General features: G+C 37.9%; 3 protein-coding genes and 1 long non-coding RNA gene across 6 annotated transcripts; 1 reads left to right on the top strand and 3 right to left on the bottom strand.

Annotated features, from left to right (window-relative positions):
• Positions 1–11410: 11410 nt before the first annotated feature.
• On the bottom strand, positions 11411–28743 carry LOC148651230 (uncharacterized). Its single transcript, XR_015925695.1, has 3 exons — positions 28331–28743; positions 26774–26806; positions 11411–11727 (listed from the first exon to the last, which is right to left on the bottom strand). It is a non-coding gene; the product is annotated as an uncharacterized LOC148651230 (long non-coding RNA).
• An 11544-nt stretch (positions 28744–40287) lies between these two features.
• Positions 40288–136760, top strand: znf236 (zinc finger protein 236). Of its 2 annotated transcripts, none has more exons than XM_088601280.1 (32): positions 40288–41328; positions 46289–46428; positions 50459–50623; positions 52593–52771; positions 54678–54808; positions 57506–57678; positions 61593–61715; positions 63997–64176; positions 71712–71928; positions 73511–73783; positions 79594–79797; positions 81680–81818; positions 83040–83300; positions 85062–85312; positions 89903–90004; positions 93781–93923; positions 94437–94540; positions 97238–97389; positions 98602–98784; positions 99832–100111; positions 106938–107041; positions 109188–109559; positions 110918–111066; positions 111492–111735; positions 113924–114103; positions 120295–120453; positions 121408–121580; positions 122532–122660; positions 124189–124386; positions 126887–127016; positions 131877–132053; positions 135015–136760. In XM_088601280.1, exons 1-32 carry the CDS (start codon positions 41277–41279, stop codon positions 135146–135148), a joined length of 5601 nt encoding a protein of 1866 aa, XP_088457406.1. In that variant the 5' UTR covers positions 40288–41276; the 3' UTR covers positions 135149–136760. The 2 variants fall into 2 exon arrangements, with proteins under 2 accessions (XP_088457406.1, XP_088457404.1); XM_088601278.1 differs by having other exon boundaries at positions 40289–41328; positions 63994–64176.
• Positions 136761–139946: 3186 nt separating this feature from the next.
• Positions 139947–173354, bottom strand: mbpa (myelin basic protein a). Of its 2 annotated transcripts, XM_088601275.1 has the most exons (6): positions 173221–173354; positions 156189–156302; positions 155320–155352; positions 154532–154564; positions 150619–150741; positions 139947–141474 (listed from the first exon to the last, which is right to left on the bottom strand). In XM_088601275.1, exons 1-6 carry the CDS (start codon positions 173341–173343, stop codon positions 141433–141435), a joined length of 468 nt encoding a protein of 155 aa, XP_088457401.1. In that variant the 5' UTR covers positions 173344–173354; the 3' UTR covers positions 139947–141432. The 2 variants fall into 2 exon arrangements, with proteins under 2 accessions (XP_088457401.1, XP_088457402.1); XM_088601276.1 differs by lacking the exon at positions 154532–154564.
• LOC148651227 (myelin basic protein-like) lies at positions 173222–242586 on the bottom strand. The gene is made up of 4 exons (XM_088601277.1): positions 242296–242586; positions 221725–221788; positions 204598–204667; positions 173222–173663 (listed from the first exon to the last, which is right to left on the bottom strand). Exons 2-4 carry the CDS (start codon positions 221773–221775, stop codon positions 173374–173376), a joined length of 411 nt encoding a protein of 136 aa, XP_088457403.1. The 5' UTR covers positions 221776–221788; positions 242296–242586; the 3' UTR covers positions 173222–173373.
• Positions 242587–251924: the final 9338 nt, after the last annotated feature.

Genomic DNA, 251924 nt, shown 5'->3' with positions numbered 1-251924 from the left:
CTGGGGACAAAAGTAGAAACTATGTGTAAGTGGATTTAAAACCAAGAACAGGATATAATTCCTTACCCAAAGGTGTGTGGGGGTGTGGGAGTATGGAACAAGTTATCTTGCCATTTTTTTGAAGCTAATAACCTGACTTATTTCAAAAACCAGCTTGATGAGATCTTAGGATGAATTCCTTGGATGAGGTTGTCAAAGTAATGTAGTGCAAGTTAACAGAGACAAGCAGTCAGTATCATCTGATTTCATTTTTATTATTCAAATATATCTAATCTTCTATGAGATCTTTGATTAAATGCTCTTCCAAACCAAGTTAGTTCATCTAACAGATTCTCTGTCATGTCTTTTTTATAACCTGGTGAATAACTGCACTGCCTTGATCAACGACTCCTATCATGCTCCTTCACGTCGAATACAACAGGCAGAATTCTAACTGGGTCTAACACTGACTCTGATGCTTAGGAGTACATCCTTCCACTATTGGTTTTTGAATGACACCTCAGATTCTTCCCTTGCCTTTCAAAAGCCTCCACAGCAGGAGCCCTTATTGGCATTACATCCAGCTGAACACGTCCTATTCCTTTGAAGTAGCAAGAACCACTGAATTGTGGCCTCTGGCAGAGAGAGTTACTTACATGGGGCAACACTTCTTCATTGGTATTGCCTGTTATTATATAAATTGAGCCTTCTCTCTTACTTCCTCTTTCCTGTCACTTTGATTGCTTCCACTGTGACTCTGATCTCTGTTTGCCTTTGACCAGTATGGCTTTCATTCTTATGAGTCATCTCGAGTTCTTAAAAGAAACAGAAATGTTTCTGCAAGACAATCATTTCTTCCACATTGACCATCTGGAATCAGGCAATGACCATCAGCATTCATAATTCATTCAAAACTGAGCTTGAGATGACCAAAACCACACACCGACGCATAATATTTTCAACTGTACTGGGTAGTGGGCATATTAGTGAAGACGGGTCCGCCATTTCTTTGGAGAAGTTGACTTAAGCCCTTTAACTTCATTGTACTGCTGGAAGTTTTACTTCAATGAGTATTTGAGAAACTGCAGGCTGGTCCCTTCAATTTTAAAATTCACAATACTTTCAATCACAACAACCATAACAATAGTTCATTCTTTTTAACTATTGTTTTTATCTGAAATACAATTAATAGCATTTAGTCATTTTACTTTTTCTTAAAAACATGATTATTTGTGGTACTTTGCTCATTTTCTAGACTCATACTGATATTGATAGCTCTTATTAAATTGTAGATGCATCTGCCAATGCAAACAATTCATATCTAGATCAAAGACAGATCTGTTCTCCCTGTGGTTTTCCCAAATCCTTTCATGTCACACTTGTGATGTTTGTTCTCACATAACTGCTTCTCCTCTTTACCAGTGATTTCTCTGCTTAACCATCTTCTTTTCTATGAGTTCGTAACTGGGTCTTCTACAGGATTGTTAAGCTTCTGGTAAATAAGCTTCCTGTAAGTGCTTTGAAATGCATGGCTCGTGAACATCAGGTTTATCTCTCCACTTAGTCTACAAGTGCTTTGTAACATGCTATTCTACTAGTGTAGGTTGACAAGATCCTAGACTAATGCCACTAGCTCTCTGTAATGGGTTTTGAAACGGTGGATGCAGTGCACTCTGCAAAATAAAAAAAAAATAGCAATTGCAAACTCACAGCTTCCAATTTTGAAAGACAAATTCCACCCCTTGTCTTGTTTGAAGCAGTATTTGGCACAGCAACAGCAGGGTTTGTGAATTTCAAACGTTGGAGTGCAAATAACAGTACAGTGTGAAGATCTCGACAAAGCAGATTCTTTCTGGCTTGTTTGTGTGCCACACTTCCTTGCTACCCCTTCAGTGATACTGCTGTACAGAACTCTGTAACACAACATAAGAACTATAAAGAGGAATTGGGTGGGTCAGATCAATTTAGCACCATGCTTCTCCATGTGTAAGTCGTTAAATAAGTTTACTGTAATCTCTCTGAACTCCACTGAAATTTTGTATTGCCCATAGCTGCATTTTAAGACCATTTTTCAAGATGTCTTCCTTTGTGCACAGTATTTTCACTACAAAGGGTGTGGTGTATCCCTCGGGTGCAGAAATGAGACTTAATATATATATATACATCTTTGATGCATTATTAAAGTCTACATCCCTACACAGCATTCAAGGTCCAAGAAAGATAAAAATGTACTTCAGTCATGTACTGTAATAAAAAAAAATGACGAACTCAGGATATTAACCATGGAAAGAAACACAACAGGAATATAATCTGCAAAGGAACAAGTAATATGTTTACTCCATGCTGAAAAGAGAAGAAAGAAAACACAACGTTTCGGCTGTGGAGCCTTTTTTGGGTGTGAGGAATATTATCCTATATTTTTCATACAGCAGCTACTTTCTTAGTTGGGATGGGACACTTATCATAATGCCTTCATGGAAAAGGAGCATAAACAATTATTTTGAGAGTTAGGAAAAGTAGGAAAATGAAATATCTGTTAAAGCTCTTCATACATGTGCAAACTATCACAGTACGGTTTACAATTGTGGCAATAATATTATCTCTCTGCATATCTCTGTAAGCTAAAAACGTTTGTATTTAAGTGACAATACGCTAAACCTTCCCCTTTATCGGGCTTTGTCCCTAGTTAAGCAAAATGGGATGTTGGAGTTTTGAGGCTAATGCATTAATGAAATACTGTGACCCTGGGCAAATTCAGACCATGGACTGAATTTAGAAAAGAAAAATTGCTTAAAAATTGTAGAGGCTTTTAGATTGATTTGCTCACACTGATCAGCTCTTCCTTCACCTTGTCTTACTTTGCTACACCTACACCAAAGTAACACCTTTGTAAAATTGAAAGTAACCAGCATAAATCTCATATTATTAGAGATTATCTAAGCAAATAAGTAATATTCATCATCGCCATCATCATACACCCACTGGTGACCTTGTTTTATTTTTCAATTACTGTACATCACTGAACCCTAGTTGACCTATTAATAGGATGAATTTGAACTCTTTAATGAAATGTTTCAATTGTTTTAATTGTTCTAATCGTCCCGAAATGTTTTAACTTCTGTGTTTCAAAAGGTAAGATCTTCAGCTTTTGAGTAGGAAATATTTTACTGAAAGGTTTCAACTGAGCCTCTAATCCATTCAGTTTTCAATTAAGGAAAGAGCAGGGCAGGAATGAAGGTCAGCATGTGTGAGGACCCCCCCCAGAACCAGGTTCACAACACGTGAACATGTCATGTACAGCTTTTGTTTTATGTGAGACAAAGCATACAGCCATGCTCTTACCTGTACCCTAACTGCTATGCTGCTGTAATGCCTGTACCACACAGAGTCACCGAAATAGCCTGCACATACCATAGAGCAATTAAGAAATTAATTCTTGGGCAGCATACTGTATATCAGGGGAAATTCACTGAATGTTCACTTTCTGATTGCCTTATAATGTATTCATTCTACTTCAGTTTTAAATCACTATGAACCATTTAAAGTGTGTCACTGCTTTCACATTACAAACTGGAATGCAGACAAAAGCTGAAAAATGCATGCAGTCATTCTATACCTTTTGGCTTTTTCAAAACAAATATCCTGTTTTTAAGCACCGATGCAGGAAGTGAGCACTGAGAACCCTGTAATGTCGGGTTTATTTTATCGGTGCATGGCTTTGTGTTACCTAGTTAATTACGGTTTACCATTCTATGTGAGGAGATGTTTTTCACCACTTGCTTGGTTACCATTATAAGTCCATGTTTTTTTTTCTCAACAAGCCAGATAGGAAAAACAAAACCCCGCAAAACTGTGCAGTCAGTTCTTTCTGCTAAATGATGATAATGTGATAGGAGGCAGAGCTCCAACCAGCGAAAATTCTCAGCAAAGCCTTTTCAAGTGCACTGTTCTTTTTTTGGAAAATATGTATAGTTTAACCTTATTACAACACTTTTGTGCAGCATCTTCCAGTTGACTTACAAAAAGGGAAACAAAGTCAAACATTTCAGTAGGAGGATATAATTGTGTTAGATTCCGAAGGATTCCCATCTCTGGTCCTCAGGGTCTGTGGCGCAGTAGGTTTTCTAGGTCCTTTTAAGCTGGGAGAAATAAATCAGTCCAAATAAGGTTTAATTGAATCAACTTAATCCTTCTCTGTAGGTTTTAAACTATTTATGACTAAAAAGACCAATAACACTGCTGAACACTGCAAAAGACCTGCTGAACACTGGACTTAAGCTGTACCCTTGGAATATACAGTATGCAAAAATTTTACAGGCAAATCAGGTCATTCAGTCTGATATCATTATCATTCCAAAATTATTTTTATCACTTGATCCTTCATGTTTCAGCTGAAAAAGGACTTACTATCTTCCTCCTCTTACGATCGTCCTTTATCCATTCCCAATTAAGCCACTTTGACACTGTAGTGGTAACGTTAATTGATTGAATTTTGGATTTTTGCCATTTATTGATATTCTCCTGTTGTATTATTGCATTTGATTTGTATTTCGATTTGTAATGTTAAATAATTGCCCTTATTGTAATTTAATTTTACAAGCCTCATAAATCTCCCTGGATTAAGGATTCAGAGAATCAAATAAATAATTATAATATTAGTGTTGAATGAAGGAAGTGAGATTAATCTTAAAATAACATTTGAATCCAATGTCTGATTATGAAGTAACATAGAAAACATATTATTACAAGAAACAGGGTAAATAAACGCCTTAATTTACAGTCTTATTATATTTTTCATAAAGTGTCTTGCCATTTCTGCTTACTGAAATGAATATATAAACAAATGTAAGCCCCTATACAGAATATTTTGTTTTCCAAATATTGTTTTTAGTCTACTTCATAATTAAAAACGTATAATTTCACATAATGGTTTGAATGTATCTGGAAATTGAAGGTGTTGAGATGTACTGTATACTGTACACAATCTATCATTTCTACAGTTAGATAATCTTTTGCACTTAAAGTATATTGATATATGTGAGTATGCTTTAGCCCAAAGCTCTATGCTTTTTTCCACTCTAAATACAGTAAAATCCAATTTTAAAATAGGTCAGATTCTAGAGCCACAAACACAACATTAAAACACTTGTCATCGGTTGAGATATTTCTTGGCCCTCTAATCTGTAAATTTTCTTTAATGCTCTGAATTTCAGTGCACCTTGTACACAAATCCTTTTTTGTCTGTATTTTCTGAGTCAAAATCATAAGCAAGGTAACTATTTGGTAATGAAATCCTATTAAGGCTTGGAAATCAAAATCCATCAATCACACATTCCTGACTCAGAAGCAGAAGTCACTGCCTTTCTGTTTGTAGTTCTATTTCTATCTTAGTAAATTAGGTAAGTTTGCAGATGATACCAAGCTGGGAGCAAAGATTGTAGAAGCTGCAAATGAAATTCAAAAATATTTAAACACAATTCAAGACTGGACAAACACCTGGCAGGTGACATTTACTTTTGACAAGTGCATACAGGTAGCAGAAACATAAACAAAAGTATAAATAAAAGATGGGAAACACTGAACTTGAAGAAACTTGACAATGAAAAAGACTGAGGTGTCATTTTTGTCTTCTAGACAATGTGTGGAAGCAATGAAAAATGCAAACAGGGAGGTAGGATGTATAGTTAAAATTGTAGAAATTAAATTAAGGGAAGTTCTATTAAAATTGGACAATGCACTAATAAGGCCTCGATTAGAATATTGTGTACACTTTTTATCACTTTTTACTGCATTGCTGCCCTGGAATCAGCCCAGACTGGACTGAACATAAAAGAGTTAATAAACAAGGGGGTGCTAGTATTCAGAATCCTTTCGAATACTTGGAACAAATAATGCTTTTGCAAAGTCAATCCAGTGGATTTCTTTAGAATCATGATTGAAACATGAACCAAGGCATACAAATGGAAACTGGGCAGGACCGGACTTAAAACTAAGTACAGGAGGCACTTCCTCGTACAAAAGGTTGGGAAAGTTTGGGACAAGATACCTAATCATCATGTTCTTAAAACAGATCCAATGGTTACCTTCAGAAAAAGGAGGGATGATATCTTGACATTCTAGAAGATCCTGGAATTAGCCAGCAGATAGCAACTAACAAGCTAGCCTTTTCTCACCTGTTTCCTTCAAGGATAAATATAAAAAGCAGATATATTTTGGGGGGTCATTACTGAGGTTCTACCAGAAAACTATCACATGCCATGCTACAGATGAATATTTTCACCTCAGTCAGAGACTGAAGACAGCTTTTGGAGGTTTATGTAAAATAGCAAGAGAAGGAAAAAAAGTTGTTGCATTATTTACAGTATCTATAAATATAAAAAAGCACAGATATATCTGCAGCTTTGAAGAGAGAAAATAGACTGTTTTCTGACCAATTATTTTCACCAGTCTAGGCAAATTTACATCAAAGTAAATCAGCACATTAGACAGGAACAGAAATTTAAACAACTCATATAGTAACTGATATAGAATAACAACATGGCTGAAAAAATGAACCATACTAAGAAATAACGATAATTGACATCCCATAGAAAAAAGACAAAAGCAATTTTAAAATTATTATTACTATTGTATTGACAATTCAATTAATAAAGTAAACACATTCATTCAAATTCAAACAAATCTCTTCATTAATGACTAAAACACTAAGAATATTTTGTTAAGTAAATGAATAAATGAATGATGAAATGATCATTCTAGTTTGCCATTTGACAGCTTTAAAAAGGTACTGAGAGCCGTAAACATGTTTTTAAATACAGAAAATACAGAACAATATTAAAGATTACTTTTGTAAGTTTAGAATTACACAATTTCCCCCCAGATAAATGAAAGTAAGATTATTTTTTTTTCAGTGAGCCGTACAGCAAGAAGGCAATAAAGATTGCGTCTTACAGTGTTGGGGTTTCAGAGCTAATTTAAGAACATGATTGCCTATTCTCAATGGAGGTTTCATTTAACCAAGCCATTCTTATTCATTTGACTCATATCCTGAGCAATATATTATGATATACATAGACATCATATGCTGTATGTCAAAGCATAAGGCCAAGTAACAGATTTGCAATAAACTACTTAATTTCATAATAACAATACTTTATCTCATTAATATGCCATTGAATGCAGATTAAAACAGTTGCAGACCAGCGTTTGTTTTTGTCAGGTTTCTTTTTAGTATTTGTTTTTCAAAATTCTCATCTTTTTTCTCCCTTTGTGTTGAATTAGTCTTTTTTTACATTCCAATTTTTTAAAATATACTTGAGTTTAAGTAGAATCCTTAACAAACACACATCCCGTGAAATGATCTGCTGTTAAACCTCAGAGAATTATAGGGATTAGAATGGATGTATTTGCAATAGGACTGCCAGCAAACGCTGATGAAATGTAGAGCATTGAGGACAAAACTTGTTAGAAGACTTCAGAACTGGTCAGAACTCTGCAGCTCGAAGCGGGCTCTATTAACAGACTCTGGTGCCTCCTTTGTTGTTTTTTTTCTGCCAATGAATGGGTTTCCCTTCAGGGCTTAATAACATTTATGATGTACTTACAGCTCAGCATAACATTTAAGGACTAAATCCAATATATGTAACAGTAAAGCAACCCTTTACAATATGATCATTTTTGGAAAACTGCAGAACGCTGTCCAAGCCACAGATTTTACTGACAACGTGTGACATACTACCTGTCACTGTACGTGTGGAAAAGCAAAATCTTTTGAGACGTTTGTGTTGCAGGCTTTATCGGCATTAAGAATAATAGGCACGTAAAGATAGCTGCTATGGCTCTGTCTGTACATCCAGCTATGTTTGAAAGTTTACAAAAACAAAGTAAAAAGTATTCAAAAAGGAAACTTAAATTATCTTGGCTATAATTAATTTCTTAAACTAAAGCACAGTGTATTATTAGAATTTCAGGTTTGGAACGACTAGGTAGCATGGCAATAACTCATATCAGGAGGCCTAAAAAGGGCTCTTTGTCAGCCAGAGATACTGTTTTTAGGCTGCTTAACTGCTGGGTTGTTCTTGTATTTGTGCACAGCATTAGAGAAACAGCATCATCGTGCAAATCCCTCTCCTTTGTGCCTTTCAGAATAAAGTATCTGTGTGTGCTTGAAATAAAGCTTCAGAGGTGAGTAAAGAAGTTTAAGTTAGGCACCGAAATTAAAGATCAACTGCAACATCTAGGCAGAAAAAAGGGGCCGATGTTCATGCACAGCTACAAAATAGCAAGGTTTATTTATTTAGCGTGTGAGTGGTGCACTCTGAGTGGTTTATAGACAGTGTGAACTGTACTGTATATATATACCCACTCAAGTATTTCAGCAATGAGTTGTAAGAGTGATGACATCAATTCTAACAATAAATACCAATATTGGTGTTCATAGTAGAGGTACTATAATTACTACTTAACAGCTGCTGCTTCTAATGTTAATAATAATTAGAAATGTAAATGCTTATTTACTGGAAATTTGAACTTTATATATTATTACATTACCAGAATTAATACATTATACAGTTGATCACTCCTTAGTGACTTTATATTATTTCGCATGTTATTTAGAATATGTTATTTTTATAATTGCTCTGTCAATAATAAATGATTTGAATAGTTCTATTTTCTTGCAGTGCCATTTATTCTAGCGCTGAAACTAAAATATTGTTTGTCTTAAGCTAGAATACTTCTTTGTCATACAAAGAGGAGAGGAGCATTACAAAAATCATATATCAGAAACCTTTTGTAACTTTCAGTACCTTTAATCCATTTTTATGTGAGATGTAAGCTGGTTGATAATCGACTATATACTGAATATGATTAAATATTTATTTTCTACCCATCTGATATCCAGACTCTTGCTTACATCTACACCAGATGAAGGCAGAGAAAGAGCTTGATTTGGAATTTGTTCATGATTTGAAAGTTAAACATCTTTATAATCTACACCAGTCGAACGTCTGTCTTGTTTTAAAATGAGACTTACTTACATTGTGACAAAGTACAACATACACAACTTGTCTGGACGTAACATAACTGGAGTCATTGATTATCAATTTTTAAAGATTTTCATAATCCCCTCTGCCTCATGGGGCTCCTGACAGGATTAATCAGTAATATTGTCCACCCACTCACCCCCCTATCAAGTTACATAACAAAATTATAAAAAAAAAACATCTAGGTCTAGGATCCCTGAGGAACCCTGCTTTTTATTCTACATCATTTTAGGAATGCCCGACTTACACCTGGGAAAATGAAAAAGAAACAAGTGAGAAAATAGAAATAGGAACTGTATGTAGCAACACTTCAACATCACACCATGTCAGTGGCAGATTTATTTGGCTTTTCACTAGCCTTTCCTATCTGTCCCCCTGGTGAGTCCCTCCTCATCAGTTAGACTGCTGTCCAAACCCACAGCCAGGGCCGTTGTGTCTCTGTGCCTTTGCCTAACCCTGCTCCATGTGTGTCACAAGCACATGCTGCTCTCTCGTTTCCTTGGAATAACAGAACTGCTAACTATTTGCTCTTGAGTTCCCAAAGAAAAGAGGGGAAAGCTAGGGAACTAGAAGACTGTGGCTTTGCACAATTAGACATTTCTTGCTAAAGAAACAAGTAATAGGTTTCTCCTCTTTTCAGTATGGAATAAACCTATTACTTGTTCCTTTGCAGCCTACGCATGCTGACGCAGCTACCCACCTGAACTAATTCTTGCCAAATTCTATTTGCTAAATTGTATTTTCCCATTGAAACATAAAAAATATTAAGTTAAAATGAAAATCCCAGTCACAACCCTCATGGTTTTCTGTGCCTTTCATCCCTCAATACAGAGACTCTGTTGCAGGTGACACTTACAGCTCAATGTACTGTATGTAAACCCCAGCACAGTGCTTTCATGGACTGACTTAATGTTTGAAACTTACAACAGCTGTTGAGCCAGGGTTTATCTGAGTTCCACGTCTGGTTATTAAACAAATGGTCCAGTCTGCAAATGTGACTGAAAGATCTGCAGCTCCATTCCCTAATCTCCAGTCCCTGCCTAGAAACATAATCCCCCCAATTACTGGTAGACTAAAAGCATTGTTTGCTATGTGCTTGCTTACACAACAAAAGCATAAGCTCAATCTTTATCTGATAGATTCTCAAATAAGGACGGAAAAGAAAACATTCAGTTGATATAGCAGATGACAAACCACAAATATGATCAATAAAATCATCCTATATCATGGTTAGTCCAAACATAACGGTAATTATATTTTGGTGTAACTGAGACTCAACAGAAAATGAAACATATACTGTATATAAAGATGTTGCTTTGTGGGGGTGGGGAACTTGGCTCTCTACCTCCCAAACATTGTGAACTGCACACCAGTGTCATCACTGAAAGATTTTAAATATGCAGTGAAGCTGCAGTTTTTCCACTTGAAAAAATCATTTTATTTCTTTATTGGTTCCCTCTGTCACTTTCTAATCACATAAATTACCATTAAACTAAAGCTCAGGTGTGCAGACAAATTGTGTTTTGATTTGGGTTTGTTATACACTAGTTGTATAACTATATCACATCACTGTTTGTAAACACTTCAAATTTGCTCTAATTTTGAATTGATGATAATGTTCTTAGGGGAAAATGCCCTATATCATATCACATATTACAAAGGCATGTGCATTATAATAGTAAATATATGCAGAAAGAACAATAAATGGTTTGTTCTTCTGTATGTGTCATTTCAGCTGTATTTTTTGTTAAATGGGAGAAAACATTTGTTTTCTTAACAGCTATTTTTAAACCTTATTCTTTTGGGATATATTAATTAAGCCAGATATGTTATTTTTCTTTTTATAGCTTGACTTTAAGCAACATTCATCATTTTGAACAGCCACGTTCAAAGAAGAAGAAGAGGTACTGGAACAAAACCTGTGGTAATCCACATATTAAACCAGCTCCACGTGATTGACAGGGGTTTCCCTTAGAGAAACACTCAGGCTGCTACCATCTGGTTTGTCCCTTGGTTTGTCGCTGCTGAAACAGCGAAGCAAGCCTAGAAGGATTTGAGTGTTCAAATCTAATTTGAAAGAAGGTACTTGTTAAGTAAAAACAAAAATAATATCTGTGAGTAATTGACTTGCACGGCAGACAAAGTTCAAAGACCATTTTCCACTTCTAGACTCTTTTCCTGACAGTGTCTCTGAACTCTCTGTTGTAAGTACACCTGTTTTTGAAGCTGTGCTTGCACAAGGCGACTGGTTCAGGGAACTGCAATTAGAGCTCTCCTGTTTGGAAGACTGGGGGGAGGGAGATACAATGACCTAGCCATTATAATAATGAGTTTAAGAAGGGCAACATTTTAAAAGTCTAATATGTAAAAATTCAGATAGCCACGGCCATTTTTTGAAGCTGTTTATTTGATAGCATGTTACAATTAAACAAATAGTTCATGACTATGTAAAGAGCTGCTAATTTAAAATACTGCTGTGGTGTTAAAACTGCACTTTGCACTTTTCCCCTTGAAAGGTTGTGATGACCTTATAGAAATAATGATGTGTTTTTATTTCACAGAGTAGTATTACATACTGAACGGGATCCCCTTAGAGTGTTGTGCTGTTTCTGTTTTTCATCTTCAAAGCTGGTGAGGTGAGAGCTGTCTTATAGGGTACTGAGTTCTGTGACCCCAGCCCATCTTCAACTTCATAACCACGCTTCTAAGGAACAAGTACAAGTTAACTTCATGTTGAACAGTAAGAAGAAACACAAAATTTCAGCTATTGAGTCTTCTTCAGGTGTCACTGTTTCTCTGTCACATAATTTACAAATGACATTTTTATATGCATATCCAATTAGAGATATAAAGACAGTAATGTATTATAAACAATACTGCCTTTACAGTTCCATCTGTGTGACATAGAGAGCAATCAAGCAGCTGTTGAGTGAAGATGCATACAATATGTAATGGTAACCAAGAAATGCATGCATGACACCAAGTTAAGAAAATTGAAACTGCAATGTGTTTTTCTCATTGATTCTCTATAATTCTTAATGCTTTGAAAAGGCTTGGCTTCTTTCAAAAGGAATTAGCATGTCCCAGCTTCTAAACCCCTTAATAAAGAGGGATAAAGCTCAGCAGGGAGTCCTGTTGTAAACTACAGTCCTACAGTCCTAGGCTGGTGCTTGGCTTTATTTATTAAATCTGGAGTTGTGGCCACAGATATTCCACCATGACAGGAGTTGGGCTCTCAAAAGCAGTGAAGAAAACTAATACTGAGATTTGAGCATTTTTATAGCAATATTTCCCCCAGCTTTGTTTAAATAGTCACTCTTACATTATTAAAAGTAAATGAAATGAGTTTTTACGAGCCGTGCATAATGAGGAATGCTGCCACAAAAGGTGTGCATTGCATGATGGGTAGATTTCCCTACTCTTGCTTCTTAACCTTTTACATTCTCTATCTCACTCAGAAATTGGTAAGATGGTTTCTTACTGCCCAATATTATTAGGAGTGAAGCAAATTGCCCAGCCGCTTAAATCTATACAGTTACTAAATACATGTCTCTACTGTAAAATCCTGCTGGTTTAAAATGAGTACTTAAGACCTGTAACAAACATAAGAATTCAGCCCTTATAACTTATTTGGTTGTTAGTAGCTAATAAGTCAAAGGATCTAAAGCCCCATTTTTCTTAAAAGAAGCCTGGTTATTTGCTTTAATGATGTGGCCGGGCCATTTTTTCTAGACTCCCACACCCTTTTGTGTAAAAATGTGTTCCCTGTTCTTGGTTTTAACTGCACAATCAGTTAGACTCCACAAATATTTTCAGATCTTCAGATGGGTTAAACTGACTGCCTATAAAAAATTACTTTTGACTAAGCTTATTTGATCTTTTCACAGCAACACCAATTGCTGAGACTGTATCCTCAAATAGTTTTAAACTGTGGTTTCATGTATAATATCATGATTAAAAATACAGATACAAAGCACAGTCCCATCACAAAATCAAATATAACACAATCACCTTTGAAATGCTAAATCTAATAGTTTATTTTTATTTATTACGACACTGCATCTGTGAAAAATTACATTGCATGGTTTACTGTATCTCACAAACTGAATACTGTACATGTCAGGACCTGGAGAACAGCATATTGTATAACTGAGGCATTCTGTAACTTGTTTCAGACAGTTTTTGCTTTTCTTTGTCTATCTTTCTTCAAACCCCGCTTCCTAAATAACTCATATGTCCATTCTAGGGCTGAAACTCCTGCTGTTGCTGCAGCTGCTGCTGCTTAGAAGAAAACAAGAGAATTTGCTTTTGTTTTAAACAATGCCATTTTTAAACAAAATGTTCCATGCTCTTTATAAACAATGGCCTATATTTGTCTATTGCATTTATCTTATCCTTGGAAGGAAGTTTTGCTACTGTTGAGTCAGTCTGTCTGAACTGTTAAGGTTGAGTGTATTAAATAGTTCCCTGTTGTTTGAATAATGCTTTTTTGTGCTCAGCTGTATCCCATTTCAAAAACGTCTGCAGTAGCAAAATAAAAAAATGAATTCCTTTACTTCATCTTTCAACTGTTGCTAATAGCTTAATCACAGGATTGTAAAATCTGTATTTGTGTAAAGAATGGGCTTGGGATGAGCATAAATGAAGCAAATATATGGGTTAATGGCACAAACCTTAGCTGTGTGGCAAAATGAGTTTGTTTCCAGTAGGCTGGATTGACATTAGCTCACCAAACAAAGATAAGCGAGGCGATGTGGTGTATGAGGAGAGGACTTCCTTATAGGGGAAATAGAAGAAGCAATCTAAGAAAAAAAATATCGCCATTCCAGTTATCATAATTTGGGCAGCATAGTGGTACGCATTGCTGCTTTACAGTGCTGGGGGCCTGTGTTACAGTGTGTGTGTTCTCCCTGTATTGGGTGGGTTGTGAGGGTTTCTTCACACAGTCCAAAAGCATACTGGTAGTTAGTTAACTGGATTCTGGGAAAACTGACCCTGGTGTGAGTGTGTGCGTGTTCGTGTCTGAGTGTGTCCTGCGATGGACAGGATCCGACTCCCCCGTGACCCTGTATTTAATAAAGCAGTTAGAAGACGAATAGATGGATACCAGTTTTGGGAATAAATCTTCTAGTGAATTCCTGAAGAGGTTTAATTAGCTGTTCATCACACATTCATTTAATACTAATAATCCATTGAATTTCGATTTGTGATTTTCGTCTCAAAAGATCTCAACCCATTGCACATCCTTTGTTACATCCTTTTTACTCTTTGCTACATTCTTTGATTACTTTTTACTCTAGCGTAGAGAAGACGAAGAGGGAACTTGATACAATTATTCAAAATCCTCAAGGGTGCTGACAAAGTCAACCCAGAGGAATTCCTCAGAATGAACAGTGAAACATGAACCAGAGGGCACAAGTGGAAACTATGTGGAAGTGCATTTAAAACTGAGAACAGCCGGCGCTGCTTTACACAAAGGGTTTTAGAGGTATGCAGCAAACTACTGAGCCTTGTCTTTGAAGCAGATCCCTCGGTTTCTTTCAAGAAACGGCTGGATGAGATCCTTGGATCAATTATCTAGGATCTACAGTTATCTACTATTAAAAGGGGTAGATGGGTTGAAGGACCTCCTCTCATTTGTAACTTCTCTTATGTTCCTCTGTTCTCAATAGTGCTGTACATGCTGCCTTTTGGGTACTTACGTTTAATTGGCTAAATTTCTTGATATCCCAGCATGCTATTCTTTTTTGCTGGCACAAGATTAGAACTCAGCTATACCAGTGGTGAATGTGGTATCTAATAGCATTGCACTGATAAAAACCGTGGGCAATCTTTTATTTATCTATCTTTTTTCTCCTTTTAGTTGTATAACCAGTTAGAGAGCTGTCTAGGCAATTCTCTCTTAGCCCTCTATTTTAGTACTCTCAGTTTGCTTTTTGTTATGTCAATAGTGTGTATGCTCAATAGGGAATCTCTGTTACGATCCAGAGACCCCCTTGAGGATCCATTGTGCAGATTTTATCAAAGAAATTGTAGCCAAAAACAATATATTGAGCTTTCACTATATATACATACACACACATAAATATACATATATATATGAATATTTTACATTAAAAGCCAAGTGTTTACCACTCTAACTGTGATGAAGTGCAGTAGTTTATGTTTGTAACCCCACTGAGTTGAGATCTAAATCCCTCTGTGCATTTATACCTTAGCACACACAACCAAACCCAGCCTTTCTGGTCTCTACGGTTTAGAAGTGTAAATTATTAGAAGTTCATATGAACGTCAAGCTGTTGTTTTGTGAATTTAGCCTATTTATTACATGCCTGAGTATTTTTAGACCAAAAAATGAAAACTGCTGTGGTTTATTTCTCCTACTTCTGACAACAAAACCTAAAAAGAACATAGTTTCTCATGCTTCTATAGCACGTGTTCAAAAGAAATAAAGACCCTGCTGCGCACTGTGAAATGATTTAATGCTTCTTAGATCTATAAACACTATACAGTATGTGGCTCAGATGGATGATGTCTGAAGTGATGGTGTGGTTTACAGCAGTGTTTGTGACAATTGTCTTTTATGTGGTGTTCACAAGTACTTGAACACTAATTACTAAAAAAAAAAACAAGCTCTGAGTGATTTAATATATAAGACCCTGTTTTGGGCCAGTATGCAGACAAGTAAAATTATTTTGTCAAATGATGCAATTTCAAATTGCTGCAGGTTCTCACAGCTACTCTCCAAGATGAATTAACTGGATTATGATCAAGCTTATAATAATAATAATTGCTTACACTTATTTACTGCTTTTCTGGACACTCCACTCAAACTTTACAGGTAATGGGGACTCCCCTCCACCAACACCGATGTGCAGCATCCACCTGGATGATGTGACGGCAGCCATAGTGCGCCAGAACGCTCACCACACATCAGTTATTAGTGGGGAGGAGAGCAGAGTAATGAAGCCAATTCATAGATGGGGATTATTAGGATGCCATGATTGTTAAGAACCAATGGGAAATTTGGCCAGGACACCGGGGTTACACCCCTACTCTTTTCGAGAAACGCCGTGGGATTTTTAATGACCACAGAGAGTCAGGACCTCGGTTTTACGTCTCATCCGAAGGACGGCGCCTGTTTTTACAGTATAGTTTCCCCGTCACTATACTGGGGCATTAAGACCCACATGGACCGCAGGGTGAGCACCCCCTGATGGCCCCACTAACACCTCTTCCATCAGTAACCTTAGTTTTTCCCAGGAGGTCTTTATAGGATGCAGTATACCAATGTATGGGTTACCAAATAATGTATTTGAAAATAAATATCTAAGTATGAAATTAGTTTTTACATATTCTCACTTTCTGTAGAACCCACTTTGAGTTTTGTAGTTTTTATAGTTTCTCAGTTTTTTTGAAGTATTCAAATACTTTGTTTCTGAAATAACCTACTGTACATATGCTGTTTATTTGCTTCCCTAAGGAAAGAATCAACGATAAATACAGAGGTACTGTAAAAAACTGGAAAATGGGGGTAAATGCACATGTGTAAAATGCAAAAGAGTGTCACAACTACCCATGATGCACAGTTACAAATTTAACCACTATGATGCAATTCAGCTGAGGCACAGGCAATTAGTGCTCTCCGGGGTGGCTCTGTGATCTTGCATCTCATGATAAATCTGATCCACAGTGAGGTCGGCAGCCATCAGTGCCACCAGCACCATGTGACCGGCAGAGTGAGTCTTGAGCTCCTCCTGGTTTTCAGTCCAATGCCCCTTGAGACATTATCAATGCACTTGTGTGACTGCAAAAGCACAAACAAAATAGTGCACAGACCACCCAGTGAAGCAGAAAGCACATCTGAAAGCAGAATGATAGTACAATTGCATCACTTTAAGTAACCAGCATTCCACTTTGCTATTAAAGAGAGGAGCAACAGCTCTAAGTGGCTGAGGGATCAAGTCAAAGTTCCTTGGCTAATTTGTAAACCCTCCAATGGGAATAGTCACTGTTTCCTGTACATGCACATGCGCACATTAAACCAATGATTGTGCTTCCTTTTCAGCTTTAAGGCTTTCTACCAGAATATGTGTTTGAAAGACTGAGACACACCTACACTTGGATGCAGTTGATCTAGTTCATGAAGAGAAGGTGGAAGTAAGGTCATTAGGCTCATCAACACAGGGTTGAAGGTTCAAAACTCCCTTGATGACATTACTTTTGTGCTCCTTAATGAGGTGCTTTTCCCTGATGGGTTTATTCAGCCCAGCTGTGTAACCAGGCACCAGCACCCTTGGGAGTTTAACATGCTATGGTCTAGAACCCACACAGTGACTGTGTTGTACTGTGTTCAGTTAACTGAAATCTGTGTAAAGCAGGATAAACTCTAGCCTTCCTACCTACTGAGGTTTGCAAAGAGATTTACCCAAACATTTCTTAACATCACTGCGGGGAAACATCTTACAGATACAGTATAAGTCTGGTTGCCATTTATAGTGCAGTGATTTAGACTTTTATTTGATCATTTTCAAAGCAATTACCTGACTGTTTAGTTTATCATCAAAGCAGTCCAGAGACATGAATGTGTTTTGTATGAGTGGATTGAAATCAAAGCTAGTCAGGTTTCTGCTGTGGTGATGTCTAAAAACAGCCTGGTGACACCATTATACCAGGGGAAAGAATGTGCTTTTATGATATGGGAAACGTGAACACAGCCATCCAGCCAAATTAGTGAATATACTTTATTTTTTCTAATTTCTAATTTTCTTTTTTACTTTGGGTAAAATGTCAAGACAAGTCAATTAGAAATGCTATTAGTAACAATATTATCCAGTGAAGATTAAAATGGACTGAAGCAAAAATATGTACAGTATCTAAACAGTGTTATAGATGTTTATGAACATATTCAACAGATTTACAAAATTAGTAGGTGTAAACTCTTAACTCTCATGCTTCAGACTTAAAAACAATCTCATATATTTAAATAATTGTGATTTATTTGCTTGGTGCATGCCTTTATCCATGTTACAAACTTACCATGTTACAAACGTTTACTTTTAAATTATTAATTTAAGTTTGAAAGAAGAAACCTGACTAGTTTCATTTAAGAGATTTCTCTGCCTTCCCCACCTCCAGATCTAATTTTAATGTTTATCATAATTGATGTTACAGTAGAACTATTTGTTACAATTACACACATCCATTCAGTTGTATTTAAAATGGGGGGGTCCTTATACTATAATATACTATTATATTATATTGTAGAAAGAATACAACTTATAGGTTTGTGTATTACTGAATACAACTACTTTTGCTGTTAATATAAGTAAGCATATTGTTGATACTCATTTCTAAAGATGGAGTAAAATTAGTGACACTGAGAAATAAGACAAAAAAGTTTCAAAAGGAACTCACAAAAAATGGCATAGACATAATTGTTGATATGATTCTGTTTCTGAAGCAAATCAGGGAATCAGAAATCATGGAAACACACAGTAACACGGTAGACTTCAAACACCCGGATTTTTATAAGAAAAAATAATTGATTAATTGATTTGCTTTATAGAAACGATTTATTCCTTTAAATTATGTTAGGCCTCATCATCTCTCAGCGTGTTTTTTAGATGTATTGAATATTTTTAATTGGAACAAAAAATTAATTGATGAAGCCTTCCATTACATGGGGATGAAATGACAAAAAGGGTTACCACAGTGTGCTGATGTTTAAGTGCCTCGTGTTTTCAATTTAATCCACATCACATGAAAGCCTAAAAACACGCATGTTCACAAGGGATGCATTACAATAGTTATAGGCTATCCTCTTTCTCCTTTTCTGACACAAAAATAAATTCTGCCACCCCCACAGGAAAGCAGGTCACAGGGGTTTTAGTGATTTACTCCTCAATGTCTCTTTTCATGCATACGAAGATTTGAAATAAAGAAGTACAGTTACTTCTCTGTTCTTTGGACAGTCACAATGAAGATAACAGCACTGTGTGTTGGGTTAACTCGCCTTGTTTGAGGTTTAAATTCACCTCGAAGAGGTTTGGCTTCTTTCCTTTACGTTTTTTTTTATTAAATAAAAGAAAAGACACATTTCCCATCTCTCTATCAGTTCTTCATTATCATGCAAATTAGATGTTTGTTTTGTACCACATCATCTATCAAAGGGTATCTGCTCTCATTTGTGTACCTGTAATCAGATTGGAAACAGGAAAAAGCTTTCATCAAGAAACCACAAGACAAGAAAAGCCATAATTCTTCATTTTGGTTGTTGAGAAAAAGCCTGCATTAGTGTGTAATTGATACAACTTGTCAGTTGTAACAGATTCACCCTGCTGAATGATATTAGCTGCTTTGTACTGTTAAAATAAACACAGAAGGCCTACTTCTGCATAATTTCTCTCCTTAAACACAACAGTCATTTTATCATTGTTAAGGGATCTTGTTCCCTTCCAGATGTGCAGAGGAAGATTTAAAGAATTATACGTTGCCTTCGCAAACTCATGTAAAGCAGAGTCATTAGTCTAGACTACCCGGCTTTTCAAAAGCTTTGGTACATTATCTGTGATATCTATTTGAGGAATCAAGATTTCACAGTTATTTTACTGTACATGGTTCTCTTATTGGACAAGTGATCTATATAGCTTCTACAGAAAGCTTTTCTCTACATGATAAGACCCCCCGAAACGTCCCAGAACGGAAACTGACAAGAAGTGTATTATTTCATTTACTGTACTTAATACATGTAGCCAACTATAAATGACTCACAGTCTAAAAGGAGTTCTGACAATAACTGATTAAAAAAATTACCTTGACTTTTCTCTTTAACACGATGACCTGTTTCTGACTTTCAAACAATAATGTATAACAGAAACAATGCTTTGTTGTACTGTCTTTGAAAATTATTTTCCAGGAAAAAGGGAAGTCAAAGATTGTTTTCTTCAAATGGCGGATCAAAAGATACATGCAAAATACAAAGAATAATACTCCTGACGTAGAACAGATTGAGAATTTCAGATGTCAGTGCTATTTGAATGTTCAGTAATGCATGATAAACTTCATATGTTAAGTCTAATTCAGACAGTATACTATATGCAAATTACTTTGAATGCACATCTGTATCTTTTAGGCCAATCCAGAACAGGCATGGTATAATTTCAACAAATTGTTAAGCAAGGTAGCAGTGCAGAGCAATGGCTGGGGCAAAGGTCCTAGGTGGGGGATTGCAGATTACAGATTGCATAATTCCCAGCTCTATAAATGGGCACAAATGTACATTGCTTTGGATAAAAGAGCAAAATAAAGAAATGAATAAAATATAACACATTGAAGCTATTTGTTTTCCAATACAGCATTTTCAGAAAAATAACTTGCTCCTTCTAAAGTTTGTTTTAAATAAGTATGTGATTTTTGTTGGAATGACCGAGGCTGGTCACAGCTGTCCTGTCTCCACTGTGGGCTTTTCCCTGCTGGATGACAGACTGGATCAGATCATCAGAGCTCTGGGACTACAGAATTTGCTTGTTCAGCACCATCATGAGATGAGTTCATACTCAACACCAGTGCTGGTATTTGTGTGACCACTGTTGATGTGTGTGGAAACTGATGAAAACTGAAGGAGTCATATTTATAAAAGCAGAAATTCACCAGCTACTGCAAATTAGCTTTTTAGGATGACTTTCAAGGCCACTCTTAAATGGGTAATATAATATAATATAATATAATATAATATAATATAATATAATATAATATAATATAATATAATATAATATAATATAATATAATATAATATAATATAATATAATATAGGTGGTGCAGTGGTTAGCATTTCTGATTCGCATTGCTGGGTTCAATTCCAGACCTGGGGTGAATGGAGTTTGTATGTCTTTCCTGTGTTTGGAAGGATTTCCTCCTAGAACTCTAGTTCTCTCCAACAATTCAAAGACATATTTGTATGTTAATTGGCTTCTGGGAACAATTGGCCCTTCTGTGAGTGTGTGTGTCTATGTGTGCCCTGCGCTGGACAGGCATCCCATCCAGGGTGTATCCTGCCTCACCCCTGTTGATAGCTGGGACTGGCTCAGGCTCACCCATGGCCTTGTATTGGATAAAGTGGTTAGAATACGGATGGATGGACAGATAATATAATCTGCAGTTGTGTAGTTGTGAACACCTTTGACAGGAATCAATCCAAATGCGCTAGGGATATACTTTTGAAAACATAATTTAACAAATTAGTATTTTGTCAGGCTCCTGTTTTGGTGTATTACTGCCAAGACTCGGGGCACACATTTGCTTAGTAGTGGTGATCCTAGTTGTGTTCCATCCTGTAATCAATTATTTTTGTATCTCAACCTTCAGCATTTTTTATTTAACTTAGTCCAGACTCTGGATTTTTAACCAGGCAGAAGGAGATAGTTGAAAAGACTACTGTAGCTTCTTGAAAATCATCTCATCCTATCATGCGCTAAATGTAGAGTGCTTCAGGAGTCAAAGAACAGAAAACAGTCTATCTGGTGGGTTTCACCACTTTCTTAGAATTCATTCAACTCCTCCCTCCTCCAACATGGCTAAATGTTCTCTAGCCCCTGCTGATAACATGGACCCACATCCATGAGACCTTGGACAATGCAGTGGGGAATTAAATGCATCATCAGCTCCCCCTTTACAACTGCAGGCTTCAATACCCATAAAAAACCCACAACACTTGAATAAGGAATTTGGTTGGGATAGAGTTCTAAAAGACTTATATGATGACTATACCACTATTCCTCATTTTCTGCCTGAATGTAATGTCTTTATAATTGCCTTAGTCTGAGCAATACAACTCTATCCAGTACTCTCATTGTGGGTCTTTTTTCTCACTTATGACTTCTATTTTATTGATGTACAAACCCCCAAGATAACTACTTAATTTACGACCTTAAAAGAGACATTTTCTGGTCTCTGAAAAGAAGTATAGTATTATACTTTCCCATAAGTTGCTGCTGCTGTTTAAGCAACAAACCTGTATTTTTTCCACCAAAGCAAACGTCTTAAAATGTTCTATGCAGTAAAATGTTTAGATCAATTATGTGTTCTCAGAAAAAGAGGGCATTGCACATCCTTTTGGTGTTATATAAATGGTTAATAAGAGACAACATAGTGTGGTTCTTCTGCTCCCTCTATTAACAAGGATCAGTAAGAAAATCTCTTTAACTCATCTTTTAGTGTTCTATTAACTGCATCTATTATTCTTTATTGTAGAAGACAATTTACTTTATTTTAGAAAACGTGTTTCTACTTTATTGTAGAAACTTAAATAGAATTTAAGTTTTGAAAATGATTTCTGTAAATTGTATCCCCCCACACCTCTCAGTGACAATTCATATCAAACTGTTCTTAATATGAGGGGAAGCACTATTACACTTTGTGAATATTTTCATGGTCAACAGTGACAAAAATAAGAAGTGAAAGTCAAGAGCTGATAAATTTGTGGAAATCAGGGATAGGATGCTGTGACTTCCACAGTGAGGATCCAGGGATGGTCAGGCAATAGCTCTGACCCTGCAGAGAGTTTGCGCCCATCACCTCATGCTGAAGAACCCCTGTGTTTGTCCCAGACACTAAGATAGCGGTGGCTCGGGATCGTACTTGTTCTTAAATCTGTTATTGTGCTCCAGTTATTGGAAAGAGAGCTAAATTGTTTTCCCCTGATAGTGTTGTTCATTATGTAAAATGACTCAGCAGTTAATCAATTTCGTTATAACCTGCCTCTTCTTTGCAAATGCCATCTTAAATCCCACTGTACATGTATAGATAGTGTCATAGATGGAACAAGAAAAACCAGCAGATGTGTAGCCAATCCTCCCTTTGTAAGCTTCCATAAAATGCAGATGTTCTTGTGGGCTCTGAAAAAAAATATTTTTATGAAGAAAAATCCTCAGAGGGATAAAAAATGCTTTTGCAAAGAGTGCTGAAAATGTACCATCATGCACCTCACTTAGTATTGCCTTATTTCCACATATATTTTGCAAAAATCATCTAAATAAAGTCACATTGAGTTGCTCTAAAACCACTCACAACAGAGATACTTTAAAAGCTACTATAAATGTATACTTTTATAATTGTAGTGATGACACAAAATTCACTTTTTCAAAGTTAGCAACATTTTACCCCAGTTTTTCTCAATGCAAACGAGAAGATGATGTTGAAGAAACTGTCATTACACTGTCCTTATTAAAAATGACTATTTTAAAAAATGCTTGCTCATAAACAGCCAAACAAATAGATCAAATATCTATATAAATACCAACACACCTCTTTGGAATCAACACTGAATAATGAAAACACATGTGGAAACTATGGGGAAGCATTTAAAAATGAGAAAAGAAGGCAATTGTTTACAGCAAGGGGTGTAGGAGTGTGGAACAGTCTAGTCAGCCATATTGTTAAATATGATATACAGGCTTATTCATAAAATGTCTGGATTAGATATTCTGATCAATTAACTGCTAGCTTTAAAATTAAATTAGATTGGCTTCCTTTTGTTGTAACCTTTCCTTTTTCTTAAATACATATGGAAACTTATGGATAGGCAGATGAACATTCATTCTTGAACATATTTACTGTACAATCCTGCATACCTGAAGGAATTCAAATTACCAAGAAGATCCAAATTACTATTCTGCACTATAATGAAAGAAAAGAGCATAATATATTTAACGTTTTACTTAAAAGAATATTTTAAATTAAAAGGTTTTTAATCTACACATGCACATTATAAGCACTATGAGTTATACACACTAAATAGAGTTCTAGCAAGCTCTTGAAAAAATATATTTAAAATAAGTATCCAACTTTTAACAAAGTGTTTTTCTGAAACGGCAAATTACTGGAAACACCCACAGGACTGATATGAATCAACATAAAAACCAATTCCTCTGCGATATCAAAGGTCTTGTTGCTTTTTTACTTTCACAACACTCTGTTGTACTGTGCAGTTGCAGGCAAGACCAAAGATTTTAGAGACACCAATTTTAAACCACTATATTTGGTAAGGAAAGAGTGTGACCTTTTTGCTAAAACTGCAATACAAAAGACAGAGCTGTTCACATTGTTTTTAATTTTATTGTGATTAAGGCAGTGTTTCAGCGACAAAAAATAAATCCCATTGGTCTTCGCAATAGCAAGTAGTAAAGCACTTATGGAAAACATAAAATTAAGGAGAAAAAAATAATTAATTCATACATTTCCTTTCATTACTAAGAATCTGCAAGACAAAAAAGCTTCAGGTCTCCTCACTTTGCAAATGTTCTTTAGTTGAAAATTTAAAGTCTTTGAATGCTGTGATTTGCTTGAAAGGTATTGGAGATTAAAAAACCTGAGTGCTAATTAAAACATCCACTGGGCCTTTTGTGTCTTAAGACAATGAATTATACCATGACAATTTACAGAAAAAAACAAACAAAATTTTAGACTCATATGTATTCCATTAAAGTTAAAGCCATCACATGTGAATCTACTGTTTTTTATTACTTCATCTTTAATGGAATGCTGGTACCCATCTACTGCATTTATCTTAGTGAACCTGATAATTCCAAATAAATCTATAAAATAATTATAAAGGTTCAGGTGGGTAGCTGTGTCAGCATGCGTAGGCTGCAAAGGAACAAGTAATAGGTTTATTCCATGCTGAAAAGAGAAGAAAGAAAACACAACGTTTCGGCACACGAAGAAGGCTCCACAGCCGAAACATTGTGTTTCTTTTCTTCTCTTTTCAGCATGGAATAAACCTATTACTTGTTCCAATGATAAAAGATGTTTGTTAATATGTACCTAGTAAATTACCTTACATTCTCATGAAGTACATTTAAGGTACTGGGTGTTAATACGTCTATCTGCAATACCATAGGTTGTGCAAACAAGAGACAACTGACAATACATACAGTATATAATTAGTTGCAAATTACTTATGAAACTGAAACGAATATAGTTTTCATCACACTTCAATTCTCTAATAATCTTTAAAGATCCAAAGATCTGCTGGCTGGACTAATGGCTACATTAATGTATTGCAATGGACTAGCACCCTGAGGTATAGTCCTGCTACTGTATGTGGCCTGTGCGTCTGGAAAAGGCTTAGTTCCTCCCATCTTGGCTCAAACTTTGGCCTAGGTGTGGTCTTGAGCCAAGATGGCTGATGAGTACTTGGAAACAGGAGACACTAGAGACACTAGGGCTAAATGATGGTTGGCCAATCACTGTGAGTGGAATTCCATGTGAGGGGAAAGAAGGTTCCTGTTGAATTAATCATGCCTCTGATGACTATCAGCAGGAGTGTAAAAGAGCAGCCTAAGGACTCAAGTGCAGAAGGAAGAACAAGCTGGCTGGCTGTTATGTCAGGGGTGGAAATGTTTAACATGGAGAAATGGGGAGAAAGAATTTAGGCTCCGTAGATAGGGTTTTTTTTTCCACAATTGGACTGGGCTGGGTAACATGACTGTGGACCCAATGAAATGTGTGGAAGATGCAATGAAAGATGCTGTACTGAGGGCCACCATACTGGGCAGGCTTGTTGCATGGTAGTCTGTTTGTTAGGCTCAATGCTGGAGCAAGCACTTGGTGGAGTGTGGCACTGCCTGGAGGTGTAGTGTCATACCTGATCATACTTCTAAAAGAGCTAGAATTCAGGCATCGAGGAAGAGAAACCCTGTGCCATAACAAATACAATAATACAAACTGGTCTTGGAAAAATAGCTGGGCTCTACAGAACAAGGATTGTGTACCATTTTGTAATGTACTGCCTACATTGAGTGGTGTTGTGTGTCGTATTGTATCATCTGTTGTACTGTGTTTGTCCTGAGAGATCGGCGCGAAAATGAATTCCAGTGTACATGTGCATATGGCAATGAACTCTTCTACTCTACGCTACAGTACCTTTCCCTAACTCCAAAGGTAGTCCTGAACTGTAAAAGATCAAGAGAGTGCAATGAGCTAAGAGGGTAGAAGGTCCTGTTGGCCAGGGAGAGAATGCCCTGAGGAAAAGGGGCTGGGAGAGAGAAGTAATAAAGGAAGATCAAGAGACCGATCTCCTCTTCTTTCCTGGAAAGGGACTAACGTGATCAGTAGGGAATGAGAGAATCTGAGTGGAAATAGTAGTAGCATCAGTCTAGTATCAGGCTGAAAAAGTCACGTGACTTGGTTAACATGAGTCATGTAATGTCATAATAGGCTGAGGGGTAGTGTTGTTACATGCCAGGAACCTTTTTTAATAAACACAGTCTATGTTTTCATAGACGGCACTGTATCATCAGGTTTGATACACTGTTATGTTATGTACCTGTGTATACTATGTTATTTTATGTTGATACACTATTATGTACCTTGTAATGTTAAGCACATTTTCCTTTCATACTGCATTTGTATGTACGCATATTTTGTGTCATGTATATAAAAATGTGTGGCCTTAGGGATTTAATAACACAGTATTTACTTTGGCTCTTCCTTGTATCCGTGTGTCTTTTGATCACTACAAACTGGTGCCTACATACAGTATCTGAAGTCACCTTCTGGGAACTGCAAAGGTGTTGCCCGTGGCAACTCACCCTGTCAGATGATATTTCTCCAGCTTGTAAGGATAATTCAGTCAGCAGGCACGGTGAGCAAAAATGACAGTGGGGCAATAGATTTATCATGCTAGAGAAAGCAGGACATAGCTGAATAGGAATATTTGGAGGAGTAAGTCACAGAGAAGGCTAACTCACCAGTTAAAGGCCTTCTCCCCTCCACAGCAACTTCTGAAACCAGAACATAAGACAATATGAAACATACTGAAAATGTAGACCAGAGTTTGGAAAAGGTTTTTTTTTCTAGTCTTACTACTAATTATGACTGCTTTGAGCATTGACAGCGCTCATGTTAAATCAATCCTCCAAAAGCAGGACTCATTAAATCCAATGTTTCAAGGCTGCAACGATAACTGGTCTGTGTTCCTCAGTTCAGGAAACATTAGACATTTGTTTTCAGGTGTAAAAGATATGCTGGTAGGTTAATTGGCTTCTGGAAAAATTGGCCCTGGTGTGAATGTGTGCATGTTTGTGTATGTGTGTGTCCTGCGATAGAAGAATAACCAATAACAAAACATTAAACACTTGATTCCATGCCCTTTATTGCATTGGGAAACTTTTGCTATCCTGGAACAAAATGTTAAATGATTCACACATGTGCAAAAGGTGTCTGACACAAGAACCATATCAATGGGCAGCAGCCGGTTGTCAGACATCGGTCTCATCCCATGATGAAAAACGATGCCTGCTGGAAAACTGGGGCGTTTCAGGACCAATGCTGCAGAAAATGTGGCTCTCAAGACAGATGTATTTGCATATTTATAAATCATTCAAACAGGAATGCAAAATTATGCAAATGTAACAAAAGGATTAAGGTAAAAAGCAGACTCAGGGGTCAATCAAAGTTTACAATATCTAGAGATGATTTCCAATCCTTAACCCAGTGGTATTATTTTTTTTATCACCACAATAAAACAAATCATTTCAGTGAGAATGTATATTAGTCTTCAAGCACAACTGCAATTGTTTTCAACTTATTTCAACTACAGTTCTCATGATGTGTGCAATGGGTTCCTTTAGTGTAAAGTCTTCCATAAACTACTGTTCTTGTCTAAAAATGATTTTGTAAAGAACAAAGATTTACATTAATTAACATCCACTGAAGGAGCTTTTCTCCACTATTTTGTTTTTTTATTATTTCAAACTAAACAGTAATTAGAGTCCCCTAAGTGCAAGGAAAACAAACACTAATAGGTATGAAAATACCATGCATCAGTAACAATAATGTTTAATTAGAATGTATGTAATATTAGAGCATTGATTTAATTTCTTAATTTATATTTTGTCCCTTATTTATCTTTAATCAGGCATAATTCCTTTGAACCCCAAACATCTATTGCTAAGATACCTATGGAAGTGAAAATATATTTTCCAGTCTTCCCTAAAGTCATTTGATGCATAAGCAACCTCCTACCTAGAATGAAAAGCGTTTTGAATTTCAGTGTGTTCAATAATCATTGAAATAAGATCAGTGATAAAGAACAGTTAAATACAAAAACTATTTAGCTAAACAAATGGATGAACAGATGAAGGGTGCCGATGCTATTGTTGGCAAAAGTATCTGTTTGTGATCGCATCCACAAATGCAGTTACAAAATATACAAACATTTAATTACAAATAAAATAAATAAACATATTATTTACAATTATACGACAGCTGACAATCAGATAGAAAGAAATACACAGCACACAAACCTGTCCCCTTTTTAAAAATTGCAGTTTGTTGAAATGACCTCAGATTGGGCTGCACAGTTCTCAAAAGGTGTAAAAGTCTTCCAGCAGGACCTCTTCGATTGTCTTTACCCTTTCTGACAAATGGCAAACCCATCTTTTCACAGCCTTCAACGAGATTTCTACTAATTCTCATCTCCGCAGTTGCTTCCTGAGTTTCTCGCTAGAGAAAAAAGCACCACGTCAACTTCTACTCCAAACTCGTTTTTGTCTGCTGATGCCACTGCCAGAATAAGGTCATTTTCAGGATGTGTGCTTGCAGGACATAAAGGGAAAGCCTCATTTTCAGCTCATATGGGGCTTGCTTGTATAGGATTTCCTGTTGCCTTTAGGGCTGGTGGCAGAAGAATAGCCTTTTGTAGGCTTTTTAAAATATATCGTCTGGCCAGTTCTGTTTTTGTTTTCTTTAAAAAAAGGCAGAGAAGATATTATATAGGATTTCCTTTTGCCCTTTTGGATTCGTAAATGGGGGAGCTGCCTCTTCATTTCCTGTATTAGTTTCTGTGTTAACCCTGTGTTAACTTATTTTCATCTAATGTGCAATTCCATTCCTGTATGCTGCCTTCTTTATGTTTATACATACTGTGTTTATACTGTTTATACTTGTATACTTCTAGAAATTAATAGGCACTTCAATAAAGATGATTTATGTGTCACCCTCCTAAATGACAAAATCTGTCATTTTAAAGAAAGCTAGTGCTTGATCTCATCAGATTTCAGAAGCTTAACAAGGCAGGGCCTAGTCAGTATTGTGAGGGCAGACCTCTTAGGAATACCAGGCTGTTGCTGCTAATGTAAGTGTTACTGGTGGACCAGTAACTGGTTCTCTTCCCTCTGGGTTGGAATATACTTGGACTGTTTCTCAGCATAGTGAACAGGCACACTGACCTGCAGATGAGATGTTAAGCTGAGGATCTGACTAACTGGCCTTTAAAGACACTTTTCAAAAGTGTTGGTGTATTAACCTCATTGTAATTCCTCACTGGGCTTGCACAGTTTTACTCCACTTTCTAAAGATTCTCCTAAATTCACTTTGTAAAGTCATTTCTCACTTCTGCACCTGACCCGATGTGTAGTCTTCTGATGATCTCCACCTTACAAAATTGTAGTTGTAAGAATGAGGTATTCTACAGGGTATTGGGGAACAATAATGTATAAAACTCAGAATTAAGTAAGCTGGAGAAAAATGCATAATAACACATACCAACCACTTTCTAATGCAACAGTTTAAGCAAATGTATAGTTCATACTGGAAAGTTATTCTAGTTCACAAACTTTCAAGGCTGACAGCTTGCATTTATGCTGCAGGAGAGGATGCTGTCTGATGTCACTTGCAGTTTTTTGCTAGCAGCTGCCTGAGATGTTAGACCAACAGTGACCTCAAGGGCACAAAACCTACTGCACTGAAGAGAAGACGATAATCCAAAAGTGACAAGACGTGTCATCACTCTAAAGTGTGAAAAAAAGTATTGTATTAAGCTATAGGTGTAGAAGTAATGCATCATACTTTTGAAAGTTTTACACCAGACATACAGTTTACAAAATGATGGACAGGAATATTAGTACGAAGACAATACTGCTCAAATAGCCACACTTATGAGAACAGAATACCATAATGTTAATTATAATATATTAGAAATAACTGAAGTTCCTGACTATAATAGTACCTTTTTTTAGTTACATACGTCAATAGTGTAATACTTCTCATGATATTACAGAAGATACTTCAAATTATTAGTAATAATACTAAGGTAACAAATAAGACCATTTGTAGGGGAATTATTAGAACTTCCTGAAGGATCTCTGTACAAGGGGGTTACTCCTACAAATATCCTACAAGAGTGATTCAGAAATCCCACATATAAGGTCCTTCAGGATTCCATTCACAGGATGAAAAAAAGGATTGCTGAAGCATACTGGCAGGATTGTTTTCAGGGCTAATGTGGGAATTCTTTGAAGAAGGAGGCACATGTGGAATGAACAGTATTTTATAAGAACCCAAGAGACAGGAGGCAAACTGTTACCCACCCACAGAAACAACAAGGACCAATCCCTCCGTCTCTCACCATTGTTTCAATAGCTGCCAAATTGTATGGGTTTTTTTTGTATGTGCACTGCAGTGGGAACCAAATTAGTTAGCTACTAATTATCCCTTTCCATGACCCAGACTCCAGCGTACACTCTCTCTGCACGCCGTTGCAAATTTCTGACATTCTTTACTTTTTAAAGAACAATACCGATATTCTCATCTACTACTCATCTATTATTCTCATCTATTCTCATCTACTACTTTAAGGTTGTGCTAATGCCAGAAGAGCTTCAGTCGAGGTCTCTGCTTGTGGCTGTTAATGACACTCAGCTGTACTTGTCACTTGTCAGGCTAGTTTTCTAGGATGCTGTGGGTATGAGGGTTTATACAGTCAAGCCTCACGTTTTGATAAAGCTTTAAACATTTGATTGAACGTGAACACATGGGAGTACAAGACACAGTTCCCATCCTTGAAATTTCACAGAATAGCAGAGGGTGTGACACTTAGTCTCGTTGCCAGCGTCTTAACCGTGTGCTGCTTTTTGTTGAGCAGGACTATCCCCCCATGTGCAATCATACTTTAACTCCATTCAATAAACACAGACTCCTCTTTTCTTGAAAACATAGATCTCTGCCAACGATGGAGGTGGATTTTTCACTCAGAAATATGTACAAGAAAGCAACTAGTCTTATTTTTCAAGCTGTCAAATAGAATCCAGGGCTCTTCTGCAGAGGAAGTTTGAAGACCACTCCCTGCTCACTGTCACAGGCATCAGGAAGTGAGCAGTGCCAGTGAACAGGCTGAACTGTCCTTTATTTAACGGTTGAGACGGTGTTGATCTTATCTGTGGAAGGCCGTTGACAGAACCCCACTCCAGTTCTCACTTCCTCACAAATCTTTCCACGGCTTGCTCGACTTAGCAGTGACCTCTGCTGGAGGGTCTCCATCTTTTCTCGGTCTTCTGAGGGGAAGAGAATTGCAGCTTGAATACCGCTTAGAGATGCAAATGCAGACAGACTCCTGTAATATCAACAACAGCAATAAAGCAAATGTGCTTTACAGAAAACCTCTGCCTACAAAACTGAAAGTCGTCTTCTGCTAAAAGTACTTGAAATGTTTCACAAGCAGTGAAGCTAATGATCTCCAAGTAAAAAGGAAATTGGGCAGGGCCAAGTAACCTACTTTTTTGCTGATACAAAAGAAGGAATCAGTATATAAATATGCATTATATATAAATAAAAAATATAAAGAAATGTGTCTTTCTTTAGGCATGAAATTGCTTTTTTTCTACCAATAATTAACCTTCAAAGCAGTACCACTTTCAATTCAACACAACAACATTGTATCACAATTCACCAGGAAACCATTACATTTATGCTGCAGGCTCATTTTATCATTGGTGCTTCAAGTAATGCCAGCTCTTCATATGAAGATGTCTTTATTCCTATGTCTAGGACAATGCAAGGCAGCCTGCTGTGAAAGGGAGCATGTGCATGCATTTATACAGTAGGCTGAGCGAGGTTGCTGAGCTTTGGCAGTCTGAAGTAAGAATACCAGCTTGACTGGACCCTTTGCATTCAGATTTCCCATGCTACTATATTGTTTAGTGAACTCTGGCAATAGATAATTATACATATGCTTTTTTAATTTTTGAAAAGCCATAGTGGGGTTGTAATTCTTGTCTTTCCTCTTCTAGTGGAAGTGTAGTCAAAGAGCAACACTGTGGAAACCTGATATAAAAGGACCAGTTATGCTGTTTCGTAGAACAACTAAATTTAAGGCTGGAAAGTTAGCTTGGCAATTTGATTAAGTGGTCATTACAAACTACTGTAATTGATTTTGAAAATTGTACTTCAAGGGACCTTTCGTCTCAGGTGTAGCTGGTGTTCTGAGGAGGTCAAATGAACTGAAGCACATCAACATTAATAGACTCATATTGTAAGGTGCTGCATTGCATTTTCTTAAGTTCTTGCTATGGATTTTTAGAAGTAGTTGCCATTCAGATCACAGTTTTTGATGCAGACGTTGGTCTGACAGAAGCAATCTAGTAGTTTGTTTGCCTGGGAAGATCACAATGCCTGGGAAGTTAATCTTCCCCTCTTTACAAGAATTTTCACTAGATGTCCATTACATTTAGCACTGCAAAGTGCTCTGGCAGGTGATCAGTTTGATTTCCTGATCATAAACTTCCAATGTTAAGTGTTGCTTTTCCCTGCCTTCTGTAGATATTTGCATTACAATTTACAGTAGTAATCCCTTGATTAAGATCAAGGTAGCATCTCCTTTACTTGGTAAAATTGATCTCTTACTTAATTTCATACATTATAAATTACATACATTCAACAAAATGACAAGATACATCCCCAGTCAGATGGTAAGAGTACAGAATAAATTCACTTTAAACTTAAGAGTGAGAAACTGTTTTATTCATAGCAAATTCTCTACCTTAGGTGACGCTCACATGTAGATTATCATAACCATTGAGTTAATTTGACATTTTGTAAAAAGTAAATTGATTTGTTTTCCCCAAACCTTTCTGTGCCACAGGCAAACCTTTCTGTCCCATTGTTTCTGTTGACTTACTATATAGTATCTTACTCTTATGCCCTGAAGTGTGCCTATGTTTAGGCTCTCTCTCTCTGTCTACTGACAACTGCCATTCGTTTGCTACATTTAGGCTCACAAAACAGCTTTGCATCACTATGCTGCTAAGCTTTATGAACATCTATACCTCATTACATGTGAAAAAGAAACATCTGGAATGTTCACTAAATCTACTAAAGACCAGAATAGATTTTGTTTTCTTGTGAATCTGCCCTAGGTATGTCAAGAAGATTTATAGATTGATCAATCAAAAAGGAACCAGGTTATTGAAATTCTCAGATTGTGCTTTCAATTCAGCACTTACCCAATAGAGCCTCATGTTTCCATAACACCTTCTCTGACATTATAGCAACACTGGGAAAAGAAATATATATTGAAGTATGTATTCAGTATATGTTCTATAGAAAACGACTCAGAATCGACAGCGAGACACTTAAATCACACTTTGTTTGACTAAACCAATGTAGTACAACAATCCAATTGTAGCTCATGTAGTCTGACACTGGATTTTAACCCCTGTTTGAGGAGTATAGTATCTCTGATCCTATTTTGTAGCACACATATGTAATATTTTAAAAAGCAGCAGCAAGTCAGATTCACATGTTATAAGCAGCAGTTAGGTAATCAACTGACACTGGTATTGATCAAGATCTTTTGATAGTAAAGTGCATGATGGAGTGCATTGCCCTGAAAATTACTCAATGTACGCAATACCAGTGTCTGCTCTAAGAAAAATAAGACAGAAAGGGTGTAGATGATTTGTAACTCCAGTCAGACAAGTTATCATACTAAGAGTTGTTTAAGTGAATCCTGCCCTACAGTAATCTGTATAGGTTACTTTGTTTTAGATAATCGATAATCTGTTTCTCTTTTTCCATTTTCCTCCATCCTAAATATAAGATAAGATCTATCTACTACAAAACTCGGAAAAAAAAGAACAGACCCAAACCCCAAGGAACAGTCATCTGTTTCCTAAAATTCCATTTTTCCAGACATGAAAAAAATCTTACTAATTCCATCTTTTACTAGCCAATTAAACATCACCCCAGGATATTAAACCACAGAAAATAACAGAAATCAATTCTAATGTCACAAACACGAATAAACATAGTGCAGAATTTACAGTAAGCGTGCTAACAGATAATTACCGTATGTGAAAACGTGGACTGGAAAGGGTTTTTCCTCCATCAATATCATAATTATTTTAGTTTCAAAGAGATACGAAAGCAGGAAGTCTAACCTTTCAAGCACCTGCTGCTCTAACATGCATTTTTAATTGCAGTGTTCTAGCTGTGCAATGCATGGGCTCATTTTTGGAGTCCTGTTGAGCAGACCCTTCAGTAGCGATATTTAGCAATGGCACTGTGAGCAGCATTTAATGACTGGTGTATTAAAGATATATATTCCATATAGTGAAAGGATTATTGTAATTCTTTTCATTGCATAACAACATCATATAGTGGTACATAATTAATAATTTCCTTTTTGTTTTTAATTACCATTAAATGTTTTGCAACATTAAAATGTTCTTCTCCCCTCCTTTTCACTCAAACAAATGTTACCCCAGCACACAAAAGAAAACTGTATTTTCTTTCTAAGCTCCTGCTGCACTGGGTTCTTTTCAGCACTTAATGCCGTCCTTTAAAAAGAAGGCTCAGACGGTACAGCATCAGAGGAGAATCATTTTGTCCTCCGGGGCTTCACTGCAATGCTGAACATGTGGTTTGAAAGCTGACTCCTATACAAATCCAGCTGGAGGTTTTGTGTTGCATTCAGACAGATTTCAGACCCTGTGAGGTGCTTTGTTGGGATGCACTCTATCCCAGCATGCATACACTGGGCCCAAAATGACTAGTAAAGCTGAGGTCATGTCATTCCTGTGATGTAACAACCACACTACTGCTCCCACAATGCTGATAACCATTTAGTTGGGCTTGGGCTGAACTGTAGATCCAAGAATCTGGAACTAACACACAACAAAACAGTAGTCATTCCACAGTATTAATTTTCATCACACACCTCTGCTGTGTCAAAGCACACTATGGCTCAGGGATAAATTAAGCAGTGCAGGGACCAATGAGACATGGAGCACTGAACATGTTCCAGTCAGTGTCTAATTCAGTTTTCTAATTTAGTTTTTTGTCATCTGTAATCAACTCACCCAGTGCTTTCAGATACTCTTTCAATCTGTCCATCATCACAGAGCTGTTTGTGCTGATGAGGGTCATGAAAATACAGAACCTATGCTGGAAGCAAGGTGAGAGCTTCCTGAGAACACCCCTGTGCTATCCCATATCACTATGGGATGAAAGAGTGAAGGGATGAAACTCACGCCAACAAAGAGCACTCTTAGACTCTTCACGGAACATGTCTCAGTCTGGATTCAAACCCAAGGCCCAAGATCTGTGAGGCAGAAACACTATCCATGCCAGTGCGAGTCTTTTTCTCCGTTTTCTAATGGTGATTATTTTTTTAAACTGAAATGACCAACATACTGTACGTCTAGACCCTACAGTTTAGGAATCACTAATTCTTTATCAGCTCACTCTCCAACCTCTTTACAAGCATATACAGTAGCTATTAGGAATTGATTGCTTTCTAACCTAATCACTAACAATAAACTAATAACACCTTTCCCCCTCTACATTCTCCTATATCTGATCTCCATACTGAAACATGTATATAACTTGTTGGTTGCTTTGGCTTGGCTAACTTGGTGAGCATATGTTTCCAGGGGTTAAGCTAAAATAATCACTTTTACTGTGATTAATGGTCTTCTGATTTCCCTCCTTAAAACTTCAATTGCAGTCAACTATGTACACCGAAGGGCACATAGTTTAAGTTAATTCCTTTAACTAGTGTTTGAATGTGTTAAACTTCAACCATGTATGATCCTACATGGCTGTCTAGTGGCAAGACATTTAATAGTTTACAGAAACATAGAGCTAATGAAAACAGGCACAAAATATTGTTATTTTCAAATCAATATACTGTAGTTAAATGCATTATTATACTGATATGAGTTTTGTTGAAATTAAACATAATGGGGTTTTGTCCATAATGAACTGTAAACTGCATTATTAGTTCTGAAAACTTTAAACGGGGCACCAGGTTGATGTTTTATCTTAACTCCATTTTAGCGATTCTCTGCAGGGTATTCTTGCAGCACTTCAGGGTACAGTTTCATGGTTTGCCTTCATTCTATGGAAAAATGAGACATATTTTGAACAGTTATAATTTGTCATCAGGATTCAGATTTGCTGCAGGGAGTGTCTAGGATGCTGATAAGATCAGGTATTGATTTGCTTTTCTACGTTGTGTGGGATAATGTTTTTAGCAAGCAATGTCACTACATAATTTAGGTAAGAAGAAATAAAATATATAACAGCTCAAATAATATCTGTGTACTCATTATATTTCTTAACATTACACTCTGAGTACTACACATTTTATCGGTGCTTTGTTCACCAACTTTATAATTGCCAGAGGAGTCTACTCCTACTGCATCCTGGAATGAGTTCAGTATATTTTACTTTGACAGATGTGTGGGTGTAAGTTTGCTATGTGCCACCATTACATTTTCACTTAGTACTAAAAAGCCTTTTCCAAAAGACCTGGGTATAGGAGAGTAAAATAGGCTATGTAATACACAGTGTAGTGCCCTGATAAACAATCAAGTGTTGTGAAAGGTCATCCATCATATTTACCAATCAAACCTAACAGTCATTGTCAGGTGTTCATCATCACTAACTTCAAATTAATTCCACAAAATGTTCATTTGAATACACTGGTTGAGACAGAAATCCGGATGACACTAAACCTCTATGAATTGAGATCCCTTTAGCAAAACATATAATTGTGAAAAAGATGAAGATCTACAGTATTTGTTTCTATAAAGTCACAACTTATTGTAACCAGATGCTAGCCAGGATTGACACCTGTCAAATGGAATGCTTCTCAAATAAGCTGTAAAAGATTACATCCAATTGCCATTTTAAATGTTTTTATTGTAATCATTTTGTGAGTTATATATTTTGACCATTTTGTATGGTAATTTTTTGTATTCTTTTCATAGATATTTTAAGATCTGTTTGGTTTATTTGTATTGTTGTCTTTGATACAGTAGCTTGCATTATTGTAGGTTACTACGAATAATGTAACCTATTTATCCAATAATTATCCATTTATAATGATAATATGCCTAATGTAATAATAGATAGGTTTAAAAATATTCAATTCATTAAAAGAGCCTTGTATAGTAGCATAATGAAATGATTATTTTCTTGCACTTTCCTTTTCTTCTCTACGTTAGAAAATGATAAACATTATAATAGGGGGTTTCTGTAAACTATGCGAAACCATGACGACCTCATCTTAGTACAACAGTAAGAGTCATAATTCTACCTATCAGAGTCAGGCGGAAATTCCTCATGCTTTCCCTGACAAAAACAAAATTACTGCTAGTGCATTTGTTATGCTAGTTATTAAAGTGTAGAAAAAAATGTGATTAGAGTTTTCCAATATACAACAGTAAAATGGGGCTTTGCTTTCAACAGGTTTGGTTTAGTTGAAAGAAATGAAAGCATAAGTTTGTTTTTTAAAATCCAGGTGGATGCTGCACATTGGTGGTGGTGTAGGGTAGTCCCCATTACCTGTAAAGCGCTTTGAGTGGATTGTCCAGAAAAGGGCTATATAAGTGTAAGTAATTATTATTATTATTATTATTATTATTATTATTATTATTATTATTATTAAAATCCCACACAAACATTTTTTTGAGTTATCATTAAAACAATTAATCAAGACAGGCAAAAAAACAAGGACACTAACTCACATAAAACTTTAAAAAGCACAAGGAAATGTACCATAATCTGCCTTTGGAAATTTCATTCACCACATGTCTATATTTGTATTAGCCTTCTTAAATATTGTGTGTTCAGGAGCAAATGAAATACACTGCCAACTGTGTCAATGCATAGACATGGCCTAATTTGTTTCTAGTTGGGCATTACATTCACAAATGTTTTAGATGAAATATTTGCTATATTTTGTTCACCACTCAGGCAAGTGACTTAACAAGTAACATATAAGTCCATTATTTAAATAACTGGTACTGCATCATAATAAATAACACATAATGTACTGAGCTATGTGAAATGTGTCTGACAGTGGCTTTACCGTACTAACTAGGTCAAATAGGAGGGAAATTCAATACAAGAATCAAAGAGTGGTTACAAAAGAAAGGAGGCTATTCAGCCCCTTTTACTTGTTTGGTAGTTACCTGTAGAAGTTAATTGACTCAAGGATCTCATCAAGTCATTTCTTGAAAGAAGCCAGCATACCTTGTTGTATACTCTCACAACACATTGGTCAAAGAAGTGCCTCCTCTTCCATTGTAATTCTCTGTTGCTCTTGTATGCTCAAATAAATTAATAACCTGCAATCAGCCTTTTCTAAACTCATTTTCAATGCACCTTTAGAATACTTTAAATTTGTAGATAATTTTGTACTAAAGGTCTTACTGATTTTTCTGTACCTTTGTTTTTAATGGATATGAAACTGATTGTTTTACGTTTACCTGGTTCATATTAATAATAATTGCTTACACTTATATAGTACTTTTCTGGGTACTCCCCTCCACCAATGTGCAGCATCCACCTGGATGATGCTACGGCAGCCATAGTGCGCCAGAACTATCAGTGGGGAGGAGAGCAGAGTAATGAAGCCAATTCATAGATGGGGATTATTAGGAGGCCATGATTGATAAGGGCCAATGGGAAATTTGGGGTTACACCCCTACACTTTTCGAGAAATTAATCAAGGATTTTAACCTGGGATTTTTAATGACCACAGAGAGTCAGGACCTCGGTTTTACGTCTCATCCGAAGGACGGCACCTGTTTTACAGTATAGTGTCCCCGTCATTATACTGGGGCATTAGGACCCTCATGGACTGCAGGGTGAGCGCCCCCTGCTGGCCCCACTAACACCTCTTCCAGCAGCGACCTTAGTTTTTCCCAGGAGGTCTCCCATCCAGGTACTCACCAGGCTCACACCTGCTTAGCTTCAGTGGGTTGCCAGTGGTGAGTTGCAGAGTGATATGGCTGCTGGCCATTATTGTCATAACCTATTTGGATAAGTATTGACACTTGATTTTTCCACTGTATTGCAGCCTCTGTCTTCAGTAGCAATTTAATCATAGTCTACATTTTTTTAATACAACACGAGATGTAGCTTAAGTCCTGATGATCTATTTGATTGACTGTTGTCTCTGTGGCATAGTTGCCACGGTGATGTTGAGACCAGACAACATGTCTTGACAAGGATTACTGTAAGAGATCTATTGCTTTGCCTTTTGGATTATCTGAAGTTTTACCAGCTATCAACATGCATATAAAAACCATCAAAAGCTGCAGGCCATGTCTGCATGTTATGCTATTTAAAGTAAATCTGTTTGAACAGACATGGAAACATAAATTAATCATGAAATATTTACAGTACATACATTCTGTCAGCTTCAAAACTAGACTTTATACTAAAATCTCACATCATGTAAAACCTGATCAAACTTGCATAGCAGGAGTTGTTTTTTATGTATCCTAGAGGAGCAGTGTCCTTTTTCAACTTGAAGCATGAGATTGATGTACCATATTCCTGAACATACACTTGTATAAAATATTTATCTGGTAGTTTCTGCATTTAACACATTATTATGTATTCGACAAATACATTGTCCTTTGCAGTCTTGTAATACAAGGGCAAAATATTTGTCTTAATACTAGTCTCTGTGGCAATATTGTTTCACAGTTCCTTCAGTTTCGCAATCTTTCTTTTTTCACTAGTGTTTAAAGCACAGTCTAACTTCTTGTTTAGTTTTCTCTGAATAAGATTTTATTGTCCCCTGAGGGAATTTTTTTATGGACACACAGCACTCCTGTACATTTAAAAAGAATGCAAACAAAACAAAAAAAGAAGACAAAGAAAAGAAAAACATTGTACATTATTCTATTACAATAAATAAGACATCTGCATGTATTATAAGATGCTTTCTTTCTTTTTTTATATAAATTCACACGTCATAACACCTAGGCCATTATTTTTATGACTTTGATGGAACTTTGTGGTAGACAATTTACTTTGTGCCTCTAGTACTGTGTATTAGAATCCACCACCTAATTCTCCACCAATTTCTTTTTATATAAGAAAACAGAAACTTACAGTGAGACTAAGAAAGCCAACGTAAGGCACTTGTCTTAGATGCTAGTGCATTTGTTATGCTAAAAACTGTTGGACTTACTATTTTTGTCACCTGAAAAAGACTCAAAGCAATTTCATTTGATATATTTACATTTCCAAAGGAAAACACAAATATTATGCAAAGGATAATGAAAACACACATTTCAGCACTTTCAGAAAGAAACATTTAACAGATGAAAGCTTACAAACAATCCACTTATCAGCAGCATTCCAGAGCATCACAAAAATAGAGAAGCTTCATGCCAATATTTTGGATCACACTGCATCTGCTTCAGCAGAATTCATAGTGAATCTACCGGTTTGCAGTTCAGCTTTGTTTTAAATACAGTACATATAGGGTTGAAAATGTGCATCTTTGTGGCGAGAGAGTTCTTGAAAACGAGTTAACCAACTAAACTTTCCAACCAAGTTGGAAACGCCCTGAATCAGCTCCATAAGAATTGGGACAATAAAGTAAAAAATGCTATTTTCCTATATATCCAATTCAGATTTCAGATGAATGAGGCAGCTCTACTGTACGTCTGTATATACTGGAAGTTAAAATTCCGAATTCCAGAAAGCCAAACCCTTTTCTCTCAATAACAGATTCTAGCTGTTTTATCGGGGACTAATAAAATACGTTATTTTCCACAACGATATAACTTTTAATACAGAGCAATTGGAATACTTAGTGACAGGCAGTTTCCACTCGTAACTTACAAAGAAAAAACGGAAAAATCGGGAAGATATTAAAATTACAAGGATGGAAACTCTAAACACGAAAACGTTACAAAACACGTGTAAGAACAGAAGAAAACACCCAAAATAACTAGTGTTCATAGCTGTTTCACACAACTACAATCTTAAATCCTTGTCTTCACATTTTTACACACTAGATGTCGCCCTCTCCCCTCGGCTGCTCAGTGCTGAAGTTCACGGCCTCGTCTCTCAGCCCAGTGTGTCTCCGCGGAGAGAGCTTGGGGACGCCGCCATTTTGAAATCCAAATCGCTCACAGTACACCCGCCCTGAAACCTGGAACTATGCCGCGGGGCCGACCTCGCAAACCGAGGGACAAAACCATCGCCGATGCAGGTAACCGGGGCCAAAACACCACGAATAAATAAAGCACCGTGTGAGCTTTCGAACCGTGCCGGCATAGCTCCGGCAAGTGGCCGGGTATCTGAGATAAAAGCACTTGAAGGTTGTGTATATAGTCCCCGGATATAGTACTGTGGGGTGTCCATATCTTTTGTGCCGTGAAGGAGTGATTGAGGCGGAATGATATTAATAACATTTCTCTGGCTCTACTTATTCCTTCTGAGCTAACACTCCTCTGAGAAAGCTGCTGTGTTTCGGGGTTAGCAGATAGTACCTGTTTAAAATGGGCTGTGTAGGCTAGATCATTTGCTGGAAATATAAATGTTTTATGGTTGTTGGCATGTAAGGGGGGAGGGGATCTGTCTTTGTTGTCTTTTTTTGCTTCTTTGTGTGCGAGCAGTAGTAGAAGCTGTTTTCTGCGGACACTGTGCTGAAGCTGAACCAGCCAGGGAGTCTTAACTTAAGACTTAAGTTGACTTAACGCTTAGCTTGGGGAATGAAGAGCCCGGAGGAGTCACTTAGCATGATAACAATGCCGATTTGTGTGCACGTAGGATGAAAACCTTCTGCTAGTTCAACTTCGCTTTAGCAAAATGTAATACATGGCACCTCGTGACGCTCAGCCCTCTTAATTTATAATAAACTCCCGAGTCCAGTGAAATTTCAGCTAGGAGCTCAAGACTGTACAACTTAAAAATATATATATACAAATGCAGAACCGTTACAGTTAGTGGCTTCCACTGTTGCGACGCTTTCATTTTTTATATAAACATTTGTGTACTCATTTTAAAAAATGAGTGCAAAACAACCTTTGCAAAGGTATGCGTTTGTTTTAACCGGGAAAATAAAATATTTAAACGGTGTGTGTCTAGGGTGGTATTTTTATTTAAAATTCTAAAGTTCACGAGACTTGTGTAGTGAAATGAAAGTGAAGATTCAGTTTTTGTGTTGGGAAAACACCAGGCGAAGTTGCAGCATTAGTGAATCAATGGTCAGTACATGAATTTAAACAACAGGCGAACATCCTTACCTCTCTTTAAAGAAGACCTGAAAGGTTTTGAGGATAAAACCTTAAATTCGAATGAACTGAAATAGTGCTGTGTTGTACTGTGTACAGCATTGCAAAGATCATCGCTGTCGCAATAATGTAGTGATATTTACGTGAAATATTAAGTATACGACAGTATGCACGGTAACATGTTACCTACTCTTTTCTGAAATAAGCTCGCACCGTTGTTGATGCTTTTCTGAAAGTAGCTTAGGCTAAAGCAAAACACATAAATCTCGATGCATAGACATGTTCAATGTAAGGTTGGTGTGTATTAGAAGTTGGAGACATGACTGGGCAAGTTGGCCATCCTGTATCAATGTAATAGGGTTTTCCCATCTCCAGGTATTGAGTTTCCTGATCATCTGTGTTTGGCAGTATTCATTTCCTCATGAAACATAGACATTGGTTTTGGAGATAAAAGTTTTTCTTCTTGAAGGTGTTTACAGAATTATGAGAGGTCAGCAGTACTTACACTATGCATCCCTGTGATAAGTCCCTTTCATTTTCACAAATTCTGTGGCTTACAATGTACAATATTAAACAAAACATAAATGCTTGTTGTTCATGTTTGCACTTTTTTGATTGACTTTTCTGCATTTGGCTCAGAGCTTCTTAAACAATCTTTGTATGTGGTTGCACATGTAACACCTCAGTCTCTGGCAGTTAGTTTCCCTCATGTCGTAGTCTTAATAAAGTGAAATCGTCCTAATGTGGTAATGCTGTCTCTAGTTCAGGTGGGTAGCTGCGTCAGCATGCGTAGGCTGCAAAGGAACAAGTAATAGGTTTATTCCATGCTGAAAAAAAGAAGAAAGAAAACAACGTTTCGGCCGTGGAGCCTTCTTCAGGTGCTGTCTCTTTCAGCTTTAGACTTTTTTTTCAAATTTCCAGCCAGTTTCCTGATGGGATAACTAATTTCTTCAAATGTTTAGTATATGTGCCAGTTTGTAGTGTAGTTGAGGTTTCCCAGTTCCCAGTCCTGTTGCTGTTGTATAGTACCCATGTCTGTACACTATATATAGGCTACATAAGAACAGTAACAAGTGGAATTACATTTGGCCCATTTAGCATGTTTAGAAGTGAAACGGATCTGATCTAGTCCTTTCTTAAAGACAAGGGTATCGTTTCAACAACATGGCTTAGAGTCACACTTCCACAACTCTTAACGTACAAAGGTGTCTCCTCTTTGTTTTAAATGCACTTCCATACAGTCTCCACCCATGTCCTCTGCATTTCGCTTTTGATGCTGAAGAAGTCCTTTAGAATCAACAGCGATACCCTGCAGGTATCTGAAACAGTGTCTATTGATGTTATTTTATGAAAGCAGGTCTCTTGTTTTCACCATTGTCACTTTATACTTTTTAACCTGCATTATCTGTCAAAGATTACGTGCTCATTTATGTGTACTGTATGTTTTAGGTAAAAGTCTAATTGAATGTAGAGTTATAACATTGTTTCAAGCCTGTATATAAACACTGTTTTGGCTTCACATACACTTATCTGTAGTTCCACACAGTTCATGTGGGAAGGAGATCACTCTTGCTTATGACAGTGTGCTTTTTTCCTTATCTTTGGCGAATGTTGTGTTGGGAGCTTCTTTTAAAAGACATGCAGGCTCTGCCTTTCAAAGTATTCTTGAATTCACACATTTCATTAGCCTTCAGGTCTTTTGCTAAGACATAACTTGTTTGAGACAAAAGCCACAGTTCCGATTTTAGCCATGTGAAATTGCCAATATTATTTGTCATTTTTAGCTTGTGTTTTAGTTCTTTCACGGCTTTCTGCCCTTCTGTGCAGTGCATGAACATGACTTTGTGGAAGGGGCTCTTGATGAAAATGGAAAATCGGAACAGAAAATCCTGATTGAACTGAGAGATCAGTGTTCAGATGACTCCTCTGCCACTACTAAATCGACGTGTCACACACGGCACGAGCAAGATTCAGTCTGCAGTAACAGGCTAGCACAGTTTCCTAGGTAGTGAAGGGGTGTGATATTCCATTGCAGTACATCTCAGATAGTACTGTCAGGGATTGCAACAAACCTCATGTCCTGTGGGTGTTTGATGTTTTATAATTGGTAGTGGACCTTCTGGAAACGCCAAAACAAATTTCAAAACTCAAAATGTTTGCCAGCCTGTGTCTCAGGATCCATTCAGTCTAATTGTGCAGGTTAAGTGTCGTTTTATAAAGCTGCTTGCTGAATGAAGATATTAATTTTCCATGATGATGGCATTACTCTAGGGTGACCTTTCTATTTGAGCTTTGTATCCAAGGAAAAGAAGTTCTTACATAAATATCAGAACAAATTCAATATTAACTAAACCATAATGCAATGTAATTTAATATTGTATGAGAAAATGTTTTTTTCAGTGCCTGTTTTGATGAAATTGTATTTCCCGCTAGAGAAATAGGTAGTTTTTTAACCCAAATATTGCAGAGAAAAGTGTCAGTATGCATCATTTCCTTCCAAGTGATGCTTAAAGTGTTGAACAGCATGTTAGACAAAAATCATGGAACATAAGAAGAATGAAAAATTATCAAACTTTTTTGGAAGTAGATGGTGTTCACATGTAAAATGGTAAAATACTCCCCTTCAATTATTATCTCACATGGAAAAACAATAGTCTAATGAATTTGTAATTTTTGGAACCACAAAAATAAGCAAAATATGTTTAAATTAAATACAGAACATATTTAAATAGAACATGAATTTAAATTCAGAATTCAGAAGGCGACTGACCCTCTTTCCGCCAGTGCAGGCTAGAAAAGACACTTCAAGGTGAATGTTCCTCTTTTGCTGACACTGGGAAAACATAAAATATTGATATTACACTATACATGTCATTCTCACCCTAACAAAAATGTTTTAAAAACTTTTTAGTTTTTGAACAATTTATAAAGTTGGAAACATGTTTCTTCCAAACTGATAGTCCTTGATGTTACTAGTAAGAGATGTCAGACAAATGCACAGGTAAAGGTTTAATCCATGCTGAAAAGAAAAGAGACAACATTTCAGCCGTGGAGCCCTGTTCTGGTGTGAATAATGCGGTTCCACACCTGAAGAAGGCTCCAAAGCCGAATAATTGTCTGTTTTCTTTTCCGTATGGATTGTCTCAGTGAACTGTGATTCATACTAGGCACCTTTCACTGACATTGCAGGCCAAAGCAGAGGTTTCATGGAGAATGGCCCTCTCACAAACAGTGCAGGCCAGAACAGATGTTTCACAGTGAATGGCCCTATCTCATCGGCAGTGCAGGCCACAGCAGACGTTTCATGGCGACTGGCTCTCTCTCACTGAGATTGCAAGTCAGAGCAGATGTTTCATGGTGAATGGCCCTCTCTTATGGACAGTGCAGGCCAGAGCAGATGTTTCACAGTGAATGGCCTTCTCTCACTGACAGGGCAATAGTGCAGGGCTGACACTAAGCATTGCACTGAATCTGAATTGCTTGGTTAAGGTGACATTGCTTTACAGGATATATGTTATCATGTGTCTATCGAGTCTTTAAAGAAAAGATGCAAAAGGATATTACTAGAACCTATTTTTATTTGTTTTCATTTGTTACTTTGACAGTATTATTGCATTACAACTAAATACATTGTCCCATTTAATTGCTCAGATACTATAACCGTATCTTCCCTGTGACAAAAATGACAGATGTTATTCTTTATGGTTGTATGGTTTCTATTTCAGGCTATAAATAATTAAAAGCAATTGGCATGTAAGCTTATTCATCTTACATGCATTATCTTGGCTACTCAAGGGTGTTCACCCATTTCCTGTTAGCAATGAATCAAGTGAAATTAAATCAGAAAAGGCTAAGCAGAGAGACCATTAGTGTTGCAAAGAAAAAAGCAAAGGTACCACATAAAGGATGCTTTAAATAAAGTTGTCTTTTTTGCAGATGGATCGCAGGAGAACTCGGAGAACCCTGGCTACAGCAATTCAGAGCCCAGAGATTTCAAATGCTCTGTGTGCTCACAGTCCTTCCCCAAGGAGAGTCAGCTGCAGCGCCACCTGCGGGACCATGAAGTTAATGACAAGGCAAGTAGGGAAGTCTTGAATGGAGCAGCCAGACTGCGCGTCTCTCATTTGCATTCTAGGGAATGAAATATTGACTCTCTCTTCCTGGCAACAACTGGCTGATAAAAATGGAAAAATAAACTACCATGCGTTTTTGTTATGTGTCCAGGTGCTTCATCTGCAGGTCTGATTATATAAGAAAGTTAAGAATCAAGAGGAAACCCAGCTTGGTCATTTGGTTTCTGCTCTCTTAATGAATGAAGAAAATTGTCAAGTCGTTTCTTGAACAATCTTAGCAAATTGATTTTAACATTGTAGCTTCGTCCTTATAACCATGTGTCTTTGTGTAAAGTAATGTTTACCTAATTTTTCTACTTTTCCTATATGTGCTTTCATTTTATTTTTCTCTACTGTTTTCTTTATATGGGGTATAAAAAAAAACTAAAATAAAAATAATGTAAAAGTATATGGCTGATATTGTGGTGGGACTGTAACCTGTTAATAATACAATTAATCAATCCATTAAAATGATATTAGAGGAGAATAAAATAAATGGTTGTATCTCAGAAATAAATTGATAGATCGATCTGGATGGACACCACTTAGGGTTTTTCTCTCCTAAACTGCTGTGTGGTAAATCCGCAGAACTACTGTATCAATTAGGATGGGCCTGACTTTGTTGTATTTTGCTAAGCAGAGCTAAACTCCCAGATTGATGTGGGGCAGGAAACTCATGATCCAATAATTGTGTCAACAGCACAAATATTCTGTAGCTTTTTGGTTTGTATTTCATAGCTTTTTCTAAGATGGTATTGAAACATTATCTTCTGTAGAAAAGTAAATAAAATAAATGGTTACAAAAAACAAACACAAGCTGTTTCCTGAAAGAGACCAGTTACAGTGGCAACAACTTTGCTAAGCAAATTGTTCCATACTGCTACAACTCTTTGGGCAAAGAAATGAAGTACCCCCTGTTCTCCGTTCTCCATTTTTTTTCATGTAGAGTCCTCCCGGTCGTGTTTCATTGTTCATTCTCTATTCTCCTCCTCCTCCTCTCCCCTCTCTATTCTCTTCTCTTAACCAAACCGCCAAAATATGCATTCAACATTTTTGTAATAATACACGCTATGAATTATGAAGTGCATTAAGAGGGAATAAATCAATGTTTAAATCAAATTCATGTAATAATTTTAAGATAAAATGAAAATAATCAAGTGTTAGAAATCAATTTTGCCATTATTTTTACAGCAGGCTGGAGGAAATGAATGAGATATTTGTATGCCTTTCATATCTCTTTTTGTAGACGCGGAGGTTGCTTTAGACAGGGTTTGGGGTATTTTCACAAGAAAAGTTGAAAGTGAGATGAAAGCATAACACGTCCTCCTGCAGGTTCTCAGAAAAAGGTCATTCATTTTTTATGCAAGTCAATAATTTATGCTGATTTTTCCATTCTTAGTTGTATTTCAAGAATATTGTCTAGGTGAACCTGAATTTTGATATCCCATTGTGTGTGTGTGTGTATTCCAGTGCGCATGTGAGTCCAGCTCTTTTCAACCCAGCATCTTTGAAATTCATTCTCAAAGCAGTTTTTGGGGCAAATTTACTCCTGCTAAGTGTAGGGTTGCTATCACTTGGAAAGCTTCTTTACCTGCTTTTGTATTGTTATAAAAGGAACAGGGGTGGCACAGTGATACAGCACTGGGGCCCTGGGTGCAATTTCTGGGTGCTATCTGCATTGAGTTTGTATTATATGTGTATAACTGTTTATTTCGCAAAAACAAAAGAGAACACTGTCAAGTTGTGGAAGTTTTTGTGTTTTCTTTTATTTGTATGAGAGGTTAAAGAGAAAAATCATTTTGTTTACTCTTGTACGTTCTCCTCCTGTCCACTTGGGTTTCCTCCCACAGATTCTACACTTGATCTTAGCCAAAAGACTGTGAGCTAGGAAAAAAAAAACATGACAAACTCAAAAACATTTTACCTGTTTAAAAAAAAAAACTAAAATTAACAGGATAGAGCAAACCAAATGTCGTTTTGGAATACATTCACTGTTGTTTCTTGGTCAATGTGGCCATAAAGGTAAAATATTTATATTTAGGTTTTCCATATTATCATTATGGTGAATCAAATACCTATTCTTAAAAATAATATACAGTAACCATTTTCAGTATTGGTTTTTCATTGTGATAGTTTGTAGAACAGTGCCATCTCCTGTTCAATAGTAGCTACTTGAACCGGGCCTTGCAATATGTCTTTGACAGGCCATTATCTCAGTGTTCTCCCTAACCTGTAACTATGTGGCATGACCATGTTTTTGCTTGTAAAAATGCCAGAATGCTCAGAAAGCCTTTCTTTGCGTAGAACTAATATTTACTTTTTAAACAATCTATCACATTATAAAAATATTCTCTTCATATATACAGTAGTATTTGTTGCTATCATAATTCTAGTCCTAGTCTAGATCTAGTCTCATTTTAGGGCACAGTGTCAACTTATCTTCTCTGTAAGCCAGAAACTTTTTTACTTGTCCACATAATAATAATTTTGTGGTGTTAAAATATCTGAATATGAAGGGACGTTCCTCTATGTATTGCATTGAAATTGCTTTTTTAGTTCTTAAAAGAGAGAGAGAGTCTTTATTTTCCCCGGGGCGGAGGCAAGTTCTATAAAATTCTATGTAAATTACACAGTTCTATGTAACATAAAAATAATAACAATCATAAAGAGGCCCATCTAGCCTGTTTGGTAGTTAAATAAACTAAGGCTCTCATCCATCTGTTTCTTATAGGAAATTATGGCTTCAATAAAATGGCTGGGTTCCTTGTTTCAAATTTGCACAATCACTTCGATAAAGATGTGCCTTCCTTTCTCAATTTAGAGAAAATGGACTTCCAGTAGTTTCACCTGTGTCCTTTGGTTCTTGTTTTGCTGTTTATTTTTAAGACACTGTGAAGTCCAATGGGTTAATTGTGTCAGTAACATCGAAGATATGGAATACCTTTATAAGTTTAGTTCTTTCAGCCTGTCAGTGTAATACATTTCTTTAAGCCCCAAAATGCTGTTCTCGTGGAGGATTCCAGGGAGCCAACATCATTTATATAAAGTGGTGACCAAAATTGTACACGATATTCTTAATAAGGCTTTAATAGTGTATTGCAGTTTTAATATACCTGTAACACCCTATAATTTATATGATATCCTAATATTTTATTTGCCTTTTTATTGCTTTCTCACATTGTCTAGAAGATGTAAATCTTGTGACAATGATGTGAAACGATGTCTTTTTACTTCTAGTTCAATGTGTCCCATTTTGTATTTATAGTTTGTTTTCACTACCTGCATCTAAAATCTATTTGATTTATTTATTTATATTGCAGTTTCTACCATATAACTTTTTTGCTATTATTTGCAAATTAGACTAATTTATTAACTCTGCCAGATTCTACAGTACATCATTGATAAAAACTAGGATGAGCATTGTTCATAGCAGAGATACCTGTGGTATGTTCCTATTTAATCACCCCCATTTAGTCATTAGCCCCTTATCTGTACTGTTTGTTTATTACACCAGTTCTCATTCCAAACACAAACATCTTCCTTGCCAACCCCCTATAATTTTAGAATTATGCTTTTATGAGGCACTCTATCAAAATCCTTCTTGAAATCTGAATACACCACATCATGTACTGTGTATATCCATTACGATTGCTTGTTGTGTAGCCCCTGCCTGGATAATGCAACAGCAGCCAAAGTGCACCAGTCTGCTCACCACACACCAGCTCTCAGTGGGGAGAAGAGCATAGTGATGAAGCCAATTCACAGATGGGGATGATTGGTTAAGGCCAGGGGGAAATTTGGCCAGGACACCGGGGTAATACCTAGACTCTTTTCGAGAAACACCCTGGGATAGTATTAACTATGATGGACTGTCAACGCTTAAAAAGATTGATTTATGACAAGACCCTCACAATGGTATGTAAAATATGGTCTCCATGTCACGTTTACCTTTGGCGTGAAAGATTGTTTTTTAACAGTGCTGCTTCTTTGACAGCCTCACCGGTGCGACCAGTGTTCCATGTCCTTCAACGTGGAGTTCAACCTGACCCTTCACAAGTCCACACATGCAGCGCTGGACCCCACCTGCCCCATGTGTCAGAAGAAGTTCTCGAGGGTTGCCAGTCTCAAATCTCACATCATGCTCCACGAGAAAGAGGAGGTGAGACACCGAGCATCATGTACCGCCTCTTATCCTTTTGTTTTTTTTATTTTGCTGCTTCGGTTTCTTTCCGTCTTCTTTCCATGAACGCCCCAGTCTCAGTTCTGCCCCCCTCCCTTGTCGCTGGTTCCCGTGAACACAGACGCACACGTTTTCTTGTCAAGCTATTCTTCTCGCGCTGCAGGTGGGACCACACAAAGCAACTTGTCAAGTCATCCCCAGTCCTGTTTTCCTGGGAGGAGGTTAGAGTATCACTGACTGAGGCAATTAGCCCTTAAATCTGTCAAGCAGAGTTTCCTGCCACTGTAACGTTTAAAGGGGAACTGCAACACTATTTTAATCTTTCGGGGCTAGATAGAATTGGTATTGATGAGTGCATTTCAAACCACAATGAAAGTATAATGTGCGGAGTAACATCTTAAACCTCCAATTTACATCACAAAATAGACTAAATTTCCAGGTATGCACAACACCATATTCTGTGATTCAGAATGAGGCAACAGAATGTCAGGTCAGGTGAGGTGAACTGGCTCTATTACATTGTAAACAAGCAGACTTGTGAATACATCTCTTTAACTCAATAGAAATATTGCTCTTGACTTTTGAGACAGTTTTGCTGCCAAATGCAACTTGGTTGTTAAATCTTTTGTGCAGAACACATTGGAACATTTCTGTGGTGAAATGTCTGCTACACATCCTGTACTTACGTATTTGCTTGTACATTGCATTACATTAGTCATTACTGATACCACATCACATCACGTTTCTCTGAAACCTTTGCTCTTGCCCGTGGAGAGACCAGGGGCTTGAGATCAAACTGGTCTTTTACAAAGATCATGGTTTTGTGCCTAATTTTGAAGTTGTAAAATTTTGTGATAGTCAATTAAATTTATTGCCGAGGTTTAATAACTAGTCTGAGAAATTGGAGCTGCAGTTCCCCGTTAATCAGCTCCTTGAGGGGAAGATGTGAAAGAGTTTCACATAGCCAGAAATATGCCAGTTTTCATGTATTTCTTCTTTATTGTGTTATTATCTTCAAGGAAATATGGACAAGCGATATTAAGAAAATACAAAAACTTAATTAATTCAATAAACAACATACAGTGTACCATAAAGCACTGCACTGCTAGTTAGAGTGAGTACAACAGCAAGTACTGTACATGTTCCTCCCACAGATACTCAAAATATGATTACCAGCATTGCACAAAAATAATTATTGTGCCATAAACCAAAAGCAGAAATAATATCAGCCATAATACTGATTTGGAGAAATGGTATGAAGTGGCACAAAAGTTAAAGAAAAAATGGTTTTGGGGAACAAAACTGTTACTAAGGGTTTAACATGGTTTCTTAAAGATGTGCTTCTAAAAACATCTACTTTGAGTGAATTATTTTATGAGCAGTATTCAGAATTGCTTAAATGACATAAAATTAATACTAATAGTCCCCGCAGTTTAGAGTCAATAATGATGCCAATATGATTATGTTAATCAACCAGTTTCAACTTCTCCATTAACTGTCACAACTAAAATTAAACCTGATTTCCTTTTCCTGAAGTTGGTAACCATTTCCATCGTTTTCTTAAAGTTTATTAGTCGTGCTTGCATTCAGGGCTGTTCAAGTCATTTTTTCGTTTAATTGGAAAATTGTTTTCATTTCTCGGTACTAGTCTCATACAGCACAAAAGAGTCAGGACAGAGATACAAACGTTAGAAAGGTAAAAAAACAATGAGTCAAAAAGCCATTCAGGCCCTTCTATCGCAGTTGGTAATTAGCATCTAATTGATCAGAGGATCTCATTCAGCTGCTTCTTGAAACAAACCAGGATATCAGCTTCTATGACATAGCTGGTTACTTTGTTCCAAATTCCCACAAAAAATAGGTGAGGTGTACTCTTAATATACAGTGGGTTAGGCTGAGCATTTGCAGGTAGGGTGCTGAAATGGCTTCCCTTCTCATTGGTCTCTAGAACCTGATCTGCTCTGAGTGTGGGGATGAGTTTATTCTGCAGAGCCAGCTGTCCATGCACCTGGAGGATCACCGCAAGGAGCTGACGGGCAACAAAGTCTACAGCTGCAAGCTCTGCAACAAGGAGTTCAAAATCTCCTCTCAGCTCAAGGAGCACATGAAGAGCCACTATAAGATGAGGTGGGATGCAGCTAAGTGTTGAGAAAAATACTAGAATACCAGAATTGTTTTGGATAGAGGAGCCCTTTGTAAAGCCCAAAAATCATACTGTTGAAATCTTTAGATTTCACACAACATACAGTGTTTCTACACAACTTTTTGACATTGCTGCATTGCATTTCTCTGTGCCATGAGAAAGCTGTTCATTGGAGGCAATGTTTTTTAAGGAAGAATGAAAAGATTATGTAATTTTATCAGTAAGCAGTTGATCATAGCCTTATTTACTGAGGGGAGAGTTAGTTGAAGTCAACAATGCTTTTGGTGACCACAGGTATTATATGGAGTGACTGTTAAAATGAGTATCTCTACAGTATTTAAAGCAAATGTACGCATAAATCATTAATGCAGGTGCTGGCATTGCTAAAGTATATGAAGAAACTTTGCTGAAAACAATTACTTTTTTCTGGGAAAGATGTATAAAAAAGTGGATGAAATAAGACCACAACTCCCATTAAAAGTCAAGATCAGCATATATATGACCCAAATATGATTGGATGATTTATTTTATTGTTAACTGATCAAAAGGATGACGAGTATATATTTGTTTGAATCTTCTGCTGCTATATTAGGAATGATCATTTATCACCAGGGCAGAGTTTTATTTATAAGATAAGATCAGATCACTTTCATGACCATATACAATTTCTTGTATTAGCAATTTGTCTTTTTCGCGTACCCCAACTTGCTCTCCATGAGACACACAGACAGGGAGAGTAGCTTGGGGTCAGAGCACAGTGTCTACCATTTATATAGCGCCTTTGGAGCAGTTGGGGTTAAGGGCCTTTCTCATGGGCCCAAAGGAGTAGGATTCCTCTGCCAGCTGCAGGATACGAACAGGCAACCTTCCAGCCACAGGCGCAGATCCTTAGCCACAGTGCCACTGTACCGCCTCAAAGCCATTTTATGTTGCTGGTACTTTACTGTTAAAGAGACCCCCTTTATAGTAACTTAGTTACACATACTGCTTTTTTTGTAATTGGCATAATCGAAGGATCATCACTGGACACACGGGAAACTTAAAGTTCTGGATCTCTTACTGCGTTAAGAGCTGTTCTAACTCCAGTCTAGTCTCCTCTAAACTTCGGACTGAGAGCAGCACTACTGAGAGCTTCCTATGACTTTAGACAAAAAGTCAAGATCAATATTTGTTGCAAAGATGTATTGAGTGATGAGACACTGAAACCACTTAAGCAGCAACCTTGTAGTTGATAACTGACCGAGCTGATGTTAATGAAAACACAACAGAAACCGCTGACTGTGAAAATTAATGATCAGCTGCACAAATTAGGCAGAAAGCAGCAGAAGGCAGTGATGGATTGGGAAAGTCATGCTGTGCTCCTGTACTTGCAGATGGGGTAATGAGCATGACTTGTTGTAATCAACTGAAATTTATAATTTTTTTTCTGCTTATTTTCTTTTTTCTTCCGAGTGCCTGGAACACATTTAGGAACTGTTGAGGTGAACCATGAAAATCAGAATTTTCTTTATCTTCTCATATAGTGGTTGTTTTCCGATTTTTGTCAGATTTGCTGGGTGCTGCCCTATCTAAAAGCATGTGCAGCACTGATCCAGCTATTTCCACCCCATGAGAACGTATTTAGATTTACATCAGTGGACCTTAAATACAGAAATAATTTTGTTCAATGATGAACTATTATTTTTCCCTGTTGCCTCATATGACACTATTGTTTAAATGACCCTTTTTAAGTTGTGCTGACAGGAGTGAGTAACTCATGCTTCACTCACAAGTGTTTAAGTAGCCACGCCACTACTCCACTGCACAACCTTTCAAATTTGCTTGCTTTCAGTTTGACTTTGAAAATTCAGCTGTGCCACAGGAGCTTACAACACGATTTTTCTTCATTAGGCCAATCATTGGGACATCAAGAAATTACAAGAGGAACATTGACAGGAGTGGCTTCACAAACAGGTGTCAGCACTGCGGGAAGACATTCAAAAAACCCAGCCAGCTGGTCCGTCACATCCGAATCCACACTGGTAAGGGCCTGTGGTGTGACCAAGCAAGCCTTGTCAGGGCCGACCTATAGGAATTGTGGATTTCTAAATAGGTTGAGTCTAAAAAGAGCAATCATCAGGTCCTACTTTATTGTCCTCAAACAGTGGAAGTGTGGCTTTGGCTAATTGAGACAACAAATGCAGAGTACATAAAACATCCAGTGGACTTTACAAGATGTACACTATCATTGCAACATAAATAACAATTCAGTACAGTACACAAAACATACTGTAAGATTCAAGTGTGACATGCTTATATACGTTGTCCATAAAGTGCTCTGAAGTGGCATTAGAGTTTAAAAGGGTAGTGACACTCAGAATAAATTACTTCTTATAATTGTTCTTATTGTAGCCTTTGGTACTCTAAGATGTCAACCAGATGGAAGATTTTCAAACTGAGATTGTAGTGGGTGTGAGGCGTGTCTTTCCCACAAACACTCCTAGTATACCAGTGGTTTGGTTGCTTCTGTTTGCGACTCATAATTTTGCTGCCCATGTTTATAATTGGAGAGCCACACCTGCCACTGAGATTTCCAAAGTGAAGGGATATGTTAAAAGATAGAGCTCTCCTTACCAGACTTGTGTAGGCCAACTCCAATAGGTGTTTGCTTATGTAAACGATCCTCAACCTTCTCAAGAGAAATAATTTCTGCATGTTTTTTTAAATTGATGTGTTATCAATGTATGGAACGGCACGGTGGTGCCATGCTTGGCATTGGTGCCCTAGATTAAATTCTGGACCTGGGGTGCTATCTGTGTGGAGTTTTTATGTTCTCTCCCTGCTTGTGTGAGATTCCTTCAGGTGCTCAGGTGTCCTCCCACGGTCTAAAGACATAGTGACAGTTAATTGGCTTCTGGGGAAAAGGTCTCTGGTGTGATTGTCTGCGTATCTGTGCCCTGCAATAGACGGGCATCCCATCCAGGGTGTATCCTGCCTTGTACCCATTGCTTTCTGGGATAGGCTCCAACTCCCTTATGACTCAAATAGACCCAGATACTTAAAACAAGATATAGTCTTCACAAGCTGACCATTAAAGTAATCACAACAGATAAATTCTTAATGTTGTTTCTTTTTTTCTTTTAAAAACTATTTTAAGTTTGTGTATTTTACAGCATTATTATTACTATTATTTAGATTTGATTAATTTTGCCTCAGGGATACCTGCAATAGAAGCGATTTGCGTTGCTAGCACTGACCACCAGAGGGCTCTCTTGTTGTTTGCTTGAAACTAAATGATCATCATCATCTGAAGGCTGTGCTTTTAAGTTTTTATTTAATGATGATCTCTCTATTTCATTGCCAGTGGAGATTAAAAGGTCAACTGGCTACCCAGTAAAAATAATTTTGCTGTACTTTCAAGTAACTATTTCAGTTTGTTTCTGTTTTTTTGCTAACACCACATACCCATGAATGAAAGTGACATCTGAGCAAATAGGAGTGTTTACTGATAATTTCAGCCCAGTGTGAAAGGAAGAACCAGTGTTAAAGGGGAACTGCAATGCTATTTTTATATTTCCGGGTTAGAAAGAATCGGCATTGATGAGTGCATTTCAATCCACAATAACAGTAAAATGTACACAGTAACTTGAAAAAACCTCCAGTTTATCCAAAATAGACAAAATCTCCAGGTATGCACAGCTCCATGTTCTGTGATTCAGAATGAGGCAACAAAACCTCTGGTAACAAGAAGTGGCCCTATTGCATTGTTAACAAGAAGAGTTCTGAATCTGATTTAATCAAATAGAAATATTGCTCTCGGCTTTGAGAGGGTTTTGCTGATAAATGGAACTTATACTTTATCTCTGCAGTTATGTTGGAATCTTTCTACGGTGAAATACAGTATCTGTTGCACAACCTATAATTATTTTGCTCGTACATCACATTACATTACAGTGCTATTACAGTGACTAGCGCGCAGGAAGGGCAGCATCACATCACAATTCGTTACACATCACAACAATGTGTTGCTCTCGCCCACCGCAAAAACCAGGGGTTTACAACAATACTTAGGGTACTTTCACAAAGTTCATGATTTTGCGCTGATTTCGAAATTTGTAATTTTGTTCTGTACAGTCAATTAATTTATTTTGTTACTGAGATTTAATAACCGGTCTGTCTGAGAAATCTGGGACTGCAGTTTCCCTTTAAAGAGTGAATTAAAAAAAAGCGTGTTTTACGCAGTTGTGTTTGAATTAAAGAGACTGCAGCAGACCTTGGTACAAAACCAGTTTAACTTTAAATTCACACTACTGCATTTTGCCACTGAGGTATTTTTTTACATTTTTTGAAAGTATTTTACTAAAATAAAAATTAAAACACATGCCCTGTATCAAGGACATCCTACTCTCAAGATCCAGGATTTTATTTTTTTGTAATGGGAAAATGGGCCATTCTGTTATTCAGCAATCAAGCCAGCACTGAAAGTTCAGTAAGCATTAACAGTATGAACCAAACACAACCTGTATAGCTATAGACTTTTACTCTCTCTCCCAGGAACGCAAATGAAATTGCACAGTCATTTAGGTCATTGATTTGTTCTCTGTTGTCCTGCTTAAAGGAAATTAGCAAACACTTTTAATTTTTAAAACCCAGAGGTCCTAAAAAGGATAGTTAATCTGTAAAATGTTTATTTTATTTTGAGGCGTTAATCCTTGTCTGTGTGTGTTGTTTATCTGCAGGTGAACGGCCTTACAAATGTACACACTGTGGGAAGGCATTTAACCAGAAGGTGGTGCTGCAGACTCACATGGTCAGACACACTGGAGAGAAGCCTCACTTCTGCATGTTTTGCCCAGCATCCTTCTCACAAAAGGGCAACCTGCATTCACATATACAAAGGGTCCATTCAGAGGTAGGTCTACCCTCCTCCATCTCTTACTCAAAGATCTTTCCAGTGTTTAATTTACTGCACCCTGCCTATCCATCATGTTTATTTAAAATCTGTTGTTTTTTTACTGCACCCTAGAGACAAAGTCTGTACCTTTGTCCATAGTCACCTAACAGTGACTGTATCAGTGACCTATAATAGAATTACACTAAGATAAAACGTGATGGATAAATTCTGATAGAAATCAGTGTTGTCTATTAAGTAACTTAAAAAGGTTTGAAAACAAATTAAAGAGTGATATAGTAAATTCATACTCATTGGTCAATATGTGACTGTCCTTAGAAGAGATTATTATATCTGTTTTTCCATAATTTGAATATTTGAGTTTGACTTCCTTTTGAATATGCTTCCTGATTGTAAAACGTGTAGTTTTATGGTTTGTTGATATAAGATTACATTCCCAGAAGGCACAAATGAAGCCTTTTGGATAAACAGAGCTTGAAATTAGGAGTGAGGCTTTGGCACTGCAGGTTGGCTGTGGTTGGAGATGTGAAGTCATTGAGTAGCTATTGCTCCTGAATTTAAAACTTTATATGCATAAATAAACTTGGACATTTTTGCAAATGTTTAATTTCATTTTTATGCATTCAGAACCCTTTGTACTGATATTGGAATGATTGGCTTTCATTGCCTGCTTGGCTGTGGGCATTGTATTGTATGTATTGTATGCATAAAACAGAGACATTTGTCATTTAACTCTTTAGATTGAAACTCACAAAGGATGTGTTTTCATATCCTGTACAAACACGACGCACAGATTCCACAAATTATCAAAAATGTACTAAACAACACATCAGGATCTTGGTAAAGTTTTGGTTTCCAGAAGACAAGAAAAGCCCTTAGGCAGTGTTTTAGTGAACAACACCAGTCTTAAAAAAAAACTTAAAAGGATGCAGCTTGGGAGTGCAGAAACACTTGGATGGCTGCTTGGTTTTTCCGTTAGGCAGAAAACCTTTGCATTCCTCTGTGTTTCACATGGTCGAGTGGGGAGTTGTGTCAGCATGGGTTGGCTGCAAATAGGAGTGTTTATTTACTGATGAGTTTGAAAGAAAAACAGACAGGAGAAACACAATGTTTCAGCAGTGGAGTCTCCTTCAACTGACACATTGTCTCTCCTTTCTGTTTTTCAGCATGGAATTAACCTTTATTTGTTCCTTTGTGGTTTACATGCCTCGGCAACAAAGGATACTGGGATTCAACTTGGTGTGTAGAGTGAACTCTCAATGGGCTGGGTAACTGATGAACAGACCTACTGTATAGCAAAGCCAGAGAGCGCTGAAACCCAGCATCCTGACAGTTGAGCTTCTCACTCTCTCAGTATATTGTCTATACAAAACAAAAGAAAACAAAATGCACTTTTATTCAAAACTCATGAGATGGCAGTAGGATTGGTTCTGCTCTCTTCCCACTCAAGCTGTCGCTAAGCGTCTTGGGTAATTAAAGATACAAGATTTTCTTTTCATTCTTCCATTGTTTGGACTTCCTGTTCAAGCAGGCCACATGTTTAATAACTCCTACAGTGAGGACCTAATGGAATCGTGCTAAATATGTCCCCTGTTCCATGATGAAAGTACATTTCCTATTGTGAGCAATGGTCCTTTCTGTAAAAAGGCTTATAATGTGGTTTTCTAGTAAAAAGCCACTATAAACAGCCTGGAGTGGTGCTTTGTTATAAATAGTCCTCTCCTAAGTAATGTGCAATATTCTTCAGCCGTCTTTTGAAGAATGACACACTTGTAGTCCACCCTCACTCCCCCGTAATGATTCATAATTTAAAAGCAATGACAAAAGGCAGTGGCACAGCATGAGTTTTTTTTCAAATATAACCCAGTCTGGGAGGTTGACCATGAAAGCAGAGTTTGTGGCCCACCAAAATATAAGAATTGCACATCTGTGAATAGTTTGGATCTACCTCTTGTGTCAGAACGTATATAACAATAATACTTGGAGTAGTATTAATAACACATCTAATGAAATAAGGGTAATAGTTATCACTTCTATTATTAATGTCTTTTGAGTCAAGAAGTAAGTCACGCAGTTTGTCAAAGCTGTGTGCTGGAGATCGAGGATGAAACAGGCATCCTGAGAATGCGGTCATTCAGGAGCACCTCAGACTCTGGTGGATGTGGGATCAATGCCCACTCTTTAGTCATTTTTGTACTTCTTAATCATTGATAATTGAGCCAGATGGCAAGGTGGTGCAGTGGTTAGCATTGCGGGCTTGCATTGCTGGGGCCCTGGTTTAAATTAATGTGTCGCTATCTGCGTGTTGTTTGTGTGCTCTCCCCATGTTCGTGTGGGTTTCCTCCGGCTGTTTTCTCCTACAGTTTCAAAAACGTATGGGTAGGTCAATTGGCTTCTGAGAAAATTGCCCTGGTGTGAGTGTATTCGTGTCTTCGTGTGCCCTGCGATCCTATTCAGGGTGTACCCATTGATTGCAAGGATAGGCTCCAACTCCCCTGCAACCCTGATTTGGATAAAATAGTTAGAAAATGGATAACTGAAAATTGAGTCTCTCAATGAGAAACAGCAAACAAACGACTGAGGCTCTTAACACTGGTAAGGAGTGGATATGAGGAGATAATATATAATATTATTACAAGAGATAATATTTATAGTTTTATGATATCATATTCAGTAGCTATAACTCGTGTCCTGTGTTTCCTGTTTACAGTGACGTATTTACAACTCTGTTTACTTTTCTTTCTGTATTTTATTCAAACTGTCCTGAGACAAATAATGTATCATTTAAAACTTGTGTACAATACAAAATTATTTTCTTTTTTGTACCGTATACCGCGGTTCAGCCTTCACTGAAACACACACATATTCCCGTGTCAAAATTGTACAGATTGGCACCATCCATAGGAGCGGCCCAAACTCACCAATGGTATAGGCACAGTCCAGCACATGGTGTTATTTCTGAGACTATCAGAGAAAATCAGAAAATCAGAGGCAGACTACAGTATGCTTTTATGCATCAGGAAAAAAGCCAAGGAAATATTTCTGCCCCAGCATTAGTACTTCTGAATCCCTATAAGTAGCGGTAAAAACACTACCTCATCCCTCTGTGAAGGAGTGGATGCTGCCATAGTTAATGGAGCTATGTGCTCTTTCTGATGCCTTCTGCCACTCTGCTTCACACAAGCTGGGCAAAGAGACTGTCAGAGATGAAAGCTCTGGATTGGACCCTGACCTTTCAGGCTGCTGTAACATACCCTTTACAAGCACTCTTTCCCCTTGCAAAGAGAGAACATTAGTTTGTGACAGGGAGAGATGCTTCTTAAAACAACCCTGCTTCCAGAGATCCTTTGAAGCGCAAAGTGCATCTGACTCTCAACAGCAAAGTGCTCTGCTTGATCTACAAATGCAAATGCACAGACACACTCCTTTGCATGTGTAGATATACACTGGGACCTGCTCATATCTACACAAAAAAATCAATTTGCTGTCAGACATTCATGCACACACTCCCTTACACAGACAGATGTATACTGACGGATAGACATAATAACAATAACAAATAAAAATAAACATAAAGAAGTTGAATTAAGAAGTGGAATGTGACTGCTGTGGTAGTTGTTGGCTCTTCTCCTGCCAAAGAACGTATATCTGCAATAGTTGATGAAAATAAAGTAAAACAAGACTTTGGGTGGTATCCATATTTTTCATTTCAGAACAGGTATATACTGTATAAAAATGAATTTTCAAAAGGTTTTTCTTTCTCTGGGTATTGCTGTTGATGTGTGTTTTTCCTCACTAATAAGGTCAGTATTTCTGACACAGGTAAGAGCCCTAACACAGTGGTGAGACTGGGAGTGATGACAGACTAAGAGACTAATTGCTTAATGTCTTCACCTCTTTTATTCCTTTTTCAGTCCAAGGGAGTTCCCTTGTTTCCTTGTATGGACTGCAGCTGCGTGTTCAAGAAACTGGGTAGTCTGAACGCACACATCAGCAAGATGCACATCTCTATCATAGAGACTTCCCAGCAAGCTCAGGTGAGACTGCAGCCACAATCCTGTTAATCGTATATGTTTTATATGCCAACATTAATGTAGTGCTAGGGTTTTATGGGAGCTGTTTTATGTAGAAAAAAGGCAAACACACATTGTAATAACAACAGCCAAAGCCAATGGTCTTTCCAGGTAATTGCTCAGAGGTGTATATAATATACAGTATATACATTACCCACACTGGGAAGTCATGCAGCTACAAGATTTCATTGGATGCAAAATCAAGAAAAACTATTTCTGAATCAACAGTGAAACACTTATATTGAGGGTATAGCTCATTACAGGAGTGCTGGTTCCTTGGCTGAAATGTTCTTATTTAAGGGGGCATCAAAAACTATTTGTGTCTGACATTTGGGAAAGATAAAGAATGAAATATTCAAATATTTGATTCAGAAAAAATGTAGCTTTTTCCTTGACCCCTAATACACCCCATCAGAAATCAACGTTTCTCTATTATTGATCTGATTTTAGGTAGCAGGTTTTCTACTGTCTTTTCCTTACGGGGACCTCATTCCCTCCTATCAAACAGTGGGAGTTTTAGTGCTGCCTGTGGCAGGCATGTCTGAGTGTCTCAGTAGAATCTGAATGAAAACTACCTGGAGGGCTGTGGTTACACAGGGGCGGCCAACAGAAGGCATCGGATGCAAAGTCTTTGAAAGGTTTGTGCTGGGTGGATTTGCAGTTGTCGGCTTCCTAGCAAATTGAAATGTTCCTTCTGAGAGAAGGTGCGGTAACCTTTTAAATAGGACAGATGATGTGGTTCAGTGAGACAGGTTAGGTATAATCTGCACCTGCAAACACTGGGAGCTTTTCCGTGTTTTCTTAGAGAGTGTTGGTGTCCTCCAGAATCAGGGAGACCAGGTTACCAATGAGAATAGCAAGTCTTAACTACTGGAAGAAATATAGCTGTGTTTTGGGATTAGTAAAAACTCTTGAGTTTTCTGAGTGTTGAGGGAAATGGAAGGAGAAACGTCTGGACAGAGGGGTGCTACTCTAATCAGGTCCCTGTAGTTCAAGTGAATTGTGGGAGAGTCTCTTGATTTTATTCCCTGCTAGTAGAGGAAGATTTTAGTTTTTAATATACGAAAACATCACGTTTCCTTTTCAGAAATGGATTGAATAAGGCTGCTGCAGCGAAAAAGCACAGCTCTCTTATAGTATTGTGATTGTATACAGTCAGTTTTCAAAACTAAGATAGGCATACTTTACATACTGTACAGTCTGTCATTTCTTGAACATGTCAGTGTAAGGGACTGTTGTTCAGGGATACACAGATCTGGCTCCTGGAATGAAAGGATGAGAGACGTTGAAGTGTAATGGTGAGCTTAGTGTTCTACAGATAGAGGTCATGCCTGTGTTGCCACCACCCAAGGTATAATAGAACACATACTACCTAATAGTTTTTTAAAGGTTGTTGTAGCAAGATCCTATGCAGCGTAGAGTATAGAGACAGGGCTGTCCATCTGAGCAAATCTGATTACAACATGAACTTATGAATTTACAACAATGGGCTTTCATTATATCCAGTGTTGTTCATCTGTATACAGACCTATGATTTACATGGACATTGAATTTTAATAAGATACATTTTTATTAGGGTATTCAAAATAGAGTGACATACAGAAAAAATAATTATAGCTGAAAGCAAGGCTGCATTTTTCATTTAAGAAGGGAATACTTTTGCTCAGCCATGTTGTGTTTGGATACATAAACTCAGTAAATACTTTGCATCCAGCAACTAAACTGTTCAACCCATCCCATGACATGAGGTATATTTGAACAGTCGCTCTCACCCCCAAGCTGAAACATTAGCAGAGTTCTGCCTGGGGCAGGCTGTTTCTTCAAAGCCATGAACACAGCTTTGCTTTTGTGGCATCTGATGCCTTTCTGTAGACCCTTCTAGCATCTTAACAAATAAGACCCAATCCTGTTGGGCAGAAGACCATAATGCGTGCAGTGCCTTTATTCTGAACAAACACGTTTAATGCGGCTTCTGTTTCTGTCCGTTGCTGCTGTCCGCCACCACAGTTAAAACGCCTTCACTTAAAGATGGAATGAAGGTGGCAGGCTGTCCTTTGTTCCCCGTCAGCCATTATTCTTCTTAATAAACCCTATGAAGAACATCACAGTCCCGTTGGGCGTGGAGCTGGCTGGAGAGGTGCTGGAGCCTAGTTCTTGTGGTGACGTCAGAGGGAGAGCTGCACCTTTCACTTGCGCGCAAGCTCCTGACGAGTGTTCCTGTCTCCCCGTCTCCCGCCCACAGCAGCAGCACGCAGGAGCAGTGACGGGGCCCCCTGGCCCCGGAGTGGAGGGCTCGGAGGGCGTGACCGATGTCATCCAGCAGCTGCTGGAGCTGTCTGAGCAGGTGACCGGGGAGAACAGCCAGGCGCAGCCCCCTGTGCAGAGCATCAGCATGGACCAAGGCATCAACCAGGACATCCTACAGGTAGGCCAGGCCACCTTCCACGTCCCCGACAAGAATGGCGCCCTAGGTTCTCAATTTAGTCTGCTGCTAGGTAAGAGTGCTCTTTTGCTGTCAGTTCTGGCTCTGCAGACCAAATTGTTCAACCTGGGGTACCAGCCAGCTGCTGAAATGCACAGGCGCTCGGCAAATCAAGAAAATAGCCCCTTAAAAAAATTCTCTAAACTTCTAATTTTACAAAAAAAAGTTCACAACTGAAAAATCCTTTAGACCATAAATCATTATTCTCAAGGCCATTAATTAAATCTGTGGAAGAAGAAGCTAGGATGACATTCACAAAAGAGAGTTTTGTCTTGGACTACATTGCTTGTTTTTAAGTAATTCCCTTCTAAAAGAGATTATTCTGAAGTAGTTAGGAATACAAAAGGAGTACTTTTGTAGGAATAATTAACTTTTTTTGTTCGTTGGTGTGACGATATGAAATGTTAAATGCTTACAAGATTTGATGGCATTAGTTGTGAGAAGTGAATTAACAAAGGATCTACAGTCTGTAAGGTTTTTGTGTTAAAACATTTTAGCAAAGAAGCAAAAGTATGTGCAGAATTTCATGTAGTTACTTTATATGAGAAACACAACCGTGCCAAATTCGGTCATATATAGACTTATACAGAGTCAGAGTCTAAGTCTACAGTCCTCGATATTTTCTTAAAACTCTTACAACTTCAAGGCACTTTTCTGTCCGAAGCAAAAAGTAGATGTAGATAAATCCTTACAAATGAACTCTGCATGCCTTTCTTTACTGGGAACTTGAGCAATTCCCTCGTCAGCATTCCACCTGCTTGAGAGTTTGAAATGCTTTCCTCCGGATGTTCACATCATTGTCAGAAATGGCAAAGTCCTGATCTCTTTCAGAGTATGGGAACCTTTAGAATTCAAAAAGTACAAATTAGTAGTAGACTTCAGAAAAATCCAATCGTTTGCCTGCCAGTTTGATTGCCTGGGCATGTTACTGCTCAAGAATAATCTGCCTGTGAGGCTGTCATTGACAGCATAGTAAAAGCCTATTTTAACTTTGCAGAACGATCAGCCATGTTTTTTTGAGGGTATTACAAGGAAAAAGTGATACTCTGAAATTGCCCCTTAGGAAAAGATTTCAAATCTATCAAGCTCTGATCTGGAAACAGGGCTTTTGTTAATCTTTTCCCACATGTACTCATGAATAAACTTATCCTTTTTTTATTTTTTTGCCTACAACCAGAGAAGTTTTTTGCTTATTGCCGAGAAGCTTATTCAGAGAAAAGGGAAATGAACTGGAATTAAAAAAAATGTATTAAATCACATTTTCTGTAATTCGATTGGATTTACAGGCATGAAACAATGAAGTCTGAAACATGTTTTTTGCATTTTTTTCAAGAAAGTGGAAAGTTTTTAAAATAAATTTCTAAATATCATTGAAGTGTAAGATTAAAAGTTTTTTGCTTCCCATGTACATTTGTTGCAAGGGATTATCTTCCGTAAGTACAAGATGTTGAAAAGTGTTTTTTAAACACAGATGAGTTTTACACAGTAAAGTATAAACTGCAGGTGACTATGGATTTGTGATATTGTCTTGCATAACATTTAAAGTGGAGAAATAAAATCTCTCCAGAGAAAGTAATCTAAGACACAGCCTACAGTGTGTTCCTGCCTTTATTCAGTAGTAATTTCTTGCCGATATAGCTTGACGACATTATCAGGCTCACTAGATCTTCAGCACACACATTAAAACAGCAAGAAAATCCTGTCTGTCAGTGCATTTATGTTGCCATTTAGGGTCTGGATTAACTTGCCAGCTTCACTGTGTCCCTTGGAGCTTAGCTGACTAGATATGAAGTCCCTGGAAAATGCTAGAAATCAAGATTGTGTATATGCTTAATGTGAAAGATGTAACTGTCAAAGACAGCCCCTGGTGAGAAACAACAGCACAGAAAGCCAGTATCAATTTTTTCTTTTTCTTTCCCAATCCACTTTTGCTGCTTTCTTTTCTTCTTTGTTTTCTTGAGATTTTCTGATGAAACACACCTTTTTATCTTTGCATTGGAGATAATATAAATCATTTTAGCTGTTGACTTTCCACAGAAATAGAGGAGTGGCATGTGACCTGAAAGTAAAATACAAACACACCGTGTTTTGATGCAAAAAATGACTTGATAGTCAAGAAACTGAAACGTCATGCTATTCAGAAGATGTTTGGTCAAAAAAGGCGATAGTGGTATAAAATTACTATATTTAAGGGCAATAGTGGAAAATAATGTAGGAGATGCCAAGTTCCAAAGATTGTTTAGCTGAAAGTCTCTGTTATTTCTTTTGAAACCAAGTTGGTGAGGCATAACAAAATCTGTCGTGATACCTTTGTATTAAAAGGCCGTCGTGCTTCAGCTACACTTACCTCTTCATACTACTGTATATGTGTGTGCATATCAGGGTAATGCTTTTGTACACATGTACTGTAGGCTTATGAACAATGCACAAAGCCAAAATGGGATGTGTTAATGTTCCGGAAGGTTAATCCGAACTTTGTCCATTCTTATAAAAAAGCAGATGCCTCTGCATACCTTTTGCTAAACTCTGATGACACTCTCTGCACTGCTGTACATTTCTGTAGTTGTTCCTCTGTTCGTTGGTCTGAGAGATTAATTGGTGCAGAAGGTCAGAGGTGATGCCTGCAGGTGCCTTCTTCGTGACTGACTTGTTTAATTAAGTATCGTTGCCTTATGCAGCTTGTTTTGAGCAGTAATTAATACCACAGATGCATTACCAAACATTGCAGTGTGACTGTTTAGTATCACTACTGTACTTATAAGATGTATTCCTTTAAATATGATTTTTATCCAGAAGGATCCAAAACTGGGTTACAGATACCACCAAAATGTGGAGAAAGAGACAAAACACAAACTGAACCAGGGATGTACTGTAGTTTAGTTAGTTACACTTGAGTCAGGTAAGTAGGGTTTGTACCTCATTTTTTATGATCAATGCCATTGCATCACATCTTAATAACACCACCCATTACAACAGAGTCCCTTGTTGTCATTCTGGGGCATTTGTTTGCATTCCCTGGGTCACCTCCAGGTCCACCAATCTCAAACCTCCCAATGCCAGCCTCATTTTTCTTTCTGTCCTGATAACTGACACCACCTGCTTTTGAATAAGATTTGGGTTCTGAGATGTGGTTGGACCAGTCTTCAAGACGGAGTGATTTACATATAAGAAGGGAAAGGCCCTATACTCATCCACAACTGAAATATAGCAGCCATTCTGCACCAACAGCCTCACTACACAGCAGCTGAAGTTGATTCACCCATTGATTGTTAACATCCGGAGTGGAATTCAGTCAGGGCACCCTTCCTCTGGTTAACAGGACAATGGTTTAGCCTCCTTCAGCACAGTGTGTCTTGTTACCATTCGTGGTCATTGGATATTCTGCTTTAGAGGGAAGAGCGGTTTGGTGTTCCTTGAGGTCTTGTGTCCCACTAATGAACAGGCCCAGTCTTTCTTCTTAGATCAGGTTAGAAGGTACTAACACCGCTGTCAAGAGATAATGGGCTGCCAGTATATCAAGAATCGTATTCAGACCCAGGCTTCCAGGAGGGACTGCAGCTAATCTTTGTTGGCCTACCTAGGCATTAAATTGACATTAGTCATCTTTTATCTGTCATTGATCATGCATGGCAGAACATTTTTGTTATTGAAATAAACTCTGTATAAGAAGAAAGAAAAAACTGAATGTCAAATCTGGGTTCAGACCCTTTTGGCAGAATTCTCAGACTGCTGTACAAGATGAAGTCTTTTGAATGTCATTTTCCAGATTTGTCCTATTAATTATTTGATTCATCGTAGTTATTTTCTTTTGTGCATGTATGTATGGAAGGTTTCAGAAGTCAGACTTACAGATCGTGAAAATCTTTGTAAGAGATATAACGGAATGCGTTGTTGTCTAGACAGAAGACTGGACTCTGTAGTTCAAAATAAAAATATAATAGCTATGAAAATGAAATGCTGTGGATAAAGGATGCTTTTCAGACATACTGTAGGTAGAAATTACTTTGAGCAAATGATAGTGGTCCAGAAATCTTGCTGCTTCGCAGTGGCAGTTTCAGTGTGAGGTGTAGAAAAGTAATACAGATCAGTAAAATTCCTGACTCTCTGGTATTAAAGCTGTGCCTGCAGATTCAGTAAACTGCTGGCATGTTTCAAAAGTCAACAGGGTGCAGAATGTACATGGTGCTTTTGGCATTTTCAAAGTAAATAAGTCTGAAAGAAAATCCTGCATGTGCCAGTTACTATATATCCCAGGACCTCCCATAACAAGGACAAAGGCAAAGAAGCACAAACAAATTCTGGTTTTCTGTTCTCCTTAAAGCTGTTAACATACTGGGAAATCCTGGGCAGGAATGGAGAGTGGTTTAGGTAAAATATACCTCAATTGTCTCTCACAAAGAAGGAGAAATGATACAAAATAACACCATAGGACTCCAGCAGGGAAACTGCACATTGAAAAGATGTTCCTTCATCTAGTGATTATTCCACTCATTTTTTTTATCAGTTTTCACATCAGTATGCATTTGTTTAATTTCTGCATTTAGAACAGAAATTCTCAGTCAGCTGATCTAATAGGACAGGGTCAGAATATCCTCAGTTGTGTTCCATGTTTTGTATATTTAAAAAGTAAATCATTTCAGTATTTCTATTTATTTTATGCCCAAACATATCTGGACTGTAGTTAAAAAGATTCATTTCTATCCTTTGGCAGAAAATTAAAAGAATTGTTAATGAATTATACGTAATTTTCCTTGACAATAGGTTTCAGATGTTTTAAGCATCAATATAAAATAATCCAGTAGTTTTGAAAATAGGATCATTTGTTGCATTTTGTATACATTTCTATGGCTTATTGTTTGCTGTCATATGACATTACATATGTAAAGTTGTTATTGTTTTTACGTCAATTAGTAGAATAGCCTTAATCTTAATGGGTTAAGGAGATCTGTGTTACATGTGTTCTAAACTTGAAATGTTCTCACAAAGTCAGCCCAGTGAATTAATTTATGGACATCATCTAAACAAGAACAAGTGAATTTAGGAGAGAGAGCAGGAAACACTTTACACAAAGAGTGCGGAGTGTCTGGAATGATTGGCCGAGTCATGTTGCTAAAGGAAAACAGCAGAATATGATCTTAAGTTCCTGAAAGTTTCTAACAACCAAGCGATGGGCTGAATGGCCTCTTCTTATTAATAATCTTATGTTCCTGTGCTTCACATTTACAATTCATGCAGCATTCCAAAACTTTATCTGTTAAAAAGATGATATATTGCTTGTCTTTAGGCTTGCATGGCTAATACAGTAAGATGATAAACAGTACTGCACAGTCAAGAAAAAAGTGCACTGGTTTTATTTCAGGTTGCTCTAACTTAAAGAAAAGCAAAACTATTTTGACAATAAGTAATGTACTTGTTTTTTTCAGATAGAATTTCAAAATTGCAAATCTCAATTTAATCTTCTAACATCAGTCAAGGCCACTTTTAATTTATCGCGGAACCTATAATATTTGTCCTGTTGTCTTTGACTGGGGAGATCGGGGTCCCTGTGGTACACAAAGAGAAAGCCTGGCTGCTTGATTGTACCAGAGAAAGAAGAGAGAAGCTGTGTGTAAGCAGACAGGCTGTGGCGCTCCAGACCTTGACACTTGAAGGAAGACACTGTGGAGCGGACTTGCAAAAAGCATAAAACTGCAGTTTGGGAAGAGAAACTGAGCAGTAATGACTGGCAATGTGGTTAAGCCACCCAGGTTAGATCGGGGTCCAAAGACTCACTGACTGCACTTCATTAAAACCACTGCCTGTGGTCCATGTCTAACACCAGAATACACCCCGGGCAGAGCCCAGCTGTGATGACCAGCATCCTCGACACTCACACTGGCTTAATACTAGATTCCTGGAATTTCTTACATTTTTGTGGTGCACCTGCTAAAAGAAGCCTTTTGTAGGAAATGAAGGCTCACTTTAAGAAAAAATCTTCAGATGAAGACAAAGTTATAGTAAACATTACACATAAAGAGGAGAACTTTTTCCTCTGAAGTCTAAAACTACTTAACTGCTTAGGTGTAATGTAAATATTTGTTCTAAAGAAGGCAAGGTGCTAAAGGCTGTTAAACGATCTCCTCTCTATATGCAGACAGTGGTAAGCATGGGTGGATCTACACCAGTGAATGTAATATTTCAGACCTCTCAATCTCATCATACAGTTCTTGCTGTTCTGCTTTGTATAAAACTTTGTACCTAAAACTCATTCCAGCTCACTGGCATGGAATTGGGGTCCTGAAGTGGTGTCTTTGCAAAGGTTTTGAGTATTATCCATTTCTCCACTGTCAAAAGCGGCTTATTCCCGGTGAGGGCTGCAGCAACCCAGAGCCCATCCCAGAGCATATAGAGCTCTATATGGATGGGATGCCAATGCTCTGGGTGGGATGCCAGTTCACTGCAGGGCACACACAGACTTACCTGTACACAACCGTTACAGTACTTAAACTACACCTGTACTCTGTAGTACTGTCATAGTGAATAACTCCACAGTTAGTACATGGCTCAGCCATTTTTGTGGGGAGAGAAGTGCTACAAAAGGGAAGCAGATCACGCTAACATGAAGCTTTTAGAGTAAAGAGAGCGCCGTACTTGATTTGTTTGGGAGCGTGTCTCTTCTTGCGTTGCTCTGCATGCCTTTTTGTATTGTTTTCCATGATTTCTGTGAAACTGATTATAATCAAAGAATACCATGAGTACCTGCCATAGCCACCAGTATTTCCCAGTGTGGGAAAAACAGCAATTTGGGTGGCACAGTAGCACAGTGGTTTGCACTAGTGGTTTGCAGCGCTGGGACTCTAGGTTCAGATCTGACCCTGAGTTGCTGTCTGCATGGAGTTTGTATGTACTTCCTGTGTAAACGTGGGTTTCCTCCAGGTGCTGTGGTTTCCTCTCACACTCCAAAGACATAGTGGTAGATAATTGGCTTCTAGGAGAATTTGCCCTGCTGTGAATGTGTGCCTGTCTGTGATGGACTGGCATCCTATCCAGGGTGTATCCCATGTTGTACCGGTTGCCTGCCAAGACAGGTTCCATCTCTCGCGCAACCTTGAATTTGAAGCAGTTAGAAAATGAATGAATGAATGGATGGAATTTTTTTTTTTAATACCAAAACTGCAAATTTCGTAAACGCATTAATAAATAGTAGGGTACCATTGCATTAACCACTGTCTGTGAGACCTTTTTTTCTCATACAAAAACGAACAGTATTAACAAAACAAACCCCGAACTGGATAAGGCAGTTAAAAAATGGGTGGATGGAAAAACAGAAATTCTGGTTCCGGCAAAGTCTTGCCTGAAATATTTTTTGGGAAATGCTCAGAAATCAGTGATGCAATTTAGAATAGCTGAAGGGGGTACGGTTTGCAGACTTCAGATTTGTTTTCCATTCCAAAGGGGTGAGGTGTGAGCACAGCTTTGCTGCTCTGTCTATGTTCCAGCAAGCCTTGGAGAACAGTGGCCTGAGTGCCATACCAGTGCAGACCCATACCCAGAGCACTGCTGTGGTGAGCAGAACCCAGGGAGCCCCGTGCCAGGCCCAGGAGCCCATCTGCCCCCCTGCACCTGTCCAGCTCGACCCTACTAAGGAGCCCAGCGCAGACAAGGTTTTTCGGAAGGAAAAGAAGAGTGTTTACAAAAAACCCATGCAAATGCCAGGTGAGCTGTCCGTGAAACATTGCAGTATAGACGATCTCTACTTTGTTTTTTTTATTCCTCCAGGAAGACATTGTCTTCTAGTCCTTTCAGGCACCTGAACAACCTCGAGCAGGATCACCTGACCCTCACCACACCTCGGTTTGGGCAACAGGTCCCGTTTCTGCAGGACAGACAGAGTGAAGAAGTCGCTCCCTTTTGGGGCTTTTGCAGTATGTGAAGGGTCTCTGCCATACAGAACCAGTACTCTAACAGACATGATATTAAGAATATATATGCCTGTCTATGCATATAAACTGAAAAATAAAGTAGGCCTTTGTGGTTGCAAGTAAGAGAGGTGTTGAAGTTACTTGTCTTTCCAAAGATTTTGTATTTATTTTCCATGAAGAAAAGTGTACATCAACTGGGCCCCAGGGTTTCATCAGATATATTTATTATTATCAGTGCTGTCAAGAATGCCTTCTTGTTAACAGAGCTTCTCGCACTGCCTTATTAATAATGCAGTTTTGAGGACCTAGGTAGAATTAATAAGTCCACTGAGGTGTCTGATTCTCACTGCAGAGTGAATGAAAATCTGTAGCCTCTAGGATTTCATTAATCCACATTTCCCTGCAGTGCTGTCTTCTCAGTAAACAGAGAGGTGTATTAAAAAAAAAACACTGTGATTAAAATTAAATTCTGTTTGGAGGTTTTGTCACAGATTGCAGAATTAAAAGGTGTTAAGAAGAAGTGTTCAAAACAATTGAATTATAATTCTGTACAAAACTTTTGCCCTAAGGTAAACAATAATTATTGAATTCATGTAAAAATAATGTTATGCCTATTTGCAAAAGTTAGTTTATTTTGATCCATAAGACTCTACAAACTTTTAGCTGTTTTGAGAAAGTTATGTTTAGAAAAAGCCCCCTACAAGCTACATAAAAGTAATTAGTGACAGTATACTAGCATCTTACTTTGATAAATGCTACTAATTACTTACAATTAAGTGCTTCTGAAGGTCCTTTTTTCATAAACATAACTACCTGTTTTTTATTATTAATATTCATATTGCCTGATTACATTAAGTATTATTATTATTACATTTTAAGCAGCAATTCTTATTGTTAAGCTATTAGTCAGAGTAGCTGAGGAGGGATTTCAAGCAGTAATTCAAGCAGACTTACAAGTGTAAGTTTATTATAGAACATGTCCAATGAGGCTATACTAATTAATGTCCCTTTGTTTTAGTCCACATTAAGAAAATGAAATATATAATGACTTTAATTATATATATATATGTCATCATATTTAATAACTCTAAATATGTACCTTGATTTTTCTTTGTTTTTTGTTTTATAGCATGTTCTGATTCATGCAGGATTTCACAGTAGTCCTTTCTCACCTGTGTTTAAAGCAGTGTTTTCTCATAGTGCACCTAGTGACCCAGTTCCTCATGATAAAAGCATCCACTATTGGAGTTTGTAGCCCTGGTTTGTCAGATCTTTTTCTGTATAATAACTGTAATCTTTAGCAGTACAATGTGAGCAAAAATGTTGTTCTTTGGCCTCTCTGCTCGCAGACCTCAATGATGTCTTTACTGCTGTAGGTTCCATCCGGGAGGAGAATGGTATCCGGTGGCATGTGTGTCCCTACTGCTCCAAGGAGTTCAAGAAGCCCAGCGACTTGGTCCGCCACATCCGCATTCACACGCACGAGAAGCCCTTCAAGTGCAAGCAGTGCTTCCGCGCCTTCGCCGTGAAGAGCACGCTCACCGCGCACATGAAGACGCACACTGGCATCAAGGCCTTCAAGTGCCAGTACTGCATGAAGTGCTTCTCCACCTCCGGCAGCATGAAGGTGCACCTGCGGCTGCACACAGGTAAGAGAGCAACCCCACCCTTTCTTAATCAGCTCAGCCTGGCTGCTCTGCTAGAGCGTGAAGATACTCTGTGTTCGATGAGAGGAATGTCCTCTGTCTCACTGGCTCAGTCTAGCTGCTCTGCTATAACGTGAAGATATTCTGTACTCAGGTGAGAGGAATGTCCTCTGTCCCACTGGCTCAGTCCAGCTGCTCTGCTATAACGTGAAGATACTCTGTACTCAGGTGAGAGGAATGTCCTCTGCCTCAATGGCTCAATCCAGCTGCTCTGTTATAGCGTGAAGATACTCTGTACTCAGGTGAGATGGACATCCTAGTTGCTTATGTGAAATTGCTACCTGCTTCTCTTTATGACAACACAAAAGATGGGGCATTGTGGTCTAATGTTTCTTTAATTGTGTGTCTGTGCTTCATTTGTTCAGGTAAACTCAAATCCAGAAAAAGCTAAAAATCACATGCTTCCTTTTGTCACGTTAGTGGCATTATTCACAAGCAATAAAGTAAAAAAAGAAGGAAAATCTGAGCTCCATTTCATATGAACTTTCTTTTTGAGAGGATTATGACACACACTTTTGGAGTTCTACCTTCCTACATTTATTGCCATGATGGAAGACAGAAAAGAAAATTGCAAGTACAGGTTTTGGTGAGCAGGAAGCAGGCGTCGTGTGAAGAAAGGAGCAACCACAGTACACACCTCTGAAGTCTGTGTAATGCTGCTTTGTCGCTGGAGAAATATGATTAATAATAACTGCTGGTGGTGATAAATGAGGTAAAGAAATAATGAGAAAAATGTGTTTCCCTCTGGGAATGCACTTCAGGGGCTCCTTAGCAAAAGGTTGGGCAGTAATGGGATGTTGGCAGGAGCCTGGTGAGTGTGTGCCAGCACTGACTGTCTGCCTTCGCAAGCTGGGTGAACTCCAGTCCAGGTGAACACCAGAATCGTTCTGAAAAATTACCCCCCACAAATCGCTTCCAATAACCTTCTCTTCTAGTTCTGTTCATCACAGGTCCCAAAATATCCCCAAAAAAGAATCAATTTTCTTGTTCATCTTGGATATTGTTTGGATTGTAGTCCCTTTTATTGCACTTACTTTTATTTATTCCTTACTAAGGAATTTTTGGTTCCTCTCCTCTGTTGTCTTCTGGTCTTCTGTTCTGTATTCACAAAACATATGGTTACTTGCATTGTGAAGCCCCTTGTTGTGAAAGGCGCTATATAAAAATACATTGAATTGAATTGACTCAGGTATCACCTGTCCCTCATGTTGATGCTATTAATTGTACCAACCCTAACTGAAAACACTGAAGAAGACCTTTGGCGTTGCCTCGTGTGAAATTCTAGGTATGCGCCTCACTGGAAAAACTCGTGAAATTCTGTAAATGTCTTTTGATTTGCCCTGGGACTCTAGGACTAATATTTTCTTTACCACGTTTCCACAACACCCCCAGAACGCTTCACCAGAACTATATTGAACCAGTGTCCTTTCATCTTCTATGTCCTTTGTGATGGTTTCCTTTTATACCATAGTGCTCTCCACTGTCCACAAGCGTTGGCTCATAAAGAAAAAAAAATTAGTTTAGCACAGGGGCTCGTAACCCTGAGCCTGGTGACCCCCAAACATCTTTTGGTTTTTGTTCCAGCCGAGCCCTCAGTTATATGATTGAAACCATAATTAACATTTTCTGCTCTTAAAACATGTCGAGTTTGAAGTAACTTCAAATTTCCAGCTTTCAAATGAAACAAAGTTAGTTCAGTGAAGGTTACAAAGTTAGTTTCGTTAGTTGTTTGGGGCGGAGCGGCAGCCCTGTGGCTAAGGATCTGCGCCTGTGGCTGGAGGGTTGCCGGTTGTAATCCCACGGCCGGCAGAGGAATCCTACTCCGTTGGGCCCCTGAGCAAGGCCCTTAACCCCAACTGCTCCAGGGGCGCCGTACAATGGCAGACTCTGCGCTCTGACCCCAGGCTCTCTCCCTGTCTGTGTCTCATGGAGAGCAAGCTGGGGTATGTGAAAAGATAATTCTTAATGCGAGAAATTGTATATGGTCAATAAAATGATCTTATCTTAGTTTAGTTTAGCTACTTCAGTTAAGTAAAGAGCTGGGCTGGAAATAAAGCTAAGCAGGTGTGGAGGTTCCCTGGAGCCATTATTGGGAAACCCAGATTGAACAGATGGCTACTGTGGAAGCCTAAAACCTAACTGCTGCTAAAAAAACAGAGAAGACAAGATTCAGAAAGAGATTATTACTACAATTATCACCTAAACTGTGTCAGATATTTAGATATTATTTCTAAATATACCAAATACTAAGAATTAACTTATCAGAAAGCAACATGTACCAGTGCCAGAAAAGAAAATGGAAACTAACAGAAGATGCAGTTATTCGGTTTTATCTTTTTTCTCTCTTGAGATTAATGAGTAATTTTTATGGTTTCGATGCTATGTCTCTCATATTGGCGTGCTTACTGTACATAGTTTTATGTAAGGGCATTTCATTTCTATATGAACATACTGTATAAGTACCCATGCGTGGATAAAGGTATTTTTGAAATTTTGTATCTACATGCAAAATCAGATTAATGGAATATTTTTATTTTTTAAACAGCGGTTAATATGTATAAACTCTTATGGTTTTTTTACATTATTTGGTGTCGTTTATTGTTTCATGACCCTTTCCTAAAATTAAACGAAATTATACGACATTGAAATGGGCATTTGAAACATTTCACAATTTCAGGTTAAGAAATTTGACAATTTGACTTAGCTATCATTTTTAGATTCTAAGTTACCTACACATAGCTAATTTCGGCACTCATGATATTCTGCAAATACCAGTAATTAAAAAAAACTCGAATTATTTGCATAATCACCTAAACATTGCTGTAGAGAAGAGATTGAAAATGTTAAGCTTTTGATATATCAGTGTTCACAGAACATAATTTTCCTTTCAGGGTTTTAAAGAAGTGTGTAATTGCCATCCACATTTTGGAAAGGATTAAGACATCTGTATGAAGGATAATGCAAATGTAAAACTTAATCATCTTTAATGCAAGGAGTTTACAGTACTCAACTAAGGAATCATCTTCTAGCTTAATTTTGGTGATTCATAATTACACTTTAGAAATCGTTACTTTCCAACTCAGAAACAGCACAGGAATACAGAAAAACTTTTTTAAAACTTATATATTTTTTTCTTTGTTTTTGAATTGTTGCCATTATGCATGTTGCCGTTTGTTCGTCTGAGTCATGCAAGTATCTGACAGTGCAATCACTCTTTTGACATCAGTGTAATTAGTACTTTTTTACCAATCAAATTAGCTCCTTAGTTAAAAAGGTGCTTCCAGTAGTTTCCAGTGATTGCTTTGGTGATTGTCGAGCCTGTTTTTTTTATTAGACCGCAGAATAGGATGTTCATGTTTACTAACTGCTTTCCATGACATGCTGTTCAAAATAAAGATACAAATGATATTTTTTTTACTTGTTTGGGGTGGGTTGGAATGGCTTTGTGGTGCAGTGGTCAGCATTGCTGCCTTACAGCACTGGGGCCCTGATTTCAGTTCTGGGGTACCTTCCGTGTGGAGTTAGTACGTTCTCCCTGGGGTTATGTGGCTTTCATCCAGGTCCTCTGGTTGCCTCCTACAGTCCGAAGACATACTGATAGGTTAATTGACTTCTGGGAAAATTGGCCCTCCTGTGAGTGTGTGCATGTCTGTTGCATGTGTGTGCCCTGTGATGAACTGGAATATCCTGCCTTGTGCCTGTTGCTTGCCAGGATAGACTCCAGCTCCCCCACAAACCTGTATTGGATAAAGCAATTGAAAAATGGATGGGTGTTTGTGGGAGATGGCTTGGTGTTTATATATTGATACTTGTTCTTTTTACTTCCAAAAGTATTAACACAGAAAACAACAGTAAAAAAGTGGTTCTGTTGAAAAATGGAAAAAAAAAACAAATGAATTCTTCACTCTTGCAAAGATCAAAAGTCCAGACTTGATTGTCCCTCTGTCAGCTACAATTTCCTATTTGTAGACATTTTTGGGGGGTAAAGTGCTGAGCTGCATATAGTGCTGATGTGTACATTGGAGTAAATAATAATCTGCAAACAGTACAAAACCAGAAAAACAGGACTGAGTTTAACAGGTACATTATCTGACCCCCTGGGTAACTGCTTCCTTTATCCTTGGGAGTTTGCCACAAATATTGTGATAAAGCCAACAACGTAAACTCATTTCATTCATGATTGAATTGAAGGTTTATCAGTTTCTTTTTTGGTCTGTCTTCATGAGGTGAAATAGATAACACAGTTGATTTATTGTTTGGCTCTATATCAGCAGAAATATACTTCATCAGAAATCTACTCCATGATACCTCAGCTGTCTGCCTGCTTTGTAAAATGTGTGCTTTTCCATCTGTGCTTTTCTCACTTAAGTGACTTGACTAGCTAAACTTTTATTAATGTGAAAGGAAGCAGGTATATTTTTTTTGTTTGAGCTATTGTGTACTCCCATAATGCTTGACAACTCACCAGAGATGGTGAATGACAAGATTAATGCCCCTTTGATACAATGGACACCAGTCTGATGCTGCCAGCTTATCTTTGTGGTCTCTGGTCGTGACCCTGGCACATGGATTCACACTCACCTCTCTCTTGAAGGCAAGTCCTTCAAGTGTAGCTGGATGCTTCACAACACGAGCAATCAGAAGCTCTGAGCCTCCTTTTTCCCTTGGCAGGTAGTTGATGGGAGGGGGCTGGGCTCGAAGAATGCAACACCACAAGTCCCCGCATTGCAGGGCCACAAAAAGATGTGGGCGCTCTTTGAGCGATCCATTCATCAAGGTTCTGCCGCAGTCTCTCTTTCCCTTTGAACCTTAAATTAAGAGTTGCGATTGATGACGCGGCTTGACTGGATGTTGAAATTGCACTAAACTTGTTTCAGGACTGGAGGCTTCAGATCATCGGTGCATGGTAATTTATCACCTGCATAAAGATCCAAGCCAAGTGCTTCGTCTGCCAATGGAGAAAAAGTACCTTTATGTGTCATTTTGTGCTTTGGTTCCTGTAGAATAGAATGTGGCACTGAGCGAAAGTGTTCCCCAGATGAAGCTGGAATTGTGCACTAATTGATTCATCAAGAATTGTTTGTATGAGTCTCAGAGATATTTTATCACTAACATGTGAAGTGAGTGCAATTGACACATTATACAAAGTCGGGGTACTAAGACCAGCATAAACGTTTCAGCAGCATCCATGTTAAAGAAACGTACATCTTAATGGATTCATGTTAAATGTATCAGGGGGCACATTGTAAACCTGAACAGTTTCTCCTGTATTTCCATGACTCATATTCACAGTAAATTAGTTAATAATATGACAACATTTAGTATTTTTAGGCATTTAATTAAAATGCACAGGGTTTTTGGAGTTGACTATGTTAATCCCAAACGTAGCTGCTAATTGCTTTTTTTCCCCCTAGTTTGTGAATACATAACAAGGGGATTTTCACACTATAATTCTACTGGTGATTACTATTGATTTTGGGATTGTGGGTTGTTGTGTATTCCATTTTTCTGAAGCCATACAAATTCTAAATTACTGCTGATTGATGATTGGTGACTATTGGACATTTGCATGGGAATTTTATTTGTTTTGCTTTTTTGTTGTGTCAATTATAGTTTTCAATATAGGAATTAATGTGCCTCTGTATAAAGATGGGGGGAAAAAAGCTGTCCCCTTGTTGTCCAGGTTGCATTTCCAAGTGGATAGAAAACAAGCATTCATTTTGCATTTGTTTGACACTTTGAATTCTTTGAAGGTGTGCGGCCGTTTCCCTGTCCCCACTGTGAAAAGATCTTCCGTACATCCGGACACAGGAAGACTCACATTGCCTCCCACTTCAAGAGCATGCAGATGAAGAAGCAGAAATACCCCCGTAAGCCCCAGAAGATCCGGGTGGTGAAGAACAGCCTTCCTCTGCCAGACATTCCTCTTCAGGAGCCCATCCTCATCACTGACCTAGGTAAGGGGCAGAGCGAACTATTCTTCTGAGGGTCTGCTTGTGTGTCATTGTGCGCAGTATATTATATATCAACAGCAATAGCATAGATTACTTATTTTACATGAAGTGAAACTACTTTCTCTGTGTTTGTATTTTAAATCATGAGCAGGGTTTCATGTGTTCAGGCACTAAAGTTCAAACGCATGAAGTGTACCATAAAGAAGCAACGTCAGATTACAGAGTCTCTGTAACGGTCACTGAGAGCTGTGAAGAACTCAGATGGTGGATCTGCACTGATTTGTCCAGCTGATTTTATACTTGGGGTGGTGAATAATGAGCATGCACAGTGCCATGTGCAACCTATTGCTAAGTACCTAAGATCAAACGGCGAAATATAGAATTGGAATTCACCAATGTCAAAGACATTCAAGTCAGATCATTTGGTTGGAGGTTTAAGATGATAGATAAGTCACGATTTTCTAGCAATAAAGCTGTGGAGTTAGCTGCACTGTCAACTGATAAAGGGAGAATTAGTATAATTTCATTCAATAATTCCTAAACATTAGAAAACAGAGAGTCAACAGAGCTTCGCTTCAGAAAAATTGTGATCATTGCTGCTCAACCTCTGGCATTCTGTCACAAAACGATAGCAGTGTATGCCTTTTTTTAAATCTTTTTCAGTGGGCATCAAGTCAGGGACCTGGTGAAATCAGCACTTGATTTTCAAAAGCTGTTGGCCTTCTTTTGAAACCAGTGTTCTGTTGCTCTTCCTGAGGGTATTACAGGATGAATATGACAGGCATACCGAGGCTTCATTAAAATGAAGACATGTGCTTGCTTTAAGCGGTCCTGTAGAGCACACAATGACAAGGATACTCTGAAGTTCCTGAAAGTATTCCTGGCTGTGCATTTTATCATTTACAGGCATGAAATGCCACGAAAAAATGGAAATTAACAGAGCATTCAATCTGCCTCTGGAAAGCAGGCAAAAAATACTCCGCTTTCTAGGTTTGTAGAAACAGAACAAGGGTGACCCCACTACCATCCACACAGTGGGCAAAAATCTGGAACCTCAGTGCTCTAGAATGTCAAATGTCAATGCTCTATCTCAGCCACCCCAAAACATATTAGTCCCTCCTTAGCCTCACACTCTTGCGTCTACCCTGTGGTCCATCTTGATCATTAGTTATAGTCAGTAAAAAGAAATACATCCAGAGTGAAAAGTTTACAAGCTAGAAATATTGGCAAAAACTGCAGACTGCTGATTGTGTGTCAGGAGAGCAGACAGAGGGCTCCATGTTGCCCAGAAAGTTATGTTTTGAAGCAAATGTATATCTTTAAACTGTTATTAGAATCAAGATGTAGCAGGTGTTTTCCACTGCTTGAGTGAGCTCATTATTTTCGATTTGATCATTTACATAAGCCTGACAAATTTAAGCTGATAAAGATGTGTTTCAAATCACATTTTTATTAACAAAGTAGAAGAGCAACATGATGGATAACTGTGAATTTCATACCGTAGTTAAACGTTCCCAAGCTGAAAAGCTGTAACCCTTGAGGAAATGTTAAAAAGATGCTTTTCAGCAACACCAGCATCAATAATAAATGCACTGAAGTTCAAAACATCCCCAGGAACCAGTAAAACACCCAGACCTGCACTTTGTTAGATGTTTAGAAGTGAAGTCATTTGTGCCTTCAATGAGTCATGGCTCACCTTCTTGTCAGAGCTAGTTCTCATTAAGGGCTTTGTTTTCCTTTTCACTGAGCTGGTGTTTTAGTGTTTTTTTTTATCTGTGTACACACAACATAAAAATACACTTGTTTTATTTTTTTGTTTTTGCTCTGCAGTTTCAAAAGACAAAGAAAGAGCTCTCTCAGTTGCTGTCTCTCTGTTTCTCCATAGGTCTTATACAGAGCCAGAACCCTCGCAATAGCCTCTCGTTACAACAGTATTTAGACATCATTGAAAGCGACCGGCCTTATAAGTGTCACTTTTGCAGCAAAGCGTACAAGAAATCTAGCCATCTTAAACAACACGTCAGGTAAGGCGTCCATGTGATGAGACAACAGTCCAAAAAACAACCAAATCCTCCCCTAACTATCTCTATTTCGTGAGATGAAGCCAAAGGTAGGCTTTGGTAGGCAAAGAACAGTTACATTCCCTTTAGTCAACTGGATACATACACCAGGTGTTCCCAATGCTGGTCCAAAGGACCCCCACACCTGATGGTTTTTGTTCCACCTGAGCGCTCAGTTAAATAACCCATTCATTAATAGACCTAATAATAAGTTTAATTTGAACTCTTTAATTGTTTTCAGAGGAAGTCAGAGGAGCTTGCCCTTTAATTGCATTTCATAAATAACTTAAAATCTCCAGCCTTTGAGTAGAAAAATAAAACTTGCAACCAGACCAATTAATTGGTTTAGTCAGCTGCAATGAAGACCAGCAGGTGTGTGGTTCCCAAGGATGAGGACTGTTAACACCTGAGCTGCATACTTACATATGTAAAAATTAAAACAGTGGTTCACACTGTGCATCATGTTTTAACAATATATTAAATTCAACAGTGCTGTGTCGTGTGAACCTTCTTACTGTGCACGCCAGTGTGATCTTGCATCAAGGTGCATTGCTCTCAGCCAGTGAGTGGTGTCTGGAATCTGTGATACACAGATAAATCTGAGAAGCTATTTTTAGTAATTGATTGCTTATAAGTACTTCCAGCATGTGTGCCTGATGCTCATCCACCCTAAGCTTTCCCATCTCTGGATATATGCCCATTTCAAACAAAATTGGAAAATGTGCTATTTCTTAAAGGTCAAATCTAAATCTAGATGTGTGAAAGATTACATTTTAGTCTTTAAGAGTACTGTGGTGTGTCTCTCCGATCCTAAATAATCCCTTTTCTAAGAAACTGTTGTCACAAGTACATCTAAAGGACAGGGACACAAACACTTACAGATACATAAAGCACTGTCTTCCTTCTTTCTGTTTCATAACAGTACAACAAGAGTAAAAAAAAATACCAGACCTTCTACAGAAGGCTTTCTCGTTTCATAGCTTGGGGGAATGAATGCTACAATAAAAAAACTCAAAAAGAAAAGGCAGACGTTTGATTCATTGCTCAAAGGCACTGTTATTAACTGTTAACAATAGTGAAAAGAAACATGTCTTGGTGCCTGATGGGAAGACTACAATCTTTAAAGTGGCACAGAGGGCCAGCAGCAAACCTTCCGTTTTGTGGTTTCTTCTGGTTTCGTTCCAGATCGCACACAGGAGAACGGCCATACAAGTGCCTGCAGTGCAGTAAAGGGTTTGCCTCCTCTGGTGTTCTCAAGGCCCACATCCGCACACACTCCGGACTGAAGGCCTACAAGTGCTTGATCTGTGACAGCACCTTCACCACCAGTGGCAGCCTGAGGCGCCACATGACGACCCACAGTGACCTCCGACCCTACATGTGCCCTTACTGCCAGAAGACATTTAAGTCCTCTCCAAACTGCAGGAAGCATATGAAAACTCATAGGTTGGTACTCCCAACACCTCTGCTAGGCAGTCTTGGTTTGGTTCCTGTAATGGCATGTGAAATATAAGATCATTGATGGTTCTGGGTTTCTTTATATTTTGCATTTAATTTAAAGTGTTATGAGCGGCAAGGTGAAGTAGTTGTTAGCATTGTCGCCTCTCAGAGCTGGGGCCCTGGGTTCAATGCCAGACCTGGGGTCCAAAAACATACTGGGAGGTCAATTGTCTTCAGGGAAAATTGACTCTGTTGTGCTTACCTGTATTTGTCTGCCCTGCTGTGGACTGGCATCTCATCCAGGGTGTACCCTGCCTTGTGCCCATTGCGTGCCGCGATAGCTTCTTCGCAACCCTGAATTGGAAGAAACAGTTAGAAAATAGGTGGAAGGATTAGAGTGTTACTGAGTGAGCTTGGGTGACTGTCACGATGTGGTTATGGTAGCATAAAATACATTATTAGTAGTTTTCCTGTACATTTTATTAGTGACAGTGTGCTCATTTCTCTTGAGATGGTATTGAATTGCATGCTCTAGAACATTAATATGTCTTTATAATGTCAATTAGTTGTTAATTTCACTAGAAAAGCATTTTGAATATTTATGTGAATAGACTCTGTAAAAGTGATATCTAAAGTCCATCTCTTACTCCACTTATCTAATTGATTATGATAGCTGAAGAAGAACTTTAAATGTTTGTCTTCACTTGTTTCACCTTTTTTTACACTATCACTGTCTTCTTTTTTTCGATATTGGCACCACCTTTAATACCTTCCTAATTAATTAATAAAAACCCCAGTTGTTCATCACCTGCAAACCTTGCTCCAGCACAGGGAGGATAAAGCAAATGCATTATGTTCTTCAAATCAAGTGCTTTTCAGAACTGTTGGCCATGTCCCAAAATGCCTAAAGGCAGGACTAACTGTAGCCTGATCTGATTTAAAACCTTTTTAGTAAAAACATATACTTCAGTTTATTTTGGAAGCTTCCTTTACACCAAGTGTTTTTAGACCTTGAGTTTCCAGGTTTCATTAAAAATGCGATCTCAGCTAATTCACTGACACTGGAATTTGTATTTTGTTCTTCACATGAAAACTACTAAAGAAATCTTGTTAAGCACACAGTTCCTTAAGCTTAAGTGTTTGTTGGCTGGATCCAAGAGCTGAAACAACAAGCAGGAGAGACAATCTTTCCAGGAACTGGGCCAATAACCTTGGCTTGAGATTGTAGTGTCATTACCCTGCATTTTAAGGTTTTTTTTAATATCTCTCTATTAACCATTTTAACAATTACTTGCTTCTGCTGGCTAGCATTACAGGTGGCTTTCATTATCTAGTCTACTAGAAGAGACTGTTGGCCATTAAGCACACAGTAAAATTTTTGTATCTCACTCAAAAGAAAATGAGATAATACCTGTGTTCTGGAAAGCGACACTATCTCTAGACTTAAATTCTAGCTCAGCTCTTAATGACTTAAAACAGCTCATTATCAGTTTAATTGGGCTTCAACATTCAGGGCGTATCCCGTCTCGTGACCATTGCTTGCTGGGATAGGCTCCAGCTCCCCTGTAACATTTACTTGAATGAGGTAGTTAGAAAATGGATGGATGGAATTTACACATGGTTATTGGCCGTTCAGGTCCTGGTGCTTTAAAAAAGACCTAGAAAGTGGAACAGGAGTGGACACCTCTGCGCTAAGGGATTGAGAAACTGGTGGTGGGCTGTTTCCGTGGCGTTTGACTGGCCATGTGCTGTGGTCTCTGCCCTAAGATACGAGTTGGCTCAGCAGCTCCAGCAGCCACAGCAACCACCGCCGCCGCCCTCTCTGGATGACCCCATGGCCCCGCCGGCCGTCAGTGCGGAGATTCAGGTGGAGATCGAGGGGGATGAGCTGCAGCAGGCCGCCGCTGTGGGCTCCGAGCAGGAGAACATGCTGGGGCTCAGCCAGCCCCAGGTAGCTGGCCCCCAGCAGACTGGGCTGGAGCAGCAGCTGAGCGACCAACCGCTGGTGCAGGATGAAGGTAGATACCTGAGGGACTATTTCTGTATCTTTCCGACTCTTTAAGATAAGAGTTCATTTGATGGGTAGGATATGGCCACAAAAAGCAAAAAAACCACAAAAAACTAAGGTTGCTGCTGGAAGAGGTGTTAGTGGGGCCAGCGGGGGGCGCTCACCCTGCGGTCCATGTGGGTCCTAATGCCCCAGTATAGTGACGGGGACACTATACTGTAAACAGGCGCCGTCCTTCGGATGAGACGTAAAACCGAGGTCCTGACTCTCTGTGGTCATTAAAAATCCCAGGGCGCTTCTCGAAAAGAGTAGGGGTGTAACCCCGGTGTCCTGGCCAAATTTCCAATTGGCCCTTACTAATCATGGCCTCCTAATAATCCCCCTCTATGAATTGGCTACATTACTCTGCTCTCCTCCCCACTGATAGCTGATGTGTGGTGAGCGTTCTGGCGCACTATGGCTGCCGTCGCATCATCCAGGTGGATGCTGCACATTGGTGGTGGTGGAGGGGAGTCCCCATTACCTGTAAAGCGCTTTGAGTGGAGTATCCAGAAAAGCGCTATATAAGTGTAAGCAATTATTATTATTATTAAAAACAAAAAATATTAAATCATACTACGTTGTTATACAGTATAATGCATCTTACCATTGGCTGGGTAGCTTAGCGTGTGTGGGGAATGCTGTAGAGTTTTGTCCATCCAGAAATTGGGCAATAACAAAGCTGATACATTCGTATTTTTTATGAAGTATTATGAGTATTTTGACTGTGCATAATGCAAGACTCTCAAGATAATGACAGCACTTGCAATAACAAGTAAGAATTGTTACTTGCAGTGAGCAAACAAAAACAGTGCTAAGCAGTGTTGTTTTTAGAGTTATAATTTAATTTTTGCGAAAGGTCCTTAAACCCATACCCACTAAACCAGGGGAGTCCAGTATTTGCCCTAGAGAGCCGATGTGTCTTGGGGATTTCACTGCAGTTCCAAGCTCAGCAAGCTTAATCAGCTAGTTACTGGATTGATTTGACCAAGTTAACAGCTTCTGAATTTTCAGCTGCTGCTTTAAAGAGATCTGGAAAACCTGCAGACATACTGGAACTGCAAGATCAGTGTTGAAAAGATCTGTACTAAATGATTTCAAAGCTTTACCTTGAGCATTAAAATAACACTACAGCTTCTAAGAAGCTCCCAGACATGTCTGCTCTCTTATATTCCAGTTCATACATTCAGGCTTGAACAGGCTTTTAACTGTAGAGGGAGAAAAGGAAGGAGTAGTAAGAGAGTGCTATAAAGATATTCGGATAAATAAAATATCTTGTACATGTTGGTACAAATGTTCTTTGATGTTCTAGTGTTCATCTGCTAATATAAATAGAAAAACAGCATTTTTGGAAATCCTCAGAGGTGAAATTTGCTGCTCATTTGAAAAAAATATTGTGCAAATGTAAATTGAGTGAATTTTCTGAGTTTTAATTATTTATGAAAAGGAGTGATGGACTGTTTCTTTTGTTTAAACTGAATTTAATAAGGGTAGACATAAAGTGGAAAGAATTTCAACCTGCAGCAGAACAGTTTGTAAACTTGTGAGTTTTATTACAGTTATTATATGGTTCTGAGGGCTCTTTTGTTAGAGAAATAGCACAAAGGATAGTTCTGGGCAAGAATGATGACATAATGGTCCATATGATTATATAATTATATTGCTAGAAGCAAGCCTGGACCTTATTGTAATTAACAACCCGGCACTCACAGTACTTTTAATTAGTTTTCTGTGACCCAATTTCCACCAGATGATGCGTCTGCAGCCACATAGTATTTTTGCAGCAACGTAGGAAGTTTTTATCTGTAGAGAGCCTCTCTCTATTTCTGAGCTTATTTAATGTATAAATGCACAGAATTCAAAACCTGAGAGAGTGCCACTGTTATTTGGGTTGTTTTTAACTGGGATTTAGCAGTAGTTCCCAATCCTGAAGCTGGAGGATCTCCGTGTCTCCTGATTTGTGTTCCAACTGAGCTGTTAATCATAGAAGCTTATTGATCCCTTTCATTAAGCTTCTTTCTTCATTAGACTTTTTCGGCTTGTTTTTGGTTTAAAAAACTCACAGGTGTGCTATTGAGGAGAAATTTCACGAACTGAGCTTCTTTCGTTGACTCCTCAACCTGCTTATAAAAAGATTTCTTTATTTCTCTCTGTCAATAGGTACAATTAATGACACCGAGATATGGTTAGGAATGGTTCTGTCTCAAATGCTCGCACCGAAAAAGGACACTCTGTGCTCTGAAGGGATCTAATTACTTACATTCCACACCTGATTGAGAGAATTTGTGAAAAGAACACAAATTGGCTAAATGTCAGTAATCAATAACCACATTCAAGTTCTTATAAACCTGAATGATGTCTTAATCAGCTGGAGGTCTGTCTATGGCTTGAAATGCTGTATCTCATGTGACCTATGATACAGCATTTCAAGCCATACTGGGTCTGGTAATGGGAATGGTTTCAAACCTTGGGGTCTTAGTTTATTTTAGCTAACCATCCTTCAGGATCAGGGTTGGGAATCAATGCTGTATCTGTATGTGCAGAGAGATTTGAATCTCACCAGTCAGCATCTTCAGGGCTTACTGGATGTTCTGTAAAAGAGAGGTCAGGTTTTATTAAACATTTCTTTGCTTGGCTGTGTTACGAATATCTGAGCTGAGCAGTTTGAACTCCCTACAGCTGAAGTATAAAAAAAGCTTGAATGGGGAGACCTACATGCAGCCCCGAATTTAATACTATGGTTTGCTAGTTAATTGTTTGCCTCAAGATGTGGTATAATTAAAATAAAGAGAATCTGGCCTAAATTTCATGGTTAGATTTTCCAGGCAGAGTAGTGCTAAGGTGGCATTTTCTAAAGGGAAAACATTAAGTTCTATTGCTTATATAGTTTGTTTACAAAATACCTTCTGCAGGTGATTGCTTATTAATGTGCAGGAAAAGACAGTAGTCTCTTCTCTAGCTTGTTATGACTGGGACGGGACAAGTGGATGTAACATTACAAACCTCTCTTGGCAAGATATCATATTTTTGTGCAGAAGTGTAGATTCAGACAGTTCACTTGCAGGTAGTTAATTGCATATACCTGTAGGTTGGTTCCTGCTTTGTTTTACCTGATACTAAAAATGGTCAAGGAATATGCTGATATTAATAGTGAGTTTCAGTGTTTCATGCAGAGAAAGCTTTTCCTGCTACAGGATCTGTCTGTCTTCTGCTAATTAAAGGTCATTGTGTTTGGTTGAAAATTGATTATTCATCTAAAGGTCTCTTGAGTGATAATCGTCCTTCTAATAAAACAAAGAGGCAGAAAAGGAAAATTAAGCAATGCTCTGGGGGTTTACATGCACTTGAAAATCACCTACACAATGAAGATTTTCATGTTGAGTCTTCTTGCAAAAGCAGAAGTGAAGCATTTAGACGTACAGTATGTCAGATGTACTCTTCATATAAACTATAATATCAGATGTACATTTAAATATTCTCTCTCATTTATTCATATTGAGTTGTTCTTCCTGAAACAGAGCTGTGTAGCTGCATATTTCCTGGAACAGATGACCAAAGCCTTTAGAGAGAATGGGTAGAGATTTCTAACAGAACCCGCCTTGCTGTGGGTTCTTTGTAATGCTTAAGGAGGCTGCTGAAATGTACTTTTCTGTCAAAACATGTTAGTCATTAATTACCAAAAAAACAATGGCAAAAAATTCCAAACTATTTCAAGTAAATAATCTACATCATTAATCTTTTTAAAATTCTGCCAGGGCAAAAAACTAATTTGCATCCTGTTTAATGCGATATTGTTTTTTTTAATTCAAGCAAAGCAAGTGTGTCTGACCCAAAAGCCCAGTTTGATGTACTGTGGGGGCTCAGAAAATCCATAAGCTGTTATTAGGTCAGAATATGCTTCAAGCAGTGGGTGATTATTAAATATTGCAATTCCTCAGTATGAGGTTAAACTGTATACTGTATTTTATGCTAACATATGCTCTGGTGTGTATCTCTTTGCTGTATTAAACAATGACAGTGACAGTTCTCTTGAAGACACTACATTAGAGAGCAATAAATAGGCAGAAAGCATTTGGAAACAATATCATTTGATAACCCAGGTGGAGAAGCAATATCTTTCCTTAATTCATATAGCAAGGTATTGTGATGGGTGTGACATCACATGGCACATTGAAATGTCAGTACAATGTAATGTACAGTGTTTTACTATGATGGATGACATTACAATCTCTGTTTGTTTCTTTGGGCCCTCTGACAACTAAGAAACAGTTATTTTTCCTGTAATAACTCCATAGCTGATGAACAGAGAACAAATATTGCAGTACTGCGATATACTGTATGATTAATTGGGAAAATTCTAGGACAGCTAGGAGGGGCATAAAGGTGTAGCTGATTAATAAATTTGAATGTTTTTTTCCAAATGTAAATGTTTTTTCCAGTCATTATAGTGGTACTTAAAATAAAAATAGAATCAATGTCTGTTTTTTTACTAAGCGATTGGTGTGTTTGTTGCTCTGTATAGGACATTGTTAACATTTTTTTTCTGTCGTCCACTGAGTAGATACCTTTGTGACAACCCAGCATGCTCTACCTCAGAATATCAGCCAGTTTGAACCGCAGGCCATAACCCAGCAAGCCTTTGACCAGCAGGCACTAACCCAAGGTAACAATCATGTTCAGTTGCGTAGCACAGCTACTATACTTGGCTTTGCTTAAATTTTCATTTGTGTGTATATTTCTTCTCCTAGATATAGTCCAACCACATATGACCAGCTTTTGGAAGTCAGTCCTCAAGGATGTCTTTATTGTATCTTAAGATTTTATATCTTGGCATATTTGTACTGTCACACATCTTGACACGTTTGTTATGGCTCCTTACAACCTCTCTTACAACTGTTTTCAGTAAGATTAGTAAAATATATTGCAAATTACTTTTTACCCTCTCTATCCCAATTAATTAATTTATAAATGACATAAAGCACATTTTTAAAATGTATATTTTTTTTTTATAAATCAAAGGGAATACTTTTAAAAGTGTATGAAGTTACAGTACATGTCAGCAAAATCTGCAAGGCACCATATTCAAATTTGTCAACGATTCTGGCCATGGGTGCCTCCCCAGATTTCAGGTTTTCACTCTCCTGGACATTTCTGTGAATGAGAATATGAATATATCAGCTAAAATTTGTCCTTACCTCATTTATTCTGGAGTTACATTGATGTCAAGTGCACAGAAACGTACACAAAGCCCAGGTAATTCCTTTTCAAACCAGTTTTATTGGAATACTTTGGCAGACAAAAAAAGAAAATGCACACAGCAGAATGCTTTTCGAATGTTCACAGAGCATTGTTTATCAGTGTCTGCCAGCCATTTGTCTTTTACTAATGAAGACAAGACAATACCTCTCAGTTATAAGGGTGAGGGTGTGGGGAGTTGTGGGTAGGCTAGGACCCAGACAGGAACACATATACTGTATGAAACCAGCCCCCTCAGACCCTGAGCCTCAGTTCCGTTTTTCCACTGTGTCTATTGCTGGTGTGTGGTTGTGTAAATGTTTTTTCAGGAGATTAATTGCTATTTAAAAAAAAATAATCCTTTATCGCTTCTGTTTGGAACTCCAGAGGTCATGTAGTCGGAGTATTTGTCATGGTTAAACAGAAATCAAGACTGCCTGTTTCTTCTTAACTCACACAATTTATACCAGCCTTATTTTTTTTAATTTGTAATGGCTTTTTTTCTGCACTGCAGCAAAAATGTTAATAACCCCACCTCCTGCTAGCGTCTGACTGCTAACCAGCATCCTTGTTTTCTGTGATACAATGTGCCTTTACTGTACTTTGGTTCAGATATGCAGAACATTTTGAATGCAGGTCCACTTTCCCACTTAGATGCAATGAATTGCTTTAAAGAAAAGCTAGATAGAATGCACAAGGCAGGCATCCTATTAATATTTTATTCAATTGCTAATTTAATTACATTCTTGCTGGTTCTTATAATCAGTTGCAGGATCAGTGCTCACACATCATGATAATTAATATTTATGTGGAATATCCTTGTCTCCTAAAATCCTTTTGTATGACATGTTTGCATTGTACCCATAGGATAAAGTCACTGTATTGTATATCAGCATATTCAAATGGTAATTCTCCTCATTAATGGAGTGTTTCCTTTAATTGAATGTTAGAAGTTTAGCTGAATTTCTTTTTTGCTCTTCAGAGGAAAACATTCTAAAAGGACTTCGTAACACTTAACAATAGTGCAGTGTAGTTTATTTCTTTCAAAGAAGCAGGAGATCCACCACTAAGAGATGATTGATGTCCACAGTTTTTAAACCTTTTTCATGGGTTCTTCAAAGTGAAGAAGGTCTGGTTTGACAGTCTCACCCTTCTTTCTTCTCAAACACCACAAACAAGGGGAAATAAATCAAAATCCACGTTCAAATGTGGATTCATCTTTTAAAATGAGTTATAGGATTATTTGACTTTCTGTCATTTTTTGTGTTTGCTGTAGAGAGGCTAATGTTTATCAGGAATCATACATCAGAAGCGAAACCAGGCCAGGCTCTGTGTGAGAGCTGTGGTAAATCAGAAAGATTAATGCTGTGTCCCTACTGAATATCTTTAGAGATGAGTAAGCAATATTAATCAATGCCTGGATTTGTCTTCTGATTTCCTTTATTGATTTTTCCAGGGGGTGTCTTAGTCTATGATATGTGTTATCATAAGGAAGCAGCTTCTAAATGCAAAAAAAGGAAATTTTTTCACATTGTAAAAAGACCAAACTGAATTGTTTCTGCTATATGTTTGTACACCTTGTGAAAAAGTTAAACATCTAGAATTTTCCAGTGCAAAAAGGAGTAAAAAAAAAGTTTTACTCTTTTTTACATTAAAATGTTTAGAGCTCATTCCCCCTTAAAAAAATAACACAAAACTAAAGTTTATTAGCTTCAGATTCTGAGATTATGTGTGCTAGGTCACCTTCGGAGCCTGGGTTTTGAATGATCAATATTTATATGAGGTTTGAAATACAGATTCAATTCAAGATGCGCTCATCCCCCCCATAAAAAAATAACATGAAACTAAAGTTTATTGGCTTCAGATTCTGAGATTATGTGTGCTAGGTCACCTTTGGAGCCTGGGTTTTGAATGATCAATATTTATATGAGGTTTGAAATACAGATTTTGTGTCTCAGATCTGTGGTGATAGCTTGCAAAAGAAGCCATTTTGGGAATGCACTTGGCATTGCTGATGGGAATGATTAATAGTATTAAATTAAAAAGCTTATTGTAGTATTTAACAAACAAATGATATTGTTCTAGTATTGGATAACAATGGAGAATTTTCCCTTATTTAATAACAAAGGAGGTTGTTCCAGTATCTAATAGCAGTTTAAATTATTCTTGTGTTTAATAACATTTTTGTACTGCATTGTATAAAAAAGGTCTGATGTGTTAAAAATACAAAGGTGGAAAATAAAATGATTTGCAACTGCACCATCACAGACAGAACTGGAGGCCTTGTCAGAGTAGACAAGACACTGATAAGGCTTTGCACCATCAGATGAATTGATTTATATCCATCAGCCATCAACAAGATCTGTAACATGCAGCAGGTGTTGCAGGTGTCATACAATGCAAGATGCTTCTCATTGTATTTTTAAATGTCTTTTTTAAAACATATTTACTAATTGCCCGGTCTCAAAAACGTCTACGATACGTATAGTAGAATCCCAGAGATACAAGCACTTTGGGAATGGAGGTTATAAGTAACTATGAAAATTAAAAATAAGTCATGGCTGTTCTTTCACAAAATCTCTAAAAAATACATATTCTGAAACTTTTGAAAGCTTTATAAATTTGTTGTACAAAGGAAAATGCTGAATTTATCTACTTTAATTGGACAAGTACCTCAGCATCTTCACCTTTTTAAAGATCAAATTATTTTGCTAAGCTTCCCCTTGACTTGTGGAACTAATTATTTTTACTATTGCCACAAACACTCCTCTATGGCAGTTTGTGAGGCCTTTCTCCTTTGCATCTTTTACTTTTAAGTGAAGCTGGTCCCCACTCCATAGTCATTGTCAAAGCTTTGTTATTCATAAAAATAAAAACAAAACAACAATCAATTTAAGTGGCCATTGCAAACACAAACCAAAAGGAAAGTAAAAGAGCATTTCTTCAACTTCTTTTGAAACTCTTCGAACTTATCATCCTTGCTAAAAATACTGGTGCAGCAAAATATCCTTGTCTTTATTCTGAGAATCCAAACAGGAACTTTCTGGCACAAAAGCATCTGTCATTGAGTGAGGCCTGACTAAAGAAGGTGACTGAGCAGTCAGTGTTTTAACGATGGTGCTTAATCCTTCTTCTTTACAGAGTTCTTAGTCAGTTATTCCCTATCAGAGAGAATGGATGTTTAACAAATGTATCGCGTTTTAGGTTTTACCATAGCGGACGGGTTCACCCAGCAGCCGCCTTTCTCTGCGGTTCAGCAGCTTCAGGATTCCAGCACGCTGGAGTCTCAGGCACTGTCCTCCAGTTACCACCAGCAGAACCTGCTGCAGGTCTCCGGTGCTGAGGTGGTAAGTCAGTCTGAAAAAAGGGTGACAGGGAAGGGCCCTGTGAGTATGCCTCTATCTCATCACTTCCCAGTAGTGCTTTCCTACATGGGGCTTCCAAATGGAAACTCACCTTTGAAAAGTAAGAGTCTTGGTTAAAAAAGAATGTCATATATAGCTTGTGCTGGAGGTTGCTATCCATTGTACACCAGGGGCATCTGAACAGTACAGTATCTGGGGTCTTAACACCTGCTGGTCCGTCCAGCACATCAGGTTTAGCAGAAAGGTGTGTCTCTGTCATCTAACTGCAATTGGTCATACAGCAGCCTCAGAGACCACCACAACAGGAAACTTTGGTTTTATGTGCTTGGTTTTACACGTCATTATCATACATTTTCTGAATGTAAACGTGCTCGGAATCTACAATACCTAGTCCTTAAGACAGTAATACCATCCTAAAAGATAAAATGTATAATAATTTAAAACATGCCTCGTCAAGTTAAGTAAAACCAGTTAATACTGACATTTCTTTCCCAGACAAGTCGTCTACTTCAGGAGCCGCCTCAGAATGACCTTCAGCTGCAGCCACAGAGGCCAGACTTCCAGGAGGAAAGTGATGACAGCCACAAGAGGGCCTACAGGTCAGTGTGTGTGACCCCCAGTACCGGCTGAGGAATTCATCTTTTGACAATAACCTGATTTTGCGATTACGCAGCATAAATTAGGGCTGATGGGCTTCTCTGGGGCTGCTTACATGCACTTTTAGGCTACCCAGCTACCTGCATGAAAAAAGTCTCTTTTCATTAGACAGTGGCAATAGGTTCCAAAGGCCTCTGCTTGCCAGAAATTACACAGTGTGATGCCTTTAAAGCAAGCAGCAGTTCTTCGTTGCTTTAGAGCTGACAAGATTGAAAGTGTAATTCTTTTCTGCAGTACTGAGTGGCCAATCTGGCACAGAGTGAAGAACAGTCAGACCTTGCTCATGGTTTGTGCAGGTTTGGTGCCGTTCTTCCTTTTGTTAGGAGAGCCATTGCTACACGCTATGCTCTCTCCTAGATGAGGTATGTGGGCAATTAGCTAGCTCTTAAAGAATAAAATCATGCACGTAGGGGCAGGATAATAATAATTAATAATAATTGCTTACACTTATATACAGTAGCGCTTTTCTGGACACCCCACTCAAAGTGCTTTACAGGTAATGGGGACTCCGCTCCACCACCACCAATGTGCAGCCCCACCTGGATGATGTGACAGCAGCCATAGTAGGCCAGAACGCTCACCACACATCAGCTATCAGTGGGGAGGAGAGCAGAGTAATGAAGCCAATTCATAGATGGGGATTATTAGGAGGCCATGATTGGGCCAATGGGAAATTTGACAGGACGCCGGGGTTACACCCCTACTCTTTTCGAGAAACGCCCTGGGATTTTTAATGACCACAGTCAGGACCTCGGTTTTACATCTCATGTAAAAGGACGGCGCCTGTTTACAGTATAGTGTCCCCGTCACTATACTGGGGCATTAGGACCCACATGGACTGCAGGGTGAGCGCCCCCTGTTGGCCCCACTAACACCTCTTTCAGCAGCAACCTTAGTTTTTCCCAGGAGGTCTCCCACCCAGGTACTGACCAGGCTCACACCTGCTTAGCTTCAGTGGGTTGCCAGCTGTGAGTTGCAGAGTGATATGGCTGCTGGCATGGGGATGGGTCACGCAATCTAAGGATGTTAAAAGCAGACCTCCATAAGGAGATGGTTGCTAATATTCAGTTCCTCTCCATCTTTTTCCCATATCTTGGATTTCATGCCACGCACACACAAACAATTACAGGCTACAACAGTGCATGAGTGATATGCAACAGCTTGTTAAATCTTTGACGGTGATTTATGATCCTCAGTTTTTCTGCTTGAGAGACGTGACGGTATTTAATTGTTTGACATGGGTCCACAATTTTGATCTTTATGCTTTAGGTTTGTGAAGTCTGCATTTTGTACATGCCAAAGTCCTCAATGTTCATCAGAGAGAACTACTTAGTGCTGAGTCTTTGGTGTGTCTGTCCTGTTGAAACAAAGGAAATTCACCCTGCACACTGCTGCAAGCAGTGCCTGTTTAGTTAAAAGCAGAGGTAAACAGGTATTACTGCCAGAAGAGAAAGTGCAAATATGGTTCTGTACTTTTCCCAGAATCATGCATTTGTTCTTTTTGAATATGTGCATTCCCAGGTTAACTGATTATTGTTTCTTATCAAAGAGTGAAGTCCACAATGCATACCTCAGTAACTAGGGAATGCTGCACTTGAAGTTATCCTTGTGGGCACAAAGCCTATAGCAAGAAGCCTTCAAAAAGAATATTCACATCTAAATCCAGAATGATTTAGCATGATGGATCATGCATACAGCCACAGGATATGAACATATTGAGCATTCTTAATAGGCCACATAAATAGAACAGCAGTGGGAGGCGTAATTGTTTGGAACGATGTGCAGCCCACATCAATTATGTTGAAGCTGTGATGCAGATAGACAGCACCATAAGTTATTTCAGTAAACTTAATGTCTGAAACTAAGGCAACAATAGCACTTCATTCTACAGTTTTTTCAAATATACTTCACTAGAACTGTTTTCTCATAGGTGGTTTGTAGATACTCCTAGGCTTTCATTTATGCTTTTTTTATAGGGGTTCTTTAAATACAAGTCTGCAACTATTCCTTGGATTTAATTAAGTACATTTAAATGATTGTAAAAGGCCGATGGGTTTTGAATTTCTGAATGAACTCACCATATTTTACTAGATAATGTTTTTCTTTGTAAAACAAAGATGTATTTCATAAAACAAGATAATTCATGAGGTAGTGTCCCCTGTTCAGAAGGGTAATGTATATAACTAACTGCTTGATGAGCACATGGTTAGAAGTGATGGTTCTGAGTCTCTGATGCTGGAAAGTCAGACTTTACCTAAAACTGCAGCGGATGCAAAGACACATATTTCACTTTCCTGTATGTAGATGATTCATGCTGACATGTCTTAACTGTTGTAACATTGAAAGCTGACATTGGAAAAGTGCAATTTTATACACAGATTCTCCTGTGTACATCCCATAGGTTAAACAGGAAGGGCCATAGATGTTATATGTGATGTGTGCAAATGGAAGGCTACTTGTCTGTTTTATGCACTATCGGGTGTTCCTGGTCTTTATTATAGTCCAGTGATTTGGGAGCTCTCATATCAAATTGATAGATTTGAGGTCTATTTTCTTAAACCTGGGGAGGTTCCTCAATCAGAGATGTAAGGTATTAGAATGGAGTCCAGGCCTTACTAATGAATAGTGTATTTCTTCAGGTGCTCAATGTGTAACAAGGGCTTCAAGAAGTCCAGCCACCTGAAGCAGCACGTCCGCTCTCACACTGGAGAAAAGCCCTTTAGGTGTCACCTATGTGGTCGAAGCTTTGTCTCAGCTGGAGTTCTCAAGTCTCATTTAAACACACACACAGGTAAGACTCATAGCTAATACATTCAAGCTTTGTGTTCATTTCTTGACTGTGCCAGACTTTGAGGAGTACCTTTGGAATAGGCATGTTCAGTTTGTGTTTCTTCACAATAACATGATTGAGTAACCTTTAGTTTCTTGGAGATCGAGACAAGGTTCTGGTATGAAAACAGTGCAGTAGCCAATAAAAGCAGAGGTTCTGAGCCATTCCTGTATCATGAGCTTATTTTGGGACAAGTAAAGGTTAATTCCATGCTTAAAACTAAGAAGAAAGACGACATTTTGGCTGTTGAGCCTTCTTTAAGCCACTATTAAAGTTTGCATAAAAGGTATATAAAAGTGACAAAAAAATAGGACTTAAATAACTAGGCTTCAGAGCCAAGTTTGACAATACTTGAACCTTTAGTAAAACAGTAACAAAGAAAAGCATAATCCACAGTTTTGGCTCTTCTCAAAGCTGTCATGTACAAAAAGAAACCTAGGGGGCACTACAGTGCTTTGCATAGACTTACAGACAAGCTTTCTCGCTGTCTGAATCTCTATGCTGTATAATGGCACATCCACAAATAACAGAAACATAAAGACAGAGGTGATAATAATAAAAACAAATGTGATATTAGGATACTTAAATACTAGTTACTAGAAGAGTAAAACCGTACATTACACAGCCCTCCCTTTCACAAATATATCTGACCCTCTGGCTCAAAGATTAGTACACAGTAAATAGTGTAAAGGAATAATTACAGAGGACACTGATAGAAGAAGTTGAGTCACATTACAGCTCCTAGGGAACAGATAGAGGAAAGTGCAGGCTCACAGCTAGTGTAGCTCTGAACAGCCCAGTTTCAGCTCAGCTTTCAGGCTTTGAGTGACTTTCAGGTATGTCTGTGCCCTCTGTGTTTTGCTTGATGTAAGTCAGGACTAAATACCCTGAGATCATCCAACCTTACTCCCAAAAACAGCCCCCTGTGTCTCCCTCTTCTGCCTGCAGATCAGGTTCAAGAGAGGTTAATTGCTTATGTACCAGGATATGAAAACAAAAAACACTATTTGATCCAAGAAGGTCTATATAATCCAAAATACATTCAGCTCAGTGCCATTTAAGGCTAAACACAAATGTGTCGTTTAGATTTCTGCCTTCAACTTGACTTGTTCTGATGGCTTCTTGTGCGCAATGACTCTTGTCATCTTGTCTGGGTGCTTTTCCCCCTTTCAGGTGTCAAGGCCTTCAGATGCAATGTTTGTGATGCCTCGTTCACCACCAATGGCAGCCTTAACAGACACATGATAATACACATGAATATGAAGCCCTTCAAGTGCCCCATGTGTGACGAGACCTTTCGGACAACCCTGCTCTGCAGGAAACACATGAAGAAAGATCATATCGCAGGACCCAGAGGTAATGCTTTGTTACCCCTCCACATACAGTACACACAGACTGGCTGAGGGGGTCTTACTATTTCCAGGATCATCCATTAATGGCTACTTAAACGGGCCAGTTTTAAAGGCTGGGAATGGAAATCCGGTGTTGCATTTTTAATTTTCAGTTAGGTATCTCACAGTCTGTTAATAAGGTGCAAAACAATGACTCGAATAATAAAACACATTATATTAGGGGGTGTAAAAGTGTATTAGTAACGTATTAATACACTGATAGAATAATTAAACCTTAATGCTGATTAAATCCCAAACCATGACGTAAGGTTGGGGTACATAATAATTTAAACTGTAAGCTCATGAGTAATATGTTATGAGATTACTTCTAGATAATTATAACATAATAAAGAAGGATAATGAAATTACCTGGGTTGCATCATTTTAGAACTACAGCATCCATGATAACCTTAACAAAAGAAAGATTGGATAAATTATGATTCATTAGCTTGGTGCTGAACAGCTAAATAAAAGCCATATGCATATTTTGCCTAGCTAGTATCTAAATGATAAATTAATTTTCCATTAATTTACCATTTTGCTTAGTTATTTACAGAAATACTGGTATCTGTATGTTAATTAGGAAGACCAAAGAAAAGAAGAAACAATTCTGAGGGTAACTGCGCCACTGATTTTGTAAAATTCTACTGTTCTGCTATTCAAAAGAAATTCATTCCTTTTGATGTGGAAAATGAAAACAAGCAAGCAATATTTCACTCTCAATACAAATTAAATGCTTTGCCTTGGAATGTGCACCCAGCAGGAATGGAATGATCAGAAAACATCTCCAGGCATCTGATGTGGAAACAAATCTTAATGAGAAGCAAGCCTTTTGGTCATGCTTCAGTATGAACCTTTTACAATTACTAAAGAAAGCCTTTTCAATATGGAAAAATCAGTATTCATTCTTAACTTTCGAATTTCTTCTCCTGGTTTGGCCAGCCATCTATTTTAGATTGAGTTCCTGATGGATAGAATTTATAGCCACATTTCAGTCTTCGGCTTTTCACAGTTTTGGGTGCGGAGGAAGAGGAAAATGCAGAGAGGGTCGTGCTGAAGAGGAACCGGACGGGAATCATCACTTTCACCGAGGAGCAGACGGCGGAGCTCGCCAAGGCCGAGCCGCGGGAAGACGCCACGGTGTCAGAGAAGGTGCTTGCCCAGTCTGCTGCAGAGAGGGACCGCATCAGCGAGATCAAAGACAAGACGGTAGAGCTGGAGACAGAGCCCAAGTACGCCAACCGCTGCACCTACTGCCCCAAGAGTTTCAAGAAGCCCAGTGACCTGGTCAGGTATTCAAAACTTTCATTTTGCTCTGTCTCCACCTTCATTACAATTACACACAATTAACAATTAATGATATCTGATACAACAGTTCAGGGACCTGACCCACGCTTATTACTGTGCAGCTCAGGTGTGGCCTGTCTGGTACCTGGGGATAAGGCGTATTGTTGGGCAAGGGCTGGCCAAAGTGAAGAAGCAGGCATCTAGCGCTCGCTATGTGTTGATGATTCCTTATACACAGTCGTGCACTTGTGAATTTGGGACACTTTGCCTGGCACTACGTCCTTGCTAGAGTGAAATTCGATTGAGATTTGTTAGAAGATAATGTTGTTGGCTTGATTGGTTTTCACTGTTCTGTGTTGGTGGGTATATGTGTTGCTTTCTTCCTTCCCAGGGCTGTAGGGGTGAGTAAGATTTGTTTTGATGACTGTTTTATCCAGATAAACTGTGTTTGGCTCATTTATTCAACTGGGCATTGAAGTACCTTGCTCAAGGGTACAACAGCAGTATATCACGGGAACCCACAACCTTCTAAATACATGTCCAGAAGCCTAACCACTGCTGCACGTTGCTGCCCAGGATCAACAACTGCCAATTCTAATTTGAAAACTAGGGTGTTTAATATTTAAATTTAAAATGTGTTATTTCTGTGCTGAAGGACTGAGGTCAAGGTCTGAATCTTTCTGGAAGAAAAATCTCTTCTAATGAGAACTGATGACAAGAAGAAATTAAAAGTAAGACACTGATAAAGAAATAATTCAATTTAGACATACAGGATTTAACATTTTTCACCCTGAGCTTGAAAGGACATGCTTACATTTGCTGTGCAAATGTGTGCTTGTATGGGATGAATATCAGAGGAATCTGACTGAGCCCTTATACTACCTGTCTATACTGGATGCTGGAATATTGAGCAAGAAATTGTTTACATTTTTGTTAAGACTAAAAGAACGGTTAAAATGAGGTTGTTTGGCTCATATTGTGCGTTTGATTGCTAGTAGCCAGTCAGCTCCAAAACCCTGTTCTGCTGCTGCTTCTTGGAGAGTCCAACAGCTTGGCATTGTAGACAGAGACATAACCCTACAGCTCTGTGTGCAAAAGAGTATTTGTACTCCTCAGCATGTCTCCTTTTCTTTGCCCGTTGTATAACTCTGCTCATTTTCCATTGTGGAGCTTGAAGTATTTTTCAAGAACAAACATTAAAATGAATTTGGCCATGTCTGTAGCACTTGTGGTGCTATTTCTGTCATTTCTTAGACCAGACTAAAATGTCCTTTTTCATCTGGTAAATAATCAAACCTTCTCTCTTTTCTAAAAAAAATATTGTATTTCCTATACATTGGAAAAGTGTTTTGCTTGGTGCAAAGAGCTCTCAGAATTCAGTGTACATTTAATGATGCTCCTTGAGATATATGAAGTGTTCTGCCACACTGTCATTCTAAGCAGGGGCTGCAATAACAGGAAAACATCATTGAAAGACACTCATCTTGTTCATTTTGCTAAAGATAGAGTAGAACATGATTTAATAAGCAATTAGGCATTTGTGTGCTTCCTCAGCTTCTCGCTTGTGCTTAACATTTTTTTGGTTTGACGGGCTGTTGTTTTTTCTGTTAGAACCATAACATGACAGGAGTAAAAAGGTTCTCAAGTAGTTTAATTTACCTAGTGTGTAGCTATGATCAGCAGCCAAGGCAGAAACAAATCATGTTAGAACAGAAATTGATTAGATACCCGTTTCCTGCTGTGACTGAAAAGCGTACAGTATTTGGTTTTATACATATTGCTCAGTTGAATATTAAATTGACCTTTGAGATTGCATATAATATTCGTAAATGCAGAAGGGTGCAATGTGTCTTTTCATTTACATTAAATCCCTTACCAGAATAACCAGAAAGGAAGTGACTGGACTGGACTATCTTGCCAAAATAGCTGCTCAGATTCTTTTCTTCGCAAACCAGAAAATGTGCTTTAGAAATTGAAAATATAATTTCTGTTTTTTGATGTTACACAGTACAGCCAACAGTTCTATGTTCAATGTACAGTACATCTGCAAAATATGATTGCCAAATCACTCATGAAACAAATTAAAACTGAAAATATGGAATCCTACTCTAACTGTCAGTAAAATAGTAGTAATTAAAATAAAACCTTCGTTCTTCAAAAAGTTGTGAGGTTGTGGGCTTAAATCTCAACAGGGATACTACAGAGCATAGTACTTCACTCAAATTGGCTCACTAAATTCCCTGCTGTGTAAATGAGATCTTCTGGTCAATGAATGTGAGAATATGTTCTCAATTTACTAACTTAGTTAAATAAAGGATTCATATACAGTATGTATATATAACTATCACTTCTTACTTCCAAATGTTTTTCCACAGTTTTTTGGAATAAAAAAGCTATTGAGAATCATGATTTACACTCTGAAAGGCTGTGATTGCAGATGTATTCATTCAGACTTGATGATTCAACAGAAGAAATGGTATACAATTTGCAGTAGCTAAGTCGGTGAAATCATTAGCCTGTGGTTTCTGCCTCAGAAAAAATATTTGAAGAACAATGCCTGTTTTGCATGGACATCAGGAGAATGCAGCCATGGAAAAAAACAAAAATAACATTGTTGATATACGATCAATGTAAATTCCGAAAGACACAGTATGTGCTTACTTTAGTTTTTCTTTGTGTGTGCATCAAAAGCTATTCTAAAAAGAAAACCAGGATCTCTTAGATGTTAATTACATTGTCAGTAAGAATCAAGAATCGCCAAGCACTTCCCATGAGTTGTGTTCACAGTAAGATTTCAAGTATTACTATTTTGATTACTTGCAAATGCAGACAAAAATATCAATTTGAATGAAATCCCTGCATGCTGTTGATCATTTCATTTTGCTTGAAGATGGGAAACATACAGCCTTTAAATTGTAGTTTCCAATGCGCCTTCTCACGACTGCCTTGATGTTCCTGAAGAGTGAAATTGTAGTGGAATGATTGTGTCAAACAGAGAAAGCTGAGAGCAGTTAGTCCCTAATCAAACTCTATCTACCTGAAGAGTTTAGAGGATTGTTCTCATCTAATTTTCCTTTTATTTTAATCTACCGACAGCAGAGAAGTGTTAACACTTGACAGGTAAATTAATATTCCTCAACAACTTAATTGTGCACATTGAAGGAAGGAGTCTGGAGAAAGATATCTTTGAAATGTGTCTTCTAAAAAGGTGGAGGATGTGAATAGTCTTAGAACTTTTAACACTTTAAGACAGAGCTAAGAAGTACCATTACTTATCATTAGAGGCATTTTTTACCATTTGTATTAGAGGAGGTGTTACAGTACATTACAAAATCTTTTAGAATAAAAAAAAAACAAAATGAGTCCTTTCATGGGTAAATTTGTGTACACTACAAATACTGAGGAAATAGAGACACATGATAAAAGTCTCTCAGATAGGCTTCAGTGGCTTTATGCATTTCCCTGGAGGAAGAACCAGACAAAGGTTCTGTGTGAACAGGTTTCAGATAAGTCGGCATACAGTGGTTAATGCAGCTCTTGCCATTGTTGAGAAACAGGAGAACTATTACTTCACTGTAAAGTAACAAACTTATTACCTACAGAAACTCTGTGTAAACACCATCCTGTTTTATCTGTTTGTTAGTTCTGTAGTGTTACCCTTGCATTGTTCCATTTTCCAAAATAAAAACTGATCTAATGGCCATATGTATCGTACCATATACTGTTTCTGGGCAGAACACTAAAGGATGCAGTAGTGTGTGGGTCTGGTGAGTCACTGCTACAGAAACATCCTGTGCTTCATGCTCGCAGCATGATAGGGAGAACTCAACTCAGTCCTGCACCTATTTCATGGGACAGCTGTGTGCAGTCTTCTTTCCTCACAAGGGGTGAAAATACAGATGGAAACACACATCCTCTTTTATAGACAAATAGTGAAACCCAAACAGTATAAGAACAGCCAGGATTTATTAGTATTCATGAAGTTACCGAGCTTTGACCTACTGCGTTACAGATGCTGGTGCTGAAGTCAGAATTTCAGGAGCAAACTTCAATTAAAATAATGAAGCCACATTAAATAAGCAACTCTTAAGATTGCCAGAATGTTCTTTAACAATAGTAGAATAATGCTGAGCAGGGATTAAAATGGCATGGTTTCTGATACTATGGCAACCAGTTGATTCTGGCAAATGAGGAGATGTGCTATGGAGTCTACGATTTATTAAAACCAAGGACATATTTTTATGTTTTTATTTCAGTGAGATGCTGTAGTTTTTCAGCCTCTGCTAAGGCAAAACTTTCATACATGGGTACTTGTCTTTGATCCAGTCATTATCAGATCTGAAAGTTTTAAACTACAGAAACTACTGAAAGTTTTAAACTGCAGAAATTATCCACACTCCTACTGTAGAGGAGTAGTTTATTCTGTCTGTCTGTTGTATTTGCTCCTATGTTATTACATCATGTCCTGCATATAAAGTAAATGAGAGCCCTGTTCTTCCTGAGTGTTTCTGTTTGCTGTGCTTCCTATTCAGGTCAACATAGTTTTTTGCTAAAACAGTTCAGAGATTATTTGAGCCTTAGAAGGTGAAGTCCTGCAATGCTGAAACGTTCATGAACTCAATCTGATCCAAGTCCCTTTGAAGAGCAAACAGTCCTGAAAACATGACCTTTAGAATCTGTCAGATCATCTGGTGTAATAGGTTTATTGAGCAGTTGTCTTAATTAAATCATCCAGATTGCCTTATGTAATTGGTGACTCCGAGGAAGGCTAATTCTTGATGTTTTGAAGGAATTGTGCCTACATAACATACTAGAAACCTTGTTACAATTGCTTAGGATAATTCCTATTTCATCCCTATGTTAGCATTTTCTTTTCTTTGTATTTGCTTTTCTTTTTCACCTGACAGTGGGTGTCATTTGTATTAGTCAAAATGCATGTGTTACTACATACTGTTATAATCTCATTTTCTAGCACATCATGTTCAGACACAATTTCTGTAGTGTGCACATAAGATGTCTTTTAGGGATTTGTTTAAAAATCACTACCATTCTAATCTTAAGGGTTCATAAAAATACTCTAACTACCATTACTGTCTTGATAGTAAGAGCTAATATGCCATTAAACCTTGTAGATGTCCGTATTAATTGAGGGCAGCAGGCAATTTAGTCCATTTTGTGTGTTAACATCACTGTACAGTACTGAAGGCAAAGTAAAATATTATTATTATTATTATTATTATTATTATTATTATTATTATTATTATTATTAACAGACGAGGGGCCTCACTTCTCCCACCAGTTGGGTGGTAAGCTGCAGGCATGCTGCATCATAAGCAGGTGCTACTAGGCTATTAAGATCCTAGTGCATTTTGAAAGAGTAGTGCATTTAGTTCAGTTGGTGAAGCAGTGTTTTAGTCCTCTACCTAAACTACTGTCTAGTGGGGCTGCTGGTGCATAATAACTGATGTAAATCCCAGGTGGTTGATGTTGGTCCTCGTCTATGTGTAAAGCTCATAGATCCTGCACCAGGGATCTATTGTCTTTATGGTATTTTGTCACCACAGTGGAATTTGGCTGAGAAGCCAGCAAACGCATTTAATATTTCAGCTTTTTTTTTAAAACAAAACAAAAAGAAATTTTGCTTTTTGGGTGAATTCTGTCTAGTTTTGAAAGACTAAACATTTCTGAGAGTGGTTTATTTTCTAACTTATTGTGTAGGTTCTAGCTCTAGAACTGTGTCTTCTCCTGTCTGACCTGCACCAGTAGAGCATATTTACATGCTCTATTGAAACAGAAACCTGTGAGGCTGAATGAATGAATCAAGTAATTAAAATTCCTTTATCTTTAAAATGGTAGCAAAGAATGAGCACTTGGAGATGTGTTATGAATTTGGTCTTAAAAGTAGACCAAGAAGTACCTTGAATGATAGATTTTTCCAGATTCTTACAGTAGTTTCTAAAGTCTTTCTGACTTTTCATACAGAATCCCATTGCTGTGGTATGCAGTGTGCCTCATTTTCTTTATAGAGGCAGCGCTGAAGGTAGAAGACCTCACAGGATTTCCGTTTATTAACAGCTATATAACGAATGATGGCCATCCACTGAGATCTGTCTGGGCTGTGTTTCAAGTTGTCTGCAGCCGGGCACTTAATTCTGCTTTGTACTTTCCAAAGCCAGGTCTGCAAGGCCAGTCAGCTCCTGCTCTGAAATGTCTCCCGTGGACCTACGTGGACTGAAAGAAATACAGAGGACAAATAGAATACATGAAAAAACAAGGGTTATTTTTGGGAGCAGGGTTCTTCTTCCCTTTTATTGATCTGGTTACTTTTCCATTTGTGTGCCCGGGAGGCCTTTTCTTTTTTTATCTGTCAGCATTAGTGCTAACTCTGTAACCTTCATGAAATGATCCACAAAGGAACCAGTCCCATGGTGTTTCTCGAAGGCGGCTGTATAACATGTTTTCTTCCTGACTTTCCTGTCTCTCAGGCGTGTAGGATTTGATTTGTGCTTTCTGTATGTGCCACATAAGATGGATAGACACCTATTGTGTTTTGTTTGCAGAGAGAATACATGACATTTCAGAGGAACTGGAAGGCAAGGATAAGTGTTGTGAAAAATACCATTGTACTATGTACAGCAGTCTTAATGTGGATTCTGTGAAAATATGCTAGAGTCTCTCTGCTAAACACTTCCATTTACAGTAACATGAAATTGACCTGGGTTGCATTCAGATAATAAAGAATCCCTTGAAAATGAATGCCTTTTTGTTACAACTTAAAACTCATTTCAGAACCTCGCTGAACAGCACTGTGACTTCTTGCTTTCCTCACAGACATGTCCGCATCCACACCGGAGAGAAGCCGTACAAGTGTGACGAGTGTGGGAAGCGGTTCACAGTGAAATCCACTCTGGACTGTCACGTCAAGACGCACACAGGTCAGTGAGCACGTCTCTCCCTCGAGACATCCCTTCTCCTTCTTGGCCACAACACATGAAGCCATTTCATACACTTCCAAGTTAGGATTTTTCAGTGTCTTGATGGTTAAATGGCTGTAATTGAACAATTCTGGATTGTTCTAAGAGAAAAGTTATCGGCTTTGTTTGGGTGACTTTCTTTTGTTATATTAGAGGAATGTTATTGAGCCAGGACAAATAATTCTGCACACTGAATTTTAAAAACAATCTTGTGATGCTTTATGCTTAAGGTTTTCACATTGTGTTAGTTTATGAATGTGACACCTTTCAATACCTAAGGCTTCCACTCATTAAATATGTAAAATTGCAGAAATGCTTACCATTACATCTTTATACAGTTTGAAATGAGCATCATTATACAGATATACATGTATCCTACTGTAGGGTATTTTTCCAACATCTCTGGACAAAGTCCCGTGACATCTCTACAGCTGCTCTGACTCTAGTCAGGTGCCAGGCACATTCATATTCTCAACAGGGAATGCTCTCACTTAGAGGGACTCAGACATTGTATTTTCTGCGTAGGAGAGAAACTGAACTTCATGTGATTATTTAAATTACTCTTACAATATTACCTTGGATCCACTGATCTTTTGTTTTTGGAGCAAAACTCCTTCAGCAGCCATTTGAAGAGGTGAACAGAATTAGTTACTTCTCTTTTAAGTTTTAAGTACTTCTCTTTTTTTTACTTTCTCTCTTTTCCTTAATGTCAAGTATTTTGCAAAGAATGTTTTCTTTGTTTCTGTTCACATTTTTTAAAATTCCTTGAGCTGCGTGTGACACTAATTCCAATCTAAACAATTGCCTTTGGATATTAGATTAAGAACGTCTTTTAATTTAATAAATTGCTTCAAATTTCTTCATGGCCTTGATACAAAGTAATGGAAATATGGTAAAACAAAAGCGGTTCTGTATTTCTTGCATGAATAACTAAAAGAGCATGAAAAATTGAAAACGACTGTCAGTTTTAAATAAAACAATTGCAAATCTGTCCAAATGAAAGTGTATTTTCTAGATACGTATATGATATATATGGTATTCAGAACCTTCCTACCTCCTTCAAATGACAAGTCCTGCACTTGTGTATGGCTTTCTTTAGTTTTCTCACCAAATGTTTTGTTAGAGTTTGGACAGATTTTGTTTTATGACATACATTCCTTAAAAACACATACTATTACTAAGTGCACATTTTTTGGTTTGTCTAGGCAACCAATGCTGATTGTACAGTATATTTGCATTTTTTCTTGCTAAAACCAGCTTTCAGTCACATTTTATCAAGGGCTTGAAAGAACTTGGCGCTTACTGTATTTGAGTTTAATTAATAAGATTATAAATACAGATGGTACGAATTGAAAAGCCTTATAAATAGTTCCTTATTCCACAGTATTGCCATATACTGTCACAAACATATTTGGAACTGGGATATTGATATCTTTAGTAACATATAATAAAGATGTTGTTTCCATCAGTGTTACACTATGGCTCATGTAGTCATTTTAGGTTTCTCTAAATCCATGTCTTTTTAAAAAAACTGAAATATAAATACACTTAAACTGAACTGACGAGGATTATTTGTGTGAATGCTTGGGGCTGATTTGATACCTGTGAGATTTTAATGAGTTCTGTGAAGCCCATGATGGCTCTTCTGTTTGGCCCCTGGGATTATATTTCAGTTTGTGGTTTGAACAGGTGAATACTAGTAGGTTATTTAAATTTCAGGGATTGTACCAGAGGATGGGAGCAGCATAGTGTAGAGGTTTTCAAAACTGATGGGTAGCAGATTCGAGTCCTCACTACAGACACTGTTGTTGTACCTTGAGGGACGAGTAATTGCTCCAGTCTACCCAGCTGTGTATGTGGGGATCAGCACTGTGGAGTAATCCCTGCCATGGACTGCTGTCCCATCCAGGGGGGCAGCTCTAGTCTGCTTAATACTGCAGAAACCAATATACAGTATGCTCTGGCCTAATAAAATGATGGGCTTGGACATATAAAGGGGATAGACATTATTTATTCAAAAAACATCAATAGTTCTTTATAGAATGATTACGTTTTTTAATCTCCCGTTGTTTTCGGTATTAATGGCCTTGTTTTCTATTGGATGCAGGTCAGAAGCTTTTTAACTGCCACATGTGCAACACATCCTTTTCCACAAAAGGCAGTCTGAAAGTCCACATGCGGCTGCACACAGGATCCAAGCCTTTCAAGTGCCCTTTCTGTGAACTGCGCTTCCGAACCTCTGGTCACCGAAAAACCCACATCCAGTGCCACTTCAAGTCTTCCTCTGATGCCAAGAAGAACAAAAAGCCTGGTGAGAGGCAGCAGTCCGAGCCCCTGCCCCTGGTCAGCCTGCTCCAGACACCCTCTGGCGACCCCAGCGTCTTCATCTCCAACAACCCTGTCCTGACTGGCCAGTTTGAACAGAATCTCCTGCAGCAAGGCATTGTGGGACAGGCCATTCTTCCTGCTTCAATGTCAAGTAAGAAGCTTCTGAGAGATTCCAAAAATTCTTGAAACAGGAATATTATGTTGCATATAAGTATAGCTTTTAATTCTTGGAAACAGATCCACTATTTTGTTTTTCGCAGAACTGATCTTATTTCCAGTAATAAAAGACTGACTATAATTAATGTCACAACGCAAAGATGAGTTGGGCAAATAAGGAGTTTCGTAGCAAATCTGAAGATGATTTTGTAGTATCTCCTATCTCAGGCATGCAGTTTTCTGCTGTTGTGATATGAGATAGGGAAGCTTCTAGCTAATGATGACTTCTCCTTTTAATGTATTTTGAAAGTTTTGTTAAAGCATTTTACTCTTCATATTTTTGTGCTTTGTCATATCTGTTATGGTGCATCACACAAGTATTAAATATTTTTAATATAGTTATTAAGAGGTGTAAAAATGCTATGAAAGGCTAGTTATGTCATAGTATGCCCAAATGATAGTGTATCTTGGTCCATATTAACAAGGTTATGTGTTTCTGCAACGTGGCGTTTCCCCAAACTATAAAATCTAGCAAATCTAGCAAATCATCAACTAAATTTATTTTTTATTTAAGGCAGTTATCTAAGCTGCAACTTAGGCTTTGGAATGTATGAAAATGTTTTCCACAGGCTTAATGAGTTCTCCTGAAATTCTACTACAGTGTGATTAAGTTTAGACTGCCATTAGAAGTTACAAAAACATATTGGTTTCATCATTTTTTTTTTTAGATTTGGCTGACTGTTTTTTTGTAATATTCTATTTTTCCAGAGAATTATTTTTTCTTGGAAGGTTGGTTATTCAATTACACTCATGTTTCTTATCTCTGTAAACAGATTTACTATGCAGTTTTTTCCCTTCATTGTTTATGGTATCTTCTGGCAGGATCCTGAATAATAAGCTCTAAACATATGCCATTCATATTTCTTATTATGGATGCTCTGATGCTTGATTTTATAGCTCATATGGAATATCCCTGATAGTTCTCCTCTTCAGCTCATGAAAGTTTATTCTCAAGGCTTGTGTGTGAAGAGTGGAGTTCTAGCTTCTAGACTAGTTTTGTGTTGCCTGTGTAATATACATAAACGTACCTGATTTTTTAATGTTAAATTTAGGATCACCAATAATGCACACAATTGCCAGTCCAACTTCAGCGTTTAACTTTCATGTTTGTGTTTGAAGTCACCTGTAAATCCAGACTAAAGGGGTGATAGTTGTGATAGTAAACTCTTTCAAACCTTCATTAATGCAATTTAAAAAAAAACGGAAAAGCTAGTGCAATCATCATACATCGTAAATCATAAAATTCTGTACGTTGCTCATTGTGAGAAGTCAAATATCTCTTTTTTTTATCAGCAGGTGGAGATCTGACAGTGTCTCTTACAGAAGCTGGACTGGCCGCACTTGAAGGGATTCAGCTACAGCTCACACCCACTAATTTAGTGTGTCCCAATGTCCAGATCTCTGGCATTGACACCAGCAACATCAACAACATAATGCTGCAGGTAGGCCTTCTGGTGCCTGACACATGATGCTGAAACATGACAAATGACACTGTACTTCTTTTTAAAAACAAAGTACAACCAATCTAATAAATTATGTGAAGCGTTCAATGTGTTGGTCTTCGAAAACTGAAGTAAGACTTGAAAGAGTACTTTTTTTATATCAAGCATGCACATATGTGAGCCATGTGTCATTGAACCATTAGATTATTACATTTATTTTCTGAATGTATGTGTACAGTATGTAAGGCACTATATTGCAGTACTTATTTAATATATAGCAGCCTGTCAGCTGGTCCGCATGACATTTCCCTATGAATGAAAAAATTAAGAGCCTGTGACATCTACAGTGTGCACCAGTTCACCCGATGGCTTTGCCTTTCAAACCTTGGCCACTGAAAGCTTTGTCCATCTTTTCCCCGAAACAGATAGACCCCAGCATTTTGCAGCAGACTCTACAACAGGGCAACCTCCTCTCCCATCAGCTAACTGGAGACTCCACTCTGGCCCAGCAACCAGGGGCCCACCTGGTCACAGGGGACTCCTCCGTCCCGGCCAATGTGGTGATCCACCCGCTCACCAGCCTGTCCTTGCAGCCCACAGTCACCTCCGCGAGCATGACCATCAGTGGCCTGGCGGAGCAAGATGCTGTTCTCACAACGAGCAGCAGCGGTAGGTAGACATCGCTGGGCCTTCTGGTCTCACGTCCTTCCCCGTTCAGCAGAGCTTCTCCGCTTAATTAGTTGTTGCTTTGTTTATTCCAGTTTTTCTCTGCTTTTTCCGTCTTGCTCATGATTCATACACTCGCAGAGCAACAGGTCAGCCTCCACAATCGTCTTTGGCACTGAGTATCCTTAATGGAGACAAGGAAAAAATGCATCAATGCTTAAAGTTTGTCACACCTCATCTGGCTTAAATGTAACCTCAAGCCATTAAGCTGACAATAAATGAATAATAAATCCATTATTCTGAGCTTCTTGCACCATATGAATGACGAGTGCTAATGAATAAAATGAATGACCTTTTACCCCGACAAAGAGCCGAAACACATTAGGCATCTTTTTATCCTACAATGGAATTAAAAGAAGAAATAATCAATATAAATTTTAGATTAAAAAAAAGTTTTTTCTTCTTTTCAGTGGTGATGTGGTTCTAAAAGACCCCACGGGAATAATATAAAAACACATGAGCAAGATGAGTTACACAAGCTGGTCTCATTTGCATCTTTTTTAATATTTGACTATCTAATCTTTAGTGTAGTTTGAACGCAGGAAAAAAAAATACTTAACCTGTGTGCAGCACACATCACTGCTGTGCATTGAGGGCTAGCTGTTTTCTTTCTATCAATTTGTGTTTTTTTTTTCCCCACAATCCTTCCTGTGCTCTGAACAGCAGCTTTTGACAGCACAGCAGGGCACTAATAAGATCACAGCGGGGGCGTCTGTCGTTGTGTTCATTTATGAATGATGAAACCGGAGTGCGTGAATGAACGGCTGTTGTCTTACTGAAGATCACCACGCCTCTGACTCAACTCCAGTTTCAGAAGAGCGAAGAAATAATTTTATGCATGTACTCCATTAAAAACGGTGAAATAACATAGTGTCTTTTGGAATAACAACCAGAAGCAAAAGAAACCATTAATGTAGTGCTGTACTCTGTTGTCGTCATTTTAAATGGGCTTATTTTTATCTCTTTAAAGAGGCGTTTTGTTTTACAAGCCTCAGTTACCCTCCTGTTCCTGTTCCTCCCAATTCTTGTAATATTGGGAGTGTTCACAGGATGACCGGGAAAAGTTTGACTACCTTTCAGTAGACTTGCATTACCTTAGCTCCTAGGACTATTAGGAAGTTTTCCTCTTAGATGTGAATTGTGTTGCTATAACACCAATATACCTGCATATAATATTGTGATGAAAATAGTATTTAGGCAAAGGCCTGGGGTTAGCTTTATACACAGTGTGACTTATAGAGTAAATAAGAAAAGCATATGGGTTCTTGAACAGAGGTGCAAATTCACAAAGATCACTGTAAAAAGATTCACTTTTGGAAGCAAGTCTCTGAAAATGAAGCTGTGTGGGCTTTTTAAAGACATGAGAGATGTATGCCTACATTGTCAGGAAGAGTCAAACTTTTTAATTTGAATAACATAGTAAATTGTGCCAAATGATGCTATCTTGTATTTGCTAAGACCCATGGAACCTGTCCAGCCCCAGAATGCCAGGGTCCCAAGTGTCCAGACCTGAGGAAAGTGTTTGACACAAAAAACACAACTCACTTTGCAAACATTATGAAGGCACCAAACATAAAAGTAAATTGTTGTAACAATATAACTTGATCACATCATGCCTATTGACATAATGTACAATGACCCATGTGGATTAGCTGTAAACAGCTGGATAATATTAACCCAAAATAAAAAAAATATCAGGATGCTGGGGGCAGCCATCTACTTTTCCCACAAGTGATTAAAAAAGAACTGAATACAATGGAAAATGAAATCCCTTGATAGCACAAAAATACACTGAAGTTGGAGAGAAAGCTCATTTTATATCAAATAAAAGAAATCATATACTCCCAAATGAAAAGGTTGTTTTTTTGTTTTCTAGTTTGTTTGTTTATATTGTAATATTTATAAAGAAAGTAAAATGAGCCCTATCCTACATTGTTTAAAACCTAATTAATAAAACATTAATTTTGTCCTTTAGATATGCATCTAAACAGTCTTCTAATCATATGTGTTTCTTCATCTTTAAATATCCTTTTCAGATGACCTTCTGAAAGAGAAATGTTTCTTAACTAGTAAGACTGCTGGTATGTATGTTGATGAAAAGCTCCTGAGTTTTTTTCCACTTTCATCTTAGGTTCTCAGGATCTCTCCCAGGTCATGACGTCCCAGAGCCTTGTGGCGTCTGCGAACGCTCAGCACGAGATCACGCTGACAATCAATAATTCCAGCTTCAGCCAGGTGTTGGCCCAGGCTTCCGGCTCAAATCCCACCCCCTTGTCAGCAAGCCCTCAGGAAATCACACTAACCATATCAGGTATGGGCCCGCAAGGTTGTGCAGGGCACTCTCAGGGCACAGGTCTTCAACAGCCATCCTCACAGCCCAGAAGGGATTCTGGTTTTCATTCTGCTGAGTTCTGAACTACCTAACTGAGCTAATGACACTTGGACCACTTTGTCTCCAGACTTTAGAGGGCTATTGAGCACTATTTTCTCAATACGATACCTATGTTACCCATATAACAAACCTAATCTATCCATTTCCCTAATAGTGCAGATATCTGTGTCATATTTGTTTGATCATATTTTGGAATTTCATTGTATTTCATCATTAAGAAATCTAAAAACATCTGATGCTTGGATAAGGAGCATTTCAGCACAGTAGTTTGGATGACAGTCTGCAGTGTTCCTGAGTGATGTGAAAACACAGTGTGTTTGAACCCACCCCAACACCCCCCTTAAAACAACATGAACTGAAGCTACCTTGAGTTTAAAGTGAATTGTCTCAGATATTTTAAGATTTCTGTAAATGCTGAGCTCCACAACATGCAACAGCAACAAACACTAGTACTGATAAACTTGACTGTTTAGTTTTAGATTTTTTTTATCTGTTTTTGCATTTGTAACTTCTCCAGCCGATGAACTGTGGTAGCCTTGCTGGCATCAAGTGTGCTGAATAACCTTGACAAAACTCCCAACACCTTGTCTTTTGTAATTGAAATCTTAACTGCTCAGTATTCAGCTCCATGCACAGAATCCAACACAGTGACTAGCTTTAACTACAGTTTCAGACATTTGCCAATATCTTCCTCACTTTCAGAATAGCGAGACATTAAGGCGGAACTGCAATGCTATTTTTATATTTCAGGGATAGAAACAATTGCCTCAATGAAAGTAAAATATACGCAGTAACGTGTTAAACCTCCAATTTAAAAAGGCAAAATTTATAGGTATGTGTAGCACCATTCTGCGATTCAGAATGAGGCGACAAAACTTCTGGTGAAGTGAAGAGACGCTATTACATTGTAAGCAAGCAAGGATGTGAATAGATCTGTTTTAATCCAATTGAATTATTGATCTTGACTGTGAGACAGTTTGGCCGACAAATACAACTTACTTGTTAGCTTTGCATGCTTTGCATGTTGGGACTTTTCTGCAGTGAAATATCTGCTGCACAACCTGTACTTATTCAGCTCGCATTACATTAATCATTACAGTGACTAGTGAGCAGGAAGGGTCGCCCCATGGTACAGTTCCCACGAATTCTTGCTCTCCTTCGTAGCAAGGGCAGTGGTTTGTGACAACAAGTAACTATATAGTACTTTCACAAAGTTCACAATTTTGTGCTTAATTTTTAATTTTAATTATATTAATTGTATTCTATTAATAGATCAGAAGGATTTGTAGTCCTGGAAATTGCATTGTATGTTTGGCTTGACTAAGTTTTTCTCTGTTAGCCCTTGGTTAAAAGGAACTCTATTAGATGTTCTTGACTTTAAAATGTCCCTGACATATTATTTCATTCAGAGCGGAGAAGGCGAATATTGTGGTCAGCTCAATTCAGACGTCAGTACAGGAGTTGTAGCCTCTGTCTCTTGATACTGTGATCTTGAAATATTCTTTTCAACAGTGATGATAAAGGGCTGCAATTGAGGTGCTGAACTCAACGCATCTTTGAGCTTTTTAATAAGCTCAGTAGTTGGCCAACAATATGAGACGGTCAGAGGCATGGGGTGGGTGTGACAACATGTCCATCAGAAAGCTCATTCACAGACCCGTAGCAGTGCTGCACTCGGTGAACCCAATCTCATGCTTTTCGAAGTTCAGTTTCTCAGTAGACTGCTGGCCCAACATTGGCTGTGAATACTAAACTCGCCACAGAGCAAAAAATGCTGGAACAGGTGGTGTACGTGGGACAGTTTTTGTTAATTTTTGCAGTCATGACTGTTTGTGGTCTGTTCCATTTGGTTAAATTCAGTCACTCCTCTGTGTGCCTCCATCTTTCCAGGCCTCTTTGTATCATTCCTGTAGAGAACTGTGGCAAGGAGAGAACAAGTAGACCCTCACAGCAGCTTGCTGCCCTGCTTTACAACAGCACATCAGCAAGTCTTGCACTAATAATAAACGAAGGTTAATTTGTAAAAGTTGTTTCTCTCTCGAGCTGTATCTTCTCTGCCCATGTTTCTCCCATCAAAGTCACTCTTACATACTGACATTCAGCGACTTCATTTCTTCAGTCAAATTAAGAAGAAATGCTTCCTGCTGAGTTTTCAAGCTGTCTGTTGAATTAATCTAGCTTTTTAGGACTAATTCTCAGGGGCTGTATCTGTGGTATGACTGTTCTGTTATTTTGACATTTATCAACCATTTCTTATTCCAAGCCATTGTTTTACATGTCCAAGAAAACGTGTCAGTGACCCATGCATATCATCGGTAAAAATTCAGAAGAGCTAATGGACTATTACATTTTTACATTTTACATGTGGGTGCTCCTTGAGTGAGGATCCTAGTAGTCAGTAGTGTGGCAGTAGGGGTCTTGAATTGTGACTGTAAGCTTTTGGGTTTAAATCCCAGGAGGAGCACTGCTGTTGTCCCCTTGAGCATGGAGTTTCACTCCTTTCACTGAAATCCCCTGCTTTAGAAATGGGTGTCTTCCAGAGAATCTTAAATAAGAATAAGTTATAAATAATTGATTATGTGTTTAAATAGAGGTTTAGAGGAAATAGTGCAACTTTAAAATTGTTTTCCCAGTACAAATGCAACATATCCCTATCATAAATGTCCAAATATTATGTATAGAGGGTAAATTATACTTTTTCCCTCCATGTTGTTCTCTGTAAATATGCTTCTTATTTTTTTTATGACATTTTTTCATTTGAGTGCTTCATTTGAGTCAGGAGTCCAGTTTTTCGCAGTGTATTGACAGGGGAGAGAGCCAATCAACAAACAGGCACCAGGGACAAGTAATACAGTACTTCCTATTACTTTTCTTAAGGTTGTGTTCATATTGATCTGGTTCTATGACCCCTCTCAAAAGAAGACACTGTCTTTCAAGTTTCTGGATGTCACTGTCTGAAGGTGGTCTTACTTTACTTTTAGTTTACCTGGTGTGGTCCAAGATTTATTCAGAGCTGCAGTATTTAAGTTGTACTTTGAAACCGCACAGCTATGAATGATTTAGAGGTGCGTCTCAAGCTGTCAGAGCAGATAGCTGTGGCATTACGCAAGCTGCAAAAGAACAAGCTTAATTCCATGCTGCAAAATAAATAGGAGCAAAGGTTGTGCATTTTTTCACTCTGAAGATCTCCTGTGTACTATATCAGTGCTCTGTGGACATCTCGGTCTTTGATTTTACTAATAGTAATATCAGCCATCTCTTGAGACCTGTCCAACCAGCCTACTGGTTTTAAGTGTTGTAAGCATCCTAAATACTTATTTTGGTAAAACAGTAAAAAAAAATAGAAATGTTATGTGTTACTTTAATAATCCAGAAGCTTTTTCCTGAGGTTAAATACTCTTTGTTTTTGTATTTTTGTGTATATGATTTCTTATTACATAATAAGTAGCAAAGCACTTCACAGAAAAAAATAATCCTTTAAAATATTTCTTACAAAGAAACACTAAAATATTTTTGTATGTACATAACCAATTGAAGAGTGGTTTAAAATGGTTTTATTTATACCATTATTGTATTCTGCCTGCATAATTCAAAACTCTTCTGTGAAAAAATATATTAAAAATAATTTTGTGGGAGAATCACTTAAGGCTGAATAATTATTAACCTTTTGCCAGCAAAAATGAGCAGTATTATGAATCATCCTGCTTATTAATAATTAATTTCCATTTTGAGCAAATACAATAGTATCAAAACAATTTTGTGTTGTCCTGTCAATGCTGATGTCATGGAAACCAGATTTCTATGCAAAGCCTTCCCAAATTGCATTTTGTTTTATTAAGGTTTTTTAATAGAATTTCTTTGAAATGGCTTGGTAAAATGTATTTCACCATCACCAAAAAGATAAAGCATTTTAATAACAAATGTTGAAACAGATGGTGGCACGGTGGCACAGTTTTTAGCATTGCTGCCTGGCCGTGCGAGGGTCCTGGGTTCAATTCTGGACCTGAGGTGCTTTCTACGTGGAGTTTGTATGTTCTTCCCAAGTTCGGGTGGGTTTTCTCCAGGAGCTCTGGTTTCCTCCCACAGTCCAAAAACATACTGGAAATGGGCTGGGAAAATGGGCCCTGGTGTGAGTATGTGCATGTTTGTGTTTGAGTGTGTCTGCCCTGTGATGGACTGGCGTCCCACCCAAGGCATTCTTTGCCTTGTGCCCTTTGCTTGCCGGGATAGGCTCTGACCCCCCCACGACTCTGTATTGAACTTTAAAGGACATTATCAAAGCCTCCTAAACCTTAACATGATTAAACTCACTGTACACTTCACTGAAGGCTGTGCGTTTTCAACTTTAAAACTTTTACTAAGGAACAGAGTTGGAGGAAATCTTCCATGCACTACTAAACATTAATATTTTAAGCAGTCTACATTTATTTCCTTCTAACACTCCGGACTGTATAACCAGTAGTTTACCTTTTGTTTAATTTGAAACCAATGAAAATATTAAGAAATACAGTGTATAGCTATTCATATTTTTGTGCGTTTAGGACAGACAAATTCATTCACAGTAACATCAATTTGCCACACTTAGCTTAACAAAATGCTTTAGTCATTTAATTTACCCACTCTGAGCTCTTTTAAGGGCAAGCTGAAGTTATGTACATATTCTAACAAAAATGAATGCATGTACTATATACTGCATACAGGACAGTATTTCAGAAAATGGATGGATGACTGTTGAAATGGAAGCATAGTATATCTTGAGTGTTTTGTGCAGTGTCCTTCTGTATTTCTGCCTGCAGCCTGTCATTTGGGATTACGTGAAACTACATACTGGACAGACCTCACACCTACATACTCTCACACCTGAAGACGGCTCCATGGCCGAAATGTTGTTTTCTTTCTTCTCTTTTCAGCATGGAGTAAATCTATTACTTGTTCCTTTACATACTGGACATTTGCTTAGACATTTGAATATTGAATGTCCTAAATCCACCAAGAAAGTGAATCAGAATAATCTGTTTCCAACGGAGTGGGAGTTGATGAAAGCTGTTTATTGACAAACATCCTTACTTGGTGTTTGCCTATTTAGTCTGTGCTGGACCCTTCTCTCGCAGTTTTTCCTGTTTTGTCAAATTCTGTGCCAAAACCTCCTACATTCCTCCATCCTCTCCTTCTGTGTTAATACTGTACATTCATATGCAGATCTGCTCATAGCTAACTCTGTCCTCTCTACTGGCTGGAAACAGAGATTCTGTTTGTACGAATGTGCTTACAAACCTTTTGGATCTTGTTCATAGTGCAGATATGACTAATTCCTTGAGGTGTACTTTGTTATTCATGACAAAACATGTATATATGTTATATACGTAGCTGGAGAGTCACATTTGTAGTGATTTTATTTGATTTGTAAACTGAGACATGTAATAGAGAACTCATTCGCAGTAGCTAGGTAGTGTTTGCCAACTGAAAACGGTAAAATAGAAATATTTAAAAATGTTTTGATTTTGTCCGCAGGTTATATATTTTTTTGTCATTTATATCTTTACTGTTCTTGAATGCTTACTATTTTGCATTTACCCCAGTGTCTCAGCTAATTATGAGGCTGATAAACATCTCTGGCAGTTTATTTTATCATTTTAAAGAAAGGCTCTTTAAGTGTCTACTTATTTAGATCAGGAGGGGATTCAAATGGTATTTTCTATGACCTGGGCTTAACTGATAATATAATGACTTCTGTGTTTCCAGACCTATAGGTTTGTACAAAAAGTCTACAATATAGTTTTTGTTGTCTTTTCAAGTAGAATTAGTCCACTCAGTGTTTATAATATAGCATAAATTTATATGTTCCAGTGTGCAAAATGGTAATTGGAGCTTTAGAGGAAGGTAGAAACTATTCACACAACAGCATGTTAAAAAACAATACGTTTTCTGTTTAAACATTGGTATTCGCTATTTCAAAGAGATTTAAATTCTATATGCAGGGTCTGCAGCAACTGAAAGCTGGAACAACCGATACTTCTTGTGATCTTGACAAAAATGTAGAAGATATGGGGTAAGGTGCTTCCTGAGATTATCCATGTGACTCACATTATCTTGTTTTTCATCATCCCAAGGTCAAGATATCATCTCGCAGCATGGTACAACAGGAAGTGCCGAGATAAATGGAGGCATTAGATTGACGTCTCCTATCCCTACACAGCCAAATGGTGCCAGTTTGACAATAGGGAGTGACCAGCTTCTACCTCAGAGCCCAACTGGCACTGGAATCACAGGTAAGAAGAAAAATGTTCCCCGTGTCCCCTACATGAGATCCTGATATTAGTGTTGCAGAACACATTCATGGGACCTGAAAAGAAACTCAACATTGTAGGGATGCACTAGAGTTCAGATCTCAAAACAAAGTGCAAGATGTGTCTGGGCTACAGGTTTGGGGCAAGTCTTGATCTTGTCTAGTGAGAAGGGCAGGAATCCTTGGAAGCTGCTTCTTGAGAGGCTTGTGCTCCGGTATTGCACTGATCCTAGTTACATAACAGTCTACACCTTACTTCTCATAAGAGCAGTTATGCACTTGTATGCACAGGAGCAATTGTTGTGTGAAAAGCATTCTCTTGAGCTGAGCTGGTGTTGTCATTTTTGTACCCACGAGGAATTGATATAGACAGAGGTCTAAGCAGCTCTTCAGCTTGAAGAGTGTAGAAACGACAAGTGAGACGCTCTCAAAGACAACCGAATGATACAGTTTGAATGAGACAGTTGATTTACATTTACTAGATTGGGAGCATTAGTACTCTCTGGACTAAATCTCAGGGGTTGCACAGGAATAGCCACAATCCAGCAGGTTTTATGGGTCAACAGATCATCAAATTAAAACTCTTGGAACATTTTCATTTGCATTTAAAGTTTGAATTAAGAAGTTCAGAGATCAGAAATGAAAACACAACCACCATGTAACTCTGAAAGGACTATGGCTGACCATTCCTAGCTTAATTGAACCAATTAATTACTAAACTGCTCAGAATTTATGCTTTTATTATGACTTGTTAGATTTCTTGGACTATGGTTCTGCAGGACCAGGGTTAGCTAGGCCAGATATATCTCATCTACCTTGATCTTGGAATTACAAGATTTTTGTAATCCACACTGGTATTTTCTGCTTGAATGCTTTGTGCAACACTTACATATTTGCAGGGCATAACTGCTCCTGTGTTCTTTTCACAATGTACCAGCAAGCAGCCTTCCCTCCAGCACCTCCCTGTCGCAAGCCCCGGTCACTTCCCAGAGCCTGGTAATGTCTTCTGCTGGAGTGGGCACCGATGGCAGTGTGACCCTCACCCTGGCAGACACACAGGGCATGCTGTCAGAGAGCCTTGACACGGTCACCCTGAACATCACTCAGCAGGTGAATTTCACATCCCTTTAATTGAATGGCTTGCTGGATTAGACCATTTTATCCTTTCCTTTAAAATGCATGGAGCTCTTGGTTTCAGAAATACCCTGCTCCAGGTGACGTCTGTTCAGTCAATTCTTAATTTATGTATTGCATTAAGCAGATGCATCCTTAGTTCTGCTGTCTGAACAGCTCAGTATGTGTCCAGTTGCATAAGGTAGGAATAGCACTAACTGTCCCACAGATTGAAGTCTTAATTCTTCATCGATCCAATTACTTATATTCTGCACATCAGAGGGAGGGGAGTTCTGAAATCCAGGAACAGGTATGGGGATAAAGCTAAGTATTAACTCCATTCAGCTTTTTAAGAGCTAAAGTGAAAGGTCCCAAATAACAAGTACTGTTAAATTAGCCTCAGTGATGAGGTATGTTCTATATTGCAGACTGAGACTGAGATACAGAACATATGTGTCCTCCAGGATTAAAATAGAGAATCTTTGGTCTGTTTGATATGTCTGTGTTTTGAAGTCTGAATTGTGACACATGGGATTGGTTTTATAAAGGAGGATGAGTTTTCTCTTGTCTTCTGCAAATATTTTGCTGTGCACAGCAGTTCTAAATGACTTTTCAGCTGTGCATCAGCTTAATAACATATCAACTTCCAGCTCACTGGAGAGCTCAGTGTCTCTTCTGATCTGGCCTTAACTTATTGAGTGCAAGTCAGTGTGGCAGTTCAGTAGTGGCTCTCATTCAGATAGCACAGGACCGAGAGAGAATGGATACTTAGGATTCTACTGAAGTTTCTTTATAGTGGTTCCTCAATTTATTTTGACTTCAAGATCACAGACTAGTGTTTGGTTTAAATGATTGTGCTGATGTTACGCTTTAGAATGATTTTTGTTTTGCCTTGACATTGTGTGTTCAGTGTTGCAGTGGTATATCTTTTGTGTGACCTTTCTTTAGGGGCAGCAGTTCCCTGCCATTCTCAGTGACCCCAGTCTCCAAGGGCAGACTGGTAACCCCTCCCAGCAAGTCATACTTGTCAGCCACCCCCAACAAAGCACTGCAGGAGCCACAGATGACAGCTTTCGGGTGAGTAGCACTGACGTACAGCTAATACACTTATCAATTTCATATCAATAATAACTGGTTTTCATACTGTTCTGTATTCTCCAGCACTTTAATGATTGACAATGTGCAAATGCATGTCTTGTTTAGCAACATTTAGTCCCATTGAAAATGTATTGTACTGAGGCCATGCCACCTGTTAATGTGGTTTTTAATCAATAAAATTCTTAGATTAAAACTGAGAAAACATAGATATACGGAATGACATCTCACTTCATGAGGGAGTGGTAGAGTAGAAAAACATTTACTATAACTGCAGTGTCGTAAGGATTCTGAAACTTTTCCAAAACGAGTATATATAGAAATTATATTTCTATGAATGCACTGTTTTATGTTTATGCAATACTCATAGTAACACAACAGTCTGAGTCATCTGGACAGCCGTTTTGTTTGCTTCAACTGTGGTAGCCTTTATTATCTGGGAAACCTGAATCCCCTGGTTCATAAATACACTGTGTACTGTACATAGAAACATCTCCTTTTTTCATTTTTGAAAAAAAACAAATGGTCATCTATTGACTGATTCACCTACATTTTCAATTTTTTCTGAGTTGCTTAACTCCGGTTGTAAATTTGGTTTAATTCCGGATTACTGTCTTTATTCTAAATTGAGAAGCAAAAAGCTACAAACGCTAAAGAAGAAAACAATTACTTCATCTCCCAGATTGAGACTAAAGCTCTGGTACATCAGATGGCACTCAGTTGTGATAGCGTTATCTCAATAGATAATGGTTCCACATTTTGTTTAGTTTATGTGCCAGGCAGGAACTTACCCTCAAAACAGTAAAATGTTATCAACACATAAGGAAAGCTAAAATAAAGAAAAAAGATTCCTAAAGCAAAAACTAATCTTCAAAGCAGTTAAAGAAAACAAATTAAGATGTATTAATAATTATAATATATTTATAAGGCACTACAATGACCTCTTTTGTAATGCAGTGTGGGATTGAAAAAACCTTTGGTTGCTGTATAATGAAGTTTATGGTGCTAGATTTCTGCACATTGTTTTTTAATGATTTGAGTCTGATGCTGTTTCAAATCAAGATGAAAACTGCACATAATAGGCTATATCGGAGACTTGTATTTCTTAATTGGAACAATGTATATCGAAATGATTTATGACTCAAAGAATGTCTCTTTCTTGTTGAAAATTCAAGTAGTGTTTGCAGAATGAGGAAAAAGTAAATGACAGACCTAAATGCATGTTTGCATTAAAGGGGTGCTGCTTAATTAAAGCGAAGCTCTGAAGAGAAAAATTAAGTATTTGCAGGTGTTCACCAAATGGAAACTTACAATTCCAGCAGGAGTAAGACCGCTAGCTGAGAGCAGAAATATTTACACAATTAGGCATTAATTGTCAAACACTACATCTGTTTTGTGGTGATATGGCAGTTAGCAGAGTAAATTGTCATGTGGAGTAAAGGTATGTGTTCAATCTGGATTTACTGCCTGCTAGTGTCCAATATCTTAAAGTTTAATTTCACTCTTGAAGGTGCCAGAAGTGAGCAGACACCCCCTGAAGGACAGTGCAGTCGAGCCGTCCACCCAGTTGAACCAGTGCTTCTACTGCAACCAGGTGTTCCCCACCACCATCATGTTGAGGCGTCACTGCAGGCAGGCCCATGGGAAGGAGAGGTGTCATGTGTGTCGGGTCTGCAGCAAAGCTTTCAAGAGGGCAACCCACCTCAAGGTACAGTACAGCTTTGTTTCTGTTTGTATTTCAGTTTTGCATGAAACTCGTCTTTCCCATGTCCAACCCACATAAGGAATGGCCTGTTTGTGTTCATTCTGTTTGGCCACCACATTCCCTGCGACAATATGAAGGAGTGCTGATCTAAAGGGAATCTAATCTCAAGCACAATTCATTTTGGAGGAAACGTAATCAAGAGAGTTACAGAGTTAGCCCAGACCTCTTCTTCATTCAAGATTCAGTGATCAGGGCTAGAGCGCATCTGTGTGAATGAATCAGAGCTGCATCTGGAAATGAGAAGGAACTCCTTGAAAAATAACAGCTTGTAATGTGAATCAAACTGGGTTTCCGACTGTGTTGCACCACAAAAAAGCTTCTGTGGTTTCAGCACAGTGGATGTTTTTGAATGAAACAGAATTGTAATTGGTAGGAGGTTGAGTGGGCTGGGGCAGCCTCATCTGGCTCACGATAACCTATAAGAGTGGTTACTTATTCCAGTGACCACTGTGATGGGCACAATGTGCAGGAATTCATATACCTCACAAGATGACCAAGCGTACGTCTCCACTAACATTCCTTGAACACAGAGTGAAAAACACCTCTGCAACACAAGTCTACTATTTTCAGAGCTTTAAAGAAAGTTCAGTATTATACATCCGTATATAAATACACACTATATATGTGTTAAAATCTTGCCTTTGTAATGCTTGTTTTTCTTCAGCAGTAATATTGTTCAGTGCATTTATATTATGATTCTTTAACCTACATTCAAAGGACTGAGGTTTTCAAAGATTTTTTAATTCATTCTTTCTTTCTCAAATTGACATTGTCTGCAACAGGACAACCCCATTTTTTCTTGTAAAGAACCTGCACATAAGGAAGGGACTGTCTCCTGTATACAAGATTTTTAACAATGCTCCATGAAATTCTGAACATTTTTGTGAAAGGAAGATCACAGAGTAAACTGAAATACTGTCTTGTATGCAGTATATAGGACATGTATTCATTTTTGTTAGAATATGTGCATAACTTCAGCTTGCCCTTAAAAGAGCTCAGAGTGAGTAAATTAAATGACTAAAGCATTTTGTTTAGCTGAGTGTGGCAAATTGCGTGTTACAGCTGTGAATGAGTTTGTCTATCCTAAACGCACAAAAATATGAATAGCTATACACTGTATTTCTTAATATTTTCATTGGTTTCAAATTAAACAAAAAGTAAACTACTGGTTATACAGTCCGGAGTGTTAGAAGGAAATACATGCAGACTGCTTAAAATATTAATGTTTAGTAGTGCATGGAAGATTTCCTCCAACTCTGTTCCTTAGTAAAAGTTTTAAAGTTGAAAACACACAGCCTTCAGTGAAGTGTACAGTGAATTTAATCATGTTAAGGTTGAGGAGGCTTTGATAATGTCCTTTAAAGTTCTTTTAATTTGCTGCCACAGGGAGAAAGGTTAGTCCTGGTATCCCAGCAAACAGTCTTTAAAAAACAAAACGAGTCCAACAGCTGCATTATACAAGACATTAGAGGAAATAAGATTTTTATGGATTACTTCCCTGAATGCATACTGTAACTTTTACTGAGAAAATTGAATTTTAGTGTTTTATAGTATGTTTCTAGTTCTATAACTGGCATTCTGTTCTGTCAATCCCACCTTGTGGTTCTTGTGCTTTTAGGAACCAGTTTTCCATGACTCTCACCAGAATAAGAAACCTGCAACAAAACTGATTACTGTTAAACTGATGATTGGATGGATAATAGGAATGGTCAGAGTTTTAGAAGAAAATGCATTTTGTCATTTAAGCCATAATGCTGGGTGTGATCATGTATACTTGAAGTGCAATAGTCTCTGTCAGTAACGTACATTATCTCTAACTAAGTTGTTCCCACTTTATCATCTTGGTTCTTGGTACAGGTCTTCTTGTTTCTGTTCTGTAATATTTATTACGGATTCATCTCTGAGGTCAGTAAAGTAACTTGGACATGCTTCCTTTATCAGACAGCATCAATTAATTTATTTAGTTAAAATACATTTTAAAAAGCCTTCACAGAAAGTCAATTAGAATAGTACTGTAATGAACGATATTGGAAGTAATGGAATATTTGTTGTAATAAAATGCCAACACCTAAAGCTTTGAGCCCCACAGCTATACCCCTGACTCACTGTGCATTGCTCTGAGTAAGTTACCTCTTTGCTCTCCATCTTTTAGAGACTGAAGTCTCTGTGAATCTGAGTGGATACAGGTGTCTAGTATCTGACTGACTATTACATAGTTAAAAACAAGTGAATGTGTCCCAGGTTCTCTTGTGTTTGTTTGAAGGCTATGTGGGAGTGAGCTAAGCACCTGTTTCTGTTCTAATGGCGTTAGAACAGAAAAGCTGAGGAGCTGACAGCTTGTGAGTGAGTGAAGCTTGTGAGTGAAGATGGTCATCAGTAATTTCCTGGCTAGTGTACTGGCAGTCAAATCACCTGTTTCTTTCTTCTTATTTCCAAAAATTAGGAGCATGAGCACATTCACCAGCAGGGGCCCTCGCTGAGTTCTCAGAGGCCGAAGATTTTCAAATGTTCTTCCTGTGACAAAGCCTTCGCTAAACCTAGCCAGCTAGTGAGGCACAACAGGACTCATACAGGTAACAAACTATTTACCACCACTACATCCTTACAGTGCAGAACCTTTAATTGAAAGGAAATGTAATGTTTTTCTGCAGAGAACTTTCTCCCTTTACCTGGAAATTCCACGCCGTAGGCTTGGCATTAGCTGTATTACTATTCAGTTGTGAAAACTGTGCTAAAATTAGATTAAAACACAGCCTAATGTAAATTAAGTTGTATAAAATTACTTACATTTGTATAATCTTTTCAAGATTTATAACGGATTCTGCAGAATCTTTACCAATTATCAATAGTCATCTCCCAAGCCTGAGCAGAAAATCACACTTTTATTATGTGAACATCGTTCTTCCTCCATTTTGTCCATACATGAAAAGCATGATGTAGTGCCTGGTTTTTGGTTGCCGGCATATTATTTCATATTGTTTGTCCTGACAGACTGTGTAGTGTCTAATTTACATTGTTTTGTTCACAGTTCTGATGCACTGATTTATCACTAAATTAACCAAACAGCAAAACTTGACATCTTAGTGTGTGATTGTGCAGGGTGCTCTATTCTTAACTTTTACTCTTTTCCAATTTTAAATGTAGTTTATCGAGTTACCAGAGAAAAAAGTCAATAGTGCCTCTATGATATCACTGTGTTTTTCTTCAACACATCTGTGGAAAATCCTGTGTTTGGATTACAGCCAGCTATGTGCTGCTCGGGTCATTGACTCAGCGGTATTCAGTACAGTTTTAAGAGTTTATGATTATTTCCATTGCATGTTCTCATCTAGAGTATTGCTTGAAAAACACAACAAATAATAGTGTGTGCTTATTAACCACATTCTCAGGACTATTTCCATCACGATCAGCTTTGTGATGGTTTGGTCTGTTGGAAAATGTCCAGATGGGCCTGCCTAAAATGACCATCTGCTTTCTTGTTAAGTTATTTTTTCCACCAGGGTTGTTTTTGTTTTAAAATATAGTACTGTGTAACGATAAGAGTATCTATGTATAATAGGAGTATAAGATGTATGTTACAGTAAAAGTATGTATTTTTCAAACTGTCTGATGCCAGCCCCTGGCTAAATAAGCACAAGCTTAGTGTGCTCCACTGTTATTTCTGGATCTTGGAATTTCTTTTCATATTCTGTCACTCATAGATATTTCTTTTCTTTCCACAATTTGTAATGGGCAAGAGAGGAGTAACAAAGGCTGTGTACTGTCCGTCTGTGGTCTGATCTATTGAGATGTTATTGTGCGTAGGGTGAGATCAGAGAACTGTGTGTGACCCCAGCAACTTGGGGAGTTCAGGCTCTATTTGATCTACTACCTTCCAGGTTCTGGGGTTCTTCCTACTTGCTGAGTAGACATCTTCCAGGTTCTTGTGCTCTTTCTGCTCCCCAAAAAGACAGCTTCCTGGTGCTGAGGCTCTCCCTGTCCACAGTACAGCTTCCTGTTCTGGGGCTCTCCCTGTCCACTGTACAGCTTCCTGGTGCTGGGGCTCTCCCTGCCCACTGTACAGCTTTCCTGGTGCTGGGGCTCTCCCTGCCCACTGTACAGCTTCCTGGTGCTGGGGCTCTCCCTGTCCACCGTACAGCTTCCTGGTGCTGGGGCTCTCCCTGTCCACTGTACAGCTTCCTGGTGCTGGGGCTCTCCCTGTCCACTGTACAGCTTCCTGGTGCTGGGGCTCTCCCTGTCCACTGTACAGCTTCCTGGTGCTGGGGCTCTCCCTGCCCACTGTACAGCTTCCTGTTCTGGGGCTCTCCGTCCACTGTACAGCTTCCTGGTGCTGGGGCTCTCCCTTCCCACTGTACAGCTTCCTGGTGCTGGGGCTCTCCCTGCCCACTGTACAGCTTCCTGGTGCTGGGGCTCTCCCTGCCCACTGTACAGCTTCCCATTCTGGGGCTGTCCCTGCCCACTGTATAGCTTCCCGTTCTGGGGCTCTCCCTGCCCACTGTACAGCTTCATGGTTCTGGGGCTCTCCCTGCCCACTGTACAGCTTCCCGTTCTGGGGCTCTTCCTGCCCACTGTACAGCTTCCTGTTCTGGGGCTCTCCCTGTCCACTGTACAGCTTCCTGTTTTGGGGCTCTCCCTGTCCACTGTACAGCTTCCTGTTCTGGGGCTCTCCCTGCCCACTGTACAGCTTCCTGTTCTGGGGCTCTCCCTGTCCACTGTACAGCTTCCTGTTCTGGGGTTTTCCCTGCCCACTGTACAGCTTCCCGTTCTGGGGTTCCCCTGTCCACTGTACAGCTTCCTGGTGCTGGGGCTCTCCCTGCCCACTGTACAGCTTCCTGGTTCTGGGGCTCTCCCTGTCCACTGTACAGCTTCCCATTCTGGGGCTCTGGGTCAGGGCTTGTAGTACGACATTCATCTGTACTTTAATCCTTGTTTTTGTGCTTTACTTGTAGGACTGGGAGTGAAACCTTTAATGTTTATCACAACTTTTTAGCTTTGCCATTCAATGTAAGATAGAGCCTTTGTTGTTTTCTCAGATGTCAGGCTCTGATGATACACTTTACTGATATACTAGGAAATTAAATTAAAAAAATTAAAAAGAAAAATGAAAATGTTTGTATGAAGAGTCTTAGGAAAATCACAATTACACGTTTATTCCATAGTTTTGTTACAAAGCTCGGTCTGTGTAAAGGAGACTTCAAAAATAGACGTATCTGCAGGTGGGTTGGTGTTTACACAACATTTTTTTTTATTTTAATAGGATTATAGCAGCGTAGCTGTGTGAAAAAAAAAGTTGAGTGTGAAAAACCTGTGATTGTATCAAAATGTAAAACTTTCACAAAGTATTTTTCTGATCTGCACTAATGTATTGAAATACCAAGAAAAATACAAAGGGTGTACAATACTGTAACAGATTGTGCTTCATGTGCTTGAATTTATCTCACATTATGCAAATTCCAATATTACTACTACTCCTATAACACATACATACAGACTCATAGAATCAACATCCATGTACTGTACTGTACATGCAAGCATATAAGTACACACATCATATGTACTTCTAAGGATTTCCTGTTAACTGTAATATAATTTTATATTCTGTTTTGTCCTGTACTGAAATAAAACTCTCATATTCCTTATAAAACATTCTTATTCATGTTGGGACCTTTACTATTTAGTATTTACATGCTGCTTCTTGGTCATATTATTGAGCATCATGGATCTGGTTTGTCTGTCATGCTGGTGATGCTTGTATTTGCTTGCAGACCTAATCAGATCCCAGTCCTGTGGTTTCAGTGTTTTACAGGTGTCTGTCTGAGATATAATGATATACTGTAAGTACAGATATTAAGATATAAATGCAGGAAATCTTTCCTAACTCTACAACTGTGGACATTTGAAAAGTCATATCTTTTCACTAGAGCTTGATCCGTATAACAGTTTTTAGAGTTTAAGAGTTTTACTCTCATTAAAACCATTTTTATTTAGTCAGTTTGTTACAGACCTGTTTAGTTTTACATACTGTACAATAGGACAAGGCGTCTACAGTAATACAGAAGTAATTTCAGAAAAAGGTTATTTGTTAAGAGTTTTGAAGCATTCAGCAGGTATTTGTTTGAGATAAAGCTATGGTGCACTGTAATACAATAAAAATGCATTTTTGAATTTGAATGCAATTTATGCTCTGAAAAAGACTGAATGCCAAAAATCATACTATTTTCCAGGAAGCTGACACATTTTTATTGTAGACATGTTTTAAAGACTGATTTCCTTGCTTGGAAAAGAAGCATTGGTAGGTTATGGTTAAGATAAATAATGTACATGTTAAGTGCTTTGGGATACTTTTGTGCGATTATTAGCCGTACTCTCCTGTTTTCACTCCCAGTAAGCAGTGGGCATCGTGGAGGTGTAAGATTTCTGATAATGTCACTTTGGTATTTGCTTCAAATGTACAGAAGCATGAATGCAGCTGGTAAGGTGAACTGCTGCTTTTAACTTAAGTCAGGAAAGCTGAAAATGTGCCACAGCGAGTTGCTTCACCACAATCTTGTTCACCACACTGTCAACCATGTTTAAATTGTTCTTGGAAAACGTTAAACGACTTTTAAAAAGGCAACCTCCCAACCTGTGAATGTTTTATTTTCAATTAAGAGAACCATTGCAGAAATTGTGCTCTTAAAACCCTTTCAGCCTTAACAACGGGTCTCTTCACTCTAAATATGTGCTTGTCTGTGGAAATTGCCTCTTCTGATGGTGTAGAGGGTTTTGAAGTGAAAGGGCCCAAGCTAAATTGTGCTGTGCTAACTATATAGGCTCCTGATCTCTTGCCCAAACCTTGGATATCTTTGCCTCGCATACTTTGGTCAGCTAAACCTGCTCATCTGTCCCCTGAGTTGTATGTTTATACATTTGTACCATACAAGATTTCAAATACTTTTTAGCAAAAGGTACATGGTCTGTGTTTATTGTTTTTAAAATCATAGTAGTATTAATTGGATTATGGATTTATTTAAACATGCTTTGTGTCATCATATACAGTTTGTGAATGTGTTTACACATTCTTAATACATTATGTAACAAAAACGTGCATTTTTATTTAGATTTCAAGCTCAGTCCCATAATACTGTGCCTTTTAAAAGCTGTCCAACTGTGGATTTGAATGGCGTAGGCATGCAAGGCTTAGTAAAGCTCAAACGTCTGTTAGACTAAGGCAGTAGCATCTCAATATCCATTTACAGAGGGCAGATCAGGTGCAGTTTGAAGGCACACACCCACAGATCGAACTGAGGCATACATCTTAGCATACAAAATAGCTGCTCTGTTACATCATGTTATGGATGAAGTGGGTCCTGAAAAGTGCAACACGGATGAATGTAATGAATTATTATTCATTACCCACTGTGAGCTCTGTCTGTTTCTGGTTTTGTGTGCAGGGGAACGGCCATTCCCCTGCCCTCAGTGCGACAAGGCCTTTAATCAGAAGAGCGCCCTGCAGGTGCACAGGGTCAAGCACACCGGCGAGAAGCCATACAAGTGTGAGGTGTGCAGCATCGGCTTCACGCAGAAGAGCAACATGAAGCTTCACATGAAGAGGTCTCACAGCTACACTGGTGAGTACAGGCACTGGGCTGGCCAGCACAATGAAATTGGAAATTGCAAGCATTGGACTCGATGCGCTTCCTGTCACGTAGCAAAGTTATTGGATTTATGAAAATCTAAAAATAATGTGTATATACGTCATGCACATATGAAGCAGTGCTGGCCGGAGAGTTACTTTTAAAAAGCAAAGCCTTGCAGTTGCAAGCTGTACTTGTGTAAGGGATAGTCTTTTTTAAAAGTGAGAAGTTAAAGTGCTGTGTTATAAAATATTTGAATTTTCAGGTGGCATAGTTGAATACTACTGTTCCGTTTGACAAAGCAAATACAGTAAGAGATAAGAGAAATTCTTCTTTATATAGTTATATATATATATTTATATAGTTATATAAAGAAACAAGGTCTTGTTGTATTATGGAAGTCTATGTGTTATTTCTGGAGATACTCACATTTTTACAGTAACTCAGAAGTTGGAATTAGCATTTTTTCCTTTCTTGGTTTATCCTGTAGTGTAGGTATAGACTGCCCTGATTTTGTTCAACCATTGAGCCTTTCAGTGTTCAAAGGTAATACTAGTACTGTTGTCTAATTATGCAGCAGGGGAGTACAGTGGATTGAATTAGGCCTGCCTAGTAGATTTAGTTGGCTACTCAGCAGCTAAAGTATGTTTTCTTAGTGGCCCCACAGTTCATCATGTACAACAGAGATATGAGAATTGAGCCAAGTGACCATTACTGAGGCATTTAGTGTTTCTGAAGATCTATACAAAGCGGTTCACTGAGGGAAAGTGTGTTTTTATATCAGGATCAGGATTTGGCTCTGTGGAATTGAAGAAACTAAAATGTCTAAAAGAAATTAAATGTCACACAGGCACATGGGCTGACATTGATAGGCAATCTGTTGAGGATCAGATTTTGTCACAGAGAAAATGTTTCTTTGTGACACGGTCACATTAATGTAAAGAAGCACTCACAAAAATAACAAGAGTCCTTGAATCCCTGTGTAAACAGCACAGCTGGTGAGGTGTAGCAATGCTTGTTTGATTGTGTTTAACCTGTCAGTCATACCTTAGGTCTTTGCTTCTAGACTCTCAAAATACTACACGTCTGACAGACATAGAGCTGTGTTTTAGAACTCCTGAGCAGTGTACTTCTGTGTTAGACTACAAAGGCTCAAATACCCTTGACCCTGCTTAAGGCCATGTTATAATCTTGTGATAGGTTTGGTTCCAAGAATCAAAATAAATGTCCTAAGATGGACACATTCTGGTAGATGAAAAGGTATAATCAGCAAATTAGCAAGAATAGACTGATGAGGAGAGCCGAAAACTAAAGTTTGTGGAAGACTTTCAGATAGACATCATGTATGTAAGTATTCTGGGAGCCATGTCAGCAGCTACAGTGAATTTGATTAATATTACAGGCTGTGCTGCAGCTATGCTTGTCTCAGCATTCTACTAGATTAAAAGAGATGGAAAGAACTGAAAAACACCCATGTTATTGGAGGTTCTTGATACATTCTCTAATTAATCGAACTTTCAGGAGAGTTTTCAAGTGCTTGAGCTTGTCTGAAGAGCTGTCATATCAGGCCATTTATATTTAAAATGTGATAGTGGAAGAGAAAAATATGGTATTAAATCATGCTTAAACTGTGGTACACCAGTAGGAATTCGTAAAAGTGAAAGAGCAGCAGTCCCTCAGAAAATAGGCACTGTATGTTATTGTTTCACATTTATTCACACTTCTAATTATTTCTTTAAACGTAATTAATCAAGCAGATCTACAATAACATTCTGCTCTTTTGAAGTGCCTTGGAATCCCCTGCAACAATATTGAGTCTCTAAAGGTTTCCCGTTTCCCTGGAAATCAGTAGTGGGAAGTATAATCGTGGTTAAGGACAGAGAGCTCTTCAAAGACTGCTGTCAAATGCTGATTGACCTCCACAATTTTGGGGGTGACTATAATAATTCACAAAAAGCTGAATCAATCATTTGCCACTGTACTGTCCAGTAATAAGAAATTTAAAGGCAACTGATAGAGTGGCTAGCCTGTCAGGGTACACGTGTATCTTGTTCCCCCATTCTGTTAAACAACTTGGATGAGGCAACTGTAAATCCAACAACGGAGATCTCAAACACAAACTGACGTCTTCAGGATAAAAGGTATTGAAAAGTAAATTCAAAGTCACCTTCATGAAAGTGGCATTCATAACTGGATTGGATGGAAGAAGCAGGCAAACCACAAAAAGAAGTACATCGAACTTGCTAAACATCATTTGATTGACTATTCAAACATTGTCTTATGGCCAGTTCAGCTTTTACGATGTTCTTCACAGTATTATGTTTGGTGTAAAAACCATGCTGAGAAAACAACTGTGGAATATTGTGAGTTTTATGTTTTGCCTTTATGGGTCCCGTAGCCCTTGTCCAGATCGGGAAAATCATGAACTCCAACATCTATCAAGATATTTTCACCAGGCACCTGTTAAAGTATCTTGAAAATTAATTTTCAGAAAAAAACATTGGATTTTAAAGTACTTTTTTAGGTGGTGTTTTAGCCTTAATGTGTTGAACTTTCTTGTTTCTTTTGCTCACGTGATATATTACTTCTGTTGCAATTAGAACAATTAAGATCTTAGAAATTATCGTCGATTTTGAGTACTATAGGTGCACAGAATTAACATTACTGATTGACTTGGGCCCTCACATTTCCAAAACCATCAGTAAAAACATCAAAATATTACGAAAACGTTTTTTTAATTTTTATATTTCTGCAGCTCTATTTCTATGTTGGGAAATGAGCAGTTTATTTTTTACTCTGCTAAAGTGATATCTTAAAAATAATCTACCCCAAAAAATGCTCCCAATTCATATTTGGGTGCTGAATTCTTTTTGTTGCCAATCTTATCATCTTACTTAAGCCTAATGTGTTTCTTTTGTGTTAAATAAAAGGAGGTCTTCTTTACATTTATTGCAGGTGGCACCCAAGAGATCACCATTGACCAGGAACCAGAAGGGGATGAAGAGGAAAACCAGGAGCTGGACTTAGAGGAAGTGGTTCAGGAGACATCAAATGACTGGCAGTGTGGCATCACAAATGTATTCCGATAGCTTCCTAGCCTTCACCGAAGCGGCAGTCACTTCTTATTTCTTGCGTGATTTTCCACTCTTTGCTCTTCTTCAGTTGATGTCTCTCACGATGGGTCACCGTTTCACCAAGAATGCTTTCTGAAAAGGGCTTCTCTGAGCACCCAGTTTCAGGAAACTCAAAAAGGCCGTTGGTGTTGCACCAAGGCTGCTGGTATTTTTTTTTAAGCAACTGCTGATATAATTCTCTCATTCAGAGGTCTTTTTCAGAAGATATTAAATGCCTTAGTGAGGTTGCAATTCAAATGTCAGTAGAAACAGCTGGGAGAAAATCCGGCAAACCAGTGTGCATCATAATGAGTTCGAAAGATGTGACGTGTAAAAGAACAAAACACTGCCGGTGATTTTCGCTGCTTCTTCCAGACTTTGGCTTGAAAGAGCAGGGAGTGTCATCTCTCCGAGAGCACCAGTGGAATACCGCCTCTGCACATCTGTGGAACTACCAACTCTGAGCATACTGTTGATATGATCACTTCCCTGACTGTGGCCTTTTTCCTCATTTGAGATCATAAAACCATCTTGTGAAGAAAAAAAAATATTTTCAGTCTTCTGTGCATCTTCTGGACAAAAGCAAACAAAAGGAAATTTCATAGACGCAGTTGTATTACTTAATGCAACTGGAAATTCCAAGTTAGGTGGGAATATAATGAAAAGTTTTAAAAAGTAATAGTTTCCATCACCTTCGCATTTTTACATAAAAACGAATCGGATGAAAAAATGCTGAATAAATGAAGAGAAAATGTATGAATGAAATTGTTTTTTCAGTACTGTAATTCCACTACAACTGGATTTACCTCTGTGTTTTTCATGATCTTACTGATATCTGTGCTCTGTGGGCATCAGGGAGATCTGTCCATTGTTAGTGTGTAACTTAGCCCGTATGGGTTTTTTTGAAAATATAATTGTTCATCACACATTACTATTCAGAATTGCTTCAGGTAGCAAAAAATGTGACTCTTCAGACATTCAGTAACCCAGGTATTCCAGTACAAGAAATGTAAAGCTAGATCTTTTTTTGCAGCGAGCTCTTGAATCACTTGGAGTTTTGTCTCAGTGTTTTGGTTTATCTTTAAGCAAAAATGTAAGCTCAAGGTAGCATTTTTTGCAGAATGTAACACACAGCATGAATCCCAAAAGGATGCCTTTTTTCTGCCTTTTTCCAAGCTTATGTATTGTCTGATCTAGAGACAGGGACTTGAACATCACTGTAGTGATGTTTTGTTTAATTGTTTTAGTCATCTCCCATTTTCTTAAATAATGCTGGATGTTAATTTGTTTTTTGGAAGAACATGCATGTGCAGCTTCATCAGCTTTACTTTAAAGAGTATAGTTTATTTAACCTTTTGAATGTCTTATGGAAGATGTTTTATTTGTATATAGTGTATAGTTGAGACAAATATTTCAAGTAATTCCATTGCAAAATGAAGCTGTGGATGAGAAGTATTTTATTTCTTTTTTCATTTTATTATTTCTTATTAGGTCAGTGTACAGAATATGACTTTGTATAGTTTGTGATGAAGTTATTTTGTAATGTAAAAGTATTTAAGTGAAAATAAAAGCAGTAATTTTTGCAAAAGCTTATTGTTATTTAACTCTTTTTTCCCATTTCAGTGTTGTAGGTACTGTACATAAGGAGAAGATGCCTAAAGGTGAGCAAAGAGACTTTATTTTGGTTTTTAATACCTTTTGTCTCATAAACCTCTTTGGACTTGTGGACACTGTCTGATTAAATTATACACCTTTAATTAAAATGTTCCAGCACATTGGTGACAACATGTACAGTATATGCATATAAATTTGACTGTGGCTGCTATATAAATGTAATTTTGGATACAGTTAAGATTCTGCTGTCCTAGTCTTTTAAGGTTCACCAGTAGGATCTGTGGGCTTCTTTAAATCATCAACTGGGTGAAAGCCAGTTAAGACATAATCACCAGTATGACTTTCAACCATATGTCTTAAGCTGTTGTTGTAGGGAGATCCAGACTGCCTGATATACTGCCAGGGCCTAGGATACTGAATTACAGATTTGGAACCTCCAAATCTACATATAATACAACAGCTCTACATAGATTGTTGAGAACTGGACTTTGTGGTGTATTCTGTATCTCAGCTGGGTTAGTTAGACCACAGAATTCCAATCCTTGTCCGGGCTGTCCACACACCTGCTGGTTTTCATTCCATCCCCATTAGATAATTTCATTAGAATTCAACAGTTAATGCTCCAACATGTTTAAGAGCTGGGCACACACCATTCAAATAAATTATATTATTAAATAAATGAATAACTTAATATTAAGTCAATGATTGAGTAACTGAGGACTCTGCTGGAATCAACAGGTGTATGGGTCACCAGGGCCAGTATTTGGGGCCACTGGCTGTTTGAGAATCCCCTAGAAAATGACCCCCCCACTGAATGAAATAATCACTCATTCCACAAAGTACTGTCTGGACTGTGTACATGTTACAGCAAGCTGTAACATGTTACAGCAAGCTGCAACACCTCAGAAAGTACTAAGAAACACTTGTTAGGCTTTTGTAATATGTGCTGTGCTTTTACACTAGTTAAAGGTTTCCAGCACAAAGGCTTTTCACAGGTAGGTCTGTAGTATGATTCAATGCACATACTGTAGTTAGTAATGTGTAGTCTGGTATGGCAGCACCATATTAAATGATAATGACTGAGGTGCCATGTACAGACTGGCAATCACTCAGTATTAGCCCTAAAATCCGAAGATGGAAAATGAGATTAAATGTACAAATTCAAAATTCTGCTTTTCTTTTGTGCTGAAATTCCACACATTTCTACATAAGCAAGTATGGCAAGTATTTCCAGTATATTTTACTTTTCTACTTACCTTTCACTTTCACTGTTCAAATAATCAACTATTGATTCAATAATAAAATAAGATTTTAATTTTAATTATCCACATAGATATATGAGTTAAATTTAAGAATAGAAATCTGTTTAATACGGACTTCAGAACAGTGAAATGGGCTTTTTGGGTGATTAAGTTGCAGTTGCCCTAACTGGTCACTAGAGGGGGAAAAGGGTCATGTTTTTAATGGCAATGCTGGGGAAGCAGAAGAGCACCTGCATTCTTCAGAGGAGTTCAGCCAGCATGCAGTTCAGTACGGTTATGGGAAGAGAAGGGCCTCCTTCTATAAGAAGTAGTTCTTACACTGCTTTGCTTTGTTTTAGTCCTCAATGCACAACAGCGGTGGGTTTTGTGTGTACATGTTATTTTTCAGAGTTAGAATATCAAACTTTAAGAGTAGTAAAGGTCTGCCAATGTTTGGGGGCTGATCAAAGCTTCGGAGCAGTCTTTCACGTTTGTCACGTTGTGCTTATATCCTCTGCTCTTTGGAACTTGGTGAAATACAATACTTTGCATTAGCAATTCGGTCTAGTCAACGGGGTCTTGTATGGAAGAAGACAAGAGAGGAATGAAACCGAGCCAAAACCCACCACTGTTGTTGAGCACATCTTTCAATTTACTGTATCTGCACAACTGGCAGCTAGTGAGTGAGCCTCTCTCCCTGTGTTGGTTATATGTGAATTTGGCTATTCATAATGTTTCTCTGCACCAAACCCTTGCAAATGTCAAAACTGTGCTATTGTGACAGCCACAAATATTATAATACATGAAGATGTGAGTTTTGAATCTGAGGTTGAGAAATGTGGAAACGTTCAAAGGACAAGCCAAACAAACACTTCATTGTCTCTACTGTAAGAATGTTAGCAAGCATAGAATTCACCTTTACACGAACATGTGTTTTTTTTAACCAATAGTTGATTGTACCATCAGGCTGGACTGCTGTAGTGCATCCAGTGTGATTTTCCTTTTGTCCTCTCTTCTCTCTGCCATTCATTCCACCTTCACCTCCAAAGAAGGCTCGTCTCTACATCTGCTTTTATTGTGATGCAAATGCAGATAAAAGAGAGGGTAAAGTTTGATTTTTGTCCTTAATAGTACTGAAGCCAGGGAAGAAACAGTTTGTTAGAGTTAACAGTGCAGGCTTCATCTTCTAAAGAAGATGTCAGCCATCTCTGCCTAATTTAAATCCTTCACTTGAAGTGGCACTGATCATGGGTGGATGCATGTACTGTACAGTGTTCTAGATCCATTATTTGATAACCATAAAAATAAGATTGTTTTTTTAGTCTTTTTGCAAGTAAAGTCTAGTGTTCAACTGGAACACTAGCTTAGCAGATATAGAGATGACTGTGGGCTACTGTGGTGGACCGATGGAAGGCCAGTCAAACATAACATGGAGCTTTTTACAATAGGAAACCTCAAAATCTAAGTTATCCATCCATTTTCTATCTGCTTCTTCAAACTCAGAGTTGCGGGAGATGCAGAACCTATCCCAGCAAGCAACAGGCTCAAGACAGCGTACATGTTGGAAGGGACAAAATCGAAATAATTAAAATCAAACTACTGTAATCAACACCCGTTATTGTAATAGCAGCTTCTGAGCAGCATGTTTACCATGCTGTTCTGCCATTCCCTAAGTTCCTGATTCCATACTTATCTATGTTCCTCACATCCTATAAATAAGCCAGTCGAGTAAATTTGTGATTGATCTTGATCGTCCTTCTGCTAGCAAATAAGAATAATTTCAGATGATTTCAATTCAATTTGTAACATGTTCATGTTATTTTTTTAAGTGTTGGTTACAGTGACAACCTCTTGAGCCCTTTAGAAACACATTAAAATATATGTCCAATCTCAACAGCTTGTGTAAAGAAAGGCAGAAGAAACTTCTAATGCACATTTTATTTCACGTTAAAAGGCAAGTAATTTATTGACATTTACAATGGTTCAAAATTCAAACTTACATTCATCCACAGAAACTACAACACAATTGGGGGGAAACAGGAGGGTAGGGATCACAAGTATGTTATGTATTACAAAAAGCATATTCTGAGAAAGCCAGGAAAACTCCTGGATCCAAGGGGCATCAGCAGTTTTTGCAGCAGAGTTCATGCAATTCATCAACCAGGCTTTTTTTCATTTTCCTCAGGACTTTCAACGACTTCCAGTTACACTTCTCTATAATTCAGGCTTACCTTCTTCATGTGGGTTTGGAGACAATGAGAATAACAATAAAGAAATGTCTAGGCAGTTAATCACAGGACAGCACTACTGCTTCTACACAAACAAATTTACAACATCATCACGGCACTCTATTTTTGGTCAATACAAAATGGCTTTTGCGTCAGCTTGCTGTTTTTTATTAACTTTTATTTTGTGCAGCGCTCACATAAATAAAAAGCATATAGAATAATAGGAGAGGAGGACAGCCCAAGGCATATGAAACGATGTTCATTTCAGTAGCAGAAACAGTGCAATTCAGAAGAGCATTCAGTGAGTTTTAAAACGTGTCTGGATAAATACCAGCACCAGACCGATTTAATACAGTTAACATTTAAGTATCTAAATTTTATTAATCACAGTTTTTGTAAAAAAAAAAAAAGGTACATGTAAGTGTATTAGAACGTGATAGATATTACATGATGTTGCCAGTTACAAGTGGTAGGTTACAACCTTCACAGTAGCATCACAGTTTTCCCCCTCAACGTTTACTGCCACACTCTGCTCTAAAATTAAGAGATCAGCACCTCCAGAAAGGCCTCTATGCAATGCAAAGTGGTCTGCTCTTTGCCTTTGAAAAACAATTAAAAAAATAATAGAAGTTGCTGAAGTATAGTACTACTATTATTGTTTTTTGTGATGAATGTGAAGCTATGCAGCCATTAAAAACACTTTATAAAACTAAACAGATTCCTAGAAACAGTCCCAGTAAATGATGTTAACTGGCTGTCTCCATGACTTAAAGTGGCAGACCGCTTGGATATATAATTTCGCATTGGAGCAGCTGAACAAAATGCTGTGACAATAGCATGAGAAACATCCCTCAGCGCCACCGGGAAAAAAAAAAAAATTGCCTGTCAGTGTGATCCAGCCAGTGTTAGTGCTGCAGACAAATGGAGGGCTTGGAGTTGCACAAAGAATCCTGGCAGGCAGAGCTTGTGCAGAGGCCCCTTGACCACTTCGCCAGTTCTCACAGATGATGACTGCATTGAAATCTCAGCAGGTAATAAGAGATTGTGTTGCTATCTAGAAAAAATGCAGCGAGTTTGTATTAATATGCTTTAAGCCTGGCAGGGAGTTAATTTATCAAGCAGAGGATTTAATTTTTTTTCCCCCATTAACCTCTTTCAGAAATTCAAAGGGGCTAATTCAACGTTTGGAGGGAGATCCAGATCGGCTATCCTTTCCACCCTGCAAACGAGAAAAAAAAACACAGGTAAATTGTGCGTAAATAAGCCCTCAGTGATCACCTGAGAAACTCATCAAGTGTCTTTTTATATTTACAGTATGACCATTAAGTGCACAGATTTACTTAATATACTCCTCCCGTTTTTCATTATGTACTATATCAGGTCCTTCACATTTGAAATACACATCCATGAACTAGTTTTCAAGATGGATCTAATGGCCTCTTTTTGTTTGTAACCTTTCTTAATTTCAGTTCAGAGACTTGTTGTGACTTTTTGTTCTCTCCTCTTTGAAAATAGCAATGCAGTAATTAGTAGGCTGATTCACATGTTGTGAGAGTGTACAGCCTGTTCCCATGTTCCTTTGCCATGCCTTTTAAGCTTTAAATAAATGTTTTGATTAGGAAGGCTACAACTGCTTTGCTTAGCAAACAGAAGCAAAAACAACAGGCTCTGCCCTCCAGGGTAAAAAAAGAATTTTCCAGTTTAAACAGACTTGTAAATGTATACAGTATATCAAGAGATTACATTTTGTTTTCCCACATTTTCATTTTGCCTGGTGCAGGTCTTGTTTATCTACAAACAAAATCATTACTTATTTTTGATAGTGATTAGATTAAGACTGGTAATGCTAAAATATTCTAGTTTGTGCCTGCAGAAGGGATGTGTTTCTGCTTGTGCTGACTGAAGAAAAACGGGAATTAAGCAGAAGTCTGTCCTTTCAAAATTAACATGCTTTCCAGCAACATACTGTATGCGGCCGTGGGTTGGTGCAGCAATTTGCTCTCTGTAAGTCCACAGAGAATTTGTTTTTCTGAATATTGATTAGGAATGGTGTGAGGGAGCAACTGACCCTGTCCTCCTCGGAAATCAGTCTTGCCTTTCCTAACTCACTTGGGTCTCCTCATTTGCAAGTCTCTGTGTGCTCAAAGATAAGCTCACCAGGGTGCACATGTGCTGTGTGATAAGGACTCAGCCCCGAACAGCCATCCTTATAGAAACGAAAAGCTTCTTTTAAAATCTTCCATTTCTGGTGTTAAAATATATACATTGCTGTATTGCTGTGTTCTGAAAATTGAATATTGTTTGCAAACAAAGATCTACAGTATATAGACCATATAAAATCTAGAAACCTTTCAAGCACTGTGGATTTTAAATATTTTCGGGGTTTTTTTGGGATATTGGAATAGTATTGATTTTCAGAACAGGCACTAATGTTTGTCCAACTTGATTCCACAATGTTTTCAGAGATACTCACTAGTTACCTCAATCATGCTATTACCTAAGCAAGTGAGATAGACACATACTGTAGCAGTACTCCTGTGTGGAATGGAGCCTAACTTCCATTGATAAAAGGCTGGTGACAGGGGTCTGATGATTATGAGATATCCAATATCTGACACCACACCTTCACAATATTTCCAAAAACTCTGATCACAGATGACTATCTAGATTTAAACCAGACAGATCCTCCAGCAGGGAGCTTCTCAGTTTAACGGTATGTGTAAACACTTTGCATTTTATTTTTCATATCTGTATCTGTTAACTGTAGTAATTCAGTACAGCGTAAATAAAATGATATAATGCATCTATGCCTGAAGTGGAATTGAGCTTAATATTTTCAGATTGGCAGGACTAATAAAGTTAGGTAAGTTAATAAGTTGATCTTGTTGATTATTTTCATGGTGCGGACTTGTGCAATATTTGTCCTTTTTTGAAGCATGATTTTAGTATAACCTGGTTGAGGTTGAAGTCCTTGACAAACCTTAGTAACTCACGAGACAGGAGCTCATCCCAGTTTCTGCAGTGTCAAGAAGAAGATTACAGTACAATCTACCAAGAATACTGGCCTCCCCGGATGGGGTGCAGTTTAAATTCTCAGCATCGCTGGACACACTTTTCATCTTCTGTCCCAGAGATGAACAACCTTTGAATGCTGAACTACTGCAGGATAAACAAGTACCTTTCAGTTAGCAACTGATTCAGACATAAAAAATACACCTTTATTTTTAGGTCTTAATCAGTTACAAATAGAAAGCACCTGCCGTCTTATCTGACTGAACAGCTCAATTAAATCTTCATGATTCGCAGTGGAATGAAAACCAGATTGTCTCATGGGTTCCGAGTATTGGAGTTATCCATCCTTGATGCCGAAAGCCTTGCTTTGTCCTGTATTACAAGCTGAAAACATGTGACTAGAGTAGGACTTTCAGCACATCATAACACACCATTTACCTTGCACTAGAAATCAATGACCAATCAGAGTCCCACTAGAGCATGCTTTCTCTCAATGGGGAAACGGGCCATTAGTCTCCACCACATGGGCCAGAAAAGTCTGGGGCTGGGAGCTACTTTGGAATTACTAGCACAATGCTTTATGAAAGGATCTAGTGGATATCTTTTCCTTTACGCTGTATGACTAGAACATGCTATTCAGCTCATCAGTGTTCTCCATTTCCCTGAACACTAAGCGACTTCAATCACAGCATAAAGCTTTGCTTCAGGAAAGCCCAGCTTCTTCACCTACATGTAATGGTTGAGCAATCTGTCTCTCTTTCCAATCTGGTTGATCAATCACTTCATCTCAAATTTAAAGTGAGTTAAAATATTTTAAATTGCCTAACACTTCTGGATTCATCTCAGTCTAGTTTTTGCAAAAAGCTTCGTGATGTACCACATAACCAAAAGTTATTGTTTTCTGTCACTGACAAACAGGCGTTCAACTTTGTGCCTAAATTCTTACTAATACAGTTTACATTTTCTGGTAATTGGTATCAGTTTATGTTAAGATTTCAAATCTGGGGACAGCAGTGTTTCCTCACTGATGCACTATATGCTCAAAAAAGTGTCTGGGAAATTTAGTTCTCATCTTGATACTAAATGCAAATATCACACTAAATGGCAAGAGGCATTTTTCCCTTTTATCTCTCTAACATTGTATAGTGTGTAATGTGTCATGCAACACAAAGACAGAAAAACAACAAATATTTAAACTTTGTTTGCCTGAAGTTAATTCTCCTAATCAATATCTTCTTTGACTACTACCCAGAATTTCAGTTGCCTCCACTGCTAACCACCATTAAAACCTATTTGTTCCAGCCACTGTCATTACCAGCAGTGCTCTACATAAGCTCAGAGCGCAAGCAATGTGTCCAACACAACTTACAGTATATTGTGTCCGAAGTCACACTGCTTTGTTTCCATTCTGGTGTATAACATTGTTATCCCAAACCTCATTTACTGTGGTTGCCTACACTGTTCCTTCCAGTGTTTAATTTTTTAATAGATATGTCCTGCAATGCAATAAACTACATTCATGAACAATGGACTATATAGTACATCTTTTTCTTCCATTCATCTGTGAATTTCAAGTATGCCATTATGCACAATATAATTAGGTTACTAATTTTAATGGAACTTGAATTAAGTCAGCAGCCAAGGAAATTAATACTATTACTTCTACTGTATTTGTATAATCTGGTACAGGCCACACAACAGAATGTAATCTGTCCAGCCTTTTGACCAGTCTTTGAATCACATAAAGCAGTATTAAATGTAGTAGAATGTGCCACCCCCAGGCTTCTAAATGGTAGTGTGCTGTCCTTCTAGAAAAGACAGCATTCTAATTTGTGATGGAGATGCACACTGTCATGCTTGATGAGGTCTCTGACTGTGACTGAAAGATGTCCATGCATAAGACACTGCCAAATACAATTCTATTGATTAGTACTGACTTGGCTCTCATACTTAAGGTTATGCTTGTGTAGCATTTGACGCTTGAGACCGTTCATTATTTTCCCATCAATCCACAGTTACTAAAAACAAATGCCTGTTGTGCTATACTTAATATTCAGAGACAGCACCCCTTGCCTGGGGAATATAAAGTTTTATCAAGGGCTTTTTTGAACGTCTTTGTCCTTTTAAGAAACAAATTTGAAAGTTAGCTGACTTTACTAAACTGAAAAAAGGTCAGAACTATAGAGAACAATAGCTCTGTCAGTGACGCATAAGAACTTGATGTTTCCAATTACATTCCTGAAAGTCTCATATGTACTGAAATATTTTGTGGCATTATGCGAGAGTGTTCAATGTGGAGGTGGAGCCCTGAATTAAGGGTGACGCATTGCCTTAGCAACCATGACTGTTAGATTTAGAATTTGTGTATGCCAACAGCATGCAACACTTTGCACGTATACGTGAAATGTCTACCAGGTGTTGCTCAGTCCTGAAGTTAGTCTTAGTCTTACAAATCTCCTTTATAGCTTATTAATCCTTTTGTTTAAGTCATTTCTATACCAGCATCTAGATTAGGAATATAAATGAGGCAAAACAGTGATCCTAATACAAATCCATGTGGTACTCCACTAATTACCTCACTCTAATTTGAACATTGTCTTTGCTTTCTGGTTTCTTTCCATTAACTTGTTCTTAATCCAAAAGGAAAGATTGCTGAAAATTGAAATACACCATAACATATGTGTGATATTTTGTGTCTATCCATGACAAAGCTTGTTCAAAGAGCATTAACAGCAAGCAAAACCTACTGTACCTTTTCTAAATCAATATTTACTATCAGTCAGAATCTGTTAAGACTACACTTTCTTTTTTTCCCCCTTTTTAAAGCTGGGGTATTCCTGTTTAAAGCCAGTTTTCTATGAAAAGCATCTCATGCTTCCCAAAGGGCATTTGATACAAAATCATCAGACTCTTAGGATTTGTATCTTAAACTCTCCTAGTATTTGACTCTTTCATACTAATACAGTGTTATTAATAGGATTTTGCTAAGTCAAAGGCAACATAAAATAAACTTTTAAAAGTGCATTTTGAAAAAAGTAAAAGATTAGGGCTAGGGTTAAAAAACAACAACAACAACAAGGTGTCACATAAGCAACCCGACGATTTGTTGATCAAGTATCTTGTCAGACCAAACATGTTCGTACAATGGCCACAGCTCAGAATAATGTTCCATTCCTTCACCTCCCTAGCCTGTCTTCTCTCATTGCTCTCCCTGATGATCAGACCAGGTAAAGAAATCATGATGGATCTCATTCTAGTGTGTTCTAGAATAAAATAAAATGCTGTTTTCAGGCTTCACCATAGATTTTGCTTGACATTTATTGGTTATTGCTATTGATTAACCTTTTCTAACCTTTGGCAAAGCAAAGTGTTTGTTCTTTGCATCTCTATTTTTTTTCTCCATGGGATACCTAACACAGAAACACCTGATTTTCTTCTGTTGCTGCTATGAACCACAAGCGTGGTTTTTGCAGCTTGCAAAGCAGACTCCACCATGGTTGGATCAGCTAGGAGCACACAGCAGTGGGTAAGCAACATTAAAAAAGTATATAAAAATATCCGGCCACAGACACCCGGTAAATTCACCTGAATCATATCTTTTCTTATATTCTCTGTAACACTGCTCAGCTTTGCCTAAGTATTGGTAGGGTTCAGAATGTACCAGAACAATAATGATGCTGACTTGTATTAAAGTGGAAAAAATATCAACTAACAATATGTTAAAAAAAGATATGTTTCTTACAAATTTGTGTAACACTCCTTGGCTTCTTCTAAAAATAAAAGTACTGCTGAGTATTTCATCATGGTATCAACCAGTCCTAAGCAAATGTCAACAAAATCTACCACAACTATCCAAATGCACCTCATACTGTACAGTAAAACAGGATGAGACGGAAGTAAAGACAGATTCAAACTGCTTTCATGCCTATGTAAAGGGTTTGTATTGTATAATCTATTGACAGGTTGTCATCAAGTTCCTCCGCTGTCACTTACAGTACAGTACTTCAAATGAAATTGGTTTAAATAGAATGTATTTGTTCAAGGTCTTTGATGAGAGTGAAATAGGGATCATGAAGAGAGTATTTTATCCCAAACAACCAGCAACAACACAACTTAGTGACATCTAGGCCCTCAACAATTTTACTTGTGTACAGATCAAGCAGCCGCCTTTAGCTCCTACAAAGACACAGGATCATCCAATAGCTCAGCCTTTTCAGCGTTAAGACAGTTTCAGCAACTTTACAAATTCTTGATCTAGGCTCAGTTTGGGCCAGCTGCAGAAGTAAAGATGTGAACTTTTTTTTACCCATTCAGGGTCAGGATGCTATGACCTTTTAGGCTGACTATTTGTTCAGCATGGATCCCATGGTACTGTTCCATAAAGTACAGGTGCTAATGGTGTCCTAGCTAGAAATCCTGATCGGTTGTGCATTGGGGAAGCTGTTCAGTACTAAAGTGAGGGCTGCAGATCAGAGGTGGAAGAAATGAGTCCTCTCCTTTGTACAATATGCTCTGGAATTCTTTGGGATGAAAAGTGCTATAGAAATACAATAAAATAGTTTTGTCCTTGATTGTTTCAATGTTTTTGTTCTGAGTTGGTACAGATAACTCACTAAGATATTCAGCATGTTCATAGTAGAGTAAATCTATAGAATTGTACTTTATAACTCAGAAAATTGCTTGTTGTGTCTTCTGTTCAGATTAGAAGCACCTTTTTTACTTTTTATGAGATTTTACCAATTTACAAAATCTCATAAAACTGAGAGTTTATTTCATGACCACTTTTAATTTTAAAAAATATTTTAAACCATCAAAAAATATTTTAAGTAAACCTCAACCTTAAGCCAGAAGTTAAAACATCAGTGTTGAGCACCTCTTTTTTCTTGGAATCAAATCAGATGATCAGAGAATGATATGTAAAGGAATGTATCGTAGGAAGGATGGAGAAATAAAGCTACATTCAAAGGCATATAAAACTAAATATTTATTATCATTCACGTTTAATTTTCATGCATATTTTTAAATCTTGTACTAGGATTTGAAAGCATCTAGAAACTGAGGGAAGGGACAAGGGAATGTTTTTATCATAAATAAAGATGTAGTCCATGAACAGCAGATCTAAAACTTAGACACAGTTAATATACTGACAATAAGCATTGCTCCTCGGGTTGAGATTTCTCTGAGCCTTAGAATCATACAGAATCAAATCACTGAAATCACTGGTACACACACCCTGGACTGAGGCAAGACCTCTTTGGGATCAACTGTACTTTTAACTCCACAGCACAATGGCACTCCGAGAGGCAGCAAGAGATGATACTGGCAGAGTTCCATAAATGAAAAATGGAAAAGCACATCTCAGGAGTTCGCAGTATGATGGATCTCAAAGTTTTGGAGCCTGGCTGAACAAGGATTTAAATTGCAAAACAAATGGGACTATTGTATGTTTTCTACAGACTGTAAATTACTAACAAAAGACAGTCTTTTATTTTCTATTTAAAGGTAGATTCATAATGGCATGAAACAACTTCATAGCCAAAGTCAAATGTTTTAAAAGAAGAGATGATATACAGGGTTAGTTCAGGCTTAGTTTAATTTCATAATTGTTTGTGTTTAATAACTGAAAAGAGCACAGCATTTTATTGACGGATTCAGTTGATTAAATCCCTCAGCACAGGCCTCTGACAGAGACAGTTAAATTATAATTCAATAAATGAAGAAATATTCTGTTCTTCAACCATCTTTAGATCCAAATTAGAATGTGTAAATATTTACAAAAGACAAGGAAAGTAAACAAAGGTTTGATGGACCAAGAACAGTTAAAGGTCTGCTATCATATTAATTAAATTCTTGATTACCAGGTTTAAAGGAATATTATTAAAATAGTTTTGCTTATGGGGTAGTTGTGGGTCTTAATTATTACGATTAAATACAATTTAAACCGTGGTCTCCTGGATACAATATTTGAATATCCAAGATATATAAGAATAAGCCAGGAATGACTTCAAAGGAAACAGTTAAAGTGAGAGAGAATTTTGCTCAAGGTAGTTAGAGCTCATATAGCTTCCTCTCTCCAAAACATCAAAACCCACACTCATGACGTGCAGCTGAAACACGATGACATTTCAGACAGGCACGCAAACCAAGCTACTAACAGAAAACATCGAGATATCTGAGGTGATAAGGCTCCTGAGCGGTAACTGTAACCAAGGTTGTATAAAAAGAAAACAACAAGAACAAAAAAGCAGAGTTTGGGAGAAGAAAGCATTTATGACCTTGTGCACATCCTCCCTCCAGTTAAATTAGACATTATTCATCTGTCTTTGTGGTAAGTTAAAATAGGTCAAGACCGGTGTTAGATCCACAACAGTTACTTTTCACTCTGTTATGTGAATGTCAGCACCTGGATCTGCTGCAAACGGTTTCTGCTTTGTAAAATCTCAGGCCATCTGTCAGGACCAGCTTGACCTACTGATCCAGTGGACTGCAGAGCTCTGAGTGGTGTGTTGAGATCCACACTACAGGTGTTGGGGTCAACATGATGAAATACTACAATCTGTAAGCAGTGTGTAGTAATCTTCAGTCTTGACTGCTTTCAGTTGGGAATAATATATTTCAGTTTATTATAAACTTGTGTCAATATAAAGTTCAATAAAGCAACCTTTAAAGTAGGATGAGAATTAGGTGTCATCAGTGTTGACCTGTGGTCTGTCGAAGAAGATTGGTTTGGACAAGTGCATCTTCTGTGACAGTTAGTGTGTGTAATACTTTGAGAAATCTAAAACTAGCACAGTAATTAGAAAAAAAAGTGATAATTATTTGTCATCCCATCCTTGAAAACAGGAGTAATTAGATTATCTAGACTGCAATGATTTTATCAACTATTGATTGAGAGAAAAATATCATTTTTAACATTTGAAATCAGATTATTTCTACCTTATTTAACTGGTTAGCTACAGTACAGGACAGTTCAGATGCCAATAATACATCAATGTAACTTGCCAGAAAGTACATTAATGTCCTCTACTCACTGACAATCTCTCTACTCAATGTTGTTGCATCCATTTGCAGACATTTGGAGAAGACTCAAGATGGCAGATGTTGGGTTATCCCTGTTTTGTCACAGCCAATGGGAACTGTTTTGTTGGAACTTTACTATGTTACTATAAATCCCTTTCACAATGTATTCTGATTTGAACAAAAGTGACTATGAATTCTTTAAAAACCTCATTTTGTTTGACAGTGTTTTCAGAAGAATTCTAGATGAACTACAGACAGAGTTAGAATAGAGAAAGTGAGCAAAAATATAGGAGCTTCATATATTTTTTTAGTGAAAAAGAATATGCTTTACCAGTTTGAAGATTTTGGAAAGAGTTCCTTGGCCTTCTCCTCTCCGGTCCTTGTGCCCTTTGTGAGGAGATCTTGTTGCCTCAAGAAATCTTGGCTGCACTGGCTGCTTCTGCCCATCAGCTCCCTGCAAGGAGAACTCCAGTAATTATCTGTAATTAAGCACCACTACAGGCTGCGTGTCTATAGAAAATGAATAACTGTGGGATAAAGAATAGAGAAAGTAAAATACAATGGGGCTGAACAGTGTATTAACATCACAGTGAGGAATTTTGCCCATCAGCTGTAGAGTGCTGTACAAGGGAATAAATAAGTCGCATTACTGATATTGGCTAAAGGGAAATCATCAATCAATTAATGAGATTGAGAGATTCCTTATGAGATTTAAATAAAAATAGAGAATTAAATTTGAATGGGTGGATTTGCTGCACTCTGCGACTTGTATTCGAATCCCTGTTGATAGCAAAAAAGTAAAAAATACTTTAACATGAATCAGTAGTTTTAGAAACTATGGACAGGCAGAAGTTATAAACCTTTGCAGTTATGACAGAATTCTGCAGGATAAAATGGAAAAAAAAATGTTGCATCATACAGTAAAATTTCATTTCTATGCATGGTGCTGTATTGGACACCTGCACAGAAACTACAAAGATACATATTTTATTTTCATTCCTTTGTCAAAAAATATGTATTGCATAAAAATGTACAGGCATTATTCTCTTTCTGACATCTTAGTTTTGAAACACAGCTTTTCAAAGAATGGAAACCTCCAGAAATTCAAGCTTGCTCAGAACGTAAGATGCATGTTTTCTTAAGGAATACATGGAGACTGTGTCGCTTCATGACTCATTCTTTCATGACAATCAAGTTTTGAAGCCACTGAATGCAGTATTTGAGATAGCTTCTGGGGAGAAACTCCAGGTCTCCAGTCTCAAAGTGCTGCTGTCACAGTCAGCATCTAATTTAGTAAAGTTGCATTTTCTTTAAAAAATAAATAAGTCTCTTTTTGGATGTAGATATGTGGTCGAATATCATTCCTTCAGTTCTCCCCAATTTACGGAGCTCCCTTTTTGGCATAGCAAGTACCAAGGTGTAAATACTTTCTTCTGCTTATGTTAGTAAATTAGAGTATGTCTGAATTGTGTACAAGACTTCCATCCAACTTCAGGCATTGCAAAAATCACCTCAATTGAAAAATATAAGTAAATGAAAAAAAAAAAAAATCAGTTGGCTTCAGAGTTGCAAAGAACATTTAGTGGCTCGATGGAAATTAGTTTGTCACTTAAATCCAGACAGCAAGCCTATAAATAAACCCCATTGGTCAGGTGCCATCAATACTGAGCTGGACCTGAACATTGGACCATTTGATATCAAATCAGATTTAAACACTAACGATGATCAAAACATACAGTACTTACTGTGTTGTATGCATCAGTTTCCACCGAAGAGTGGCACTACTGTACATCCTCAACATAACAATCTCAAAGTAACAGAGGATATTGTGGATACAGAATTATTAAACTTTTATGAAAGTGTAAAGTGTGTTTCCAAGACAATATGTTAAAATCCTTTTTCGCCAGTATATTTTGAAATCATTTAACAGGAAAATGGAGCTGTTAATGCTTAACTGAAGTCTTTTTGGAATGAAAATAATTAAATCTATGTTAAAAGCTGAAGATGTCGTCAAACGCTTACAATGTGTTTGGAATTATAAAATCATAACATTAAGCGTGATTAAGAGGCCTGACAGCAGGTTGTTTTAATAAACGCTCATCTGGCCAGAGGCTGCTATAGTGTCTAGGGGACTGAGAGTTTGTGATTCCCCCCACTGGATTGGACACTAGTCCAGCAGAGTTACTCATGTGCAAAGAAGGTGCCCATTTATAAAGTTGGGTTAACTAAAGCACCTGGGATAAAGTACCTTGCCCAAGGTACCACAAAAGTATCCACAGAAGGGACCCAAACCCATAGTCTCACAGTTCTGAGTCCTGAGTCCTAACTGCTACTTTACACTCAAATTAAATATGTTTTTAAAAAAACGAAGAACCTAACTCCTACTTCTGTCATTGTAAAGTGACCGGTTTTTCAAATGGACATAATGACTAACAGGCTAATGGTTAAATGTGGTTAAAACTAATAGCAAAACAAACAAATTGTTATTACACTGTTAAGTATATTAATGCGCTATGGTAATTTAAGTCTCTTTTTTCATAATGATTTTAAAAAAACTGTAACAAAACTTGAAAAAAATTGAAATCAGAAGCTAGTAAAAATACTTTATACTTTATACAGTAGACATGAGTTATCAATTAAATGTATAGAATATCAATATCAATACTTCTATCTGTTTCCATGTGTGTATTTATAATACCATGTTACTTTTTGCAAAGTTTTGAGAGACTTGAATCAGCTGTGTCTTTTTTAATGTACTGGGTAAGCACGGGTGAATATGACGCACGGAATTTAATTTAATGTTTTTTAATATGTTTGGGTCTCTTCCCAAATGTGTTAGCCAAAGACCAATCAACATTCTTTGATAAAGCAAAAACTAACATTTCTGGAATTGTTAATAGGAAACTGTGAAGTTTAAACGTAAAATAGAATGGGACCAAAAAATGAAACAGCAAAGCATTTATCTGTGAATAAGCTTCCAAAACAAGGAGTTATACCCTATTCTGGTACACGGACTACTGTCAAACAGGATCAGTGCACTTGTTTAATATGGATGAATTTCTTAAAAGTGAAAGTCAAAGCACTGAATCTGATTTATTGATGCAGTGTTTAAAAATTCAATTAGCTTTCTGAGTTATCCAAAAAATGAACTCCATCAGTGTTCAGACTCTGCTTGGACAAAATATTTAAGAGCTCCCCTAGTGACAGGTGAGGAGTGTTTGTCACTTAGAGCATCAAACCAATTTCCATCACCTTCCTGGCCAGATCAATACCCATATTTCAATTCTACTAAAGCCCTGCAGAACTAGTGGAATGTGCAATCCAATCCCACACACCATTACCCACATCCTACCCTCAGATGAAGGTGATCCAACAAGAACAAAACAGGATGGGATTATTTCAGTAACCAGGTGCAACACTCCTGTTTGCATCCTATTTACTGTTCTGACTGCTTACAGTGACCTGATGGGTTATTCAGTGGGTATTTCTAATGTTTTGGCCAGAGAAGAGAAGTGTCTTTGGACTGAGGGATATGAATAGAATGGTACTGTAGTTGGGTTTCTGCAATGGCCTGCAACATCAATAACAGCCAGCAGGCAAATTCGGGAATTTTTTTACCAAGGCAAGACAACCACACACTTACAAATTTAAGTAAAAATCAAGTACAATTCACTTGCAAGTATGTCTGCTTAAACATTTTTTTTTTCATTGGTTAACCATAAGTCCTTTAATAACTTACCATTAGATTTCCTCTGTGATGCATATTAATTAAGCATATTCATGCATTTATTGTGTCCAATGTTTTTGCAAAGAAATTGAGAATTTCTTAAATATAATGTTACATTAAATGGAAATCTCACAAATTCCAAAATAAATGGATGAAGACATATTAAAGATGGCATGCAGAGTATGAAAAAAAAACTTACACTGTTAAAGCTACATTACCTCCAGGGATACGGAACAGAGCCCATTTCCCCCTCCTCCCATCTTGGACTTTTGTCTGAGTGGTTACATAATTAAATTACAAACTGTGGAAGAAGCAGCTACTGAGGAATCAGTGAGGCAAAGGAAAACAAGCAAGGAAATGTGCTGAAGAAAGGATGAAAAGAAAATAAAGTTCAGCAGAAGCTCCTGGGTGTGAAAAACACTGGAAGAAATCAAGAGAAGAGATGGTGGCTATGCACAGATGCCCCAGTGACGTAGAAGCCTATGAATGAGTAGAGAGTGGCTTTTTTATCACCTACCCATCCTAATCTGGAGAGGGACAGTCCTCTGCCCTGGACATGCAAGAGACAGAGACAGGGTCATGAAGGTTCATCTCCAAGAAATAATGGTGGACATAAGTCAGCACAATGGTACACAGTTGTTCTAAGGGAGGGTTGATCCAGCACAAACAAAACAATGTACTACAAGCACACATCAAAGACATTATCTGAGAACAGCAAGGTGGCTCCAGGTCCTTCACACCTTCAAAGAAATGTTTGGAAAGCATTAGGGTAGCAATAAAATAAGGATCAGGATCTCAGGATCTTACCAGTACACTCAGGTATTTTACCTTTGCAAATGAATGGGAATTGGTCATTTGGATCCACAAGTTAAATTACAATATTAATTGTAATTTAAAAAAGTATCATTCCATATTCAATTTTGAATGCTTATGTACAGCATATATAATTTCTCCGTAATATTGTGAGTTTTGGCAAGGATATTCCAGTATTTTCCAGTTTTTACTTCTCGTCTCCACAAAACTCCAGGACTGCTCGATGCCGCTGCAGCTTCAGCAGTGAAACGGCCGCCTAGGAAGATTAATTTCTGCTGAGCCGCTAGGGATTAACACATGCTAGTTCAGAAGACAGAGAGACCATGAGCTACCGCAGCAGCTGCAGCAAGAAAAATAATTGAAACGGCTGTGCTGTAAAACACATGACTTATGTTCTACCACTCCCCTTGGATAGCCTGTGTTCCATATTTCAAAACTAATATGACTGGAGAAACTCCAGCATCGCATGTTGAAATTAATCAGTGCTCTTACCTTGGGAGGAGGTGGTGGAGTCCTAGGAGACACCTTAGAAAAGAAGAAAAAAGAAATTGCTTTATGAGCAATTTTTCGGTAACCTCTGACATTATTTTCTCTCACAGGATGTTGTGATGCTGTCACCTGAAACCGTACTTAAAAGCTTCATAAGCAGTTGTGATTCCGAGTTCCCTATAATTTTCTCTGTTACATTAACAAAGAAAACAGAAAGAGAAGAATTATACAATTATAGAACCCTGCTGAAAGTAAGGTTAAAATAACCATAATATATTCAAACACTTGCCTCCGAGTGTCACCATCAAAATGATAAATTGCCTCTGTTGTTAGATATTGGCATCCAGGACAACCATACAGCACAAACGTGGTGTTAATTTTATTTTGCAATGTTATTGTTGCTGTCATTTATTATAATACTATGACAAGTAACAATAATAATACTAATAAAAATAGCTTACATTTATAAAGTGCTTATTATCCAGAAGGATCCCAAACAGCTTGACATAAGGTATAGGAGAAGACTTATTATGTACCAGCAACCCCACAGCCCAGCAGATCAGGAAAAGAAGTGAGAAACTGCTTCAACTTCTGAATTGTGGGAATTGTGGGAAGGCATTTCTGCAGGATTTGGCAAGCCCAGACGATTTTAGACAGTAACAACAGCACTACACGGTTTATTAATTTAAGGAACATGATTAAATCAGCCTCATGATTTTTACCTCTCATATTTTTGAGCCTTCAAATATGTTTGGTGCACAATTGTATAGTTGTCGAAGGCTTCAACTGATCTCTTAAAAAGTAAAATTGCCACCTTCCTGTTATTATCTCCAACTTCTAAAGGACTTTGAAATCCCTCAGCAAGTACTTACAATGGTTTTAAAGAAGTGCACTACAGGGTTGTCATCCCCAGGTCTGGCATGGGCCCCGGACTGCTGTGGAGGCCTCTGAGGTGAAGATCCCAAATGGCTGCTTCTCATTGAGCCCTGTGAAAGAAATCTCAAGGTCGGTTTCAAAATGCGGAGAACTCGTAGTGCTCTGCACCCGGTTATGGATTCAGTGAAGCTTTATGCAGATTTGGGGTAGAAGGGAGGCAGTAAAATTCCGACTTTTTTTACCAGAGATGTGAAAAGAAGAATCAGCACATGTGGTACTGGTCTTGTCATTAAGGATGTGTAAAATTCCCAACTCATCCTGGCATGATGTGACAACCATGCAGACAGAACAAATTTCACGTCCCAAATATGTGTCTGATTTACACTGAAAGACCGCCGTATGCAGTCTTAGTCAAGAAACAAATACTCATTTAAGAGTCATATGCAGAGTTACTCATCTTCATGCACTTTGTACACTAATGATGAAGCTTTGTCAGCTTACTGGCGATTCAGGATTTTATTGTTTAGTTAGTGCAAATGATGCCAATAAGTCCTTAAATAACATGTTAGTTGGGCACTGTTTTTAAACTGGAGTATTACCTCCTTCAGGGTGGCATGGTGGCACAGTGGTTAGCATTGCTGCCTCACATCCCTGTGGCCCTAGGATCAAATCCAGACCTGAGATGCTATTTGTGTGGAGTTTTTAACTTCTCCCCATGTTTCCAGGGGTTTTCTCTGGGCTTTCTGGTTTCCTGCCACAGTCCAAAGGCATACCAAAGGTAGATCGGGCCTTGTGAGAGTGTGTGCACGTGTGTCTCTGTCAAAGTGTATCCTGTGATAAACTGGCATTTTGTCCAGGGTGTACCCTATTTTGTGTTTGCTGTGATAGGCTCTGGCTTCCATGTAACCCTGTATTAGATAAAATGTTTAGAAAATGGATGGATGGATTATCTCCCAGTTTGACAGATTATTACTAAAGTCACAAAACTGTAGTTTTTCTTAATTTCAAAGCAATAGGATGACAGATATAACCATATGGGCACAAGTAAGTACTTCCATAGGAAGACAGACCAGCAGATCTGATGGGATTTTGCAGCCTGTCCTACTCTTCCTGATGGCAACGACTAAGCACTGAACATTCTCCCAATAATGGGGAAACTCATTCATACTGTAGCACAGAAAGACAGTGTGAGAAGAACAGTGGGTGGCCTCCATATTTGATTAAACCATACCTGAAAACCTGTGACAGTGGCAATAGGAAAGACAGAAGAAGGTGAAGGTGAAAAGGTGAAAAAAGTGTTCATTAAAAATGAAGCCACAATGTTTTTTTCCTTCTCTAGCAACAGATCAGATATTGCTGGAGAGATGCTATTTAAAACCTTGTGAAAGTCCCTATCACCTCTCAGTCAGTGTCACTTTTTCTCATCCAATCTATTCTTTTAGACATCTACTTTCTGTTCTCTCTTTGCCAGGGTGTCTCCTAATGAATTTAAATGCATCCAAATGATAAGAGGAGACAGTAATTTGGACTAATATCCATGAGGCAAGTTGAGAATCAAAACGAACCTTGTTTGGTCTATGCGCTAGAATTACAGACAGGTGAAGTCATTTAACAGATGCAGTTTTACACAGTAAAAGCAACCAGATGGCAACCAGCGCCTTCAGAAATTGCTGCTGTATCACTTGTGAATTCCACACTTCATCTGGTACAGCGAGGTTGAGTAATGTTCACAGAGTAAAACAGTGGGTCAATAGTGGAGATGGGAACTACTTTTAAATGTTATAGTTGTGTCAAAAGACACAATGTAACTATTGTATCTCCTTCCAAAATACAGTACGTTGGTTAAAGCAATTTGCTTAGAAAATAAAGCCACCAAAACGTATGCTACTCTTTAAAAATGTATTGTAGTAATGCTGTATCCACATACAGTATTACATATACTGCACATTCACTGAACATGATTTATTAATCTTAGCTGTCAGTTGTCTATACAGATGTGATGAGCACAGGTCTTTCTTAGTTCATGGCCATGCCCAGCTTTTACACAGCTCAGCGGATAGCTACAGTACACCAAAATACTGGGTACCCAGAGCTGGGAATTGCCTAAGGAATAGTCACCTTCTGTGACACATTTAGTATTATTCTAACACACCTTGTTAAATTTTTTAATAAGAATCTTATGTGACCTTTTCCCAAACATCAGTACATGAAAAGGCCAGGTGTTTATTGAATTAAATTAAATTCCAATTTCTAGATAATCGCAGGCTTTAATAGATGTCTGGAAGGAAAAATATAATGGATCATCTACGGTTGATATATTTGCTAATATTCCCAAATTGGCATACTTATCAATCAGCTGTCTTTAGTTAATGTCTGGGAGCTGAGCTTCCCTTTTGTCAGGCACAGAGGAAAGTGATTCATTAAGTCCCGCATTAATGAGCACTGCATTGAGGTGCAGATTCTGAATTAATTTATAAGTCCTTGCAGAAAGAGCTACATTCTGTGAACTTTAACTGTGCATGTTTAGTAAAGAGCATGTCGAGTTTTACTTGGGACACGTTATAATGATGACAATACATCAGTCTACATTTTTCATCAACATCTAATTGGGCACATACATAATACTACTTATTTAAAAAACGAGCAATTGTGTTGATTAAGTATTTTTTAGTGATAACAAAATAGGTCACATTTTATTAAATCAATGAAACCCCAGCGCTGTACTTAATTTGAACATCAGTCTATATATCACCTCACTTATATTTAATGAAAAAAATATATAAGCAACTAAACCTGCATAGAATTTGCTTAATTGGATAAGGTATTGTATTTACTTAGATTTCATTGAGTTTAAAGACATTTTTTGCAATGCCACAGCAACTCCTTAAATTTTAAACTGCCGAGGGAAACCTCAAATCACAGGCTAGATCCATAATGTTATTGCTTTTCTTTGGAACAATGGCAGGACAAGGTTGTCTGATTAGATTTTATATTAATTTTCACACAATTGTAGAATTCTAGAATACATTTGGAGTAACCTGTATGTTATGCAGGTTATTTAAAAACTGTTCTGAGAATTACTTTATTTGAAACTGTGGAAGCAAGGGTAGTTGTTTCACAATACCTCTGCTGTTCACTCATCTCATTCCTAGAGCACAATTTGCAGGGAAACAAATTATATATGACATGCCATATCACCTATTGTAAATCATCAACATGCAGGAGTTGTAATAGCAAACTCTGCTACTCAGAAAAATGAATCAAAGGCAGAGACTATTTTCTCAAACATGTCAATAGGTTAAACTCCTTCACATCATCAGAAATTTCTTTAGAAAAATAAACAGATGGAAAGGGCTATGTGCCAGTAAATGCAACAAAGTTCACCAGCCTTGAATCTGATGCCTAATCAATAGGCACTTGAGAGCAGACTCTATGGGAAACAGAAGACTCCATGGTTTCCTCTGCTTCATCTGTGAGCATGGAAATGTCTGCATTCGTCTTGGTCCATCATTTTCAAGGTTCTTTCTCACTTTATAAGTGGTTTGGAATTAAACCTTTAATACACAGATACAATTGAATTAAGGAGTTTTTTTATTGTTATAGAATTTGTACTAAATCTTTAAGTGAAAAACTTAAGTATATTTTATACCACACATACACACACCCTGTGGGCGTGAGGTTAGTATGTTGTCTCATTACTTGCAGACTGCAGCAATGCATTTACAAACCTGCATGGAATGGGACAGCAGCAACCCTGTTCTGTTGATGACAGTCCAGTTCAAGCGCAAAATCTGTATTAGAGCCTGTGAACTATTTGGGTTGAAATAATATACTTTCATATGGAGTAGTTAAGGACAGCTCACTCTGGTTAGTAAGTCCAGTGAGTGACTGGGCAACGGCTATGTTGTGTACTGAAGTACATCCCTTTCCATCTTTGCAGTTCAGCTAATATACAGTATATGACCTGGGGCGCTATCACCCATAAGGATACTCCTATCGTGCTCAGAGGTTCCTTTGCACTGAGCATATCAAGTCTTGTATTGTAGGATGAGACTGTTAGGGTCAGGATTCCCAATAGTGTTGAATTCCCCATGACAGGAGGCTGGCCGTTTGAAGTGGTGTGCTTGTCGGCTAGCTGTGGAAGCTGAGGGATTAGGGCATTGGGAGATGCCGGATGCATAGTTAATACAATCCAAGGTACAACCACACTTCCTGAAAACATGGATATGGACATAGCCCACTGTGGCCAACCTGGCTAAAACTTCACTACAATGCCATCAAGACAGCAAAACTCAATTGTCATAGTTTGACTTGTCACTCTTCCTGACGATCATTCAACACATCTGCACTGTCCCAGGAATCCGTATTACACATTTTGTGCCAGGAATGATCTGGATTTCTGATTTTGTCCAGACAAAGAGCATACAAATGCACATAATATTTTTCTGACATTTCGAACATCCTTAAAAATGGTCCAATCAATCAATCAACCTTTTGAATTAACTTTAACTGAAAAAAAGGTTTATTACATGGTATTATTAGTTTGATGCCAACTTTTCCGTGTGTTAGTAAAGAGGTGTCTGAAATAAGGGAAGTGAAGATGATGAAGGGGGAGCTCAGTTGTTGTTGTGGGCATAGTACTCTCACAACACTCAGTTTTTTAGAAATGAGTGTTCAAAACATTTTTTATTAGTTAATAGGAAGCCTATGCTTGACCATTTCTTAAGCCACGCAGAAGAAAGCAAATGTGGTGAATACAGCATTTGTCTGAGTGAGACTTTTTCGATCATAGAACCATTTTTTCCAAGGAGCACTGAGCCTGGTTCAGAAAAAGACATCTCCCATTCAAACCTGGAAAATGCTGAAATCTCCCATTCCAGAAGACCTCCTCGTCCAAGATACTCATGGAATTGAAAGAAATGTTACAGAAAACGTGTTTTGATGGAGTGTAACCTTTCAGGTACCAGAGGACTATTCATTACCTTCAACAACTATTGTAGCCAGAATTTAAATATTTTTTCATTATACTGATATGCCAAAGAGGCATAATATGTTACCACAAGTTACAGCTGTTACTAAGCTTGAATTAACCAAAGCTAATCCTTTTTAAACTCATGCCAACTCATGCCAAGAGCCAAGGTGTGCTAAACAATTTAAATGCAGAATGTGCACCACAAGGATACTCATTTATTTTTGGTGACTTCTATTTCTTTGTAAGGCAGCTTTCCAGGAGGACTTCATTACACTGCCATCAGATTATTTCTGATAGAATGACAAAAGAAGATGGATTTTCCTTCAGGCAGGCAGACTGATGACACATGGTAATTTTTCCAAATAATTTTCTTATCAGAAAGACAAATTGTGTTCAAGATTCATCATTGCTAATTTAAATGAATCTATATTTCATAAATGGAAAATATCTTAAAAGATCGTCAGATATGCCAGAACTTCTTATTTGAAGTTATACCAACAGGAATGCAAATGCAGTTTATACAGTGACATAGCAGTCCTTATAGTTTGCACATTTTTTTTAAATTAAGAATATTAAATGAATGCCTTGAAATAATCTTTACCAGTCTAGGAAATAACAAAAGGTTACTCACAAAATATACACATGCTGTTCTGCTTTTTGGTGTGGTCAGAAGGAACTAAAAATGTGGCTTTAAGTCTTCATCCTGGCCTTCTTTGTTCTATAATACAGTATGTTATAGCTGGGTTCTTAATCACCAACGAATTGATATCAATTCTTCTTTTTGCAGCACATATTTTAAATTTGCTTTCTGGTCTTAAAAACATAGAAAGGATTGTAATTGGTATCAGCTATGTACTGAATTCTTAGTTCCAATGATCCCCTCTTTCATGTGTGTTATCCGAAATGAAACCAACTGGACCTCTGCCGAATTAAAAAAAACTCTTTACGGGAATGTTATGTCACTCCCACCTGTAACCGTTCATCATAAATTCATTACCTACCAAGTGTTTCTTAGAAATAAGTGAGAAAAACCCTTGAACAATTTAAGAGACTGCATACTGATATTTACATTGATGTTGTAGGAATCAAAATACAGTAGAAGTCCATTTAAAAAAGCAAAACAAGGACTAAGTCAAAACCAGAAAACCGAAAGCATCTACTGTACATAAGCAAGTACAGTAGATAAGTTAAAGGTCTCAGTTAGCACTGTTTATTAACAGCTTGGTTAAAACCAGCAGACACAGGGGTCCCACAAGACCAGGGTTTGGAATCCCATGCACTGTTCCTAAGGTTCTATCAACACAGAGTCAAAGTATCTCCCCATTTGTTTGCTTATTTAATAAAACTCAGGAAATGAACAGAGAAAATCTGACTCGCAGTCAAAAGCCTGAGGTAGACAATTACAAGACATAGGCAGTGACTCTGTAGAATTCAGGATATATATATACAGGATAATCATTGAATAATTTATTAGACATTATTAAAAAGAAGCATACTAAATGAATATGTTGATGAACTTTCTGATGTTTTCTATTTCAGAGAACACAGACTGTACTGTGCCTAATTATACCTGTTTAAAGCCATAATCGTTAAAAAATTCCAAGACATCTGAGTTTTTATTTCTTATATTAACGCCACTTTGCAAATATACATAAGCCTGTGCATGAAAATTTTTCTGCGCTAGAAAGATTAAAAAAAATATTTCATTTCATGTGCTAATTTTATTTTTCTCTCCTGAACTATAAGATTTTCAAAAAAGAGGCTGAAAAATGTTCTGGAAACATACAGTAGTTTGATAACAGAAGGAATGTATGAAATCACATTGTAAATAATTATTAATGTGAGCACTGCCTGCAATGCTATAATGTGCCTATGTACTGTATTTCTCCTGTGGACATTTGCAGTGTCATAACCATTTACAAAATGCAGTCTTTGATATACAGTAGTTTAAAGGGGGCAGGGGTACAATCCATGCAATATATCTGCCTTAACTGGAGACGTGTTCAAGTCTGCATGTGTCTTTGTTTTAAGTGACATTGTATCTGAAGGCTTTGTAGTGGATTTGACCTTATTGACCTGATCCTTATTGTTCTGTGCTAATAAAGACATTAGACCAGCCATTGTATGTTGAGTTTATTTCTCCATTTATAAATTTTCATGAAACAACTCACTTCAGTAGCTGTCATTCCTTTTTTTTCAAAATACATGTTGTTAAATGAGTTTTGGACTAAAGGACTGAAATGTTTTGCATTTTTTCTTACAGTGAGGTGGAATATTTGGCATTAACAAAATTATATGTGATGGAAGATTGAGATTACTCACACCACATTTTTCATGTTTTTAATTAGATTTATTGTCATTAAAAACTGAAATGCTCATTGTTGAACTTCAGAATCTATAACATTTTTATTTTTTTTTAATTGCTTTACTGATTCTCTTATTATTTTAATGTGCCAGCAGAATGCACACACTGGAATTCCAAAAACACAGACTTTTCCTTACAGCAATAAGAACATGAAAACTGCTTTAGCCATGTTTTGTTACTTAGAGCCATAATTTTAAAAAAGGTCAAATTGAATGAGCACACATTCTAAGATGTACACATTTAGGAACAACAAATAAGTAAGCAAAATGTGTTAGGAGTTTTTGGGTACAGTTCTTCACTCACTCATTTTTCTGTTTTCCTTTCTAATCTGGGTTTCCATTAAGTTTCATAGCTCTTGACCCAGGCTCCGTGTTTTTTTATCATTAAAAGTATTTGTGACTTACTGCTTCTTTCTCGTTCAGTCTGTATTCAGGTCGATACTTCATTCTGTTCCACATCCCGGGTTGAGTCAGCTGTTGTCAGTCTACTGGTGATTTGCAGGAGTAACTGCAACTTCTCCTCAGCCCACCTCAAGGACACATACTCTGACACTGTCTTGAGAAGGGTGAAGGCGTCCAAGCCACTACTGACAGGCTCAGGTCTGACAGAGTGGCAGATCCCTGTTGCTATGGGAGGGAATGTCACCTGCTGAAGATGAGTAGGGGGGTGGGCTTTCTTGAAATGGTCAGTAAAGGGTTTACAGAGCCAGGTCTCTCATCTGTGTCTATGAGTGGATGTTGCCATGTTCTAAAACGCAGCAATACAGTTGGCATTTGACATTAAGCTCAGTGAGGTCACAGGAAAGAGGTCACCAGCTGACAATGAAATATTTAGTTGCTTTTCCAATCCTACAGTGTTTCTGAAGTGATGTTGTGTGTGTCCTAACCGGGTGTTAGGTACACAAATCATGAATACAAAGAAACAGGTTTCATGTCAAACCAAGGAATCACGGGTCATTATTGAGAGTGTCCAAGAATCAGTCAATCCAGTACCTCCTTTGTTTTTCAGAGGTTTGATCAACTGTGTATCTTTCTGAGAAGCCCTGAATCATTCAAAGACTCAGTGTGGTTTGGAACTGGTAACCTCCCTGGTAAAAGGTTCATTAACTTAAGTGGAGACTTTTACTAGAAATAATAATAATAAACTGTTTTATATAGCACCTTTGAGACTTCTCAAAGCAGTTTAGAAAAAATGTGACAAGTAGAAGAGGTAACAAACTTTAGCACAATTAAGAACAAATGTTAAGAATGCAGAAGAAAAGGCAAGGGGCAGACACAGAACTGATTAAGCAAAAGCCTCAAAAGAAGAAGCTTTTGAGTCTGGATTCGAATGTCTTCAGAGAAGGTGACTCTAATATCCTTAGGGATAGAATTCCAGAGCAAGAGAAGACCCTGTCACCCATAGAATGGAAAGTGAGCTTGGGACAACCAGGAGACCAGAATTAGATGAACAAAGGTTGGGAGTAGGAAGATGATAGCAAGTCGGATACTGTAGGTACTGAGGTGCCAAGCCATGAAGAGCCTACTCTTATTGTCCCTCTGGGTGCACTGCTGGTCAGTTTTCAGGTTGAGATACTGGTCCCGTTTTGTTTTCCAAACACAGTAAGGATTTAATAGCTCTTTGGCATCTTAGGTGCGTAGTTGCTTGCATTGAGATAATGAGAAAGAAAAACTATTCCCTTATTAAGAAACACTGATGGTTTTCCTGTTTTTGATTAAGATTTTAATAGATTTATATACCACATTTTACACTACATTTATGATCTTTGTCTCCATGCACCGAATAACTACAGTGCTGTGCTTTGTTGTAACCAGTTCCTTAATTGTTCAATTGATTATTTGAAGGATCAGTATGATAATAAAGGATCTGAAGCAAAACTGTAAAATGGAGCATGGAAGGGCCATTTTTCAAGTGCATATTTAACATTGCTGCAAATTATTAGGAGTGAAAATTGTCTAATGATTCCTCAATGTCATTTTTGTTGCAAATGTGCAAAACAATTTCTTCCAATTGGTCTCGGGTTTTGTTCTGCACCATTACTTGGGAATTTTAATTTTAGAATTAAAAAATAATTTCACAAATTTGTCAGATGGAACGTTATCATTAGTAGTGTAAATATGATAGCAAAACACAATAAAAAGTGGATCAAACTATAGTGGATACGGACGAATGGAAAATAAATACACAGCATAATGTACTTGTTTCTCGCGTAATCATGCACAGTGCAGACCAAGGGTGAAAAGGGGTAATCCTGTCAAATCCTTCCTCTGCACATTAACACATTGGGCCACTGTGGGGCTTGAGGCTCGTCCTGGCACAGGATCTGTAGAAGCCCAAAATAATCCCTGAATTCAAGAGCCAGTCTTCTTGAATTTAAAGAGGGATTATTCGCAGTTGGAACATCTGTGGAGATTTGCATTCGAGACAAGTACAGTATGTAAAAAACAGTTTTTACAACATAATTAAAATATCAAGGTGAGAAACTGTACAGGGATATCAGGAGGATTGCATAATAGATTACTGTGCAAGGATATTAGGAAGAATGCATAAAATATTATGGTAAAGAGGTTTTATTAAATCATTTATACCATTCACACCATATAACCTTTCATAAATAAATTTAAATAGTTGAAGATGGATGAAAATTTAAACAGTTGGCTCAGTAAAGTGGATCAGGCTTTTTTTGTATAATAAAAAGCCCACCTGATTCTAATTTGTTTGTTTTTTTAAATTAAAATATATTACATCCATGTCTAGAACAAAAACTGAATTAAATAAGGGAAAGAGCTGTACCTTTTTCCATCAATGACTGGTGTAGGATGAAGGGTGAGCAAAAATTAGGCAGACATAGTACAGCTGAAAAGTTGCTCTGCATCTTAAACCTTTCAGGGTACACAATTTAAGACATTACAGATTTCACTCAACTGGAACTGAGTGAAACTTTACCTGGAACTTTAGCACTATAATAATCTGCCAGCTGTTTTACTTGAAAAGACTATACAAATCAAAAGAACTTGATCATTTACTTTAAACTTTATATTTTCACACCATTGCTACAAGTATACTGTACATGTATATTAAAGTACTCACAAATAAAACATTGTGTACCTCTTAACTGAAAGACCAGCGATCCCTGCAATCACACATATCTAAAAACACCTGTAAACAACCTATCCCAGACATGTCTTCATTTGGACCACACACAAATTTACTTTGTAATCTCTGTGAAGGAAGCCAGGGGTGGATACTGTACCTTTTCTGGACTCCTACCACCCTTTGTGTAAAGAAGTGCTTCCTGTTCTCAATTTTAATGCCATGCAGTTTCATGTGGCTTGCATTTTACAATTATTTTCTGAAAAAAGCAATGAGTTGACTTTTACAATACCTTTTGGGACTTGATGATCCAAGTAATTTCACAGAATTTTAAAAGTGTGGATCAAAGGATCAAAGAATTTAGAAGATTGGCAGTGGACGTTAGAATTTAGGGTCTCTCGCTTTTCAAGCATGAATAGAAAATTAAAAAAAATAACTTTTCTGACAGCTTAGGAGGTGCATATCATTTCATAGAATAGAATCCAATAATATGTTTAAAGCAATTAATCAATTTAAAAATGTATATGATGATTATGACACTTCATGGAAGCAGATGTTTCAAAGTTTGACTACTATACAGCATTGTCACAAAATACTCATCTCCCTTAACAAGGTGAGCAATATGGTCTCAAGCTATGATTATAAAAAAAAAAACTGACCTTTAAAATTAAAAAAAAAGGGTAAAAGCTATAAAGAACAATTCTGAGCCACATTTGTAGGTAACAGGACTGCCTGCTTTCTTAAACAGCACATGTACTGTATCTTTGATATTTTAAAACGTATTTCAAACAGAAACTAAAAATGCAGGAATATCACATCCAAGCATATGGTCATTTTTTCCCCCCAGTGTGCACAATTATCTGCCAAGGGTAGCTATCATGGCTAATGGTTAGAATATCCCAAGTGAATACCCAGTCCCTTATTATATAAGCTTAAAAGAATTATCTGAATATACGGATTGCTTGGGGATTTCACCTGCATCATTTACTGCAATCCACCATTTAGACAACCATGTTAGGTGTGCTTGTGATTGTTCAAGAAATCTAACCTTAAAGAGCAAGTAGCATTATTACCCAGTGGAGGTTTTTATATAATGATATTCATACTTCATAATGTGCTGTGCAAAGGCTCAGACATATTATAACTGCTAACTCTGCATTGACAACTTCACTTGAGGGAAAGCAGGCTTGTCCTCAAGTGTTTTGAAAGCCTCTAAGAACCAAAGTATTATTTTTTAAACATAGCTTAGAATGGGGCTTTTTAAACTTATTACACCTTACAAATAACTACAGTGCTGTGCTTTGATGTAAACCAGTTCCTTAATTGTTAAAATGATTATTTGAAGGATCAGTTTGACAAAAAAAAAGGATCTGGTTATAGCAAAATTGTGAAATGGATCATGGAAGGGCCACTTCAAGTTCAGTTTGTGTCCCTTGATTTAAGGGAAATGAAATTGTATATTGGTACTGTAAACTAAAACAATGTGAGAATTATCCCCCACTGCATAATTTGAAGTACGTCATGTTTTGATTAACAAAGTATGTCTAGAATTCCACAGTTACAGTACGTTTGCCACAAATGAGGAAACGTTTGATATAGAGTAGGAGTCTGGGACAGATCTCAGTCTCCTAATCTTGATAGACCATGATGTTTTTTTGCTACTTGCTACAGAAAACTTTGGTCCTCTAACAGATGAGTACAGTCCTCTATTCTTTTCAGTTGTCTTACCCATGTCTAAGCAACGGCAGTGTTGTAAGGTCAATAGTGGTTATAGCAAAATGCTAAGGCAGGCAGGTTATTGAGGAAAGAGGGGAAAAAGTAAAAACATCAAACAATACAAAAATGATTTTGTTAAAGAGTTTAATCAAGCAATCATTCAAAAGCTGAAAACAACTTGGAAAGGTGATACAATCAGGGTAGGGGGCTGGTGCTATACACTATTATACATGTATTGCAAGCATTGCTGAAACACGAGGCACAGCTGAAAATGGCTCGATGGGCTCACTGACTTCCTCCATGCTTTCCCTCTGCTTCACAACATACCTCCAGAAATCAGTGGAACTTTGATGGGATGAAAATGAATATAAATTCTCGGACACTGAAATTTCCCTTGGCTAATCAAAGCTACTGTAATTACAGTTTATGTCAACAGATGCCTGTTTCTTTCAAGAAACTAACAGGTTGTTAACTACTGATATTCATGATATGCAGTATTTTTTGTACTGTTGTTTGTTGACAGAGCTTCACACACCAAATCTTTTCAATGCAAAATACTGGGATCCGCACTGATTACCACTAAGAAATGTGGGAAAATACAGTCTATACACAGTATATTTTAAAATATTTCCTCAACACATGGCATTAACTGCGGCTTGTGTAAAACACGCAAAAAAAAGCCCTCAAAATCAAATTCCTTACAGTTAGAGGCAGATGAAGAATTCTACAATACAGAAAAACAGAACTGAAAATCAGCATATTTTTGGACATTCATATGTTGTTTCGTTATGTTGGAAGACACTTCTGGAGTCTTCCTTATACACGTTTAGCACTTTTGGAGTCTGAAAGCCATGTGTTGAGAAAATGTACCTGATAAAAAAAAATCATTTGTATCCGCCTCTGTGAAATTGTCAACATCACAGACAAAAGCATTTTACACTGACAAAAGGAGGTGTGGAAATTCACTCTGTCCATGACTGCTGTTCCTGAGCTCAGAGGTAGGGTGTAGTGTGCAAACTCTTTAGTGGTTCTGCTGGAGTTGCTTAAAACTCCAGTTAATTGCAGATATACCCACCTAAGAGGAAAACCTAATCTTAATTCATAAAGAGACATTACAATTCAAATCCCAGATGGAATGACTATCGCTACCAGTAACAGTCACTCAAGAGTTATTCTGAAGTGCTAAAATTCACCCCAGTTGTCCCGTAATAAGATTGCTAAAGCCACCCTGCATTTTAAATTTGTAAAGGTGTTATGGCACATTTCCCTTTGAAAAATGGTTTCAATTAATGAAACAGCTCTTAGGTTTTAGTACCGTTTTCCCTTTATCAACCAATTAGTGAACCCAAATGAAACTAAATATTAAACTTGGTGACCATTTCTTTCTACCAGCATGATGAAAGAGTACATTTTTAAATATTTGTTGTATTTGTCTTTCTGTAAAACATGATCTTAAATATCCCTCTCAGTCCTGTGGTTTCCATTAAAGCTGTTTTGCCAGATACTGTAAACCATGTACTCTAACCTCAAGTTCGAGCCCAGTTTAAAATTCAATATATACAATACATACATAATTTTTTCCCACCATATATACATATATCCACTAAATAAGCATGTTAATGAATACAAAGAATAAGAAACAGGGAAGTGAAAAGCCAAATTAATATTTTCCATCAAAACTAAAGGGGAAACCTTTTTACACTTGTCTTGATTATGAATTATGAAGTAATTCTCCAACCTTTTTGTATAATGAAACAAAGTAAGAAGAATCATTGGTTCCAAGAAGCTTCATGAAGCTGATTTATGACAATTTTTTTGTGATGTCTTTTAATAACTGATGGTTATTTGCTCACAAGTGTTTACACACTATTTGGTTTTAGAGAAATAGGAGTGTCTGGGGAGACAAACGTCTTCACATTGCTGTAGATAAAATCTAAACACGAATGCCACTTTTCAAACTTAATTCCTCATTCTACACCATGTAAGGAAGGATGAAACAGTTTATTTTTGCAGCCTTCTCATTAGGGGTATCCTATTTCCTTCACTTTAAGATGATGCTGTTGGTTTTCATGTTTTGAAGATTGTGTTGTTAGAATTTTAACTTCCAAAACCTCCTAATTATCCAACAAAACTCAACTTTACCACCTTTTTTCTGAACAGCTACAAAGCAAGCACTTGGTATCACAAAAATAGTAGCCCAAATACATAAACTCAAAATTTTAAATTTAAAAAAGAGTTATCATACAGTAGGTATGCAAGAATAACAGTAGTTGCATGAGTTCCATTTTTAAATGCTGTGTATTGGTTTATCATACAAATACGCTCATTGGGTGCAGGGAAAACCAGCAACATTTCTGCATAATAGAACTGCATTTTATTAATTCAGCTTTACAGAGGAAGGAACATTTTCACTTTCAAAAAGTTGAAAGACGAACGCAACTTTAACCTCAGCCAAATTAATGGGCATTTCAAACCAATGTTTATAAAAAAAACCAATCTAATGAACTACTATAAACATTTAATCACCTCCTTGATTATGAGAATCTAGTTAATAAAGTTTTTATTTGGCTGAGATTTAAAATCCATAGTGAAGTTTTCTAAACATTCTGCGACATACCATAAATGCATTTTGGGAACAATTTCAGTTCAGTAACTATTTATAAACTACGGCTCTGGATGTTTGCATGAAGTCCTTTTTCCACTGTGAAGTGTAATTTGGGGTCTCTTGACTTTCACTTCTTGCCTTTTTGTCCGCAAGCTTTGTAACAGATGTTATATGACACTTGAGAAATATTAACTGTAGCAACATTTTTTGGTATGTGGATCTAACAAGTTTATAGTGATTCTGCCCAGCAGAAGAAAAGGCACCAGTTCAGGTGTTGCAAGACAATTTGTTCAAAAATAGTCACCTACGCCAATTTCAAACACCCCTCCCACTTGTCAATAAGCTATCAGTTTAACATTTTTTTTCTATTAAAACAAGCATGATAAATACAAAACAAAATCCTTTAGGTGTTCATACTGTTACCATGTAGGTCAGAAACACTGAAAATGTTTTCTGTAATACTAGAACAAGAGCTTTTCCCTTACAATAAAATAATCAGTTGAATGCCGTTCAAAAGAGATAGAAATCAGTCATTTCAGCATAGTAGGAAAAATTCCTAATCAGGACAGCTGCTAAACTTAGAGAGGTTAAAATACTGAAATGTCAAAAATGTAATGGAGATATAAAGAAAAAAAATACTGAATTCATATGCATCTTTATGCTAAAGATTTTCTTAGAAAATTAGGTATAAAAATGTTCATTTTAATGCCCCCAACTGAACCTTACATCTGGCTGAGTGGAATGAGCAAGCTGTCAGATCTCTTATTCTAACAGCAGCCAATCTGCAAGTCACCAATGACAAGCACTCATTTTGATCTCCCTGCTACGACCTCGCTGCTCATCGTACCGATGGCTGCCCTCACTCCTCAGGCAACTTGTTTGTGTTCAAAGTGGCAGATGATTCATCATAGGAATAAGGACATGTGGATTGCATATGCACTAGAGAAAGCCCTGAAACAGCACAGCTCCTCCAATACTCTGACAAGGAATACACAGAAATGAAAAAAAGGGTGTCAATTTTTCAGGAGGTGGACAATAAATACCTCAATTATTTGCCATTCATATGGTATGCCTTTGGTGGGATGCCAGATTGTATTTATTGAATAAATTGGGAAGCTTTTAGTAGTGGCACAAAGATCCTTTGGGAATAGAAACAAAGCAGAGAACTTAAACTGCTTTTACCACAAAGTAATGGGACGTTGTGGCAAATCTATGCAATTCACACCCTCTTAAGTCTCAGCAAGACTTAAGAAACTGGGGGATTAACATTCCAAATGAGCTCTCACTTTTCAGATCCATTACATCCTGGTATCACGGTATCATTTTGTCAAAATACATAATTTTAGAGTGGAACTATCTACAGCAGAAGTATGTCACATACATTTGTATAACCAAAGATAAAGATTAAATAAGTGACAGCTGGAAAAAGCAGCTATTATCATCATCTCTGTGGCAATAATGCTGCATGCAAAACTATCCCTATTTCCCCCACTGTCAGTCTTTTTATACTGCAGTCTACGATAAATCACAGAGCTTGAAGTACAATAAGAAATACTTTTCATTTTACATTGCAGTTCTTCTGCACAAGCTTTGTGGAAATACACAGCACAGAGACCAGAAAACTGTACAGCACATGCTACACGTACCATAAATTTGGCAAATTTTAAAAAATTCTGAATGGCTTCAGTTATTTTTACCACGGCCAAGAAAATGAAACAAAAATGGTAAAAAAAGCAGCTGAAAATCTACTTAAAATACAGAAAGCCTCCAGTTCATAAACAAACATGACCAGATTAATCCCAACTGAAAATTTACAACTATATGACAGTTTGAAGACTTGAAAAAGCATCGAAAATTTCTTGATACTGCTCAGAGAAAATTTCCCAAAACCAGGTTAAATTTTGTTTCATTGTTTTTAGACTTTTCTCATTGTGTTCTAAAAGCTATTACCTCATTGCCATAACACAAATTGTGTTACAACCCCTTCAAGAAGTGCAGGCAAGAGTAACTTCTTATGCTTCTCAAGTCCTTAAACCACACCCTAACTGTCTGGTCCAGTGGCCATACTTACATTATGTACAGTATATATGGATTTGTTTCTCTACTTAAAAATTGCAGATATTGTATGCTTAGATGCATATTTCAAACAAAAATAAACTCAACAATTTAGAGCAAATCACAAAAACATTTTACCAAAGTGGAACTTTTTCTGTACACCAGTTACCGAACAATAAAAAAATGCATTTTGTCTCTACAGAAAAATTCCTCATCGCTCACCTTTCCCTTCCTGCTCCCCTCTTTTTCCCCTCCAAAGAATCTGCCCAGCTGGTCCAGCAGACCAGTGTCCCTTTGCCGCCTAGAGCCGTGTCTAGCTTGATCCGAGGTGCTTGCAGTTGCCATATTTGAGATGTTCTGTGGCCCTGAGGGAACTTAGTCTGCCTCTTGTTCAGTACAATCCGAGCACTCGGAACCTGTCCCACCGTTTTCCTGGATGGTCTGAAGCTCGTCGGACTCGGAAGGGCGATCTTTGAAGGTGTTGTCCTCGCGGCCCGGGGCATCTCGGGAAAAGAGGCGGACCAGGTGGGGGCGGCCGGCAGTGGGGTCAGCTGTGCTGGCGTCGTTCCAGGCATTCTTCTGGCCCTCTGCACCCTTGGAGTCTGTCACCGCTGTGCTCTCAGAGGAGCTCCCATTGTTCTGGTTCACATCTGCCTGTACATGGCCTGCGAACAACAAGGGTTATCTATGAACTGGGGCCTGTGAAAAACAGCCCCGAGGACAATGAGGGCCTTTTCTTACTTAAAAAAGAAACACCAAGCCTCAAAACCTCCAAGTTACAGAAATAACATGCAACTTGGATAATTTACAGAAAATGGCAGGTTTAGCAAGAATTCCTCAACTTTTAAAGGAAAACAGATCTTGAATATAGCCACCCAGAGCACCTTACCATGACTTTTACATTGCAATGACCACTTGATTTAAAAAATTCCTCACCTCCATGATGCATTTGTTTTTTATTCATCACACAAATGAAAAAAAAAAAACAGAAAAAAATAATGAAGTGGGTTTTGAAATGGTATTGCAACAGACTTCGGGCCTCGAGTCGACTTTTAAAAAGGAGGTTTTCAGAGATACTCATAGTTATGTTGGTAAAGAAAAAAATTAGTCTGCGATCATATTTAAGATCATATCTAAAGATGTGCAAGTTTGGTTCCAATTCACAGGACAGCAAACTGTGGCCAATGAACAATGCAGATACTGTACAGAGCTAAATGGTGAAACAAAATACCAGGGCATTGGAATACTAATAATTTCTTAACAGTTGGCCTTTGTTTTTCTGCATAGCTATTTATTGGGAACAAAGGAGTCTGTGTCATATAAGTATGGATTTTAAAGCTAATGGAAAGGCAGCATTAATCTCAGTTCAGGGTTCTTGCTTCATGGGTGTGGCACCACAAAGATATTCTCAAAGTACTGATGCAATCTGCAGTTGCACAGTTGAGAAGTGACTTAAGCATCTGTGTATGCAACCAAATCGACATCTTTAAATCCATATAACTGTGACCTTGCAAAAGATGGTTTCCTTGTATATAATATATAGTATAAACCTCTAAATGGTAAATGAAGGAACTGTTAACTTTGTACATAAAGTCTGAATGAGTCTCTTATTGATCAGTAGATTGAACACGTACAGATTTAACAAACTCCAGAATACATGGCAGGCTGACACAAATAAAAATGGAACCTAAATTATTGACCTGTGAGATTGAAATGTACCTGAAAAGAAATTAAAGCATAGCACATGGGCATAAAACTAAACAGACTGATACTACAGTGTTTTTTAGGCTGTGTTTGATTGCAGTGATACATCTCTGGAGAAAGTGGTACTGCTGCTGGGAAAAGGAGAAGCAAAGGACTCCTCAATAAATGCAGCATTTTTTATCTGAGCTTTACAAACCTCTGAGTAACAGAAGTGCCATTTTTTTCCTATACTGCACCTTAACAGAAAGGGAGAGATGAAGGATCAGATACACAAGGGGCCACACAGGCACAGATGAGTGGCTTGACAATCTCATACCGTCTTGGGTAGAGGAAATTATGTAAGGGGGGCATCTACAAGAAACAGCACCTGACCAGCCCTGAAAAGTGCTGCTGTCATATTGCCTCCCTAAAGTACACACTCCCAGCACTCAACCAATTACGAAAACTGCATTTAATATGGTGCTTTAATATGCGGCATGAAAATTATGTAAAAGATACAGCAATCAAGGAGTTCTGACGTAGTCATGATTTAAATTTGAAACACAGATTACTTTTTAACCCAATTCCTTGGACATTGGACACAAGAAGCCTTTGTAAGACTTTTCATCAATCTTCCTGTGTCAGTCCACTGTTTTCTGAATCACAGGTCACTTTTGCTCTTCAAGAGCACAACGATTCTTCTTGCATGGAATTCATATGCTTTTCACTGTTTAATGCTCATTGTTTCCCAGATAGGGAAGTTAATTTTTTTATTTTGTTGTGTACTTTTTAAATTTGGATTTGAGTAGTTGCTTTTTCTTTGTAGTTTATGGCTGTAAAATCCATACAGAGCACCCCTGTGAGTGCACACTCTGGAAAAGATGGTGTCCTTATTCAAGTAGTGCTCCTGACTGGCTGTACACATAGAACAGGAGTCACAGCTGTGAGCTAACATAAAATTCAAATTGAACTTGGAAGAGTTATGGGTTTAAAACTGGTGGCTGACTCAAAGATTACTAGGTATGGTTTTACTCCAGCAGAATAATTTTAGTTACAATTATTAGAACCAATGCTGTTTCATTCCAGTACTTCATTTCAGACAATATACTGATCAGCTTTTACCAGGTACAAAGATTTCTAAGTACTGTACAACTTACAGAATCTGGAATCTGGAAGCCCTGCATTCTAAAATGATCTTTATGATGCTGAACATAGTGTATTCATTACAAGATGAGGACATTCTCCTTCAATCTAACTTTCATGTTTTCATTAGACTACCCTTTGGGAGATGTGTCTAACTTGACTATCTTTAGACTAGGAGAAAAGCAAAGGCCCGAGGGAAAGAAGGAATTGTAAAATTGGGGTGCATATGCTTTTACCTTAAATGAAAAAGTGAAAAAAACTTTCACAGTCCTTTAAAGGGAGTCCAGTGTCAGACCCAATAAAGACAGATGTGGGTCCTTTCTTTAAACACTAGATGTAGGAGTCAGGGAATTTACATTACAGTATATGACAAGCAGATGGGAGTTTCATTTGGCAATGAACAGCAAAAAAAAAGCATTACTTGAAAACCATTGAGCAGCTTACATCTAATGAACCAACTGCCAAAGATTAATCCATTGCTGTTAACATTTGCTAAACACTCTAAGATGAAGAGATAATGGGCTGGTCATATTATTCTTTGAAAACTGTACACAAGAACAAATTGAAACTCTCACATTGGAAATTAATCATCACATAGAGGATTTAGGCCTATATATTGATTACTATTATAAAGAACAAAATTGACTGCTTGGTTGTACCATACAGTACTTTTATAATTCACAGCTGTAAAATTTTTTGTGTTAAAGAGGTTTGTGGAGGAAATAATTTGGATAATTTGATACCTACCTGATTTCAAGGACTGAGATCAAAGTTACCCGGCCCTGAAAGGCTGTACATGTTTTAGACAGACATTGCAGTGTGAGAAGTGATAAGAAACATTTCGGGTCAGTACCTGCTCATCTCACTGATTATTATCGGTCTGCTTGGGGGTTTGGTGCCTTATAAGGTACTCCTACTTCTACACACAAGATAGCATCTTTAACAATTACTCAGACACTGCCACACTGCTTATTCTTTTGTAATGTTTTATGCAGATTTTAAAATGACGCAAGAGACTCCTGCTTGGTTAATCTCTATGCAAATTAAGATACCATCTAAAATCAACTCTTTACACAAAAGGTTTCTCAGAATAGAAAGTAGATAGCAAGTAAGAGGACAGGACAGGCTTTTAATGCTGTTTGCTCACTTTTCAGTTCTGTGGACATGGCACTTTCAAGGAAAAAGTCTATTTTGTGCAGAGAATTATTTGGCTTCCCCATGCCCAGCCAAGCGGGAGAAGTGAAGTGGAGACAGCTTCTATTTTGCCTTCTGTTTCTTCTATTTTAAGAATACTGAACCAAGGTTGAAAATGGAGGGTCAAGAGCTTTTAATGAAACTCTTGCTCAGTATTTCTCATTGCAGCTCGTAAACGCTTTGAGGGGAAAACACGGAAAACACACTTCCAGATTGTGAATTAATCACCACATTGGACAAGACATCTCCTTTGAACAGGAGAAACCAGGAAACAATGGCACACTGTGGTAGACAAGCACCATTGGGGTTCAATTTACAACATACCTCTCTTTAAAATGCTATTAAAATCACAGTCTTCAACTTATCAAACCCGTGCATTACCCTTTGAGTATGACTATTCAGTATAATTCCCCATAATGATATACTGTAGATTAGTTGTAAAAGCAGTTTGCCGTGTTTCCACAATCTGCAGAGTCTTAGTGGTTTTAATTTAGTCAACCTGAGTTACATAGACTGACAGAACTAACCAAAAGGCAATTATAAAGTGAGAAGAAAAACTCCTTTTGTCAAACAAATTAGGAGAAAAAAACAATTTGGTTATTAAGCAGGCTTTCATCTTCCATTCATCCTAAAACAAATCCAGAAAGTGACATATTTCACCCTCTTCGTTTTCTTAATACAAAAGACTGGACCTTAAATTGTAGCTCTCTGGGATTTTTCCCAGTTTACTCAAGGTGTGCTGAAAAATAAAGGGTAAGCAATGCTCGAGACATCTCTGATCCAAGGAGCTACTGGATCTCTGGCCAAGCGTTTTGAGCACCACCCAGGAGGCCCAAGAACACTCACTCATTGTAGTGGGTAACCATCAAATATTTTACTTTCTGGGTGGTAGAACCCTGTTAATTACACATTTGCAATTCTTGCTTGGTGGTACTTGTTCTGTTTGAAGGCAACATCAATATCATGTCACAGCCTCAAAACCGAAGTCCTCAAATATTTGGTTGCACTTGCAGCCTCTTTTGACATTACCTGAAGCCTCGAGAAGCATCTACTCTTTCCTTGTAAAAGACAGTGGAGCTAATTCTGGGTAGAAATTCAGATTCAAACTCTCCGACACCTTCCATCAAGCCTGCTTCAGACCACTAGGCATTTTCACCAAGAGTAACTGCCACCTGACTTGAGCCAGACTAATAAGCCACACACTAAAGAGGGACACACGCACATGGCAAAATCTAGCATTCAAAACTTGTAAGGGTGATGGAACTCTAGCAGAAAACCTCTAGATGACCTTTATCTTTTTCTTGAGCTGCCGAGTCTAACAGCAGCTTGACAGATTGAGAACACCAAGATGTGCATTTGTCCATGAGGTCATGCACTAAAAAAAGGCATCTGCTGGTTTGCATGAGAGGAGGTGCGTAGCACCCACAGCCCCAGCAGAAAGACATGGAATGTACAGAGTGGGCCAGTTGTATTGCATGACCTTCTTGTTTGTGAAAGATGTTTGGCATTGCGGCTCTAATTTGAGGGTCGAAAGAGCTTTGAAGGGAAACAATAAAAGCCATGGACAGCACTGGTGGGTCTAAAAATGGGAGAAATTCTAAAGCCATGAGAAATATGTGGCCCAATGCCCAAGCACCCACATCAGCTAAAAACCCGTCCAAAGGACAGTGTTTCTTATGCACCCACCATCTGACAAGAATAACGTCTCTGTTCAAGGGTGCATAGATTCTATTTCTGATTAACTTACAAGAGGCTGTTTTTCTAGACAATGCAGCTGAAATGCTTTTGCAGTCACGCCTGCAAAGCCTCTATCAGAGTGATTTAATCTGGGATGTAATCTATCCATCTGGGCAAAAAAGGGTTGCGTGGAACGGAGGTAAATTCACAGAGAGACAGACAAGGACTACAGCACACTGAGAAATATATCAAAGGATGGGAAATTGTGCTTCTATGATTAAACAGTCTCAAACTAACATCGTAAAAATACAGTACTAAAAGTCCCTCACTCATCCAGTTGCTAACCCTAAACAAAATGATAACAAATAAGTATTGATGTAGTCAATCTAGTTTTGTTAACCTGATCAACTCGTCTCGCTATCATCAACACCTCAACCCGTAGTCAATTTCTGATCTCACGGTGGCAGGTTTCCATTTGCCAGAGGTTTCTTGTATTTACCAAAAAGATGGGTTTCATCAAATACTGTATTAGGTTTGCAATTTGTATTTTATTTCTTTTGGGGGGGTTAATGCATTCCTAAGGTTGAATGGAAGTACAGTATTACAGACTAAGAAAATACAATAAAAAAATCTCATGTTGTATCCAAAGGCAGTGGTTTGCTCCAATTCAAGTTGTGTTAGTTCCTTAAAGAAGCTGTGATTACTGAAATGCAATATTATTAATAGTAGAAGCAGGATCAAATGCCCCTAATGATAAAAGCTGTTGTTTGGCTGCTCCTCATCTGTATCTTTTCTAGCATGTTTTTATTATTTTTATTACAGCTTCGTGATTGTGGTTCATAAGCCTGTTACTCTGGAAATACCTTGCTCTAGCCTTTATCAATGATTGACTCTGAGCGCACCTTAATGGCTTCTTTGGGAACACCCAGACTTGGGACGTTTTTTGTCAGAACCAGCCCCCTCTTATGTATTATGATATATATTATGATATTCAGATAAGATTACTTTCATGCCTCATAAAAATTGAAGTCATTCACCCAAGACCCTTTCATACAGCAGATCATGATAAATTCTGGTGTGAAAAATAAAACCTTTAAAGGTTTTTCCCTTCCACTAAATAAAGCGAAAAATTTTAAAGCTTTAAAACAACAGAAATCAGATCTTGGTCCTGGCTACTGGGTCTATATTAACTTCCCACAACATCCTCCTAAAAAAGGATGCAGATAATTCCAATTCCAGGAGTGATTAGTTATTATCCCAATAATTTATCTGCTAGCCACTTGGCTTAGCTTATGTACTGTAAGTGAAACTTCCAAGGGACCTATGATTTAAAACATGTGAATGTAGCACTGCTGTAAAATCTTAAGGTCAGATAAATCCTGCCTAATAGGACACAATGAGGGTTGTATTCTGAAATTACAAATATAAAATGTAGTATAAAAGGGGGGATAAAAAACTTGCAATTGGAAACAAACACTTTGGAGATTAAATTTGTTAAGAACAGTGGGTCTTTTAATTGATTTGCATATACAGTATTTAGAAAAATAAGAATGTTGTTTAATACTTAACCATGTATTTTCTTTTAGCCATACTGTTGTTTTATAGTATCTGTAGCCAGTGTCACTGACTGAGGTGTGGTGAGTTAGCTGGTATCTTTAAATAGGTCTATCTTGGGGAAAGCCTAGCTATGAAGTAAATAAAACAGAAAACAATAATGATAATTATTTGCAGTGTGCAATGTGTCTCCCAATAAAATGTTATCTCATCTTTGAACTGCAACAAAACTACTATGGAAATCCATTCTAGAAAAGAGTTTAAACTGGTACCAAAGCCTTTTCCCACAAACAACTCCCACTCCAAAGTACACTGCCTTGTGGGGATTCCGGTAAGTACACAACAGTGGCATGAACTCTTCTTGGATTGCTGAGATTGATGAGATTGAAACTAGTCCTAACACACCATTTTTCGCTGAATTATTTGTACATGTAGTTAAGTATTATGTTATTTTTGGCAAAGAAAACACTGGATGTTTCTAGCAGGTACCTTAAGTTTTACTGTATGCTTCATAGTCTACTGATTAGTAGTTAAGATTCCCACTGTTATCTAAATTCTTGTGCTTATAAATGAGAGGGCTTGTTTTTACCTATGTTGAAAACTGGATACAATGGTCAAAACTAGAACAAGCTATCCAACTCATGTTGACGATACCATTGCCTCTTTCATGAAATGTCTGGATGAGATCATTGGATCTATTAGCTACTAAACATGTTGGACATGGGTTGAATGGCCTTCTCTATTGGAAAAAATTTAATGTTCTTAATTTTGGAATTTTTCAATTCAAGTTATACAACTGATATTAGTGCTGTGCACATTCATCATTTATAGCTACACCTTGGATCCACAGTTTCTGGTTTAGTATTTTCAATACTTTGCAGACAAAATAAATGATAAAACATCTTTAAAAAACAGCCTTTGAACAACTATTTGGCATTAGTCTTTCAATAGCAGTTTAAATGTGCATTTCACTGACCAATTATACTCTGACTCCTATTCCTGGAGTCAATACAAGGGATCAAACATGAGATACATCCGCATGACAGATGTACTGTTTGGGAATCCATGCAAGTCCATCCAAAAGGGATACTGCTCGAATCATCTTTTTAGCTTAGAAGAAGAATGGGCCTCAGGCAGTTGATGTCCCTGAAGCGTGAAGGGGCATTTCAGAAGATCTTTCAGTTGTTGGATTATTCCTTAAAACCAAGTACTAAAGTATTCTGCTTGAATGGATAAAGACCTGTTTTCTTTTTAAGCACAATTTTTATGTATCAGCTTTCTCTCCTGTGCTTCGACAGGATGATTATTTTTTAGCACTGCTGCAAACGAGGGCTTCATTGTGAGCAATAAAAACTGAATTTATTGATTTAACAAGACATTACAGCGTTATGCTTGCTTCACTGCACAGACTGTTGCCAAGTGCTGATGGAATCACTGGACTGTCACCATAGGAGATGGGAGATTTTTACTGTTCTACACTGTCCCGTTTTCTATCCAAGGCTAACAATGTGTAAACACTTCAGAAATCAAGGCACAAGATTTCTAGGTCAGATAAGACTTCTTCACTTTCATTCTAAAAAGTTATATAGTATATGTTGTGAGCATGCTAAAAGAATGAAATTATTACCAGGCAAACTGTTACATCTTTAGCAACACAATAATAAGCAACCATCTGTTTACCTTACTTTGTTTCAGTCTGAGCTATGACGTTGGTCCTATTTAAATGCATAATGGCAAAACTTGCCAAGATGTTGATGTTAGAGGATCCTTTAAGTTTTGCTGTTCAGGTCAACCAAATTGACATCATAAACATATTTTAAATGGTTTGCAACTGTCCTCATCTATAACTAAGCAGCAACTAACTGCTAGCAATTTATGAGCAGAGATTGTGAGCATTTTCATTACCTGAGCAGACTTCTGTACTTTCCTTTTCTCCTGTTATAAATGGTACAATGAGTAGCCAAAGAATCCTCTTAAAACAGTGAAGACATTTACTTATCAAAAACATTTAGTAGGTACAGTAACATTTTATGAACTCACATACTGTAACCATATATAGTACAGTAAATTATGCTGATAAACGTTTGTCAAAGGGGGTTTTACTGTGATAGAGTCTGGTAGTCTGTGTGTCCAATATTTGAAACAATACAAGCTGCATGCTTTGAATGAGGCCGCAGATACTGTCTGGTGTGATTCTATCCCATTCCTTCCATATAAACTGGTTAAGCATATGCCTGTGCACTGGTACCCGGGACTCCAAGATCTCACACAAACACCAGCGGGTCCCATATACAACATCTTCGATAGGGCTCACATTTGGCAAGTAGGGCATGACTGTTGTCATGTCTGGTGTCTATTACACAGGACTTCTCTCTAATTGCTGGCCACTTCACTGGAAGTGTTGCTCAAACATACTGATGATACAAAGGCAACGTTATCTTGTAAAGTGAGGGCTAGCAATGGTTCCTTTCCGTGTTTTTCTTCATATATATGAGTGGACTAATTGCTTATGGAAAAAAAAAACATGCTAGGTTCCACTCTACGAGTTCAATAGCTGGGTGAAAGTTTATTAATTTCTGGTTTTGGAAACCCTACGAGAAGAACACACTCCAATTTATCTGCTTTAAAAAGTAAAGAAAGGAAGAAATCTAAAATGTCTAACAGTCCTACTACAGGAAGGGAGACAGGAGGCTCCTGATACAGTCAGACCTACAGCCCATTTAACCATTAATCACCTTTTTGGGGAAAAAAAAACTTCAGAAGACAAAAAAACAATTTCAAGAAAGATGACTAATGTTTGAATCAAGCCTCCTACACCCGATTGCACCAGATATGATAAATATCTTGGACGAAAGCTTCAGTTAACGTAATCTACAGTTTTGAGCACTCATTATTTTTTTAATTCTACCAGATGACTAATATATATGAAGTGCTACAAATTTCAACATCCACAAGTACTGAAGGCAGTTGCTGTAGATACTGATTGTACAGAATCCTTACAATTGTTCAGATTCCTCTATGGGTTTAATTCTGTGATGTGTGATACACAATTCTAGCCAGATTTTTCTGCATTTGGTGAAATTAGGAGAGATATACCCTATTTTCAGTCTTTATTAATAGCAATTAACAGATCTAAAGTGCCAAGAGTTTATTTTATCTCCTATCCATACAGAATGCCTGATTCATTTATTCAGTTAGAAGCCAAAAGATTAAGGTGCTCGCTGTGATATGCAGTGCTAACTGGCATAACGTGATCCCCAATTGTTTTTACTAGTTAGACATTAATATATCCTCCAACTCCCACTGTTCACATTGACACTGGTAGATCTACATACAACTGATCTCCTCCATAGTACCTTCATTTACACTGATCACCTCCTCAACACTGCACTATTCCACAGCAACAACAGAAAATCTAATCTACTGATCCCCTCCTCAACACTGTAGATTTTCTACTGTTACTATTGTGAATAGGACAGTCTACTGATCACCTCCTCAACATCCCACGGTTCACATTGACAGTGATAGATTGTTGTCCACTCCTGCCTCTCATAACTTTCTATGTGTATATGTTCCCCTGCAAATTTTTGCATTTCACTAGACTGATTTCAATTGCCAAAGTTTTTAACTTATTCCACTGCTAAGAATAAATTGGATTTTTTAAAGATTTCAGAGTATTCTTACAGAAACCTTTGCAGTGGAATATCTCTGGAAAACTTGTGCAGTGCACCTATTAAGTGTCTTAAAAAGCAGGCTTCCGGTCGAGAGGGAACGCTGGTGCATTTGGCTGCCGCTCCTCTCACCAGTTTTTCATTTCTATCTACTTATTTATGTTTTTTTTTCCTTTTTTTTCTCCTCGATTACACTGATTTCTAATTTATCTATTTTCATCCGCTTCACGCTATCCGCTCCACGTTACAAATTCACAAATGCGACTTCCACTGCATTGTGAACTTACTCAACTGAAGACCTTCACCACTTGCTACCGCCTTCTCTGGATTTCCTTCCCGTCTCGATTCATCGATCATGTCTCTGAGGTACACTGCACTGCAACTTCTTCAACTAAAACAAAGCTACTTCCTGGTCAAAGACACATTCGATTACTGCCGTTTTACTGGGATTTTACGACCGACTCGCTACATCCATCGCAGCACAGGACGCCGTTTTTTTCGTTCGTCTGCCTGCGGAGTCTCTATCCCTGCCTTTCGGCGCACGTCTAAGTCCATCACGTACCGGCGCCGATCTAAAAAATCTCCTCTTACTACCGCACCTGGACCGCACTCCGCTTCCCCCTGCATCCCCGAGACTGGCCAGATCAGCACTACTCAACACCCGCTCCGTTAACAGCAAGGCTCTTCTTTTATGTGACATTATCAAAGAAAAACAACTGGACCTTCTGTGTTTAACCGAAACATGGCACAAACAAAACGATGGACTCCTGTTCAACCAACTAGTTCCTCCTGGATATGGTTTGTTTGACCTTCCACGTCTTTCAGGCAGAGGCGGGGGCATCATTGTTATTTACAGTACATTGTTTTTACAGTCTAAGTCCTATAGCTATACCTCCTCCCTCTTCTTTTGAGTGTCTTGTTTTAAATGTTTCTATCCCCCAATCTACTATTATTGCCACAGTTTACAGACCACCCAAACCCAGTGGAGTCTTCTTAGGTGAGTTTGCTGATTTTCTCTCATTCTTATCCCTTAAATTTAAAAGGATCCTTATTCTAGGGGACTTTAATATACACATTGATTCAACCTCTTCCAGTCTGGCTAAAGACTTCCTTTCTCTTTTGGGATGCTTTGTCCTTACTCAGTTTGTTTGTACCCCTACACATAACAAAGGACACACCTTAGATCTAATTATTGCAAATGACTCCTTTGTCTCCCACTGCTCTCCCCTTGATCTAGGCCTCTCTGACCACTTAGCCATTCTCTTCAATCTGGAATTACCTGTTTCTAACACCTCCCCCCCACGCTCTGTAAATTTCCACAACTGGCGATCAATTGGTCACCCAAGGTTTGCAAATTCTGTTCTGTCCTCCTTATCCTGTTTCTCTTCCTCTGACCCTCTAGAGGACAAAATACAGTTACTTGACAATGCTCTTTTATCTACCCTCGACACCTTTGCTCCCTTGAAAACTCGAACCATCTCCTTCTCTCGCCCTGCCCCCTGGTACAATGACCATCTGCGTTTCATGAAGGCAGCCTCTCGCAAAGTTGAGCGTAGGTGGCATCTTTCCGGCCTAAATGTACATTATCAGGCCTGGAGAGATTACTTATCTGAATATAAGGTTACAATTGAGTCTGCTAGATCCACCTACTTCTCTCACATCATTGAAAATCACCAAAACAATCCCAGACATCTTTTCTCCACCATCAACAGACTGCTCAAGCCAAACTGCCCTACCACATGCCTCATCACAACTTTGCAACACATTCTTAGATTTCTTTAGTTCTAAGATTGACAACATCCGGCATCACATTCTCTCCACTACGGATATAATTTCCATACTTCCTCCCTCCTCATCCAACTTCTCTGGTTCCCGTCTCTCCAGCTTCTCTCTTCTTGACTCAGCATCCCTAAACAAACTAGTTACGCGCATGAAACCCACCACATCTATTTTAGATCCCATTCCCACCACTTTATTCCAGTCCTGTTTCTCTTCTCTCTGTCCCATTGTCCTCAATATAATACATGAATCCTTGAGCATTGTACCAACGGTCCTAAAAACTGCTGCTATTACCCCCGTGCCAAAGAAGCCTAACATGGCTCTCGACAATCTTAACAACTTTCGCCCCATCTTACCCTTTCTCTCTAAAATTCTAGAACGTGCTGTCACACTTCAGTTACATAACCACCTCATGACAAACAACCTTTTCGAACCACTCCAATCTGGCTTCCGTCAACTTCACAGCACAGAAACGGCCCTGGTCAAAGTCACCAATGATCTCCTAATAGCTTCTGATTCTGGTTCTCTTTCCATACTCATCCTTCTTGATCTCAGTGCTGCCTTTGACACTGTTGACCATAACATCTTACTTTCTCGTCTCGAGACTGTGTTTGGAGTCTCTGACACTGCCCTCAAATGGTTTAAGTCTTACCTCACTGATCGCTGTCACTTTGTCTCTCTCAATGGGTACAGGTCTGAAATTGGTCTTGTCAAATCTGGATTCCCCCAGGGCTCAATACTGGGCCCCTTGCTCTTCAGCATTTACATGTTCCCACTTGGTCAGCTTTTAAGATCACATGGCCTCAGCTTTCATTTTTACGCTGACGATACTCAAATATACATCCATACCAAACCCGACACTGATGTGGCTGTCTCTATTCTATCTAATTGCATCTCTGACATAAAAATTTGCCGCGTAGACTTTAAAATCCTCATGCTCACCTATAAGGCTTTACATGGCTTGGCACCTCAATACCTGTCTGAACTTTTATCGCACTACTCCCCACCTCGCAACCTCCGCTCTTCAAATTCTGCCCTCCTTACTGTCCCCCAAGCCCGTCTACATTGTATGGGCGACAGGGCCTTCTCCTGCTATGCCCCCAAGCTCTGGAACTCTTTGCCCAAGGATATTAGAGAGTCATCTTCTCTTAAACTCCTTCAAATCCAGACTCAAAACCTTCTTCTTCAGAAAAGCCTTTACTTAACTGGTTCCATTCTTCACCCCTCTGCTCTTCTTAATACCACCTTCCACGGTCTCCTCTATTATAATTGTCTCCTATCTTGTGAAATCTTCTTATTTATTGTTGTAGTCTTCTTATTTATTGTTATTGTCATCCTGTAAAGCGCTTTGAGAAGCCACCTTTAAAGGCGCTATATAAAATAAAGTTTATTATTATTATTATTAAGTGTGACTTTCAGCAGTAGATCACTGAACCCTCACACCAACTGACGTGGAATGAGAGACTAAAACGCCACAAAAAATGAGAGGAACTTCAGCTGTATAGACGGTATACCAATTATTCCCAGAAAAAAAAGAGCATCTATTTTCTGCAGTTGTGAGAGTGAGAGCTATTTTTCTGCAGAGGTGAGAATCTTCCAGAATGCCAAGTATTTAAAAGGCAATCATTTTTAATATGCAAGCAATATTCTTCAGTGCAAATCCGTTTAACTTTGAACATTTTGTGCACCAAGGAAATATTCCTCACTAACTTACTAAACTAAAAAAAAGGAATCATTCACCACAGCACACATGCACATCTGTAGTTGAAGAGTCAGCTACGAGTAACTTTTCAAGTGAGGACTATGAAAGGTTTAAGAGGCAGCCTAATGTCATTGAATCCTACAAAACTGCTCTGGGAGTGACTCAGTCTATACGGTGCTCAGAACAATGGTGTCAAACCACAGAACACAGCCACAGTGATAGATGGTCCCTTCAACAATATCTGCTTTTGAGCTGCAACTCCGGCAATATGCTTAAACAGTACCAGGGCCTGTACCAGCTAGTGGTAGATACTGCTCTAAAAAGAAAGGAAAGGCGTTAGCCTTTTCCCAGTTGAGGAGGGAAATGCTTTTCTGCACAAAGATCTATACAGACTGTTACTTCTGTATGTCTGCATTATTTTCTATGAAAAAAAAATATTGGGGCCCAGTCTGTAGCATGGTTCACTTCAGTATTTTTATCGATATGCTGTACATTCAATTAATATTTATACTGTGGATCCCTCGCCAATATTAAAGTGAAGCGTTCATGCATAATGCCTTCAAAGTAAACTGTTTAAATCAATTTCTAACAAATCACTTAGCCCATTAATGTAAGGGTTGATATTTCAATAACCTCCAGACTGAAGCCTGAAATTAAGTCTACCAAGGTGAACAAATAATAGCACAATGAGTACAAAAGACTTGGCTTTGATATTTGCTGCACACATTTAACATAAAAAACTAGCAGCAAAGCTAAATTGCAACTGTACAGCAACCACTGAAATCAAAAGTAATTTCCAGCAAATCCAAAACGTACTCTTGACACCTGAAAAACTACCATTAGTTTTTTTTAATGTGAACTAGATCATTTAATGAGGTGTTAAAAAGCAAATAAAAGATAGTAAATAAAAATAGCACATTGACAAATCTATGCACAGGATATAGACCTGGAGATCTGGAGGACTGATTATAGAAACAGTGTTTAACTTTTAACAGTTAAAGCTTAAACTGGAAGTTCACTCGGGTGCAGCTGCTCTTTATTTATAGACCTCACACACTGCACAATCCTTGTGAAGAATGATTAAAACCTTTGTTTTGCCATTTTCTCCTAACAACTGTTTATGGTTTAGGCAAACCACAACAGCAAGGGAGGAACTGAATAACCGGAATTCCTCACAGAATTAGCCAAAGTGCTGCTGAGCAGGTGAGGTAAACAGGTTAAAAGCTGGATCTTCATTTTTTAGATTTCTATCCTAATGGCTCAAAAGAAATAGTGCTGGCAAATCCCCAGAGTAGACCAAAACATCAAGCAATTTCAAGACACCATCCGCTCGAAATGCACTGCTTATGACAGGTGGCAAACTGCTGTTTCATACTTATAATTTTTTTTAGTGTTGATGAAGCAGTTTTCTAAATCCACCTGGAAAATATCAATTTTCCCCTACCAGTGGAATAAAGCATTATACCGGGAATTTAGCTAAGTATTTTAAAGATGCTCAGACTTCTCTGAACTCAAAGCAACGAAGAGAAGCAATGAGAGAAGCAGAGAAAAAAAATCTCTCAAAAGCATAGCTAGCTCTTAAACTATATGATGTTCAGATGAGATATTTACAGCACTTATAACACCTCTTGGTTTCACACCCTGTGTCACACTGTCTTAACTTTGAATGATTAGTTATAATGAAAATGCATCTGTCCCTGGAATCACGCATTGAGCGATGCCACAACTCAGCAGCATCGGGGCGTATCATGAGCCTTGCGTCCAATGTGGCTCAAGATCAAACAATGGATGCCAAAGGAAAAATAACTCTCGGGACATGACAGTAATTAGGTCTCCAAGCAGAGATTTATGGAACTTCACAGGCTGAGCAGGGGTGGGGATTTAGAGGATACAATGAATGGCAGCTCAAGACACACAAATATCACAAATAATTTTATTTACATCGACCAACGCAATCTTATACAAAGCCCTTACTACAGATAGTGCATGTAATCCAAAGTGCTCTTCTACAATGCTGCACGAAAACAAAAACAATTTTAAATAATTTCTGTATGGATTAATTTTTTATAGATATAGCTGAACGCAAAAAAATGCAGCACTTCAGGATGAGACACGTACAGTAAAGGTAAGCGGAAATGTGAAGAACCTACCGTTAAACAGGAAAAGGAGGTCTAAAATTGCTCTAAAGCAGTGTGGTCCCATCTTTTAGATATAATATATGATCAATAATATGTGTGATCACATATAGACTATAAGTGTGATTTTTAAGGAAAACACAGTGAAAGGTAGACAGGAGAAATCTAATACTAGCACGATTTGAGATGTATATTTGAATAATTACATCTAATCTCTGTGCTGTCAATCAGTTTACAGGTCTGCCCTATTTCCAGGCTTATTTCACTCTCTAAAATCAATGCTGTTAAAAATGGATTGTTTTTGAAGTTTGTCCCTGGTGCCTGGTTAGGATAAAATATGCTCCACCAGATCATTTGTGAGACCCCTAAATGGCAAAATAAATAAGGTGCTTGTCCTTTTGCAAGCAAGACTACCAAGACTACAAGCGTTCTGAGAAGATAATGCGAGTTTGGGCTGGGGTCTCCCCAGAAAGACTCTCTTTACAAGACGTTTTCTTATCGCAAGTTATTCATTGCCCAGCTCCTACAAAAACGTGTCTTATTTGGCTCGTTCTTCATCTGGTGCACAATGGAGTTATGCTGTGTGATGCAGCAGGATGATGTCTTGAGTGGTTGTGGCTGTGGAGGAAGACAGGGCTGGCCGATACTCCTCCTAACTATCAGTAAATTGCTTGAAGCAGCTAATAAAATTTGCATTGCTGAACTTGTCCCTGTAAGTTACAAGTTAGTAAATAAGGGGATTGTTACCAGTTTACTACATCAGAGTCTTAAGCTCCAACTTAACCCTAGATTTACAGTTCTTTGTCCATGCAATGACATCAGTGAGAGACATTTGGCTTTCCGAGTCAGCGTTCACTGTCTTGTCAGGCACTTGTCCTGTTATCTAATGTCTCTGCAGATGGAAATGGTCCGTGAGTCTCCCTGGGTAGTACAGGAGTGATTTCTAAGATGTTTTCAAGTGATTAAACTGTTCTAAATTGGGTGGGTATATAATAACCATTTGGTGATTAAATTTAGAAAAATGTTCCCTTAAGAGTAATTGTAAGAAGGTTGTTCAGCATTCTACACAACTTGTTTCAATAATTAATGACTGACAACGGTCAAATGTCTCTTGTAAGACAAGAATGCAGAAACATCAGAGGAACAACTGGTAAGATTAATTAATCCCTTGTTTAATTAAAAGGCTATTATTCAATTTGCCATCAGGTACCAGCTACAAATCTGCTACCATAAAGAACTTGGTACTACTGCTTTTCATTAGTTTTGGAGGTATAAGGTTTAAAAAGAGCTAGAATTACTGACAAGTATACCAACCAGTAGAAATCTGGCAAAACCAGATTCCCAAAACTGAAAGATGACCAAAAGCCAATTAAATTCTTCAGCCAATTGCCTTTTATAATCACTGGTTTTCCTTGCTGAATTCCTGCATGGAATGATACAAGCACATAGCTACACTTTACAGTGCCATTCTGTGCTGAAGAGAAAAACCAATCCAAGCTGTACAAGGTAAATTTAAAGGAGAATAAACACGTCATATGGGTTCAATTCAATGGTAAGCCACCAGAAGGTAAAATTAGCCAACACAAACTGCAAGTCATCTGTGCCTCAAAGTATTCTATAACCCTTTGCCTCATCTGAAGTGACTAAGAAAGTACAATTCTGACAATAATGATACAAAGACTCTTGCTTACAGCCAGCAAGAAGAAGTATCTGCAATATATTCACTCACCCACTGCAGCATTTAAGAGATCTAGGTAATTTGGACAGGAAAAATTAAATTGCAGCATTATATTTAAATGTGTTAATATTTTAATAGGCTGATGACTTATAATGCTAAAAACATCAGTACTATCAACAAATTAAAACACTATGCATTAGAAAGCCCAGGACACTAATGCAGATAAAAAACAATTCTAATGAAAGATGACTCGTGACAATCCATGATATTTATAAAGGTTTTTTTTTTTAATTAATTGAGATATCTGGCAACTAACTGTTTAGATATTGGAAGAAAATATCTTTGTATGTGTTCACCTTCACCACTATGTGAAAAGTGATTAAATAAAAAGGCACACGACTTTCAAAACAGAATTTCACTCAAATAATATTTTTTTCCCTATTTGTTTAATGTTATTCTGAAGTATGATTTGGACAGATTTTTAAAAGGTACGGTTACTGTACACTGTAGAAGTAAATACAGTAATGCACAAAATGCTGGGGAAAGCCATGGTTCTGCATCGAGAGGTCAGAACCCTTTGCTGCAGTCGAATTCAAGTATACAAAGCAGAAATCACTCTTGCTTTCAGATAAAAAGGCGATCACAATGATAACAAAAGGGATGGATAAAATTCTGCTTGCAGAACACTGGCTTCAGACAAAGGGCAGAGCACTTAAAATATAAGGCTGTTTACTACATCTACTAACTACGCACGAGGTTCCCACTGTCTTCATGGACTTTAGACAGTAAAGATTCTGTCAATGGGATTTATCTTCCCTTTAAAACCGGAAAATCCTGTGGACAACTCACGGTAAAGGCCTATTTACAGGAATGCGTGGCTTGATGATGTTTCTGACAGATTTTGATCCCTAAAGCTGTGCACTTTGAAAAAGCAGTGAGTGCAGCACCAGCATAACTGCTACTCAGTAACAGAAAGAACCTAGTTCTCACAACCCAGTTTTAGCCCTCATTTGGCATGGCATTTGTAGAGAAAAGAGGAAACCTGGAACAGGCTAGTCTTCTCTTTTTAAACTGGACCAATCATTCACAAACCAAGGTGATATACAGCTGGCTACAGAGACGCATGTCTTCCTGTTTATATTAAGTTCTGCTGCTTATCCTTGGGAGCAAGAACCTGAAGCAACATGAACTCTTACCATTGAGGTACAAAGTTGACTATTATAAAACGTATGAGTTTGTAGCTCAGAAAATGTCTTCCATCTTTTATAGCAGCAGCCAAGCTTACCAAAGACTAGACAAGGCCTAAAACGAACAGGATTGTGTTTATATATTGTGTACATATACACTAAGAGATGTACACCAAGTGTAGATGAAAAATGAGAATATTGCAACTCTGAAACCTTCTTTGTGCATGGATATGAACGCTTATGAATCATTTTGAGTGCTTTTCAAGAAAAAAAGGTACAGTATGTGTATATTATACTGTATATAAATATACAGTAAGTTGATTTATTTTATATTAAATATCTGAAACCTAAAACCTATGGATTGTTATATCTGCCTTAAAACTGTATGAAGTAAAAGCACACTTTCTGACAAGAGTGAGAGATCACCTTTCACCTAACAGTCTTTCTAGCTTGTCATAAATTAAACCTAATCATAACTTTTCTGACAGGACTTGGAATGACCAAATGGCTTGGAATGCAAGGCATAAAAGTCAGCAGCTACATCACAAATCACAAATGGCAGCCCACTAAAGCTAAGCAGGTGTGAGCGTGGTCTGTACCTGCATGGGAGGCCTCCTGGGAAAAACTAAGGTGGCTGCTGGTGTTAGTGAGGCGAGTAGGGGGTGCTCACCTTGTGGTCTGTGTACGTCCTAATATTCGAAAAGTGTAGGGATGTCACCCAGGTTTCCTGGCCACATTTCTCATTGGCCTTTACCAATCATGGCCTCCTACTAACCCCCAACTATGAATTGGCTTCATCACTATTTCTCCTCCACACTGATATCTGATGTGTGGTGAGTGTACTGGGTGCAACATGCCTGCCATCGAATCATCCAGTTGGATGCTGCACACTGGTGGTGGAGAGGAGCCCCCCCATTACCTTTAAAGAGCTTTGAATGGAGTATCCAGAAAAGTGCTATATACAGTAGGTGTAAGGAATTACTTTATAGCATGAACGTCTTTAATTATGATTCTGTTCAGTCGGAGAAAAATCAGCACCAAAACTAAATTTCCAATCCTAATTTGAAACTTCACAGTCACTGTGAAATAAAAAAAACAGTACTTATTAAGATGCCACATGAATGTTTATTTTTGTGAGACAAGCAGGCATTACAAGAAATAGGTATGGAAGTTATGATTATGTCATTAAGAGATGCATCTAGAATTTTTGCTCTCCTTTCCAAAGAACTAAAACCTCTCCTCACTTAAGATCCATTTAGCATTTGGTTCATTTAGCCGTCATTAATGAAGCTAGGTCAGAAAAAATTAAAACAAGCACCCTTCAGTGAAATGCCAGTCATGAGAGGACTGTCAAGTTATGTGTGGCTGACGTGCCAAACAAATGCTTTTCTTCTTCCTTCTGAGCAAATAAAGTTGAATGCTGTAAAATGTATTTATAAAAACTTAAGGGTCACGTATCAAAGAAATTAATTACCAACAAGTGATCAGCTATTGCAGACTTTAGATGCTATATATTCTTGTGTACTCATTCGTGCTCTGACTCTTGGTTTTGCATCTTTTTATACTTATTTTAAGGAACCCAACTGTGTATCTTCACAGGGCAATACAAGTACCCAGGGTCTCCACGTGCACGGTCTTTGTCACATTAAAACTAAACCATAAACATCACATTGCCACAGTCCAGTCAACTGCTGGGCCCCTTGTTACCAGAATACTTTTCCCAAGAAACTGAATTATTTCCGCTAACCTAGTGGTGTTCCTGGGCAACATTTAACATGTGTAAATACACAGTCAGTCAAGGGAAGTGTAGAACCTTTACTGAACACAATCTGGATAATGATAATTATCAATGAATTGCACTTAATAGTGCATGATCAAGGCTAATCAAGATCTGATGAATAAAAACACTTGTAACATTTGCTCAGTACTAGTCTTGCCCCTCACAAGTAGACTTGGGTTGTGTCACTTTCCCTTTATGTTGTCACAAACGACCACAAATAGGGGTCTCATGGAAATTAATGTGGTTTTGTGTCTGCTAGTGCCATAGGACCAACTACACCAAAAACACCACAGCTGACAGACTTGTAAATCAGGCTGTTGCCATAACAACGAGGTATGGATGGAAAACAATCCCACCTGAATGTACATAACGCATTGTATTTAAGACCTACCTTGGCAATACTATGGTACTTGGTTTAAGTGTATTTTCCACTTGGTCTTGGCATTTTTGTTTTTTATAATAGCCTCCTCATTTTTTGACTGAGTTTCGGTTTTTTGAACTTTCACTTTTGGATAGGCCACTGGCTTGTTACTTCTGCTTACCCTGGCTTTCAAACTTCACTTCCTACACAGTTCTCAGGTTTTTTGGATTCTCCTTCAGCACTTTGATTTTGCATTTTCACAGATTTAAGGCTTTCCATTTACTCCAGCTTACAACTGCTCTTCTCTGCTTGTTCGCTTGGCTCTCCAGCTGCTCACTTACCTACCACTGGATCCCATCTTCATTTTCAAAGAGCTGCTCTCCTTGAAACTACAGCATATTACAGGTCTATTATTTAATCACTGCAACATTCTTTGCTTTAATATGGCATTACGAATTACTGCATCTTGCATGATCACAAAAAATAGTTTTAGTTAATATAAACACAAGGCATCTAGGAAGTTACCGTACATCGTCATAAGCATTATTTTCTGAAATGAGCATTTGTATCTTGAGGAATTTACTTAGATATGTGACTGTTTTTAGACATTTCTATGTCTTATCAACCAACTCCATTGTTGATAATGAGCAGACTTTTTTTTCCCCAACTATAGTCATCCTTCACAATAGTCTTGGAATTGTTATATATCAGTGTTTTTATATTGAAAAGCAAAAAAAGACTAAACAGTATACAGGAAATCGAGTGTTTCTTCCAGTCACAGGAAAATATTTACTACTATGAGCTCTGTAGTGTGCAATGATTATAACCAATAAAAACAGAAAAGGGAAAAATGGATTTGCAATTATGTTGGTATAGGAGCTTGTCTAAAACAAATGACTTATGTTTCATTTATGAAAAAATAAGAGCCTAAGTGAACAACTGTAAAAATAGTGGGCATAAAACAGACTTTTGCAGTCTCTAGAGCCAGGCAAAATGATCTATATGCCAATGTGCTCCAGACAAATCCCCAATTCAATTGTATATTACAAAAAGTGAGTAGTGTATACATAAGCTTTGGCAGTATGTAACAAATCATTAAGAACACCACTGAACAATTAAATTAAAATACTATTATATATACACAATTTAGCAATATAACCTATTTATGTATTTACTTTGTTTTCCTCACAAAATAAAAATGTATTTCTAAATGTTATGTTTTCCATTCATAATGTCCATTCCATTCTCCTGTCTGCTCTGAACTCGCTACTCTGACAGCGCTACATTGCTTTCATTTGTTTCAAAGGCTGCCAGGCATTGAGTCGGATGCGCTGACTTTGTCATTTCCTTTGCTACTCCACCTGTCATTTAAAGCCATGACTGTACTTTGAAATTTGAGAGGAAAGGAGGGTGAACAAAAAGTTAGATGCCAACATTAACTTTGGCTTTCGCTTGTTCTGCACTTTTCAAAAAGCTGAAAGACTTCAATGATGATAGTGGTGACGCAAAGCGACTGAAGACGGTAAACACTGTTTTTTGCAAAAGTAAAAATAATTAGTAGTTCAACTGCTACCATGGGGAGTATAATGGAAAAGAAAATCAAGAGGTTTAATACAATGCTGTCTTGAGAGTAACTTGCTGTAAGGGTTCTCTACAAACAATAGGTTTATTCCATGCTGAAAAAAAGAAGAAGGAAAACGCAACGTTTCGGCCGTGGAGCCTTCCTCACACACCTGAAGAAAGCTCCATGGCCGAAACGTTGTGTTTTCTTTCTTTTTTTTCAGCATGGAATAAACCTATTACTTGTTCCTTTGCAGTCTACGCATGCTGACGCAGCTACCCACCTGAACTACTTCTCTTCAAACAACCTACTGTAGTTTATCCAAAGTTGTTACAGGTTTTCCCCAACATAAAAGTCACTAGTTTATTTTTGTATTTGCACAAGCAACATAAATGGATGGTTTACATATTATAGAAAAATAGATAAAAAAAGGACTCCAATTACTCCACTGCAAAAATCTTACAAATGGATGTCACTTCACGGTTTCCATCTTTAAATTGCAAAAAAAAGTCAAGACTGCAAATAGTCATGAGATAATTGCTGGGTCATCTGTCAAAATGAGCAGTTTTTCTGAAAAAAAATTCCATTGAGATTGGGAGGCTCTTACATGCAGGTGAAATCAATTTAAGTTAAGAACTATTTTCTTAAGCCAAGTCAACTGTTTCTAAAGTCAAGCTTAACTGTGGTTCAGTGCTAAAAGACTATGATTCAGTTTTTCCTAAAGTAACCTACACTGAAAACACAATAATTTGACTTCTTGGCACATGGGGGCTGTACCTTTTTTCCTGAAAAGCCAGGATCCATAACAATAACACAGAATATGAGGTAGGGATTGCAAATAGGAATACAAAGCTTGTGATTCACTTTGGCATTTATGACAACCTGATCAATAAAAAGTTTTTCTTTTTACAAAAGCACTTACAAAAGTAGCATTACCCTTGTGTGGTAAAATACTTTTATCCATCTGTTTCTGGATATCTTCAGCTGTTAGTGCTGCAGAGGTTTTTTTTTTTTAATCTCTGCTCTCAGACTGAAACAGCACACAGGGGAGAATGAGGAAGTGTAGGCAGAGACTCCACCCTGGTCACCTTCCAGCCACATGCTAACATACAAGGTCAACACTGACTGGAAGAGAGGAGCATCCATCCTCAGCAGCACCCAGCGGCGTTGATGACATTGGAGAGAATGTAGCCAGCTAATCCCACTCGCGCAACCCTCTGACCTTAGAGTCAACCACTCACTGCCTGAATGCCGTCGCCTGGGGAATCTTGGTCAGTACTGGCTAGAGCCATGATCCAGGCTTGAACCCATGATCACAGAGCTCAACCTGCACCTAGGCAAGTGCCTTTACTGGTTCAGCCACCTGGTGGGTCTTTATGAATTCCCCTTGCCACTTCTAATTTGCATACCATTTGTGAATGGTGCTCGTTTACCAACTGCATAAGAATTGACATGGAGCACCGAAAGAAACGTAATCTATATTCACATTTAAAAATAAAGGTTTTAATATAGATTTTGGATACTGCTTAAATACTTCCAAGTGTCATTTTGACTTCATTCATGGGCTGAAGTGGGAAAATTGAAGGACATTTAATGTTTATATAAATCACCTCATTAGAGAGAGCTGACAGAGCACAGGTGATTTAACAAGTTGAATGTCAAGCCTGATGAAAGTAAAAGAAGAAAAAAAAAGACAGAGAAAATCCAATGGGCTCTGTACGTCAAGAGCATTTGTGCCATCAGTGTGCAGGGTCAATACTTTATATATCACCAGCCGAAATAGTTGATCATGATGGGTGAAGAAGATAGCAGAAATGGGACAAAGCCTGATGGTGAAAATGGGAGAGAAATGGCAGCTATGATCTGAACAGGACTGGAGGCAGGGATGCCTTCAGGGTAAAAGCAGACACGTATTCCGACTGAGAACTGGTCCGGTGCTAGGCAGGTGACTGGCTGCTGACAGGCAGATCAGTTTCAGGATGGACCGAGATCCTTTCAGGTGGATTGAGGCAGAGTTTCCTACGATAATGTAGGTTTAGTACTGTTTAGTGCACTAGCCAAGCTGGAGGTATCTCAATGACAGAGCATCAGAGTAGTGGCAAAGCAGGGTAGTGCTGGTCTTGATGGTTAAAGGACCTGTCGATTGGATGAGGGAAGCTGGAACAAACAGGCTGAACCACCCCAGGTGGAATGTGGCTCCTCATTATCATGGCTCCACTAATTATCACCCCAATTGTCCACTTCTTAAAGTGGATAAATGCATTAATTTTAATAAATTACAAAGCATTTTAAAGAAACAATATCCTTTTTACGGCTTCTGAAAATCTCAATATATCATATTATTTGTATTCATTACTCGTGTTGCTTGCTCAAAAAACTCTAAGCTAAGTAAGACCCCTCTTTCCAAAACCAGGTTGACTACCCACTAGAATCCTAGTCCATGCCTAGGCAACGGCTACACTGAAAACATTTCAGAGTAAAAATGTATGCAATGATTCACCCTCTTCTCTTATAAAGCCTTAAGACTTAAAAAAAAAACTGACCCAAAGCAAAAAGCACATTAAGAAATCCATTCTTCTTTGTCACACATAAACTGTCAATTTAATTCCCATTAGGTGTTCTGTTTGACTAGCTCAGCCCCTCCTCACTGAAGCTTAAAACTCATAAAACTTTCAAAAGTGGGGACAAATTTTACCTGGGATTGCTCTGAAAAGCCACTGGACACCTACTATATGTGAAAAATGCTGACTTTTAAGTAAAAAGACATAACTGATAAGGCTTGTGCAACAGCACTTTTGCAAATGACTGCCTTTTTAGAAAATCCTACTTATTGACTTACAGGAAAAAATACTATGTTCTAACTTACATTTCATTCACAATTCTGAAAGTCACCTCACTATAGCCCTCTGAAACTAACTTTGAGGGGAAAAAAAAACAACTAGAAACCCGATTTCAAATTCACCTTTTGGTGTGGATTTTGTCATCATTGTTTTAATATTCTTAAGTAACTGGAGTTGGTTTCCTTGTGTATTCTTGTTCCTCCTCCATATTATTCAAAGTTGGAATATTCATAGGCAATTTCATTCCTAACACTGAACCTGTATGTCATAACCAATAGCCTTGACAGACCACCTGTCATGCAAGCAAAATGGATTTGACTGGATTCTATTTCTCGATTGCACTTTATCCTGTATTTCAATATAAATACTACCCCAATTATATGTCTGACAGGATACTAAATTGTACATCTGACTTAACTGTTTTTTTTATGAAGGACATCCTACTGAAGAGAGATTCCTTAACCCAGCACAGCCACTGGTGTAGATTTCCATGTAGGGGTGATGGATTGCCATCTACTGGACCATCAACCGCCCTTTAATACTTGGTATCCTTCCAGAAATGAATGAGCTGCAGACATACATAGCCTCTCAGGCGCTGGATATAAATATCAAGAGACGGAAGAACTAAAGATAAAATTATTTTGTTAGGGATTTAGTATTATATGTTATTTCATCTTATTTATGACTTGGCCGTGCACTTAATTTATTTGCAATAAGGTTGTGCCATGCCTACCAACATAATTTTCAAGAATTGAATTCCATCCATCCATTACCCAATACAGAGTCACAGAGAACTGGATTCAGGTTCTGGTAAATTGGTTCTTGCAAATTCAATTTTTGCAAAGGCTACATCAGCAATACAAATTGATTTCTTTTTTTAAAAAAAAAGGTTTGCAATAAAATGAATTCCAGACTTGAATGAGTTGGCCACACATTTACTTTTAATAATAATTCCTTACACTTACAGTATACTGTATAGCGCTTTTAAGGACACTCCACTCAAAGCACTTTACAGGTAGTGGGGACTCCCCTCCACCACCACCAATGTGCAGCCCCACCTGGATGATGCGTCGGCAGCCCTAGTGCACCAGAACGTTCACCACATATCAGCTATCAGTGGGGAGGAGAACAAAGTGATGAAGCCAGTTGATAGATGGGGATTATTAGGAGGCCATGATTAGCAAGGGCCAATGAGAAAATTTGTCCATGATGCTGGGGTTACACCCCTACTCTTATCGAGAAAAACTCTGGGATTTTTCATGACCACAAAGAGTTGGTTTACGTCTCATCCAAAGGACGGCACATTTTTATAGTATAGTGTCACTATACGGGGGCATTAAGACCCACACAGACCACAGAGTGAGTGCCCCCTGCTGGCGCCACTAAAACCTCTTCCAGCAGCAACCTTGGTTTTTCCCTGGAGGTCTCCCATCCAGGTACTGAAGAGGCTCACAACTGCGGAGCTTCAGTTGGTTGCTAGTTGTGAGTTGCAGGGTGATATGGGTGTCTTTGCTAATGTGCAACCATAACATGAATAATGATCCATGTTGCACAACATATGAATAACCACATCCAGCAATATTATTTTCTTGGTGAATTTTTCCCCCGATTTTTGTATTTTAGGCTTAATTCAGCCTTTCCACTATACTTGGGTTATTTTTTAAAAAAACACAAGAGAACCTCTGGTAATTCTTTCATCAAACAGCATATTTTGTAGACTTCACTACTGAATTTAGGCGGCGATGTCCTAATTAGGAAATAAAACAACAATCAGTAGGTAGCAATACCCTTAATTTTTACAAGGGTAGAATGATATACGTTTGTCACATTACAAAGCAATGTTATTGTATAAGATGTAACACGGCAGTTTCTCCTAGGCTCCTCTGAATCACTGAACAGATTTCCCAGTTTCAGTGAATACACTGGCTTTATTCAGTTCAACTGGTAAATGTGGAAAAAAAAACACAAAATGACTGCTTCTCAAGAAAAAAAGAATCTCTCACCACAGTACCTGTGTACTTTGCAGAAATCATCATTAAAAAGCTACCAAGCTTTACAGCCATCCCTTCTGATGGTGTTAGACAAGACAAATGACAGAAGACAAAAAAACTGTACACTATTAAGTTGCCTTGCATATGTGAAAGACTTAGCATTCATTCATAGTGAAAGCCTCAGCTTGTGCACACACTGAAGAAGGCAATGTTAGGCTGGTAAAAAACACATCTTCCTTTTCCACAAAGGATTGGAAAAAAAAACACTGAAGAACACCCGGTGGTTCTAGTCTAGGCTAAGATATTACCTGACAGCAGTTGGGATTCCCTGAGTGTACAATCGGTGTTGACCGTGTCAATTGTTGGGAGCTCCCTCAGATATCAAGAGCCACAGCAACTTCCAGGATCCACAGGCACCTCAGAGACATCCACTGCTAGCATGCTTTGCATGCAAGGTATCCCCAGGTGGGCATGTGGGCCAATGCAATACTCTGATCCCCCTACACAGTGGTCTAATTTAAAATTAACAGTGCGTATACAGTACACTGCCCGATAACGTTTATATTAACAAGCTGAAGGAACAAACTTTTTAGTCCTGTTAAGACTGAAAAGAACTTGATATAAGTATTCACAATCTTTTGGAATTGACAAAGTTAGCCATGTGGACAGAATCAAAAGTGAAACATGAAGTGCAGGGCACAAAAGGAAACTACTGTAAATACAGCAGAAGCACATTTAAAACCAAGAACAGGAGACACCTGTTTGTGGCATTTGCTCTACCTCTACTTTTCATTTCAGAGTAAATATATTTCATGCATTTGCATAGCAAAAGTATATTTCATAGCAACTTATACAACATTACATGGGAGGTGAAGCAAGATTGTAAATGTGATGTAGTTGCATCACATGGTAAACTATAAGGCTGTTTCAAACAGTTTAATTAAAACCCCTTTTTTCTTACATGGTTGGAGGAAGTGTGCTACAGAGTAAAAATATATGAGAGCTTGTGGGAAGCTCAGTTTTTCAGAATTCTCAGAAGATAAAAAATAAAAGCAGGACTGCAGGCAGCCAGATCAGGTTTAACCAATGGTATGAAAATCATTTAGCTCTGCTTGTATTCAAGGACGGATCTAAATACAACAAGATCTAACTGGATAATGCTATGGGACAAATACCAAAAGCTATCTGTCCCCTTAGTTATTACCCCCTGTTGATCTGAAATGTAATCTCATTGTCTGGCTAATTTATATCAATTGCAGGTTAGCTGTCAAAAGGTAAAAGTTTCTCTGTGGTGCTTTAGGTCAAGTAGTGAATATCAAATGCCCCTTGCTTTAAGCAATTAAATGCAAAACATGATGCTGTACTTTATAGTACACAGTATAGAAAGCAAATTTGAAAACTGGGAGCTGTGCGCATTCTACTCACTAAGCTGTGTGGAATACTGATCAAACACACATTAAGAGATTTATTTCCAAAGGATATTGTTTCAAAGCAAAGGTCCATGTTTTAGATCTCCAGATAAATCACATTTAAAGACCCCAAACTGTGCTTGTCTGAAACGAACATTTTTGTTTAAAATGCCACTTCAAATGTCAGCACTTGATCGACTGGCAAGTACTATCAACAAATTAAAAGCAAATTCTCCAAAGTGATAAGCTTTGAAAATCTTCCCGAAAGTCACCTAGGTGCTCAACAAAGCTTAAATAAATTTTCATTGTGGATCTACAGGACTTGCTACCCATAAGTGTAGAAAGGTTAAGCCTGCGTCACAAAGTCAGATGAAACATCTCTGCAGTCGAAAAAATAGTGCAGTCAGAAAAACAAACAAGCCCTTAAAGTTTTTGCTGTGTGGAGCCAGAAAGGAAGGAGGGGCCAAAGTTTCCAGTTCTGGTTCTGTATATAGACAATACTCCACATCTGAACAACAAAAATCTAACCAATATAAAAATCCCTTAGAGAGATCCCTTTATAATAATTTCCAGGCAGTTCTGTGGACATCATTCCTGTTTTATCACTGACCTCACATTTACAAAACAATTGGTTTATTAAACATTTTTTAATGCTTACGAGCCCAATGTCAGATGAACTCAAACTGTGAAAGAACCTTCAAAAATAGATTTGGTCATGCTAAGCAATTCCATGGCCTAGAAGGAATGAAAACCAGCTATCGATATAATCCACAACAGGAACTGGGGAGATCATCCTTAGAAGAGTTACTAGGGTCAAACAAAGAATTTACCAGATAGTCTAAATGCCTTACTTCAGGAAAGAATTCCCATAACCTCCAGCAGTCATTTGGATCAATCACCAACAAAAAAATAAAAAGACAAATGAATAACTATATTGAAAACACTTAGCCTGGACAATGATGGGAAATAGTGTTTAAAGGACTAAGAGTCTGAGCAGAGCTTTTTAGCTCCAGGAAGGTTATTTGGCTGTCACTCTCCAGCTTGGAAAGCCAATATATAAGTAAACCGAAGTTGCAATCACAGAATGAAGCTACCGCATCAGCAGAGGAGCATCAGTAGATAACGCCCTCATCTGGTAGATTCTGGTTTTGCTGAATGCCAACATCTGAAAAATGGTCCTCAGAACAGACTTGAATTGCACTGCCAGGGGCCCTGAGACCACTGGGCTGCCCTACCAGAAATATAACTTTTACCAGGAGAGAACATCCCTCTCCTGATAGAACACGCGCTGATGAGTGCTAAACTGATGCGCTTCAGGCCATAAAAACAGGCAGATTAAGTCTTAATGCCATCTGTCACAAAGCACAAACACAAAATGGGGTTAGAGAAACCAGTGAAAGGAGCAGGAGTCATACATGGGTTTCGCCTTTAAATCTAGACAGAGCTTTATTGTTCAGGTCCATTTACAATATATACCTTTTTTATACTTTTTATTGTATAGCATTTTAGATACTGTTCCATAAAAGACATTACTGTATATGAAATAAGTTATTCTTTTATACCTATGCTTTATATGCAATCTCAAATTGGCCATCTTTATGTGTGAAATGGCTTCTTTTCACCATAATGTTTTTTTAGGATTTAGTTTTCCTGACCTTTTGTATTGTCTTGTATTTGTCCAATCTAAAACTGGCTATTGTATAGGTATGATGTTGCAACTTCAGTTAGTAACTTCCTTTTCACAAAAAGCAAAAAGTCACCTAATGCTGTGTATTTTTAAAAAATAAAACAATGCAGAGTGAAAATAACCATCTCCCTTTCTGAATGGAGCAGGATGATGAGCTGTCATATAGAGCAATATAAATTACTCAGTCAAACACTGCCTGAAATTTTCCATTCCTAATGAACTTCACACATACACTGCACTGCTGCAATAGTCTGCAGATACCCAGCATGCTTACCAAAAACTGCCAATGAGCATAAAAATAAATACAGGCTGATAAAACTGAACTAAGACTGAAGAAAAGTGTTAGTAATAGCTTTTTCCAAAGGGAAGTTCAGAATCTGAAAATAGATATTCTGCATACTTGTCCAAGTCTGCAACATAATCACGAACGAAACCAACACAGGTTAAGTATTTTTTTCAGAAGCACAATGCTTCTCTTCTCAAATCTTAAGCATTGTCAACTTCTTCCCAAAGCTGTAAATGACAAGTTCTAGTAAAGAAAACCATGCTACAAGGCGTGGCACATACCAAACACTTCGTTATCGTCTGTGGGTTCTGCTTCAGTCAAGGACGGACTAGGTCCAGCTTGTGGAGAAGACTGAAAAAAAGATATAAGGTTAATGAAAAATTAAAAACTAACACAATCGATAGAGTAAAATAATAAAATAACCAATCTGTTTAGATGCATGATGTTTTAGCCATTAAACTGAATTGATGTATTACTTTGCCTAAAATAAGTAAAGGAGAAGGCCTCACCAGCATTACTAGACCTATACCACCCTGGACATTCTGGGTTACAGTAACCATGGTTACAGTGCAGTGCAGAAGGAATACACTGTCACATGGCACTAGCTACTTCAACAAATGTGTATACAGCAGCCTTTTAAGGAACAAGAACAAAACAATTAAAAATAGGTCACAGCATAATATTGATTAATTGAGCAGCTGTAAGAGGAAGAAATGCTCAGTCCTCGCTATCGCCAACTGCTACACTGTCTACAATGTTTCCCCCCTCATTACATGACAAGACTGCACAATATGTCTCAATATTTGGCTTGTGACTCAGGCAAATGCGTTTTTAAGTTTTCACCAGAACACATCTGTAAAACTAAATGGAAACTTTGTTTGCAAGGGGCAGGGCGGACTTTTATATGCATATTTACTTTAACAGGCTGCCAAGAACACAGTGCTTGTAAAAATGTCGGGGTGTTTCAATGGATAGCGAAATTTGATTTAGAATGAAATACAAGTTAACTAGTATTTCCATGTGTTTAAATAAAAAAAACTATATATATATTATAATACAAGCAGAAGTTATAGAAAAAGATCAAGAGATCTAATTCTGATTTAGCTGAGGCTAAAGACATTTCAATAGAGCCTAAGTCATAAAAATCACTCCTGGCAATGCACCTGGGTAAAAGATGAACTCAAACTCAATTTTTTTTAATTGGCCTCAAATCAATAAAAGCACTTTGATATGGGACCATTAACCCTAACACAAATGGTACACCACCGTATTAAACACAAGGCCATTTTTGCAACAAGCACTGCTGTTGTATCTAATAAAAAGATACATGTAATTTCTTACATCAAGAGAAAGGATTTCTTTCAATTCACAAAATAATTCACCACTGCTCAGGATTTCACTTTGCTTTCAGTGACTATCAATGTAAAAATAATAAACCTGCTTCAGTTTTATACTCCAGCCCTATCTACCAGTCCACAATCTGATAACCTAATAAAGGCTTAGACACTGCAAAAAGAAAATTGCATTGAGAACAAATAAAATTTCCCCAATTCCAATTTAATAAAATAGTGAGGCTCTATTACAAAAATGTTTCCAACAAAAAAATGGTCTGATGAAGCTTTCTGTAAAGCTGTTTGCATTACCTTTAAAAAAACAGGAGAGATAACTATTAAATAAAATCTACTACTGCTATTATTCTGTATTTCTTACATATTTCCTTAAGGTGTTACTGACCTGATAGTCCTATGAAACATCAGATATAAATTAAAAGATATATAAAATGTAATTCCATTTGCTTTCCAATTGATTTCCAATTCCATTAACTTCAAGTTATATTACTAACAATATTAGCTTTTCAGTTCTCATGCAAGACAGATTTTATTATTTAACAGCTGCCCATAAAAAGATTATCATCAACCAGGGGTGGGACAGCCATTATGCACTAGTATAATGACTACATAGTGAATCAGGGAATGGCAAAAAGGATGGCAGAGTGAATTTCAGCTAGCACACTGTGGATAGTACTCCTGCTCTTACAGCCAGTCACAAGGGACCTGTAATGCCAAAATAATTAGAATCTGCACATAACATTTCCACCTGTCACAATACAGGGACATGAGCGAGAAAATAAAATTCTGCTCCAGAGAAAAGAGCATCATTTACTGGCCCACCATGCATAACAGCAACCTAAATTTTCCTTTCAATTCTTCTATCTCCGTACAGATTAAACTAAACCCTGCCCAACTTCTGGGATCAGGCTACAGGTGGGAGCAAGTCTCTGGCGAAATAGGAAAACTGGACTGTTGTTACCACCTGGGACTGAGTCAGCAAACTCTTGTCTAGGCAGAATGCTTTATCTGCACGTCGAACATCCCACAGGCCAAACGTTACATATCTTTACATAACGTTACATGTCAGAATGAAGTCACTAGTGCTTGTCAAAACTTTCTCATTTGACTACCTGACATTTCAAGGTGCATGTACTGCTTAGCAAATGATTTTGTGCTCCATCAAGCTTGCAGCTATCAACACAAACACACTGCTTCTTCATGAAGCAGGAGTCAGGAATAGTGCTAACATCTTCACTATCTCAGACTTTATTGTCCAGAAATACTGCGGCTTAACTTTCCAGGCTTTGGCCTAAACATTCTGGCCAAATCATTTATTTTCTTTTTCAGTCAACAAACCAAAAGCTGACCAACTTGTAATTGCAACAGATAGTTTTATGATTTTAATACTATTTCAACATAATCTTAATATAGACACAGTAAGTACACTATGCACATGTATACAATAACAGGTAGTTTGTATCACAATTTAAGATGAATATATTCTTTTTTCTAGATGTGGAAAAGGGATAACCAGCAATTGAAGTCATCATGTGATTTTATTTAATTTCAGTTGTCTTGCTTTGTCATTATTGCACATATTCATGACAGAGTGCTCCTTGCATTTACTGCAATGGGGTCACTGTGTTAAACTAGAGGAAGTATTATTCATCATTTTGTAAACATTTTTATTTTTATCTAATTGCAGCCACAGAAGCAGATTTGTCAATGCAGGCCAAACGACGAAAGCTATAATAAATTCACACAAATTCAAAAGGGCTTTTTAATATCCGATTCCAAGCTTTCTCTTGTACTTCATTTATCAGGGGACATTAGAACATCCTTTAGGGATGTATGAAATAGGCTGTGGTGAAAAAAAACAACATCTTGAAGGTTTGTGGAGGACCACCTACAGGCTTAAACAGCAGACCTTCTGTACAGGATCGTTGTCTTATTTCTATTGTATTGAGTGGTAACAGTCATCCTACAGTTCCCCCCCCATCAACAATATGTTAAATCTGCTTTTCTTCCTTCGACTTAACAGCATAACACATTCATGTTATTCTTTGCAACAAAACAAGATTAATAAAGAGTTGCCGACCTCACCTCCTGCAGCCATGACAACTACACCCACTCCTGCTTTCACAGGCTTGAACATTCTACTACTGCTGATGCCACCTAAAATTTGGCTGCTAAAATGAGATTTACCACCTGCATTTTAGACTACTTCCTGTACCACTGCTCATATGTAATGTGTCTGATCTTGCCTTATAGTTACTAATCCTATTTTCAATTGGACTTTTCTCAACATCGGTAACGGACAGTAGAAGCTTATCTTGTATCTTGAGCAATTACTTAAATGGTAATTCAAATCTCATTTTAAGCTTAACAAAGCACATTAGCATATGCAGAAATCGTTCTACCTTGATTTCATTTTTAATGACTGAAGAAGTGCCAAAGAGTTGAATGCCCTTGCTAAGCTGTTCACTCAACCCTCACAGGTTTAATATCCATTTAAGGTTACAAGATTAGATGAAGGTTCTGCCATCATCTAGTAGAGAAGAAATCGTGTCAAAATCAGCCACAGGAAAAAAAAAAGACAAACAAAATGACATTACTATGCCTAGGCAGGCCAAAAGAGGGGAAAAATACTTTAATTATAAATATATACTTTCAAGCACAACTGTTTAATATTGCTGTAACATTTAACATGCCATTCTCAAATATTTAGAGATTTGATAAATGAATGAAGGACATGCACGCAAATAGCTTTACTCAGTTTTAGAAAAAGATTAACTAGCAAACTATTTTTGCGTCACAGATGATTTGATATTACTGGCCCTATTTCTGTACATCTCGGGTGTATTGCAAAAGGAAGTGAGTCAAGTTCTAAACAGGCACCTAACTATCACCATACAACTCAACTGGCAACCCACAAAAGCTAAGTGGGTGTGAGCCCTGGTTAGTACATGGACTCAGAAAAAATAAGGTTGCTGCTGATAGAGGGTGTTAGTGGGGTCAGTAGGGGGCACTCACCCTGCTGTCTGTTTGATCCTAATTTTCCTGTACAGTGACAGGGATACCATAGTGTAAAAAAAGAGCCATCCTACAGATGAGATGTAAAACCAAAGTCCTGACTCTCTGTCGTCATTAAAAATCCCAGAGCATTTGTCAAAAAGACTGGGGGTGTTAGCCTGGCATCCTATTCTTGTGCTTGCCATAAACAAAAATTGAAGAGAGAAGCAATGAGGAAAGGGGTGACTGGTTTCTCTGTTGGATGATATCCGATACAGGTCTGTCTTGCTTTCTTTACGAATGACAGCTGAAACAGAAGTATGCCCAGGGGTCAACACAATGTAAAGGACAGGGTCCTTAATGCACTATAGATCTGTAGAATGTAAGGGGATGCAATGAGAAACCAGAGGATAATTTCCAGGAAATCTGAAAAGCAATACTTAATCAGCCGAGATCTGTAATTTAATCTGTACTTTGCAACCGGCCAAATTAAATGCATCCAAATGATATTATTGGTTCTGGTCAACTGATTTGTTGGGTTCCAGCTTAGCTGATTGGTTCTACACATAAGCTAGCCGGCGATATGATAACATAAGCTATTAAAGTGCTAAAGATTGTGTGACACTGCCAGGTGATTAAGGTAAGCAGAAACAAACTGTCATTATAAAAAGCCAAATTTTAGACTTTTAAGAAGTAACACAAACTCACAACAAACCAGACTAAGCACCTCTTTGAGCTAGTGAACAGACCTTTTCTGTTTCCACACTATATACACTGGGTGCCCACCAGCTTCCACAGTCGCCTTTTGAGATTTTTCTTACAAGTCTCTCCCAGAAGTCAGTCTCTCTCCAAGACCGTTCCAAAAACACACAGCTTCTACAGTCTCATGAACGCAGATGTTAACCACCATGGAAGCCTCAGCTTTGTTTTGTTTTTTTGTTACCTGACCTGGTTTGGTGACTGAAGATCACAAATCATTCCCCATAGCATTCTGGTAAGAATATTCCACTTGTGTGAACCCAAAGCTCCCTTGATTTTCCGTTTTAAAAGAATGATCAAGAAAACACATAAAAAATTGCACCACATTGTAACAAACAGCTGATCTATATAACACAATTATAAAGTGTCCAGCTTCTAATGGTTTATTCCATTATAATAGGGTCAGATTTACCCTAATTCAAATGGTCATATTACATTTTAGCATCTACATTTTTCTCCTAAAGCTTGGCTGATTGTTGGTCAGTTTTTGTTATGCATTAGATTAAAACATTCCCCTTTTGGTATTTCTCATTTGATTATAATTTCTGAATTCCCCATAGAGGTATTAAGTTTAAAGAACAGAACTGGCATCAAAGCACTAAAAAGTAGACAGCCTGCTTTTTTAAGCTTCAGTGAAGTGTACTCTTCTACCCACAGATCCATCAGTGGGAAAGAAACAGATTGATAAGTAGGCGTGTGAGAAGTGGGGAAGATATCTGCCATGTGTTTTAAGACTTAGGGGAAAATATGGCACCTGTTGTGAGTCTTGTGTGGTGGTTAGAATCTAACCAGGTTTGTGGTTATTAAAACAAACCTTACAGATGTTTTAAACCCCTCAAAAAATACAAAAAACAAGATGCTTCACGTGCATGGTTTTACTACAAGAAAAGAACCTGCAAACTACCATGTCTGACTGAATTCTGCATGCTGTGCTAGTTTCCGGTGAAATACAAACACTACAGACACCAAACGTTAAAAAGTGGCATTTCACTATAGGAAGCTATTTAAATTAAACACAGTGACAACCTGGAAGCAACTGAAAAGCAAGCCAGAAGAGTAAAAGGCACCTGCAAAAAAGACTTTACACTAGAACAATTCAAATGTGATGAAAGAACAGAACTATTTTAAGCCACTGAAATTACTGTAAAAAAAGCAAGCTACTGTAATTTTTTGTGGGCCTTACTGGAAACTGCTAAGACCTTCCAGGGCAATATTACTGTTGCAATTTAGGTGACATTTTAAAGGTGTTAAATCCTGGTCAATAGCTTTATTCAAGTTGAATTTGTCACTTCAAGTTTTTGAAGGAAAACATTTTTCCTGACATTATTTAAAATGGTCGGGAGATGTTCAATTAGTTTCAAGGTGCTGCAACGCAGAGTGAGCTCCATACTTCTGCAAACCATTTCCATTCTTGGCACGTGATGTAGAGAACAATTTCCAATCTATTTTTGCGGTTTGTGGAAGTCAAATGCTTGATTGAATTAATGCATTTGTCCATGCGTGACATCAATCTGTGCAGAAAATAATCCATTTTAATCGCATCAAGGAGAAGGACTGCATCCTAATAAAGGTAGTGTACAGTACAGATCGGTGGATCTCCACTGCAGCTTCTATTGTAGTTATCCTGTTTTTTCAAATGCCTGCTCTTCCCCCTCCACTCTCCGATATCACTGTCGGCTCTTTGTCATTCTAAGTGTCCTAAAGTGCCTTTGGTGATTCAACTGCAATATCCAGAGATGAGGGATACAGGCCCATTATCAGCCTATGTAGCTGTGACAATCACAGGTATAACAACTTGATACAAAGAGATATAGATGAACACCAGCAAGGCTTATTTTTTCCCCGTTACAGAAAAACAACCACTTCATCTCACTGCAGCTGCCGGCTCTCATATATAAGCCAAAACCTTGTACTTGATGTTGCATGTGGCTCTCTCCATTATGTTAAGTAGGTAATGGAGTCTGCATAGATGTATGAAGATAAGCAGTTTTAATACAATTTTCATGTGCCGTCCGCTGTCTGCAGAAGAACCAGCACAAAATCTGAAATGGATAAGGATTCTAAGCAACAGGAGTATTTAAGTGGCTTCAGGCAGCCCAGATGTGCCTGTAGCGCACTAGCTGATAAAATGCTTGACAACTCCAAGACACAGTTCATGTCTGGTGCCCGAAGGTAAACAGCTTTGTTGGACATTCCATCTTTACTGCATCCCTTCCCCTGCGATGAATGTGGGATCACCGATATGCAGCCCCAGGTCTCTGAATCAATCACTAAAAAAACAGTCTGTAAGGTGACCAAAGATGTAAATGAGTAGATTCAGCTTTATATAAGCTGCAAAACATTGACAAGGAATTGCACTGATAACCCTTACAAGCTTCTGCTTGTAAGGGTTATCAATGACAAAACCAAACTGGTAACTCAAGACTATTGAGTAACTCAAGTAACTGGTAACTCAAGACTATTCCTCAAGCCATGAAAAATAGGGTGCTTTTCCAAACTTATTTACACGAGTCTGAAAGTAAGGAGCAGCAATGAGGCAATATTTACAGCAGTAATTAGATTTTTGTCAGAATTTGGACTCGAGACAATTAAACAAAAACAATAGGCAAGAAATAACACTGTGACAATGTATTTCTTTATAATTAATGTGGGAGGATTCATGTCAAGTCGATTTACACATACATCAAGTCATACTTTACCTGGGCAGAGGGTTACCCACAGTGATTGCCCACTCAGTGCAAACCTGATTTGTACAGTACCAAAATTAAAAAGTCACACAAAAGCTCATGTCAGTCCTGTCTTGATACTGGTTACTTCTCCATTTTAGGAACAGAAAACCTTTCAATAGAAATTCAACTGCAAAACTGTTATGACCCCACAGATTCCCAGGCCTCAAAAATATACTGGACAAACTTTAGTGTGGCATTTCAGCAAATTTTTGGCAGGAGCCAGTTTTTAGAAAGAGGAAGGTGACAATTCGTTAGCCCATGTAAAATTTCAAATCGAGCAACAGATGCCTCACAACATTCAGAGAAGTGGTCAAGATCATAAACAGGATGGTTGAAAGTGCATACACTCTATAGAAGACAAACATCCAGCGCACTCAGACTGTCCTAACCCAAAACCACAAGGCCATACAAGAGACATCATGGCATTTGTGGCAGAAAACTGATCCAAATAATTGAAACACGTAAAGCATAAACTTCCTATTAAAACCAATACTTGTCTGTGGAAGGTGGCTCAAGGTTAAAGTTGTACATTTTTACTTCCGTACACAATGTAATAAGGACGCTGCAAGATGAAATATGTTCAGAAGGCTGGGGAGTGTGTTGTAGTACTGATGGGAGCAAAGAAAATCTAACAGCAAGAGTAGAGCATGTATTCCAGAATCCCTTTAAACACTGACCCCGGTGAACAGTGTTGCTCTGTAGAAGGGGAAGATCCAAATAATTACACAGGTTTATGGTCTTTTCTTTCACATTTGGATAAACACCATTCTCAAACACCTGGGTCCTTTACAGCTGCTCGGCACTGAGTCAACTGATGCTAAAACCCTATCAGATGGTTGCAGCATTCCTACAAATGTATTTCAAAGAAAGCAAGGAATCAGAATTGAGAATTTATATCAACCTGAAAGACTGTACACTGCATTTAAGTGTTTGTCTTCTAAAACATTTTGAAAGTTTCCTTGTAGAAAGGACTTTCCCTTCATGAGTGACAGGGGCTATATTTGCCACAGAGTGCCATCAGTATCTCAAAGAGAATGTCACAGACAAAAGGTGCTGTAACACCTTGTTCCAAACCCTTAATTTTAGTTTGTAAAACTTGCATATATTGCAGATATGCAAACCTATTTGAAATTAACCCCATACTGCAACAGACTGACACTGGTCTCTCCATACCATACAGTATGTATCAATCAGAACAGCTCAGATTTTTCTATTGCATAAATAATAAATTCTAAATTAACAATTAGACTGTACAATTCTTTTAAGTTTGCAAAGTAGCATCTAAAACAAATGACATGGTCATATTTTAATGCATTTTGCAGCCAGGGGTATTAAAAAAATACATGTAGCAGAAAAAAGAACAAATTAAAATGGATTTGGTTGTATTTTGGATCAAACAGCACTTAGGAACAAAAGAACTGTGATTGGGTCTTTCTGCTGTACCATTAAATCAACTAAAACTACAGCAATGACACATATTTAATGCCAACTTTTCATATAAAGTACAAAAGGTGCTTGTGCTAATTACACAGAGTTGTTATATTAAATTAACCCAATTTTCCTCTTAACATAAAGTGGGGCAAAATGTTTCAGTGACTACCTTTCCACATGTCAGATTGCCTCTCTGATGTGCTGCCAGAATGAAAATGACACATTTCCACTCAATGGCTTAAATATTATATAGTCTATGATGAAGAGGGAGCCCTACTCCCTCTTGGTTCTGGACAAATGACCTATCTCCCTTGAAAGACAGTCAAGGAAACTGCAGTGAGAGGGAGCCCTGAGTGAGTACAGTCATCATGTCATTATTCGATGAGCTGTTGCAATACACAAGGAGATGCCCCTTGCCCTCCACAGCATGCCTGCCTGCTGGTGTTTGTAGATAAACTGTTTTCCAGAGCTAATATACAGGTTGCTCAATTAAAACAATGTGTGAAAATAGCACCAGGATTGACTTGAAACTAAGCCAATAATTGTTTCGTAGCAACATTCAAGCTGTGACAAATTGTCTATAGCAAGGCAGCCCCTGATTATCCATTGTCATTAAAGTGTATTACATGCTGCTCAAAGACTGCGATTCTGTGGAAGAGGCCAGAGGTGTGTATTCCTAACTACAAATTGTGCCTGTTGTCATTTTGTCATACTCCATTAAGGCAACAGACTGCTGGAGAAAGCCTAATGAAGGACAAAGCAGCAGTGCCCTCAGTAGACTTGACTCCAGAAGTTAAAATTATCAGCAAAAGTGAATTAAGCCTTTTGAAGTATGGCCTGCTACAGTGCCAGTTTCCATATAATCCATGGACCCTGAAACAGAAGATGAGCAATTTTGTGTCATTTAACCTACAACACATTCAATATAAGCAAAACAATTTGTCCGGTTAGTAATAGATTTACTAACAAGTGAAGGTTACAAAGGAGAGCAGTTTTGGACAATCTAGTCTATTTGGTAGTTAATATGAAACATTATGACATAATGTTTGCTCCTATGAGAGAATCAATCGCCAAATGTCTGCCTATTCTCAATATCTAGTCACGGTTAGAAAGACTGGTCACCTGTTGTGTGGATGACTGTCAGTGCAATGATAGAAGATATCTGGCTTCAAAAGAAACAAATCCTTTAGAATATTTTCAGAGCTACTGTATATCAGCACCTGCAGATCTTAAAGAAAACACTATTAAGAGGAACCTATATATAGGTCAATGACTTATTCAAAATACTACCCTGTCTAAAGGAAAGGTATTATTTTCAGTGAAAAGTCAAAGAAGAGCTTCAGAACCTGGACTATGAGTTGAGACCTGTTTGCAAACCTTTCATTAGTGCTCATAGACTAAAAGCAGTTCAACGGCTGCAAAAGGAAAAAACATTTCACAGGCACTGAAATAACTTAAATCTCAGTGGATAATGGTGGATTTATTTAGTAGGGCAGAGTAACATTCAGAAACAGTGTGGTAATTAGGGATCCAAAATATTAAGACGAGTTCATAAGCTGCACACTTCAGTTAATTGTTATCTCTATATAGCATACACCCGTCCTTTGCTGAAGGTATCAGACCCATTGACTGAAGAGGGAGTAATTTTTGTTATCCTATCTGCACCCTAAAAGGTTATTAGTTAATTTAGTACAGATGGATTCAATGGAGTATCTTCAGTTTAAAGACACCAAGGTTCACAAATAAAAGTCTTCATCCTCAGCATATACAGGTACACTTAGTATTCCTGTACTTTCTGAGCATTGCCTGTATTGAAGCTAGTGCTGGGCGATAATTCGATAACGATAATTCTCGCAATATAATTTTCCTCGATATAATTTTAACAAAAGTTTGATAAATGTTCGATATATACATTTATGCTTTGCGCATGATATGCGCATGCGCACAAAATACTGCGCGGGTGCACGTGCGTGTTGCAGACCGGGCAGCTAACGTGCTGCTGTTTACCCACACGGTGGTGGCTGACAGGATTGTAGTTCGAGTGGAGAAATGAGCGACACTGAAGCAAATGTAGTGCTGCCAACGACCAGCTCAAAGAGTTGTTTAATTTACCAATTAACTGTCTGGTTTCTTCAACTTTCACTCAGGAGAAAAAATCTGCCTTTAAACTTGAAAGAAATAATGATTTGACATTTATCGTGATAATTATCGATATCGACTGATATGTGGAGCACTGTATGTACTTGGAATATACAATATGCAGCAAAACAAAAAGATCGACAAAAACCATCATCTGTTGCATCCTTTCTGGAAACTGTGAGAAAAACATTCCCTAGGATTCCACTGCAAGCTCCTGCTCATAGTTACATAACCAGCTGCAGGAAGCCAACTGGCCAGTCGCAAAAAACAGGAAGATGAAGCTTTTGGTGTCGGTCACTGGGAGTGACTGGCTGAAGACAGAACCCACTGTATATACCACTCGCCAAAGGGAGAACTGACCAGTGACCTAAACCTAAACAGAGAATCTGTGAGTTTTAGAAACTTTGTGAAGAGTCTGAGAGAAAGACTCTTTTGTTTTAAAAAGAACCCAGAAGAGCCCTGATTGCTTGTTTGGAGGCCAAAAAGTAGTATAGCTACTCAGCCATAATAGAATGGGACTTGAGGAAGATGTTTAATTACAAGCCCAAAGAAGAGCTTATGCTTTTATTTTGGTTGTGGCATTTTGAGTTCCCTGCACTGTAAAAATAAATTGACCCTTACAGTTTTGTGTCTGTTTGTTGGCCTGGACCCACCTATTTTAAAGATTCCTGCTGCAACATGCCCATGGGTAGGTTATACAATACAAAAGAAACGTGTTCAAGGGGCCAATGAAAATGCTGAAAACCTCAGCATTTTCAGAGGCATTAAAATCCATTTTAGATGCCTCCCCAGAAAATTAAAACCTCTAGTTTCAAAATTAAAAAATTCCCCTTGTTCCCACTCTAGGTATGAACACTTCAAATGACACGACATGAAGGCTACATAACTAAACCACATTTTACATATTCACAAGATGACCTAATATTACAATACAGCAGGATAGAAGGATCCATAACACAAATCATACATCTAGAAGACAGAAAAAAGTTATTATTTCAGATTAAACCTGGTGTTGAGGCTGAAGGCTCTGGCAATGACAAAAGATCCATCTTAGCAACCACTTTTATGGAGACAATTTTTTAAACAAGGCTTAAAATTCAAATAAGATGATGATGTACTTCTGTTTTATGTTTCAGAATCCATGTAGGCATGTCAATGCAGACAACTGCCGATTTGGGTGCTGCGTCTACAATCTCAATCTACAATCTACAAACTAAAAAATAAACGAAAATAAATCATATAAAGTGCAATACACTTCTACAATCCTCACTTGCATTCAAATGAAACTACAGAACTACAAATCATCAATATACATAAAATTGGAAGTATTCACACTGAATGTGAAATCGAAAACCATTAATGGCAGTAATTAGATTTGTGACATTATTTAAAACCTTATTCCTTAAACTGTCAAAAGCTTAATCATCCACTTTTTTTACCCCTTTTTGTAGTTTAAAATCCTGTTCTTTAGTGGGATCTTGTATTTGTGCTCATTGTGGTCTTGTTCATTTGAGAAAAACAAATGGGAAGACCTGTTAAATATACTGGAGCTACAGGCATGACTTGCACAGCGAGCAATACATAAGTGATGGTAGGACAACAATTCAACTGAGACATAATTGAAGTAATTTGGAACAAGACATGCATCATACTGGAAGGTTAGGACTTTCTCACCCAATGTACATAATGACTAATGAAGTTCTCCACTGAGTAAAGTTTTAGAAAAGATCGGTCACTAATGACTAATTTCAGGCGGTAAGTACAGTCAATTAAAGATGTGAATTATTTAAATACACTTCACAGTTTAGATTCTGCTTTGCTCTTGCCAATTCACACAATTCTGCCACTGTTTCACTGCATCATGGGTGCACTCAAAATCAATGTAATTATTTTTAAAAATGCTTCTTGGATGTCGTCACAATTACTGAAGTTCTGAGCTCGGAGAGCTTCATCGGGTTGAGCTAAAGAAAACCCAAAAGGCGCGAGTAGTAGAACATAAAAATGGTTCAAAACCAAGGCTCTTGAATCCATTGCACCGGAGTTCTTGACTTTTGCAAGAATGGCTTGTCGTGTTACAGAACACTTAACATCTGTACAATGACAACAAGCAGAAATGTAAAGGGCTCCTATGAAGCAAGATAGTTTCCAATTCTTGAATACTACAGTATATAATAACTGCAACTTAAACGCAGCATTTAACATGGACACACAACACATGTTCTCCTAAAAAAGTTGGTATTAATATAACCAAGCAAGTGGTGGCACGGTGGCACAGTATTTAGCATTGCAGACTCACCGAGACCCTGGGTTCAATTCCAGACCTGAGGAGCTATCTGTGTGGAGTTTGTATGTTCTTTGCATGTTTGAGTGGGTTTTCACCAAGTGGTCCGGTGTCCTCCCACAGTCTGAAGACATACTGGTAGGATAATGTGGTTCTGCAAAACGTGGTGCGTGCGTGCGTGCATGAGTATTTTGTCTCTGCATGTGTGCTGCAATGGACTGGCGTCTCATCAAGGGCGTATTCTGCCTTACCCATTGCTTGCTGGGATAGGCTCTGGCTCCCCCTGTGAGCCCAAATTTAAATGACTTATTTCTGCTTGCATGTTCTGGATGTTCCTAATCCCTAGCTTCCAAGGTGTGGAATAGAGCACACATCAAGCAAATGGGAGGTAGGCCAGCAGAATGAGCAGAGCTTCATGCAATTACTCCCAGTTGAGACCTATTACAGCTGGGAAAAAGAGCCACTGTGAAATCACAGTTAAAAACCTGTTACTTCATAGTTAGAATTAAGTAGCATATCTGTTAGCGCTTCATTTGCTCCTCTAAGGACAGCATGTTTACTCCATTGTACTTTTTGGACAATCAGTCTGTATAAACCTATGCACATATTTTATTGTTTTTACAGTGACTATGATCAGCACATTTTGCACACACCTATGTATTTATTTATGTTTATGTATTTTGTTGTCTTTTGTTTTATAACTATTCTGATGTCTGTTTTGCTTGTCTTGGGCTGGACTGCTGTAACACATCAATTTCCCTACGGGATTAATAAAGCATTATCTATCTATCTAAGGCAATGTCAGTGCAAGACGAGCATAATAATACCATAAAAAAACTGCAAAAATTATAGTCATTTTAAAATGGAAAATCTGGATGTGAAGTTATTACTTGCCATGAATAAAGTTAATTTCAAACCTAATAACCCCAAATCAGTATATTTATTTACATTTTATGGCCTTGAATTATTGAATTATTTTCCATTTCTCTATTTTGCTTATTTTCACAGAGAATTAATTTGCATCAACACAACATTCTAAAATTACTTTTCGCAAATTTTTTAATTGATGTCTTGAGGCCACAGAGGATCACCATCTCGCCAAGAGTGCATACATAGCACCTCCCTGTGCATCACAAAAGGTTCAAATTAATCCTCTGAGAAATTGTCGGCGATTTTCACTTTTATTCTTTGCATTTGAGGTTGCAGTGCTTTTTGTACATCTAGCTGTGCTCTCGTCCGTAACGAGACACAAAAAATTTGTTTCTAATGATAAATTGATGAGCAGATGTTTCCTGAGGTTAGTCTGTGATCCACAGCGCTGTGTTCCATTATTTGCACAGGTAGTTGTTTGCCATGTGCTAAGCTGCCTCTGTAATAAGGACTGGAAATGTGAAAAACAAACACGTCAATCAGCCTTAAGCACTCAAGCTGAGAAAATGAACCCATCTGTAACCATGCTGCCTCTCACATCCTGCTTCTAACACAAGCCGAGAAACGGGCAGATCTGTCTTTTTTCTGAATAAGTCACCCTTTCTATAAAAAATGAGGCACTTTGTAAAACAAATGGAGGTGAAAGCAGGCTTAACGACAACACGCACACACCAGTATGTGTTACATGCCTGTGCTTATAAAACTCCTATTTCCCTGCAAGTTATCATCAGGACTGTTTGTGCAATCACCAGCTCCAAAAACTCTTTCATCGAAGGGGAAAAAATAGCAAAATGACCGACCTAAACAACAAATCAGAAATGATTAATCCTACACGGTTTCAAGAGCATATATCTCCAGCAGCCAACACAGAAGTGTAGACTTGCTCCCGGCACAGGCAAGACTGGACTCACTTGTGAACAATACTGCACCCATGGCCGATAAACTATCAAACTGCGTACAATGGTCTACTGTAGTGCAACTAAGCTTCTGTTTGAATATCTGCTAATCAGAAACTGCACGAGGCCAGATAGCCCAAAACACAGGTACAGTGGATTCTCTCAGGTCAGTCAATGCAGGGAAGTCATTCAATGCATGGAAGCATTCTTTAAATGTGCTTTCAATGTCTACCTGTTAAACCAACCATAGGAGCAAATATGAAATCCAATTTAAATAATATACATCTTAAAAGGATCTTTCATTAACTTAAATATAGTCCATTTTACCAAAAGCTATCACATTCCATTGAATTATTTGGTCTTTTGTCAACCAGAACACCTTATTACTCAAGACAATTTCATAGAAATTTCAAAGGGGGAGAACAAGAACTAAAATCAGCTGTTCGATCACCTTATTTCATGTACCATACAGTTGGCTCACAAGGGGAGACTTCAACTGAGGTCACACAGAATAAGTAACAGAGTAAGCAGTACCCCTTTTGGTAGAATGGTTACAAAGAAAACAGTATCACGTGGTTAGGAAATATAATTCTAAATCAAGAGTTCCTGGAAAAAACAAATGTTCCCTAGAAAAGCGAGACATCTTCACTCTATCAATCACAGCCAAGTTTCCTCAGCCTCTAGTCTTTTCAGTGTAAAGTGTGCAATTCATGTATTATCACACTGGAAAATTTGGAAATGTTTATATCACACTTTACCCTTTGTACAAGTTTAGTTGAGGAAAATTCTAATTAAAAGCTACAAGTCTGTACTATTGTACTTGATCCATTTCAAAACCAATGCCCCAGTAAGGTAATTATTGGCAAAATTGTAAACCGAGATCCTAACTGCTGGTTATTAAAAATCCCACGGCCTGGAATGTAAATTGGGGTGTTAACCCCAGTGATCAGAAGCAATCTGGCATACCTAAAATCTGGGAGGAAAAGGACTATAGAGCTTTGAATTTAGTATTGATAGCAAAGGACAGTTCTCAGAAATTATTTTCCTTGAAACAGAAACAACAATTTAAAAAAGCATTAAAGTAAAGAACTTAGTAGAACAAGTTACTGTATTTCATACAAAAATGTTTCCTGAATCCACTACTATACTGCATTGCTGATAAAACTGTAGCACTGAGCATTCCTGCTCCCAATAAATCTTTTAAACACCGACTACTGTCCCTTGTATGAGATTTACGAGACAGCCTTAAGTCTGGAATTAATCAGGGATTTATAGAGGATTTGCCAATTTTCATTGCTAAGGCTATTTATATTTCACAGGGCACAAGACAATCTAGATTATAACAAAACTGGGATTAAAGTAATTTAATCTTTCTCTGCATAATTTCAAACCCTTAGTCATGTACAGCATAAATCAGTAAACAATCTATTGGTTAGTCAATTCAGCCCAGTGTTAAAGAGCTATCAAAGATGTCATTCACACCACAGCACAATGTTGATTAAAGTAACTTCTAAAACCACACGCATAACGTTTGCTCGATATCTTTTTCTTTGGGAAATGAATTCTTACGTTTAAGGACTTCTTGGCTTATAGAACTCTAAAAACATCTGGTAGGTCTCCTAACATTCAAGGACAATTTTTTTTTTTAAGTGGACAGAATTTCCCCAACTATTTTGAGGACAATCCGTTTCTTACTGGTTTAAATTCCAGTGGTGTGGGATTTCTTTTCCCCAACACACACCACTATTTCCTACAGGCAAAGGGCAATAACCAATCTATTCTTCACATATTTTAGCAGTAATGTACAATAACTTTACAATAAACAAGAGGTTTTTGTCCCCTGAGGTCTCCAGTGCTTCATAGTTCCCCTCAAACAGTTAACAACAGAAAAGGTTCTTACCTGTCCAGTCATTGCAGGCTGAGGGTCACGCTTTCCTACATGGTTACCCATGCTTGAACTGAAGCTGCAAGAAACAGGATAATATTAAATGACTGTCATATTCCATTTTCAAAGGGAATCAGTATATCAAAACCACTTTTTAAAAATGGATGATTAACAAAAATAAAATCATAATCACATTCTTTTCCAGGTCTGCTGACTATAATTTGGTTTTACCCAGAATGTTGCTCCTTAAGCTACAGCAAAGACACCAGATAGATTTTGAACAGACCTGTTAATTTAATATGGTTTTGGAGTTCAGAGGGCATGTTAGTATTATGAATGGGGAATTAAAGATGACCACTTATCAGCTTTTACGCTATAAAAGAGAATACACATTCAAACATAAGAATTAAATGAACATTAAGGAACTCTAGTTCTGGAATGATTTTTAATGTTATTACTAAATGAGTTGAAAGCATTTTTGCAACGCAAAGCCGAACCTACATAAGATTACAACTAAAACAAGGCATGACAGTCTGAAAACAGTGCTGAGTTATAGCTCAAGCTTTTTTACAAACTACTCTACCACAGCTCTAGCCAGTCCCCATCTTTCAGAGTTGTAAAGTGGGCTTGCAAACTAACAAATTAAAATAAGACTTCTGTCATCTGATGCTTCCCAACGGCCATATGGGATTCAGCCATATTTGCATTTCTGAGCACAAATGGTTCACATCAGATACATGACTTCTCTTAAGGAGCACTTATATTTGTTCTGCAGAGCATTTTGGAACAGAACCTTAATTAATCCTCCCACATCCTTCCAGCACCAATCCTAGAAAGATCCAAATGTGTTTTACAAAAAAAGTGAGGTTGCCACTTCATCCACAACCAGCCAGCAGTTCCACTACACAGCAGGTAATAGAAAAAAGGGGAAAAAAACACTTCACCAAATGAAATAAAGTGGTACTTCTAGACGGGCCAGAGTGTTCAGTCTTTTACTATGAGCTACATGCCTCAATTCAGTGGTTATGTCTTGGCTAAATTCGACTAAGAATATCAGGGTTAACACCCTTAGTGCCACCACATTTAAGGCATTAAAGAAACCGGTGCCATGGGACCTTCAATGACCCTAAGCTAATCTGGGGTCCTGACATCTAATTCTAGGGAGAGCACCTCCTATTGCACAGTAGTCCTGGTCACCTTGCCAGGTCAGCGTTTTGGAAATTGTTCCAGAGGGAGGGTGGAGAGTGCCATATACTTTCTTTTGCATAAAAAAATGCTTCTAAACCCTTCATATTAGTGCTATACAAATCTGCCCTTTTATTTGTCGGATACATTTCCAAATGTGTTTTTTTATTTCTAAATCATGAGGCTGAATCTCATGAGTCTAGAACTCTCGAGAGACCTTAACCTTCCCCCCTCCCTTCTTTGGACAGATGTGCCAAAGCCGCCAGCTTCATTACAGTGCCCAGGACACAGCTATAGCAGCCATATCTCCCATGATGCATTTCTGAAGTGGTATTGTAAAGGCTGCACAATTTACTATTCGGTTTCTTACAGGTTCAGTTTTTTTAGCTCCTTCCTTTCCTCCACACCTCTTATAACCTAGCAGCTGGTACATCCATCTTACTAACTGATAAGCCACACATCAGGCAGGATAAGCTTCAGTGATGCAGGATGTAAGGACACAGACACATTTACTTCAAATCATCCATGATGGCCAATAAGCCCTAATCACATATTAGCAGGTCGCCATCAGACACGTATAACAGATATACCATGCACACCTGCATTTACCTATTACAGTCCAGGTACACATGGTTTTGTGTGGGACCAACACAACCTATTTATACAGAGCACTGCACAGTGTAAAACACGAGCTTGTAGTGGAGAGGCTAATTATAAAAGCACAGTTCTTCTGCACTACAATAGGAAGTTGGGGAGAAACAAAACTGGCTACAAACAGGAATGGCAAAATTCATCAGTAGATAAAATTCAAAAGCAAATGCAATTCATCTCTCAATTTTTTTTTTGGTCACAGTGTTTGATGTATGTACATAGTCGCAGGAGATTTCTTACAGTCTATCCTCTGTTGTGAGCTCTCTTTCTCTAGCTCTTTAGTACAGTTTGTTTTGATCAGCTGTGAGTCAGGAAAGCTGTTATGGGCCCATAAAACCTCCAGAAGGGCTCAGAAGCAAAGCAATGTGTTGACAAAATAAACCCCCTCCTCCAGAATAAACCATTGCTTTCATGTAAAAAGAGGTGGCATGTTACATCCAGGGGTCTGTTCATTGCTTATTACATCACGTGCTGACCCACAAGGTTCATAAGAAAAAACATCACGCTGCTGACAAAACTGATTACAGGACTTGAAAAGAAAAACAAGACTCCTTTTGGGTTTAAACAACCCACTCTTTAAGCACACGCTTCAGCTGAAGAACTGCACTGCAGACAATGGTAGCTCATTAATGTAATTGTCAGATGTTGTCCTGCAAGCTAGAAAACATGCATCATAAAACATCGACAATTTTTGTTGGACTGTAAAAAACAAAACAAAAAACAGCTTCACGTTTAATGAAGCCTGTATATCTACCAGGAGCAACTGAAAATGAAATTATTTAATTCCCTTAGGGACAAAGTAAGCAGCCCACAGATTTGATTATAATTAGGTCATTCTCCTTACAATCAGCTTAGAATCTTTGTTTTTTGTTTCATTATTCTAAAATGCTCTTTTATTTCTTATTTTGAATGCTAAAGAAAAATAATACATGAAACAATCTAATACACCCCAAATTACACCCCAATCTAATTGGAAAAGTAAAGCAAAATTGAGCATTTCTGGCTGTAGAAACCATGTAACGCCATAGACCAGGACATCACAGGTAACGAGGTGGGGGTAGTTGGTTGATGCAAACCTGCTGCTATAAAAGGTGTTGGTGGACTAACAGGTGGTGCTTTCCCTCCCCCAGACCAGGATTTCCAAACCAAAGCCTCAGTGGGTTTAGTTTGGACATTGTAAGAGATGCAGTCTTGAAGATTAGATTTTAGTGAAGTCCTGACAAGAGGGAAGAAGGGAAACTCACCTTGTTTCAAGATAAACATACATGGATATATATATACAGGCTTTTTAAATATGAACTCACCTAGTTATATAAATTCACTATATATGTCCAAGATCATAGCCCTATCAGTATGTTGTTAAATGAAAAAATACAGAGTAATCTCTTCATAAGTTAAAAAAAACATACAGCTCCAAGTTAAACTTTGTTTCCCCAAATGTACAAAGGAATTGAAATCTGAGCCACATTCAGCAGTTACAATGTTTTATTAACAATTTAACCCTTCGCTAGTTTTCCATTACAACAGCTGTGACTATTAATCCATCTTAGTTTGGAAGAAATCAAGCTTGTAATTTAGAACCCTTTAATTCTATTGCGCAGAATTCTTCATTACTTAAATAAATCTGATCACAGCATTTCATAGTAAACTGCACCTACAGTGAACAGCCATCACTTTTAACAGTGTATATCAGATTTCGCATATCAGTGTACATCATCACAGCACCATTATGATTTCTTTAAAGATGAAACCATTTTCCCAATTTAAACTTCTAAACATGTTTGAAGATACCACTACAAAAGGCATTATACAAAATCAGAAATCCATCAATTACACTCAAGATGCAAGGCATTTTTCCACTCCATGTTCAGAAAGTCAACAGGTTATTACATGCTTCATTGTTCTGAAGTAATAACTGCAATCATAGAGCCTTTGTACTTCATTTCAACCTAAAGAGCGCACCAAAATGCTACCGACACTTAACATTCAGCAAAAACTATGTACGTGAAAAGGCAAGATTAATTAAAATGAGCCTGCAGCAGATGGAAAACAATTGCTGGGGCAAAATGTAGAGTAAAGTGACTGAGAATGTGTTTGCAACTTGGGAGAAAATAGGTGTCAGCACAGGTGGTTGAGTCACTCAGTGTGACTAACAAAGCAGCACAGCTAGCAACACTCTGGTGATGGAATATAAGCAATATGTCTAATTGGTAAAATAAATGCAAATGTAAGGACAGAAAGAAGCTTTCTTATATTAATATAGTATTATAAATCTACAGTGCCTGCGAGGGGTCTACACCCACTTGGACTTTTTCACATTTTATTTAGGTTACAGCATGGAACCATAATGTATTTAAATGAGAATTCTGGTAACTCATCAACACAAAGTACTCTATAATGTGAAAGTGAAAAAAAATCCAGACATTTTACTAAATTAATTAAAAAAACCAGAAAATAATGGAATGCATAAGTATTCACCCCCCTAGAGTTAATACTTGGTAAGACCACCTTTGGCAGCAATTACAGCTGTGAGTCTCTTTGGATAAGTCTATCACCGTTGCACATCTTGAAGAATTTTCTTCTTGGCAAAATTGCTCCATCAGAGTGGATGGGGACCATTTGTGAACAGCAATTTTTAAGTCATTCCACAGATTCTCAATTAGATTGAGGTCTGGGCTTTGACTGAGCCACTCCAGGACTTTAACCTTTTCAGTTTTCAGCCACTTCAGTGTGGCTTTTGCTGTATGTTTCGGATCATTGTCCTGCTGGAAGATGAATCATCTTCCAAGTCCCAGTGCTCTTGAGGAATTGCGGCACGTTTTCCTCCAGGATTTCTTTTGTACGTAGCTCCATCCATTTTTCTTTCTATCTTTATGGGTTTTCCAGTCCCTGCAGCAGAAAAGCATCCCCAAAAGCATGATGCTGCCACAACCATGCTTCGCTGTAGGGATGGTGTTCTCAGTGTGATGTACTGTGTTAGGTTTGCGCCAAACAAAGTTCAAAGTTAAATTTAGAATACAATCTTCCTCCAAATTGTTGAGTCTCTCACATGCCTTTGGGCAAACTCCAGGCGAGATGCGATAAGTTTTTTTCCCCAACAAAGGCTTTCTTGTTGCCACCGTTCCGTACAAAATTTATGAAGTGTGTGTGCTACTGTTGTCTCATGCAGTTTCTCCCATCTCTGTCAGGGAGGACTGTAACTCCTTTAGAGTTGCCGTAGGACTCTTGGTGGCCTCCCTTACTACGGCTTTCCTTGCCCAGACACTCCGTTTTGGAGGACGGACAGTTCTGGGCAGATTCACAGTTGTTCCATATTTTCTCACCTTTTTAATAATGGACTTCACTGTGCTTCGAGGTATATTCACTGCCTTGGAAATGTTTGTATATCCTTGCCCTGACTGGTATTTTTCAAGAACCTTGTCTCGAATCTTCTTGAAATGTTCCTTGGTCTTCATGCTTTAGTGTTTCCTTGGAAATACACCTGTGTCTAGGAGCTTCCCCACTTAGTGCATTTATTCTGAAATCATGTGAAACACTTCAACTGTACACAGGTCGACTCCAGTCAAGTAATTATGTCACTTGGAGAAGAGAGTTGGTTACTTCAGAGGTACAGTAACTTAGGTGTGTCAAAGCAAAGAGGTGAAATCTTCTGCATTCAATTATTTTGTTTTTTTATTTTTAATTAATTTAGTAAATTGTCTGGATTTTTGTTTTACTTTGACATTACAGAGTTACTTTGTGTTGACAAGTGGCAAAAATTCTCAGTTAAATACATCATGGAACCCATGATGTAACATAAAATGTGAAAAAGTGCAAGTGCAGTGCAATCAAATTTTCATATTTGACATCCCTCTTGCAATAAACCTCTCTCTGCTTTTTGGATGTTACATGTAAATCCTTTACGTTGGGAGCTTCTCCAAGTGACGTTGGCATCTCTAGGCACCATAAAAAGAATCCATCAGTGTGTACTCAGTCATTTACTGCATCACCACTACATCTCTGGAACAAGAGTTTGAAATTAGTTAAAACATTCAGGGGCAAATAATGTTAAGAAACTAGAAGAAAACGTGAATAAGTCACTGTGGGTATAAAGCAAGAAAACAATTACGTGTAGTAGGATGATTGACCATAGCATTATAAGATCTAACCTTTCTCGTTCTAACACGTTTTTACTTGCATTTTAAGTTCCAGCACTAGTAGGGCTTTATACAGTTTTTTGAGTAGCAAGTACTGAAATTCAGGTAAGTCTGTGAAAACGCCTACAGCAGACTTCATGTTGATACAAGTCGACATTGCACAATGACATCACATTGCTAGGACAATTCAGCTTTTGAAATGCAAAGCAGACACAGATTGTTGTTTTACATTCTACTAGACTTGTTACTTTCAGCTTTACTGCTTCTGTGTTTCACGGTCATATGCAGGCATAATAATAAACAGATGGCTTCCACCTCACATTGAAAACAAGTTCCCATATACAATTTTCTTCAGAGAAAAGATCAGGACAGAATCATTTATGTATCCTCTACATAAACAATATTAGAGATAATGCTTCAGACCTGAAAAGTGTAGAATACCTAGACCTAGGCCTGTATTAGTCTCCATTTATCTTTGAATCACTGACTACAGAAGCAATTCTAATCACCTTAAAACAAACTACCATAAAATAGACTTAATCTGAGAAACTATTATTAGAAATTAGGTAAGCAATACAGCTTAATAACAAAAATAATGTTAGTTCTTCCTCTGTTGTGTATTCCCAAAGAGAACAAGCAGGACTGGCAATCAAAAAAAAAGTTAACCACTAAGAGAAACCTCTTTTCAGAGCAGTGCAGGCTTTGGAAAGTGAAGCACATGCCAGACTTAACCATGACTCAGAATTTGAGCAAATCAGCAAGAGAAACGTGCAAGGACTTGAAAGACTTGAGCATTGCGAAATGAAGAAAAACGCTTGCAAATGATTGGCCTACTCATGCCACTACTCAGTTCCAGTCAGTTCCTACTCAGTTCCAGAGTGGAATACGTCCCAACCCATCTACATTCTGCAGTTTCCAATTCCCATTTTTTTAACCTTGCATCACCCCAAACTGCAGAAGGATTATGGCTCATGCCAGAGGACACCACAATTAGCAGGGAGACAGAAGTGGATTTAAATGGATATTAAAAGGACCAAGGTAAAAATGTGGTATTGCAGGGAATGTTTCAGTGTTTATATTTCCATTTTCACATATATTTACTTCCTGAAGAGACTTAAAAAGCTTTCCAGAATAGATATGAATGTCTCTTGACAAACACTGCACCCACCTCCAAAGTGCCTGACTTCTAGAAGTGGACGGGAGTGCTCGTATTGGAAATAGGGGACAGAGTTAAAGAGTACCACTACCCACAAATTAATCCTATCATTTTAAAAAATGTTAAGGGGTGGGGTAGGCTTTCAAGAAGCTCAACCAGTAATTATGAGCACAGCAGGCTACATACAGCAGTACAAATTCCTGAAGACTCAAAAAGTCTTGTAGTATTTGCTCTAATCTGTGTAGTCAATTAACCATTTTACTAAAATTACAGTCTTTCCTTCAAGATATTTTACAGCTGATTAACTTGCAGTTCTATTGGTGAGAGCTACATTGTTCTTGTTAGTGCTAATTCTCCTGAAGCAGCTGGAAGATCTCCATGATGAAGAATGGTAGATGACTCCAATTACAGATTGGAAGCAAGCAAAATCCTCACCCCTACCTGGAGCTTGTATGAGTAGTAGTAAGGTCAGTAAGATATTAATTGAATGGTATAAAATGAAATTGCCGTTTTCAAAACAGCAAGGGCACTCAAATTTGGTGCTGTCGTCTCTGATGCAAGATTGTTTCTTCCCTTTAGATTGTTTCTTCCCTTTATTATGTGGCGATTGAACCACTAAAACTGGAACTGATGGAAGTAGACCTCTAATTTGCCAAACGTTTGTTGTGCAAAGGATATTAAAGTATGGCATTTCATAATTTCCTCCATCTTATCTTATCACAGCCTTTAGCAAAAGTTTCGCAATGGCCTGGCCGAGTTAATACAGGTTTAAGACATCTTTGTTACAAGATATAGTGCAATTCATCTATTTCCTATTGCACTCCTATACCATGAAGGCACAGTCTATCACAATGGCAATAAGGGAGTTAACTGCCACTGTAACTTTATTACTGGGAACTTCAGTGGAGCAAAAAAATAAATCCCAACTGGACACTGAACACAGAACAGTCCAGTTTTAAGTCGATATTTTAACCACTGTAGCCTAAGGGTAAGCCTTACCTCTAGGTAAGAAGAACATTTCGTACTGTAATTGATTTTTTTCAAAGTCCAGTCACATAATATTATCCTCCTAGACTTCTGCTAAAAGATTCAGTTCCAATAACAGATTGATAAACACACCTCCCACTTGGCTTTAGTAGATCTGCTCCTATTCACCTTTCCCTCCTAATAAAACTAGATACTTCCATTAAAGACAAGTGCTCATCCATAAATAAAAGATCACCTCTAAACTTTTCACATCCAGATTCGTACATCCAGCACTCTGCATGACTTGTCTTGAAAGACACTTCATTAAAAAAAGTACATCAATCAAGGTTTGAGAGATACAGTACCAATACCCAGTGTATGAGCAGTTCAGTATTAAAAGAGATTCAATATGAATTCAGTTCAAGTGCTGTACCTATAGTTGGTTTGTAGGTACATTTATAACATAATGTTATTTATAGGATGCGTTCACCTGAGAAAACTAAATGGAAGGATAAAGTCTAAGACTGGGTGGCTCAGTGGTTAGTCTTGCCGTCTGTATGGTCTCCCCATGTTTACATGGGTTTCCTCCAGGTGCTCAGATTTCCTCCCTCATTCCAAAGACAGACTGATAGGTTAACTGTCTTTTTGGAAAAGTAGGCCCTGTGTGTACATTTGTGTCTGTGTGCCCTAGAATGGGGGGCATCCCATTCAGGTTGTACCCTGCCTTGTGCCTGTTGCATGCTGTTATGGGCTCTAGCTCCCTCATGACCCTAAGAAAATGGGTAGTCTGAAACTGTGTGGGCTTCAAGGTTTTTGGAATTTATATAATGTATCAGCCGAACAGAAACACCACATTGACCTTGCCATGGAAAAGAATCCGCATAAAGCTACGCGAATCCAACTTTTACCTCAATCAAAAACAGCTGACCAGCAAAAACTACAAATGAAATGCCATTAAATGTCTCGCTCTCTTTTGCCTGGGGATCTTCACAATTTCATTTCCTCCAACCCAGTATAGTGCTTGAAACAGCAATATCTGCAGCTTTATTCTCCTGCCCTATTGTAAATCCTGCCTCTTCAGGAAATCGCTGGTCTTTAGTGGGGCGACATACCTTAAGGTGATGAATTAAATTTGTCATATTGAAAACTAATGTTCCTTTAATGTTTGCAATCAGCTGCCCTGTTATTTTCAGTATTTTTTCACATTATTCCAAAGCCACATAGCCTGTTAAAAGCTGAAGGCAAAGGCAAACAGCTAATATACTTAAGCTACCTCATGGTTTACACATCATAATATCCTTGGCAATAACCAGGGAAATACTGTGGACGTAATCAAGAATAGCACAATATTAGTATTGTTGTAACTATTCTGTAAATATTTATTAAAGTATGCAAAATATGAGCCACATTCCCAGACAGAGCATTGGTTAGGGTTCAGGATTCAGAACTGAATGGTTGTGGGTTCAAATCCCAAGAGTGGGACTGCTATTGTACATTTGAGTTTCATTGATGTTCAGGGCACTAAAGGTCCCAGAGACTAGGATTATTGTTTGTACAACACACACATATTGGTATATTTTAACAAACAGCGTTTTAAGAATAATAAGGTGATCTTAACATTTCATCTCAGGACACATTAGAGTTTTTCAAAGCGAGAGGAAAGAAACTGTTTCCCCTCATTTTGTCAATGAGGAAAAAAAAACATTAGGACAAGTGCTTGAGACACTTGAAAAGTTGTAGCTATTGAGTAGTCATAAGTCTAACCCATGTAAAAACAATTAACCCCAATTTGTAAGTTTATGTCCCATCTCACATTCCAAAACTACTGAAAGATCTACATTAAAATCAGGCTTGAAAGTTTCAAATAAGCATACAGGTAATGAGTGTCTTTACTCTAAAAGGTCATCAAATTTACACTGACCTGCACTTAAAGCAGATGGAGAACATTTTCCCTTAAAGGAAAAAAAAAAGATAATGAACTGACACCGCAGGGAATGATATCATCATATGCAGCTGTTCAATTACCTATCTAATGAGCTCACTTCCTGCAATGTGCAACAATTTCTTTATTTCAAGTTACAGTATGCATGTAGGTTCCAGGAACCTGTTATTTCACATGACTCTTTCAGTGCAGTGTAGTTATCTTACATTTAACTATATCACAATTAGAAAGGTACAAACACTCACCCATCCACTATCATTCATAAAGCCTCTAATGTCTGGTGAGAACTGTAGCATCCCAGAGCCTGTCCTGGAAAAACAGGTTACAAAGCAGAATAGCACTACCGATGGGATGATGGTCCAGAAAGGGGACACAAACATCCCAAAAAATTCAATACACCTTGTCAGGACATCTCTGGAAGGTCACAAAAAAATGGCAACACCAGACAAAAAACTACACAAATAAAAAACCCGCAAATGCAGAGTAAACATTCAAACTCTGGCATCAGTCCTGAATCAAAACCAAGACCTCAGGAGCAGAAGCAGCACCAAGGTATAAACAATTCATGTAACATAAGTACTCATCCACTGAACTTTTCAAATCCCCAAAGGCATGCATATTCTGCCTGAAAGTAAACTGCATACCCTAGCACATGTAGTGATGCTACTTACTGTATCTGACTGACTAAGTAAAATAAACGTTGAATATTTCAACATGAGATGGTGTCTATCTCAGTCACTGATGGGCTTCCAAGTCCTGTTTAGTAAACAAGTGATTAAAGAAACAATATTATTTTTCATTCAAGGAGCCTTGAGCTCTTCGGAAGTACTACTCATGTCCTGTGTGCAACATGACCTCTGGTGCTTCGTTCTTTTTAATGTCTGAAAGTGATTTTTCAAATACAGCGTGGTTAAAACTGGACAAGATGGGGCTCACAGGGCTGGAAAAGGCTGGACAAAATGGCTTTATCTTGTTGATCAATTGGAAATGTTTGTTAGGACAAACTTTTGTATCTCTGGGCACAATGGAATATTACGACACAAAATACTGACTTGCATTCTAATGTCCGCATTTTTTAGAAGCTACACAAACTAGAATTGGGCTATAGACTACCATGTGTTATACTTCATCTAAATTCTAAAGTTCCTTTTCACAGCTTAAGGGGACAGACCAGCTTATTGTCGATAAGGAAAAACTACAAAGACTCATAACTGGTGTGACTCAAGATGCACAAGTTTGGAAAACTGCCTAATTCTAATGGAGAAAAGGTCAATTCAGCCTGACTGCAGCACAGCATTCACTCAGATGCCAATAGTATTTTTGTACTATTGTATTAATATTTGTGTTGTGCAAAATCCTCTCCCTCCCACCAAATACAAGTACATCTACAAAAGACCTTACTTCTTCAATGTACAATATTAAAGAAACAGCAAGGTTTCTCTTCACAGAATTGTTCTTGAAATAGTATTTAGAATTGTTGTACTGCACTTCCAAAATGACTCCAGACAGAACTATCTGCTATAAACACAGGGCAGGTGCAAGTCTCCTGCCACCCTAATGCAAGGAGGAAATTAATATTTAACAGCACAGTAATGGGCAGCATATGGTCAGTGTTGCCAAATCTTGGCAGTGATGTTGTAATGAAATCAAACATATTATTGATTAGCTCTGAAGTGAAACAGCAAACCTAAGCCTCAATCTTGTAAGACACTGTCTTCAGTGAGCAAACTGCAGTCTCCCTAATGTGCCAAGACATACTGTATGCCTAGTGGTAAAGAACTTGTTAATGTCAATAAATCAGCTTTTTGTACACCACTTTAAAAGTAGTCAAATATAATTCAGCACATTAAAATATGCTACCAGCCACAAAAGTATACCTAAATATATCTACGGTATGCTTGTGCAACTCAAAAACAGCCCTCAATTATGTTGCTTCACTGACCCCATATCCTGCAATCAGAAACTATTTTGGACAAACTAAATAGTTTGTTCAAAAGAAGGGTGTGTGTAAAACAATGATTTACACACTTGTAATTAACAGTGAAGACTCATATTGAGTAAGCCTTTCATTGGAAACAATACTTGTCCACTTAAAGACTGAGTGTGTTAATTTCACTGAGTGTGTAAATTGCAGCAAGTTTTCAGGAAGTTTAGATTAACTGTAGGCCGCATGCACTTTAGTACAGGATGGTAAATAAAGTAGATAGAACCCAATGCATAAAAATGAATTATTATAAAAGGTCACACTGCCACTACTCCACATCTAACAATGAGTTTGAGGAGTTTGAGTCAAAATACCTCAATTTAAAGACCTACTGTACAAGATGGTGCAATGGCGTAACCTAAATGGCCCTGCCATGATCCACCTCTGAGAAAAAATCTAGTTTCTCAACTCTGTTCTGTGGACTTAATTTAAAGAAGCATTGAAACTCTATTGGATTCTGGACCTAAGGACAATATTTAGAAATTGCACAATCATGCTTAACCAGCTATGGGTGCGTTAGTGCCACCTCCACTTTGATGCTTCATGTTTTGCCATCAAACTACTTTGTTCCTCCTGGATGAAATTTCAGACATAGAAATACATCAACAGATACTGAAAAATGAGGTCATAACCTTGCTGGTAGAAACAGTGGAAATGCTTCGAATAGGGTCAATCTAATTTAACCAACTTCAAGGCCAAAATTGTGCCCATAGGGAGGATATTTTTCAATGCTAAAGGCATTACGAGGACTTCTGCCTTGTATCGTCCCAAAATGATTTGATTCTCTTTAGCGCCGACCAGCAAGTAAAAATCAGACAGAAGTATAACTGATGAGATGAAATAGAATACAGAAAACGAAAATATGAAACAGCCATGTAATCCTGTTTACGAAGAGGAAGCAATTCATCAAGATCTTAAAATCCATTTTAATGAGCCGCTATGGGGGTGCGTTATCCTAGTATGGTTGATACTAGGATAACCTTCAGAGCAAGTGCAAAACAAAAAACACCATAAGATCAGCAACAATTAAAATACTCTGAAAATATTTCTCATTTTGGGGAAAGAAAACTTTTTCAGGGTTCCAGAAGTAGTTAAAGGACTGAACAGCACTGACAGATGCACCAATATGCACTAGCAAACCCTGGCAGCATGGTGCCAGGAGAACAACCTCTCTCTAAACATCAGTAAGACTAAGGAGATAATTGTGGACTATAGAAAACACCAGGGAGGAGATCACACACCTATCTACATCAGTGGGACTGCAGTGGAGAGGGTCAGTAGTTTTAAGTTCCTGGGAGTTAAAATCTTAACCTGGACTTAACCTGGACCAACACCGTTGTCAAAACGGCATGGCAGCGCCTATTCTTTCTCCATAGGCTAAAGAGGCTTGGCATGCCATCACATATCTAGGCCAACTTCTACAGGTACACTATTGAGAGCATCCTGACTGGTTGCATCACTGCCTGGTATGGGAACTGCTCCGCCCGGGATCGCAAAGTACTACAGAGGGTGGTGAAGTCAGCGCAGCTCATTACCGGCTGTGAGCTACCAAACATCCAGGATATCTACTCAGCTACTCAAGAAGGCCAGGTCCATTCTCAAGGACCACAGTCATCCCAGTCACAAACTGTTTTCCCTCCTACCGTCTGGTAAACGGTACCAAAGCATTCGGTCCAAGTCCAACAGATTACGGAACAGCTTCTACCTCCAGGCAATAAGACTGCTAAATAGCCAACCTGCAGCTCCTTTAGCAAATCACCTGTAATGGCTACATGGACATACAGTTTTCACTGTATTCAGCATAACCGCACTACTTGTATATATTGCATACACCATGGACACATAGCAGCTCTACTCATATTGAGTTTTATTCAATTTCTATTACATCTATTATTATGTAACCTTATTTTCATAACCTCAATTTTGTGATTTTTGTGAGCTCGCGGAAAAGACATTTCATTGCCAGCAACTACTGCTGCACGCTGTATTGTTGTGCATTTGATAAACTTTGATTTGAATATTAAATATAATAATAACTACTCGGGTGAAACGTCTGCCTTTGGCCTCTGTTGGCATCCATTTTTGTTACCTTTGTGTTAAGCTTTTGGAACAAATCTTTTAGTCTGTGAAACAGATTAACAGCTCATGACACCTACAGTGCCAAACAACACCATGTTTTGTATTCCATTGGAATGTCATTAAGGGAAAAGGTTCGCTCTCTCCATGGTGCTGAAAACATTATTACACCAGAGAATGGAAAGAACATCACAGCATGGTTGTACAGTACATTGTACGATATTAATGCAGTTTGAAAATGATAGAGCATGCAGACCTGATGTAGGTGGAGGCCTAGACCTCTCACATTGCTTAAAAGGAATGACTAATGCAAACAGGGAAATCAGTGGCTGAAAAGTAATCACTTTATTAATGTAGTGTTGTATCGTTCTGGCTACCGATTTAAGTCGCCAAGTATTTGCAAGTGATAAAGCCGCGTCACCTATAAATCAAAATGCCCGAGGGATTAAATTGTTTAAATCTCAAAGGGATAGTGAAGTCATGTTTGATACACACCAAAGCCCGATTCTTTTATTCATTTTGAAAACAAAACCAATAGTTTAGTTTAAAAAAACACATCAGCCTCAGTAAAGAGATGCTTTGCTACCAAATTGTGAAGACTCTAGCACCTACCCCAACCAAGAGCTTCACCAAAGGCTCCACAGCACATCATCTTTAGAATGCCTTTTGTTTTTTTAAAACAAACACTTTTGATTTTATGCTAGCAATGAACTCTTTGCGTCATAATGATTCAAGCTTTCAGGCATGGAAAAGTACTGTATTTGTCAAAGTTGCCATTTATGGTCAGTGAGCCCTTTTTGTGTGAAAGTGATGATAGTAATATCAACTTTTAAAGCCAGCTTACAGATCTTTTAATTTAATCAATAACTGCATCTACATACAGTACATTATCCTTAGTCCCAGTCACTGTATTCACTTCCAGTTCCAACAGGGGCATTCCACTTGGAACGAAATGTGAAAAGTTATTTCTCTGGCTTTAAAATTTAAATAAATGGGCAAAACTGTTTTTCAAGGGGAAAAATATTAACGTCTGCCAACACACAGGCCTATGATGCCTTGGGACACACTGAAGGTTGTCTGTTTTTTTTTTAATTTGGCAAAGGGCAAAAACTACTTTCCCTGTTTCCTGAATGTAAGTGTTAGCACTTTTAAACTTCAACACAGGAAGAAGCCACATGCAATAGATACAGAAAAAGAGAAATGCTGTGTTTTGCTTCACTGAGTGAGACCTTGTGACAACAATGGGGAATAACTTTGTAGCTGGCAAAAAATGAAGAGGAGAAAAGCTAATCATGTTTCAGTAACAGACCCCTTGGGGCATATATCCAGTTATGGATGGCATAAACGCTGCTTAAAACACTGATGATATTTTCAAAAGCTTGTTATAAAAAATGAGCAAAAACTAGACATCTATTTAGATTCATTTTTTCTATATTCCTGCATGAAGAGTGGTCAGTTCTAGTGCTTTAAATAGATATTAGCATTAGTTTATAAAGCACTGCTATAACAGTAAACATGCTCACAGGTTTTTAAACTTGCCGATTTTAAGGACACACAGCTGCAGCTTCAATACAAGGGGGTGGCCTTGATGCTGCCGCCTGCCAGACATCACTCACAGCTGCTGGAGAAACTCCTTTCTCTAAAGCTTGATCCAGTGCAAAAGCCTATAAGCCGGCAATTTCCCAGCATCTGCGAGAGCTGTCCGAAGTGTAAAGTCAAGGCAGTGTTTCCTCAGCACGAAAGTAGGCTGACAAGTTAAAAGCGAAGGCATTGGACAAAAAGTTGAAACACTTGTCAGGGTGACACCCACAAAAAGAAATGATGAGAGGCATACGACATGAAGGGCTGTAGGAAGATGCAATGTTGTACAATGCTGTTTGCCAAACAAATGGCCAGCACCTGAATGTTCCAGGTTTGAATAATTCCCCACTGACAGCCCACTTAGGCCTTTTTTGTTCAACAAGGTCAATGACTTCAATGCTGCAGTGTAACTACTTACCACAAAGTTCATTACACTGTGAAACACACACGTGATTCAGAAACCTCCAAGTCTTACTTTTCCTGCAATATAAAAATCCTTAGCAAAACTACAATCACATGCATAAGATTGCTGTATTTTAGAGATTATCGGTTCAAAGGTTGCAAGGAATGACTGACCCCTCATTTCAAAGCAGTAGGGTTGTAATCCTTCTATGCAAAAATTCATTTAAAACTCCAGCTGACACAGAAAATGTAGCTATAATAAAAAATTAACAGTTTCTTTAGTTTAAAAGCTTCCATACTGAAAAGTTGTGGAAACCTATTTTTATATCTTGATGCTAACATTAATTCCACATATTGGGCATAGCTTGAAATCATCTGCGACATACTTCACTGTTCCTTAATATTACATTATAATCAGATGAAACAGTTAATGACTAAAAATTAGTAACCAACTCAAACAGTAACTAGTCATACTGCCATTAATTAAAAGTATAAAATCCAAACTGAACAGCATGCAAATTCACAACAGGCAAAGTTGGTACAGCTTAGTTTCTTCTTGTGTAAATATTTTAAAATCACCAAAAGCTAAACTCCTTCTACCAGTACCCTACTATTGTTACATTGTGCATTCTACATGAAGATGTATGCAGATCAGGCCTGGGAATTTCATTGTTCTGAAGTGAGAACCGGTTCCCTTTCTTTGCTGATATTTCAGTGCGATTTAAGCTGATACCTCGACATGCATCCAGCTGTAACACTTAAGACCATATTTAACAATGAAAAATTAACCCAGAAAAACCAGCCAAGCTGCTTATAACTCCTATAAGCTTTGATTTTGAATGATTTTCTGTTACTGACTGTACTGCATCATTAGGATGACCTCAGAAATGAATGATGTTTGTTCATTTGCGTTTAGCTGAAGAGTGCACATTGTCTGGTCAACAGCTTCACACATCTTGATTTTGAAGCTGTACTTCTGTACATTAGTCTTAATAACTGCCACCACATCCCTACTGCTGTATTCACAAATTGTTCTTCCATCTTTATTGTGAGAAACAGAATTGATACCACAATACATAATCTAAGCCAGCCAAGGTTTGTTTATTCAATGTTTTAGGAAAAGGCACAATTTATAGATGATCAGGCTTCATTCCATACCACAAGAAAACTCACCTCCTCAACCAAGTGGTGATGGAACCATGCACACTAACTCTAAATTTAACTAACTGCACAGAACGTGGTCCAAAGCAACACACTGTTTTTCACTGTGGATCCTGTGCATAACTCATCAGACCAAGTTTCTACCCAAGCTGTGGTAAAGGCCAAAATGGTGTTTGTTATTCAATTTCAGACTATTTCAAAGTTGTGAATTCCTGTAGGAGTAGCTGATGCATTCAGCCAAATGACCTCCAGTGCTTTACCTTTTTTCACTGTGAGCAAAAATCACCTTGAAGAAAGCCAAAAATGTGTTTTGGATAACACACATTAAAACTTTCTTTTTCAACAACCAATAAATCACACCTCAGGTTAAAACAAAAACAAATGTAGGAACAAGCAGTCTTAAAACATGGAAACACAGAAAAATTCATTGGTCATCCAAAATGAAGCATGAAACAGTGAGCTTGAAGAGGAAATATCAATTTCACAGAGAACACAGAAAAAAAACGTTTTCTTAGTTAGCCTTTATTATACTTGCTGTGCACATCTTATTTATCAAGTTCATTATTCTGATGAAGGCCAGATTTCATTTTAATGAACACCCACTTATCAAGCACAGCTCACCTGCCAACCCTATTCCCAAACCACCTGGTTATTTTACTTGAAAATCAGAGATTGAATTAAAAAATCACTGTAGGCCCCATCTTATTCAATAAGTCAGTGAGGTATGGAAAAGTGTAAATGCTTCAGTAAGTGCTTCTTAGTCACAAGAAGGCAAGAGCTTTTATATGACTCTTCCTTTATAAAATGCTAGTGACTTATGCATTGTGATAGGCCTACAACAATCAACAGCATGATGCTGGAGACGGAATAATTTTCTATTAACCTCCTATTAAAAGATCCGACTGTAAGAGATTATTTCAAATAGGAGAAAGGATAGTTCTTCATAAAAGCTCCTTTTTTATTAGGTGAAAATGCAATGTATTGTAGGCTTATTAAGCCTACATTGAAAATCTACTGCTCATGAAACCTTTTATTGGCCAGGTTTTAAGTCACTACTGCTCTCCGACAGAGAAGAACAGAGGGAGAGGGATAGCATATCAGCATAAACCATACCAACACAAATGTCTAAAATTCAAAACCATTACTCCAAACTTGTGATCCTACTCAATTCAGCCATTTCCCAGGAATGCTCGACACTTTCAAAAGACTCCATAAGGAACAGACAAATACATTGTGTATGAGGACTTCCCACTGAAGGTCTAAATTTAAAACATCCCATGTTTGTCCACAGGTATATCCTGGCACAAGGTGTATTATTAAAGGGTTCAGAGATCTGTTTGGTTACTGAGACTGGGCTATGCAATGGCTCAATACATTCAGGACCGATTCAATCACTGCTTTAGCAAGGCAGCTATATTTCTTATGTTTCAGCAACACTTGGTTTTTCTTACTGTATGATCAGTACAGTACTGTAAACAGATTATAGGGTACAATCACAGGCCACAATCAACAAAAGGTTCAGACCCAATGATACAAACTCATTAGTGAGTCCAGAAATAATGATGTCTGAAGTTAACGCCATTAGTAAAGACTCCATCAAGGGCTAGTCTCACACAGCATGATTGGTATTAATCTTGTACCACCTAATGTTTATTCAGTTAATCTGATCTAGGACTAGAGCTAATCATGGTCCTGGTGAAACCAGATGCAAAAGGTGATCTTTTAGTTTTTCAGTTGTATAAGGGATTGGCATTAACATTTTCTAGACAATGTTGGGAGACAATAAAATGTGAAGAATGTAAATTCAGTTGTGGGAAAATGCATAACACATTAGAAAGACAATTCATGATATGCTGTACAATTTTGTACACCACATTACAAAAAGAGATGGATCTGGTATCTGTACCCTGCCACTCTTCTCTGTACTTTTTCGCACTCTTACAGGGCTAGATTGGCCAGATGACCTTTGTATATAACATTCTTTATGTTCCCGTATGTCTCAGCTGTTGAGGCACAATCCTCTTGTACTTTTCAACATTTAACAATTGACAAAATACCTCTGTCAGCCGAAAATGTCAAAAGGACCGATTTCCAGACCACAGGATTCAATTTAGAATTTTAGGAATTTAAATTTTCTATTTCACATTTCACCTTGCTAAGAAAGATATCCTAATGCAACATCACATGCTTTTGTGAACTTACATAAGTCAAGGAAAACTGGAGTAAGAGTCTGAAAAGCACTTATGGGACATCCCAGTAAAGAACTTTAAGGAAGAATGAGAGTAGGGCATCTTTTTTCCTTTCAAGGGATTTGAGTGTTCAATAAGTAAACACAGAATAGAGAAACTTTAACCTTCAGAAATACAGATATTTGAATTAATAAACACCAGTTTTTATAACCTAAAAAATACTGCAGAGACAATGAGCACCTCCAGCAGGAGGTGTGGAAGTTTAAATACACACGACAGCACTCAGAGGTGATCAGATCAACCCGGCATTTCCTCACCTGCAACACAAAATTGGACAGATCGATACAGTATGTCCAAGCTGTTATGTTTAACAAGGTCTGGCTAGTTACTGTATCAACTGCGAATCCCCACATAAATCGCCTGTACGCCTACAGAAATCTTTGGAGGAGTCACATCGCTGCAACCGTGCTCAGTAGCAAACACCTGCCTCTCCATTCAGGGTAAAAAAAAAACAAGAAATGTATTAAAACCCATCACCAACCCGCGCGAAACCAAGAGTATTAAGCAACTGACCAATACTGAAACTATGCTCATTACTAACGTCATGACATTATACCGGAAGCTGCTCTTTTTAGTAGTTTTACACTAGTTTTGCATTTATCGGAGGTTGTTTACTTCATGCTACTAGCGTGGAAACCATGTTTTGTTTTTATAGGTTAGAAAAGCTTAATTTCATATTTGCAAAAGTCAATATAATTCAACGACTGTGATCAAAATCTTTCGGCGATGTTTTTCAAACATAAAGTAGGTTGTGAAACTGTATCAGCATGCAATACTCGAAACAAATGGAAGTTATCACATCAAGCGTTACAAGCCGTTTCCTTTTACAATACTATGTTACTTTAAGATGTAACCTGCCAAAACAACGCCGCTCAGCCCTGCATTCCACGAATACCTTGCGTGCTTAATCTACCTGAAACTGGGTCATGAGGCTCGACTCCAGCTCCCAAACCAAGCTTAATATCAGACGCCGACCGGGAACCTAACTCTAACTTACACATCCAGCAACACAATGTCGACGTTTATATATCAGAGACATGATTGCTCGTCTTGCATACGGCGCAAACAAGCTGTACTTTGCCTTTGCTGGTACCTACCTCTATCCCCGTGGGTTAAACCTAGGAATGCATGCACCAGAAAGGAAGGTTAAAACAGTGATATTTAGTAATGTTCAATTTAGTAACGTCTTCTTGTAGGAAACAGCACTGGATCACAGTATCGCCGCACTGCTTACAGTTCTCTACTTTATTTTTTTTACTGCTGTAATTGCCGAGCAGCACGATCAAGCCTTGCAGCTTCCTGTTATTAGGTAGAGAGCGCTTGTGTGGGTGGGGCTGATTCGACTGCGCGCATAAGAAAGCGTATACCCCCAGCTCGTTCAAGACGGCTGACTCTCTCAGACTGCACTGGAAGAGCTCGTCAACATAGTGGGCAGTTTTACAACAGCGAGAACCAAATCACGAGTGATTGCACAACAATAAGCTTGCGTGAAGTCCGCCCATGCTTTCATTCTTTAACGACTCAGTTTAAGTGACGCCTTAGGTGTACAACTTTGTTAGGCTTCATGCTTTTATATAATCGTCTGAAACGGAGGTCTCTCCAGCCTTACTACCCGAATCTAGTCGATTAAATAGGTAATCATTATATCGCCAATTTATGTAAGTGAAATCTGATTATGATTAATTAAACACATAATTTGTTAAATCAAGTAATTATAAAATAATTTAGAAATATTTTGAGAATAAAATCTGAGTACCCTTCAGTCCCTTAGGACCAGAGTTATTTTAATTGAATGAATCAATTAATTTAATGCATCAATACTTCAGGAGTCGGATAGTTTATAAAATCAATAAAAGTGTTAGGCTTCTAAAGCAATATAGGTATAAAGTGTGTAGTGTAAATATATAGGAGTGGGTAAATAGGTAATATACAGTACACAAGAATGTCTATAATTATGAATTACCTATAAGGCTTACTGGGTTGGGTCTTGAGAACAGGGTCCAAGAGCCTTGGTCTTTGCTAATACTGCAAACATATATTAGGCAGACTGCTGCTATTTTTTTTAATTAAAGTTTTCAAGAACTCAGGATCGTCATAATGCTATCATGATCATCTAGAATGCTGTGCCTCTAAAGTCTTTATACCTGAATTACCCCCCCCACCCAAACCATTTTATCAAATAGGGAAAAAAAGTGTTATACTCTGTTGTTCAACTGTTCTATATATTGTTCTATTCTGTATAAATATATTTCCTGAGACCAAAGATGGAAAAAAAGTGTTTTAAGCTTCCTGTTTTCCTGAAGGGAAATATAAGAATTGATAGACTGCTTCTATTAAAAAATCTATTCTGGAACCATATGTGTTGCACTGGAACTACAACTACAGTACATAGACAACAAGTCAATGTATTTCAGCAAGAACAAAAAACAACAGACACACCAGCAGTCAGGATTTAAATACTCCTGGTCTGCATAGTTGACCCTGAAACAGCCAGAGCAGTGGAATTAATAAAAGCATGTAACTTGTAAGCATGTAATGCTTTGTTAACGTTTTTATTACAGATAGGCTGCTTTAAAAGCATTTCTCAACTAACAAAACAGGCAGAACCCCTATTTTTCAGAACCCCTTGGGGACCACTGTTACTGTAGATCTCCAAACATTGTATGTTATCCCCAGGCTACTAGTTGCCAACTACTGTTATAGAGTACCTACAGTATAGGTTTTGGAAATAAGGTCAATTATGGCATTCCTACTGTATATCACCTTTCATGTCTAAAGATATCCTAAGAGTGAGCTATATGAACTCAACACAACTGTTCACAGTGAAACATTTTTTCAGGGGCTCAGACAAAATCTCAACCAGGAATCCCCTGGTTTAGAGTTGCTTATTATCAGCACATGTGAACCCATCCATCTGTTTTCTAATGTGTTCTTCCAATTCAGGATCGTGAGGAAGCAGAACCTATCCCAGCAAGCAACTGGTGCGAGACAGGATACAACCTGAATGAGACACCAGTCTATTACAGGACAGACACATACTGTAGACACACATGTGAATCTGTTGGATTATTTTATTTAACAATTTGTTATGCTGTAGAGTTCTCAAAATATGGAGTCTACTAAAACTTTGGCCTTATAGAAAGTATACACCTAAAATGGAAATATGTATGTAGTGTAAGATAAAATGGCTATACTGTATGTAACAATTTAAAGTGTTCAGTGCCATGTACACTGGAATTTACATCTAAATATACAGTATACTCTGTATCCTTACAACATCAAATGTGTTATGAAATGTACAATATATGCATTCTTTACAATATATTGGATGCAAAAGTGCATGTACAATATATGTAATCATTAGCATAAAATCCATACCTTTACTTTTCCATGGGGTGTTTAATGCTGGGTATTTCAAATATACTGTATTTTTATACAGGTTTGAGGGATACATTAAAGATTAGCAATTAAATGATTAATGAGAACCAGACTTATGTCTTAGCTAGACAGTATTCCTCAGAACCTGGATAATTGATTTTAATTTGTTAAAGTCATGATGCATTGCAGCAATTTATTGTTTTCTAGAGGTTCTTATAAAGCTTGTGTTGTTTTACTAATATCTTTGGGTTTGTAATTGTTTTCATCACTTTACCCAGAGTTCAAGATTTATTTCATAGGAGGCAGATACAAAAATGTAACGGACAGAGTTTTGTATAACCACTTTTTTTTTAAGTAGAGAATCTAAATTAAACCATAAAATGACTTGTTTTAATTGTAGGTAAAGTCATGGTTCTCTCACAGTGATCATTATTGCTCCTTCAGAACACTTTGGGCTCCAAATGTATTGAATACTGCAAAAGCTTTGCCATTAGCATGGTTTCTGAGGTGTCGCTGAAATGCCAGTATTTACAAATACCCGTTTTACAAAGTCTGACTCAGCCAGCAGACAGCAGCAGCTTGGTCTAATACACAACACATATGTCATTGCAGCTAAGATACACAGAGATCTTCAGACTTGGATGAGAGATACAGTATGTATGTTCTCGCAGACATGTGCAAAGACATCACAGGCTCATCATCGAGAAGACACGACGACTCCCTGTAACCTGATAATCAAAAGCATCATTTAAAAATATGACGTATACTGTAGCTGCAAGAAATTGCTCAAGTTATTTTCACAGACATTTATCATGGAAATGTGTATATTTTTCTAAAAACATACATATATAAATTGAATTATATGTTTCTTTTTATGCCCAGTATGTATAGTAATGTATCTACTGACATTTAGTTTGTCTCATCATCAGAGCACTATTATTAAAATACCAAAAAAGAATTCACTAAACCCTGAATAGCCTGTGACATCGTTGTAAAAAAAAAACTGAATGCACAATTTGAGATAAACCATATACATGTAACCTGAAAATATATTAGTTGTAACAACTTGTCTCTGTATTTATGGCTTTACATGTTTTTTTTAATAGAATTTCTAATTGACCTCTCTGCTGCAGTTCATCTTTTAACCAAAGAGCTGGTTATTCAGTGCATTAAAATAGCCACACAGACCAGGCACTCTGCCGATTTAAAAGGCTCGGAACAAAACATTTCCACATGTGGCTGTTCTGTTCTGTTGTCATTAAGATAAGACCTCAGTGGCACAGCTGGAGCACGTACATATATGATGTTTATTGAAATAAATCAAAAGTAGTTCATTTCCGAAAGAAACCCGGAGAGTGAATTTTCTGCATTTGTTAGGTATTTAAAGGTTGCTCAAATCCATTTACAAGAAGATCCGTAATAAAAGAATATCTTGATATCACACAGCAAAAACAGAGAATCATACTGTTCTCTAATGGCTTAGTTAAAAAAGGCTATGGAGCTAAGGCAGTGAATATGAAAATAGCTGTATGCAGGTATCTGCACACAGTAATAATTTTCAAATTAAGCTTTGGGAGACTTTTGACTGTCACCTCTGGGACAGAGAGAGCAAGAATTCTAGGGCAGATTATTTTTGCTTATATAAAGGCTTGGGTCTAAGGCCCTAAAGGGGCTCAGTCTATTTCAGTATCTCCTTAATAAATAAGCAGTTTGATAACAAGGGGATTAATTATTCCTCCAATAATTAAGCAAACATTATTGTAGATCGGCCCAACATGCAGAGTGCTACTTTACAGAAAGAGGACAACCTTTAAAAAATAAAGGTCTTTCAAAATTGTTTGTGACATTGAAATAGTTATTCAAGAGGCTTGTTTAGAAACAATATTCTTTGACTCTTTATCCTGTATTTTTTTATGCCAGGCAAATGTTTTCTGTTTGCATTATAAGAGAAAAAAACTGCATCTTAAACTTCACCTTTCATCTCAGCAGAGCCATGTGTTGACAGCAAAATTTGATTTAGTTAATCCACTAATATATATTTGTGTTCTATGACCCATAGTTATTGCATGTCGCAACAATTTTGTCTCAGGGGATATTTACATACTGGTGTGAAATATATATTTTCCATCAGAGTGGTACTTAGTACACCTAGTGCTTACAGTTTGCACAAAAAGATTAAAGCTTTTCTTGAGCTTTTTAATTGGGTGCCGAATAAGTAAACAATCCTTGAAGAGAACTAAACCTTTCCATTTTTCTTTTATTTGTGAGCTTTATCGTTACTCATCAGCAAATGTGAGAAAGCCAAAAGCAGCATTTGACTAGAAGAAATGAAGGAACAAATCAACAGAAGGCATCCTATTTATAAAACCTAAAGTTTGTTGTCCACATCAGAGGGAAGATTAAATACATACAGTATAAGAGCCCCTTTAGATGAAAAATAAGTTTCATTTGCCTAACATACAATGAAACACTGTAGACTCTGAGCATGCAAGTCCAGCTTTATCCAGAAATGTATTATTCACTAATTGAAGCAAGGCACTTATTTTTAAAAGCAGAGATCACTGGTTTAATCAAATTACTGAAAGCAGCTGTTTAACTGGTATGGTAAATTGAAAACATTGTAAAGCTCAGTATAGCACAGTGAATTCATTGGAAAAGCACAGAAAGGTCATATAATCCATGCCACTACTCATGGCACTGAACAAACGTGGAAATCCTGAAAAATGAGTGTGCAAATTAAAAGGGGGAAACTGCCTTAAGGAATGATACAAACTACCAAATATGTTTTAAGTCCTTCATATCTACAGCATCTCTAGCAAGTTCTCAAAGGTACACCAGTCAAATTTTTATCTGAGGTAAGCTATTGATTCCAAGTTGTAAAAACAGACCCATTGCTTACTATCATTTTTATGATTATTTTGTTTAGAATGTACATACTGTGAATCACAAAGTACAATTCCAACATTTAAGGTTGACATGCTGGAAATTTTAGTTAAGATATTAAATAAAACTCAGAGGGCACTGTGAAAAATAATGGACTTTCAGTGGACTTTGAATTTATTTTTACTAAGCGATCAACCTGCATTTTATCCAATTATTTACATCACAATTTTTATCACAATCAGGGACAATGGAGTTCTGCAACATCTTTGCAGTACTTGCCAAAAATACAATGCAGTTTATTTAAGCAAGGGTGCTGTAGTTAATTTACATGTTTTTCAGTTTTCAGTTTTGAGACATCTTTAAAATCCCACTCTGTCTCAGATTGCCCTCAGGAATATGCAGCCACATAGGAAGAAATCAGTTCCCAAGCTTTTGGGAAGTTTGGGAAGTTGGGAGCTTCCCAAACATTTGATGGAATTCTTGGATTGTTAATCTGCTTGCAACCAAATAAGCAAGAAAAGTCTGTCTGTGTACCATAATATAAATAGCTTGCAGTATAGTAACTATTATTGCAAAGAAGATTAATTCCTGGTCCAATAAATCTGAAGTTGGGCTTTTTCAATAATTCCTTACTTTTATATAACACTTTTCTGGACACTCCACTCAAAGAACTTTACAGGTAATGGGGACTCCCTTCCACCACTTCAGTGTCCCCATTATGATAGCAAAATACTGGGACACTAGGACTCACACAGACCACAAGGTGAACACCCTCTACTGGCCTCACTAGCACCACTTTCAGCAGCAACCTTAGTTTTTCCCCAGAGGTCCCCCATCCAGGTACTGACCAGGTTCACACTTGCTTAGCTTCAGTAGACTATCAGTTGGGAGTTGCAGAGTGATAGAGCTGCTGGCATTATGATTTGTGGGAAGAATAAAAGTAACTATTTTTTTAAATCTAGGCTCACATTTTGGAAAGTAGCACGAGGATCTACTCAGACTTTTTTGAGTCAAGTTGAAAAAAATGAAACTAGACAAATGAAATTGGCAATCCAATTTTACGTAATCTTCTTTTACATTGGCAATGTACAAGGAAAAACATTACCAGGTAAAAAGCAAAATGACACCTTATTAATGTGACAACCTAGGTCATGATGTCCTCTCTGTTTCATCATGTGAAATTCATAATTGGAGAGATCCCCAGTGTTTGAATGAAAGTTTAATTGATGGACTCACTTTTTCGCTGCTTTTAGTTATTTCTTATGTTGATTTTCCCTGCTAAAGATGTTAAAATAATTTAAGATACCTGAAAAAAATTAAATTCTCCAATGTGAAGCCTGCCTGCCATTTCCATTCCAAACATCTGTGAGAAAGTCATATTTGATTTAATTATTTTATTAATTTGAGTGTTATTTTTATTAGTATTTATTCATTTTTGGCAATTCATATTATTTAATACTAGTACTGTAAACATACTATAAGTACCTTTGCTGACGGTCAATCTTTTATTTCACATTAAAACCACTAATAGTTTAAATACATTTCTACTTAGTATACTGCACATTGGTGGTGGTGGAGGGGAGTCCCCATTACCTGTAAAGTGCTTTGAGTGGAGTGTCCAGAAAAGCGCTATATAAGTGTAAGCAATTATTATTATAATTATTATACAATTACAATTTATCAATATTAAAATATTTTTTAAAATTAGTGTTGCAAAAATTAAGAGAGACAGAGGGACGGAATAGCTTAAACTCTTGTTGCTCTGTTCATCAACATATCTCAAAATGAGCTCTCATACAGTATACAGTATATGGTGTAAGCCAAACAAAATCCCTTGCAAATACATTTTCAATCAATTACAGTGACCTTCGAGAATGTTAACTCACTGAGAAATGACCTCCATATTGTGAAAGATGTACAGTATTTATTTCAGGCCATAGACAGCTTCATAAGGCTGGAATAAGTTCCAGGCACATTCTTGTATAATCAATATCGAGGTGTGTGTGATTGGATATAGGAATAAGGGATGAATGGACCTGTCCCATCAGCTGGGACTCCATTGTCATTGCTTTTGGTAATAGATATGATCTTCTGTTTGGGAGAAGGACCTTTTGTTGGCATTAGGAAGCCATCAATTTCAATGTTCTCAGTCAAACTCACAGAACTGAAGAACAGCTAAAGGATAGCAACAGCAAAAATAATATTTTTGGTTCAGCTTTACTACCTACAGTTGAAAGCATTATTTTTAGGAATGTAGTTGTGTGAAATACATAAATCTCAACATCAAAAACGAAGCACAATCTTACTATATGTTTCAACAATCAAAACTTCTTTAAGAAATTAGCCACACATTTAACAATAGCTTATACCTAAGGGTTCGAAAGTAAATTCTACACAGAGATTGAATGTAAATGTTATCATACAGAGTAGTGGTACTTAACCAAGCTCTGATCTACTACATCCTATTGCCAAGAAGATCAATGCTTTCCTCTGTTTTTTGGGTAATGGTGGCAGCATTGAAGTCAGATATGACTTCCTACTCCTTCAAACCCTCAAACAAAGACACTGGAACCAAATTGCTACTTCCTTTAGGGCTCTCACAAGAGCCAGGGGCTAGCCATGGAGAGAGACCGGCGAGACGGAAGGACTCTATGCGTAGCGGCAGGAACGGAGCAAACACGGGGGTTTGGTCTGGGCTCAAGGTATCGGGCGGAGTCGGAACGAGACATAAGCCCTCAGGTAACAGACGTGGGGCGATCTGGTGAGGCGAGCCTCTCGACAACCGATTCCAATGCCGAGCAAGGAGGAAGGAGAAATTTAGAGCCCCAGACAAAAGACACACCGCAAGAACAAGTAAAGCACAGGGAAACTAGGAACAGGATAGAACAGGAGCACCCTCTGGATGTGGAGGGCATGACAGTCCCCCCCCCTTCAAGGGCGGCTCCTGACGCCCAAGAAAGAGATGAGCTGCACGATACTGAGGGGAGGAAAAACCTCATTTAACTGAAAGGAAACCTCCGGGAGTCCACGGCTGAGAGCTACCCCCTCCTTCGAGGTAAAAACCTTTATTGAGCAGAGGAAGGGGTGGGCTGAGTAAAGCTCCGGGGGAGCAAGACCAAAAAAACAGACAAAACATGTAACAAAGCACACAAAGCAAAAAACAATTCCCAACGGAACAAAGGAACGAAAAACACATAAAAATGACTGCCAAAAAATAGGGAGACAATGGGCGTGGGAGCCCGGGACAGGGAAACGACGGGTGTGGAAGCCTGGGACAGGGAGACAACGGGCATGAGAACCTGGGATAGGGAGACAGCGGGCATGAAACATGAAAAAAAAAATCACACAAAAAAATAACCCCTGACGGAACAGGGGAATGAGCAACATGAACAAAACCAGGGATACAAGGGACCAGAAGCCGGGTAGGCCAGGGAACCAGAAGCCAGAAAAGCCGGGAAACCAGAAGCCAGGGTGGCAGGAAAACCAGAAACCAAGATGGCCAGGAAAACAGGTGCCAGGAAAAAGGGCAAGAGAGACAAGAACAAGAAGCCAGGGTGACCAGAATAACAAAAGCCAGGAAAGCAGAAAAGGGAGACAAGGAACAGAAGCCAGGGTGGCCAGGAGACCTCCTATATGAGACTTCATATAGTAAAGTGTCACTATATGAAGCTGAACTTTATCTGAATTATTAATACAAATGATTAGTTTGCCTAAACCGGTTAGGTAAAGCAAATATAGTAGTCACATGGACAGGTCCATATAGTCCAGATCTAGTTTACAGTATATGTAAAGAAATAATTATTTGTTAAAAGGTATTTGTGTCTATTTACACAGGTGCTTATCTGTAATGGGATCTTGTATTTATCGTTATTAACCAGATTTCATGTATCAGGTTGTCTGTGAAGAGCTTAGGGTCCATTTTTTTCTCTTCAATCTGAGTAATAGCCTTAGATAAGGTTTTCATCTTACGAAATGCAATGTACTGGTCACAAAAATTAAATATTAATGTGTATTTATATCCATATCTATGTATATCTTAAGGTGGGTGACAACTTATTAGTTCAGCCTACTAATCTAAGGCTGAATGTTACTGAGAGAGCTGATCTGCTAGCTGGTAAAAAGTAGGTGTTTTTGCACAGAAAAGAAAGCTCTCTATTGCTCACAGAAGACTCAGACAGTCACAAGAGGAAGTCTGTGAAGATGGATATAAAACTGTTTGAATCTGCTGTTTTGTTCTGTGAATGCTATTTTTGCCCATCATAGTGCTTGTGTTTTCTTAAAAATCCTTTTCTTTCAGGCAGTGGCCAGCCTGCAACATTGCTATCAGTACATGACAGACCTTTTTATGAAACAGGAAATACTGTCAGTACTAACAAACATTTTCTAAACTAGATGGAAAGAAAAAAAAACAGTTATAACACTGGGAACCATAACAGTGCAGATTCCTTTAGAAAACATTCCAGCT

Source organism: Lepisosteus platostomus, chromosome 12 (genome assembly GCF_059453375.1).
Source record: "Lepisosteus platostomus isolate fLepPlt1 chromosome 12, fLepPlt1.hap1, whole genome shotgun sequence".
NCBI lineage: Eukaryota > Metazoa > Chordata > Actinopteri > Semionotiformes > Lepisosteidae > Lepisosteus > Lepisosteus platostomus.
The sequence above is the reverse complement of the archived record's forward strand: the minus strand, read 5'-3'. Positions and strand labels throughout refer to the sequence as shown.

Coding starts and splice junctions, on each gene's coding strand:
- LOC148651227 (XM_088601277.1), bottom strand. CDS start 221,775: ATGGGTAACCATGTAGGAAAGCGTGACCCTCAGCCTGCAATGACTGGA. Junction 204,668..221,724: donor AGCCTGCAATGACTGGACAG/GTAAGAACCTTT, acceptor TCTTTTTTTCAG/TCTTCTCCACAAGCTGGACC. Junction 173,664..204,597: donor AGACGATAACGAAGTGTTTG/GTATGTGCCACG, acceptor TGTTGTTCGCAG/GCCATGTACAGGCAGATGTG.
- mbpa (XM_088601275.1), bottom strand. CDS start 173,343: ATGGCAACTGCAAGCACCTCGGATCAAGCTAGACACGGCTCTAGGCGG. Junction 150,742..154,531: donor CCCTCTCCAGATTAGGATGG/GTAGGTGATAAA, acceptor TTCTCCTTGCAG/GGAGCTGATGGGCAGAAGCA. Junction 141,475..150,618: donor TTTCCAAAATCTTCAAACTG/GTAAAGCATATT, acceptor TCTCGTTTGCAG/GGTGGAAAGGATAGCCGATC.
- znf236 (XM_088601278.1), top strand. CDS start 41,277: ATGCCGCGGGGCCGACCTCGCAAACCGAGGGACAAAACCATCGCCGAT. Junction 93,924..94,436: donor AGGTCTCCGGTGCTGAGGTG/GTAAGTCAGTCT, acceptor TTTCTTTCCCAG/ACAAGTCGTCTACTTCAGGA. Junction 98,785..99,831: donor TCATATCGCAGGACCCAGAG/GTAATGCTTTGT, acceptor GGCTTTTCACAG/TTTTGGGTGCGGAGGAAGAG.